The following is a 288,358-nucleotide window of genomic DNA, read 5'->3' as shown; positions in this document are numbered from 1 at the left end:
TTACATGGGCAGATTAGCTGAGGGTGTGGGATGTCCAGTATGATGAATGCATTCTGTCCTCATGGAGAGTCAAGAGAATTGACTCCTTCAGGATCTGCTTGACTATGTTCCAAGATGATTGTGTTGGAAGAACATTTCCACGTCAGCCCCCTACTCCTTCATGTCTGCTTACAGGTGTGAAAATTCACCTCAGGACACACCATTGTCCATGTCGACACATGTTGCTCCTTTCCTCTCACTCCTATAAGTCTTTGTGGGTCTCCCTCAATACTAGTATTGCCACTACCAAGCTCTTGCAGAGCCTACTGTTATGCTACCTGGTGCTTTGCTACAAGCTACCTGGATTACAAACAACCATGGTTATCACCTAATCTTAACAGTCATGACTTGGGTGTTTTTGGCTCTTCCTGTACCAGTTGATCTGTCTAGTGGGAAAGAATTGTTCTTGACAAATACGCATCTGTTGCTGTGTCTCCAGCTCTTGCTTTTAAGCTTTGTGCTAATATAGGGAGAAATAATTGTTTTTTTATTGTTGTTTTGCCTTTTAAGTAGAGGAACCATCTCAAATGGGATTCAGTATCACCCTTGTTGGCTCATGTACTGTTTGTCCTTCATCAAGTATATGGTCATTGCTCCTGCTTTGCTCTCCACTTGCATGCAGGAGGTATGTACATCCTCCTTTAGATACGTATCAGCACAGGAGTTTGTCCAGAATGGGCTTAATCTTGGTGCAGCCACACACAAGACTTCGCATTAGGCTTGGGCTCCCAGGTAATTTCTTCCATTATCATTTCTCTCCAATCTGGCAGTTTCCCTGATTCACTTTTCAATTACTCCGGCTTTTTATTGTTGCAGCGACAGTAACCAGGGAGCAACTCATAACTTTTATTGGCTCTACTGAGAGGAAAACTGTGGCTGTTGCAAGCTGAAAACTTTCTATAGGATTTATAATTAGAAGAAATCAATGATGCTGTTTCTGAACGGGTGCTCTTGGAATAGACTGTAAGCAGTGATACAGAAACAAACTGTACCCAGTGCTGAGGCCTGGTTTGTTTCTATGTTATGTAGTAAGTGACCTGAATGAAAATCTGTACGTGTACAGGTATGTTGGCTTCTACGGAGAGCACCAGGAATTGTCCACTGCAGTTTCTGATGGAACTGAGTTGGGGGATGTTGACCCAAGAGATGTCTGGAAGGGAAGGTGGACCTGATGCCATCCAGTCTGTAGCTTCCTGACTCCTTGATTTAAATTTCCTGCTGTGGATGAAAACAGAGTCCCTCCCAGTTCCTCCAGTCTCCCTACCTGCAATTTCCAAAGTTGGCAGCTGCCATGGCTGCAAAGCACTGATTACACTACTGGTACCTTTAAATACTTCTGCGTCCTACCTGCCATGCTCTCCTTCTGCTCTATGCAGCGAAATGACCCTATGGGAAGAGCTTGCTTCCTTGAAGAGTTAAATGCTGAAATATTACTTATGATAATTTTGTTTAATATCAGCTCTGCTTTAAAAAAAAAAAAAAAAAAAAAAGAGTGGGAGGCTCCTCTCTCGAATCCTAAGGTGGCCTTGGGGTGCAGATGGGGTGACCCCAGGCTAGGCCCCTGCAGGAATATGAGTGGGGCTGTTCTGCTGACCTGCAAGAGCTGTTGAAGCTGCATGGACAAAAATTCTCTTCTTGACAGGAGGCGGGACTGGCTCCTCTGGGGTGATGGTTTTACCCAGGAGAGCACTTGCATACTTATTTTTCCTAAACCTGCTGGGTACAAGTTGCCCACATCAGCCATCTACAAAGGTCCTCTTGGGCTGTTGATGACTCCAAGTGATCCCTGTGATGTGCTGTCCCACACTGAGGTGGGAGACCGAGAGTAGCAGGAGAGCAGCCTCTTGCCTCATGGTTCTGAAAAACCCAAAAGCCTAATCAAAGAATCACAGAATCATTTTGATTGGAAGAGACCCTCAAGATCATCAAGTCCAACCATAACCTAACTCTAGCACTGCCCCATGTCCCTGAGAACCTCATGTCCGTCTGTCCAGCCCTCCAGGGATGGTGACTCCAGCACTGCCCTGGGCAGCCTGTTCCAATGCCCCACAGCCCTTTGGGGAAGAAATTGTTCCCCACATCCAACCTCACCCTCCCCAGGCGCAACTTGAGGCCGTTTCCTCTGCTCCTGGCGCTTGTTCCTGGGGAGCAGAGCCCGACCCCCCTGGCTCCAAGCTCCTTTCAGGCAGTTCAGAGATCAGAAGGTCTCCCCTCAGCTCCTGTTCTCCAGTTGAACTCCCCAGCTCCCTCACACATTTCTTGTTTGGGGCAGCCCTTGATCATCTCTGAATGATAAGATAATGCCTTTGATTTAGTCTCAGACCTATTGCGTGTATGACTTGAATGCCTGCAAGGCAAATGCAAACTGTCTGTGCCCATACTCACAACCGACTGCCACAATGGGGGACGTGGCCCCCAAAATACTGGGGCTCTGCAGTTCAGCTGGGCTCTGTGCTGTGCTAACCACCGGCACGGCGGTTCTGGGCAGCTCTGTGAGCACTCGCAACGGACTGTACAGCTGTTCTTCGAGCCAGACAGGCTTTCAGCTCATAAACTACTGATCTGGGACTTTTCTATAGGACCAACATTTCGTGTTGGCTATATATTAAAGCACACAGCCCCAGCGCACTCCATGAAGAATGTAATGTATTCCCCCGTCTGCCTGGGGGCTGGATGAATGGCCATTTTGTAGTGACTGTACCGCCCAGATAAGCTCAGCGACGGATATTTTATAATGAGAAGAAAACAGTGTATGCTGGAGAAGCCAGAGGCAGGGAGAACATGCAGAAAGAGAGCGAGATCCCGCAGGAGAAGCTGTTTGCAGATGGGATCTGCTGGGCTGTGAAGGCTGAAGGATTCATACCAGTGCCTGAAAGGCAGCAAGTGCCCTTTTAATCCAGAGCGCCGGGGCAGTTCCCCACTGTAAAAGCTCCTGGATGAGCTTTTATATGTATTTATATATATATAAAAGTAATGTCTTACTATATATATAAAAAAAAAAGTGTAAAGTGTGCATGTGTTTATATATATATAAGGAATGTATGAAATATTTTCTAAATATCCAGACACACACCCCCTCCAAATCTGAAGGTTTCCGTTTATATATATATATATATATATGTGTGTGTATATATATATCTAAGAAAACATGCCAGCAAAGGGAGAACTTTTGCCAGCTGAGACCTGGAGTGACTCTCATGTCCCACCCCCAGGACAGAGGGACAAAGCCATTTCACAGCCTGTAACATGCTACTGGTTTTAAAGCAGCAATGTTTTTTTTCTGTGTTCCCTACAATTACAGTAAAGCTAATTTCCTCTACTGGCCCCCCCTTGCTGGCCCACTCATCCACTGAAGGAGGCCTGGGACTCCTACAGCACTGGCAATGAAAGCACAGAAGATAGATTTTGCTCTGCTCTGTACACATAGAACCACAGAATCATAGAATGATACAACTATTTTGGTTGGAAAAGACCGTTGAGATCATCCAGTCCAACCATAACCCACCCCTGGCACTGCCCCATGTCCCTGAGAACCTCATGTCCGTCTGTCCAACCCTCCAGGGATGGTGACTCCAGCACTGCCCTGGGCAGCCTGTTCCAATGCCCCACAGCCCTTTGGGGAAGAAATTGTTCCTAAATGTCCCTGTCAAGGCTGGTTGATTGCTTGCTATGAGCTGAAGATAGAGAAGTCTCCTTTCTTTTCCCCATCACTGCTTCTTTTTGTCCTTCCGCCACTTGCTCCATGCCAGTGCACTTGCATTTGGAGCAATTTATGACATTCAAGTGTGTATTCACAGCAGCCTTAACCCCCTGCATGTGGCCTATGAAGTTTGCGCTATGAAATGATGTGGCATTCAAAATTAACCTGTCCCATGGGCACCCCCTGTGTGTCCCTCCAGCCACCCCACAGCCCATGTGGGACCATTGAGGAGCACTGCTGGGATACCTGCAGCTCTGTGATTAGAAACTGTTCCTTGTACGGGCCAAAAGAAACCTCTTTTACAGCTTGTCTGGGTGGAACAAGACCATGTCAAAGGGGGTGGTCTCTGCAAAGGGTGTGCAGTGTGAGGATGTGCCACCTTGAAACCCAGGGCAGGAAAGTCCTGCCCGACCCTCCACTGCGCTCGGGATAAGTGTGACCAATGTTGGGTGCTCTTTGGGGGCCAGGGAGCAGGACAAGGGGGTCAGGGTGGCCCAGGCTGGGGCTCAGCGTAGGAAACTTGTCCGACTACATAGACATGGAGGAGAAAGAATAAATAAAAATGGAAGACAGAAAGGACGCTCTGAAAGCACAAATGTGCACCAACTCTCAGAACCCCAGGCTGGTTGGGCTGCAGGAGCTCTGCAGATCCCCAGCCCCACCTGCTCACGCAGGGTCACAGAGCAGATCACACAGGTGGGTCCAGGCGGGTTTGAATGTCTCAGAGAAGGAGACTCCACACCCGCTCTGGGCAGCCTGGGCCAGGCTCTGGCACCTCCCAGCAAACAAGTTTCTGCTCATGTTCACATGGAGCCTCCTGTGTTTCAGTCTGTGCCCGTTGCCCCTCACCCTGGCGCTGGGCACCACTGAACAGGGTCTGATCCATCCTCTGACACCCACCCTGAGCTATTGATCCCATTGATCAGATCCCTCTCAGCTTCTCTTCTCCAGCTCAACAGCCCCAGCTCTCTTAGTGTCTCCTCATCACAAAGATGCTCCAGACCCCTCAGCATCAATGTGTCCCTCCGCTGGCCTCTATTCCTTTTCCTTAAACTGGGAAGCCCATACCTGGATGCAGAACTCCAGATGTGGCCTCCCCAGGGCAGAGCAGAGGGGGAGGAACAACCTCCCTCCACCTGCTGGTCACACTCTTCCTCACACACCCCAGGAACCATTGGCCTCTTGGCCGCCAGCTGCTTGTTAACCTTCTCGAAACGGTTTGGAGGCAGCCCTGAGTCTGCCTTGTACCAGAGGCCAGAACACATCCACCTCAAGGGGGCCACCAAGGGTCACTATGGGCAACGAGCCTGGTGAGCAGGAGCAAAACTGGGGTGCCAGCCCCGGTCCCGCTGCCTGGCCCAGTCACATCATCCGCATCTGCATCACCACCTGAACTGATGCACAACCAGGGACTAGTTCAGGTTTGGACAGCTTGGCATTTTCCCTTGTGGAAAATAACATTTCATCTTTAAAAAACCCCACGACTCAGTCCAATGCTAAATATAGTGAAAAAAAATCACCTTCGGCTTGCACAGTGGTGACGGACATGAGCCCCTTACTCCACCCTGCTGCTTGCAGGCTGCACTGACAGCTCAGAACCATCTAGTGCTGTGACATACTCGGCCCTTTCCCCAGGCACTTACAGCCGAACCACTGGAATAAGGCAAACAAACAATACTGAAATTCATTTGCAAGGCAAAATCCCTGCAGAGGCTCATATCCAGCCTGAGCCCCCTGCAGCCCCTCCTGCCCTGCCCAGAAGCATCACGCTGCTTAGCTCTGATACTCAGGATGCTTCAAATACCATTTTCTAAATACTGGTGCTGCTACTTCCCATTTCTTAGAATCATAGAATAGAATCAGAGAATTGTTTTGGCTGGAAAAGACTTTTAAGTCTGACCATTAACCTACCACTGCCAAGTCCACCTCTAAACGATGTCCTTAAGAACCCCATCTACATGAAACATTTCATCTGTTAATCCCAAGTTTGAAGACCATATTCTTCCAAGCACAGCAGTCAGGAGAAAATACTTGGAAATACATAATCTATAAAAAGATAACTTAGTAACTAGCAAATAATACAAGATTACTGTAGCAACTGAAGTATTCTGCTCTACTATTTCTACCCAGAATACTGAAGCCTAAAACAATTGCCACGTTTTAGCACTGGCACAGAACTGCAATACGAGGTGTACAACCAGGGACAGAACGCTGTTCTGCAAGAGTTAGAAAAGGTTTTATAAAATCTTTAGACACAACTCTTCGCAATCTTTTAAAAGCCATCAGAATGTTCCAAAGCAATAATGACGGTTATACATTTATTACTTCCCCACCCCTATTGCTACATGTTGTTCATTCAGAGAGTTAAGCAAAGCTCTTTTAATGCTGTTTTCCTGGCTTTTCCCTGAGCACCCCTGAGCTGCTGTCACCAGCTCCGACATCCACGCTGTCACCTGAGCCTCAGAGTTACTCAGCAAACCAACATTTGACATCACTAACTGAGACGGTATTGGCTTTGTTTGCCATGTCCCCACCTGTACCCAGGGTGGGTTCAGAGCATCCCTTAAACCTTGCGGGATTCCTGGGACACGAGCTGGTGCACCCAGCGTGTTTTTAAATGGACCCGTAAAGACACTGGTGTTTGTGTCTGGTGACGGAAAACACTGCTGACAGTCTGCAAAGAAATCATCTTGCATCGTCCTGGCTGTATGAGAACATCATTCCATCTGCTGGATCCCAGCACCTCGTGAGGGTTTTTTATTAGATACAGACTTAAATGCCCTAGGGTGATATTTTAAGCAGGGGAGTGGGTCAGTGCTTTGCCTCTGCACTGATCTCCTTGCTTCGCAGCCGGGATATAATGGTTATTAAACTGGGCTAAGAGAAATAGGCCCCTTGATAGGTAAATTGCGGTAACACCTCCACAGAAAACACAGCAGCAATATTAATCCTGGGCCTATTCAATTAACTTTTAATAGCTTAACTAAAACATGGAGAAGTGTTGTGGGTTTCTTTTTTTTTTTTTAAATTAGAGAATGCTCTCAGCCTGAAGTACAAATTAACAAGCTCTAACAATTTCTTTTGCCTAGTTTTCCTAGTTTTAAAGCTCCCAGGCCTCCACAACAGGCTCCCGCTCTGATCCCAATCAAAGCGCATGCATAAATAGGTCTGCAACATCTTGACCTTCAACGCAAGGCCTGTGGGAGCCTCTTGGAGGAGCAAACTCACAAGATTTAATTAGGGCTACAGCTGGGAGTTCCAATTTCAGGGCCAGTGCCTTCAGCCTACCTTGCAGATATGGAGTTTCTAATGGATTCATCTCCCCAGTGTAAATCATCAACGGGATGAGGGGAAATGTGCTCTGGGCTGGTGATGCTTGTGTGTCCTGCTGCAGGCAGCAGATTTTGGGCAATCCTGTTCCTCATTCAATTAATGAAAGCACAACAAGCGGGTTTTGTGGCAGGTCACTGGGTGGGGTGTGCCAAAACCCCGTGTTTTGCAAGAATAATAGGGACCTGCGTTCTTTGCTGCACAAGATGCTCCCCCATCAGGAGAAGGGCAGAGGTGTCTGCACCCTGGGAAACCGTGCTGGGACCCTCGGGGACAGCGGGTCCTGCGTCGGGTATGACATATTTATGTCTTGATCCCGGCACGCACCGAGCAGGGACCTGAGGGGTCTCTGATCTGTGTTAGGTGTTCCAGAGCTCAAGCTTGTGCCATATGAGGTGCCAACAAAGCGGCTTCCCAGCATCGGAGCACGGGCTATTGCTTTTCGACAATAACCATCAACCTGACACCCAGCAAGCACAGAAGGATTATGGAGTGAGGGAAAGCCTATGTCTAGCAAAAATAACCTGTCCTGGCTGCTTCACAAAACAGATTGGGTTAAACCCACCGCTCTTCCCCCCGTTTTTCATGCACTGCCTGGAGGAGCGATCTTTGAGCCGCTTCTGAATTAGATCAGGTAGCAGAAACCCAAGTGATCTAAATGAACCGGCCCTGCTGCCACATGTCTCCTGAAAGCCTTTAGCCAAAGGAAACCCATTGTTTTGCTTAGTTAAAAATGTTTCAAGAATGCTGGGAGAAGTGGATTAGAAGGTGAGACGTTCCTGAAAGTCGTAAAAGACACTAATAATTAATAAAAGCTTTATCAGGGAGATTGAGAACTACTGTGCAAGACTTGAGGCATCCTTGACACAGCAGACGATGGCTAACACAAAATAATAATAACAAAACAGCAAATAGACTGCCGGGTAGCACCAGGCAAAGCTGAGATAGATGGAGACCAACTTGTCAGGCTGATCCGTTTAGCCAAACTACACTTGTTTTTTAGATTGTCCTCCTTGTTTCATAGCTCATGCTAATCGGCTGACAATGCTCTGTGCTGCAGCGGCCGCAGAATAAACGGTGCTTTATGGGTTGGCTTTGCTCACAAAGTGATGATCGCCAAATATAAAGAGGCGACAACTGGAAAAAATGGTTGTGAAATGCAGCAGCAGCGAGGGGGTTACACAGCCTGTGCACCCCCAGGCCTCATTGCAGCATATTTTACTGGTGGAGAGAGCAGAGCGTTGTTTATTCAGGTTAATGTGGTTACACAGTACTAAAGAAAATCCAACTTGTAGGAAACATGAGTTCACACTCGCTCCTGCATGAGCTCTGCTGGCAATAAACTCATGAGTTCTGCTGTTCCCTATGTGCTCACATCATTAGGGATGCAGACGAAGGTTCCCCATCAGTGTACAGATCCCCGGGAGCCTTTCACAAGCTGTGCTTCAGCAGTTGGTCTGGTTGGTCCCCCAGAGATACCCCTGAGCCCAGCTGGGCTGTGCTATGAAGCCAAAATGATGTTTCTGAGATAATGAACAGCAGTGCAGAATAGAAAGCAAAGGAGCATCACTTTTATTTGATCCTCTAGTATTTGCATTTTCGGGCAGCAGCACAGAAAGAACGCAGCAGAACATCAGAGAATCACAGAATCATTTCGGTTGGAAGAGACCCCTAAGATCATTCAGTCCAACCATAACCCACCCCTGGCACTGCCCCATGTCCTGAGAACCTCATCTCTGTCTGTTCAAGTGGTGCTTTGTGGGCTGGGGGAGCAGAGATGGGAATGCTGCACCTCCTGTGCTATCAGTGAAGCTGCCAGGACAGCCAGGCTCCCCAGGCAGTGCGAGGGATCGGCTGTGCACAGATGCTGCCATGGATGTGCATGGAAATTTTGCTTTTCTGTTCACACAATCACAGAATCATTTTGGTTGGAAGAGACCCTCAAGATCAGTCCAACCATAACCCACCCCTGGCGCTGCCCCATGGCCCTGAGAACCTCATGTCCGTCTGTCCAGCCCTCCAGGGATGGTGACTCCAGCACTGCCCTGGGCAGCCTGTTCCAATGCCCCACAGCCCTTTGGGGAAGAAATTGTTCCCACATCCAACCTCAACCTCCCCTGGTGCAACTTGAGGCCGTTTCCTCTGCTCCTGGCGCTTGTTCCTGGGGAGCAGAGCCCGACCCCCCTGGCTCCAAGCTCCTTTCAGGCAGTTCAGAGATCAGAAGGTCTCCCCTCAGCTCCTGCTCTCCAGCTGAACCCCCCAGGTCCCTCAGCCATTCCCATCACACTCGTGCCCTATTGAAAGGGCAAATTGGGCAGATTTTAACCCCACTTAACCCCTGTGTGCCAGTTGAGGAGACACGGGGTGTTTCCTCGCAGACGTCCGTCAGCTCTCAGAACTGTTCTTGCTGTGTTTGCAGCTCTGGAGAGGACTCGGGACACAGCTAGAGATGGGGGCGGAGGACACTTGTGCACTTTGGTTGCAGCTGGAAAAGCCCGGTCATGCAATAGTGTGATGGGGACAGCACCCTGTCCCTGCTGTCTTTGGTAATATTTATTCAAGGCTCAAATGCCCAACATCAGCGACAAACATGAGAAGACATCCTACACTAACAAAACCCATACAGTTCTCTGCTGGGTTGAAATGGGATTATTTATGCCAGGTTGACTATAGTCACATCCTGTGCAGAGTCTCCCTAAAGATAAATGAACAGCTTGCACAGTCATAAGAGAGAGGAGAAAATATCATAGTCCAACACTGAACCACAGCAGCACACAAGAAAACAGCTCAGAAATGGGCACCTTCATCCTAAACAGGTCACAGGAAAAATGGAAGAGACCGTTATTGAAGAGAATATATAGTGAAATATAGGACCCTGTTTGGGGACTTAACGGTACTTTTTAGTACTTTTTAATACCTCTCGTCCCTTGGTGTGTAATTAAACCAGAGCAGGGAGGATTTTCTCATCCTGCCGTGTGTTCTCTGCACAATTTGGGCCAAAATGAAAATGTCTGCAAAGGCTATGGGATCTGAGAAAGACAAAAAATAGAAGCCAAATGCAATCAGTAAAAACATCTGATTCTGGTAATTATGGTACAATCCTTGGGGTTTCATTTTGACCTCTATTATTTCACACTGGGTTTGTTTCTGTCTTTCAGCCTGCATTTAGAAACTGAAAGTTGTCGTGACCTCAGGACTGGGACTTTCTCATTTGGAAGGCATTTAATATTAAGAAAGCAATTTTCTTTCACAGTGAGAAATTCACAGAAGGCACGAGAAATCCATCCGTGCGGGTAGAAGTTATGATTCGTCAAACCGGCACTTTCCAAGGAGAAGTAAAAAATGAAAAATTTAAAATGCCCCAAATCATTGACATTATTAATAGGGCCCAGGAGGTGATGGAGGGGTTGCCCGCATCTGAAGATGGAACTGCTTGCGCCACTCTGTCCCAGTAACCTGGGGCAGAAGCTGCCCAGTCAAGGCACATGGAAAAACTTGCAGAAGCTCTGAAGTCTATGACATCTGCTCTCCAAAGCCCATGGCTCACATTATCACACATTAGCCAAGAGCATCAGTGACAATGAAGCTCCCCACTTGGCTGGTGCCTGTCATGGATCTTTCGTGACTAATCTAAAGCCCTGAAGAAAGCTGGTGAATACCGAATTCAGCTGGAGATGGAAATACATAACAAAAACCCCTCCACTTGTGCACTTCGGTTTAATAATTCAAGGGCAGATCATATGAGAAATTGGTGTTTGTGCACCGAGGCTCAGAATATATGAAGAAAGGACGCAAGTGATTTTAATACTTTCTGATTTGTTTCTTTCTGTCACATTGCGCTAGGATGTGGATCTGTCTTTTATTTTATTTGCATTTTGAAATGATTTTTATACAACATTTTGCTCTCTGTGTAATGACCATTGTTGGAAAACAAGATTAATTCAACTGAAAACCGCCAGGTAGAAAGTTCAATTAAAGCCCAGAGTAACTGCTAAGTTACTCTGTTGCTAGGAGTACATGAGTTTTTCCTTGCGTTGGTAAAAACAAGGTGATCAATTGTGAAGTCCCCTCCAGCAATTTGTGTGGCATTTGCTAGCTCCTGCCAGCTATCAGTACACCCGAGCAGAGAGGGAAGAAAATACAAATCAGCTGTCACAGCGAAAAAATAAAATTCAGGAAAGTAATTTTAATGCATGACTCAGAGCCTGCGACAAGGAGGGAGGCACAGAGCACCTGCACCTCGAAACTGGGAAAAATGAGCATCTTTGCTGGTACCTGCTGCCAGGCTGCAGAAAAGCTCGGGAGAGCACGGGGACCAGCAGCAGGTGTAGAGCTCAGCTCTGGGCTCCGGTGACAGGAAACACAGCACAGGAGGGTGCACACGGGTGTGAGGTGAAATGGAGTCAGAGCAGCACATCGGGGGATAAACTCAGGTTTGGGACACAAAAGGATGATGTGTTTTGGTGATGGTTTTACAAGCTCTGCATCTGCAACTGCCTGAAGGGAGGTTGGAGCCAGGGGGCTCGGGCTCTGCTCCCCAGGAACAAGCGCCAGGAGCAGAGGAAACGGCCTCAAGTTGCGCCAGGGGAGGTTGAGGTTGGATGTGGGGAACAATTTCTTCCCCAAAGGGCTGTGGGGCATTGGAACAGGCTGCCCAGGGCAGTGCTGGAGTCACCATCCCTGGAGGGCTGGACAGACGGACATGAGGTTCTCAGGACATGGGGCAGTGCCAGGGGTGGGTTATGGTTGGACTCCATGATCTTGAGGGGCTCTTCCAACCAAAATGATTTTGTGCTTCTATGATCAGACACGCTGTTTGTTTGGAGCCCACTGGGAATCACAGAATCATTTCAGTTGGAAGAGACCCTCAGGATCATAGAGTCTAACCATAACCTAAGTGTAGCATTAAACCATGTCCTTAAGAACCTCATCTAAATGCCTTTTAAACCCCTCCAGGGATGGTGACTCCACCACTGCCCTGGGCAGCCTGTTCCAATGCTTCACACCCTTTCTGTGAACTATTTTTTCCTAATATCCAATCTGAACCTTCCCTGGCGCAACTTGAGACCATTTCCTCTGGTCCTGTCACCCACACCTCTTCATCTTATAGGCTCTACATCAGGTCCCTGAGACAGATCTTTACTCGGGTGGTACATCGTAGACATTCCTCGAAGCAGAGGACATATGGAATGTACTGGTTCAGCATATATTCCTTCGTTAGCTTGTCTGAACAGCTTAATTGTTAGATTGCTCTATGGCATATCACAAAACATAAATGCCTTTGGATGCTTCAGGGTATCTTTTGTGGAAAATGAGTCTCTCAGCAGACACTGAAGCAAAAGGGAGTTGAACAAGAGGGCTGGAGGACTAATACAGACTTCCTGCACAACCTGGGCTTGCTCCGGTCTCTGTGAAGCCCCTGAGGTATATGCTCTGTGCCTGCACCTCACAAATGAGCCTCAGCGATGTCTCCTCTTTACCCGCTGTGGGTGTTGATGGGGATTCAAGGACTGTCACTAATGACCCAGGAGGTTCAGCCAAATCGCAGCCCTGAGCTCCCCATCTCGCAATGTGCAGTCACGTCACGGGAGAGAGATCTGACCTAGGTCTGTGAGATTGGGCTGCTAATTGTACTTAAGTGATGCATGAATTAGAGAAATATTTAGCTCAGTGACGCTTAAGGACTCTTCTCACACTAAAATAAACTCTCACGTGATAGCTCAGCTCCCTGATTCTGCAAACGGTGCTTTGCTGGTTGCGGCTGCTGGGGCCGTGCTCGATGCACCCCGTGCCTCAGCAAGGCCAGGGACAGGCCCTGGGTGACGAACCATGGTCATGTTTCCAAACAAAGCTCTACATGAGCTTTTCGCCCAGCAGATTCCAAGCCCTATGCCCAAAAGTCCTTATCAGCAGCTGGAAAATCATGGCCATGATGGGCTACACTTCTAATGCTTCCTCAGGTGTGGAAGAACAAGGCTGGTCAAGGAGATAGTGCAGCTTTGCTGCTGCATTTAAGTTCATCTTAAGCCTTGTTCGTTCAGCCAGGAGAACAGGAGCTGAGGGGAGACCTTCTGATCTCTGAACTGCCTGAAAGGAGCTTGGAGCCAGGGGGGTCGGGCTCTGCTCCCCAGGAACAAGCGCCAGGAGCAGAGGAAACGGCCTCAAGTTGCGCCAGGGGAGGTTGAGGTTGGATGTGGGGAACAGTTTCTTCCCCAAAGGGCTGTGGGGCATTGGAACAGGCTGCCCAGGGCAGTGCTGGAGTCACCATCCCTGGAGGGTTGGACAGACGGAGATGAGGTTCTCAGGACATGGGGCAGTGCCAGGGGTGGGTTATGGTTGGACTCAATGATCATAAGGGTCTCTTCCAATGCAAATGATTCTACAATTCTATTTTCACAAGTAGCCCAGGAATATGGCACAGGTCTGGATGTCTGTGGGGTAAAACAAACCCACGTGCTCCTAATGACATGCAGCTCTAGGTCTGACATCTTGTGCTAAACCGTTTCCTCCCCGCACTGAAACAAGGCAGTTTTCTTGAGCGCTCACTCTCCCCTCAAGCCACAACGTGACGCTGACTGTTATCAGCAGTGAGAAATGCATGGCAATCAAAAAGCAGCTGATAATTTTTATGATAACAGTGCAAAGAAAACACAATCCTGTTCAACCATGCTGGCAGTTACGCAGAAATATTTGGATAATTTGTTTTGGTTCAAAGCTATCTCTGACAGGATTAGGTGATTCGCTAAAAACAAAATGTTTCGTACCTAGCAGAGGTGACATCAATTTTTATTAGCTATACCATAAACCACCTAAAAGATGACAATCCACAGAAAAGACCCATGAAAAAACAAAGCTGTAAAAGCAGCAACGCTGTGAACCACACCAAAGGGCTGTGGGTCACCATCCTGTCCCAAGATCCCTTTTTCTGTAAGGACAACACGTCTCACCCACGAATGGATCATCTTCACACCATAAGGATCTTCCTCTTGAGGAAATCCCTGCGCCTTTGAACAAGCCCCATGAGAAGATGCACAAACTTTTGCAAAAAAGCACCCCCAACCTGAACCCATTGCCTGAATATCCCTGATAACCACGTTTCCTTACACCAGAAAGCACATGGAAAATCCTTGAACAGATACAACTAACACTGAAAAGAGATGCCAACTTAGAAAAACCCCAAACCAAACAGTTCCTTGGGCTTTTTGTTATGCAGCTTTCAAGTGCTAGAACTCAGCAAAGTCTTCAACTGATGTGCAGTTCCCATGGACTGATATATCTCACCCAGAGGCCAACCAGGAACGACAAGAAAAGGTGGAAAATTCACCCAACTCCCTACCCAAAACTGCTGATTTCCCAGGGTCAGAGCCCCTGTCTGCTCCTCATCCCCAACATACTTCATTTCTGAGAGAAATAGGAATTAAATAGGAATTAAAACTCATAACTCTCCTGGATATGGAAAATAGCCTTATGACACAGGAAAATTTTCCCCACTTGCTGCTTTCTCCTGACACCACACCCTTCCCTGGCAATAATTGCCCATTTCTCTCCGTCCCATCACCTGTAGCCCCGCTGAAGCCTCCTCTGCTCTGCAGGTGCCAAAATTATGAAATATATTAATACGATCAAGCTGTTTCCAGCCTTGGAGTCATCAGCTTCTGTTTTGGCTCTGAAGAAGGACATGGATCTTCAACAGCTTGATCAGGGTGCGGGGGGTTCTAATAGAAAATGTCACTGATTTATGAAAACTCTGTCTCCTTTCTAAACCCTGGTTTCATTAAAACTTCATTAATTGGAAGCCTAACAGCGAGAGGGAAAGATGCAGCTGGTCTTTGCTTCGAACTTAGACCTGGCAGCTGATTCATGAGCTGCAAACACACTCCCTGCGCAGGGAGAACAAAAAATGGCATCTACTTATTTGACTGATCTCATCCCTGGAAAAAAGGGGCTGTTGTGAGGGACACCAGCAACACCAGAAGCTTTGGGTTGGTTTTTTTTGGCCTAGAGGGGACCTTGGTTTCATTAGTCCTTGAATCCAGTTGCTTTGCAAATGTCACTTAATGTTTATTGTTTGCCCAAGAGACTTGGCTCGACAGCAGCATTATCATCCCATCCCGGCTGCGACAGAAGTGCCTTTTGCCACAGAAAAAGATAATAGACTTTTGCAAAAGAAAAGGATAATAGAATAGAGAGACTGAAATCAATATTATAAGTCTCAGCGACAGGAGGAACCAGGCTGTGGCTTGTAAAGCAAGGATGTGCTTTTGCCTTTCACTCAGTCCTGACCCGTGAACGTTACGGCTCCATTTGCACAGGATGAACTGGTTGATCAAGCCCACAAGCCAGATGGGGTTGCTGATGTCTCCTGGGATATTCTGGATCTTAACACGTGTGCTACAAACGTGCATCTTTCCATGTGAGAGAAGCGGTTGAACTTGTCCTGGGATTTACCTTGAACTTTGCTTGTTTGTTTAATTAAAGCAAATCGTGGTGCATTATGTGCCCTGGCACTTTAACCTTTTGACGTTATTTGGTGAACCCCAAAGAAAGCCTCACAGCTCTCCGAGATGAGACACCCTCTCTGCTTGACTGCAGAAGTGCCTTCTGGAAAAGGCCACGCAGGTCCCGCTCCTTTCCTTGGCCGGGGTCAGCTTTGCCAGAAAGTCCTTGTCCCCCTTTTCCCTTGGGACAGCCCATTAGCAGAAGCCGGGAAAAATTACGTCCAGTGGAAACCTTTGACTCTAGAAAGGGGTTTTTGGTTGGGGAGGGAGCTGTTGCCTTGCAGACAAGCTCCCTGCACAGATGGGATGAAACGTGAATTTTATGGCCAAGGGTTGAGTACCAGCCACCTCTGGGAGCATGGAGACGTGCATCTGTCCCATCATGCCAAACAAAATGTTTATATTACCTGGAGCTGGTGTAGCCACAGTCAGCTCAGACTTTGAGTCAATTTTGGGAGCCATCCTGTGCCATCTAGCAGTGTGCTCAGGTTTCGATGTGACCCTGGGCACGACGGCGAAAGCACGAAGGGATTTAACTGAACCCCAGTCCGTGGAAGAAGAGATGAAAAAAGGAAAGAAGGTTTTCACTTATTAATGCCCCATGCTCCACTGCAACATGGAAGATGCAGCTATTCAAGTGCTTCCCTTCAGACAATTGCTGAGATAAGTTTAGACAAACACATTTCCAGGTTAAAAGCTGCCTGTTGGGTGAGGATCTTCCTCTCCAGGCACAGTGTTTGCACTCAGTTAACTGCAGCCCTTTAGAAGTCAGAATAATCAAGTGAAAGACACTCCCACAAATGCAGTGACATTGCTCTGAAAGCATCATCTATTGCCAAAACAAGCTGTATCGAGTCAGGCCTTTTACACCACCCGATCTGCTCTGTGGCTTGCATCAATCTAACTACGTTGAGCCAGAGTCCAATCGATAGCAGAAATATTTGCTGGCAGCTCCCCCAGGCGCCTGTTCCTTCAGCACATTCGGGCTGCAGTGACCCTCGCAGATTTATGGAGTTTTTACCTGCAGGTTTCCTCTGCCAAGAACCGCCTTGGTTTTCGACGTGTAGCACCAATGCCAAGTAACGCCACACAGGCAACGTTCAGCAAAGCACTTTCACGTTGATTAAACTTCAGGAGCAAATATTTATCTCACCACTATCAGTGGACCAAAAGGAAATTTTTGGGGTTTTTTGCTGAATTGTCCCCTGCCCGATAAGCCTGGCTGATGGTCTGGATGGCCGAGCTCATTTGAAGAACCAACATTGTGACATTCATCTTTGGCACCAAACGTGCAGACCTGCCAGCCCTGAGCTATCAAGGAGCTAAAGAAGAGATGGGGCTAATCATTGCACACTAGTGCCCCAATGACACATCAGGCTTGAAAGCCACAAACCCACATTTTATTTTCCTTCAACAACGCCAAGATCAGGTAGCTCGTTCAGGAGGGTTTCACACGTGCTCTTGCGATCCCTCACCTGGGTGGCTCTCAGCAGGTTCTTTTAAGCTTTCAAACTCATTGAGGCTGATATTTCTAAGTCTTTTTTTCTGACTGATCCCTGATTCCCTCCTTCTTCCTCCTGTGATCACTTTGCAAGAGTAATTTGGAGCAATCATGTTGTTAATTTTGAAGGAGACCCCACTGCTTTCTGCAGGGAAAGCGAGAGAGAAACTTGAACCCAAAAAATCCTGCTGCAGCATGAAAACATCTGGGGGAACAGCTGGGCAGAGCTCCAGTGCTCGGAGCTGAGCCGATCCATGAGCTGCTTTGGACCGCCGTGTACCATGTAAACCACTACGAGCCCACATTTGGAAGCAGCATTTATGATTTAAGTACAGCACGACCCGCTGGCCGGCTGCTGTGAATTAATCTCACTGCAAATCAATGCCAGACATGTCCCTGTCATTGTTGCTGTTTATTTGCGCTGCAGTAGCCCCCAGAGATGGCAATCGGAACCAGCAGTGTGCAGGAGAAATGGCTCCCCCGGCACAGCTCCTTACGGACCTTACAGAGCTACTGGAGGGAAAAATGTCCTTACATGCTGATGGTTAATGACAAGATGCAGGGACAAGGACACTAATGACCCAAGTGGGTCAAGACAGCAATGTGTATAGAGGTTGCATATACAGCCATCAACAAGCATGGGCACCGTCAGCTCTGCCGGTAAGGTTAAAGCTTTCTGCACCCTTTAATGTAGATGTTTTTATGAGTTTAAATCTTCCCCACTCCCTGGGGGCTCCTTTGTAGAGGTCAATCCCTGCTCACAACACCCAAGTGCATTGCAAAACTTTTTCTAAGAACAGAAAAATTCCCTCCTTCCAAAATCCCGGTGTTTTCATGATGGGAACGAGATTCCCCGAAGAACTACTGGAGGGAATGAATCGGTCCCATGGGGCTGGAGTTTGTCCATGCAGAGTTTTCCATCAGCAGTCATGCAGGTCATGGCCACCCAGTGTCACCCACAGCAGGTGTCTACAGGGGACAACTCGTGGCCATGCCGGTGCCAGCTGGGCAGCATTCACAGCAGAACCTCTTTGCATTGTATTTCAAGTTCTTTCGTCTGCCGTTCTCATGGAAAGATGCTTCAAAAAGCCGGATTTCCCCGCAGGAACGCTGTGGTCCCTTGTCCAGCTGTTCCAGCTGATCGACTCCTGTCCGCCCCTCACCTCTGACACTTTCCTCAGAGTGCTGCATCCAGCTGATATTGCTTTGAAATACCTCAGGAGAGGGAAATCCATATCTGGCTAGATTTCTGACCAGCTCATTTTCTGCTCTTTTTCTGTCCCGTTTGGCACGGCCACAGCAGGGAGCAGGCCAAGCCGTGGCTTTGCTGCCCTTGGGGTGTCCCCGCACTACGTGCTTGGTGATCCTGCAGTAATTTTTTGAGCTAACTCATTATTTGCTGCCCCGAATCATTCGTTTCGCAATACTTTTGATTTCACAAAAAATGAATAAAGCAAAACAAAAAGAAACGAACAACCACACCGATTGCTGCTTCTCTTTGGTACCTCGGTCCCCTATAGCTGTGCAAACCACAATCAGTGGCTGTTTCCTATCTATTAATCTTGCTGTCACTGGTGTAGCCAAGCTGAAATATTTGCTCTAAACCTAAGTACGTCAAGCGCACCTGGATTTTATCAGATAGGTGAGATGAGAAGACTCAGTCATATCTGTCTGTAGCTTAGGCATCGAAATGGTTCAGTTTTACACTGATGTATATTTTTTCCAGTAAAAGGAAATGTGGCTTCTTCAGCAAAGGTGCCCAAATTCTGCATGTCGCTAATGCCACTCAGGTTTTATGCACAAGCCCCTCGTGCAGTAGATTAAGGCCAAAATGAACAAAATGCCAGCCCTGCCTGGACCGAGGACTGGGATTATGTGATAGATACACTTGTTGGTTGAGAAACTCTTTTTGTAAAGGCTTTTCTGCAAAGGGGAACAGCAGCATGGAAGCTGGGACTCCTCCTCCCCACGGACATAGGCTGCAGGGAAAACAGAGTTAATTTTTATTTGAAACAAAATAACTGCACTTTGCCCTTCCTGACTACATAGCTGCTTCCAAAGACCACACAGATTTAGCTAATGGAGATAATTTCAACAATAAGGTTATGCTTTGGGCTGCCAATTTGTCAACTGCTTTTGTGGTTGAGTGAACATAATGTACATATAAGTAGCAAAAGTTCATAACAGACTCTGCCACCTTCCATATCAAACATTTTCTATCTGGAGAGGTTTGATGTTGTTGCTGATTCTCCCAGGGAAAAGCTGGTAAGAGTTGCAGGGAAGTGGGTTCAGCTGAACCTGTGAGTTTAACGTTGCCAAGTCCCTGAGCTCAGAGATGAGCTGAGCCCAACGGCAACTGCACGGCCTATTGCTCTGCATGTGTGTATATACATATACATCATAACTGAATATAATTAAAAGGAAGGCATTGTAAAATATAATTTTAAGTAGTTTGTAGTATTCATGCATAATTCTCAAATTATGTTGGGAAGAGAAAATTATTAGAGTTGACAACTCAACATAATACACAGTAAGAAGGAATAAAGCCCTATTTCTAAAGTATACATGATGTCAATTAATAAAGGAATGGGTATAAACGAGACGCTCATGATCTAGGAGAGCAAAGAGGAATCTGCTTCTCTCAAAGCCTTGAAACAGCCAAAGCAACGTACCCTGGAAAAGGCAGGAGAGCATCCCCAGGACGAGGGGTTACTGCGAGCTGGTCTTCCTCAGCGCTAACGAAGACTTCTGAAAATGAACAGGGGCACAGGGAGTCCTGAGGATTTTATAGAAACGCAGGAACTGGCCCCTGTCAGGCTATGTAAATTTGACATGCATCCATCAAGAAAATGTTATCGCTCCTGAGATCAGCCCTGCAAGCAGCTTAGATAATTCTTTTCTTGGGCTAATTGCTTTTTAATAGTTTGTTGTGTGAGTGCTAGCTAATTATAAGTCACACGGCTTTGTGAAAACATGTCTGAAATAATCCTACAGGTGATAAATGGTTTTTAGGAATAAAGGAGTTTTTAGCAGAGTGCGGTTTTCTGAGTCTCCTGGTGATGTAAAATCTCACATCAAGCAACACCACGGAGGCAGACCATTATGTTGCCATTAGACATAAAGAAATAATTCATCATGTGTTAGTTATTCAGGTAGCTTTGGCCTTTCTGTCGGTGGCTGTGTTCTGATTTAAAAGTAATCCAACTGTTTATGCTGTTGGCTGATTTCATGTGTTTCCTAATTCTTGCGAGTTACTCACGAACTCCATCATTTGGGCCCATTACAGGAGTTGGTGGAAGTGGCTGTGATTCCAGACGAGTATTCCCACAGTGATGGAGAACAAGAGGATGCAAAACAAGGCATTAAGGGGTGAAAGAGAGATGTGTAAAGCTGCTTTCCAAAAACCCAGCAGTCAGACCAGCTTCAGGTCATGTTGAATGAGGCAACAGTCCCTTCCCATGCTCACCGAAACAGGGACATACAAGCAGCAAACCCAAATTAATAAAAGCTTTCTCTCAAACCCTCCATACAGCCCATTGCTCTGTCCAGTCATGCCAAAATCATGTTGTCTGCAAATTTTCTTTGCTTCCCTTGCCCTTAGACGTATCAAATCACGGCCCACCAGGAGCTCTGCAGAAACCAAAGCCCCAGGACCCAGGAGGACCCATAGAAGACCCCAGGCAGCCCTTGGTGGCTCAATGATAGGGGCACTCCCAGACCTGGCTCCAATCTGTACACCCCTTCATCACCCCCTCCCTCCCCAAGCCTTGGGATTTACTGCAGATGCCTTCAACGCAAACTGCTTTCTCCCTGGATGCAACGTGAGTCAAAGAGGTGACATCTGGCACATGCTTTCAATAGTACTTCAAGCAGCTCGCACTTTTATGTGTTTTAAATCATATTCCCGCTGCTAAGCTGCTGATGACTCAGATCATAGCAAGGCCGTTGAAAGCTTTTCATATGAGCAAGGTAAAGGTCTTTCTTGTTGCATTCTACACAGGTACGTGCTTACATGGTGTTACGTATGTCACAGCTTCACTCCTCAAGAGCTGCAGGAAGAAGTGGCACTTTCTCATGGGCACACGACTGGTCTGTAACTCATCTCCCATTCCCTTTTATGAGTTGCCAGAGAGGGAAGGAAGCAGTCTTGACAGGACAAATTTCGACCTTGTTGAGTTTAATTAGAAGTGTTTCAGGCTCTTCAAATGGCTCCACCTGCTGTAACAAAGCAACCAATATTGAGGAAACTTCTGCCAAGTTACATCTGGTTGTCAACGGGTTGAGCAGAGCTGCAAAACCTGCTCTGCGCTGGGGAGCCAGCGCCACGTTTCAGCTGGAGGGTTCTCATTGTGCCTGCTCACCCCTGGCTCCAATCAATTAATATGGAGAGAAGCATGAAGGAGCTACCTAGACTAGATGGAAAGATTTCTTACTTGGAAAAGAAAGAGCTTTCCAAGGAAGCCCCACGAAGGGGAGCAAGAAGAAGATATGACATCATTGTGGTCATCTCCAAATTAGGCTGATGCCTGTCTTCTCATTAGTCCTCTCAGAGCTTGGTAGCTTTAGCTTAAGCAAATGCAGTCCTCAATGCAGACCTCAAAAAGAAAAAAACCCTGGATTTTGGATTTGAGTACTCCAGGGTCACCTACAGATCCGGGCAGTGAATTGTAGCCCCTGCTCTATAAGCAACATCTCTTGGCACGAGCTTTTCGTGTTATCTCCACTGCCAGCAGCAGGAGCCATCACCAATCTGCTCAGCTGTAAGAGCAGCTGTTGGCTGTGAAACGTGTGATTTGCAGTCGGCAGCTGAAATTCAGCTTTGCAGTTTTTTCTTTTCCTCGCCGGGCAGAGCCACATGTTGCTGTAGAAAAGGGCACAGGAGAAATCAGAACTCTGACTGTGTTGCCAGAGGTACAAGATTCCGGTGCTGGTGGTGACCCCAGGTGGGAACCCACGGCTGCTCAGCAAAGCTACTGAGCACCACGGGATTGCCACCCACCGGGAAATACCAACACAACATAGGAGACAACCCAACAGGTTAATGCAGAGTCATCTCCAGGGCCTGGCTCAGTACATGGGTACGGTCCACGTGCGGCAGTGCCGGGGCTGGTGCGGTGGTTCCTTAGGGGACCGTCACCAGCAGCAACCACAGCCAGGCAGTGAATCCCTCCCTCCCACCTAGAATGATAACCCATTTCTTCATTTTGCTTCAGCCTTGGCAGAGATTTGTTCCAGATCAGTGGGCTGTGGCAATTAGCCAGGAAGATTCAGACATTGCAAAACTACAGGATGAAAAGAAAGGAAGGCATAAGGAAGCCTCGGGCATCACTAGGCTTATCTGGAATTTATGGAATAAAATTAAAAAGAGAATGTTTACATTGGAGTCTTCTGTTGACTTTGGGAGGATTAATTAGGTTTTTTTCTCCATATTTAGATGCTAACAGGGCAATCCATCGCTTCATTGCCATTTCAGGTCAACGGTAGGTTTAGAGGTCTGCAATAAATAAATCCGTTATGAAATACTGAATCCTGAAATAGGAAATATCGAATATTGAAAGATGAAGTAGACAAAGTGTTGGGTCTCTGAGAATTTAAGTGCTCACTTTCTCCGCTGATGGTGGTGGGAACTGTGGAGCCTGGACTGCTGAAATTCAGACTAATGGTATATCACAGCTGTTATTTGCTTATCTCATAGCACTTTGCAAAAAAAGAAAAAGGTATTAAAGGCTCTGTTTAAAGGTACAGAGGTAAAAGGTAAAGGTACACAATCTATGGATGGAGATGTCTCTGTGTATAGACAGGTCAAAGGTGGATATCAGAAGAAAATCTTCCCTTTATTGCTAGAAGGAAGAAGAGAGATCTTGACTGAATAATTTGCCAAGGTATTTTTGGAAGTCCCATAAACTTCGAGCACACAAAACTTTTGCTCTCAAGAAATTTCTCTCCTTTGGCTTGTTCTGAAACTGCCTCCTACCATATCATCTGTACCCTTCTCAGAGCCAGTCACCACTTCCCCGACTTCTAACATATCATTTCCCAGTTATCCTTTTTCCCACCTGAAGTTTCCCAGTTGAGGGGGCACCACCTGGAATTCGTGACATTTTTCCTCGTCCTTCTCTGCAGCTTCTCCCATCCCACCATCTTCCTTCCAAGATGCAGTGGAGCAGAATCCAATGACATCCAAATGAGAACACGCCACTGATTCACACTGGCATAACCATGAGCTCTCTTTCTTTCCCTGTTAGTTTCTGAAACTTTCCTCACTTTCCACTTGCTGTTTTGACTGCTGCTGATGGTTGTGCTGACATTCTCATGGATCTATCTGTTATAAATAACTTGAAGAGCTCATTCCTGAGTGGTAACAGCCAGCTCAGAGCTCCAAAGACGCCTGATATGGAAAAGGTTGGGTGTCATTCGGCGTTTGCTTATTTTTGTCACGGAAGGTGGGTACTTGATGAAGAGCAAAAAGAACAGCGTCTTTCTTCTACTGGCCTTGTAGCATCTAATGGTGTTTTGCACATCCTGACCTCACTATGGATCTAACTTCTGCTCCTTATAATAGCGAAGGCTCTAGCTGGGACCTGACACAGTGTTGGTCACTCAATCTACACCTTGTGGTTTTCTTTAACATTGTTCCCAGGAATCTGAGAAAACAGTGAAGCCACCAGGTTGTCAAACCCTTGAAATGAGGTGCCACATGTGAAATGGAGCTGCTTCTTTTCTGCTGGTTGCAGAAGCACCTCCAAAGGAAAGATCCACCTGCCTTGGTGTCTCTGTGCTGCCCTTGTCAGCAAACTCTACATTTTGTAACCAAGCAACATCACGAACAGCTGGATGATGGTGATGAGGCTGTTTGAGCTCTGCTTAAATAGACAACTCATCATCTGCTGCTTCGAGTGGCCTCCAATGCGAACAACTTCAACCTTTAGCTGGCTTTTACAATGAAGGACCACTCACTATACATCAAAAGAAAGATTGGGGGTTGAGAACCATCCTTGTCGAACTGCAGGTAAATGCTGGAGAGTATGAAGTGTGCTTGCTCAATGCGTAGGGCTCTAAACAATTTCTGGTTTGACACAGGATGGCAACATTTGGTCAAATAAAGCAGAACCAATGGGTGAGAGTTTCAACTAAATACCAGTGGGGAAAAATTGGTCTGTGTCCCTCTTCAGAAGCCCCTTGTCACCTTGGCTGACCTGACAACCCCATGGGAGGTAAACATGAGGTGACAGCCGACAGCACCTGGCTGGCTCCTGAAATCTCTCCCAGTTGACTGCAAGCTCGCAACTGAGCCGCTCCATCAAAACCTTTGTGCTGGACTCAGGGTGTCCAAGCAGCCCTGAAGAGGAAATTTCTGCCAAGACTCATTGCAAAACCAAGAGTAAATAGGCAAATTCCCCAATACTCTCTCAGGAGTTTCACTGGTTCATTGCCACTACAAGAACAATAAAACAAAGATCTATGGAAGCTCCATAAGAACAGACACTCTCTCCACTGCTCTGCTGGTCCTGGACCAGCATTAACCACAGCTGTAAACCAGACATTGTGATGCAGGCACCCACTTTGCCTGCGGTCTTACTCCTAAACTAAACCTTTGTATGCTACAACCTCAGACTAACCGTCTTCCAAAAGTGAGGAGGGCACACGGTCTCCCCCACCAGAAACCAGCACGGCCATCAGCATCTACCGATATGGAAACCAGCAGGGTAACAAGCCACCATCACCCTAGACACAGCGTCCTCACTGGCTCGCAGCTTCCATCAGACAGCAAACCTGCAGGAAAACACTCTGAATTGGCATGAAAAGGACCATAATCCATGTACTGGTCCAACCTGTGTCCAGCAGCAGCGTAAATGTCCTGCCAGTGTCCTGCTCCCTTTCTCAATGCAATGTCTAGACATGCAGGTAGTTCCCTTCCTCCAACACTTCCTTTTATGATTGGAATTTTAATTCTCTGGGCTTTTTAAGTGTCCTCTACCCTTTTCTGCCTAACAGAGGTGAGTGTTTATTAATACTCAGCACATTGTCGGTGTGATTCACCACTTAAGGAAAAGCCGATGTACGAAATGTATCTAAAGAATCTGTACAGCAGCCAAATGGAAATAGGTACGGCACAAGGAAGCAATTTTAATTATGATCTAATATAGGCAATGAATTAGGAGTCAGGATTCCCATCTTCTCTGGTGCATCAGTGCAAGGGATTTGTGCCTGCACTCAGTGCGGAGACATGTTGTGAAGAGTAAGCTCTGCTCTGAGACTGCTACTGGTTTTAAGAGGACTAGGACTGGTTTTAACTTCAATTCTTGCAAGACTGACTGTCCTCTCAGCTTGCCTAATTTGTGAGTGTCAAGAGGACAGACAAGACTCTGTTCAGTGGTGCCCAACACCAGGGTGAGGGGCAACGGGCACAGACTGAAACACGGGAGGCTCCATGTGAACATGAGCAGAAACTTCTTTGCTGGGAGGTGCCAGAGCCTGGCCCAGGCTGCCCAGAGCGGGTGTGGAGTCTCCTTCTCTGAGCCATTCAAACCTGCCTGGACCCACCTGTGTGATCTGCTCTGTGACCCTGCGTGAGCAGGGCTGGGCTGGGGATCTGCAGAGGTCCTGCAACCCAACCAGCCTGGGATTCTGGGATTTCGTAAATACCATTGCATTTGGATACCAACTTGCTTATTGGGACTTCAGGAAGAAACTTCCATAATCCACTTGTTGGACCTAGAGAAGATAAGTCCCATCCTGAAGAAGCTGGCCAAAGTTTGTAGTTGTTTCCTACAGGTCTTTAGCATCCCTGCTCCCTCGGTTGGACACCTGCCGCGGGGACACTACTGAGTCACCGACCTGCAGAGAAGGATTTGTGGTCAAAACAGCCGCAGAAATCACCACCGCCACACGGCACCACCTGTCATGTAAAGCCACGCATCTCTTTGGGCAGCAATTTTCACATGAGGAAGACTTGAATCAGAGCAGGTGCCAGCTGAGAGCAGCCTTTCGTGTCAACGTGCTATTTAAGAGACGTGCTACTTTGACAGGCCAAGAACCCAAGCATTGACTTTGAAAGCACATGTGGATTTCATTGAGATCTTTTCAGTACTCTAAGCCACATTTTAAATCTTTACTCAAATCCAGGAACTGTTAAGCCAAGTGTTCATTTTGGAGAACTGAGCCTTTTTCCTGCTGAGAGGAGTGAAAAGCATCTTAATGGTGGTGGAAATTACTTATGCTGTTGACAGCTAACAGGAAAACCTGATACCACCTGCTCCTTTTTGTCTAATTATCCATAGAAATTTGGATCATTTGCCTCCCATGAATGGATAACACAGATAATTCATTGGTGTGAACTCATCAGCTTGTCACATTGCATTAAGTTGTATGAGAATCCAGCCTGAGCCATCACTCTGGATCAAAAAGTCTCAAAGTTTATGGGATTTCATAACACTTCCACTTTGAAAATTTGCTATTTAATACTTCTGACCACACATCAAATTTCCCACTGAAAATGAAAGGAAGAAAAGAGCTCGTTTGTCGAAGTTTCATTTTGGCAGCGTGTATCCTCGGTCAGCCAGGGGCAACATCTCCACACAAGCTTCAGTTACTACCTCAGATGAATGCGGTAGGTCTGAAATTCCCTAAATGCACCACATTAGGCTGCGATCACACTTGCATCTGAACCGCCAGCTGTTTTGTCGCTGAGTTCGACTGAGCTGGAAATAGGAGAAAACAAAATAGGAACGGATTGTGAAATGATTTTTTTTTTGTTGGATGTTATGAAAGTGGAAGATGGATATTATATATATATATAAAAGCCAAACATAAAATCATGAAATCAGGACTGAATGCTTAGCTAATAAGTTGATTTTGTATTTTCAGTATGTCGGTAAGAAAATAATGCCTGGGGTTCGGGAGGGGGGCTGTTTTTACAACTTTTGTTATTATCCGAGGCTGCTTCCCTGCTTGGCCGTCCTTCTGAGAACTGCTTACTTCATCGGCAACTCCACATGCACACAAACACAAACCAAAGATAGAGGGAATCTTAGCCAAAGCAGTAGGAAAAAGCACCCAAAGAGCAAAGCAAAGCGGCTAAATGGTTTTCAATGGGGACTGGAGGAGGATGGAGCAGGCCAACATGGGAGGCCATGGCCAAGGCTGAGGTAGCCACTGCCATGGAAAATAAAAGGAAAGAAAACCATGTGTCTGCATTGTTTTTTTAATCTGAAATTGTTTTGCACACATTACAGCGATGCCTTGGTCTCCACAGGGCTGGTTTTAAGCAAGAGCCAAGATGCCGTGTTTGCCCTCAAGAGCAAGAAAAGAGGGGAACAAAATCAAATCTATAAACGGGAAGCATTTATTCTTTCCCCAGCAACCAATGTTTCCTGGTAAAATGACAGATAGGAAAAAGGAATAAACGCTCCCTGGGTGTTTCACTGGGAACAACGCAAGTTGGCAAATCCCTCCTCTGAATCCTAGAAAATGGGTAAATGCAAAATGGTCATGGCAAAGATTTGGCCCGGAAATCGCTGGAGCATTGAAGTGGCAGAAGCTGCTGGTTTTGGTGCGTGCAATGTCAGCGCTGTCTGACAGTTGCTCCTTTTTGTGTTATCACTTTTTATGTTATCACTTCTGAGGCTTTTAGCATCCTTTGCTGTACATGGTGCTGTTGAGATGTACAGCCAAAGGGTTTAAACACAGGACAATTTGCTTTTCAACAGGCAAGACCACGACAGCTATTCATGCCGTAAATAACCTGTGATGCTCTGTAACACTGCCAGAAGAGGTTATTAATAAAATAAATGTATACACACACACACACGCTTGCAATAATGTCCAATTATCCACTCCACAGGCAACTTGGAACAATACATGGGCAGCGGCGGCCCCGTTCCTCTCTGTTCCTAGGGACTATCAAGTCTAATTTTATTAAGATGACAATTTTGCTCTGAAGTATTTCAGATGCAATTAAAAAACAGATGGGGAAGGAAGATGCACATGGCCAGCATTAAAACCGCACTGTCTGTGCTAAAAGCTCTTGATGCAAGGAAAACTGATAAGCACGAGGACGCTTTGGGACAGCAGCGGGTCGGTGGGAAGGAATGCAGACAGGCTGGCTAATGCAGGCAGGGGTGAGGGGCTGGGCAAAATAACAGGGTTTCTTGGGCTTGACTCAAGACACTGGTCCAGAGCTTCTGGAAATGGTCCTGTCCACAGGAAGGAGTTTGCTTGTGATGCTGCCAAAGCGGTGACAGCTTGGGTTATGTGCCAGAGACACGACAGCGATGTTGCTGAGATCTTCCCTGGGGTTAAACCTGCGTTTACTTTGAGCGGTGATGACCTGGGCTAAGTAGCTGCCCATGCGAATCCTCCCTCCGACGCACCCCAAAGCGCTCCTCAGCCCGTGAACACGGGCTTCTTGAGTCTTCAGCAGGTGGCATTTCAGCCGGGGTTTTTGAGCGATCACCAAGCAGATGACCTCATTCATTCACTATTTCCAGCCCAAGGCCACCACTCCCATTTCCACCGCCTGCTGAGGCTGCAGCCGGTCCCTCTCTGCAATCCCAGGATGCCTGGGGACAACAACTCCCGCATCTCTCAGCATCACAAACCCGCTCGGATCTTCTGCGGTCTGTTTTCAGGGACTGTGGAAACAGAAGCATCTATCGAAACCAGGAATCATTCTAATTTAATTAAATTTTATCTTGTTGATCCGATCACATCCTAAAAACAACTGCAAGTTCTGCCTGTGTGATAAGATTAGTTCCTGGGATTTCAGAAGTCATGCTCCCTCGATACCTTATTACACACTGAGACAGTGCTCCAGGAGATGTTAAATTCCTGCTTGCTGCATAGACTTAAAGAAATAAAATGTGCAGCACTTGGACTTATTCCCCAAGTAGCCAGAGGAGAAATGGAATGAGGGAAATAAGATAAATTAGTGTAGTTACAAGCAATGTGTCCAGGTACAGGCTTTGGCACAGAGGTCCTATCAACCTGACATTAGAGGGTGCTTAACATGGATCCCCAAGTCCATTTTGATCAGAAAAAAGGGGGTTTTCTGTCCATTGTGTCAAAGCGAGAAAGAGGTTTGAAACCCAATGCCACGGCCGGCTGCAAAACCCAATGTGGTCAAGCACCTTTGCAACCTGAGCAGAGGCACAAACACCATCCCTGCAGAGCTCCTTGTGGACAAGGAGGCGAAGACATGAGAAGATTGCTAATTAAAACCATTAAATGATTTACTTTTCCCCTGAGTTGTGTGGAATCAACCTTCCAAAGCAGTAGCCTGAGCTTCTGCTTTTGCGCTGCTGGATTTTAGCAATTACAGCAAAGACGCACGATTCATCACGGGCCTTTCATCCTGCAGCAGCGCTAATTACTCAGACAGTATCTGCCCCTGGGATTGCATTATGTGATGGGTATCTCGCAAACTGATTTCTGACAGAGGGGTTTGCAGCCTTTTTGTCACTTTCCAGGACTTTTTGTCACTTTCCAGGATGCTCCAGTTTCTCAAATGTGGCCCATCACCTCTTAAAACTGTGCCTACCCTCAAGCAAGGGCCGTTACCCATCGCTACATCCTTAAAACCAGATTTTCTAGGTCAGAACACAGGAAATACTTTTAGCTTAAGTACCCTACCCCCTTTCCAAAGAGAAAAGAGACTTATGAATCACTGAGTTGATCATATTGAAGGAATGTGACCTTTTTATTGTCAGTGATATTTTAAGTCAGATCTGAAAGTCTGTAAATGTCTTGCTCTTACTAAAAGTGAATGAGACTTCATCATCCAGCCACCCACGGTGACCTGAGGACTGAGATGTAATATTACTGCCTCTTCAAATTCAATTGAATTGTCATTATGCCCAAAAGACCTTCCAATTTAGTAAATACAATGCAATTGCCTTAAAATACCTTGACAGCAAATGCCCTCATTCTTTGCAATTGCGGAGTTATTTTCGATCAACATCTAAATTAACGTTTCTTTTATCATTATGATCCAGCAATTCAAGAGATCCTGAAATCTGATGCCAGACATTAAGGTTTGAGTCCATCCCCGATGTTAAGTCTTTCAACTTCCAACTTACATTTTAGTAATAATCAGGTTCAAATTTATGGATTGATCTGTGTTTGGTCCTGTTTCCTACTTGTTAATCTTCTTTATCCTCTTTACTTCAGCATCATGAACAAGGAGTGTTTCCATCCCTGTAGACAGTAGAGGCTTTGACCTCTAGCTGTGGGTTTTCAGATGCAAACATCAAGAATCAAAGTTCTCATAATCAAGTATTTTATTTACCCCCAGCTACGGGAAAGCCTTCTCAACTGACTTCCCTATCTCATTTTCTTTGGAATTCATTATTTCGATGGGATTACTACGCTTGCTTGGGTTTTGTATATAAGCAGAGCATCAAGCTATTTTAAAAGAGCTCTCTGCACATCCAGAGCTGTGTCCTGCTTCCTCCGGGTGTTTTATCAAGCAGCACCGTGTAACAGCCCACTGCTCGGGTGGTTACAAATCACACCGCTCCATAACGCAGCCCTTGCAGGTAGAGGGACTAACCCAGGGTAAATCTGGCCAAAGCAGCAGCCATGGATGGAGTCAGGAGACAACCAAGAAGCTCTCGTGCATCCGTGCGCCCCGTGGAAATGTTTGCACACAGCATCCGACAAATAAAATCACACCCAGCGTTTTCCAGCTTATTGTCAGAAATTTGCGTCTTAATTTCAAGGGGAGAATATAACCCTGAGGCCATTAAGTCAGCACCATTAAGTCAGCCAGAAAGCCAGTGTTCCTTCATGAGAGGACTTAAACTGGGCTGATAAGAAAGATGGGGACAGACTTTTCAGCAGGGCCTGCTGTGACAGGACAAGGGGTGATGGTTTAAACTAAAGGAGGGAGATTCAGGCTGGACATGAGGAAGGAATTGTTGGCCCTGAGGGCGGTGAGAGCCTGGCCCAGGTTGACCAGAGAGGTGGTGGATGAACCATCCCTGGAGACATCCCAGACCAGGCTGGACGGGGCTCTGAGCAACCTGAGCTGGTGAAGATGTCCCTGTGATTGCAGGGGGGGCACTGGGGGAGTTTTGAAGGTCCCTTCACCCCAAACCATTCTGTGATTCCCTGAGGGCTGGAGCTGTTTACCTGCCTGCGGTACAGCTGTTCCTGCCAACCAGCATCGCTGCAACATCTGCAAACAAAAATCAATTGCTGCCTCCCAGCTGAGGGGAACCGGCCATGTGCAAAATGAGAACAAAGGAAAAGCCCTGCGAGGCTGAAGGCTGCTGACTGCCATGTGCCAGCGGTATTTACGGCGCTGTTACAGCCAGACCCGACTCCTGGTCAGATTTGCCACAAATAACCACTTTTCATTTTCCATAACCACAGAGAGCTGGAAAAGCTCTAATTTACTTCCGAACAAGCCTCAGTGAAGTTGTGGAGGAGGACAGGGAAGGCAGACTTTGCGTATGCCAAGTGTCATGGGAGTTTCAGCAGGAGTAGACAACAGCAATGCAAACAGTTGCTACTCCAGATTGCCCTGTGCAGAAACATGAGAGCCCACACAGTCCTCTGGAAAGCTGAGCCTAAACCTGGCCTTGGCAGCACCCACACCCTAGGCTTTCCTGCGGGACCTCCACCATCGCCCTTCCCACCTCCTGATCAAAGCCTGAGCACGTTGTCCAGGGCTGTGTCCACTCAGACTTTGAATATCTCCAAGGACAGAGACTCCAACAACGCAATAATTTCTAAAAATCACCCTACAAAGCACAGAGTGGGGACGGCGCAGATCTCGCTGGAGTCAGCAGGAGCGCCATACAAATTAGCCATGTTTTGTAGGACGAACCCATGCACACTAACCTTTGTGTTAATCATCTACGGATCAGTAACAACGGAAAAACAAAAGCAATCAGGCACTCAGGGGCTGATGAGAGAAGCCAGACCTTGTGCAAAAGCCTCCTGCAACCACATGTTTTATAGAATCATTGAATCATTTCAGTTGGAAGAGACCCTCAGGATCATCAAGTCCAACTCTAGCACTAAACCATGTCCCTGAGAACCTTGTCTAAATGTCTTTTAAACCCCTCCATGGATGGTGATTCCCCCACTGCTCTGGGTAGTCTGTTCCAACGCCTGACAACCTTTGCTTTAAAAGCAAATCATGTTATTAGCACGCCAGGATGCTGAATTACTCTCTCTGGCTGAACTTCACTAATGCACTTTTCTCCTCTCTTTAAGGTGAACAACTTTTCAACATTAATACAGTATTTTAACACAGAGCTTCTCTACACATACATATACCATCATGCAGCTGTCCCTGATGAGGCATTCAGGGGTATTTGTACATCTCCTGTCTTCCCCTTTTTATTGAAGGAATTCAGATAAGTGTCCAAGACGTGACCTGATGAAAACTGTACCAGCCTCTGGTCCAAAAGCACCATCAGCATAACCATGCTCTACCAGCACAGAAAAACCACAAACTGCTGCCCTGATGGGATGAAGATAAAGAGAATATTGGGCAAGGGCTCCGCCGCACGCCATGATGGACAGAGGGGATGGGGTGGGCAAAGGAACATCATAACCCCCCTGCGTGACTGGTGGCGGGGAAGGCACAAGGAGCGAAGTGACAGCGGCACAGTGTGCGGCACCGCTCAGCACATCAGTGACAGAGTCACAACGGGCAATTTGCTGACACAACCAGAAAGAATAACAAGGGAGGATGACAAAAGGCCACATAAAGGCTTAATTGAGACTCCATTACCCATTCAGCTCTTTAACAATCGTGCTGGGATGCACTAAAACCAGCCAAGAGCTGGGAAAGCATCTGCCGCCAGCGTGTTGTGGCAGGCAAGGCAGCGATGCTCCCTGTCTTAAGGTGACGTGGGGTTCTTGGTGTGGTGGCATCTACGAGACTTCAGAGGCCAAGTGTCTACTGGAAGGTAGCGTCTAACAATTGGGACCTGATTTCATCAAAAGACTCCAATCCCAGGATTTGATTTTGCAGGTATTACATTAACTGGATGGAGATTTCATTCTAGGAGCAATTTGGATGCCTATCAAATGGCACATGCAAAACAGGCCTGGAGTTTTTGAAGACAGGCAGAGCAGGTAAAAACAATGCAGACAACCCTATGGAGGTTCAGTCGAAGGCACCGTCTTGTAATAAGGTCCATAATGACCTTGTATGAACAACAAAGGGGATGTTTCTGCATGTTATGGAAGAGACATTCAGAGAAGGAAAATCACAGAATCCTTCTGGTCAAAAGAGACCAAAGGACCATTGAGTCCAACCACAACCTAACTCTGGCACTAGTCAGAAGCGGTCTGCTCAGCGGAAACAATACTTGTTTCACATTCAGAAATGGAGTACATATAAAAGCAACATACCATATTCACCAGAAATTTCTGAGACACAATAAAGCACACCCCACAGGATTCCTGAAGTTATAAGTTCCCGCTGAAATTAAAATTTTAACATCATCCGTATTTCTTCCAAGTCTCTGGATGCTCGAGTGTGATAGATCACTCTCAGTGTGCTCCTTCCTGCAGATTCCATGCTTTGTCTGCTATAAATCAAATTATTCCTACTTTCACTTCCCATCTGCTTCTATGTGTGTGTACAACACACACTTGGGCTTTCATGATGCCAACAGTAACGTGTCCAATGCCGGGGCACTTTGTCAGGGATGGTAAGTGAAGTCGGCAGCGATTATCAAACAGAGGGAAGAGAGCCAGGGTGGAAGTGGAGAGAGGATTATAATTTTTTCTAGTGAATTTTAATGGACTTTAATCAGCCACTCCACGTTGATTACCATAAACCTTTTGAGTCTACGTTTCATATGCGAGTATGCATGTCGGTGATTGATACGGGTTTTTAACTCACCTAATTTAATTCCTGTATAGCAATCAAAAGTCAGCTGTCTCCAAAGCAATCACACCGGCCTGTGCAGTGGATGAGAAGAGCTCGGCAGGGCCTGAGGTTCTCCCAGCTCTTCCCCTTCCACTGACATGGCTGGAGTGAGTTGGGAGAAGGGAACAGAGCTGGGGAAAGGGCTGGAGCACGAGTGTGATGGGAGCGGCTGAGGGACCTGGGGGGTTCAGCTGGAGAACAGGAGCTGAGGGGAGACCTTCTGATCTCTGAACTGCCTGAAAGGAGCTTGGAGCCAGGGGGGGTCAGGCTCTGCTCCCCAGGAACAAGCGCCAGGAGCAGAGGAAACGGCCTCAAGTTGCACCAGGGGAGGGTGAGGTTGGATGTGGGGAACAATTTCTTCCCCAAAGGGCTGTGGGGCATTGGAACAGGCTGCCCAGGGCAGTGCTGGAGCCACCATCCCTGGAGGGGTTTAAAAGATGTGTAGATGTGTCACTTAGGGATGTGGTTTACTGGTGGACTCAGCAGTGCTGGTTAACAGTTGGACTTGACGATCTTAAGTGTCTTTTCCAACCTAAAAGATTCTGTGGCAGAGCCGTCCTGGCCCATTGCCATGGCCAGAACCAACACAAGTGACAAACATCAAAGAGAGAGGGGCTGTCAGAAAAGCAAGATACATGCTGCCACAGGGGTGATGAACCTTCAGCATATGGATTGTGCTCATCTTTACCCCATGGGAACCCAGACAGGCCTGTACGAAGCTTGTAGAGGGAACAATTCACCACTGCAACAGAAAAAGTGCTCTCAAAAATGAGAAGTGCAATAAGATTTGCAAATATGTCACCAGTCATAGAGATTCCTGCCCTAAACCAGGTGCTTTTCCACTGGCTTGGCAGCCAGCAAAGCTACGTGCAGGAACCAAAAAGCTGTGCCCGACAGCTGTACATGACAAACTACTCCGAGTTTAAAAGATGGAAGAACCCACATGAAATGTTTAAGTCATTTTCATTTTGCTAGGTCCTAAATGGATCCATTTTCTGTTACAAATGATATAACAGAAAACCCATTTGATTTGTTTGCTGAAAAATATGCTTCAGATAAATAAGAATGCTGTGTTACTTGTGAGTGAAAAACATTTTAAAACATGTTGATAAAAGATAGGCACATATTAGGTGAAGCAGAAATTCTGGGAATAATGGCAATTTCAAAGCGTGTTTGATGAAAGTTTCACTTGGGAAAAAACAAAGGGTAATTTTTCAATAAAATTGGGTTCACGAAAACATTTTGATTATCTCTAATCATCAGTGTAACTGTTCCCTACGGTATTACCCAGCTATCCTAAATAAAAACATCATTTCAACAGGGGAGAAAGGAGCGCAGTACAAACGGGCAAGACTCAGCTCTTCCCTTAATTCCTAAGATCCCGATCTTGGAAGATTTACGCTGGTGTCTCTTTGCCTGTGTCTTTATGTCCAGCACGAATCAAGGAGATGCAAACCTAAGCACAAATCTCAATAATTTCAGCAAGCTGAGAGCAAACCCCACAAGTCCGACCCGGGAGAGTCTGTACACATCTAACTCCACATTTCACAAATTTAACAACACAACACAAATCCCATTGAAGACGCGGCCGTTCTGCAGCACCCCAGCCCAACCCGCAGCTCTGGGAGGGTTTCATCGTTGTTTGATTCTACCATTATAATATATTCCACTTTTCCTCTGAAACTGCCCTTGGGATTTGAGCGCTTTTGAATGGCAGTAGGAAAAGAGATCCGGGCTACTGAGGCTATTTGAGTAACTACAAAAGCATTTCTGAGCCGGGAGTTCGGCAGAGTTTTCATGCCAGTTGGTAATAAAGATGTGGCATCAGAAAAACACAAGGATGGGGCTGATGTGTAGCAAGGAGCAGCTGGTATTGGGGAAAGGAGAGATTTTAACTTAATATACTGGCTAATTTTGTGAAAAACCGTGCCCTCATACCAACTAGCCATAAATTAAATATCAATATTGGCTCAGTTGTCTCTTAACCCAAAAGACGCAAGTGCTGGAAGGTGAAGTTCATGGATTTATCTTGCGGTTCCTGAAAGCCCCAAAATCCGGCACCTATGTACTGTCTGCCTTTGTGACAGCTCTTTGCAGGTTCCGCTCTCCTAAAGAGCATCCATTTATTTCATTTGTCTTTCAATTGCTCTGTCACTCCCCAAAGTTGGAAGGAGCTGGAGTTTGGTGTGCGTGGGGGAAGCGGGTGGATTGTCAGCGACGTCTTGTACTAATAACCCTGAGCAAGGCAGCCCGGGGGAAAACATCTAAACTAACACTTAGCAAGAGCAGAAAGAGATTAAAAACATGCAAATCATTGTTATACGATGTGTTTTTTCACCTGCACTTTGCTCCAAAAACGGGGGCATTCCCATGAACTCCACCTGTGGGTTCATTCCCATGTTTGCGTCTGCTCAAAATAGGAAATTTGGACATTCAAATACATCTCTGGAGGGAACTTTGCCATCATCCTGGCTCATTTTGAACAGAGATCTTTTCCTTACATGCTAGAGCTGCTTATTTTGATGAAAAGGGCATGAAAACTTAGCTTTGCATGCTTCCCACCACACTCGCACATATATTGAATACTTCCACCGGCTTTCTCATGTCGCTCTGGATTTCTGCCATAAGTGTCTGCACCCTGATGTGTTTTCTTAACTAAGAGTAAATGTATCGGGTCATATAATTACTTATTTTAATTACCACTTGTGTGTTACTCAATAGCAATATTACAAAAAGAATTGCAGCTCTCCATTTGCATTTTCTCGGAGTAATTCCTTTTTCTAGCTTTTCTTTCACATGAAAGGTCATTTTTCTTTCTAAATACATTTGTTTGTCGCAAACAGTTGCCAACACTTTTGCTTTTTTCTTCTTGTTTATGAGCATTGGAGTGTCTTTTTTCCTGTTTTTTTTCCCCCTTCTTATTCTTAAAACCTTAGTGAAATTTTCACAGTATTTTTACTCTACTGAAATCCAGGGCTCGAAGGGAGGGCACTGTTTACATTTCCAGCTCAAAGTGGGGATTCTTTAAGAAAAAAAGGAATAGAAATAGGCCACCAACATCAAGTCTGTTTTAAACAATTCCCAAACTCTGATGTCCATGAAAATCAGACTTAGAGCCAATTAAGGTTGAGGTTGGATGTGGGGAACAATTTCTTCCCCAAAGGGCTGTGGGGCATTGGAACAGGCTGCCCAGGGCAGTGCTGGAGTCACCAGCCCTGGAGGGTTGGACAGACGGACATGAGGTTCTCAGGACATGGGGCAGTGCCAGGGGTGGGTTATGGTTGGTCTTGATGATCTTGAGGGGCTTTTCCAATCAAAGTGATTCTATGATTCTATCACCCAGTGATGCCTTTCAAAGGCATCAAGGAGCACTCAAAGAAAAAAGATCCCCATTCCCAAAAAAACATCACCAGGGATGCACTCTGGCACTCACCAAAGAGCCCACAACAAGCAAGAAACTCCCTCCCCATCCCACATTCCTGGTACCCACGTGCACACCAGACAACGATAATACACATTTACCTTTCCTACACATTGCTCCTTACGTTCCTAAGCAAACCACTGAGAAAATCACGGCGCAGTTCCTATTTTACCCATCGGGCAGGGGCAAAAAGACAAATCCCAGTGACACACAGATATGTAGACTGAATTTATATATAAGCTGGCATGGAAAAAATAACCTGTGTACCGTAAGAGTGGGATGGAGTGCGTGTATGTGAGTGCTCCAGAGTGTGCACAAAACCAAAGCACCACCTGCCAGGACAGCCAGACACTGTGATCCAGCGGGCAGGACACCTCTTGATACAATCTGCCTGCTTTAAATAGACTTCGAATCAGAGTTGTAGTGTGGTTTTGAAAGCTAAATGTGTAAGTGAGCTACAAAACACAGCCAGACAATGAAGCCTTGCTTTTCTCCTGCTATTGGTACCAGTCCTGCTTTGGTTCACAAGTAGCCTGAAAACTTCACCATTTCCAGTATGTTCAGTTTTTAGGTCTAACTTTGATCCTGATGACTTGGGAGAGATGGTTTTGTCACAGGGAAAGATGTGTACGGGTGAAAATTAGGTCCCTTCATAGAAACAGATCAAAATGAGGCCACCCAAACATCATTGCTCACTCTGGTAACTTCATTCACTGCAAAGGGGTTCAGGGATGTGACAGTCCCACTGTCCAGGGACAATCCAGGCCATGGACCTCTCCAATGTTCACGTCTACACCAGAGACTGTGACAGCACTTCTGGGCTGGATATCCAGACTACGAACAAAGAGAAGTCTCTGGCTGATGAATTCATCACCTGTAAGTGTTCAGTTTTTACTCGGTTGTGTCAACAACCATTGAGTACTATGTACTCAGTGGGAATATCTTTGTCAACAAAAGAAGATTTAATAAGGCAACCAGAACCCTTTTCCTTCCACTGATAACAGCCTCGGCACCGACAGAGCTGGTGAAATCCTTAGTGGGACTCGTCAGATGACATTTAGCTGTCCCCAGTGCACACATCTCCATCTGAGCCACGTTTCTAGACTTTGTACCAAATGGAGAAAAACCAGCACTTTTGAAGCATGATGCATCCCTTCCTGAGGTTGATGCCTTAAGCAGATCCCATGAATTGCACCCTATTTCTCTCTCTTAACTCTGCAGGAGGTCTAAGGAGTGTCCCAGGTACCAAGATGAACCGCACACCGTCATCCCGGCTCTGTGGCCAGAGTCACTGCTCGTCACTGCAACGCAGCCATCTGTGCCCTGGTAATGGGAAACCTCACATTTTAAAAGGGGATAGATGGAAATCACCCGTCAAAGCTAAAAGGCAGGACACAATTTCAGAAACTGGAAAGATGCTCAGGACACTGAAGCTAATGGTGCACCGGGTGAATTTAACGACTCAGTTGAGCAGAGCCCAGTATTAAGTGTCATGGGAAAGGTGGCTGCCTTGGCTCCCAGGCCAAATTGCAGTGGGTTCTGCACGGGAGGCAATGCCAAGGTTTTCAACCAGTCTTTTAGTTCGGTGGTATTCAACTTGAAAAACCCAAGAAAGGGCAGATCTTTAAGCAGCACAGAATTTCCTTTCTGTCAAAATCACTTTGAGATATTTCAGGTTCAAAAACCAAAACCCCACATTGTTGCAAACACTGAAAATACTGTTGTGGAGTGAGGGGTTTTTGCAGAAGAGGACGTGCATGGGTGAGATGTGTATGGTCCAACGGTACAGCCCCAGCTGCCCATCCTTGACCATCAAGTTCTGGCACCCAGACCTTCAACTGCAGCGTTTCCTGATTTAAACCCCAAAGTAGTCACCGAGATGGAGGGCACTTGTACAAGCACTAAGTCTGCACATACTTTCAAGCCATCCTTCCTCCCTGAATCTCATCTTCCATTCCAAGCAGCAGCACAACACCAGTTCCTTCCCACCCTAAACTATACATGCGAAAACTGCCCTGCCAGGAACCACTGCCGACCCCGAGCATCACCCGGTACCCTGCACTGCAAAACTAAATCTCTTCCTCCAGAGAAGTCGATTCAAAATGGTTCTTCAAAAGGTTGTGAAACAGCATCTGAAATCCTTAGATCAAGGGGCATTTGCAGCAGAGCAGCTCACCGTCAGCAAGCAATTGTGGAACGAGATGTAAAATGGTCCCTCCTGGGGTTTGTTACCCCAGACATGTACAAAGGGGCTGCACCAACCCAAGAGGAAGAGGAGGAGGAGGAGGAGAGTGAGGAGGGGAGGCCAGGTACACCCCACAGCCGGCTGGCCCTTGCGAGAATCAAGCTGTTATTTTGGCAATGCCACGGTCCGCAGCGGTGGGGGGCGGTTGGATTTGCTACCGCGTGGAATTGCACGCAGAGACACACACATTTTCTCCACAACTCCAGCAAGGCTAATTTGCCATCATCAAATTAACTCCTCTGCGGGGACGAGAGGAGAAAACTCACATAGAGGGGGAAATTGCATTAGATTTATCTACCGGACCTCATAAAGAAAAACCTCTCTCTAGGCAGAATTATCTCTGTAGAGCCAAGCGCCATGCACGGTTCACACGCCTGGCTGGCAGCGCGGTCCCAACACAGCATCCACGGCCCTGCCTCCCTCCCACAGCATCACCCGCCGCGGCTTCTCCGTATCCTGCCCTGTGCCACTGAGGTTCCCACACATTTTCCCCTTCATTTCACTCTATTAAAGCACTAATTGATTGACCAGATCATAAAAGCCCAGATCTCTCCCCCGGGACGCTGTTGCATTCGCAGTGACAACTGCAAACAAGATTATGGATGGGCAATTTTGCAAGGCAAATCATTAAAGCAACTGTGCCAGGAGGACAAAACCACCGTGTCCCATCCCGGCCACGTCCCTCTGCTGTCCCGTGTTCATAGGCAGCTCCGAGTCCCTGTCCACCTCCCTGAGACCCCCTCCCCAGATGTGAAGCTGCACAGCTGGATGTGGCCCTTGCTCTGTTTTTCCTGCATCCAGGGACAAAATGCCCTTTGGTTCACGCTGCTGGTTTCGGTGGCTCAGGAGTATGGGGGTTTCTGCTGTCTCTGGCCCGTCCCCTTCCCTGCATCATGGTGCTGCAGGATCCAGCTTTGGCTGCACCTACTCATCCACCAAGATCCTAAAAACTACAGGATTCCTCCTCCTCAAAGGAATGTGGACAAAAACGGTTTTCCCAAGCCCAGGAAACAGCAGCTGCTCCGTGTGCAGGACCTGCTGTCCCCCTGAAATACAGCACAGACATCCCTATGGCAGAAAAAATGAGATCTCTGTGTAGCATCTCCCCAACCTGAACCATCACATTGGTATTCTGGTCTTCCCGCTCCTGCAAAGCAGCCTTATTTATCCCAAACCAACCAGCCTCCTCCTGAACACCAGTGAATTATACCGGGCGATATCTAATGGGCGCCGTGATCCAGTGCCAGCCCCTCATGCACGACAAAGCTTCCAGATATCCTTGCATGGGCGATGCTTTAGCGTCGGCTCAAATGATGCTCCCTGCAGCTTCCACGTGCGTACAGTAAAGAGAGAAGGGAAAAAAAAACCCAGCAGGCAGCGTTTTGCCTCTCAAATGATCACCGTATAAAGTATTGACTTTTCAAAATATTCTCATCAGCGCTGCCGGGTACAGAATTTATTCTGCATTCGATGCAGATGCAGCCCTGTTGTTTAAGCGTTCAAACTTGTTGTGAATTCAAAAAGCATTTTAGCCAAGACAGAGAGGTTGATTTTAATTAAAAGCCTATAATCCAATATTATTATTACTTCTGTTCCTGTTGTTTGTCCCCAAGGGCTGGAGATGCACTACACTACGTCCTGTGCAAACTGTTTAACTCTTGTGCCTGAATGTCTGTGCACTTAGAAATGATCTGGGCAAAAATTGTAAATGAATATGCAATCCCAGTTTCTCCTCTCTCTCTTTTCATCCCTCTCTCTGGCTCAGAATGGCAGGGCTCAGTGGACAGATCTGGAATTTGTTTGCCAAAAAAAGGAGCTAATATTTACTGGTAGCGATGTTTGTCTGTTCTATAATACTCTTGATCTAAATCGCTTTACAGACCTGAATGGCCACACATTGGAAATGCCTCAAAACTCATTTGCACAAAGCGCAGCCCTCAGAGTGGATGCGTATTCCCCGAGTTCTGGAAAAACAAATTCTCACGCCTGCAAACCGATCAAATAGCAGCTCCCTGACCATGCAATGGCCACCGTATCACTGCGAAAGTGCTGCCAGAAACACTGAAGAAAAGCAGCTTCAGGACAGTAAGAGTGAGCACCAGCTCAGGGAAGGTTGGCGGAGGAAGGAGAGCAATGGGTGATGGACCTTCAGTTTTTCAAAACATCCAGAGGGAGAAAGATGGAGAGGGCAGGGGGCAGACACCCTGCGAGAGACCACAGGAGCTCTTCCAGCCCTGTGCTGCTGAGCTGGGGCTCAACGGCTGCTCCCAAAATCTCACCTATGCTCCATTTTGCTTTACATTTTGCTCTGAATAAATGTAGACGCTGTGAGAAGCAGCCAAAGGGGATGTTTGTGTTGTTGCTGCAAGCTTGGTCTGCCCCAAATTGGGGGGAACGGGTTTCGCCATGTGCTTCCAACCTTCACACTCCTCTTGACCGTGATCCTGCAGGCTGGGAACGTCTTGCACATCTCATGGTGCATCTCGCTTGGGAAGAACAGACTTTCTGAGGTGGAGGAAAGTCCATGTTTCCTCAGCTCTGCTGATATCTGATATCTGTATCGACTCATCCTGATAGAGTATTTGCAGGGAGGATTCTTCCCTTCCCCTAAATACCTGACCCGGCTGAGGGACCACGGGGAGCCGCTCTAAGTGGAGCAGAACTGATCACCGCTACTCGAGAAAGCAAGAGTCAGCCGCCTTAAACACACACTGACACAACTCAATTTAAAGCCCACGCGGGAAATCAAGGAAGAAAAATACATCTGAGAGACCCTCCGCGTCTCTACCACCTGCCGATGCTCATGTCTAAGCCAAACCCTGCTTCTCCTGGGCTGATCAACACTCTTTTGCCATGTGATAGGTGGAATGCACCCTTTCCCTATTACTTCAAGGCTTCCACACATGATCCCTCTCTCTTTTCCCTTTTCTTCCATTGCTTCTACCCCCTCCCCATCTCCTGCAGCCCCACAGCTGCTGTGGGAAGATCCTTCCCCTCGGCAGCTCCTGCCCCCTGGATGCCAGCGACTCGCCCCAGCTTCACCTGCAAATGCACCGCCAGGCCCTCGCCTCTTCCCTCAAATTCCTCTCTCCTTTTGCTGCTGGTTATTATTTAACTCTATTATTGTATTATTTAAAGCACTATTAATGTGCGCTTGCAACAGTGTGCACAGAAGTGCCGCATTATAGAAAGTCAGACCCTCAGTAAAAACACCCCGAGAGCCAAAATCGTGAGAGCTGGAGGGAAGCTGTTTGGATGGGAGAGGAGAAGGCACTTTCTGGGTGCCAACATGGATTTTCCCTCCCCGTGGAATTGTTATAGAAGCCTCTTCAAGATGTCTTTTGCTGTCTACAGCTTTGGGGTGAGGTTTTGTGGCCATGACCCAAACTCACTGCCCTCTCCCTGTCGTTCCTTGCCAGCAAATGTGAAAATTGCATGGCAAGGGGATACAGGAAACACAGCCAGCCCCAATTCCAAAAGGGCTTTGTTTCAAATCAGAGATAATACAGATGCATAAATGCTTTGCTTAAAGACAAGGTGACTTACGGCCCTGCAGACAATGTGGGTAAAGCCAGGTAGGAACAGGCAAAGGGAACCTGCTCCCCAAATGACACTTTCTTACGTGGTTTTATCCTTGCTTCTTCTTTAGGAACAAGCAGCAAAATTGCTGTATTCTTCACGAGCTCACCTACCCCAGGAGAAATGAAAAGTGAGATGAAGCCTTTCTTCAAGGGCTTTGAAATCCAGGGAAGTGCTATGTAAAGAGATGTATTTTTACCCTTACAAGTAAAAGACCATAAACACTTTTTCTTTCTTTCCGAGGCCCTGGAGCACTTGTGCAATTCAGTCAAAGCTTCATTGCCTGCAGACAACCCCCAGGGCTGGCCCTTCCCACCGAGGGGCCAGCAACTGAAATCTCTGCGCTCTTTTTGCTCGTCCCACCGCAGCCTGGGGACACAAGGGCCACGGTCCCCGCCGCATGAAAGAGCAAGGCCAAAGCTGAGCCCAGGAGTCCTGCTGCTCTAAAACCAGAGCACACGTCCTCCCTTCCTCTGAGCAAAGCCCCTGCAGGCGTTTCCATGGGCTGAAGGGTCACTGAATGGCAGCTGAGCTGAATTTTAGGGAGGGCTGCAGACAACTTTGCTTCCCCATCAAAGAGCTCAGCTCATAAACTTGATTTTCCCAAGGAGTATTTTTGCTTCTTGAATGTCTGCGGTGAGCGGAGGATCTGGAAATGGGATGAGCTGGTGCTTCCCCACCTGCCCTTGGCTCATGTGCCGGGATGAAGCTCACGAGAGGTGATGGAGACAATAAATCATTTGACTGCCACAGTCCTGTCCTTTGTGGTACGAGTTCAGCTCTTCATCCCCCCCAGATACGTCACATACCTCTGCGGCTTCACCAACACCAAACTATTACTTTGACAGTTTTTTTCCAATCTAAATGATTCTATAACAACGAAATACTGGGATCCAGACCAGGATTTTCAGGGTTATTTCTATCACATGCCAGGAGGCCAGGAACAAGTTTTTAAAAGACTTTTAAAAGACTCTTATGAAACTCCACCCAATTCAGTCTGGACAGTGCTGGAGAGTAGTAAAAGAAGACAGGAATACTTATATCCAGGTTTGACTCTTGATTCACATAAACTTGGTAACAGCCAAAGTTTATTAACAAGCCAAGACTGTTGGATGATCCCTGAAATGAGTCATAATCTCATAGAAAACTACACATTTAATGCATTGGCAAGAAACGTGCAGCACCGTGTTTTGGGAGATTTTTCACCTCCACTCCAACAGCCTGGACTGTTCTTGCTGTTCCAGGAAGGTCTAACGCTGCTTAAAATCACCAGCCAGACCCTGCTCCGACCACTGAAAGCGGCAGCACCAAACCGCCCCAGGACGGCATCGTGGGCAAAATCTGCACCAGCACATCCTCATCCGCAGCCCTGGACCTGAATTAACCACAGAAGCATCAATCAGATGCGACCTTTATGGCACATCTCGCTCTGCTTGGACCATCCCTCTGCCACAGCCAAGGGACGTTGAACAGCGGCACATTTTAGCCCGACAGGTTCAACGTTCCCAACTCAAATGACTCATTGAGAAAACTGTTTTTCTCTTCCAAAAGTGAATTCCAAAATGCTCGCAAACACGTTGCACAAATAACTGTGTGCTTTGGTGTATTCAACTGCAGTTCATTCACAGTAGGTGCTTTCCCTCCCTCCAGCAACGCGGGCTGGTCGCACACAACAAGATGGATCCCAGTAGCCTTTACACAAGTATTCCCACTTAGCAAAACACCCTGTGCTCCTCGACAAATCAATTCTGGAAGCTACTGATAGCTGGCTAAAGTTGCATTTAAAAACATGACCACTTACCTGCCAGAATATGCTGTCTATTGTATTTCCCAGAAAGCCGTCTCTGCCTTCCGATGATACCAGCTTAGGTCCCAGAATAGTCATGAATTCATCAAAATCAACCTGGCCATCCCCTGGAATGAAAGAAAAAGATCAATGTTTTCATTGAAATATCACTTAGTGCCCACATCCAACAAGCCACTCTAGATCTGTTGCATATCATGGACCCACACGTGCACTATGGCACCTCCTACATCAAGTTCATGGTTCCTACAGACCCAAATGTGCTGATATCCCAATGAATGGCCTGTGCTGTGGCACAGCCACACCTGAGGACACGACCAGGTGATGCACAAATAGAGATGGACAGGTCACTTAAGACAAGAGGACATGGCCTCAATTGCGCCAGGGGAGGTTGAGGTTGGATGTGGGGTACAATTTGTTCCCCAAAGGGCTGTGGGGCATTGGAACAGGCTGCCCAGGGCAGTGCTGGAGTCACCATCCCTGGAGGGTTGGACAGACGGACATGAGGTTCTTAGGATAGGGGGCAGTGCCAGGGGTGGGTTATGGTTGGACTCCATGATCCTGAGTGTCTCTTCCAACCAAAACGATTCTCTGATTCCCCAAACATGGAGAGTTTGTAGGCAAATCTCTTCTCCAAAGCCCAATTGTGGTAGGAGGACAGCAGGGCTCGTCCTCTCCACAAAGCTGTCAACCAGCCTGGTCTCTGCAAAGCTTTTACAGGGCCAACCCCATCCTCCGGAGAAAAGGAGCATACGCAGAGGGAAGAGCCAGATTACTGTGAATCCACAAGATATTTCATTTCAGCTTTCCACCAGCATCCGGCTCTGAAAAGCTCCGTGTGCTCAGCATGCGGAGCAGACACAGCTTCAGAGCTGTCAGCGGGACGAGGTGGCGGCTCCTGCTGCTAACGAAGGGAGCTGATGAGGTCCCAAGCTCTGCCATATATTGTGTGTTTTGTCACTGAGGCACACGGCTGTTTGAAGTCTGTCCAAGCACTGTATTTAATGTTACTTTTCCCTCAGAGAACTTGGGTGATGCCAAATGAAAACGGCAAAAAAGGGAAACTCATGCCTGTTGAAGGGTCTTAGAAATACCTGCTCCGAACAGGGCAGTCAACGTGTCTATAAACCTCTCCTTTGGCTATCAGTCCATAGGCATATCCCAATTATTAGCCCAATTTATATGGGTGATATATTACACTTTTTTCAAATCTGGAAACAGAATCAGCAACAGGAAGATGTTTCGGTTGTTTTTTATTCCAATTCAGCTGAAACTGCCTGCATCCACCTCTCCATGTAGTTGCTGTTGCAATTATGAGGTGTAAGAAGCGTCTAAAACCATCAGGCTGGAGGTGATCAATGCAAGCGCTACTATTAAATGTCACTGCAGTAGCTGCAGCAGCCCCGCGTGCCGGTGTCACCACGTGCACCGTGTGCTGCCGCTATCGGCCCTTTTTATGCTATTTCATACGCTTGATCTGAGCATATGCACCGCTGATTGAAATCTCTCCATGTCCTTATCTCCGCAGAAACACAATGTGAAAATAAGCAGAGTCAAAACGCTCGTTTGCCAGAACAGTGATCTCTATTCACTGGGCTCTGCCCGTAATTTCTTGAAGACAAGAGCGAATATCCTGGGGGTGAGGCAGCAAAAGGAAACTCAGCAGGGACTCCTAATAGCTTTGATCCCCGAACGTGCAAGAAGAGCACATCCAGCTGCTGAAGTTGTTCACATCTTCAGGGCTCAGCACATGCTGAAGGGCCTTTTGCAGGGCTGGAGGGGGCTGAGCGCTTGCAGGATGAAACTAATTTCTGGGACAGCTTATTAAGCAGAAAAGGAAAGGGGTGGGCACCCCATCACTTGCCAAGCCATTCTTTAAAACATTCATGGGCTACGAGGAAATGTGTTCCTTCTGCTTCCCCGGGGGAGGCGCCGGTTGATGCCATCAAGTCGGATTGTATCAGTCACAGCGCGCTGGATCACGGCGGAGAAGGTAATGCAAGGTGACAGGGGATTCGCAGCGATTTACATTGCAGCGCAGCACTTCAAGGGAAAGGCAGCAACAAACCCATACATTGATGTAAATTGGGTTAAAGAAATCAGCCAGATTAGCGAGAAAACAATTTGCATTTTGAAAGATCCTAGTACCTGCCTGCGCATATATTTGGTCTATCCATGCACAACCCCAAAATGTTGAGTTATTCAGTGTGTGTTTTCTACAATGTCAGTTCACCCAGAGAGCAGCCAGGATTTGGTCCTGCACACGACACATGAGGAGAGAGGAGCCAGGACTCCTGGGCTCTGTGTCTGACTCAGAACAAGACTTTGGGCAAACCCCGGCTCATGACTTCCCCGTGCCTTTGCCAGGCATCATAACTAACTTCACAGGCTTTAATTACCAGCTTAATTATAGCATTTTCCACAACCTCAGAAGAAAGATGCTATTACAAAATGCATTATCTCCTTATTGACTGCTTTTTCAATTAAAACTGTTAGCTAGCAAGGAAACTAGACCCCAAAACATTATTGCCTGGTAGAAATATCCCTTTAACATTTGTTTTAAGCTGCAGAAAACAAACCTTCCTGCCATCAGGTTCTCAGGAGACTGCAGCATCATAATATCAAGAAAGAGAACTCGCGGTTTTGACTGAAAATTCCTTTCACAGTATTCGACAGCCAGGAGAGAACTATTACAAAAACCTCACAGACACAGGCTCCAAGACACGTTCAGTGCAACTCTGCAAGGTTGCAAGGTGAAAATGCAACGGGGTTGCTCTCCACAACCATGGTATATCCAGGTAATGCTCAATACCCGCATCACCTATAGGATCTATGCATCTTCAGGTTACCCAGCAGATACTGGGAGCACTCAGCTAGAAATTTGTATTGGGTACAGCCAGAAGGTGCCTTCCTCCTCCTCCTCCCGCCATAGTCACGTACGCGGCTACAGGCTGATGTGTGATGCACACGTCGAGCATCTGTTCGAGAATCTGCATTGGAGGCAAATCAAACACTGCGCACGTCCCTGCATTTGGCTTTGCTGTGCCTACAGATGTGCTCCTTGCCCGGGAGTCGTTGATATTCAGAGCGAGCGGTATGTGGCTTATTCAGAAATGAACTTTTAGTTGGGTTTAAGGGATGGGAAGAAGGAACGACAATGCTGGGCTGGAGCCTGTGTCTACGCTGCTCTCGCCTTCCCTTGCTCCTTCCCACAAGCCATCCACGAATCCTAAACAACTGTGCCCCCAGTGATCCCACAGCCCCAGCCCCTCATCAACCCCCTGGGGTGATTTATCAGAGGACCCCAGGCTGGCTGGGGTGCAGGACCTCTGTAGATCCCCAGCCCAGCCCTGCTCACGCAGGGTCACAGAGCAGATCACACAGGTGGGTCCAGGCGGGTTTGAATGGCTCAGAGAAGGAGACTCCACACCCGCTCTGGGTTCATCTCCTAACCCCACCTGCTGCCTCCAAGCTCACATTAACCACTTTAGCAAGAACCAAAGGAAAACAACCTCATAAGGAGGGATGGGGCACAAACAGGTGCAAAGCTATGGCCAGGATGGAGCAGTCCATGCTCCCCTTCTCTCTCTGCTCCCACCAGTTACAAACGCAGATGAGGTTTAGAAACCCCAGCCGTGCTGAAGTCCCAGGTTGATAAAAGCATTCACACATTGTAAAAATTCATTTACAAACTGGGAGAGCAGGGAAACCTCGACCCAGGATGCTGGACGGAGACCATCGGGTTGCAAGTTGGGTGAGGATTGGATCCAGGTGCCACCCCAACCCGGACTGACCACCTGGGGATAGTCACAGCTTGTGTGGGTGAGCTTAGCAAAACACCAGAGTTGAGCTTAAGCCCTGGTTTTAAACCATATAAAACATTTATTTACTTACTTACAGTTATGCCCTAACGTTTTTCTTTCCCATAATGCTTCCTCTTAATCGTGACTTTAATGTCCAGGGGTCAGAAGGGGGTGAGCAACCATGTGGCTGAACCTTGCATGACTAAAACTGTGACTCAGAGCATCGCTGGCCACATCATCAGAGCCAAATCATATCTGCTTATCATTATGAGTCTGTTAGCATCAGCTGGGCATTAAGTGCTTCCAGATACCCGCAAATGTTTGCTCCTCACAAAACAACATCTCCATTCTGAAAAAAAACAGGCAAATGTGACAAAAGGAATAACAACAGATGCACTGTCAACAACCCTGGGAGCAACCGTGTGAGCCTGGCTAATGGCTTCAGTGTGGAAAAGGGTCGTCTGAAGGCACCCAGCAACATCCTTGGGTCCTCTGGGAACCTTTGCAGTGCCCCAGGACCACGCGTGGCTGGCACGGAGTCCTGGACCTGCCCAAGTCACAACGTGCACTGTTCACCCACCGGGTGCAGGAAGAACTTGGGGGTAATTTCAGTTTGAAGAGCCCCAGAATCAATGTTGGCCATGCTATCATATCTGTTTGGCTGCCACTGCAGAGCTCCAGAGAGGAATCACTGGGCCATACATCATGTTCAACCTCTACTTGCGCCAAGTGCACCAAAGATGATGGAGCAGCAGCTCAGAGCAGCACGGAGCAGGAAAGCCAAACTCTTTTCCAGCTCTCCCAGACACTGCAGCCCAAGGAAATTTGCTTTGGATGCGTTTTGCCTCAGTTTCCCCACTGCAAAATGGCTGTGTTGGCATATTAGTCGAGCTTTATCTGCTCTTTTCAGCCTATTTCATAGAATCATAGAATCATTTTGGTTGGAAGAGACACTCAGGATCATCAAGTCCAACCATAACCCACTCCTGGCACTGCCCCATGTCCCTGAGAACCTCATGTCCGTCTGTCCAACCCTCCAGGGATGGTGACTCCAGCACTGCCCTGGGCAGCCTGTTCCAATGCCCCACAGCCCTTTGGGGAAGAAATTGTTCCCCACATCCAACCTCAGCCTCCCCTGGCACAACTTGAGGCCATTTCCTCTTGTCCTATCACTTGTATTTAATGGATATCTCTAATTAAAACTGTTTTAAAGCTGACAGTTTTATAAAGACTTTCCCTAGTTCAGGCTGAAGTTGTGGACTGAGTCTGTCATGAGGCAGAAAGTCTCTGGGTTGTGCTGGGGGAAGGGTCGGTGATCAGGCTGTTCTCTGACCTCAAATCCCTGAAACCAAAATTCTCACCTGGGCGATATCCTGTGGCTGGAGCTGTTCTGTGCACATCCTCTGCATCATCGGAAGGCACAGCAGCAACAGCCTTCACCAGCCCCAAGGAAGGGGTGTCTGCACCTCTGAAAAATGGCCATGAGCTCTTCTAAACACACCAATGGGATGTGGAAAAAGGAAAAGCATTAATGACTTAAAATAGAGAGAAGCATGTAAAACTACCACTGCACTCCCAGGGAGCAAACCCTGGGTTGAACGTGTATGTTGGGGGAGCCAGAGAAGCCTCCAGCACTTTTGAAGAGGGATTTACTCTCCTAATCCTCTTGCTTTTAAATGCAATTCATTTGTTGTGGGGTTGTGCTTGCAGATCCTCAGGCCAAAGAGGTTTCAAGGTGCTGTCGTTCGCTCTGGCTGGAGGTGCTGTGCTTCACCGCAGAGCACAGAACATCACACCTCTCTCTAAGCTGATGGATTTCAAGGATCTCATCTTCCCTCAGCCCTCTTGACTTCAACAAAGGGGAGAAGGGAAGGTTGGATTTGCTGGAGGATGTGATTGTCCCCTTGTTCTCAGCACTGGGGAGGCCAAACCTTGAATCCTGGGATCAGTTTTGGGCCCCTCACACCAAGAAAGCCCTTGAGATGCTGGAGCAAGTCGAGAGAAGGGAACAGAGCTGGTGAGGGGCTGGAGCACAAGTGTGATGGGAGCGGCTGAGGGACCTGGGGGGTTCAGCTGGAGAACAGGAGCTGAGGGGAGACCTTCTGATCTCTGAACTGCCTGAAAGGAGCTTGGAGCCAGGGGGGTCGGGCTCTGCTCCCCAGGAACAAGCACCAGGAGCAGAGGAAACGGCCTCAAGTTGCACCAGGGGAGGTTGAGGTTGGATGTGGGGAACAATTTCTTCCCCAAAGGGCTGTGGGGCATTGGAACAGGCTGCCCAGGGCAGTGCTGGAGTCACCATCCCTGGAGGGCTGGACAGACGGACATGAGGTTCTCAGGGACATGGGGCAGTGTCAGGGGTGAGTTGATGGTTGGACTCGATGATCCTGAGTGTCTCTTCCAACCAAAATGATTCTGTGATTCTATGTTTAGCAGGAAACACAGGCGCATTTGAGGGCTGGCAGAGCTCTGCAGTCACCTTGTCGGGGCACCAGGGATGGCAACCGTAGCACGAAATACCCCCAGCTATGCTCCAACACCAAGCCAAGCTACACCTGTATGGCCTGAGCCCCATCCTGCCTTTCTCCTGGTACATTTGTCCTGATCCCACAGGATCTACCATCAGTGGTGGTTTGCACAGGCTGGACATGCTGGGCAGGGAGAGCCCGGGGGGCAGAGCTCCCCCAGACCACACATGACCTGGATGAGGAGAGAGCGCTTGGGCCGAGCTGGGACGGCAAATCCTGATATCCCAGGTAGCAGCAGCCTGTACGTGGGCTCTTGGAACCTCTCCTGCTGGAGCTCTTCTGCTTTGAAGAAATAATTAAATGCTCAGAGAGCAGCAAGCGTGAACCCATTGCGCCCTCCATCCCATGGGAGAGCCCCGACCCTCAATGGCTGTCTGTCCAAAATTCTCCCCTTGGAGCTGCTCCCTTGGAGGATGTAATTAAATATTCATTGGGCTGGAGAGAAACAGAGTGAGAGACTGATGGAAAAAAAGGGAGAAAGCAGGCACGGGTTGTGTTGCCTATAATCAAGGGTAGTACAGAGACTTACACCTGGTTTCCAGAGCCTTGTGCATTAAACTGGGAGCCTGCATAACCCGCCTGCTGCTTCCTAAATAAGTCTTTTCCCCAGCCATTCTCAGGATAATCAGGTTCTCCCTCCTCCTTAAAAGTTTCTTGTCATAGCACTAAAGTGAGGCACACATTTAAATGGAGATGAGGATCTGCTGTGTGTAGACTGATAAGTATTCACCTTTTTCTTTTTCTTTTTTTTTTTTGTGGAGTTTGACCTCCAGCGTGCAGCGAGGTGATATATTTAAAGTTAATGAGCTAGTCTTTTGCAGCTCGGGTCCCAGGCGCACACAACACTCCTGTTTATTTTTATTCCCTTAATAGCTCGCTGCAGCGACTCCGGCCCGCTCGGTGTCATTGTTTGCGCCCATAAAGTCACCTGGGCTGTAATAATACAGGCTGGTGAAGGCTGTTGCTGCTGTGCCTTCCGATGATGCGGAGGATGTGCACAGAACAGCTCCAGCCACAGGATATTGCCCAGGTGAGAATTTCGGTTTCAGGGATTTGAGGTCGGAGAACAGCCTGATCGCCGACCCTTCCCCCAGCACAACCCGGAGACTTTCTGCCTCATGACAGACTCAATCCACAACTTCAACCTGAACTAGGGAAAGTCTTTATAAAACTGTCAGCTTTAAAACAGTTTTAATTAGAGATATCCATGAAATTGGCTGGAAAGAGCAGATAAAGCCAGACTAATGTGCCGATGCAGATGTTTTGCAGTGGGGAAACTGAGGCACAGAGCATCACCTCCCCAAATGCCACCAGAAAGGAGGCTGCCAGCACAGCTCCATGTCCCTTGCCTGCCGAGAATCATAGAATCATTTTGGTTGGAAGAGACCCTCAGGATCATGGAGTCCACCCATAACCCATCCCTGGCACTGCCCCATGTCCCTGAGAACCTCATGTCCATCTGTCCAGCCCTCCAGGGATGGTGACTCCAGCACTGCCCTGGGCAGCCTGTTCCAATGCCCCACAGCCCTTTGGGGAAGAAATTGTTCCCCACATCCAACCTCAACCTCCCCTGGGCAACTTGAGGCCGTTTCCTCTGCTCCTGGCGCTTGTTCCTGGGGAGCAGAGCCCGACCCCCCTGGCTCCAAGCTCCTTTCAGGCAGCTGTAGACAGCGATAAGGTGTCTACACCCCTCATGCTTATGTGGCACGGGACGTGTAACCATCCCCAGGATGGAGAAAGATGATGACGAGCATCTCTTCTATTTCCAAAGCCCCGATGATGTTCCTTTGGGAGGTTTCTCCCCATCGCCATCTGCAGAGAGTCTCTGATATTCCCTAACAAGGCACACATGTAAAAAGCACAATTTCTCCTCCCTCTTGCTCCTTGAGAACAGTGGGGACATATCCATCAGCCACTCTCTTACCATTTGCCAGCTCGGCCATACATCCCACAGCTTTAACAACTGCTTTTTGAAGGAAAAAATGCACTGGAGCTGAAGGAAGGGGTGAAACATCTACACCCTGTCTTTTAAAGGCACCTCCAAGTGCCGCGGGTTTCGGAGTGGCTGCGCGGAGCTGGATGCTCTGGTTCAATGACAACGACACAGAAAAGATTAACAAATTGTTCAGACATATGTTCCGGGAGGAGGAAATTGCCACGGGGTCTGAAAGGCTCGAACGGAGCCTGGAAAGACAGAGCCAGGGGTGCATCCATCACCACACTGAGAAAAGGACCTTGAGAGTTACTCATGTTGACAGCCCGTTGGCTCGTCTTGCAAGGCAGAGGAAATGGCTGCAGAGGACTTGTTTGCTTCCCCATTAAAAACAAAAATCTATTAACTCCCCAAGTTTGCCCAAGGGGAGCGTGCCCAGGAGCTGACCTGCCAGACAGTGATTGAAGAGGACTGGGGGGGTTTGCCTCTGCGGTGGCGGGTGTGACATGTCCCCTGCTCCGCCACAAGCGCTAGAACAAGCAGGATGCTGTTAGTGCTCGGCTAGAAGAAAACTCCGACAAAAACAGTGACTGCGGTAAAAAAATAAACCCCATCCATCAGACAGCTGCCAAGCAGCGTGTCGGCTTCACACCGGCTCTGGGAAGCCACAGATGCCCCAATTACCATCCCCGTGTCCTGCAGGGAAGGCACTGCAGAGGATGCCGAGTGCGTTGTGTCCCTAGCATGGCCCCTACAAGTCCCCACCGTCCCCTCCAACCTGTGTCCCCAAGGACCCTCATCCCCACGCAAAAGCACCCGGCACATCAAGCCCAGAGGGCTCATTCTGCAGGAATTTGCAGAACTCTTGGATCGTGCAAGTTTTAACCAGTTGATCCCTTTTGCAGAACTCCTGGATCGTGCAAGTCTTAACCAGTTGATCCCTTTGGTGAGTGGATCGAGAAAAGCAAAATCACATCCCAGCTACCCAGGTTTTGAATTACTTTTGCTCCCCAGGCCCTGGGAATAGCAGGAGAGCTCTGCAGGTATCAGACAGTTCGGCACAACTTTGAGACGACCAGTAACTCATTAAACAGAGTAAAGTGTGTTCCCCGTGGCATACGTGTCCGTGAAACCCAAATCATAATCCCAGGAATACTGCATTTTAAGGAATACATAAAACGAAGCAAGGACGCAAACAAGTGACAGGGCAAGCCTGCGTGCCAGACCACAGATCGCGGTGTTTTGCAGAGGACTCAGCCCCATTGCAACAGGGATGGATTTCAGGGGGGGAATTGCAATGTGATGTTTCCTCTTCTCCCATCTATTCAACACGGCTGCACTGAACCATCCAGGCACCACATCAAAGACAGAATCTGATATTCCTTATGAACCTCTTCCCGGTACAAGCCACAAGTCTCACTGACTTCACCAGCAACAATAATTACTCCTCATTCTTTGCAGTGAGAACACATAATGCGATAATCTCCATTTTACAAATCGGAGCAGACGTGAAGAAAGTGGCCTCTATAAATAAAGACAAGTCGCATCAAACTCATCTCGCCGACCAAGTTTCTCAGCTCGGCAACACACGTTAAAGGACGACCATGCTGAAATGTCGCAAAATCATTTCACATATAGAAATCAGAGGCCTTTGAGGCCAGAGGACAAACCCGAAGTCTGTAGCAACCTGCCTGTGCTTGCCCTATTAACTCTGCATTTTAAACACGGAAACTGCGTGAGGACAATCAGAATGCAGAACCCCATTGCAACCATTGCATCCTACTGCTATATACATATATATATATATATATATATATATTTAATTTCCCTCTTCAATTCCCTTCTCCACAAAGAGCCATTGCAAAGCAGCTCGGGAACACACCACATTTTAAGTCAGGATTTCTTCCCCCTGTTTTTTTATTGCTCATAAAGATGTCACCGCTGCATTTTTGTCACTACCACCGACACGTCACATACAGAGTGTGATAAAATGTAACAGGTACCTCACTTGTACACCAATGAAACCAGCTCATCTTTTGCTCGATCAAAGTATTTCCTGCTTGTACTATAATAAACAATTTGACATGCTGGGGTTTTATTTTTCCTCTTATTTTAGCCTGAAGTTATTTTTCCAGCTGCTCCTCTAATTAGTACACTCAGTGCTTATTTTATTCCTCAGATAAAAGTGTCTTGTGTTGTAACGAAACAGTTTGACACTTAAGTCGCGCATTCATCTATTTTATTGCGAAAGTCTGCTTAAAGAGCAGGCATCCCAGATAAGGCAACACATTTTATGTGCCATTTCTCTGCATTTTTATTAGCACTGCTGCCAATTGGAAGAATTTACAAATAATTTCTTTCCCAGCACAGAAATATATAAAATATTTTACTCTCCGCAGGCTGGCAGAACAGTTGGGGTCATTCTCCAGATTGCAGACAGGAATGTGTGCACCTCTCTGAGGCTGCGATGTTCACTCCCATGTGATATCTAATTATCACAGGATCACAGAATCCCAGAATGTCAGGGGTTGAAGGGCCCTGGAAAGCTCATCCAGTGCAATCCCCCCATGGAGCAGGAACACCCAGCTGAGGTTCCACAGGAAGGTGTCCAGGCGGGTTTGAATGTCTGCAGAGAAGGAGACTCCACAACCTCCCTGGGCAGCCTGGGCCAGGCTCTGCCACCCTCACCAGGAAAAAGTTTCTTCTCATATTTAAGCGGAACCTCCTGTGTTCCAGTTTGCACCCATTACCCCTTGTCCTGTCACTAGTTGTCACTGAGAAGAGCCTGGCTCCATCCTCCTGACACTCCCCCTCTCCATATTGATCCCCATGAATGAGTCCCCCCTCAGTCTCCTCTTCTCCAGCTCCAGAGCCCCAGCTCCCTCAGCCTTTCCTCACACGGGAGATGCTCCACTCCCTTCAGCATCTTGGTGGCTGCGCTGGACTCTCTCCAGCAGTTCCCTGTCCTTCTGGAACTGAGGGGCCACAACTGGACACAATATTCCAGGTGTGGTCTCCCCAGGGCAGAGTAGAGGGCCAGGAGAACCTCTCTGACCTACTGACCACCCCCTTCTAACCCACCCCAGGTACCACTGGTCTTCCTGGCCACAACGGCCCAGTGCTGGTCATGGACATCCTTATGTCTAAGGATAATGCAAACCTAGGGTATAAAAGAAGGTAAAATTTGACCTGTATTTCCCCAAGCAAACAATATAAACCTGTATTTTCCAAAGCAAATGACACATCCCTGTAAGACACAGGACACTGGAGAGACACCCAGTGACACTGAACAACCTCCTCCTGGTGCACAGTCACGTGAAACTATCGAGATGCAAGCAAAGTTTTGGCTTCATGTGAATCTCGGAGTGACAGAACCACCATTCCTCACCTCCCTTCCCAAAACCGGGCATTTTCACACAGAAAAACCCTTTTCCTCCTGTTCTATTTTGATACTTCCACCTCTCCCAGTACAGCAACACCATATTGCATCTTCCAGTAGTTCATAAAAGGGTGTTTCTGATGATTTATAAGATTTCTCTTGACACCTTGAAATATTGCGAGTATATGCTCATTTTTCACCCTAATTCAGTTTTTTTATGCCAACTATAACATTTCCCCCTGTTCCTCCTCCCCCAGGTGAAGCCGACCTTGCAGAACAGCAAAGGGACAGAGCAGAAAAGGTGGAGAAGGCATCGGTAGGAAAAGCAGCAGATACTCCACTCTGATTCTGCAAGTGTGCAATCAAACTCCTGGGAATATTTGACAGCCCTCTCTGGGGACGGGGAGCTGGTTTTGACACTTTTTAATATAGGATTTGCTGTGAATTTGCACTCGCATGTGCAAGGGAAAACGTGTATTGTTCTGTTTATGAGCCCTAAACCATCCCGCAGTCCCGTTTTACTATTTCTTGGCTAAATTTCTCTCCCTCCCCCTCAGCCTTGTGACAGCTTTGCCGTGCCATGGCACTGTGGCTCAGCAGATATTATAAATATTATATTACAATGATGAACCCAAACCTCTTTGTGTGCCATGGGCTCCATGGGACAACATTGCCATGATCCCAACAGCAGGAATCCCCTCCTGGAGGACACTTGGAATTTCCTGAGCATCCTCAGCACCAGCCCATGAGTTTCTCTAAGGGCAAAGCCACCCATTTGTACCCTGTCAGTGCCAGGACGTCACCAGGAAGGCTGATGGCAGCACTCGAGAGCCAGAGAGGCATTAAAAGTGATGTGACACCTGTGAAGAGTTCCTGAGCAAAATCCAAGCTGTGCAACCCAAGTTCAAGCAGTATTTTCTAACTAACCACATTCTGCCTTTGAACGCAATGAATTATGAAATGCACCTTGGTTTCTGCTCTAATTTGGAAGCTCCGTGTGTCACTGAGCAGCTGCACGTCACAGCCCCAGAAGCAACTGTCCTTGGGCATCTCTGGAGCCGATCCCTGCGTTATTTACTGAGCCCAGTGAGATCCTTTGTGGCACAAGGTGACATAAGGGTGTGAAATGCTCTTGTCATATCGGTTTATGCTCAGCCACAAAACCACTCCAGCACACATTGTATACACTCCTCTTAAAACGTGTTTTGTCCAACCTGGTCACCCACGGCTTGAATGTCTCCTGACCTAGACAGGGCTGAGCATCCTCATCCCTCCAGAAAACAGGGTTTGCAACAAAAACCAAATTCAGACCAGCTCCGGTTGCTCATCATTTGAAGCCCATCAGTTAAATAAGCCGTGGCAGGTCCAGCCACTCTGCCATCCCACAATGCGAGTGCGCTCCCAAGGTAATTTCTGATGAGAACCGTATGTTTGCACTAAGTCTGTTCGGGCTGGTTCAGATTAAATCTAAACCGCTGCCAATTGTGTTACCTCATTATTAGCAGACACCGGCAGCAGCCTCGCACGGAGGGACAGACGTCTGGATACGCTACCTGCCCTCACATCGTAACTCACGGCGGGTGCTGAGGGCTGCGCAGGGGGTTACCGCATCCCCCCGTTTTTACTCACCAAGGGGTCTCCTCCTTGAGTATGTTCTTTTATGCAACTGAGCTTCCCACCCACCTGATGCTGAGCCAAAGCCTTGGAAAAATTCAGCAACCCTCAACAGGAGTGTATGGGAAAAGGGGTTCGAGCCCTGCTACCGAATTCTGATCACGGACACTAGGAGAGGAAGGAGGAAGCTATTGCTGGTTCTCACTGCATATTTCAAATTAAATCCCAGAAAAAAAAAAAATGAAGACAATCCATCGGAGGAAAAGTGGCCATAAGCCATAAGATATTAATTCAAGACATATAGCATTAATTCAAGCCAAATAGCATTAATTCAATTTGCAGGCAAGGTAAATCTTTCAAACAATATTCCCCTATTTGCTCAGTGTCTAAGGAATTTCCCATTACCCTGTCTTTTTTTTAATGTATGGCCCATCTGACCTTCACATAGCACAGACTTGTGTCCAGCCCCTAAACTGTCTGCTCAAAATATTTCAACAACAGGCAGCTGAGATGTAAGAGCAATAAAAGCACCCAGCACAACCGGGCTGCATCTTTGGAGCTGTTGGAACTGTTGAGCTGCACGAGATGGAGAATCACATCCCATCTCTGCAGAAAACACACCGAGCTTTCTGAAAGGGCTCAAACAGGAATTTAACACCTTCCATCTGCAGCCCATTACGTTTTAACTCCACCTCTCCCATTACAAGTCCCTGCACGCTAGGAGTGTATAGGAAAAAGTGCCAAAGTCTCAAGTCTGTGAGACCCAGAGTCAGGCAACGACTGGAGAAGAATCAAAACTGGAAGCCAAGTCCGCAGCACTCTTTTTCCTAAAAAGCTCAGAGTTTCGGTAAAAGACCCCATGAAATGGCACCATGCTGAGCCTGGCCTTGGCAAAACCTAAAGACGAATCACCTGGTCTGCTGGGAAAGGCCAGCAGAACATAAAGTGCAAAAAATACTCAAGGTGCAAACAATAGTTTTTGGAGAAAATGCTTTTTAAAGTGATGGATTTTTTTTTCTTTTCTTTTAGGAATGAGATCATTACAACAACTGATCTTCTCTATCCACCAAGTTCTGCATCGCTTTGGCTCCCTGCTCCAGGGGTGATGCTGAACACCCTTGAGCAGGTTGAGAGTCTGTTTGTCTCTTAGGACCAGAGGAAACGGCCTCAAGTTGCATCAGGGGAGGTTGAGGTTGGATGTGGGGAACAATTTCTTCCCCAAAGGGCTGTGGGGCATTGGAACAGGCTGCCCAGGGCAGTGCTGGAGTCACCATCCCTGGAGGGTTGGACAGACGGACATGAGGTTCTCAGGGACATGGGGCAGTGCCAGGGGTGGGTTAAGGTTGGACTCCATGACCTTAAGGGTCTCTTCCAACAAAAATGATTCTATGATTCCCCGCTTACCCTGTCACCTGCCGAATACAGTTGTTCTGTGCATCCCATGGGGAGATTTGACTTGGATATCCCTGGGGAGGTAGGAGAGCTTCGCTCCTGCTGCCACCATCTCCCATTGGCTTTCAGCTACATCCTTGAGGATGCTTTGCCAAACATCCTCCATCAGACTGGGGCTGCATCCAGCGTTCTGCTTTAGCATCACTTCAAACAACTGCACAGTGTTTTCACTCTGTTTTGGCCGCACACAGAATCCCAGAACCCCAGGCTGGTTGGGCTGCAGGAGCTCTGCAGATCCCCAGCCCAGCCCTGCTCATGCAGGGTCACAGAGCAGATCACACAGGTGGGTCCAGGCGGGTTTGAATGGCTCAGAGAAGGAGACTCCACACCCGCTCTGGGCAGCCTGGGCCAGGCTCTGGCACCTCCCAGCAAACAAGTTTCTGCTCATGTTCACATGGAGCCTCCTGTGTTTCAGTCTGTGCCCGTTGCCCCTCACCCTGGCGCTGGGCACCACTGAACAGAGTCTGGTCCATCCTCTGACACCCACCCTGAGCTATTGATCCCATTGATCAGATCCCTCTCAGCTTCTCTTCTCCAGCTCAACAGCCCCAGCTCTCTCAGTGTCTCCTCATCACAAAGATGCTCCAGACCCCTCAGCATCTCTGTGTCCCTCCGCTGGACTCCCTCCAGCAATTCCTTGTCCTTCTTAAACTGGGGAGCCCAGAACTGGCCCCAGAACTCCAGATGTGGCCTCCCCAGGGCAGAGCAGAGGGGGAGGAACAACCTCCCTGCCCTGCTGGTCACACTTCCCTTAATGCACCCCAGGTATTGTTGGAAGGGAGGGAGAAGGCTGGATCCACATCCCAGTTTACCTGCACGTTTCAGGCATCAGGAAAGTCTCCTTTCCTGTTCTGACCAAGGACATTTTAAAGACAGCTCGCTCATCACGACCAGCTCTGATTGTAGCTTTGCAGCAGTTAAAAAGTCCCCCCTGGCTCCAAGCATCCTGATGCTGCATTTCTCTCTTCCCGTTAATGGTGGGTTCTGTTTCTTTTATTACCTCTTAGTAATTGTCTGACAAGCTCTCACAGCAGGACTTTGCTCAAAATTATTCCACACTTCCAAACTTCTCCTTCAAAAACTATCAGCACTTCATGACAACACAGCACAGATCCCATCCACAGCATCTTTTACTTGCAAGAAGTGGTGAGGCCACAGGACCGGGCAGCTCTGCTTGGTTGGGTGCTCACGTCATGTCCCAGTAAGCGTCACTGGGCAAGGCATGCATAAAAAAAGGTTACACCAGTCTTACAAAAGACCATTTGCAGCTTCAAAAAGGAAGGTTGCAAGAGCTGGTCTGGCTTCACCCAAATAAAAGATGCTCCATTTCACTTGCGTACGTTGCCCGAGGGGCAGGTTTATCTACAAGAGGTTGAGGGCTCACAGTTGTCTGCCCTTTCCTTTCTGTGATGAAAGGCAAAGTTTCACAGCTTCCTCTCCAGACCTTTCTTGGTGATCATAAATTATTTGAACCAAAATCATGGGCTACAATGCTCTGGGAAATCCCCCCTCCACCAGTAACAAAGAACCAATAATGGAGACTTACCATCCATGTCAAGGCGTTGCATGATAATCGCCAGCTCCACCTCACTGGGCATGTATCCCAAGGAACGCATCGCCATGCCCAGCTCCTGCTTGGATATAAAACCATTCCCATCCCTGTCCAGCACCCGGAATGCTTCACGGATTTCTGGAAAGGAGAAGGAAGAAGAGAGGAGTTTTTATGGTGGAGGACTCCCTGGTCAATGCACAAAATCATAGAATCATAGAATTGTTTTGGTTGGAAGAGACCCTTAAGATCATTGAGTCCAACCATAACCCACCCCTGGCACTGCCCCATGTCCTGAGAACCTCATCTCCGTCTGTCCAACCCTCCAGGGATGGTGACTCCAGCACTGCCCTGGGCAGCCTGTTCCAATGCCCCACAGCCCTTTGGGGAAGAAATTGTTCCCCACATCCAACCTCACCCTCCCCTGGTGCAACTTGAGGCCGTTTCCTCTGCTCCTGGCGCTTGCTCCTGGGGAGCAGAGCCCCACCCCCTCCAACTGTACACATGGGACACAGAAGCAGCAGATAGTGCCTTCTCTAACATTAATGGTGCATATTTGATCATTTCAAGTCAATGTAATAATTTGTTCATACACATATGTATATACATATATATACTTGTGTCTATGCAGTCACACACGCACAGCTCCATGTGCAGATAAATGCAACAGCATCCACACAGATGCTGCCTATTTTCTGTGCTAGACACCACCACAAAATTATTCATTCATCACACATTGAACTCTGCTTCTTTCTGCAGCATCCACCCTGCACTGCTGTGGGGAACCAGCCTGACCTACAATAAAATCTCCCTGCATACGGCTGCAGAGCAAACCCCAACCCCAGCAGCCCTTCTCCCAGCCCCTCAGCACGTCTGCGAGGCAGGTTTATTATATTTTATATCACAGAAACTCTAACTTTCTCCAACAAAACTCGGTGAGCAGGAGCAGCTGGGTGCTCCCTGCCTCCCCCGCAGGGCACGGAGCTCCGCGGCCAAAACCCTCATCCAAAAAAAGCAGATCACAGAATCCCAGAATGTCAGGGATTGGAAGGGACCTCGAAAGCTCATCCAGTCCAACCCCCCCGCCGGAGCAGGAACACCCAGCTGATGTACATCTTTTAAACCGCACCCGCGCAATTTCCATCGCTCACTCCTCTCCATAGCTTTCTCTAATTTATAACTGTTTAACAGCAATAAACAGCCTCAGATCAATAAAAACGCTGACAGCATCTAAGGCATCGCTTCCATCATTCTTCCCCAGCCTGGTTCAGCTTCTGACATCTGCCTTGGTTTGGGTTTTTAATTCTGGGGTATCCCCCCTCCAGCATTTAAAAACCACCCTCAGCCTGGGCATCACACCAAAGGGCCCCGTGCACCCTCCGCCTCGAGGGTTCGCATGTCCCCTGCTCCTCACAGACCCCTCGGCTGGAGGCGCCACCACCGACCTCCCTGTTTCTGACTCTTGCAAATGCCAAACAGAAATTTGAACATTCCAACCAGCTGGGAGCCTGTTTACTTGAAAGGGTTTGGTTGGAGATGGGGAGAGAAAGAGGCGCTGATTTCTTAGTTTTGGTTAAATGGTCTTTGCAGCGTGCTGTGGAGAGGAAAACACAGGATGCTTCAGCATCTCTCTTTTGGGAGGGAGGATATATATGAAAAACCAGCATGCTGGGCCCCGCAGCAGCTTTGCTCAGAGGAGTTTAAGCTTCACATTAAAACATTTCATTGGAGAAGTGGGAGGGAAAACTCAGCAGGGTTTTTTGGGAAAAAAAAATGAATTATTATAATTAAAAAATACTCTATTCTCTTATCAGGAAATAGATTGGATGGGAAAAGTTGATGCAACCCTGGGTAATTCAGGCATTAACTCCCAGATGAGAAAATATTCTCAGTCCTGCCATGGTCTCCAGGACATCACGTCCTGCATGGGGACACAGCCCCTGCACCGGGGCCACGTGAAAGGTGACGGATGGTCCTCGGTGCCCCCAGGAAAGAGCCAGGAGCATCACAACCCAGCAGGAAACCATCTCAGTGACGTCTTTGCTGACAGGTTATTTACAGCTTTACAATTCAAAAGCTGCATCTAAACCACCCCAGATACGAGTTCAGCACCTCCCTTGACAACAGCAGTGTGTTAATAAAACCTGTTCTCATTTCCACGGGCTGCTTTCTGCCATGTGTGACACCCTGGTGACGTGTCGGGGCATCGCCATGACCCACTGCTGCATCGTCACCATCTGCTTATCATAATGAGATCCGATCAATTTTTAATCCAGCCAACAAGCCCGCTGACGCAAAAAGGGAAGAGCCTATTAATTCAAATGAATATTGGGCCAGGTCCGTAATATTTACATCTAGTGCTCAGGTTTGCATCGGCTTGTGGCTTCTTTAAACTGAAATGCTTCATGTCGTCTCAAAACTGGTGTGAGCTCGGTGAGATGAAAAGGTGGTGAGGCTGTTCAAAGCAAACCCGGCTGGAAGCATCGGTACATAATGCAAAGAACCTTTGGAGTAGGAACGAATCCCATTAGGCGCTGCCAGCTGTAGTGAAATCTATTTTCATGCGCTGTGCTGAAAGCTAAAGTGCAGTAAATATTACATCGAAATCAATTAATTTTAAAATAAACTTTTCACAGCAGAAGACGAAAGAGTGAAAAATATTGCAAGGGAGCCGAGAAAGTATTTTAGAAAATAAAATATGAGTCTACCTTCGGAAAAGTTTATATGCAAGTTAGACTGATCCAAATTACACGAGTAGATGATGTCTGTGCAGGGGCTCTGCTGCAGGATGTCTGAATGCCAACGTCTAGTGAGCATCCTCTCCAGATACACCCATTTCAGAAGGCGCATTTAACATCATCGCAACCTTTGAGCCTCGATCAGGGGAGACAACCCCACACATTTGGGGTCCAGCTCTGTTCCATACCCCTCAGAAACCTGAACTGTTGACCAAGCCTGAAACATCCTTCACTCCTTCACGCACCAACTCCTGACCCCAAATGGAGGTTTATTTTTCTCACTCATCACTCTATAAATACCGTTTGTGCAGAGGTATATTTGAAGAGCTATTTATAGGTTGAACACACAGTACACGAAGCAGCTACGACCTCAGTCAGTGCCTCCTCTTTATCTTTACATGTATCACCACCTCCTTATCAGATTTGCTTTACAGTGATCCCTTCTCCTCCAACGTCCAGGCGGGCACTGCCCTGCACAGTGTGAGCCACAGCTCTGAGCATCCTCCCCAAATCCAGCCCCACCACCTCTTCCAACCAGTCCCAAGCAGTGGTCCATGAACCTGGCTGCCCCTCACCTTGATTTCCAGCTGTTAAATTTCATTACCCAAAGCTAAAAATACATCAGCCCTTTCCCCATCTGACTTTCCCAAAGAAGTCACCATGGCAACTGATGCTCCTGGTGTGTGGTTTGTGGAGTAAATCTCTCAACAAAGACATTGGCCGGACTTGGGGGAAACTTTGAGAGCTCTTCCATTCCGGCGGGAAGCTGCTCTGCATGGGGATGCTTTACCCCGGTCAAGAAAAGCAGAGCCCTGGTTTGTCTTCAAATGAACAACAAAGATAACGGGGGGAGCGGGTGTTGAAGCAATGCTGCCCCAGCAGTTGCTGTTCCCCTTGCCCAGCCCTCTGCATGAACCAAGCACCTATTTTCAGATTACACCTCCCTAGGGGCATTAGCAAATATTAACATTTATTCCCCTTCCTACTATATAGTATCTGCTTTTACTCTCAAATATAGGAAGGTGACACAGAACTATATGAGAGTATAGAAGGGGAAAAAACAGGGGAAATTATAGAAAGGTTTAGAGGACAGAAAGTGGCCCATTTTGGTGGTGATGGCACTGGAAATGGCATCAGGAAATGCCACTTCTTCTCAAAGAGCCCAGGCTGGGACCTGAGTGCTCTTCTCAGTGCCTCAGTTTCTCCAGCCCCTGGGAACAGTGATACTGCCCCTCTATACGAGCTGATTTCAACACAAAAGTGTCACCCAACAGCCAGTGACTTCAGTAGTGCTAAACCATCCCATCCCCAGAATGAATTCAAACAGTAACAGCAACGCTACTGCAAACAGCCTTTGTCAGAGGGAGGATCCACGATGCTTAGCGCTGAACAGCCTTCGAGAGAACACGGGGAGAGGAGGGACCAGCATCTGGCCCCTTCCTAACTAACATCTTCATTAATGATCTCAAAGAGGGAGTGGGCACAACATTGATTAAATTCCAAAATAATTCCAAGGCTGGACAGAGTTGCCAGGACCAAAAGTCCAGCAAGAAGGAAGGAGAGCTGTGTGAAAGGAACAAGATTTTGGAGCAGAAGGGCCAGGGCAGGTTCGTTGAGCTGGTTCTGAAGGAATGTTTTTTGGGAAAGTTTAGCTCTGGGTTTTTCCCCAGGTGAGGATTTATGCTCCACAGAAGTCAAGAGCACAGCACTCATTTCTCAGAACTACTTGAGAGTACAAAAGCTGCATATGGGGAGGTTGCTTGCAATTAATTCCTCCTCTTTCCTCATACTTAACAGCTGCACCTTCCTGCTTCCCTGTTCTGGAGCACATGGCCGTCCAATTACCCCACACTCCTCTGCGAAGATAGAAAGGAAGAATGGATGATTACTTTTTCTTAGAATCACAGAACAGTTTGGGTTGAAGGGACCTTCCCAGTGCCCCCCCTGCCATGAGCAGGGACATCTTCACCAGCTCAGGTTGCTCAGAGCCCGTCCAGCCTGGCCTGGGATGTCTCCAGGGATGGTTCATCCACCACCTCTCTGCCCAACCTTTTTATTACCTTGCTGAAGGGCACAAAGCAAGACTGCTGTCAGAGCCGGACCTGCCGCCCAGTCTAGAAAGTCCTTATTTCTCTCCATCTGCATCCAGAAAACCCAAAGACAAGAACGTTCTGACCCACCCGCTCACATCGCGCCCACTCCAAAAACATCCCTGTGCTCCTGGAGCACTGAGAACCAACCTTGTGCTCCCTTCCTCAGCTCATCCATTCTCCCAGCTCAGTAGCAGGTTTATTTACAGATGATTTCTCTCCAACTGGTAACTAGAGGCAACCATCATTATTTCTTGTTTTCCTTCCTGAATGAGAATGAATCACGATTCTCTGGGAAATAAATTCAGATTGAGAGTGTCCACTGGTTACCCTTGGGCGCTGCAGATGGTTTCAGGTTAGTTCACTGGGTATAAATATAATACCACCATAATACATTTTGTAATTACATAGTAACTATCACAGTGCACCGTAATTACAATCAGAGTCCTATATGGTTATTTTCATTAGTACGGTAAGAGAAGAAATACCACCACCCAAAATCTTGCAAGTCATCTCATTCACTTAATTGTGGGTTTGGGCACCAAAGTACAAACTGAATGATCTAAAAGCTGCAAATAGCACGTCCTTGAGTGAACTGTTAAGTGAGTCTCGTAACTACTATATGTGTTTAAAAAAAATGGAAATTTCCATCCCTCCATCTGCTATTCTTACGCTTGTTGTTTTTCTGTTCTGCAAATTGCAATAAAGTGTCAAAATAGCTACGTTTTTCATCTAATAGAAATGCCCTCCCCTCGCAGCGTATTCCAATTGCAAGTGTCAAAATATTTAATTTGGTTGTTCTCAACCTCAGCAGTTCAGCAGCCCCAGATCAAACCTCATCACTACAACCTGAACGGCTGCAGCGTCTTGCCAGCGTCACCAAAAACACGCAGCTGGAAATGGGGCAGAAACCCCCGGATTTAACAGCGGCCTCGGCACTACGGCAGTTTGGATAGAAACAGCTCTGTCGAGTGGGCAAAGCAAATCAGTGCTAGTCAGCCTGACGATGTATCTCAGCTCAGAAAAATCTGCCTCCAAACTAAGTGCCTCGTCTTGTTTTTCCTTAGAGGGACTTTTCCACACATAATTTGGAAGATTGTATTTTTTTGCTTCCCCAGGAAAAAATGATTTGTGGAAATGACATTTCCCGTGCTTATGTTCCCAAACACTTTTAACATTTGCCAAGTAACCAACATCCCATCACCATATAAATGCACAACACAAAGCCTACTGGATACTCTTTTAAACAGAAGCTTTTAGTACCAGCAATAGAGCTGGACTGGGAATACTGGAGGATGTTTACTCGGAGGGCCCTGCGGCACCATCCAGATCCAGCGGGGACTTCTACTCCACAGAGGAATTTGCCAAAATAACAACTTCTACTCTTTCCTGTACATTTCCCTACCATGGGTGGAATTTCATGCAGGAGACAAGCAGGGCTCCCGTTCAGCTCTTCCCGACACCAGCGGAAGGATGCGTGGGGTTGGAGATGCCGTGCTGTGGCTTTCACCTATAAATGATGCAGAATAATCAAGTTCTCAGTGCCTGAGAAAGGTACAGGCTGGTGCTGAGCGGTGAGGGATGGACTCAGAGTGAAAGAAGTGAGGAAGAGGTCAGAGGGGATGCAAATTGCAAGAGAAGAGCAGGGCTCAGCTCATAGAATCACAGAATCATTTCGGTCAGAAGACACTCAGGATCATGAAGTCCAACCGTAACCTAACTCTAGTACCAACCCATGTCCCTAAGAACCTCATCTAAATGCCTTTCAAACCCCTCCAGGGATGGTGACTCCAGCACTGCCCTGGGCAGCCTGTTCCAATGCCCCACAGCCCTTTGGGGAAGAAATTGTTCCCCACATCCAACCTCACCCTCCCCTGGCGCAACTTGAGGCCGTTTCCTCTGCTCCTGGCGCTTGTTCCTGGGGAGCAGAGCCCGACCCCCCTGGCTCCAAGCTCCTTTCAGGCAGTTCAGAGATCAGAAGGTCTCCCCTCAGCTCCTGTTCTCCAGCTGAAGCCCCAGGTCCCTCAGCCGCTCCCATCACACTTGTGCTCCAGCCCCTCACCAGCTCCGTTCCCTTCTCTCAACTCGCTCCAGCACCTCAAAAGCTTTTGTGGTGTGAGGGGCCCAAAACTGTCCCCAGGATTTGAGGTTTGGCCTCCCAGTGCCGAGTACAGTGGCACAATAGTTTCTCTGGTCCTGCTGGCCACACTATTCATGGAGGTGCTTTGATTTCTACCTGCGATGCACTGAGGAGGGCAGGGAGATGGAGGAGACATCCCAGGGACAGAGAAAAGCTATTTCAGGTGTAGAGCAATTTCTAAGAACAAATGGACATGAGTAAATTTAACCTGACAAGCCAAAGAAAGTTTCAGCGTTGAGCAACGACTGCAGTATTTCAAAATGGGGCTTGACCCATCCTGGGCAGCTTCAGTTTCTGTCACCGAGTGATCTCTAGCAGTAGGAACCAGCTTCAGGAACCTCTTCCAGCCCACGTCACTACTCCTCTGCCTGCTAAGAAAATTTTTACTCCAAGTATATCAGTGCACACTGCAGCAGTCAGCAAAAAGATGATTTCATGTTAATTCTTACGTGAGGAATCATGGACGCAGGATCCCCATCTGCCAAACCCTGTTTGAAAACTTCGCTCAGATCTCTGGTCCTCTTGCTCTATTGCTGCATCCTTGGCTCTGTGGTTCCCCAGTCTCAACCAAATGCCTCATAACATGGGTCTTTTTTTGAGCATCCATAGTCAAACAAGTCATTATTATGAATAGCAGCATTGGGATGGGTGTTGGGAAAAGGAAAAGCCACCCCTAAGAATGAAAATCACCACTATGAAAGCAGATCAATTTAAGATACACACTACAACTTCTGTTTACAACTTAAGAACACGCTATAAAAAAGGCGAATAGGGAAAGAACAGATTTCCGCTGTTTTCCAAAGAAACCTCCATCTCCTCTTTCACTAGTTCTTTTTATTAGAAAATGATCTTTATCCTTCCCTCACCCTCACATACAACAGGCACAAGACATTTTCTGTCCCATGACACTACCACAGAGAACCTCCTGCACAGGACGTATTCTCCTGGGAACCGCTGAGCCATGGAGAGAATTGTTTAACTACACAGCCTTTTTTTAAGCTGCCTAGACATAAACCTATAATATCTGGGAGCTGCTGATTTAGTTTGTTGACATCAAGACTCCATTCGTCATCAGAAGTGAAACATTTGCCGGACATAAATAGGTAATGAGCTCAGGACCCTCCCCTGGAGCATCTCGGAGAAGGAGAGTGATTTGATTCGAGATTGCTTAGGGACGACTCATATTAATGTTGAAGAGATAATAGCTTCCCATTTTATATATATACATATGTATATAATTTGCATCCTGTACTGGCTTACTGCTAGAACAGTCTTCATTCATTTCGCACCAAAATGAGAGTTTCATTCTGCAGTCTTGTCTGGCAACAACCGCATAGGAAATAGAACATCTCCCAGCATTTGTAGCTCTTTTCTTAGACTTTGCAGAGGTGGTTTAATTAGACTTTAAGCATTCTCTGTTGGAAATTTACTGCTCAATATTCAAACGTAGGTACCTACCATTTAGAATAAAGTCCTGGAAACAGCTGTGCAGAGCCCCATTTGTTACAAGCATCTCAAACACCGCGAGAGCTGGCTCTGACAAGGATAATAAGTTGGCATCCTTCTTCCCATCGCAAAATGACCCTCAAGTCAGGACAGGTGGTACCCAAGGCAAGTTTTACTGGAGTTCAATTGCTTTTCCAGTCCTCTGCCTTTAATTAACATCCACATGGCTACCCAGTGGCACATTAAACCCAACTTAATGTGTCCTTACTACAGTTATACTAAGGACCAGAGAAACATCTCAGTCTCTGTCAGGGGTTGCTCAGGGGTTGCTCAGATGACCCCAGGCAGCTCTAAGCCCATGGTGAGATATTGCTTGTTGCTCTTCCACTGACTTCTACAAGTGAGATGGGAGCAACACCTTCAGCATCCCCCCGTTCCTCTCCAATCAGCAGATTTATCAGCTGGCCCTTGGATTTATTTATTCACTTGTTTCTCTGGTATCACCACCCAAGGTGAGAGACTCCCCCTGGGAAGGACCACACTGTGCCAATGATTTAATGCTGTTCAAAGTTCATAGAATCATAGAATTGTTTTGGTTGGAAGAGACCCTTGGGATCATCAAGTCCACCCATAACCTAACTCTAGCACTAAATCATGTCACTAAGAACCTCGTTTAAATGCCTTTTAAACCCCTCCAGGGATGGTGACTCCACCACTGCTCTGGGCAGCCTGTTCCAATGCCCCACAGCCCTTTCTGGGAAGAATTTTTTCCCTCATATCCAATCTGAACCTCCCCTGGAGCAACTTGAGGCCATTTCTTCTCATCCTACCACTTGCTATTGGGAGAAGAGACCAACACCCTCTTCCCCAAGTCCCAGTATCAACTCCATCCCAGAAAAAGACAGTTTTTCTCTGTAAAAGCCAAAGTGATTATAACACATAAATTGCTTCATTGAGAGCGTATCTTGTGCACAAGAACTCAGCAAACCAAATCTGACCTTAACGCACCATCTCCAGTTCTCCCTCTTCACTATTTCAAGGTTCAGGAATAGGAGTTTCGTCCTACAAACAACAACCCTGCCTCAAAAGGAGGAAAACTAAAGAGCCAGCTCCACTTTGAAATGAATCTTTCTGGGAAGCACGCAGGAACACCAGAAATGCTGTACTGGCCTGAGTGCCAGAGACAAATTGTAATTTCTGTTATTTATTCACAGATACTCAAACTCTAACACAGTGAAGTAAATTCTTATTTTTCCCTTGGTTTGGGCCAGTTTTTCCCCCCTTATTTTCACTTGCAGTTGCACAGTAAAAATGGGTACCTCTGTACCTTCTCTGGCCAGGAATCACTATAGTCTCCAAACTCTGCTGAGCACTTTTCCCTCAAGGTGATCTTCATACGGTCACAAATCCCTGGGAAACCAGTAAGAACCTGACAGAAGAGCCAGGCTGTGCTCCTCACTCCTCATTACCCGAGCCCTGCAGCACCAACGCTCCGCTGCCCCCGCTGACACCGATTAATTACCCTGGAAATTCCCTGGGCTGCCCAACCGGACTCAGAAGTACCATCAGATAAAGGAAGCTGATTGCAAGACAAGATAAAATGGAGCTCTCGGTAATGCAGACAGATGGAGAGTTTGTTGCAGGAGATGGAAAGGAGAATGGCAACAGAGCAGCACTGGATGCGGGCAGGAGGGATCCGGGCAGCAGGGATGCGGGCAGCAGGGATGCAGGCAGCAAGGATGTGGGCAGCAAGGATGTGGGCAGCAGGGATGCAGGCAGTAAGGATGAGGGCAGGAGGGATGCGGGCAGCAAGGATGCGGGTAGCAAGGATCTGGGCAGCAGGGACGTGGGAAGCAGGGATGCGGGCAGTAAGGATGCTGGCAGCAGGGATGCGGGCAGGAGTGATTCGGGCAGTAAGGATGCTGGCAGCAGGGATGTCGGCAGCAGGGATGCGGGCAGTAAGGATGCGGGCAGTAGGGACGTGGGCAGCAGGGATGCGGGCAGCAGGGATTTGGGCAGTAAGGATGCAGGCAGGAGGGATGTGGGCAGTAAGGATGCGGGCAGCAGGGACGTGGGCAGCAGGGATGCGGGCAGCAGGGACGTGGGCAGCAGGGATGCGGGCAGTAAGGATGTGGGCAGCAGGGATGGGGGCAGCAGGGACGCGGGCAGCAGGGACGCGGGCAGCAGGGACGCGGGCAGCAGGGATGCAGGCAGGAGGGCCGTGGGCAGAAGGGATGCGGGCAGCAGGGATGCGGGCAGCAGGGATGTCGGCAGCAGGGATGCAGGCAAGAGGGATGCAGGCAGGAGGGATGTAGGCAGGAGGGATGCGGGCAGCAGCGACATGGGCAGCAGGGATGCAGGCAGGAGAGATGCGGGCAGCAGGGATGCAGGCAAGAGGGATGCAGGCAGCAGGGATGCGGGCAGCAGGGACATGGGCAGCAGGGATGTGGTGGTGGCGCTGCCCAAAACGTGAGCTCTGCTGGGTGGTAAATTACAATCCTGTGCTTGGGTGGGTTCTGGGCAGCTCGGCTGTGCATTACCTCTGCCTCAGCTGCGATCAGGCCACAATGGATCTAAAGAGTTAATTTCAAATCTCCCGGCCAAAACAAAGGTGAGGAAAATACTGCAATAATCTGTCCTTTCGTGTGCTTTTCTTTCGGCGGCTTTGCAGTGTAGCCAACCCCAAGCTCATCTGTCATTCCTGTTCAGGAATTGTTTCCAGAAAAGGCTTCACCACTGTGAAGTCCTGATATTTCATGGACATGTTATTTAATATTTTAAAAAGTGAAACCGTAAATTCAAACCAAAATATTTCAGCATTACTGAAACGAAGCTCTTCTATTACATTCAGTGGAAAAGGCCATTGTCAACAGGGAATGTAATCAAATCTGCATTTTTCTGATGGAAAATGTTACCACCAGAAGAATTACAATCAGCTTGAGCTCCCCAGCTCTCTCCATACTTTTTGGTCCAAGTTTATTGCTTTACAGAGTATAAAACAATTTAAGAAAGCTTTTCCCAACGTGCCTGCAAAGCACCATTGGAACACACTCGTTTAGGGACAGGAAGCACCAAAACACCACATCAACGCCTGCAGCCCGTATGCAAAACTGATAAAGCTTCAGCACTTTTTTTTTTAGCAATTCCAAAACATTTCCTTATGCAGAAAACTCACTGCGAATCACTCAAAAAATCTGAATTTTACCCTGGAGCCACATCATGTGAGATTTTCATTCTCTCTGGCTGAAGGTGCATCTATAACAGCAGAAGTTGTTCTGATACTCTACTAAGATCTATGGGAGCGGAATGGAAATCGCTGTGGTCTTTATCTCCGGGCAGCATCCGGCCACACGTCCTGGCGTACAGGACGCACTCTATTATTCTGCATTTGCTGACCCCAAGCTGTTGTCTCACTGATACAGTTTTGTGCTAGACCGGGGCTGCCAAACACAAACTGTATCGGGAGCTCTCTCTGCCCAGGGTGCCCACAGACACTCATCAAACAGATGACAATTTGCTCCTGAGTGGGTCTGCAACCTGCTGAAATATCAGGGGAGTTGCTACGGCGGTCAGGGTGAAACTCCAACAAATCTTCTTCCTAAATCCTGTCCAAAATCCCAGAGGTGCTCACAGAACCCCAGGCTGGTTGGGGTTGTAGATCCTGTTTTATTTTGGGGGGAACGGGGTAGTACTGACCGAAGCCCACACCTTTGTCCATCTATGAATTGTGCTCTGTGGTATGGAAGGACCATAATGATAACACACCCAAGGAGATGACTCAGGTGAAAGATAAACTACAGCAAGGTTCATGTCTCATGGATCAAGGAAAATTTAAACAGAGCGAAGCCACCAAAACTGGGTGACAGCAGATGCACAGGGTGACAGGACAGCCGACATTGTCTCTCTCCCTTCTATCGCTTTTGGAGGAAATGAACCTGGTTCACACCAGTCAAACCAGACGAGGGTTTGATCACAGCTCCCATTGCCCATGTGCTGGCTCCTGTTCCAAAAATGTCAGTGTGAGCACTGAACATGAGAGGTTTTTTTGTTCTCAAGAACAGCTGAAAGTACAGTAAGTCTCTTCGGAGAGGAGGGTTTAATTAGCTGGCATGATATCAAACCTGAATGACTTCTGACATGCAATTAAAGTTCGTTGTCTAAGCTTGAAAAGCACATGTAACGTGCCTTTATCACCATTTCATTTTTTGTTCACTTGATACTTTAAATATATATCACATGTCCACATTTCAGTGACCATTTCTGTATCTGCTGGTCCTTGGAACAAATGAACATCTCTAAAAACAACATAAAAATCTCACAACCTGAACACACAACCAAGTGCATAGGCTGGCTGCAATTGCCTTTCAGAGATGATATTAAAATTCAAATGTGTTCCTTCCAACTATGGAGAAGTGAAGCTTAAGAAATGAAATACGCCCGGCCATCCATCTCTGTCTGGGAGGCAGAACCACACTGAAGTGGGGGAACAGCCTTCCCCAGCATCACAACCAGATGACAAAGAGCTACGCCTCATCTGGGTGACTCCAGGTGATGAATCCCTAGGAAAGATGCTACCGGAATACAAGTGACGCCTGGAAAACCCTCTCGGAGATGTTGGACCCTCTTCTTGCCCGTGCTCCTCACATGCATCGCGGAGTTCTCTCCCTTCTCCAGGCTGCATCACTACACAAGTGTCACCCTCCCCCGGCAACCTGCTGCCATCTCCTCCCACTCGCCGTCTTTGAGTAACTTCTCATTTATTCCCTTTCTCTCACGTCAGCCTCGTGCTGCCCATTTCAGCCCTTTCTCTGGTTCCCTTGCTCCTTCTCCGCCGCCTCTCGACAGGAGCGAGTCCTCAGCTGATTCCCAGCTGTTGCTCCAAGCTTCCTTGTCATTCAGGAGCACGGGCACTTGCCAAGACCAAGATGCTTTAGGGATGCGAAGGCGCGATTAAGCCCAGCCACACCTCCCTCCTTTCTCTGCGCCCGCCAAATTCCGGGTGGGGATGAGGATGAGCGAGCCCACTAGCAAGGTGGGAATAAAGTCTGCAGTGGCACGGCTCTGAGTCTGCACCACAGGGTCCGTATGGGGATGAGGGAGCGAATTTCCCAGCAAGGTAAATAAGTGACTGTCCCCTGAGTCACTGCAGATCCTGGTGGGTGTTTCTGGGCACTACGAGGTGCTGCTTTGCACAAAGATTCTGCAAGATACACAGGCAGTATCTGTTGTAAACATAAAGCCAATTCATGCCAAATATACCTGGCTAAACATCTTAAACATAAAGAGAATGTATTAAGAAATCAGACTTAACTGCAGGCATAAGTAAAACACCACACTGGGTGCAGGGTGATTTATACACATAAGCAAAATAGATCAGTCTCACATTTCTAGAAAAGGACAGCAGATGTCTTTGACGTCATCTAAATTATCTCTATTTTTAAAAGTTACTCTTTTCCATTTGCTGCCAACTCAGAAAGTCCAATTTGCCAAGATAATATATCTAGTGTGGCTCAAGATTTCCAAACTTGAAGTATCAGTCTCTTAGCAACCGTAGTACTCTTTGTATTAAAACTGAGCACAGTGAAACTGTCATCTTCTGTAGCCTTTTATGCACCTAATCATTGAATTCCCATTAAAGACACAATATTTGAAAAATGGCATTTAGGATTCTAGATGCATCCAGAACATATATATACACACATAGATTCCATATTCTCTCTACCAGAAGGATGGAGTATTTATAGTAGGGAGACATGTCAGGGAAATATGTGGCATATCTTATTCATGCATGAACTAGATAAGAAATGAGAAGCTGAATGTTACAAAAGGTGCAGCAAGAGTCAAAAAGAAAAATAAACCCTATAAAATCATGGAAATAACTTTTGCTTCCATCTCAGTCTGCTTCAAGTGGTGGCTTTTAGTCAGTGGGCAGGGGTGAGATGAAAGAAAACCTCCCTTTTCTTGTCTGCTGTGCTTTCAGCCCAGCACTGGAAGAGCCATTTGATGCCTACAAGAGTTCTGGAAAGGGCTTTCGACTCCCACATTCACATCTGCTTCTTCCAGCCCTGCACAGAAGCTCACGCTCCTCGTAAGCTTTCCATGGGTAAATAACACTTCAAGGTCCTCTGCAGGAGGATATGGTGTTGCAGAAATACATGAAACTATTTTGAATGTTGAGAGGATCACACAACGCAAGCCACTTCTCAGGGTGTCCTGTCCTCGTGGAGCTCCTGTGCCGCCTACCCAGCAATTCTGGGTATTTTCCTCCACAAACGTGGAGAAAACTCCAGGAAACAAAATGGAAACCTGTTTCCTAACACAGCAGTTTAATTCAGATAAACGGTTTCTTGTCTCCCTGCATCCCTACAGGGCTCTGGTCCCACTTGAAGACCACGCCATCCCTTCTCCACTCTGTCCTGCAAGACTCAGCCTGAAAGTAGCTTGACTGGGCCGGAATCTCCATGCTCGCCAACCAGAGCATGAGCAGGACCAGAGCCATGGGGTCTGCACGTACAAGGACCAGAAAAGAAGACCGGCTTTTGAGTTTAGGCACCGGGTACATTCCTCTGCTGTGGGCCCTCCAGATGAGGACTTGGTGTCTCAGTCCCACCAGCTGATCTGCCATTCTCTGACCAGCCTCACCTGGATGGCTGGTGGTGGCCAGCAAAGGACTGAGGGCAGGGTGTGCGTGTCCTCATCCTGAAACCATTTGGATTGAAACTCTGCCCCTCTGCCCTGCTCTGGTGAGACCCCCTGCAGTGCTGGTCCAGCTCTGGGTCCTCAGCACAGGACACACATGGACCTGCTGGAGAGGGGCCAGAGGAGCCACAGGAATGATCCGAGGCTGGAACAGCTCTGCTGGGAGCACAGGCTGAGAGAGCTGGGGTGCTCAGCTGGAGAAGAGAAGCTCCAGGGAGACCTTAGTGTGACCTTTCTGTACTTGAAAGGGGCCCATAAGAAAGATGGGGACAGACTTTTCATCAGGGCCTGTTGTGAAAGGACAAGGGGTGATGGTTTTAACTAAAGCAGGGAGATTCAGGCTGGACATGAGGAAGGAATTGTTGGCCCTAAGGGTGATGAGAGCCTGGTGCAGGTTGGCCAGAGAGGTGGTGGATGAACCATCCCTGGAGACATCCCAGGCCAGGCTGGACGGGGCTCTGAGCAACCTGAGCTGGTGAAGATGTCCCTGTCATGGCAGGGGGGGAACTGGGGGAGCTGGGAAGGTCCCTTCAACCCAAACCATTCTGTGATTCTGGACTGAAAGAAGAGGGAGCAGCTGTCCGAGCTGTGTCATGCCACCTTGTAGGCACGTCCCCCGTTGCAGGGTGGCCAAGAGCACCCTGGTCCTCCCAGGTGTTACCACACAGTGACCATCACAGATCATTCAGACCTCCAGACCAGCAGCCTATTGCCCAGCAAGTACCACAGCTGCCTCAGGAGGGGATGGAAGCAAAAGTCTCAGATGAAGCCAACAGCAGTGTTCCTGCTGCTCCACCACCATGCAAACGGGCACAGACAACTCCTTGAAGCTTTTACAAACATAGTGGGACTTGTTTTCTTTACCTTCTCTCCTGACAGATAAAAAGAAAAGGAAATAATTTCGACCTCTCCTCTATTTCAGCTCTGATCTTGGCTCCTCCAAGTATTACCAGTCTTATTTCTACAGCACTCACAATAGCAGCCCTCGTGTAATTCCATTATATCCCTGCAGTTGTTATTTATGTCATGATGATTGTATTGCACCCAAGGGCAGAGGGAAGAGACGGTGAGGTCCGTTCAGATTTACAAGAGCGAGTAGCTTCCCCATTTTCAACCAGCTGCATTATTCACTGTGGTTTTACTTACTGGCACATGAAAAATGATTGTGAAATGATCTAAAGCTGACTGTACAGCACTTGATTTCGAATGCGCTTCAAGCAATCAATCTGACAGCGGGCTTCGAGGGCTGCCACGCGGGGCTGCTCCGCGCATCCTTCATCTGCTGCCTGGGCTTGCTGAGGGGGAGCAACTCGCTGCTCACATAAACACTACGGCTAAAGTTTTACTAAAGGAGGGGCTGAAGTAGCTGCAGCACTCACACAGCTCATCCTCATCTGCCACTGTTGTTGTACCGCTCACCTGTGTGCACCGCCTGCCCCGTTTTTAATAGTGTAATGCAGCAAAGAGGGGATTGTATTCATTGTTTTTAACTATTACCTAATCAACTGCGAACATGAGATGTTAGCACAGAGCCTTAGGTAGTATATGCAGAGACACAGCAGCAGGATCAATATATCATCACTATATACATCTACAATATATGCCTCAGACACGATGCAGCGCCTGCCTCTAAAACTCATAGTCTAGCCAGACTGTAAAGTGGAACTGGTCTCAGATTAAAATTGCATTGAATTTCCCATGGCAATAATGAAGTTGTTTGATAAAATTACTCTGGAAGTATTTCTTGTAAATATTAATCTATTGAGATTTGTGAGAAACACAATAAAGAAAAAAAAAAAACACCTGACAGTTCTTGGCATATTTGCCATTAAATACATAATTAAATTCAAAGTAAACCTAGGCCCTAGTCTAGATTCCCAGCACGAAGAAACCAACTGCAGGAAGAAAAAGGCTCCAGCATTAATCCCTTTCTTAACACAACCACCACACAAATCCCTAAATCCAGCAAGGGGGTGGACTCAGGAATGTGTCCCACTGGTTCCCTGCTCTGGGCTCTTCCAGAGCTGTGCTCCTGTCCCCGGGGAGGGGACAGCTCAAAGAGCCGGCTCCAACACCTGCACAGCTTCATCCAGAGGTTTGCTAGGAAAACTCTGCAGCAGAGAGAGGACCAGGGAAGCATCTCACTAAGAAACCAGTGACAGGGGAGCAATAGAATCATAGAATCATTTCAGTTGGAAGGGACCTCCAGGATCATTGAGTCCAACCATAACCCAACTCTGGCACTAGCCCATGTCCCTAAGAACCTCATCTAAACACCTTCTAAACCCCTCCAGGGATGGTGACTCCACCACTGCCCCGGGCAGCCTGTTCCAATGCCCCACAATAGTTTCTGGGAAGAATTTTTCCTAATATCCAATCTAAACCTCCCCTGGTGCAACTTGAGGCTGTTTCCTCTTGTCCCATCACTTGCTACCTGGGAGAAAAGACCTACACCCTCCATACTCCAAGCTCCTTTCAGGCAGTTCAGAGAGCAATAAGGTCTCCCTTCAGCCTCCTGTCCACAACAATAAACATCCCAGCCAGAGTCAGCAGCTACAACACCAAATACTCCAAGCAGGCAAAGCTGCCGAAAAGACAGCGCAGAGAAACAAACTGTGCTACATCTCTACCTGTCTTATAGAATCAGGATGATAACACTGAACCTGAAACAAGGCTTAAAGAGGTTCACATTCATGATAAGTGACCTTGTCTTAATCTGGGGCCCCCTGGAGCTCCTTGGAGCAGCCATGGCCTGGTGGGACAGTGCTCTCCATAATGGGACCCCAGACGTCACTGCACCACAGACACAGAACCCCAGGCTGGTTGGGCTGCAGGAGCTCTGCAGATCCCCAGCCCAGCCCTGCTCACGCAGGGTCACAGAGCAGATCACACAGGTGGGTCCAGGCGGGTTCGAATGGCTCAGAGAAGGAGACTCCACACCCGCTCTGGGCAGCCTGGGCCAGGCTCTGGCACCTCCCAGCAAAGAAGTTTCTGCTCATGTTCACATGGAGCCTCCTGTGTTTCAGTCTGTGCCCGTTGCCCCTCACCCTGGCGCTGGGCACCACTGAACAGGGTCTGGTCCATCCTCTGACACCCACCCTGAGCTATTGATCCCGTTGATCAGATCCCTCTCAGCTTCTCTTCTCCAGCTCAACAGCCCCAGCTCTCTCGGTGTCTCCTCATCACAAAGATGCTCCAGACCCCTCAGCACATCTGTGTCCCTCTCCTGGACTCTCTCCAGTAATTCCTTGTCCTTAAACTGGGTAGCCCAGACCTGGATGCAGAACTTCAGATGTGGCCTCCACAGGGCAGAGCAGAGGGGGAGGAACAACCTCCAAGTCATTCCAGAGAAGATGAAGTTTTTAAAAGTTGAAGGGGAAAGAAGTTTCTGTTCTATTCCCACTCCTCTCCCACGAAAGCAGCTTCTCTCTCAAAACAGCAAATACACTGCTGGTTTGTGTCCCGAGCCATGACGCAGCTTCTGCTCACAGAGACTCCCGCATCCTCTCCAGCTGAGCTGGACAAAACCCGCCTGTGATCTTGGAGACGTTACTACACTAAAACAACATCCCCCAAGCTATTAGGAAAGCTGCTGCGAGTTCTGCAGGTTGCCAATAGCTCCGGGGGATTTCGCAGTGGCCAAGCATAACAAGGAGGAGGGAAATCCCAGCTGTGCTCCCTCCATGGGCCGTGTCCCCTGTGCCAGCTGCCTGTGGAGGGGACTGCGCCCCAGCACGAGCACACCGGGGGATGCTGGACACAGAGGACCACGGCTTCACAACCATGCAACTCACCCCAGGGTGTGGGGGAAGGATAAAGACAGCTACTTGTTCTTCATCTTCAGCTGAGATTCTCTTCTGGTGTATTTGAGTATTTAAGAGCAAAAAAGGAGGAAAAATCCGAAGCAGGTCAGCTGATTTGTTGCTGTAGCACATTAGCTGCTTTCTCTCTTCTATTCCCCCACATCTGGTTCACCACACATGCAATATTCCACAAATCCCAGTAAGGGACTGTGAGGGCTCTCACTAGGTAGCAAATGATAGGACAAGAGGAAACAGCCTCAAGTTGCACCAAGGAAGGCTCAGATGGGATATTAGGAAAAATTTATTTCCAGAAAGGGTTGGTGGAGTCACCATCCCTGAAGGGGTTGAACTGACACGGAGATGAGGTTCTCATGGACATGGGGTAGTGCCAGGGGTGGGTTATGGTTGGACTCAACCTTAAGAGTCTCTTCCAACCAAATGATTCTATGATTCTATGGTCACATATCCTCTATGCTCACCCAAAGCCTGGATGAAGCTCAATTAGGGCAATGTTTATCAAACTGAGTTCACATCTTCCCAAAGAAGGGCAATAGAAACACCTGAAATGCTCAGGCCAGCCATGGGACAACTACATGTCTCCAATTACCAGCAGTGGTTGCATGTCCATGCCCATGAATGGTGATAACAGGCCAGAGTAGATCTGATGCTCAGTCAAGGGCCCATCTTGAAACAGTCCCAAGACTTTTTTTCCACTGATTTTTCCAGTTCCTTTTATGATCACATTTACTTTTGTCTGTCCTGTGGCAAGGAGTTCCACAGTTTAACCCTGCAATATGTGGTGATCCAGTTTATCTTCTTCTAAAACACTTCTTCCAACTTCCAGCAGAACTCTTACAGCTCTTGTTTTGGAACAGACAGCAAATAACTGTCCCCTGTTCTTGTCCTCCACACCATTCACCCACTTTATAGACTTAGGTTCATTATATCTTCAGCTGTGTCCAAGTTGATAAGTCTGTCTAGCTATCACAAAATCCACTTCATCTACTCTGTCCTTACAACTTGGCCCATTCAACCATAGTGAGTTGACCAACTAAGCGGTCATCAGAAGCACTGGGCTTCCACCAACCCTCCAGAAGATCATCAGTCTGTTGCTGATCCCTTTGCAGTAGAAGAAAATAAAGAAAACTCCAGGTCCCCAAAGCTAATCCCCTAAATATTCAAGGTGGAAATCTCACACTACCTCTCTGCAGCCACCAGCAGTACTGGAAGCAGCTTCCATGGGAACAGGAGCTTCCCTGAGATCACCATGAGCAGGTCACTGGGCTAGAGGCTTGGTTGTACCACCATACACCCATGAGAGGGACAGGCCAGTGAGGTCTACTGGGAGGAACTGGGATGTCCTACCCATAAGAGTCCATATCAGCCTCCAATGTCATACATCCTATTGCCTTCCCATCTCGATACCACCCTGCCACATGCCTTTATACATCCAAGACGTGATGGGCAATGGCTGTTATCTCCACTCCATCGCTAGCCAAGGCCCAGGGAGTGTCAGAGAGCAATACCTGCACTTCTAAACTGGACACACAATGGGCCAACAACATCTCTGGCCATCTCCAGCAGGAACCCACCAGACCATTTCCACCAACCTCCTGTGGAGGTGGAAGCAGCAGTTTGGCCAGCAGTGCCTCCAATGCTGCTCAAATTGTCTGATAATGCCCGGACTGACCATTTGCAGAACGGCCCCATTACAGAAACAAGGAGAGGACGAAAAGCAGCCAGTAATTGGCAGGATCTGCCTCTTTCCTGCCTTGCTCTCCCCGTTTTAATGGAAAAGCTGCAGAAACATTCACATTTAATTATATAAAACACTGTACATGGGCCCAGCTGTGGGGCCGAGCCAATGTATATCACTTCGGAAAGACATCATTGCATAATTTCTGTCAAGTAATTAGCGTGCTCCGCAGCACACCAAGCCGTGAATTTTACTAGTGCTAAACAAGGTTAGCAGATTTGTAAACAGCTTGCTATGGAGTAATATTTTTCTGCTCATATCGTCTAAAAATATCTTGGGAGAAGTTGCTCCAGTACAAATGGCTCTGCTTGAAAGGGTTTAAAACAACAAAAAAGCTTATGATAATTCAGAGCAGGTTTTCGCTTTTTTTTGCCTGCCTGTCGTTTGATTTTTGGTTCTTAACTTCAAACAGTCACACAGCCCAGAACTCAGCTTTACTAAAACACCCGGTTCCACCAGAAAGGAAATAGAAGGGATGCTAACGCCTAACTCCATCCCCTCCCCACTTCCTACAGGACCTTATGCACGGTCAAATTATAGTTTCTTGTTCATTTTACTGCACGTCCAAGGATGCTGGGGTCCCATGTGGTGGTTGTTCTACCACTGGATGGAAGGGCAGTCTGTGCCCCGAGGAGCTGGGGGAGGAGAAGACACCTGGGACCAGTGCGAAGCTCACCGAGAGCTCCATGGCTTCCTAAGTCCTGCATTAAAGATTTAACTCTTCCTAAGACCTTGCACATGGCATTTGTACCTGGGCAAACAGCACCCTTCTGCTGAAGGGAGGAGGATGCCCAGATGACTCTCCAGGAATCAGGATTCGCTGTTTTCCAGCAGCTTGTAGATGACCTGTGCTCAGTTTAGCAGCAAAAAAATATTTTACTATATTTTACTTCACCTGTTAATGCTTGAGTTGCCCATAGGAATCCTCAGGTCCTTTCATCTCATCCTCTGATGGTGAGAAAAAGCTTGTTTTGTGCACTCTCATTCTAGGTGAGCTCACCACCATCTGCAGCACGGACTGAGGATCCTGGCAAGGATTCAAGTAACCGATGTTACATCAGCAGGAGCAGATCCTGACTACTCAGTGGGGCTGGATCCTCAGCACCTGACTCGGGTTGTAGAGGACATGTGTACCCAGAGTGAGCAGCTACAACACCAAATACTCCAAGCGGGCAAAGCTGCTGAAAAGACAGTGCAGAGAAACAAACTGTGCTACATCTCTACCTGTCTTATAGAATCAGGATGATAACACTGAACCTGAACAGGATTTAAAGAGGTTCACGTATGTGATAAGTGAACTTATCTTAATCTGGGGCCCCCTGGAGCTCCTTGGAGCAGCCATGGCCTGGTGGGACAGTGCTCTCCATAATGGGACCCCAGACATCACTGCACCACAGACACAGAACCCCAGGCTGGTTGGGCTGCAGGAGCTCTGCAGATCCCCAGCCCAGCCCTGCTCACGCAGGGTCACAGAGCAGATCACACAGGTGGGTCCAGGCGGGTTTGAATGGCTCAGAGAAGGAGACTCCACACCCGCTCTGGGCAGCCTGGGCCAGGCTCTGGCACCTCCCAGCAAACAAGTTTCTGCTCATGTTCACATGGAGCCTCCTGTGTTTCAGTCTGTGCCCGTTGCCCCTCACCCTGGCGCTGGGCACCACTGAACAGAGTCTGGTCCATCCTCTGACACCCACCCTGAGCTATTGATCCCATTGATCAGATCGCTCTCAGCTTCTCTTCTCCAGCTCAACAGCCCCAGCTCTCTCAGTGTCTCCTCATCACAAAGATGCTTCAGACCCCTCAGCATCTCTGTGTCCCTCCGCTGGACTCTCTCCAGTAATTCCTTGTCCTTCTTGAACTGAGGAGCCCAAACTGGACCCAGAACTCCAGATGCGGCCTCAAATGAACAAAACACATGCAATTTGAGCACTTGTAAGAGCATTTATTTTCCCCTTGCTTGTGTCAGGTTTGGCCATTTTAGCAGTTAACTCTGGTGGTTTATTTGGGACAAAGCAGACCATTGGGAGGTTTGTTATTCCATCCACACTTATCGTTAGTAGGCTGCTAATGGAACCACAGAGAGCTCCCAATGCCCGGGAATGGCAGGAAGAGGAGTACAAAGTGGCACACTTTTACACTTCATTGGGAAGCCTTATAAATTAATCGGAGTACAAAGTCAGGTCTAATTGATGTTTGTATTGATTGAACTGCTCCAAGTCTTAATTTTGGTTGTAAAACTCACTTTAAAATAGAGCCATTTATAATTAAGACAGGATCTGTAATTAATGGAGTTTTATACTCATAAAACTGCCTCTCTCATCAGTCTAAATTAAACTCCACATGAAAGTTTGTGCAAATTAAATACAGTAGATGCCAAAACTACTTTCTCTGAACTCTTTGCTGTTCTTATTAATGTCAAAACGTAAGTGACTTGGAGATGGGCAAAAGTGATGAAAATTCATACTAGAAGAGGTAACAGCAGGAAAGGGCACCCCGTGGGTGCAGGGAGCCCAGTGACAGTACAGGACACCTGTGCCTATCCCATGTCATGCAAGCACATCACAGTCATATCCAACATGTGAGAGCAGCAAAGCCATGAGCCATTTCCCACATTCTTGTCAAAAAATGAATATATTGTCCCCTTTTGCACAATTGTGTCAAGTCGTAACACAAACCTACTTTAAACAATATGTTGTCCCAATGGAGGCCACCAAGGACAACCAGGGCTTAGAGAAGGGAGGGCTCCCTTGCCTTCATGTGCCAGTGGTTATTTAAAGCCTGTGCCTGTGAACGAAATTCTCCAATTCTGGTAACTGTGGTTGACCATATGACTCTTTCCAACTTGATCTCATTGGAATCTTTACAGCCATCAGCCACAATATTTACAAAGCATAGACAATCTGGGGCATGTGGCAAGAAAATAAACCATCTCAGACATATGCACATAGATAAAAGTTCCCCAATAAATCTGTTTTTCATGTGCAAGAGTCTGCCTCATCCTTATCTAGGTAATTAGCTATTCGCTTCTTTAAAGGCTCCCATTTAATTGGGGTTGCTGTTTTTAGTGGAAGATAATTTCCTCTTCCCAAAAGGGTTACTACTATTTTTGTATCATTTTTTTTTCTGGCTGCCGCATTCTGGTTTTCCCACTAAAATTAAAAAGTCAGTGCAGCACTCACCAAGTATTTATGGCTTGAAGATTCCTACACATGTCCCTGAGCCGACATCCATAAAAGCTTGTCACAGCATTTTCCCACATAACTTCAGACTTCAGTTGAAGCTCAAGATCCCTCAGTGGCTACTGTAAAGAGCTACACGGCCTGACTTGCTCCCTGCTACCTCCTTTGGAAATGTCATCCTGGTCATCCTTTGGAGATGCCCATCCGTCCCCATGGACAACAGAAGATCAGGGGTTAGAGAAGCCTCAATGAGCTCTCCAGGTGCGGGAATCAATTGTGGTCTGTGCCCACAGCTGTGAACCACACCGGGATTTCTTCCTCCCTCTTGGATAAGGTCTGTGGTTGTCCTCTGGATGGCCAGAGCCAGTGCTGCTCCCACCAAGGCCATGGAGAGTCTAAAACCATCTGCCAAAGTAGAGCTGAGGCCACAATGGAGACATAGGAAGTACATCTCCTCATGGGTGGGAAGAAAATGTCAAAGCTGGCTTCAAACCAATTTTTTAAATGCCTTTTAGAGCTAGAACAGGCAGGTTCATAGTCCTCCTGTGTCAGAGCTTCTCTTTTTTAGTCCATTCTTTTAATTTGTTTTGCTCCCATCCCATCAAAGCCTCAGAGGCCTCCGTGAACAAGCGCTGGAAGAAGTTAAGTAGGAATGCAGAAAGCTGACTACTAACGAACCACATAAATTACCATACTGGTAATTACCCAAAGGATTAAGGTTCAAAAGAGCCTCTTCCTTTTCCATCATCAATTCTCAGTCTAAACACCCACAGCAGCCTTGGGCTGGCCTGTTCACACAGGCAGGCTTGCTCAGGTGCATGGCAAACTGGGATGGGACTGGTTTTGTGCCATCAAGAGCTGACATATCCTCAACCAACCAGCAGCTAAGAGACGTCAATATCACCTGTATTCATGTGCACAAAGGACATGCAGCTACATCCCAGAAAGGATCCCATGATGGGACGTGATGTCCAATCTTTTAGCTCTAAACTGAAACTCAGGCTGTGAGGTTAAAACTTTCTCTAGGAGTCAGTATTAAAAAGCTTTCCATTAGAAAGAGAAATAGACACTAAGGAGATTAGCCAGTTATCCAATTTTTTTTCAGCTACAGAGAGTGAAAGCCCCGCTCTGTCAATGGGGATTTGCTCCTTCTATCACTGGGATCAGAATTCCACATTTGCAAAATAAGCACGTTCTACTCGGAAGACAAGAAGTCCCTTTCAAAGCTGAAAGCAGCTCTTAGGTTGGTTGAGCAGGGAGGAAGACATCAGCCCTCCTGCCTCCAAAAAAACCACGAGAAGCAGCTTCTCCATGCAGCCAAGCAACAAGGAAATCCAGCGATATGCAATGTTTGGCTCCAAACGTTGTTCTGATGGAGAAACACATGCTGCCAAGGTCAACAAGTTATCAGAAGAGCTTTTTATTTGCTGGGACTTAACACTGTGATTCCAACCCTGAATTTGTCGTGTGCTACAAAGCACCCTGGAAAGTGTTAGAAGGCACAATAATCGCACAAAATACCTGAAAACAGCAGCTCCAGGCCTCTGTTACTGCAAATAAACACCACCGAAAACATCACCCCGTGCATTACAGAGTCAGCACTTTCCCACAGCAAAACTCCTGTCGTGCCATAGCAACACACTCAAGGTGTCCATTGGGCACATATATAACAGCCAAAAGCCTTGACTTGCTGCACTGTTACACAGAAAACAATAAACTTAACCTGCAGAAAAAATCCTCCAATCACTGGCTCAAGAAAACCCTCTAAAAGCCCAGAATATCTAATGATAAACAGCTTTTATGTGAGAGGCTGCTTGTCTAATCCAATATCCTTCTGCATTTTTATTATGTGACCTTCTCCCCTTAAAAGGACACATAAACCTTACCCTTATCAATAGGAGTTACAGAAACCAAAGCACGTTTTCCATTTGCTATTAGCAGAGCAAAAAAAGGACGGGCAGCAAACGCTGGACCGTAGTGCAGGACGGCTGGAAAGCGTGAGGCCCAACAGAACCTCCCTCCGGAGCCCTGGGCTTCAACAGCCTCTTTATTTGCTTTGCTTCCATTTCCTCGGCCCGTATATTCCACCCTTAATTGTGAAAAATGAGAGAGGGGGACTATAGCAAAATAAAGCTATTGAGAAACAAGCCCGGAAGGCAAGCAGAATGAACTCCAAAGAAGTCATTAGCTACCCAGCCCCTTAAACAGCCCCAAAATCGGCGGGGAGAAGGGCAATGTGCTTGCTTTTTGCATCTCGATCCAAACCAAACCTTGTATATTTTTACAGCTCAGAAGCACAGCTGGGCTGAAACGCCTGTTCCTCACGGGCTCCCAGCAGAGCCGGCCTGGCGCACAGGAGCTCGGCAATGAAGCAATTAACGCTCTCCAGAGGCCAATGGCGACATTGAAGGAATCATGGAATAGTTTGGGTTGAAAAGGACCTTCAAAGCCCATCTAGTCCAACTCCTGCTATGAGTAGTGCCATCTTCACCCAGCTCAGGTTGAAGAGACTCCATTGGCATCAAGCTGCTTGTCTCAAGGTGACAAGATCACAGAATCCCAGAATGTCAGGGGTTGAAGGGCCCTGGAAAGCTCATCCAGTGCAATCCCCCCATGGAGCAGGAACACCCAGCTGAGGTTCCACAGGAAGGTGTCCAGGCGGGTTTGAATGTCTGCAGAGAAGGAGACTCCACAACCTCCCTGGGCAGCCTGGGCCAGGCTCTGCCACCCTCACCAGGAACAAGTTTCTTCTCAAATCTAAGTGGAACCTCCTGTGTTCCAGTTTGTACCCATTGCCCCCTGTCCTATCACTGGTTGTCACCGAGAAGAGCCTGGCTCCATCCTCCTGTCACTCCCCCTTTCCATATTGATCCCCAGGAATGAGTCCCCCCTCAGTCTCCTCCAGCTCCAGAGCCCCAGCTCCCTCAGCCTTTCCTCACACGGGAGATGCTCCACTCCCTTCAGCATCTTGGTGGCTGCGCTGGACTCTCTGCAGCAGTTCCCTGTCCTTCTGGAGCTGAGGGGCCACAACTGGACACAATATTCCAGGTGTGGTCTCCCCAGGGCAGAGCAGAGGGGCAGGAGAACCTCTCTGACCTACTGACCACCCCCTTCTAACCCACCCCAGGTACCATTGGCCTTCCTGGCTACAAGGGCAAGATGCCGTCACTTTGGGGAACCTCTGCAACTTGGTCAGGATGAGTCGTGGCTGAAAGCTCCTTCTTGTCATTGCTTTGGTTGGAGAAGAAACATCACAAGATGCTTTGTCTCCTGAAGTGCTTTCAGCGAATACACAGATTCAGCCTCTGCAAACCAACTTGGCCGCTCACAGCAGCTGCACGAGCTGGGCGTCCAGGCTCCTGCTGAAATGCTTTGGTTTGACTCGTTTCACGGAGGCACATGACTTGGCCAGCCCAAATCGACAGGTTCGCCACAACTTCAGAACAGAAATCAGTTAAAAAGCTGAAACATTTTGTTTTGGAACAGATGAGATTTTTTTTTTTTCCTTAGCTTCCGATTCATGGAAAAAAAATGCAGGAATAAAAATGTGCTGATTTGACTCAAACTGAAACGAACCCCCTACTTTTTTTTTTAAACCTCTGCTGAGCTGAACAATCCCATATTTGCACAGCTGAGGTTGGGAGGCAGCGCCTGTCCTAGGGCTTGGAACTCCCATCGCCAGCCCCAGAGCTACCGACTCGGTTCCTACAGCCGGTGCATTACATTACATCTGGTGATTTTACAGAGGAAAACCTGAGCCCATCGTCTGTCCACCTCCCCGAGGGGCAAAACAGGAGAGAACGTCATTTTGGTGATATTCTGCAACTCTCTATTTTCTCATTTCCCCTTCTGCAACACTGAAATCAAATTTACAAAGCAGTGACAAGCTACACTGAAGTACTTGTGACGGACATTTCATCCATCAGACACATTGGCAAACACAGTTTCACATTTCAAAGGCAGAAATTACTGTGTCCCTGCAAAGCACAATTTACTCCTTATGTGCAAACATGAAGAACTGCTGAGGAAAAAAAAAAACAACGCTTTAAATCTTTTTACCTTCGGGAAGCAATAGCAATTACAATCAGTTACACAGCCATATTTCTTCCCCCACCCCAGCCAAACCTATTCACAAAATCTCACGCCCTCGGTTAGATTTAGTTGAAAGAAAACTAATGAGATTTGTGCTTCCTAGTAAGTTAAACAGAAATTGCCCAAAAGAATAATCCTAAAATACAAAACACTGCTTCATCCCACATGTTGCAAATAGGTTTGTGTTCTAATGGCTTATTTAGAAAGAGGGACTTTTCCTAAATGACATCCTAATGACGTGCGTTAAAGAACATGAGAGACATAAGTATCTGTCACTGCCAAGACTTTCAATTTTTCCATATTTTTTAAAAAGAATTCTTACCAAAATAAAGGAATGATTTTAAGAAAGACTTTGTGCTGTTCTGCCATGCTAAAGATTGAAAATTCCAACTGTTAATTTTTCTAAACGTTATTTTCCTTGCCCTTGTCTCATGAGTGCTGCTGCAAAGGGTCTCAGCGCTGCCTTAACACCTCAGTGCTTGTCAAACCCGTTCCAGTTCCAGATGGATGTTTGACCCCATCTACTTCTCCCTCTGTTGAATGGTGCCAGGACTTTGCGTGCCCAGGACACCGAGGTCTGTGATCTCCTGTCACGACTCATTTTGAGTGTTGCTTCACGTGATGCTTTCACAGGTTTTGCTGCTGGTCCCAGCAACACCACCACAATCCCTCCCTTTCAATCTTCCCAGCTGGACCCAGGACACGACAGTCATTCTGCGTGGAGATGAACTGGAGACCAAGGCAGAACGCAAGGTCCTGGCTCAGCTCATCCTCCACAAGCCCACATGGTGCAAGGACCACAGTGACCCCAGAGAGTCCCTGGCTGAGCCCTCTGTGCTGCATGGGAGCACAGCCCTGCACAGAGCATCACCCAGCGACACGGTGCAGGACCTTGGGCTGACCTCAGTCTGTGAAAAGCCCAGCATACTTTTATAGAATTATAGAATCATAGAATCATTTTGGTTGGAAGAGACCATTAAGATCATTGAGTCCAATAATCACCTAACTCTAGCACCAACCCATGTCCCTCAGAACCTCATGTCCGTCTGTCCAACCCTCCAGGGATGGTGACTCCAGCACTGCCCTGGGCAGCCTGTTCCAATGCCCCACAGCTCTTCGGGGAAGAAATTGTTCCCCACATCCAACCTCACCCTCCCCTGGCGCAACTTGAGGCCGTTTCCTCTGCTCCTGGTGCTTGTTCCTGGGGAGCAGAGCCCGACCCCCCTGGCTCCAAGCTCCTTTCAGGCAGTTCAGAGATCAGAAGGTCTCCCCTCAGCTCCTGTTCTCCAGCTGAACCCCCGAAGTCCATCAGCCGCTCCCATCACACTTGTGCTCCAGCCCCTCACCAGCTCCGTTCCCTTCTCTCAACTTGTTCCAGCACCTCCAGGCCTTTCTTGGCGTGAGGGGCCCAAAACTGCCCCCAGGATTCGAGGTTTGGCCTCCCCAGTGCCCAGTGCAGGGACAATCACTGTTCTGGGCCTGTTGGCCACACTGTGAATTTTAACTCATTTTATTTGAAGAGTGAATAATCTGAGCCAGGTTGGCATCAGCCTTCGGAACTGCAGTGATTTCAGCCCATGCACTCTCCACTGCAGTGGTTTTTCTGGCACCAAAGGATTGCAAAGTGTTTTATGAACTACCACTGTCTGCCTGGCTCCAGTGAGCTTTCCTGCATGCCATGGACACATCCCTGACATCAAATGTCAGGGCGGAGAAGCAAAGGTGGTTGAGCTCTCACTGTGCCTCACCAGCATGCCCAGGATCGCCGCTGTACCTGCACAGCCCTCGCTGCCACCCTGTGCAGCACCCACTTCCTCACAGCATCATGGTCACCCTGGAAGATTTTGCACCCCTTTGTTCTCATGGGCAGGAGCTAAGTGTGACTTCAAAGGGTTTGTACTGATCCTCTTTGATGTCACCAAAGCCAGTCCAGCTGGAAACGATTCCCTGCTGGGCTCCTGCTCTATCCCACTGTACCCATCTGGTTGGTGGATGAGGCCACAGATCCTGACAACTGCTGCACGTAGCACTGCCCGCTGGCTCAAGGAGCTCCAGGAACAGCAGATCCAACCCTGGATGCAGCTGCCCATCCTCTCACCTCCTCTCCAGCTCCAATCTCTGCTCTCTGCCTTCTCCGCTCTCTCCCACCCAGCACCCATGCTATCCCGTCACACTGCAGTACAACCAGCATCACATCCCTCCCCAGCTGCCCCAGCTCCAAAACTGCACAATGCAAATCCTGGGAGCGAGCATCCTTGCACTTGCACACTTAATGAGCCTGGTCTTTGCACCTATTTCTCATCTCAGGGCTGAGGTGACTGTGGTTAGACATGAGGAGGAAATTTTCTACACTGAGGGTGGTGAGAGCCTGGCCCAGGTTGGTCAGAGAGGTGGTGGATGAACCATCCCTGGAGACATCCCAGTCCAGGCTGGACGGGGCTCTGAGCAACCTGAGCTGGTGAAGATGTCCCTGCTCATGGCAGGGGGGGCACTGGGGAGCTGGGAAGCTCGCTTCAACCCAAACTATTCTGTGACCTGGCAAGGGAAACTGGGACACAAAGACTGCCAGCCAGATGGAGAGGATGGCCAAGACTATTCATTTAATTCAAGGTCTCTTTATTTAATTCCCGACATTACTGTCGTCTGCCTCCCTCACCTGGACTCGCACCCTGCTAAGTGACTTCTCGCTCTGCCAAGCCCCTGACCTCGTCCTCAGGAAGATAAATGCACTTTCTGCTAAGCAGGGGCAGGAGGACAGGGACCAGAAAGTGGCATGAGCAGCGCAGGGCAGAGCAGGCGCACACGGAGCAGCTGTGGCGATGGCAGCTGCCCAGCAGCGCAGCTGCACTGGGATCTGTCTGGTACCGCCGAGCAGATGCCCCGACAGCCAAACCGAGGCCGGGAGCACTGACCTTGACGTCACATTGCTTTGAATGGCATTCAAAATAAGGCTCATTCAAAAGAGCCAGGTAAAACCCTCTACGGATCACAGATGTTTTCTCCCCATCACTTTCATAGCAGCGCTATCCTTCTGTGTCAAGTCCCCCCTGGGTCACCAACAGGCTCGTTTGTGACCACAGGCACAGCGGGATGGGGACTGGGGACGCAAAGATATTGCTCATGGGGAACAAGATCCACAGATGGTGCTTGACCCAGAGGTCTTGCAGCACCCCAAGCAGTGGCTTTGTATTGTTGTCCTCCCCCTTCACTGCTGCTGGGTAAACTGAGGCACAAAATATCAATGATGGCCAAAACATTCCAGTGAAGAACTACAAATAGATACCCAAACCCCTGCTTTTCTGTATGTACATTTAACTCCAAGACCTCATTATTTATGGACCAAACCTATTTCTGAATGTTCCTCTACAGAGCACAAACAGATGCAGTGCAGAACAGAGGCTTTTTGAACATGATTGCACTTCGGTGAGGTGTCTGCACCGATGGAGGCAAGAAAATTGATTCAGGTTTGCTTATGGTTTGCTGTGACTTGATTAAAGTTGATGTGCCAAAAGACACAGTGAACTAAGACAACCGGGCTAAAATATTGGTCTCCAGCACTCGGAGGGACACAGCATCACAACCACAGAAAGGGCTCGTGCCCGGCACGCAGAGCATCGCGACAACCTCCAAATCCTTAAGCATTTAAAAGCATGGTAATTAAACAAGGGACTCGCAAAGCTTAATGCTGACTATGAGACACTGTGCAACCAGAGACTCAGCAGCACTTATGACAACCTCATGTCCACCCTGCTTTGCCACCACCCAAACCAGCACTCAGGTCTGTGCTGCTGGAATTCACCGGCATGCCGAGCCATTCACCTTCCAGTTCACTCTAACAACAGCTGGTCCGGACCTTTTTCAAGACATGCGTCTGCCCCTGAGCCCAGGGCTGCTAAGGAGGCTCTGGGAAATGAAATAAAGAGCGAGCCATTTGCTCAGCACTCAGCACCATGGCTGGGATGTCTAAGGTAGCTTAGACCCAGGCCAGAGTCTGGGTTTGTGCCTATGTCTGTGCAGTTAAATAAAAAGAAATGGCTTATCAGAGTAATTTTCAGCTGGGGATGAACTGCTTGACTCTCCAGAGCTGCCGTGACTTTTGCAGAGCTGAAGTTTCCCCGGTGCCCTGATCCTGCAGCTGGGGATGGAGCTCAATGGTTGAGACGCCTCACACCCAGTTCAAAAAAGAAGCAACATCACCTCCATTTCTGAGGTGGGGAAGCCATTCCCAGGCTGCTTCAGCCAAAAATCTCCACTCCTATGGCACTGCCAGCCCTGCTCAGCCCCAAAAGCCACAGACCTGGGTGAGAAACCGGTGTTTCCCTTTGCAGGGAAAGATGCTCTGGACAGATTAACTGCATCCCAAATGAGCTCACTCAGAGCTGGACTAGTAAGAAAAGATGTGCTCGGTGTTGGTCACCTGGGGGGTGTACAGACAATGTACAGCACACCAAAACCCCGCCGTACCCACAGCCTTCATCTCAAAAATAGACTAAATGCTGCTGTCTCCCCTCCTTTGCTTCCAGTTCCAGGGTCTGTGCTGTGTCCTTGTGGGTCTGGGCTGCACTGACCCTACCTGGCTCTGGTCCTCCCATGCACAGCTAAAAGTCACTGCCCAGGGAGCAAACCTACAGAGCAACAAGATAACACACAAAGATGAGACCCTGAAGTCCACACCGCAACACTTACTAGAACAGGAGCGACTTGCTAAAGCCAGGGTTTTAAGGCAAGGGATTTAAGGAACTTGTAAAATTAATGATCCAGCCTAGGAGCTTGCATAAAAAATTAAAAATCCAGATGAAAATTTGTATAAACGTGTCGCAGCAAGATTTAAATGCCTTTTAAAGCATGCTTAGCCCTTGATCTGAATTTGCTCCATTCCCACGGCCCGAGGCGATGGAGACAGTCAGTTATCAGCTCGCTCCAGCAAGAGCCGGGATCGCGGGCGAACGGGCAGCATTGGGAACGGCTGTGAGGAACATCAGCACAGGGAGCAGCAGCACAGGGCAACATCAGCCCAGGGAGCATCAGTCCAGGGAGCATCCGCCCAGGGCACCATCAGCCCAGGGCACCATCAGCCCAGGGAACAAGACCCATGACCATCAGCCAAACACGGAGGCCTCAGCAGCATCTCTGCACTGAGAGACAAACCCAGCAGATTTGGGAGCAGCCGCATGAAGACAGAGTTTTCAGCCCTCTCCTCAAAACCGCTTTTTCCAGCTTGAACAGGCTCCTTCTCCACTACAATAAGCCAGAGACCCGCAAGCCTCTGACCAAGGATATCTGAATATCCTCCGCTAATAACTCGGTTGCTCGCCAGCCAGTTCCTATAACTATGGCACCATAGCTGGAGTTCAAACAATCTCTTTAATTGTTGTCCAGATGGTGTCCCTGTAATTGTAATTTGTTGGCAGCCAATCTCATTTTATTTATACTCTCTTGCTGGAACGACTCTTTCCTCAGAGGTGATGCTGATGTCTGTTCTTATATTTCGGGGGCAAGGAGACCAGGTAACACATCCCCCCATGGCAGAGGGGGTGAGGGATGGGGCCCAGGACCTCCGCAAGCCCTTCCCAAGGCTGCATCCTAAAAAACCCCACCAAAAACATTTACCCCCCTGGATAATCAACCTGCCAAAGAAGTGGCACCTTATGTAGGACTTGGGCTGTAAGGCTGGGGCAGACACAGTGAATTATAACTATAAATCTCTCCCTCGGTGAATTCTCTTGAACTCGGCACAGGGAGCCACAATTTCTCCATCGGCAACTCCACTCCTCCACTGGACACGCAGCGTCTGGAGCAAATGTGCACCTTGCAATAAAATAATATTCTGCAGAATATTAATACTGTGCCAGTTTTTATGATTTTTAAATGGAGGCTGCGTCATACCCGAAATCACCGAGTCCCAAGGAAACCCACACTGTAATTAAAATATGTAACTGGAAAATTAGCAGAAGGTGCTCAGCAGAAGTGAGAGATACAGCTGCTTCTGTCCACAGAAGAATCCACATAGTGATGCCACAGTTTTATATTCAGAGACATGAAGCACTATTAAAGCCCAATACAAGACATAAATTATTCCTTTTCCAGCCATGATCACTCACAGAGGAGACACTGTGGATAAACGAGTTCTTTAAAAAAGAACTCTGTGAAAGAGGAAATGAGCTTTATAGAGTTTCATCCACTTAATTAACTGGCTGCTTGCAGTGCTCAAATTGAAGCACGGTCTTGGAGACCCACGTGCGGCCATCGGAGCAGCCCAGTGTGGCCATACCTCACCACACACTCCCCTCGCTACATCTCCTGTCCCGGGAGAACGTCCCTGCACCTCCTTTTAGGAACAATTTCTTCCCCAAAGGGCTGTGGGGCATTGGAACAGGCTGCCCAGGGCAGTGCTGGAGTCACCATCCCTGGAGGGCTGGACAGACGGACATGAGGTTCTCAGGACACGAGGCAGTGGCAGGGGTGGGTTATGATTGGACTCAATGATCTTGAGGGGCTTTTCCAACCAAAATGATTCTGTGATTCCTTCCTCACAAGCAGGATGTTCCTTCTTCCCTATTTCTCCCTCTCTCCATTTTTCCAGGTGGTTTTTATTTTTCTTCCCCTGGACAAAAAGCCGAGAGCAGCAGACTCAGCCTTGTTGCTGCTCCATGAGTCAGTCAACTGACTAATGCCTCTGCCCCCTGGGTTTCCCCCCTCGAGCACATTGCTTCTCCAAAATACCGCTTCATCTCACCTGGGACACCAAAGATAATCAGCCTGAGCCGCTGCCAGGGCACAGCCAGCTGCCTGCCCCTTGGCCTTCCGCGCCCATCAGCCGGATTAAAATCTCTGCAAGCAAACAAGCGGACTCAGAGAAAAATCAACACCCGGAGAGAGATATGAGGAGTCGCACGGCAGCTGCGACTCTCCAGCGAGCAAAGGGAGTGTTTATCGAGCCTTTCTGATAACACAGGAGTGAACCAGGGTCTGGATCAGCCACAGTCCTCATGGCTCATAGGGTTTCTGCTAAATAACAAGCCCCAAACGGGACTGCATGGGGACTATGCTCTGCAGCACCACGGTCCCTCCCTTCCCAGGACTTACAGCGTCCAAGGATCATCACACCAGACACACACAAGAGGGTTAACACCCATTATTTTGGCCTTATTTTCAGAGACAGGGCGAGGATGGCATGGCTGTGGTTGTGATGTGGGACTATTTTAGCAGTGTCCCCCTAAGCAGGGACCCAGTCCCAGTTCTGGTCACCTTGCCATGCTGCTGGGACTCCAGAAACCCCCCCACACTTTCAGCCATTTGGCACCAGTGGCTTTATTGGCATACGGGAGACAACTGTTAATTTAAAATCCATATGGGGCATCACTTAACCATGACTTTTAAATTATTTCAAGAGCTGTTTCCCAGTCTACGCTGAAGCTGCTCACGGTTGACTTTTACACATGAGCCCCGGAGTGACCCAGTTAGAGCTTCTGCGGGTGACAGAAGGGAGGTTCATGTGAAGAGGCAGAAACCAGGTAAAGTGTGTCCTGCGATGTGTTGTATAATCTATAAAGGCAGAGAAGTCCCCCGGTGTGGGAAGTCCCCAGATTTCTGTCTTGACTTCTGCTGCACCCCAAGGTCCTGCAGCCAGCAGCTTTGTCCCCATTTCACATGTTGCTCTGCTGACATCTCCAGTTTATGCAGCGTTTCCACTCTGAATCTCAGCCTTACGGACTGTATCAAGCTGGCCAGGTTGATGTCTACAACCGCAAAAAAAAAGTAACTCCCAGCCTAGAAAAAGCCCTGTAGACACACAGACCCCATCTGGAGCAGGGACAATGTGGCCAAAGCCACCAGATGCCAATAGTTGTCCTGCTGCCATGCAGCAATGACTCCTCCTGCATGGGCACTGCTCATTTCAAAGGAATCTGGGTCAGGTAAGGATTGATTCTGATGTGTTTCCGGACAAACAGCTGCTGCTACGGGTCACATTTGGATTTTCTCTGCAAGGCACCGACTAGTGTGCTTTTCACAGACACTTTTTGCAAAGCCTACTTCTAATGCATGTGCCTCCCTTCAGGTGATATTTGTCAGATTCCTACTATGGAAATGTTTTTACCTCCTGACAATACCCTTTAGATAGCGCCTATGGAGGTGGATGACTCAAGCTTGACATGACGATTTCCATCCACCATTTTTTATTAAAAATACTCCTAGCAGTTTGTGATGTGAAGACAGAAACTGGCGTTAAAAGGGATGTGGAAATGGCAGAGTATGCACAAACTGCGCCACAATTTTGTGCCGACCAACAATACCCAGAAAATCTATATGTAAAACAGTTCCTCCCAGCCTTAATTTACAATCTCATGAAAAGAAACTGCTAAGCATATGGCAATAACATCCACCCGAGAGCACACTGTACCATGCAGTCCCTAAGAGACAGGTTATGGATGGCCTGCCACCTTCAACTTCGTCATTTACTTGATGTTACAAAGTTAAGCATCGCCTAATATAGCTTTCTGTAAGTTAACTCCCTTTGTGAAGGTGACAGCTTCTAAAAACCCGCACGCTACTAGAGAACCGCAAATATTAATAGCAAACGCGGCTGCTAGGAATACAGAAGCCATCAGCGGTGACCTGCCATCTCTCCAGCCTTTTTCCTCGCTGCCGGCGTAGTATTTAAAGCAGGATGGAAAATAACAGAGCGGAGTGTAAGTCGACAGATGGCTGGTGCCAGTCAGAAAAGTTTTCATAGGAGAATAACAACCGGTTGGAGAAGAGGCAGAGCAGCGCCCTAAGCACGGCGCAGGTTCATCAAACCCGGGCTCCTTCCCCCTCACGTTACTTGAAATCAGAAATACATTTGTTTCCCGATCTCAGTATTATCCCGGAGTGTTCATCACTATCGACCGCAGGGATGTGCACGGGGAGACCCCACGTTGCAGCCGGGCTGTGCGGCACCTTCGCCCTGCAGCATCCCACCCTCGCAGGAATCCTTCCCAAAGCAAACGGCATCGAGACACGCGATGTTAGACACAAAGGAAAAGAAATCCGCTGGAAAAAACCCAACAGATCAGGCACTTGTCGGAGCCTTGAGCGCAAAGGCACATCATAGAAAATTCCCACCGACTTCCTCAGCTTCAAACCTTTAATAATTTAATGCATGTGACTGGAATTTCTCAATAGGCTGGAACTCCCTCAGGACTAAATTCTCATTGAAAAAGAAACCAAGGAGAATTTGGCATCTCTTTCCCAGCCTGTAAGATTAAATGCAAATACGTTATTGGCATCGAGCTATCACAGCTTGATATATCCACCAAGCTCCCATACACTGACATTAACTTCTCAAGGAAGAACATTTTGTTACTCACCCTGAGATAGTGCATGCTTAAAGGCAGAAAGACTATTTCTAGTTTGGGTATGGGCAGTGAACAGTGATACCTTCACCAATTACCAGCTCACCTGGGCACTGATCTGCTATTAGTGACAAAACACAGTAAAACAGTGACTGCTGACCTAATATTATATATAGTTTCCAGTGGCCAGGTTGTGCTCTGGTAGCTGGCACATAAAAGAGTATCTTCAGCTTCTTCTGCTGCTCTGGCCTTAGCGGACACAAGTCAATTTGGTACAACTCCTGTGTTTGCAGGTGGAAAAACAACGGCCTGAGGTTGAGCTCTTCTGTGCTGGGCTCAGAACGGGCATAGCAAAGACACAGAGCCCTTGAAAAGAGGTGTTTGTGAGGCAAAATGCTGGCAGGAAAGAAAATACATAACTAAATTCTAACGAGAAGCCTGTGCTTAACAGCCGGAGCATAAATGAATGATTAGTTAAAGAGCTCTAACCGTTCTCCTGAAGGACAAGGGGGATACTCTTTGTGAGCAGAGATGAATGAACTCTGCTGCTCTCCCATTCAACACTGCACTTAAATCGGGGCCCCAGCCACATTAAATGGGTGCAGCGCTCGCATTAGCAGAGACTCGGCCGCTGCCTTCTCCAAAGACAGCTCCTCCGCACCTACTTTGCTTCATTTGCCGTTAATTAACAGAGATGAGCCACAGCCTCTCGAGGGCTGGGTTCTCCATGGGGAAGGCAGGTCTGGCAGCCGCTGCCCCAACCACGGAGCTGCCGGCGGAAGGTGATGCCGAGAGGGCTCAAGGAGCACCCAAAATGGCCTGAGAACATCAGGGAAGGATAGAAATGAGACTGGTCTTCCACCTTATGTCCAGCCACAGACAATTTCCATGCAAACAGCAGGGGAACAAACCAAGGACAAGTTTCCCTCATGCAACGGGATGGCCCTGGCAGTGGGTTGCAGCCCTGATACCACTTGAATCAGCTCTTGATGGCTGTCTGCAAATCTCAAGGGTGGTTTACAGCAGATGTGCTCTGATCAGGGCAGGCACAGCAGAAAACCCTTTGTTCTCTGCATTTGGAACAAACTCCGAGACCTCATCCAGCGCTCTCCTGTCTGCTCCACCAGCCCCTGCCACCCCAGCTAGGGACAACAGCTAAGTGTTACCTTGCAAGATAATTTGTCATATATAGGATGCACAGAAGTCAGGCCAGTTCAGTTCTCCTCACCAACTCAAATCATCAAGTGATGCTCCTGTAACCCAGGGGAAGAGCCCAGAAAGCACCTCTGCAGTCCTGGCATTCCCAGGCTCTTAGCTAAGCGGCACTGTGGTTTTGCGCGTTGTATCTATCACCTGAACTGCGTTCAGCACACACTCATTGGGAATCATACAATCATTTCAGTTGGAAGATACCTGCAAGATCATCAAGTCCAGCCATAACCTAAGTCTAGCACTACCCCATGTCCTGAGAACCTCATGTTCGTCTGTCCAACCCCCCAGGGCTGGTGACTGGCCCAGCACGGCCCTGGGCAGCCTGTTCCAATCCCCACAGCCCTTTGGGGAAGAAATTGTTCCCCACATCCAACCTCAACCTCCCCTGGCGCAACTTGAGGCCGTTTCCTCTGCTCCTGGCGCTTGTTCCTGGGGAGCAGAGCCCGACCCCCCTGGCTCCAAGCTCCTTTCAGGCAGTTCAGAGATCAGAAGGTCTCCCCTCAGCTCCTGTTCTCCAGCTGAACCCCCCAGGTCCCTCAGCCGCTCCCATCACACTTGTGCTCCAGCCCCTCACCAGCTCCGTTCCCTTCTCTCAACTCATTCTAGTAGGAAGAAGAGCAGCAGTTCTGAACACTCAGAAGACACTCTTTGCACTTGAGATAAGCTGATGTAAAAGTCGCAAAAGCAAATCCAAATGTTCCAAGTTGAAAAGGTTTGAAAACTGAGGTCCAATTTACCAAAGCACAGGTGAAAAGGGGGAGGGTGGGCAGAAATGCTGGCCTTCTGTTTTGCCAAAACATCTCCAACCTGTCCTGGAAGGACCATTTCCACCTTGCAGCACTCTCTTGCTCATTTCCTCACCAAGTTCTCCATCAAAACCACTGATCGTGATCACAGCTTGTACCAAATGTCCACTGGGAAGCAAACCAAAAGCTTCAATGTGTTCCACAGCCCTCAAAGACCAGCTGTCAGCAATATTCACTTTTGCTTATAAACGACCCTGGTGAGCCACAAATGGCCCAAAAGAGACCTCCCCACCAGGAACCAGACTGGGAGTTGACCTGGCCTCACGTCCCGTCTGCAGGGCGGGAGGAATTAGCAGCAACCACCTTCTAGAGAGGAAATTACGGGATCCTACAGGCAGCAGATGTGGAAAATCTTCCTGACAGCCTTTGCCAGTCTGCGCTCCCAATCGCTGACCTGGAAAAGGGAATTTTAAAGCACTTCCCAGCTTCTTAAGCCACAAGCCACCTCCGTGCACCTTGTTATCTCGAGACAAAGAGAGAAACCTCACTTTCGAAAGGCCACAAAGCAAAAGAGAAGTCTCGCTAGGAAGACAGATTGAGCTCTGCAGGTTCCTGGGAAAGGCTGAAGGCATCTCTATGAAAAGATATTAGTCTAACATTCTCACTTGCGAAGTTTTGCCCATAAAAAGCAGCCTTAGTCCTTCAAAAGCTGCCTCATTTCTAGGGAGAAGGACAAAATCTGAGGCTAAATTCATCCTCCAGCTCTGAACACAACTGTAGTCAGGGACGTTTTCTTTGCCCCTGATCTTCTGACCTGCCTTTTGCTCCTTGCTTCGCGGGGAGAATAACTCCGGTTATCACATGACAACGCTCCAGACAAGGTGAAAATGAACTTTACCCCATTCCCAGCCCCCTTTGGAAAACCGCGAGGCCGTTGCTCACCATCCAGCTCCTCCACGGAGATATTCGCTAGCTGCTCGCTGTCGCTGCCAGCCGAGAGGGAGCGGTTCAGGTAGTTGCCTTTGTACAACAAGCCGGCTGTTACATGGTGGAATGGCATCTTCTCCCTGTGCACAGGAGAAAAGGGAAGAGAAAGGCTTATTTTAGTCACTTGTCTTTGTTTTATCGCAGTAGCACAATAGCCTGCTTTGAAAGAGTCACCCAGACTAGAGCATCCTACACCAGGGAACGCGCACTGGAGTTGGGTGCATGAGTGATGGATTGCAGATTTTATTCGCTCTCTAAGACAGGAGCTAAATAAACAAATAAAAAAGCAAAAGCTTCTTCTTTATGCTGAACAAGAGGCAGCAGAGATAGAACAGCAGCGCCTTAGGAAAACAGGAGTCTGGACTCTGTAGCATTCACATTGCAGCTTTCAGCCTAGAGATTTGTTATTTTGTAATAATTATATAGTGCATAAGGGTCTACACTGACATGCAATTAAAAAGTCATAGGATCCAGCAGCTCGACTTTCAAAGCCACACAAGGGTCTGGACCCCAAATCTCAGACCCCGCTCTGGAGCATCCAGACCCCGACGACGGTTCAACCCCCAGCCCAAAGCGCCTGTGCGGGGCGGGATGCGCGTCCCGCTGGTGCCTCCACCGCAGACTTCAGCGGCCCTCGCTGACAAAAGCAAATTCACATTCGAGCAGGGCCCAACAAAGAACGTTTTCATCTCACCAATATGACAGCTAAGGAAAAATACAGCTCAATGGGAGGCTGTAGCAGGGAAGTGTTTGCAAACTTAGCAGGTATAAACACCGCAGCCTAGTGAAGGGCGGCCATCTGCACAGACAAAAGTGGAAATTACTGTCAGCAGCACTTACACATTGATTTAGGATGCACAAGAAAAGAGGCAAGTTTGCAAAAGTCAATTGAAATATTAAGAGGAAGATTTGTCATCCCCTTGGCTGGTTCCAATCCGCGCAGCCCCATCATGGGCCTGGTGCTTTTTATCCTCTACATTTCCAGCAAATATAAATCATCAGAGTCAACAGAACCACCCGGCCATCAGCCGAGGATCTGGCCAGGGTCTCCACAGGGGCTGGAAAGCGGCCAGCACGGTTTGGAACTCACCATCAATATAAACCTATATGGTGACTTTGGCAGATCCCACACCAGTGGGGGCCAGAGCCCCTTTGGAAACCAACTCCAAGGACATTCTCACTACAGCCACGCTGGGACATCGCTTTGCTTTGCCATAAAGAGATAAGTGCCACCTACTGAATCGTTCTCCAGCCAACACTACAATTACAAGGATGATCTGGCTCTTACTCAGCCATATGTTCTTACCACAGTCAATAAAACAAATAGATACATACATCTATATGTATTAATTTTGTAACAAATGCCTTTTTGCCTTACTGAGTTAGTAAAAGCTTTAATAGACTCACCAAGAGCAAAGTAACCTCGAGACGCAGGAATAAGAAGAAAAGCCCTGAGGTTTCTCTTGCGCTGCTTAGCACGTACCTAGAATTTCTCTCTCAGTAATTATGTAAATAAATCCTAATCGTAAGTTTGAGTATTTTTATTTGGGAGCCAGTTTCTTCAGCAGCACATTAGGAACCGTAAACAAGGCTTTCTTTTTCATTAAGCATACCTGTAATTTCCCAGCACTTGCCAATGAATGTATTTCATTCTGACATATTGCTCACTCTGACATATTGCTCTGCACTAAGATGGCAATTTTACCTCCCCATGAGGAGACACATGGGTGAGGTTGCCGCTCTAGGTCCTGACAAGCGGGGACACTTCCAGCCCTTCGCACCCTCTTCATTAACTCCCAGTCCCACCACAAAACATTCAGGCAGCAACTGATCCCTGTTTCCTCTTGATAATCACACACACAATGTAAAAGCAATTATACTGATTTTCAAACCCTTACCAAATTAAAGAGATTTCAGTCTAACACCTGCAATGGCCCAGGTGGAGCTGTGGGGTGAGGATGCTATGAGACCACGGGGCTGGGGAAGGATGCTCAGCCCCTCACACTCTCTGAGCTTGCCCGCGGTCGGAGTAACTGCAAGCCATGTATTTAGGTGCACTAAAGCATTCCTGAAATAATTGTTTATGCCTTTGCTTCTATAACCATTAAAAAATAAGACACTGCATCTCCCCTGAAGGAGAAAGTGCTTAAAATCAGCTCCCACTTGAGGTCCTGTAATGCATTTTAGTATTGGGGGGGAACCATTATATCCCAGAGTGAGAAATTCTGGATTGAATTCTACCACCTAGGTAGATCATTTTTTTTTAAATTGCAATAATATTCAACAGAATCCCTGCTGGAATTCAGCAGCTCTCAGCCTGCTTCCAGTTTCAACAAGAGATGCTCAGAACCGGCCCAGCAGCAGCGCTGGTGCCAGACGCCCGAGCAGGGACAGGCAGCTCTGGGAGCGCTCAGCATCCCGCACACGGGAACCCGCTGTCACAACCCAGCCTGCACGGCGGGCAGGAAACAGCTAAAAAAGGAGTTGGGGCAGAGCTCATACAGCAAAGCACCACGTTTTGCAAAGCACCCTATGCTGAAACATCCAAAAAGCTTAATGGAAATGAGTGACCGATGCCTGTCTGGGAACAGAGATCTGTCCCAGCGCAGCAAGGTTGGTTCAGGCTCATTCTGGATTTAGCCCACATGTCTGTGTTAGAGACACAGTAATCTTAATCTTGCCTATGGCTGCTCCTTCCAGCGCCAGCGGAGACCATGGGTAAACTCAAACCATAAGTCAGCTGGTGCTGGTGGGATCCACCCCACACTATGGTGATGCCCTTCCCGGGCGCTTGATCATCAGCAGATGCTGGTGCTGGAGTTCAGGGCACTGACAGCTTTTTATCACTTCAACACGCTACATTTACACCAACGTGCACCCACCTCCTCTGGATGGGAATGGGGAAGATGCTCTGGCTCCTGCCCCATTTTACAGAGCAGTACAATGAGCCTCCGAGCAGGCAGCCAGCAGCAGCCTTGCTCTCCATCTCCGAGCACTCAAAACTAACACATTTTCCACCCAACGACTTGCAAACTGAAAGCAGTTTTCAAAGCCATAGTGGGATTTTGCAGCAACGAAAATCTCTTTGAAAAAAAATATCTTGCAAACATTGACATTTAACCAAAAAGCCCTCAAAGAACCTATAAACACACGGATGGAAATGTTACCATGGTACCTTGCCAAGGTTTCGGTGTCTGCGCCAAGCGCACCAGCAGGTTACATCCCCCGTAACGCCCGGCGGCAGCGCTGCCAGCCTCGCTCCCTCCTTTCAGCACAACCACGTTTGTGAAATTTATAAGATGTTCATAAGCAATTTGCCGTCAGGGAAAAAAATAAATTAAAAAAAAAGGCAGTTACACGATGCTCATATGTCTACTCTCACTCCGGTTTACATTCCTCACCAGCTCTTGTGATACGTTTTTAAAAAAGGCTTTCAGACTCAATTGAAAATCCGCACCGCTGTTAAACTGGAAATTTTATCTCGAGTATCAGTCAACAAGCTGGAATCAGGATCAATTTGTATTGATCCTGGATCTCCCTTGGTAGCTAACAATTTGGAAAAGACTTCTTGCTAACCTCTCTCCTGTGTGCAGTGCAAAATGATGCCCTGGAATTAATCCTGGTTTTTACAGCCTCAGGCACATAACACACCCCACCTTTTGCACTGTCTGGGTGTTATGTCTGGCCAGTATCTGTATTTTCCTTCTCTATTCAGCTGCAACTTGGTGGATCCTGACCCAGCAGGTTGTACAGGACCTGGGCTGGATCCCCATCCTGGACGCTGACCAGTCGCCCGGCCACTGTCCCATGGGTGTCAAATGGACCAGGCAAAGATGATGCTGGTGGAGAAACAAGGGAAGATGGTAAAACTGAGGTTTCCAACTCTCCCACAAATGTGGCCGAAGTCAAGCAGAGGGTTCAAGCTGATACTATGAGAAAAACATATATATATGGATGGACAAGCACACACGTGCAGTATGGCAATATAAGCTTCATTTTCTTAGGAAACCAAACCAAAAAAAAAATCACAGGAATACACGGAAAATCCATGAAGCAACCAGACGGTAAGGAAACTGGAACAGTAGCTGTAAAGTCCCCCAGCTCACTCTAAAACCCTTTAAAAATTCATCAAATGAAGCAACAGTATTAAAGACGCTTCTCCCCAGGCAGAGCAACATTATCACATCTAAGACAAATAAGAGCAGTGACTTCCGAAAAATTATCCCATTTTCCCCAGAGCTGAACAATTGCCATTATCTTTTCAGGTTGGCTGTGTAATATTTAGCTGGATCCAAAGGGAAGTACAGAGTAAACAGACTCCTGAGCATCACCTGGGAAACTCCTGGGCAATTTGAACCTCCGTGCTCTGGGCACGACGCATCGCTTGGGGAACACAATCAACTTTCCAAAGAGTCTTTATTGCTATTCTGGTATTTTTGCCTTTCATTGCTGTCCATGCAAAAGGCCTCTCCCTCTCTCCCAAGGAGCACCGTGGTTAGTCCGGGCTCTCTGGTACAGGAGCAACTAAGCTGGGCTAAATCCCCACGTCTGTGTTTGTAGCCAATATAGTTAAGGGAAGACAAGCCAAGCGTTTTGTTGTAGACACATCGCGTTGGCAAAATCCTTCTGCTAGGAAGAGCACTAAGTCACCTTGTCCCTTATCACCTGCGTTCACTGGTGCTAACAATAGCTTTAGAGATCATTTTTTTCATTTTTTTTGCAAAAATTTGGCACCTCAAGAGCAACTTGAGCCCAAGTTACCAAAGGAAAGTCTGAAGGGCCCAAAAAGACTCATTGTGGCATCGGGAGGAGGTTGGAGGACACAGAGAAGGGGAAGGGGAGCACATTGAGAGCTCTGGGATGAGGATTTAAGCCGCTGCAATAAGATGCAGAAGTCGTGTTTAATCAGTCTCAACTCAGGTGAGTAAAGAGACACAGGAATGAAAGCGTGCTCAGGTAGATGGCTTTTCTGTAGCTATTAAATCAATATAAGTGGGTCTCGGGATTGAGAAAAATGAGGACTAGTGTATAGGGAGCCTTAAACAAAGCCCTGAAATAGATCCTCCCAGCGAGGAAAATCTTTGAGGAAGTGTGTGTTTTCTGACTATTGATACCGATAAAGCCAAATCTCCCAAAACACACCGAAAGAACTATTTGGGCTATATATAAAGACCTATCACAGGAAGAGAAAGACAAGAGCCTCCCTGCTCCCGGTCCAGTGTTGAAACCCATCGGACCGTTTTTGGAAGCCAAATTTCCTCAGACTTTAATACCAAATCGTTGGGCTGTGAGTGTAAGTGAGCCCTAAAGCTTCCTCTGAAAGGGTTTTTCCTCTCCTTCTGGAAAACAGGAGTGCTCTCACTTTCTGGGACCAGGGTTGCTTATCAGAAGCCAGGCCCAGCATTTACACACATGATATTTTGCAGCACATCAAGCCATCCGGATTAATTTCATACCTTTTACAAGGATGTATGGACTGCGAACATGAGGCGTTAATCCAGTGAGCACACAACATTCACTGCGCATTCGCTGGTGGTGGCACAGGTACAGATAAAACTGGCCCCTATGGACCAGTTTTAGCCCTGACCCTCCTTGTCCTTATCACACCGCACACGGCATTTGTGCTGTATGTGATTATTTACGGGCAGAAGCCTGAGAAAATATTCCCCTATTCCAGACAACGACCAAGAAAATGGAGATCTCCTTGCTGATAGCGGGTTGGGATACCAACAATAAAGTTCCCCACGGCGATCGGTGGGTAAAAGGACTTTGCAAACCTTAAACCATTTTCAGCATTCCAGGCTGGAACTGCGAAGAGAATCCTCTGAAATGCAGAAAACAAAGTCTGAGTGACAAGCCTAATGGATGTAGCGCCACAGAGCCACTTCGCGAGCGACAAACTTCCAGGTTCGAGGAGTACAAAGCGGCAGGCGCTTCAGATGGTTTTGTGCTGCTTCTTTTTTCTCACCTTCTCCAGAAAATTTGAAATTAAAAAGAAGAGGAAGGTCACGCTAAAAGACATCACATCGCTAAACAACTGAAGCTGCGCGGCCGCCTTTGAAGGAAGAGCTGCGGACGTCAGGTCGAGTATAAAATATACACGTTTCTTTCTGAAAGCCGAACATGTGAGGGCACAGTGGGACAGTTTTAAACCACACTTGTTTGTTATTTTTCAACTGTGGTCTGGGCTGATCCTCAGCTTAAAGTGCCAGGAGGAGAGGACTGCAATGACCTGATAGCTCTGGATCTCCAGGGCAAGCACAACACGTGCTAAGGGGATAAGGACTCCTTGCCATTCCCAAACAGGCTTAACCCTGCACGATTACAGAGCCATCCTAAGCAAGCTGCCAGCATTTCATCCATTCACACAAGCTCTTAGTCCTCAAACTCATCCTCGCCTTTTGCAGCCAGAAATCCCAAGGGTTTTTTTCCCGCCCTCTCCCACTTTCTGCTCCTTCCGCTGCCTCCAGCCTCTTGCTGCAGGGGTAAAGTTTAGCCAGGATTAATAGAAAATACCCATTTTCATATAAACCACAGGTGTCTTTGAAAGCTTCCGGGCCAATGATAAAAAGCAAAAGAAGAGTCAGCAACGCAGCAAAATAAATCTCTGAACCTTCCTCTCTTCCCACCTCCGATAATTCACCTGGAAACATGAAAAAATCAGTCTGGAAACGGAGTTTTTATCCCTGAGGAGGCTGCAGTGCGCACGTACCAACCTCCCGCTCCCTCCCGTGCGTTCGGCTCCTCTGTGACACAACAGGACCCACGGAACGTGTCACCCACGGGCAGTGTCACCACTGTTTGAGACCATGGTAACAGTTTATGAGAGGGAAACAACGCAGGCTACTAAAAGGCTCTAAAATCTCATGGCAAAAGGCTTCTGTGGTGGGAAGCTGAAGGCTATAAACATGCAAATTGGAAATTCAGCAAGAGTTTTTAATGGTGAATGTGATTAACCATTGGAACAAAGTACCAGAAGGAGTGACACATCGCTGTGTCCCAGACAGGCCCAGATGCCTTGCTGCAGACACGCTTTAGCCAAGTGCAAGCTTCCCAACCCGCTGTTGGAGTTAACAGGGCGAAATCTAATGCCTTGTGATATTTTCTTTCCGGATTAGATGCTCTGACACTTCTCCTGGGCCCTAAAAACCAGGAGTCTGTGAATTCACCCCGAGGGGCTGAGCAGCATTGGTGCTGAGAACAAGTGCGGCTGATGGACCTGCAGCTTCCTCAGGCACCTTCCACCTCACCCTTTTTCCATCTTCCCTGCCAAAACTGTCCAGCTAACACTGACAAGAGGAGCAACGACCACCCCATGTCTAAGCCCAGTGATTCCCTTTCTCTTTCCAACACAGAACGGGGGCTCCTCCTGCCCTCCCCCAGGTATGGATAATGTCAATCCCGAACATGCTTAGCTGAGCACAAATTGTGGATCAGGGGGTGCAAGGAAGGCTTTGTACTATCACCTGCAACTGCTCAGACCATGACACCAACCCCCTCAACAGCCCTTGCTGTTGAAATACAAAAATATCCCAGAACCCCAGGCTGGTTGGGCTGCAGGAGCTCTGCAGATCCCCAGCCCAGCCCTGCTCACCCAGGGTCACAGAGCAGATCACACAGGTGGGTCCAGGCGGGTTTGAATGGCTCAGAGAAGGGGACTCCACACCCGCTCTGGGCAGCCTGGGCCAGGCTCTGGCACCTCCCAGCAAACAAGTTTCTGCTCATGTTCACATGGAGCCTCCTGTGTTTCAGTCTGTGCCCGTTGTCCCTCACCCTGGCGTTGGGCACCACTGAACAGAGTCTGGTCCATCCTCTGACACCCACCCTGAGCTATTGATCCCATTGATCAGATCCCTCTCAGCTTCTCTTTTCCAGCTCAACAGCCCCAGCTCTCTCAGTGTCTCCTCATCACAAAGATGCTCCAGACCCCTCAGCATCTTCGTAGCCCTAAGATTTCTCTTTTTCTGGAACCACCAACAAACAACAACCAGAGAGCTTTTAGCCAAGATGAATAAAATGTAAAAACAGCGAGGAAAAATCACTTGTGCGTATTTATCCCCCTGTAACGCATTTCTAACATGTTTCCCTGCTCTGTTTAACCATTTTTGCCTCCACTCACAACAGCTGAGTGTTTGCTTATCGAGTGCCTTGAGGACAATTTTCTGAACGTGCTTCTGTTCATTTACTCATGTCCAGTTGCCTTCACTTCACAGGCATAAATCAGACATCAAGACATTATTAGCAGCGATTCCTGGCACCCCCAGCACACTGAGCAAGCATCCTATTTAAAAAAACAATATACAATGGATTATTCATAACAGACTGAGTGCGTCACAGATGAGTAATTATAAACATGAAATATATAAATAATGACAATTTATACAGCAGATTTAACAAAGTAACACACTACAAATAGCCTGTTGGTTGATTATGTATTATTAATGAAATGCCAAAACATTTAGGGTTTTTAACAGGACAATTAATTACTCCCAATAAATATGACTTATGCCAGGCCTCTTCTTTAAAGAAGGCTTTTGGACATCTGGTGAGGGTTATTTTTTAACAGGAATAGCTGATGGTTCCTACAGAAAGTTCCCTAGGAGCTATGAGGACTGGAGCCATCAACATATCTAAATGAGCCAGAAGGTAACTAAAGAGCCAAGGGTAACCATAACACTGGAATAATTCTCATATAAATTGAGGTAGATCATAGTGTAAGATTCATACCAAGATACACTGCAAGCATTTCCCCACTGCAAACATTCAGGGGTGTTGGTTTCCTTGAGAAAGAGTCTTCACACAAATACTACGGCTCAGCTTTAAAAGAGGATACAGGTTTAAAAAGAGGATCCCTGTTTGCTTGCTGGGTGAGGGTCAACTGACCCAAATAAAGACCTGCCCCAACAAGAAGTTTCCAGAACCACCAGGCTGGTTAATATTAACTACTATTAACCCAGGAACAAGCTATGGTGAGAAAGGGTTTAGAGATGCTGTGCTCAAGGCATTGATCCACGCAGAACACCAGAGGTATCACCTGCCTTGGGATGCACAGGACTGGCAGCACCACTGCAGAAGGTGGCCAGGACCCTCAGCCAATGGTGCGTTGTCCACCCACAGCAGCTGTTTCACACCAATTGGTGCTGGTGAGGCCTCACTTCAAATCCTGGGGTCAGTTTTGGGCCCCTCACGCCAAGAAAGACCTTGAGGTGCTGGAGCGAGTTGAGAGAAGGGAACGGAGCTGGTGAGGGGCTGGAGCACAAGTGTGATGGGAGCGGCTGAGGGACCTGGGGGGTTCAGCTGGAGAACAGGAGCTGAGGGGAGACCTTCTGATCTCTGAACTGCCTGAAAGGAGCTTGGAGCCAGGGGGGTCGGGCTCTGCTCCCCAGGAACAAGCGCCAGGAGCAGAGGAAACGGCCTCAAGTTGCGCCAGGGGAGGGTGAGGTGGGATCTGGGGAACAATTTCTTCCCCAAAGGGCTGTGGGGCATTGGAACAGGCTGCCCAGGGCAGTGCTGGAGTCACCAGCCCTGGAGGGGCTGGACAGACGGACATGAGGTTCTCAGCGACACGAGTCAGTGCTAGAGTTAGGTTATGGCTGGACTTGATGATCTTAAGTGTGTCTTCCAACCGAAATGATTCTGATTCTATAGCCACGAAACTATTCAGCTGCTTATGAGAAGAGTATATAGGTAGACCCCAAACCTGCAATTCCCTCTATATGTGCACAGCAGTTGGCAGGATGGGCCTTCTGGTGCTCTGATGCTGCAAAGAGCTGAAGCTCTTCCTCGACTCAGGGGGACCTGAGCACACTGAAGCGCTTAATCATCCAAAAACCTTAATTCAGAAGAAACCAGATCCTATCAGAGAGAGCTGAGCTGCCTTGAGAAAGTCTGCGCTTCTTTCTTTGTGAGCTACCGGTCTTTGGAAGATTATAGTAAAGCTGTTCCAAGAAACCAAAATGATCATTTCCTGCTGGAACGCAGTATTTAGCTCGTGGGGTGGCACAAATTACAGCATCCTTATTTTTATTTCAGCATTTATTTGAAGGAAATGTACAACAGAAATCTGATGCTGGCTGTATTTTAAACCCACGAGCAGTCTGTAAACAAGCTAGACCCAGAGAGATTTGCATGTTTCTTCCTGAAACATAAGGAGAACCAGTGAGACAGAATAATTGAAAACAGTTATGGAGACTTTATTTTCTTGTTTTTCCTGGGATTTGCTCTTGGGCTGGCTGTTCCCAACATTAATACCTGGCAGGGATGATCAACTATTTAGAACCTCATTTCCATAACAGTTGATGTGCCGACAGCTCTCCATGGGGAAATCACTGCCCTGGTGGAGGTCACCAATACACCCAAACAAAATAGGGTAGAGAAGGTACTTTTCTTAAAGTGCAGTTTTTTAAAGGGGTCAGAGCAAAGTATCTAAGATCAAGGATGAACATATAAATACCTCTCAAAGAACACATGACTGTGACAACCTTGGTAACCTCTAGACACGTCCTCAAGCCCTTGAAGAAACTTGCCAATTAGCAATATGAACACGTCTGGGTCTCCAAACACGTCCCCTCAGGGGCTGCAGTGATCATGGGATGTAATGGTCAGACTCCAGTTACCCTCACTGGGACAGGCTGCAACCACCAGCACTGCTCATCCAAGCCAACTTATTCACTCCGCTGTTTGCCTAAGGCTTTGCAGATTGGGTAACCCTTCAAGATGATCCTCGTATCTACGCAAACAGCGATGGTCCCACAAATAGAGGAGATAGAAGAAAACCTCATTAAAGTGGATCAATCCTGGGCGCTCACTGCAACTCATTAACTTCAGTGCGGCTCTGGCCCAGTGACCTCTTTGCAGAATCGGGCCCCCGCCAGGGAGTGAGTACAAACACAACCGGAATTTAGGTTAGGAAGGAATTAAGCCAAGCTGGAGTTTGTGCGGGGTATCAATGACGTCCATTCCCTTGACTGAACGAGCTTTCAGCTTCTCAGGCTCACTCACGTTATTAAAATGCCAGCATCAAGGGAAAAAAGAAATCCCAAATAAATCGTTTGCATGCAGATGCTCTCTGTGGTCACGTGCCCACCACGCTGTCACCTGTGTCATGCTCCAGGACATGAAGTGACCACAGGCAAACCCGGTATCTGTGTATCACAGAATCATTTATGTTGGAAAAGCCCCTCAAGATCATCCAATCCAATCATTATCCCACCCCTGGCACTGCCCCATGTCCCTGAGAACCTCATCTCCGTCTGTCCAACCCTCCAGGGCTGGTGACTCCAGCACTGCCCTGGGCAGCCTGTTCCAATGCCCCACAGCCCTTTGGGGAAGAAATTGATCCCCACATCCAACCTCAACCTCCCCTGGCGCAACTTGAGGCCGTTTCCTCTGCTCCTGGCGCTTGTTCCTGGGGAGCAGAGCCCGACCCCCCTGGCTCCAAGCTCCTTTCAGGCAGTTCAGAGATCAGAAGGTCTCCCCTCAGCTCCTGTTCTCCAGCTGAACCCCCCAGTTCCCTCAGCCGCTCCCATCACACTTGTGCCCTATTAAAAGGCAAAGCGGGCAGATTTTAACCCTTAGAGCATTTATACATATCCAAACCCCTTCTGTAGATACCATGTGGAAGAGCTACAATAAACACATATGATGGTGACAGAAACACAGGAGGGTGAGGAAAAGGCTCAGAGAGCCCCAAACCAGCATCTCCACCAAGCTCCTCCCCGCGCTGCTGGGCATCAATTCCGTGCTGGGGGGTCAGACACAACCCCAGTACTCGGCACCCCCCATTGCAACACCAGTACCCCTGGTGCCCTCCATTGCAACACCAGTAACCCCAGTACCCCCAAAGCTGTGGGGCTGCCAGCACAGCAGGGTACAGCTACAGGCAACAAACAGTGTGGAGCCAAAACCTCCAACTGGGTTAAATGGCTCAAAAATGCATGAAAAGGGGAGGTGTATGCTGCTCGAGATCCTCAGCTGTGAGCAGACAATGCCAGCATGCAGTGCAGATGTTTAAGGTATTCTTTTATCATGCTGTAAAAATGTATATACAATTATGGCCGGTAAGCCTCCACAAGCAGATATGAAGTTCAAGGAATGAGAGGGCAGTTTTAGAACCACCCACTGAATTTCTATACATTTTCCACATCCTATCCATGGACTTCAGGTTCGACAGACTAAACCCACACTGTGGCTTTAACTACCACTGCTTAATGTCTTCATTCTAAGAAACATTTTCACATTTTAGAGCTTTCATCAAAGTAGATGCATTTAATTAAAAGCAGACCTATAAAACACTTTGTTTCTATTGCCCTCTTTTCATGATAGCTCAAGTACTATTGCATAATACCCAGTATTTAGTTTGTTGCTTACACTTTAACACTAACCACATTCACAGGTTAAAAATACAATTAAAGGCTACCCAGTCTTGCAAGGCTTCTCCGGACCTATCGGTTCCCCCAGTTAACAGCTGAGCTAACTAATATATCTTCAGTTATGGGCTGTATAAAACTGAATAAAACTCACTTGTTATTGTTTACAGGACTCATAAAAACCATTTCAGTTTACCTTAGCAATCCACCGGGCTAAAACGAACACCCTCAGACCCATACAACCTGCTCAACATATCCTGAAAAGGCTCTGCCTGCTTCATTTTGTGTCTCCTAATAGACTGCCTGCCATATTTCATGCTGAATCAATAAAGTTATATGTGCCCAAATCGACTAAAATGATGTTTGCTGGTATTTCTAACACAAGTAGTTTCTCAATGGGTATTTTGCTCAGTTTACGATAACTCTGGAAGATAGAATGTGCACAGCACGACCATCTCACTACTGGTCAAGTGACGATTTTGCTTAGAAATTAGGTCATTTAAAGAAAAATAAGATGAGAGGACTTGCATCGCATTGTAACTTACAGGGGATGGTTTTCTGGAGGCTGCGAGAGCTGCGTGGGACCAGCCATTGAAACGTACCAAGCCTGGGCTGGGATTCAGGCTGTTGAAGGAAAGCCCGGACAAGTGGCCACAAAAATGTTGTTTATATATCCATCTATATTTATACATAGCCATCTATCATGATATGGTAGGAATAAGCTGCATCAGCATAATCCCCAAGCATGTTATGATTGGACAAAAACTGTGTGATAATGAAATCAGAGAGAGTGTGAGTACGGAGAGAGGAGGCACGACCCAGGCAGCTGAGACACGAAAGGAAGGAGGTTCTGTTAAATTAGCATTTGTGCAAACTATTTCTCGATAAATGGTTTGTAGGTTTTTTTGCAAGTTTTGCCCTGGGATTCCATAGCAGGGAGATGCTTAGAAAGCGCTTTTTGTTGACTCATGAAGTCAGTTTGCAGGATCGGGTCCCAGCCTGACTCTGCCCCACCGAAAAGTTAATGGAAGGTGTTCTGAGGACCAGATGGGGTCTGCGCTCCGCCAAAAAGTACAGGAGCAGGTACCAGCTCCTGCATGACAGAGCCCTGCCTGAGGGGACCCTGCAGTCCTTACGCTACCTGGAAGTTTCACCCGGTGCAGGTTTGGCCCCGGGTCCATCACCTTCCCCATCCCTCCCCACCCCATCAGGATTCTGCCCGGAGATCTGCAAACTGCCTCACCAGAGGATTTATCCACAGGTACAGCAGAGAGGATTTATCCACAGGTACAGTGCACACTCTGAAGAAACAGCTAAGCATCCACAAAGACTCCAAAAACTGAAAAGATGAAGCTTCCCCTATCAAACCCTTCCCAGAAATAAACAGTCGCACCGCCACAAACACACGCCGGTGGGGAAAGGACGTGCACAAAGAGCCTCTCCCTCCCCACAAGAAGTTCGCTGGAATATTCCTCGTCCAACAAAAATGGCATCGGGAGCTCTTACCTGGTAAAATCTGTATTCCCAGCTACCAGCACACTTACAGCACCAGGCTCTCATGGGGCACCGCGCGAGGGTGCGGCGGCAGATTGATGCAGGTCATGGAAGTTTACAGCCAGAAGCAATTAAATAAATTAAAAGAAACCCAAACAAAAACAAAACGAAAATCCCCAAAAAGCCACAACATGACCCAAATGATATCCCTGCAACGGCTGTCTTGCTACAAACCAGATGAGATGAAGGAGGGGTTTTTACTTGCTCTGAGGCATCATATGGAGCTTAATCACAGGCAGTTACGTATATGGTTCTTTTGGCCTTCAATCAAGTGTGTCATTTCGGTGGCAGCTGCCTACGTGATGTAAGCAACCTGGGTGATCCAGTCCTTTGCCAATCGCGGCCTTGTGCAGCTATTTTACAGCTGAACAATGGGGGAATTCGATTTCCCAGGCAATGAGGAGATCCTCTTGTAGTCCAGCAAGCACACGGGGTGACACAGGATCACACACGTTCTCCTCCGGCGGAGTTACCGGCGACCACAGCCCGGCCGATCTCGTCCCGCTATCGTCTCCTGACGGGGCCCAGCTGCATCCCGACGACTTTCCACAGGCTCCAAAAGCCACCAAGAGCCGAGACAAGCTTGCAAGGCACCCGGTGAATTAGTGCGACACGGTGCGGCGTGTGCTAAGGGGGATGCAGCTGCTACACGGCAAACAGTAAAACTTGGTGGGTGGAAAAAGGTCTGAGCTGCTGGTGAGTAACAGGAGAAACAGCTCACGCTCAGGACACCAGCAAAGCAACGGCACCTCAGCCTTCCTTAACGCTTTCCTTTTGCCGCTCGAGAGGGGAAATCAGGAGGCAATCGCTGCAAATCATGTGTTAAATCTGGTGATTCAAATGGTATTGGAAATCAAACGAGGCTGGGCTGAATGCATTAAAGCTATTAGTAGGTATCTGGGTGACCGGCAGGACTCTCTCCGGGCGTCTTTTGGTTGCCGACAGCGGCATGAGGAGGTGTTGGGGGCCAAATTCCTCCGTCGGGTACATTTGTTGATTTTGACAGATTCATTAAGACCCATCTATTCAAACACATGGCAGATGCTCCCTCTGCTCTGGGATCTTCATTCTTATCTAACTCCACGAGAGCAGGACACCGCATAGATACCGAGCACTTATTACATCACCCACGGTACCAACGAGGAAGATGGGCCCAGAAATTCAGAAAAAAAAGGCTTTGTGGGCACCAAAAGTGATGTGACACCGCTCCATGGCAACTTGCTCGCCCCTTTCCACAAACGTGTGCCCACAAGGAAAGCGGGGGGGCGAAACACTCGTGAACAACCCACACAGACACACACACGAGGGGCCGGGGAAGCGAGTGCTCCCGCGGGTCAGCGTGGGCTGGCCGGAGGGGATAAGCATCCAACCCGCAGACCCCCCTGGGCACCCCGCTCCGCGCCGCCCCGTCTAATGAACCCGGCAGAGCTGGACCAGCCCCCGCTCCGGCCAACAGGTCGGCTCTCCGGGGAGCACCGGGTACCCCCCAACCCGGGGCCGGTGCTGCGACCGCGCAGCCGGCTCCCTCCGAACACCCCCCCCGTCCCCGGGCGGTGGACAGCCGGTGCTCCCCATCCTTCAGCGGGGTCTCACCCCCTCCTCGACTCACCTCTCCACCAGCCGGCTCCTCCGCCACAGGTTTGCTCGGCTCCTCTTCCCCCCCCTCCTCCCTCCTCCTCCTCCTCCTCCTCCTCCTCCAGATCGCTCCTGGCCGAGTTATTCAAAGGAGGATGGAGGGAGGAGGCAGAGATCTGGGCGGTGAGGATGGCGGAGCAAAGGAAAAGAAATTTTAAAAAATTTAAAAAATAAAAAAAAATAGGGAACGCTGAAGCACACGGCGCAGCATCAGCCCCCCCATGGCCCCCGCAGCCCCCCGGCCCCACCGCGCTCCCCCCGGCCAGGGCGGCGCCGCAGCGCCCGCCCGGGGAACACCCTCCGCCGCGGCCCACCTTGCGGCAGCCCCCCCTTAACCCCTTCCTCGCCGGCACCTCGGCACCAGCCACCCCCTCATTCTCCACCCCCCCAGCCCCGAATACCCCGAGCGATGCTGCGGGCGGGGAAGCGGGGCCGCGCTCCGGGTGCTCCATCCTCCAGCAGCTCCCACCGCCCCTATTTCCTCCCTCCCGGGGGCAGCTGGGAAAGAGCACGACCCTCAACAGTCCCCGACCACACAGGAATTAGCTCTGTGAGGCTCAGTCCCCCTAGAAAGTTCACTCCCCAAAAGCTCTGCAGGTCTCTTTTTAGCATGGGGGGATCGGCTGCTGGTTCCTTATTTAGAAACAGCAATGGAGGAATGTAAACCACATCTCCACGTGTCTCCCGTGTGCACAAAGGTGTGCATTTCCCTAACCCAGTGTCCCAGCCTGCCTAAACCTCTGTTTGATGTTGAGCAGCAGAGCAAGTAGTTACAAATCACTGATGCTGGCAGCTCCGGGGGGTCCTGACTTCAACGGAGTGGCAGAACAAGAGCTTGAGGGAGAGCACCTCTCCCAGCTTGCTGTGAACATCTCCTTAGGCTGCTCGACTACCACCACAGATCAGCCAGGAGATACCTTTCCTTGCTGCAGTCATCTTCGGTGGCTTGCCAGAGCTGGCTTGTCTTTCTGCTTCCTTTTCTAAATGCACCAAAGGCTCTTTGAATCACTGCCCAGTAGTGGTAAACCCACTGGAAAAGCCACATCTGGGGAAAAGTGAGCCAGGTTTCTTCCAACAGGGTGAAATTTTGCTGAAGATCATTGAGGAAAGGTGATGGTGAAATCAGCTGACTGCAGGAGAGTCTCTAATGAGAACCCAACACAAGTCATCTAAAACTGCCTTGGTCAAACCTGGGAAACAGCCTGGGGAGCCACCCAGCATCTCCAGCAACGCTCTGAGCACCAAACAAAGCTGCAGAATAAGTGTTGATTTTATGGCTCAAAACTGTTCAACTCACATCCTCCTGTGTTGTATTTTTCTGATGTCAAATCCTTCCCATCTCCTTCCTTCCAGCCTCCCGGGCCATGCCATTCCCCAGGCTGGGATTTTACCATCAGAAGGAACACGATCGCTGGCTCAGGAACCTGAGGCAGAGGGATTTTGCTTTCTCTGCTCCTCACACACACTAAAAATCCCATCTCCATCGATATCAAACTATTTCTGCTCCACCAGCTGAGCTGTGCTCCACAAGCACAGGATTTCTGCATCCTTCTGCCCCTCACTGGGGGCTGGGATGGAGGCACAGGAATTTAACTATGGTCCCTTATAAACCATAAGGGCTGTGCAGGCCTGACTACATCTTGCAATTTTACCATTTGTATTAAGTTAGCTGCCTTCCTATGTCCAGAGGGAAGATTATTCCCGTTCCAGTAACGTGGCCCTCAGCACCATCAGTGGAAGGTGAATGACAGGACTGTTTCAGCACAATCTCTTCTTAATTTCTTTGTTTGCTCGACCTGTAAGGAAACTTTCAGCTGTGAGTCCCTCAGCTTCAGCTGGGCTGCTTGGATGAGCAAATTGGGGGCAAAGCTCCTCATTGGCAGAACATTATTCCCTGCCTTTAGCTAATTTCCTCTCCTTCAGCTCTGGAAGACATTAGCCAAAAAGGTTCCAACCTTCATGGCTGAAAACAGTAGCTGGAAAATCCATTAGGCTTATATATTTGTTATTAAAAATTGTTAGAGAACCAAATTCTCATTAATGCTTAAATACATCCAGAACATCTACAAACTTGTGTCTGCGTAAGGAGAACAAGCCAGTGACCCCTTTCTCTTTTTTTTTTTTTTTGTTAAAATACAGAGCTGATCGTGTCAAATTTTCTGCTTTAAGGAGATGGTAGAAAGGCAGGTCCACCCAGCAGGGGGTGGCAATGGGAGGGGATGCTCTCCGGGAGGAGAAGTCTACCTCGGAAATTAGCATGGCGACATTCACGTTGCGCTCCTGAAAATGATACGGTGAGAGACAATATAATACTAATGTGCCAAAGTAACGCGCTGAAAAATTATGCAAGGCAGGGGAGGTTGTTGTGAGAGACCTGCCTGGCTGCCTGTTGGGGACCGGCGATAGTTGTCACTGTCAGCGCTGAGCTGTCACTCTAAGGACAAGTGGATTATCGCTTGATGTAATTTGCTATCAAGCTGTTGTACACCAGTCGGAGTGAGTACATTTGGGTACCACCCAGCTCATGAAGAGATGCTCAGCAAACTCACGGCCGCGTAGGCACTGCAAGGTCTTCATTTCATTGCCGATCCCTCTTTTGAGACCAGGGAAAGCATCAGGTGAAGACACGATAAATATGGCAGCAATAAATGCGGCATCCAAGGGGAAGCTAGTGTGTGATTTTAGAAGAGGCTGCTGTTTTAAAAGCATCCTATATAATATCTAGATGCAAGGCCCGGAGAGTCAAACTTAGAGGTCCCTTAGATAAGAAAGTTCTCTATTGAAATGAAATGGTTTTGCTCAGCTAGGGATTACCCACCGAAATTAAAACTCTGAAAGATCTGTAAGGCCCACTGAAGTGAGGAGAGCTGTAATTATTCCTCATTGTATTGGGGAGGGGATCTCTGGCCAGTCCAGTTTTAAATATCCTGAGAAATACATTTTCGACCGCTCCCTGGAGAGGGCTCAGTAACATCACACAGTCCAATGGGTCTCACGAGTGGGATAAGTTTTTCAACTTTCAGCTTACATTTGTGTATTGCTTAATTTCATCCCATTATTCCTGATGAAACACTTCATGGAAGGCGTACAATTGCTCCCTAGCCTGGATTTTTATGTTTTAATGATGGTTAATTATTCCTGGAGAAACTTTTTTTTTTTTTTTAACTTTTTATCCATCTCACTTTTGTGCTGGGTGCTTCATTCTGAAGTTTAATTAGCACATTTCAGAACTAAATATCTAGATTAAATCATTGCCGAGCGAGCTCCGCTCGAGGATTTATGATCCTCGTGCACAGCCTTTATTGTACCTGCCAAGTCAGGCAACTGATTTATTGATCGATGGGTTATTTGGGCTGGGAGTGAGCCAGCCGGGTACTGCAATGGCCTCGGGCAGAGAGGAAGAGGAGGGATGAAGATGCTGCTGCTGATGGGCAGAATGGGGCATCCTGCAGCTCCATCACGCCGCGGTGAGGGTGCCGCACACACTAACAGCAGGTTTGGGCCACAGAAACACCGGCAGCTTCACATCTCCAGCCCCACCATCTGCTGGGATCCGAGGTTTCATTTCAGCCTATTAGTGAGATTGGGGCTGGCTGCAAGCATCAGATGTAGGCACAGGTTTGGCACCGCTCCATCCCCTTTCCTGCTGCCTCAAACGCCAAGATTTTGGTTCAAGCTCATCTGCAAATGCTAAAAAAGCTTCAGTTTTTTGCAACAGAGTCCACCCGAGTGGAGCTCATCACATTACGAGACCTTCAAGGAGGAAAAAAATCCCCCAAGACCGACAACCTAGAGCTCCTTTTAATTACATTATCTCAACAAACTAAAGCTTTAGACAAATGCGATTACACCCACAAAAATCTGCTTGCTCCCAACTGAGAGTCCAAACACTCGTGGCTTAACCAGGGCCAGAAGAACACGCTGTGGAGATGAATGAACGCTGACACTCTTCCCCGCGAGAAAGCTCGACACGCAGCGAGCCCATGCCGGGGGGGTTGTCTCCCGAAAAATCAACAGAAATGCCCATGTACGAGAGAAAAGCACCTCCTGTTCGTGCCGCCAAGCAGACTGGTTTTACTCTGATTATTTACCCAGAGCAGCTCTGGCACACTGTGTAATACAAACGGATAAGGACTCAGCCCTTCGCCAGCCCACAAAAACACGATGACTTGTCCGCGCAGGCACCGCGGGGCAGACGGCCCCAAACCAAACCCAGAAAACTCACAATGAATTTCAGCGGGGAGGGCTTCTCGTTGTTGTTGTTATTTTGTTTTGCTCTTAGAAAGATAGCCCTGTAATTTAGTGACTCATACGTTCTACATCCTTTGTTGCTTTTCATTTTCAACATCTTTAAGCTGTTTGTGGAGAACACGCTTATTTTTAGACTTCCCATCAGCGAGAGACATTTTAGCTGGTTCAGAGGGGAAAAGCTCCATTGAGACTTTTGTGTCTGGGGTGTTAACAGGCACGTTTCCTGCCAGGGAGATATTTTCTTCCTTTTCCTTACTTTTACATCTCACTTGGGATCTGGGCAGTGATTTTTCAGGCTGTGCCCTGTGCTGTGAGTGGGGTCTCTTGGGAATGCACCAAGCTCTGACCTGATGGAGGGAGGACGAGGATGGTACAAGCGAAACCAGACACGTGTTGGAGCACAAAGAGCAAACGGGGCTCTCAGGATCACTAATCATCTTCCTCCTTCATCAAACCTGCGCATGTCAGGCCATGCCCCAGAAAATAAGCAGGTAGGGCGATGGGGGAGAGCACCCCACAAGTGAGCACTGACCCGCGTTTCTCCATGCTGGGGCAAAAAACTGAGGGGTGTGTTAGGCATTTGGGTGAATTCAGTTAATTTTAAAAGCTAATGTTTTAATATGGAAAATTAAAGACTTTCCAGAAAAATTGACTTTGCAAACCAGAAAATGCTTTCTGAGTCAGTTAATAGCTTAGGGGGTTGGGTTACAAAGTCTAACACCTCCTTTCAGTTTGCAGCTCAAAAAAGATTTTAGGGAACTTTCAAAATAAAGGAAATTTCAAAATGAAAACTGGCTTTGTAGCCCTCAAAGAATTGGCTCCGTAGCCCTCAAAGCAAAGCACTTCACGCACACACACAAAAAAGCGCCCAATCCTATTTGCTTCTCATTTTTTTTTTAAGTTTTAATGAAGTCAATCAACAACAGAAAGGCCTCCAAATGAAAAGCACACAGGTACCAAGCATCTCCGAGCCTGCAGATGTGCATTTCTCCACCTTCTGCAGGCGTTACAGTGCATCACTGCCCAAGATCACTCAGGCGCGGACGCTGCTCTGAGATTAGAGCAAGAGATGGAGGGAAGGGACACATCCTGCTGCTCCGCATGCACGGGACAAGAGGTGGCCCAGGCCAGACTCAAAACCATGTCCTGGACTCTACAGACTTGATGCTGAAATGTCCATGCACTTCCAATGGACACTTTGCTTTGCACTGTGGAGATATTTTGTTTTTCCCAGCGCTTGTCACCCTGAGGCAGGCAGCAGGACAGGAGGAGCCACCGTCCCCGCAGTGTCCCCTGGCGCAAGATCGCTCCACAGCTCACACATGCGGTTTGGCCCCGCACCGGCTGCCAAGCTCAGAACCAGCTCCCGCGCCCAGAAACAATCCCGGCTCTTTGGCCAGCGCCAAGGAGCGTTTTCCAGGACGCTTTTGTAATCTTGCTGAAAGCCACAGCGCTAATGGATGGCTGGAAATGCTCCACAGCTCCCTGGATGTCACTGCACCCAGGTGTCACAGACAAGTCTGAGACAGAATCATAGAATCATTCTGTATGGAACAGACCCTCAAGATCATTGAGTCCAACCGTAACCCAACTCCAGTACTAACCCATGTCCCTGAGAACTTCATCTAAATGCCTTTTAAACCCCTCCAGGGCTGGTGACTCCAGCACTGCCCTGGGCAGCCTGTTCCAATGCCCCACAGCCCTTTGGGGAAGAAATTGTTCCCCACATCCAACCTCAACCTCCCCTGGCGCAACTTGAGGCCGTTTCCTCTGCTCCTGGCGCTTGTTCCTGGGGAGCAGAGCCCGACCCCCCTGGCTCCAAGCTCCTTTCAGGCAGTTCAGAGATCAGAAGGTCTCCCCTCAGCTCCTGTTCTCCAGCTGAACCCCCCAGGTCCCTCAGCCGCTCCCATCACACTTGTGCTCCAGCCCCTCACCAGCTTCATTGCCCTACTCTGTTTTTGTTCTGCAGTCTCCCCACATTGTAAGACTCAATAGTAGGTTCAGAGGTTCATGACTCATGTTTTTTGTCCTGTCCAGAGCTTTCTTTCAGGGATGCATCACCCAAACCAGCACAGCCGTGAGTCCCGTGCGCAGCTTTCTGCCCTGCCTGTTATCAGGCAACAGCTTCATGTTCGCACAAAGCCAGGACTCAGCATCCACCATCTCCCCATCACATATTTCCATGCAAGATATGCACCTTCTCTTGTGCTACCAGCCTTTGCCACTTCCAAGCACCCCTGAAACTCCATGAAATTTTTCATCTAAAGCTCTACACAAGCAACAGAGAACACACCTTGGGTTCTTGGGCAAACCGCAGCATGACGTGTCATCGTGAGTGCCAGCAGAATGAACTAATCATAGAGTCACAGAATCATTTTGGTTGGACAAGCCCCTCAAGATCATCAAGTCCAACCGCAACCCACCCCTGGCACTGCCCCATGGCCTGAGAACCTCACCTCCGTCTGTCCAGCCCTCCAGGGATGGTGACTCCAGCACTGCCCTGGGCAGCCTGTTCCAATGCCCCACAGCCCTTTGGGGAAGAAATTTTTCCTATGGGGAGTAAACCCATGATGGACACCTGCCCATCAGGCCAAGCTGAGGTCCTCACAAAACCGTCATTACAATACTTTGCTCAAACACTAATGACCCAAACTCATCGGCCAGTGGGTCAGGAGCGGCACCTCCGAGAGGAGCTGGCTCAGGGAACGGGCTGTAGCACGCATGAGGATAAATGTGCACAGGCTGGAGGGTGGACAGTGTCAATAGGATGAGTTTGTTCTATTATTTATCGTGCCATATGCCCCAGCACTCGAGCCACAAATCTGAGCCATCAGCTGTGAACACCTGTCAAGGAGTTGAGTAATTTTCCAGTTTCTGGGTAGAATAACTGGAGACAATAAAGCTGATTTAATCAGTAAGTACTTAGCTCCAGAAACAGTGGCTTAAAAGAAAAATCTCCCTATATTTTTTGAAAGCCTTTCTGCATTAGAGTTCACACAAGAAAAACTCCTTAGTAGATGTACAGCAGTACCGTAGCAAGGGAGGTATCAGCCAAATGCATGGTGGAAAGGAGATAAACAATATACTGTGTCCTCCTGCTTGTCCACAGCAGACGAATTCCCTGTTTAGAAAGCCCAATAAAAATTTAATTCTTTTATTACAACTGCATCCACTCCATATTGTTTCTCCGAGGAGAAAAATAAATATGTGACTTTGAAGTCCTGCAGTGCCACCAAGAACATATTTTTTCCCGAAGTATCTCAAAAGTAGCAAAAAAGATGAAAAAAAAATTAATGACTGCTAACAGCTGAAACAGATGGTCTGCTGTGAATCCCCACAGCCTCCTGCGACTGTGAGTCAAGCCGCTTTTCAAAATGGTGAAGACAAAAAATAATTTTAAAAAATCAAATTCCAAGACTATCAAGCTTCCAAAAATCCAGCTGGACTTCCCAGGTGGCAGCCAACAGAAAAGGAGGGTTTGGCTGGTTTGAACCCACCTGAGTGCCCCTTGCCCTCACATCACGTGCACATCGATGGTCCAGTTATATTTGCATTCAGCACAGTCCCCATGGGATGTTTCCCTGGGTTGAGCTTTTCCTCTAGGGTTTTACCTAAGGATCCTTTACACTGTAAGATTCCCAACGCGTGCACCCACTGCTGGTCCCCAGCGCTGTCCCCACTGCCCACTCTTGGGACCTGGCAGCATCCCGACCACCCATCACCCTCGACAAGCAGCCCCCCACGCAAGGAACGGTTTGAGATGAGAAAAATCACTTGCCAGGAGGGAAATTCAGGTTGCCTGCTTCTCTGCTGCGGTTCCTCCTTCTCCCCAGGAGACTCGTCCCCTCGGCCACCTTCATGCTTGGGCTGCCCCTCTCCACGGTTTTCGATCAGCCCCATCAGGCAGATGAGACAAAAGGTTCTGGGAGACGTGCGAGCTCATCATGGGGACATCAAAACCGGGAATGTGACTCTGTAAAGGAATGGACAGAAACTTCACTGCACGCACAGTGCCAGTTTATCATTTATTTAAATTCGATCTTTCAATAATTCATGCCAGCCTTTCACTGTGCAGCAGGACAACAATGGCAGGAGTGCAGTGAGGCAGGCAGAGAATAACCACATCTGGAACAGATGTTCAGTTCTAAATAAAAGCTGATTTTGCAGAGAATGTTAAATGCCATGGGAATAGTGTGCTCTGGGACACAGCCCTGCGCCTTCCAGGGGGCAACAACAATTTGCTCATATGTTTTGCAATGTGGAGTTGGCAGAGATCAAATGGGACATCCAGGACTGGCTTCAGCTGCAGCCCAGCGCTGGTGGGAGAGCAGACCTGCAGCAGCAGACCCACAGCGGCTGCGGGCGTCTCCTCCGAAACGCCAGACAGGTGCTGATACAGCATCTTGGAACGTGAACACGCGATGCCATGAGACCTCCTAAGAGCAAACCATGCTCTGTGTCCTCTCCCAGCAGCCTGGACCACATCAGCACAGGTTCCCTGCACATGGTCAAGAGTGTCCACCTCCCTGCCACGGAGATGTTCCTGGTGTTCCTTGGAGTGAGCTGGTCCCAGCCAAATATCCCACGTTACAGATGTGGGTGCAAGTGCCCTTGCACAAGAGGAGCAGCCAAAGCCACCCATGCACTTGCCACAAGGCCCACAGGTATCTCTGCAGGGCACCCCAACCTCCAAGCCCCCAGGCAGAGTGTCCCCATTGGCAAGCATCTCTTCTCCAGCTGTGACACGCAATATCTCAAAGTCTGACCAATACTGTATCACTAAGCTCCTGTCCATCACCACCCACCTGCTGCAGCATCGCCATTCCAAAGGCACCTGCAAAACTCATTCCCTTGACCATACCTCTCCACTCTCCCCCTGCTCTTCTGCATGCAAAACGAGCCACTGTCTCCACTGCCAGGAACATTCATGGCTTGTACCTGGTTGACCCACCATCCCCAGTTCCTGTTGGGACACCAGCCTGGGCCTTCAACCATCCACAATGTCAGCCACTATCAGGCTCTTGTAGTGCTTTGAACAAACACTTGATTCCTTCCCCTGTGCTGGCCCTTGTGCCAGGACAAGTGATCCTAAATAAGCCACATATGTTCCTCGTTATCCTTTCCCAAACCACATCCATAGGCGGTGCCCTCAGACATGCCCTCCCTTACCAGCCACCTTTACCTCTTTTTCTCCTTCCTTGCCCATCTGTCACCAGCTGTCTGGCCTCGTTCTCCGTCTGCATGGTTTTTAAGCACTTTGAAACAAGAATATATTTGCCATTTTATCTGCAATTTCACAGCACCTAGCGCACTTCAGGCCTGACCCAGGACCAGACCTCCAAGGTGTATTGTTATTATCATTATTATTACTACTGCTACCACCACTGTTATTACTGATTCTCTGAGGCTCCATTTGGGCTCTTGATACAGTCCTTATATTGTTTGGACTACCTCACTTACCTCTGTGCTTTGCAACACTGTCTCTGATAGCTGGATTCCACCCTTTGTCTGGAAAATGCAAATTTACAGATGACTTTCACTGCAAATTTTCTTGCTAATGATGTCTTGCTCTTATTCTTAAATGTGAACCTTATGGTCTACCCTGCTGGCCAACCACTTAATGCCAATAAGAAATTGTCTTTTTTTTTTCTAGATAATGGCTAATCTTCCAGATTAGTTGGATAATGAAATGAGTAATGACATTAGAAGCCCATTAATCAGAAGTGAGCAGTGAATAGCAGTGAGTTCAAGACTGTCAACTACTCCTGAAGGACAAGCCAAAGGGAATTGTGCCGAAATGGTGAAACCACCCAAAATCTGGTCCCCTGGTCTCCACACCTTTCTTTTTTTTTTTCACTACCTTAAAGCAGCCAGTAACCAACTCTTCACATGGGGAACCGAGACTTGTACCAAGTAATCTGCTGGCTGGATTAGACCCTGGTACTCTGAACATTCCCACTACATTCACAATCCTGCAGATTTCATACTTAGCAGGAACTCACTTTCTGTAATTTCTTGCACTCCCTGGTACAGGACATGAAAAAAGAGAGGAATCCAGAAGTGACCCATGACACAAATAGAGATGGAGGTAGAAGACATGTCACACCTCCAGCAGGACCTTCCCCCATGAGCTTGTTCTGACTTGAGCTGTTTCCCCCAGCAGCATCCCCGGGAGGGAAGGGCACGCAGTGTTGGAACAAGCGCTCGCGGTTGTCATGCCAGCGGGTGTGTAACAGGAGAGGCTAAATCAGATCTTAGAAATAAATGTCTGAGCAAAGTCACCCCTTGGAGAGAGCAGCCAGCAGGGTCACAGTCAAGAGTGTGCGCATCTCTATTAGCGCAGAGGCCAATTTATTAGTCTCACTGTGTATCTACACCCACAGAAAATGCGGTACCCTTGGGGCTCAATGTCTTCAATCCACATTTATAAACATCTCTCCCAAGGGTCTGCTCAGCTGTTTTACACACAGTTGATGACCAGCTTCTCTCCATCTTTATGGAAGGTACCAAGAGGAATTCCCCTGTACTCAGCACTGGGGAGGCCCAACCTGAAATCCTGGAGTGGTTTTGGTCCCCTCACAACAAGAAAGGTGCTGGAGCGAGTTGAGAGAAGGGAACAGAGCTGGTGAGGGGCTGGAGCACAAGTGTGATGGGAGCGGCTGAGGAACCTGGGGGGTTCAGCTGGAGAACAGGAGCTGAGGGGAGACCTTCTGATCTCTGAACTGCCTGAAAGGAGCTTGGAGCCAGGGGGGTCGGGCTCTGCTCCCCAGGAACAAGCGCCAGGAGCAGAGGAAACGGCCTCAAGTTGCACCAGGGGAGGTTGAGGTTGGATGTGGGGAACAATTTCTTCCCCAAAGGGCTGTGGGGCATTGGAACAGGCTGCCCAGGGCAGTGCTGGAGTCACCATCCCTGGAGGGGTTGAACAGATGTGGAGATGAGGCTCTTATGGATATGGGTTAGTGTTAGAGTTAGGTTATGGTTGGATTTTATGATCTTAAGAGTCTCTTCCAACCAAAATGTTTTGATAATTCTATAAGACAGAGAACCTAGGATGAGCCATCCTGTTTAAATGCAACCCTGACCTGCAAAATGGTTGTCAAAAAGAGGACAGAATTGGAACTCTTTTTAATCCCCCGCATAGGACACGTGCTCTGCATCAGCCCATGTCCCACTACCCCCAGGAGGCTCTGAATACGTCCCCACCTTGATAGTGGCTGCGTCACTGAAATGGTTAAGTGGAAAAGCATTTGCAACCCAAGCCCCTTGGCTGGCCAAGCACTGCAGCGCTCCTGGCCCAAAATTTACTTTCCTCTTCTGCTTCTCGCTCTCTCGTGCCAAGCGTAAGGATCTGGCCCCCTCCCCGGCCCGCTGTGCCAGCGCGAGCACAGTGACTCATTCAACCGCTCTTCATCACAACACATTCTTTCAATGGGACTTCATTTTGAATGGCACTTGTCTTCAAAATCTGATGCTGGAGAAAAGCAAGAAATGCACAAACATGGGTGCAAAGCAAAGAGTGGGGGGAACAGCAGGGTTGGGTCAAAACTGGTACAGTGATACTAATTTTCTTGTTACATCAATCAGCAGATAACCAATTTTGCTAATAAGAGAAACCCAGCTCAAAGGAAAAAGAAAGGTCCTCACATCACTTCTTCCATCAGGCTGACACCTCTTCATCTTGGGGAATTTAACATCTGTTAGATAACTCAGAGAACATGTGGTTATTTTCCAGGCTTATTAATAGCTCAGACCCTAAGACTTAAAATGAAAAGGAGCAGCTGCTCCAGACTTCACCTCTCAGAGAAGTGGGTGAGAGCAGGTACGATGGCCGGCTGGGGGTCAGGGCTTTCAGTCACCCCAACGCACCTCGTTACAAACCATAAAGGACTCAGCTTGGATCATGTCTTTGTTGCTGAGACATCTGGATTCTCAGATTTTCCTCAGCACTTTTTTCCTTTCACATCTCATTTTTATTTCCAGAGGAGAGGATCACAGATATGAGAGCAGGCAGGAAGAGCGCAGACGGGACACAAGGGAGATAATTGCATCATTGTCCCCTTCTTACACAAAGCACTTCCATTCATAGGGTGCTCTGCAACATCCAAGATGACTAACACAGCTTACAGGTGCTTTGATGTAAGGATTTTTTCTTCCTAATGCATATGTTGCCCTGTAAGTTGGAGAACAGGCTGGAGAAATGCACTTGGCATCTGGAGTAGTGAGAAGGTTCTTTTAGTTTGGGTCGCTCTGTTGCTGGTGAGGATGGAAGTACATCACCATGGACATACCTCTATACTCAGCAATAAACACCTTAGCTGCTCTCTCGCAGTATTTTAGGTAGGATTCAGGCTGGGCAATAATTTTGGTAATGGTGAGGTTGTGGTTGAGACAAGCACATGTGTAAATGGCTGTTCCCAAAAGGCACAACCTGCAGCTCATATGTTGTATCAAGCAATGGTAAAGGCAAAGCCCCCAGCCCTCACCATCTCCAGCCTACCTGAGCATCAATGACAATATAGAGTCATGCAAATCACCTTCTCTTTCTCTTGATCGTCTTGAGTAGAACCTGAAGTTCAACTTGATCCAATCCCAAATTCATGTGTGGCTTTAAGCCAAAGAAGGAAAAGCAAGTCTGACAAAAGGCAGTGACTAATGCAAAACACTTCAACTTCTGGCACTTAATAAAGGCCAAGAACATTTGAGAAGAACAGCTAAGTTCACCAGGCACCGCTGCCCACTGCAGGGAGGGGGTGGCTGTGACGCTCTGCTCAGCTCTGAGCCCCCTGGTCTCAGACACTTGGGGTGACCCATGCCCAAGAGCTCAGTTGTCCAGGTTCAGAACAGCAAAGTGCATGGCCCAAACTTCGGGCTGTCAGAAATCAGGAGCCAGTCTGGCTCCAGGTATAAAAAATGCCTAATTACTCACTAGGACAGAGAGCAGAGCTTGTACATCTCATCCTACCAGGCAAAAAACCAGACAGGAGATCGTTATTTTTCCATGTCCAGTGAATATACAATTATTTGTACAGTGTGAAGCAGCAGCAGGAGAACATAATGGAAATCTACCCAAAGATGTGATACAATCTTGGAGGCAACTCCACTACAAGGCAAGAGTCCCTGGCTCAAGACTTTCTTTCAAACTGAGTGCAGAGATGCCTTCAGCCAACACATCCCACCTCCTGACTCACTGCTGGATCAAAGACTGGCGCGTTTCCCTGACCCCAGAGACTGCAAACCACGATTTCATGTGGTCAAGAACCACAAGACATCTACTGTGGCCCAGGAAATCTGGGGGAAGGGGGACAGGACCTACACTGCAGCCTGAAGCTGGGTTGGGTTTGTGGCCAACTGGGGCATCTCCAGCAGACTTTGGTGGCTTGTTCGCTCCCAGCCCAGAGATGTGGGTTACCCAGCTCTCCCCCCTGGAGAACTTCCCACGCAAACTAAAATGATCTGCTGAAAAAAACCCACTAAATAAACGATTCCTCTAAATCTGAATTCAGCAAATTCAAGTACTGCTTCAACTGATCCAAAACTATTCATTCAGACCAAAACCAGAAGGTACCATTCTGGCAGAGAAGAGCTGTCAGCTTCATCATAATTCAACTGAGATTTTCTTTTCCCTCCCTGTAGCTGCCTTTTTCATCCCCAACCAGCTGAAAGTTCACTCATTTTTACTTTCATAAGTAGCACTTCATGCTTTCCCCATCCACGAAGCCATGCTTGTCTGACCATGGATCTGAAACAATCGTTTCTTATTCCTTCTTTTGTACCTGGGCTGACCCTGTAAGCTTTTCCTGGGAGAACTTTGTCAAAAACATTATTTCTCTACAAATCCAGACATCATGGGATTCTTGCACAGGATCTTCCATTCCAGCTGTTCCTTTTTTGCCTTCATATATTATTCTCCAGACCTGCGAGACAGCAGTTCTGGGGCCAACTGGTCACAACTCAGTTTACTCACATAAATACGGAGCCACAGGGCATTAGGGAAGGAGTGTGCTGAGTACTCAAAACCTCTTGGAAATTTAGAAAGCTTCTAATTATGACTGTTACCTAACAAGGACTTTGCACATTGTTCACTGTCTTTGGAAAAAGCAACTAGCAATGTCAGAAAAACCATAAAATCAAGGATTTGGAGTAAATGACCTCTTGTTCCTATTGTGCATTTGCCGTGTAATGAAAGAAAAACAGGAAAGGGTCTTGCCAAGGTATGGAGGGGAAAAAACCAACAACAAAAATGAAAGGGAATTTGCTGGCAGAACTTGCAAATTATTACTGCTCCTTTTCACCCAACTTCCGCAGCATAATTGCTGTGGGCTGCAGCTGATCTACCAGAGATGCTGCTGCTGCAAAGGTGGGACTGCCAGTTTGTCACCTTGGGCAGAGCAAGAGGCTCCTGTCCCCAAAGACCCGACCAGGAGTGCGGGCAGCAGCGAGGGAGCCAAAGAGAAATAGGGTTTAGGTCAAAATCTAGCAGGTCAAGAGCTAAGCTAAGCTTCAGCAGGTATTTATAAGGATGGCTAGACTGGAAGGCCGATGTAATAAACGCAGAACAGCAAATAGTTGTCTCAAACTCAGAGCTGCAGCCTCTGCTGACCGAGCGCTGCACACATCAAGACTCTGACATGTAAAAGATGTCCAGGCTTGATCTGATGGTGCTCAGTAGTTACTTGAGCCTAAGGAGGCTTTTTCAATCACATTTTCACATCCTGCTCCTGCTCTCCACAGCATTAACTCCCAGTTTCACCGGCTACAAAGCCAACCTCACCCCCAGCGCACACCATGACTACTTATGCTGGCACCTACTCAGCACGAGAGATTCAGAGATTAAATGTCTGGTCAGGAACAGGTTTTTCAGGGAGCAGCAGAGGTGGATCTGCTCCACAATGGGAAAAACAGAAGCAGGAGCCAAGGGCAGCCCTAGCACAGGCAGAAATCACCGACAGAAATCCTGCAGGATCTGACCTTGGTGAGCAGAGCTCAGTGCTGGTAACAGGCTGCAGCAACATGCCCAGATAAAGCGAGAATTTAGGTCCAAGGTCCACCCAAGAAGCTCAGTGAGAAGCAGATGGGCTGAAAACAAAGCTACAGGGCAGGTCCATACAGGAGACAGGGTGGGAGAAAAGCTACTTACAATATAGCTCTGAGATCCTTCCAGAAGGCCAAGACTGGCTGGATGCAGGCACAGCTCCAGCACAAACTGGGTCTGATGACCCAGGGCTGGGCTTAAATGAGCTCCTGGATCATTATTTGATCCCAGCATTCAGAAACATGGTGGGATTGGGGTTTGGATGTTGAATACCAAAAACCTTGTCACCTGTTCTGGTATTGCAGGAAGCAATTGTGCTTCCTGATGAAATCGATTGGAAGGCAGAGCAAACTGTCCTGCTCTGCTAGATCCCTCACTCAGCTTCATCCTGGCTCAAGAACGCAAATGTGAGGATTTATAAAAACCCCAACGCACTTGCTTAACCCCGTCATGTGCTCACATGCCGTTGATTTAAGTTACTGCACTTGAAGTTACATGTTTTTCCAAAACACGACTTTGCTAGCAGCTCTTGAGTTCTGTAAAACAACTTTTGCTATGTTTATGTTGCTTTTCAGCAGCACTTTGAGATGTTGCTTATCATTTCCCCAACCTACATAGGTTAAATCAATACCCCATAAAGCTTGGGATGTATATTATAGTCAAATTCTTGGTTTTTTTTGGTAAACAAAACATGTTCTGTTTTTAAACTCTGAAGTTTTATCTCATGCAGTATCACTGTGCAGAAGTTTTTATTTGATTATACATCTTATTAACTGTGCTCTTGTGTGTCCTTCCCCCGCTCCTATTCTACTTACTTTGAAATAAAAGCCAGTCATCTCTCACACGGGACTGTGATTTTTATCAAAATATTTCTGCAAGATGTTAACAAAACATATTTAAGGCTGACCCTGACAACCATACTCATTTTCCTTCAAACATTTCAATTATTACTTAATTTGGGCCTGCCTGAATAGTCCTGCTGTGTCTAATCTGACCATTGGCACAGTGATATAGCAGTGCCTTCAAAATGAAAGGACTTTTAATTGTCCCTAGAAGCACTGATGTTAATGCTATGATGTAATGCAATATGGTGGATTCTACCTCTAAGTAGTTTTATTGTTTCTGGAGATGTGCTTAGCCAGGTAGGAAAAACATAGTGTTTGCTTTGGGTTAAAATGGTATATTGGGGTTGTAAAAGGGCTGGAATCCAGGTCCCCGCACGGCCCTGTCTTCTGCTGGCTGGTGGCTGAAGGAAGAGGCACCATAGGCGATGTCCAAATGGCATTGCTGTGTTCTGAGAAGCGGATCCCAGCTGCACCTGTCAGTGGTTTATCAGCACCATCCAAAGCAGGCAGGAGCACACAGCACAGTGCAGAGCAGTTGCCTCCAATATTTTTTTCCGCTGTTGGAAGTCAAAGCACGAGGGTACTCAACCCAACCTAAAAGCAACACTACCTGGACCAACCTACAAGCAACACTACCTGGACCAACCTACCTAAAAACAACTAAACCAACCTAAACCAAGCAATCTAAAACAATGTCACCAGAAACACTGAAAACAACCTAAACGATGTGAACCAAACCTACCTAACCCAACCTACCTAAAACCACATACAAACACCAGCCTACCTAAACCGACTACTGAAAAGAAGCAACATAAAATAACCAGCCTGAAAAATCCAACTTTAAAATAACCTGAAATACCTAAATCTAATGACCTAAACCAATCTAAACCAAACAACGTGAACCAAACAACTTAAACCAACCTAAAAGCAAAAACTGAAAATGACCTACATGAAGAGAACTTCAAATATCCTACCTAAACCTAAATACACCTCAGTAGAGCTGTCACTCATTTTTTGGGAAGAGGCTGAGTGCTGGGGCTGTCTGATGCCAGTAGGGTAGACTTTGGCTAGCAAATCTCACTTCTGAAATAACTTTTGGACATAATAAATAACTATTGGAGCTAAAATCATCGACTCTAGAAGCAGAAAAGCAATTCTCAGTTCGGCTCAGAGGTACCTAGGATCTATTCAAGACATAAGCATCGCTCATAGGGCATTAAGAATTGAAAGTAAATGAAAAATTTAAAAGCTGCTCAAAAAGAAAAGAAAACGAGCAGTTAAAAGGGTAAAATAACTGGTTTTAAACTCTGTATTACAAGCCTGGAATAATCACACACTGCCAAACCAACCAGAGTTTAAAGGAAAAAAGGTTTGTGGAGATACACAGCAGAGTAGAAGAGTTAAAAGGCATTTCTCAACAAGCACAAGCCATGTTCAAGAGAGGAAACAGAGCCCTGGATGTGACAGTTTGCATGGAGAAGAACAATATGGCAGGTGAAAAAGCATTTTGAGCAACAACTTGTTGGAGGCAGAAGGTAACAATAAAATCTCCTCAGAACCAGGAGGGGAAGGAAGTTTGCCAGAGGTGGTGTGGCCGAGAGACCATCACCGAACAAAAAGCACAAGTGGAAGAGACAGGTCATTGCAGAACGGCTCAGTGAACTGTTTGTGTTGTTTTTCATCATGAAGGAGACGCAAGAAGCCAGGAAATAAAGATAAACAATCTGTTCTCACCATGAGAGCAACTTCCTTTGGCAATCCCAGAGAGACCTGTGAAATAGATCTCCTAATTTATTAAGAAATTATCTGGGGATTGGAGGTGTGAGAAAACAACATCTATTAATGACACAAAATTAATCAGGATAATCAAATCCTGAATGGTTTGAAGCAGTTAAAAAAAAAAAAAAGAACAAAACAAAACAAAACACAAACCAACCATCCGACGAAAATCTGATGTCTGAAGAATAAATGGCTGAATTTCAGCGCCAGTCCAGGCAACATAATGCACATGAGAAAAATAGCCTGCGGGCTCCTCAGCAAACGGTGAGCTCTGAACTGGCCATTACTGTTCAGGAACAAGTTACCGGGAGGATTACAGATGGTTCTTTGAAAACATCCACTCCAAGTCCAGCACAGCCTTGGGTAAATGTAATGTGAGAGATTCTTGGCAAAGAAATGAAGAACAAAATTGAAATGATGCTGTTGTCTGAATCCATTGTGCGCCTTCATGATGAATAAATTTCTGCTCGGTGCATTTGAGAAAGGAGATAAGAGAACGGGAAGGGGTGACAGGAAGGAAGTGAATTGGACAGAGAGCAGCTTCTGCACAAAAATAGACTAAAACACATTAGAGCCCTTCAGTCTGGCAAAGAGGTGCTTGAAAGGGATGTAGGAGACACATATAAAAGCAGGGTTTTATCCTGTACTCGACATCGGGGAGAAAGTGAATAGAGAACAAATACTTGACATTTCCATCAGCATCAGACCTAAGAGGTATCCAGTGCAATTATCAAGAGCAAATTTAAAACAACAATAACGGCAAAGCACAAACAAAAAAATAATGCCAGAGGAAGTATTTTTGTGTATAGTACACGATAAGTTGTAGAATTTTTGCTGGAAGACATCATGGTGCTCAAAAGGAGAAATAGGTTCAAGGGGGGAGTAAAATAATGCACTGAAACAGAGACAGACACAGCCCTCAGCTCAGAAAGTTTCCATGAGTGATCGGAAAAGTCAGGAAGCTGCAGGAAAAGGTATTTGCTGCTCTTGTTCTCCTCCGGGACAGGAGGTGAGAGTAGAATTCATCCTAACTGTTTAGAGAGGCTGTGTTGAGGCTCCCATGCCACTGCCCTGAGGCTGTGTGGCTTTTATTCTGCTGGCAGAGAAGAAAATGTTTCCTCCTGTAGCTGCTGGACACTGGCAGCTGGAAGAGCTTCTCCATCAGACTCCAGCAATTTCATGTGCATCACATTTTTGATGTGAAGTGTTCCACTAATGGTCAAGAAAAAGCCTGGTGAATCATCAAATGTGACCCTGTGCTTTGCACAGAGCAGGTTCTTTTCATAATTCATACTATTAAAGTCAGCTAATCTATTCTTTAAAATCCTCTATGGTGAATCTGGCTTAGGGACATTATCACACAAAAAATCTTTTCCCCAGGGGCTTTCATGGGCTTGTCTTCAAGAAACTGCACAGCAAGGATGGATATTCTGTCTTGTCATGTACTTTGATATCCTTTTTCTTATTAACTCATATTCCCAATACAATTAGGTTCCCCTAGTGGACTCCAGAAATAGCAGAGGACCTCAAGGATCTGGCAAATCCCTTGTCCCACCTGCTGTCCTCACCAAGCTCTGATTGCTCCTGAGTTCCTCCCCTTTGCTTGGACCTGCTGCAGCCACGGCTATTGCACACGTGAGGAGTGGGCAGGGAGGAAAGGGGAGGGGAGAAGCCACCATGGCAGACTCTGGTTCCTCCAGGTCCCAGAAGAAGTTCTGGTGTCCTGCTGTCAGACCAAGCACCTGCAGTGCTGCACAAATGCTGATGCAAAGGATGCTTACTGTGGTTGACATTGCGGCACTCTGTTCTCCACCCCCGCCTGGGGACACATCTCAGGATCAGGGGGACACCAGCATGTGTCTCCAGCTTTACACTTCCTTCACAGCTTCCTCTCACCTGCCCTGCCATTATTTTTATTAAAAACCCTCTATTTTCTTCAAGTTTTTTCTCTAACAGCACATGAGACCACATGAATGGGATACCTACGGGGGACAGTCTGTATGACAACGGTAAAGCCACAGACAATGTTGTGTTTCTTTACAAAAAGCCCACTGCAGAGCTTTGTTCTCTGAAATGTGGAATGATGTCAGTTCAAAACCAAGTATTTCTGGGAAAGCCCAGAGGAAGCTCCTCAGCCTTCCCCTCTCCTTCTGTTCCTGTACCTTCTGACGGCAGTGCCCATGACCACAACACTATGCTTCCCTCCCTTAAAAAGACAAACCATTGATCAAAAGAAATCAAATGTGGCTTTGGCAACCTGATCTGGGAGAAGATGTCTCCGCTCGTGGCAGGAGTTGGACTGGGTGAGTTTTGAAGGTCTTGTCCAACCCAAACTATTCCATGATTCTATGGAGATCCAAGCGTTCCTCATACCTGCCAGGCCAAGCCAGAGGTGCATCAGTGCTCATGAAGATGACCATGGGTCCTGTGCCAATGTGACAACAGACTGAAGCACATGGAGATCCAGGTCTGTAGCCCCACGTCTGCTCCCAGGGTCCCAGGCACTCCTGTGCTGTCTTGGCCATGGACACATAGCTGCTCCTCGCATGCCACCCTACCTGAGACACGCTTCTGGCAACCATATGATTGCCAAGGCTTGTCCACTCCAGTGGTTTTGACAATTTGCAGCTGACCCTGGATCACCCTCAAGCAGTTTGGGAGGTCCATCTCCAACCCAGAACAACATCTGCTGTGCTTTTAATAGCTGACACGGGGCAAAATTAGCATCAGTTTTACCAGAGGGGTCAGCAGGACCATTCGAGGTTTCTTAATGCCTCTGGCTATTCTCAGCCTGCCTAGAGCTGTAGCTCTTTGCTCAAGCATTAAATGAGACCCAAGGTAGAGCCCCTGTCATCTTTTGTGCCACAAACTGTATCAGCCCATATCACTGCATCATAAAACCTCCTGTTGAAATCACACGGTTCAGCTAGGTCATAAAGAGCAGTGACGGTATTTTCCACAGATCTATCTTCTTCTTGTACCCCAGAGAAAGCCAGTATCTCTCCTTAATGACATTTCAGGAGGGAACAAAACGTTTAACAGACTTCCCAAAGACAGCACTGTACAATTTTCTTTCTTCAATCAGCAAGTCCCAGGACAAAATTGCACCTTCAGTCCAATCTGATGGAGACAAGAATCCATCTACTCTTTTGGTTTGTTTTTCACAGGTGAAGGATTACCTAAAATGCCTGAATTTTCTTTCCCACCCTGTAGGGACATCAGAAGCTCGGAAAGCAAATGGTCGTGGGGCTGAGCTCCATCGGGGGGAGCAGGGGGTCCCCTGGCTGTGTTACACCCCGGTTGCCCCACCACAGCCCCAGCTGCTGTGCGCCGAGGTCCTGCCCCATTGGTTCTTCTCTGGATTTTTCTCTGAGGCCAGTATCAGGATTAATCCTACCGGTGTGATTAGCATTACAACAGATCATGGATCTGCAGCTTTTGTTCCAGAATATGGGTTTTTGCATGCAAGCTCATTGAAAGGAACGCATAAAAATAACACAAAAAAATAATACAGCTTTGCACGGAGTGCATGTGTAGTGCCAAGGGGCAATGCCACCCTGATAGAAGCTTCTTGGCACCATCACAACTCACACATTGCAGCACCTTAACGTGTATAACACACATGTTATAAAAACATCATCTCCATCACCATCACCGTTGGCCACAGCAGAACTTCTGCCCATCCCAGGAGCCACCAGCCGGCAACTGATCCCTCCCTGAGCCACCACGTTCCTGCTTTCTCCTCCCGGGCACGGCTGCAGATCTGGAGCGGTTCTGGGGTGTCACTGGTGCTGCACATCGTGATGGAGAGTGAACATCTGCGGGGCAGCCAGGCTCAGCATCCCCTCCACGAGGATGCCCGTCCTGCAGCACAGCAGCTTTCTTGTGCTTAAACCCTGGGACACCTTCACTGTTGTCCAGTTAATCCTTTCCCAGTTTCACAGGCTGTTTCGCCATAGTGTATTTATGAGGGAGGAAATAGAAAAATACATTTTAAATAGATTCCCATTTCATTTACAGGTCTGTGTACGCCAGGCTGTTCCTGTCTTTACTCTTGCACTGGAACCTCCAAGAGAAACCTTTGCAAAATCACCCGGGGGCATCTCGCCAGCTTCCAGCAAAGCACTTTCAGCTCCTCAGAGCTTATTAATCCACTTTGAAACGGTGCCTCAGGCTCCCAAAGCGCTTGGGCAGTTCTCAAACCGGAGTCAATGCTTTGGCGAGAGCCAGAAGTAATTCAGAGTAATTCAGTTCCTGAGCAGACCAGGTTACAGCACAAAAGGATTTAAAGGGTGAAACCTATATCAAACTAGGCAACATCTGTACATGACTTTCTCGAAAACCTGCTTTCAATGATCCCCAGGGCTTCTGATACAATTTAGCTTAACTTTATTTAAAGACCAGCCTCTAGCAGACGATTGATTTTTGGCAGTCTCTGGGTGGTCACGGAAAACGAGGTTTACATTGTCTGTGCAGCCTCTTACCTCCTTCCATTAAAATGTAGGTTTTAAATGATACACTGGAAGTAGCTTATGTTCAAAGGGGAAAAACGTATCCTGAAGAAATAATAATTTAAAAAAATATTTAAAAAATCAAAGAAGAAAATAGCACGGCAGATGGTGGATTATCCTGTGCTGAAAGGCTACCTGAACCCAGCTAAACCACCCGGATGATCAGCAAAGATGATCGGACGATCAGTGTGATCCACAGCTGGATCCGCTGGACGTGACTGCTCACATCCTTCTAGACTGACACGCCACGCTAATGTTTATATCATAGACATTTCACTTAATAACTGTGCCATTTCATTCATATGATACATTTTTACTATTGAAGACCTCTGTAGAATTTTATGACTGTTTTTCATTTATCATACTAATTCAATCTGTAATGCCCTGCCAGAGATGTAGAATGGGGTTGACATACGTCCCTTGCTCTGAATAGAAGAATGTATTAGACTCTAGCAGATAGAAAGAGTAAATTCATATTTTATCTCAGTCAGATCCATTTTGGTCCCTTCTTGCTCCAGATAGCCTGCTATTTTTCTTTTGTTTAAAGGTAGCTGGGGAAGCAAACGCAAAAATGAGACCTGTGCCTTTTGTGTTTGCGCTCTTTCCAGTCTACGGACTGAAGGAAGTGGGAAAGGTTATTACCTACAATAAAAAAAGAATGAGTTTTCTGCTTGTTCGTCAGAAATTCAGGTCTTGATTGCGCTAGGAGAACGTCAGAAAGCAGGGCAAGATGCAGCAAATTGCCTGTTGGGACTTCTTTAACGCTCTGATCTTTGTGCCCACCTGCGAATTGGTCTCTGGTGGTGTTATCAAGTGGCCTGGGGGGAAGGAAAGGGTTTTAGGATCACAGAAAACTGCTTGCGCGGATGATTTCTGCAGGATGTTGGTGACCGCCTGCCAACCTTGCTGAGAACTGACTGCTCCATCAGGGTTCGAGTTCACCTTTTCCTCCAGAAATAACCTCAGTGGCCATCTCAGCCTCCCACATGGGGAGAGACAAGCGTGGTACTACTTATCATTCATAAGCGACGGAAGAAAAGAAAGAAAAGGAAAAAAGAGGCCTTTTCATCACCGCAAAGAGGAGTCAAAACTCAATTTAGAGAAGAAAACCTTATGCAGGTCACCTTTAATTTGAGTAATGCCAGGTGAGCGATTCTCTGCCTGCCAATCCTTCTAATTCCTTTTGTCATCATGGTTCAGGAGCGGTATTGAAACGCGGAACGCAGAGCTTAATTACGGAGGACAAAGCGCTGAATTACACTAACTGCTGATCTCAAAAATGGCTTTACCCCCCCACCCCGCCCTTTTAAAATCTCGGTGTGCATAGAAATAGAATGGAAAAGCCAAACCTGGCCACCCAGCCCTCCCCTGCCGCAGGGCGCTGCTCCCAAAAAAGTTCAGATCAAAATCCAGGTTTGGGCATCCGAGGCGGCCCAGGGTGGAAGTCACAGCTGGAATTTTAACTCCATGCTCGGGCAGGTTCGTCTCCTCGCTGCTGCATGGCTGTTTCGGCAGGTCCCACCCTTTGGCTTTGCTGGGTCATCCGGCTGCGCGCTCGGTGGCGCTGGAGACGCAAAGGGCTGGGCCCAGGAACCATCAGCCCGTGCCAGGACGCGTTCCCTGAGCGTCAGCAAAACTTTTCAGCCCTTCATTTCATTCTATTATTTCTGCTGATGGCACTATAAATAATTACTCCCCATCCTCCGTATGCTTGCGAGGCTTGAGTCACTTTGCTGAACCAAGATGTATGTTTTGTTCGTATTTCCTCTCCCCACTTGTATTTGTAAAGTGGTTTTCAAATCCTACTCTGGGCTTTCAAGCTGGAAGCAGGTTTTGAGAGCTTCACCCGAGAGGAGTTTGTCTGTAGCCCCACTTGGATCACAGGGATTTTATTCTTTTACTTTCAGGCACTTTCAGGTTTCCTTGCCAGGTCATTTGCTGCTGTGAGCTGGGAACAAGGGAACTATTATCCCGCATCTCAGTCCAAGGGCCAAGCTCCTTCCTAATGTCACCAAAAGTCACAAATGATTAAATCGCTACCAAAGAGAGAGGAGCCACTGATGAAAGCAAACCCGGCCAGCAAAACCAATAAATGCAAAACCTCAGGGCACACAACATCTATTTTCCTCCGCAGTCCTGCACCCCTATGAGTTAATCGCGGAGCCTGTGCTGCAGATTTCCCTCTGCCCTGGCATGTTTGCTTTTGCTTGCAGGCACCGTGCCTCCTCCTCTCCAAGTTTCATTCCTTCGACTGCTCAAGTCAAAACGTCTTCCTGCCCACAAACCACCAGGTGTTTTTCCTCGGCTGCTCACACCCTGACATACAGCTCCGCTTCCCTCGTGCACTTGCAAGTTCCCCGTCCCATCGCTCTCCCACTTACGGCAAAAGATGTTGGTAAGAAAAAGCTCCTTTTCCGGACCCTGCCAGGCAGCCTTGTGGTCCCATGTCCTTTGGGCCACGCTGTTCACAACATTCCCTGCATAAACCTGCTGCCCTGCAAAACGCCAGCAAGGCAGAGATTTTGCCAGTGGATTAACAGAAGGATTTTTAAATTTATTTATTTATTTTTGCTCTGCTAACGTCTCAACATGCTGTACGTAAACAGCTCGCCTCCTGATTTACTGAGAGCGGTGGCCACCATCTAGCACTTCCCAAGGAGATTAGTGGCTGCTTTTTCAACCCTATTTCAAGCCTGGAGGAGGTCTGCCATTTGTCAGAAGTGTTATTAACCTCAGACAGGTACCAGGATAAATGTTTTCCTGGCAGAGCTTCTGTTCCCCAGAGGGGATTGGTCCTTGGGACCCACATTCACCTGGGACCCACCTGCAAAGGGGAACATGGGCTGCGGGGAAGGTCAGAGCATCCCAACCACACACCAGCCCAAGGGAGCGAGGCAGGAACAGGCAATACATATTTTAAAGAAATAGCTGCGTTGCGTAGAAATACAAATGAAGAGATCACTCAGTTAGGAGCAGAGGGGAAGAGAAAAATCGATCGGTGAATGGGATAGTTAGCAGTTAAATGTTCTGCCTGCGCAATGTTGGCACTGAAGGGCAATTTATAAGCCCAGCTACGGCTGTGATGGGTTATAGTGCTGAAGACATGAGACTCCGGTGTGAATGCAACCCTGTCTTTCCTAATAACCCCGGGATTCGGGCCGTGAGGCTCGTAAGAAATGCTCTGCATTGAGAGTGCAATGCGCATGAAAGGATATGGCAAAAACTCTCTTAACCTGGTGCACTTGCAAAAGCAGAGGAGCCGCGAGCAGAGCTGGCGGGGGCGACCGGAGGAGAGAGCGCGACAGGGACCAACTTTGGCGGTGATTTATGAAACAGGCATCCCAACTTATCTTCTGCCGAACGGCAGCTCTTTGATTAAAGGAGCGAGGGCAAAAAAATAAAACAAAACCAAACGACTCCAGATCATGCACTTGGTTATTCAAAAGGGAGAGAGAGGGGATGGAAGAGAGTGGCGGCGGTGGGACGGGGAGCCCCTTGTCCCCAGGTGTGTTGGGGGAAGATGTCGCCTGCCACCGTCCCCACGAGCCAGAAGCAATGTGTTAGACTTTGACAAACGAAAAGACATGAGGAAAAAAATAAAGAGGGATGCTTCCAGCTGACAGCGAGGAGAGGGGGAGAAGCCATGCAAGCAGCCCCGGCCCTCCACGCGTACCTACTGCCGCCGGTCCCAGGTGAGCGAGTCCCCCCGTCCATGCCGCGGCACCGGCGAGCCCCGAGACGTCCTGAAGAAGCGAGAGTGACTGCTGCGACTTGAGAAGACAGAATATGGTACAAGCTTTAATTAAAAGAGTCTGAAAGCTCTCTCCTGCTTGCTCGCCCGTTTTTTTTGCAGTACTGGATTGGATTTAAAGGGCTAGAACCCCAATTTGGCGTCGCTGCTCCCCCAAGAGCAATGCTCTCCTACCCTGGCCCGTCAGCTCCGGTAGCATCTCACTGCCCGTCGGGGGCATCCTGGCAGCTTGAGCAAGTCCGTAGTAGAGCAGCAAGAGTAGTTACTTGATGGCAGGAGCAACAAATTGCAAATCAGTGCTCAAGAGAGCAGGCACAGCGTGTGGTGAGCAGGGATGCTGTCGGCAGCGGGGTGGGCGAGGGGTGCCCGAGCATTCCTATGGATGCAGGGAGGAAAGTTTGTGCTCTACCAACGCCCCGGCGAGTCGGGAGGAACATCATGTCCCGTCTGTCCCGGTGCTGCCACCGCTCTGCGACGGTGCCCAAAGGCATCGCCCTCCTTTCGCCAGCCCAGGCTCTGGGTGAAGGGGGGCTGTGGAGAAGGGTTGAGTCACCCCAGCTTGGCTCTGCAAGATGGGGACCTCAGCCTTCTCCTGCCGGTGGCCAGGGAGCAGAGCAGTGTTTCCATTTGGATGTGATGGCTGCTCACTCATGCCAAGGCAGTGGAGAGAGGACCTGGCACTGGCGGGAGTGCAAACAATGCTGATCTCTCCTTGGGTTTCAGGTTCCTCCAGCCATTTTTTTGGATCTCCATCAAAACACCTGTCTGCAACAGTCCAGGCTCCCAGAGCATCCCAGTCTGCTCAGCAGGGCAAGGGTGGCCAAAACAAGCTGTCAAACCCCGCTGGACTACAGTCCCATTCCTTCCCCAGTAAAGAGATGCTGAAGATTGAGTGCAGGGTTTTCATTGGTCCATGTTTTGAGTTAAAATGAGGAAAAAACAAGAACAACCAAGAAAGAACCTTATCTCCTCCTTCTTTTCCCCGGTTTGGCCCCAAAATGCAACCCACCCTTGGCGAGGCTGGTTTCAGAGCGTCCCGTCTGCGAGCTGTGGCACGGGCTGCGTCCGCTCGGTCCCCACCTCACACTCAGGGCTGACCCGCATGTTCTGGCTTTCTCTTGTCCTATTAATTACCCGAGGCGGTGGATGCCAAAATGAAAAGCTGGTTTTAATTCCATGCTGCAACCCAGTTCCAAGCTGCTGAGATAATTAGCAGGTTTTTAATGAATGAGAAGACTACCAACATGGAGAAAGGAAGGACAGGGAGGGAGGGGAAGAGCAATTTGGGCCTGTTTAGGGAAACCACACTGAAGTTGGAGATTCCCTTTGTCAAACTAACAGTTTGAACTGCCTTCAGCACCTGGCGGGATGCTCCTGGCTGCGGGGCTGCCATGCGGCTCTGCAGAGCGACGCGACGAGGTGTCTGCTTGGCCGGGGGCCACGCCGGGGAGCGAAACGGCTCCGTCTCGTCGCTGTAGCCTGTTGACACCCATCTGGTTCCAGGGAGTGGAGAGGAAGTGTTTTTGGAGCCTGTTTTTCTGCAAGTCCTGGGCAACCGCAGCTGCCAGTTGCATCAAGCCGGGGCTGTGGGGTTTGCTGGAGCGTCACCACCGCTCTACAGGGGTTTCTGCTGCCAGCTGGAGGGTTTCACCCCAAAACACATCTACTCGAATTGCTTATCTATGTGAACACCCCTACGTCTTACTTCAAAATCAATCTGATAACAAGCATAGACACCATTTCCTAGGCTAACGCTGAGGTTGGCCATTAGCTGCAAATTGCTGGGTAAGACATACTTTGGAAGAGGCTGGTGGGAAAGTGTTTTTGTAAATAATGAGGTATACCAGGCGGAGGGGAAGTGCCAGCAAAAACAACGTGTCCCCAGACACTCCAGCCTCCGGCCTGAGCGCTTGCTTTCTCGTGTGTATCTCAGAGACATGTGGTTGTTGTTCCTTTAATTATTAATTCTTGCACTGACGTATTCAAATGTGCATGGGCTTCTAAAGGATGCTCTGATGTAAAAAATGAAGAATAAATTTCCTTCTCTCCGTTAAAACTTGTCTCGATCCCATGACCAATTTTATTGCAGTTCCGCTCTAATTTTAAATATAACGAGAAACATTAAGGCTTTCAATTAAAAGATCCCTTCCTTGAGATACTGGAAAGTAGCCTGAAGTACAGACCACGTGTGACATTTTTCATCAGGATGGCGTGTGCTATATCTGATTTCCAGATCAAATGCCTTGCATGCTGGCTGGGTTGGCCAGGCTCAAGCAGCAGCACGAAGCCATCCGGCTTTTGGAAGATCCTCAGCCTTGTTTGTATTTTCAGCCACAGATTTGTGCTTCTGAAAAAAAATTTGCATTTACTCTATCCATTTTGGTTAAGCTAGAAGTTAAGAGTGAGGGGTAGATAAACCTCAGGAAGATGCCAACCTGGATTCTTGGATTTTTGGTTTTTGGCTGTGAAATATTAATCTCTTCCCTTTTCTTAATGGTGGGCTGAGCCATGGCCAAAGCACAGGAGATCTTCCATCTGCAGTGGTTTGAGTGTTGGGTTCATTGAACACCATTAAGCATGAAGTTTGGTTCACTGCAGGTTTTCTCATGTCTTCTTTTCTCCAGCAACCTCAATCTTGCACTTGACCTCATTTGGTCCTGTCTCCGCAGGGCAACAAGTCTCCTGGGAAGCTTGCAGCTAGGAAGATATTTAATCTCAGGCAGAAATTGATGTTTGCAGATATTTGCATTTACCAAGGTTCCAGCAGTGCTGGATCCAGCATCGCAGCAGCTGACGGCTCGTTTTACTTCTGGTTGGTCGCAGCTTTCTTAATGGAAACGGCGTCACTTTGATTTTGTTGCTTACGAGGATGTTAGGGGATAGCTTCTTGTGACGCTGGGGAAAACAGCGGGTTTCTGAGGACGAGATGAAAAGATAGAGCTGGGTGTTATAGCAACATGTGAAAAGCACCAAGGCAAAGGCACTTCAGGGGAGAGGAGCTGCAGGGTTGTTAGACTGGATCAGATCCTGGGTCTGTTCACCTTGCCCAGAGTATGCAGCTCTGCAGAAAGCAGGGACACTGCTTGCCCTTGCATGGGGTATCTCTTACTTACACCAGCTCAACCATTCTTCCCCAAATCCTTGGGGCCAGCTGCAGTTATGCAGGGAAATCACGTGCAATCCAAGCAGTGAGGTGTCAGAAAACCCATCAGCCAGATGCAGAGATGTGCAAGATCTTGTCCAAAAAACACGTCATGTTGCTGTTAAATTCCTTCTCTGACCCAAATGGTGAGGATGTCTAGAAAGCCAGGGATGGCTGAATATACTTATGAGCTGACTCTTCTTCTCTCAAGCCAAATAGTGTTACCTTTTGTCATGACTGCATGTTTTTGATGCATCAGGATGCATCTTGTCTCTCTACATCATGTTTTCTGGAGGGTAAACCATCTTCTCAAGGCTGGAAGACCCCATTGATGCTTCTCTCATTCAGAGTTTCCCACAACAGAGACTAGAGGCTTTCATTGATGTAGCACTGCAGGACAGCCAGGCTGGCTGAGGACCCTAAATCTGATTTAGTTAATTAACAGTTCAAGGTTGAGTCTATATGATAACCCCTCTTCTGCTGACATGGAAGTAGGATTTGGTGTATCTGCTCTGGGCAGACAATGACTCTCACAGTGCAATATTGTGTTAGACCAAGAAAACAGCTGTCTGCATATGCAATTAATCACACAAATTACAGCCCTTTAATAAAGATAAAAAGCAAAGAGAATAAAACATGCTGGGAACCTATAGGCAGAGTTTTGCTCTCCTGAATTCAAACGCGATGCTTTGAAAACCTTGTTTGCTTTCACCAAGTATCACAGGGGATTATTTAGAACTTCAAAAGGAATTTGGAAACAAACAGAAAAACTAGCTAAACATGGAGGAGCTGATGCTTAATCCACTTTTGTATATCTGCCCCCAATCTCTCCTTTTGCTGACTTGCTAAATCCTTCTTGGACACCAGCGTTCAAGCTCAGGCCATGGGGAAAGTTCTCATCCATCTCTTAGAATAAAAGGGTACTTCACTAATTTAATCACAAATTATTCTTTTTTACCCAGATTACAAATGGAATTAGATTTATGTCGCGTGGATGTGCATGTGTCCATCTGTCTCAATGACTTCTGTATCCCTGGAAGCAATTTTGCAACGTTCGGCAGGGACACGTCCACCTGATGAGAGGTTTCAGCCAACCCTGAGAGATGCCAGCTTGTCCCCCGAGGAAAGACGCCTTCAAAATTGCAAATCTGGCAAAAAAGCCCAACCCCTACACCTGGGCTCATAAGACAGAAATCAGCGGGACATTAAATTTGACTAGGTCTAGTGCAAGGGGATAGGATGAAGACATAAAATAACAGTACCTGTGCTCCAGATAATGGCTTTTCAAAGTTGGAAACTAAAAAAAGGGATATATATGGGTTTTTTTTCAGTTAGTGGGTGATATTTTGTGCAAGACACACCGACAGAACCCAGGCTCACAGGCTTGTGACGGGAACCCTGATTTCCAATGGCAAACAGCTTGAAAAAACAATGTGAAGGAGACCTAAATCATCCTGCTTCGGGACATAAATCAGCCTCTAGCTAACAGTGGAAACAGAAGATTCCTTATTGATGGGCTGGTTGAAGTTTTCAAAATGTAAAAGAAAAATTAGGAAACAGTTTGCTGACAGCTTTAATAACTGCTGCTCATTTTATGGCTGTTCCTAGCTCTAGTCTAGGGAAAAGCCAAGGTCACAGAGCCAGTGCATCCACTCATTTACCTGTCCATCCTTCACTATTAAAAAAATAATAAGAGTTGCATATATTGGCCAACTCAAACTCAATTTCATACTGGAGTAAAAATCTCAAAGATCTGCCCTTCCAGCAGGTTTCATGACAACTGGCTAGATAAAAGAGAAATCTAAAAATAACGTCGATAAGTGCAAGAGGCCATGTAGTTACTGTCCAAGACAACAGGTCTACTGTCCAACCCATCAGCAAACATGTAGCTCCAAACCAGCAGCAGCACACGGTGCCACTTGCCTTGCCAAACTGGCGGGGGATAAAGGAATGAGCTGGGAGTACTGGGTGAAGAGTTGAAAGTCATAAATCCATAGGTCCTGTTGATTCTGCTGTCCACAGAATTATATGACTGAGGTGTTTTTCCCTTTTGACTTAGAGAGATGGTTGGAAAATTTCAAGTTGCCTTGAACTGGGAAAAACAATTCAAGTGAAACCCACCAAGGCTTGGTCTGTGCAATCTGTTCTGCTCCTGAGCACAACCTCCCAGCACAATACCTGCAGGGCTGGATGGATTTGGAGGGCTCATCCATCACGGCAGTTCTCACCTGCCAACCTGCGCTGTGGCTGGAACGTGGTCACCAGCCCTTGATCACTGTCGGCTTTGCCTACGGGAGGGGAAAACCAGAGCCTCTGCAAAGAGCCCACCATGTCTTGTCCCCAGTGCATGTTTCATACCACTGTGGTCATTTTGCTCAACATTAACAAGCGAAAGAAAAATGAAATAGGATTAAGATGTTCCTCCAGCAACCCTCTCCTGTGGATGGGCCTGGCATGGACAATGGCCAGCACAGAGACCCAGCCTCAGCATCCTACCCTGGCTGTGTGGAAGTGCTCCCTGAGAGAATGAGAAAGTTTGGCTCCCCCCTTCCTAGGAGAAGAAAACCATGTCCTGACAACCAGGGGATCTTTCAAGCACTTTCCAGCCCCTCTGTGCTCACTCTCCAGCATGATTTTGGATGGACACCAGCATGGCAGAGGCTGTGGCAGAGGATGCTGTGCCCATGGGCTGCTGCCTGCTCTGCAAAACCCCGCTCAGCGTTTCAAGAGCCCCAGCGCGCTCTCAGCTGCTAATTGGGTTTTTATGAACTCCTGTGCTGCTCTTGTATGAGCAACTCAGAGGGCTCAACAAAAGAGTCATTAAGCAATTCTTTGAAGTGTAGCTATTACTGCCCAAAATGCAAAGCACAATTTAATGCTACCAAATTGTGTAGCCTGCATCCGACCGTACGCCACACAACCTGTGTTTGCTCCTTTACGTGGAGCTGGCACAAGAAAGTGTGCAGGAGAGCAAGGAGGGAAGGTTTCAACGTGTGCTTGAATTTTTACATCACTTATAGAGCCGATGCATTTACTTAAAATAAAAGCATCACAGAACAATCCTGCCAGAGATGTTGAACCGCATGTTTGCGGCTGGGGAAATACATCTTTCCCCACTCTCCATAAGCAGATGCTGCAGGACTCAGGGTGAGGTCTCTGCTCCCGGATGCTGCCAGGAGCAGCGTGGCTCCTTACCTTGGCTTTCCGTCTCCATGGCAATGGGTCTGCGTCATCCTTTTAGCACAGCAACCTCAACCTATGCAAAATCTGGCCTCATTTCGGGATCCCAGGGTGGAAACAAGTGCGGCAAGTTCTCCTCACCATTGCGTGCTGGGTGGAAGGTGCTGTCCTGCCGGGATGGCCATCACGTTGAGTGGTGCTTGGCAATGTCCGCGTGAGGGATGGACAAACCCACTGCTCAAGGTGGTCTGTGGTGCCCAGCGGAGCATTCATATGTTCATGCAGGCCTCAGAGAAGAGATGTCCTGAGTATGTGCTTGGGGAAAAACACACAAACAAAAAAGCTAAAACCACATGTTGGGAGAGAGACCTTATTTAGGGGTCTTGGAGGGGAGAGAAGAGAGAAGCATTTGCTTTATTTGAAGCAGACATCAGTGACTGCCATGGCTGGCCTGGGCCCCATACACTCCTGGGCTTCTGCCACCCCGTGCCTGTATCTTTTCTAAATCACCTCCCCTCAATCACCAGAATGGGGGTTTTTGTTCATTTGTTCGGTTTTTTGAGCACATTTAGATTAAAATTAAAGAGTAAGAGACTCTTCATCCTAAACCCTCGCTTTGGGTTAATCCTGTATTTATACTAAATGTGAATGAACCAAGTAATTGAAGGACTAGGACAGGACAACAACTAATATCGTCACATGGAGCTTCCCATTAGTGTATGTGGGATTACATAAATTCAGTTTAGTCTCAGAGAGCAAAGATTAACCCTTCGTGTGGCTCTTAGTTCCTCAGCAGGCTCCTGGAAAACCTCTCTGCCAGTTGCACCTCACCAGCCATCCCCCAAGCTGAAGTAGAGACACAAGGAGAGGAGCCCATGGATGTCCCTATCCTCGTTTTTGGGGTTAGAAAGGGGACGAAGGGTGCTGGTGGATCCTGAACCTGAGCAAATGGGGCAATAGGATGGGAATAAACTTGAATGACCTGGGGAGAACAGGCCCATGACACAGGGCCCAAGTGCCACCCTTTGCTTTCACACTGACCTTCCGGCCACACTGCAGCCACGCAGGAGCTCCTTGGGGATGAAGGGTGTAACAGGGCCTGATCTGCAAGAGAAAAGCATTTGAATACACATTGACTCATGGTTTTAGTAGAGGAGCTGGTCAGAAAACACCATCCAAGCAGGGACAGCCCTCACTGATGGGACCAGATATATTGGCCGTGCAGAGAAGCTCAGACAAGGGACTTTCACCATGATCTCTTCTCTCTGTGACAGTGACAGAGCCCAGGGAACGGCAGAAGATGTGCCAGGGAGGGTCAGTGGGACATGAGGAAAAGGTTCTTCACCCAGAGGTGCTGGACACTGAACAGGCTCCCAGGGAGGTGTCACGGCCCCAACCTGACAGTGTTCAAGAAGAGACTGGACAACGACCTCAGACACATGGGGTGACCTGTGGGGTGTCCTGCGCAGGGACTGGAGTTGGCCTCAATGATCCTGTGGGTCCCTTCCATCTCAGTACAAAAAAGAAAGCCCCTCCAGCCTGGTCTCAGCCTGCCGGGGGACCATCCTTAGCTGGGAGTGGGACCCTATAGAAAGATCTGAAAAAGATGGTAAGGGCAAAAGGGACGGTGGAGGTGAGAGGGCAGAGGGATGGCAGACTCAGACACGGGCGCCCATTCCTGGGTATGTGGTCAGTCTGATCAGTCATAGCTGCTCCTTTCCAGCCCCGCTCCCACGGCACAGCCTGAGCCAAAATGCTGGAGCTGGGCTCGCCTGAACCGCATCCGCGGGGCCACCGCGCAGGAGCTGGGGGCTTTTTTCCAGATGATTTACAGGCGCATTCACAAGCACCCTGAGTGCATGAGCACATCTTTCCACGCAGGAAATCCCACAGCGAGGAAGGTGCTTAGGAATAATCCCCTGGCCTTCTCCATGAGCAGAGAGGGGGGTTCCGGCTATTCTCCCCTTGACGAAGGATTATCCAAAGAGACATCTGCAAGACAACCATCACAAACACCTCCTCCCCCAGAAGCATTTTTCCTCCCGTGGTTGTTCAGCAAGTGACTAAAGGCCTCGGGATTTTGCCCACAAATAATATAAAACAGGTGCAGGAGCGGGTTGCCAGCTCCATTATTCCTTTATAGCTCCTGGCAGTTCCAGAAGCAGCCTGGCTTTGCACCGTGCAGAGCTGTGGCATGCTAAAAATGCAAACCCCGTCCTATGTGGTGTATTTGGATTGCAGGAATCCTTCGGTTCAAAGGAAAAGAGGCAGCACACACCTCTGCCAGGTTACCTGCTACTGTGCCATCACACAGCACAGCCCTGCACTGCAGAAAGGCCAACTCGCACCGTGACCCCTTGATCTGCGGGAAACACATTTCCCAGATTGAACTGGGAGTGGAAATTCCTGGGCAGTTGTCCCGTTCCAGTTTCCCATACGTACTCACTCAATCATAGTCGTGATCGCAGTATTATTTTCGTAGGTGCGCTCTGTATTAACCCATTTCTGATACTGCTGTGACACAGTGTTCACTATTTGAGTCTGACTCTGGTAGCACCATGGGACTCTGTTACCTGCACAACATCCTCAGCAGATTTAAGGGTCAAGAAAGGCTGTTCTGACTCTCCAGCCTTCTCCTCTTGCTGGAACCAGCCAGGGAAGACCTCCCAACCACGTCCTCAGCATTACCGACCATATGAAGACAGACTTTTAGAAGTCCCTGCTGCCACAGGACAAGCAGTGATGGTTTTAAACTAGAGGAGAGAGATTCAGGTCAGACAAAAGGAATAAATGTTTTACCCTGAGGGTGGTGAGAGCCTGGCCCAGGTTGCCCAGAGAGGTGGTGGATGAACCATCCCTGGAGACATCCCAGGCCAGGCTGGACGGGGCTCTGAGCAACCTGAGCTGGTGAAGATGTCCCTGCTCATGGCAGGGGGGGCACTGGGGGAGCTGGGAAGATCCCTCCAACCCAAACTATTCTATGACTGTATGAAAAACTCCTCTTTCAGAAAGACAGCTCTACCCCCACCTCCACCTGGGATTTCCAGTGGTGCACAACTAGCAAAGGAGGAGGGCACAGGTTTCTCCAGTTTAAGAGGAAAGGATTGAAGCGGTGGTGTATTGCACACCAGCTCAATAGTTTAAAACAAAACAAAACACAACAGAAAACAAAGAAACCAACCAACCAACCTACCCCAACCAAACAACAACAAAAAGCACCACCACCACCACCAAACACAAAAAAAACCTTTGGAAGAAATTAAGGGGAAACAAATTTCAAACAGAGTTGTTGCAGCGATGGGCACCCCAAGTGACACACAGGGGCATGAAGCAGGGTGGTGAGATGCGTCCTGCCCGTGAGGAGCTCCTAACACCATGTCAGCATCCCCGTCACGAGCTGGGTCAGGGCAGGAGCTGTCACTTATTGGGGTCTGTGCTTTGTGCCCTCTCATGGGACAGAGCCCGCGGTCACACCGGGGACAGTGGCTGTGCTAAACCTGCTGGGATGGTTGCATCACCCCAGCGGGATGAAGCCCTGAATCACCTCTCCCCAAAATGAGACACACATCTCCAGGTGTGAGCACAAATGCTGCCTGCATGCAAAAATAGAAATTAAAAAACCAAATCCAGGCTGAGCGCAGTTGGGTTTGTCCACATTTCCCAGCACATCATGCAGTGCCCTCTGGTGCATGCTCAAGCGAGGGAGGTTTCAGGTTTGCAACAGTCTCCCACTTCAAACATCATTTCAAAGCCAATTCAACCCTCACTTCACTTAAATGGAATAAAAAAACCTAATCCAAAGGGTTGGGGTTTTTTTGCAGAAGCTCAATCCATTTAAGACGGGATCTTTTCCAAAATGATAGAAGCTATTCACCATTAAAAAAATATTTATGTCATAATATTTCTCATGTGACTGATGGCACTACAGGCCCTGATAGAGTATTAGGCATGACATCACACATTTCTATTATTTAAAGGGACAAAGTTAAAATGAACAGTCTTGCCTGCTTGTTCAGCGATACAAGGTAGGGTAACGAATCCAGCTTCTGAAAAATTGCTCTTGACTTCAGTCAAAGTGATGTGATTTTTTTCAAATACGTATAATTTCCTTTCCCATTATGTTAGGACTGGAGAGAATGCGGTGTCAAAATCCAGATCAAACTGATTGAGCGCTAACAGAGCCGGGAAGGGCTTATCAGCCGGGGCTGTTGTTCAGCCGAGCGCATCCCTCCGGGAGCCAAGGCTGGCGGATGCTGTGCCCTGCTGCTCCCAGCACCCCAAAACCTCCTCGACACTCACATCTGGCTGAAAAGCAGCCCCTGGAAGATCCTCAGGGGGATCGGGAGAAAACAAACAAACCCCACCACAACACAGCATTTCTTGCCCGACTCCAGAAATCTTTGATTTTTGGAGGTAGCAGCAAGAATCTCCGGGGATGCTCAGGCTTGGGGACACGCTGTAAGAGTCCAGGGTATAAAGCGGAATGAGCCAAAGCAAGCAGGAGTATTTGATGATGTGGAGGTATAAAAGAAGAGTCAGTGCTCAGGTTGCTCAGCCCACTGAAGCACTTCATGCCACGAAGAAAATAATTAGTACCTAAAATGAAAAAGGACCAGAATTTGAAGATGACAGGAGAGACAGAAAACTTGCCATGGAGGGTCCAGGTAAACAGAAATAAAAACGCAAGTAGAGACATTGAGTGACATTTTCAAAAGTGGTTTAGGAAGCTTAAATTCCATTTTATTCCAGAGTTTAATTTCCACGGGAGCAGAGAAGGTCTGAGGTCCAGTGGACCTGACTTGAAGGATATTTAAACCCCTGAAATGCAGCCCTGAGCTCAGGGGCTGCACGTTATTCACCGTGCAGAATTCCTCTGGTGTGACCAGCATCTTTAAAAACCTCTGGCCAGACTCGTGCAGATTTGGTTCCACCTCTCTCCCAGGAGCCTCGACTATTTCAGAAATGAGATTTGGGACAGCCTGAAAACTTCGCCCAGAATCCCATTTCTATAAATGAACATCACAAAGAGTTTGGCTCCAAAGTATCATTTGGAAAATCACTTCAGGTGGCTCCGAGCCACTGACATAAGCCCAGAGGAGTCTGGGCAGAGGCTGCACTTACTGCTTGTAAATAGAGTCCAGGAACAACAACCAGAGATCCAAAAAGGACTTAAAGGTAGGAGGCTGCAGACATGGGCTCGTATAACTTGAAAAAGGAGAATAAAGCGATGGCAGGGAGGGCCCAGGTCCTGCCCAGGGGACACGCGATACCCTGTCGATCAGAGCCATGGATGTGCACGATGGGGCAAGATCAGAGCTCACCAGTACATTAATAACAGCAGAGAAGAGGTTCAGTGAGCACAAAAAGGAGGGATGGCTGGAGACAGCCACTTCGTTACTATGATTCACAGAATGGGTGTCTGGGGTGTGATCCAGTCGCAGCTCCTTGCTTCAGAGACCCGTCTGGTATTTCTCCACTGGTTAAATCAGAATGGAGGAGAGGCTGCCTAATAACGCTGCCTAATTCCCAGCAAGGAGGTACAGATCAGTCTCTCCAGTGCCTTTTTTTCATTCTCTTCTCATTAGTATTCCTGCCGTCAAGGAAGCTTATCCTGATCCATTTGATCTCTTCTTAGTCATCCAGTCCAGGACATGGGCAGCTCTGGAAGCGTAAGCTCTGCATTTCACTCACATTTCTGTTTATCCAGAGATTTTCTCCTCCAAATGATTTACTGGCCCATCAGCTCACAAATGTCCAGGGCATCCACAGGGTGTTTTGTCCAGAAATGTCCACCAGTGACAGTCCCACACTGGTCATCTCTTCCAAAGACACCAGCAGCCCCAGGAGCTCTCCACACCAAGAAGCTAACGGGATGGTTCCTGGCTGTAACAGCCTTTTTTTCCAAACATTCCTTCTTGAACGTGACACTCCACCAGGTTAAGTCGCTTTCCAAAAATTTACAGGAGGGGCTCCAGCACTGCCCTCATTACATGCAGCTGGGAGTGCTGCCAGTAGGTGAAACCACCCTCAGGCACAGTGTTTTGGAGCCTATCACAGAATCATTTTGGTTGGAAAAGATCCTCAAGATCATTGAGTCCAACTGCAACCCACCCCTGGCACTGCCCCATGTCCTGAGAACCTCATGTCCGTCTGTCCAACCCTCCAGGGATGGTGACTCCAGCACTGCCCTGGGCAGCCTGTTCCAATGCCCCACAGCCCTTTGGGGAAGAAATTGTTCCCCACATCCAACCTCACCCTCCCCTGGTGCAACTTGAGGCCGTTTCTTCTGCTCCTGGCGCTTGTTCCTGGGGAGCAGAGCCCGACCCCCCTGGCTCCAAGCTCCTTTCAGGCAGTTCAGAGATCAGAAGGTCTCCCCTCAGCTCCTGTTCTCCAGCTGAACCCCCCAGGTCCCTCAGCCCTTGATCATGGATTTCCTCAGGAGTCTCCATGACCAAGAGACAGAAACGGTGCAACAGAACAAGTGGCACAGAGGCCAAAATTAAGCAGAAAAGGAGGGTCAGACATGACTCAGCTCAGGGTCTTCAGGATGCTGGCTGGCTCGTATTTGGAGCTGGCTCAGTGGATTTCTCCAGCTTGTCCTGATCTCTGCCAAAACTTCATTTTCTCATACCAGAAATACAAAATAAACAGAGGAACTCTAGAGGCCTGAGGCACTTGCACACACCCCAAATGTGCTGCTTCATAAATCTTTGTGTGGCAGATATGCTTGAAGCTGGAGGAAGGAACTGAAGAATGGTTTATTCCATTCTTATTCAGCTGGTCTCAAAATGACTTTATTTGCAGCCTTAAAGCCTGGTTGCCTCCTCCTTTCTTCTTTGGGATACTGAGGAGCCAGATCTAGGGCAAAATGAAATGTACGCCTTCCCCTGACGTTTCCTCAACCAGATACCAACCAAACCATCTTGACACTTCAAGGTTCTGTCTTCACACTTTTGCAGGTGTTATTCTGTTGGGAAATTTGTGGTGTACCTGGGGCGGTCTCGATGTTCCAGGCTCTCCAAACACAAATGAGAAATGACCTTTATCTGAGCGACTCCCAGCCTGTGGTTACAGAGCCAAGACTTCCAGGGACAGGACGGGTAAAGCTCAGTCCCACAGGCACCGAGCTCATCAGACAACCCACCTTTGCCTGTCATCTACAAAACTTCATATTTCCTTGCCTTCAGGTGAGAACGTAACATTCGAGTACATCATTCCCATCAGAGTGAGAAGTGATGTGGCTGCAGCCCCGAGCTGTTACTCTGGGAATGGTGCTTATGACTCAGTCACAACTTCTGGTGTGAAGCTGAACAGGTTTAAAAACCTGCAAAAGCAGGACAGTTAAGGACCCGTTTTCTCCAAGTTTCTGCTGGTTTTCTGTATCAGAATTGTAAACTGCCATGGCCAGAGATGGTTCAGACAATCATACAGTCACCAGGCTTTTCCTCAATGCAAATAAATACTTCCAATATGGTTATAGTAATCAAAGGCTCAATAATGCTGACACATCATCAATAACAGCGCTTTAAGTGAACACGTTACAATTTGGGATCTTTGAACAGTCATCCCTTATTCCAAAGCTTTTGGATTTAATGTACCACAATAAAAAACCTCAGTGAAGACCCTCGACAACTTATAAACAGGCTGGTAGTATCTGGTACCCATTGGTGACATGTTGAATTGACACCTTTTTGGAGAAACAGATACATCTGGTAATTCTCCTTTGAGAGGTAAGAGAAAAATGTCAAAACACCCTGTTTGATCCCATCTAGCTCTGGTATTAGAAATGCAAAGAAAGTACCCAGACGCATGCAGGTAGCACCAGGATGATTTATATTGTTACTCCTACAATTATTATTAGAGCTGAAAAGATCCTTAGGCACAGCAAGACTATTATAGAATAAAATATGGAAGTAAATTGCAGAGGAAGGAAAAATAATTGAAGTAATAAGAGAAAACACATAATGTACAAGAAAACGCAGTAATCCAACAATGACTGTTGCTGTAAAACCAGGAGGCTTCCAAAGGAAGAAAACCAAGGAACACCCGCTGAGTAAAACCTCCAAAACGCTGGAGCTCTGTGAGCTCTAAATCAGGCAGCAGAAAGCAATTCTGATTGTGGGGGGGAAATGCCAAGACTGGGGGGTCACAGGTGAGGAGACACCATCTCTGGGTCTCCGCTGAAGACAAGAGCCTGGGCTCAATGGATCCAGCTCCAGGATCAACACAAACCTGCCCCTCCAACCTCTCCCAAATTCAGGGTTTCCACTGGGGTCCAATTTACAGCAAGGGGAGCTGCCTTTATATCAAAAGATGCGATGAAAACATCTTACCTCAAATTTTCTGCACTTTGGTGCTCTCCAAGCTTGCTGGGCTCCTGCTCAGTCCAGGAACCGTGGTGATCTTCCTGACCTTGGGTGCAGATTTTGCTCATTAACCAGTATGGTTGAATCTTGAGAGAAGGTCTCTTCTAGAGCCTTCAGACACAGCAGCTCAACCTGGGTCATTAAAGGACATCCCTATGGCTTAAGCAGATGCTGCAAACCAACTGCAGGCTTTGCAATGCCACCACCCCCACTCAGAGCAAAGCCCACCACAGCATTGTACCTTGCTCCAACGTGTCATTCCACATGGCCCCAGCAGAACCCCAGCTGTAGCACACTTAACGCAAGGTCCTGATGGCTCAGGAGAGTAAAAACACAGTGGAGATGAAAGACTAAAGGGTTGGGATTTGTCATGTCTGCAGGACAAAGTTTGCAGCAGCTATAGGTACAATGAGTCTATAGAGCGAGATGCTGAAAAGCAGAGTAAATGAGGTATCGGCCAAGCCTGTGTGTGTCTCAGGTGGAGAAAGGCACAATTTTCTCTCCACTGTGAAGGTCTCTCTGAAGAATTACTGTCATTCCCACCAATCTCTCTACTAGTAATGGTGTGGCGCTTCAAATGATGGGACAAGAGCACCTCGTGGTGCTTTAAGGATCACAAAGAGCAATTTCTTGTTCTCCTGCGGGATTCGTTCTTCTCCTGTTTCCAAGCAGCAGCAATCACATCGGTCTGTGTATCAGGGTTATGCTCGTGGGTTTTACAACTGCCACAAGAAATCAGAAATGGATGCAGATGTTGGACACCTTTTCCCAAGGGCACTAATGACTTGGTTGTCACCTGTCAGTGAGGATAATGAGCTACCAAAGAGCACCTGTGTTGAGGTGTGAGGCTGCTTTTGGTTGGGTTTTTTCTCTCCAGCTTCTTTAGACCCCTCTACATGGGACTGGAAGGGGTCCGTCCTGTATTAAGCTGTATTGCTCACAGCAGCCCTCCAGCTCTCCCCCAGCTGTAAGGATCAGCAGGATGCCGTGGGGCTGGGGAAGGAGGTGGTCTCGCTTCTTCCTGGGGTTCAGGTGGCTTCCCTGGGCCTCACCAAGAGCAGGCGCCGCAATACCCCCTGGTTATACCTGCAAAAGGCGAGCTGCATTTTAATGACAGCTTTTGTAATGCAGGCTTGAGACTGCTGAGTACACAGCACAACAAGCTGTCCTCCTCGTTGAGTTCAAGTATGACCTGCAGAGCCTCTTTCAGAGCAGGAAAGACCCACATCGTTATAAACGTTTTCTGATGCATAAGGAAGGACTGCGTTTGGTAGATGAAGTTAACATCAAGCAGTCCCTAAATCCTCTACTGAGTTCAGAAATGGATCCTCACATGGTGCCATGGAGGCTCAGCTGTCCATTGCAAGGCATTTACAGCAGCTTTTTTTGCTGGGAAAATAGGTCTTCCCTTCACTACAAGCAAGACTTTATTATTTTTTTTTAATCTTAGACTACAGAGTTTTTCCTCTCTTCCTTGGTTTTGTTGGTTGAATTTCAAGAAACTTGCCAGCGTGAGGTTATCATCAGCAAAGCTTTTCTAAGTGTATTGATATGATGCTGAGGGACAGGGCAATGTGAGGTTATCGTTTCAGCCTTTCCACGTTGGTTGGTCGAACAGCAGGACAGAGGACTCCACAAAGTTCATTTCTGGACTCCAGGACCTCTATGTAGATCTTTGCTCGTTGGCTCGGTTGCTGCTGTCTGTGTATCAAATCACAGACTTAAGCGGATTATGGGCTCAACTAAATTAGTTTCCCAGAAGAGCAGGTCGTTTCTGAAACATCTGGATTTCTAAGGAGCTGCGGGCAGCCTGCACGCAAGGACACAGGGCAATGGCATGAAGGGCTATGGGCATTTCGCCTCTTGGTACAGTGAAGATGGCAGCATGTACATATGGGCAGGATTTCTGGAAAGCTCATCTCCAAGCCAGCCACCAAAATAAGCCTCAGTATTTCAAACAATGTCCAATAGTCACTGTTGGGAATCTCACAGCCAGATGTTCAATGTGCAGTCTGGGCACCACGTGTTTCTGAAAATCTGACCTTTCTGGGTTTAATGGGTTTCTCACAAAGAAGAGGACAAAGGCAGAGCCATCAGAAAGGGGCTGTGTTTCAAGCAAAGATACAGAAAAATGTGAACTTTCCAAAGCTGCTGGCATTTGCCAAATTGCGGTGGGAAGAACGAAGTGCAGGGACTGAGCCCGACTCCTCCCTCCGGTATCACAGTTATAAACAAATCCCTCCTGTTTCTCACCATTCTCTTTCCGCAGCTGTATTTTTTGGTGATTTTAACCGGAGTGTTACTTCACCAGCTAATCTGCGGTTTCCAAACCACTCTGTGACACTGGATTTTGAGACTGCTGAAAAATCCATGTCAGAGCAGTGATGAGTGTTACCACCAGGGGCTTTGCATTTTTAATCAAGGAGCAGAGGTCACACTGAAGGGGAAGCTCTGGCCAAGCCATGAGCACAGCCTGCCTGCCTCTGGGTTTTGGAGGTGAGATCAATTTTATCGCTGTTAATTTCTGCCGAACATCCTGTACCTGCTGCTCTGGAATGGAGGAGCTGGTACCTCAAACTCACACCCAGCAAAAGCACCAGAACTCACCCATTTTGCAAAGACTACAAGAGCAAAACATGCCCACCCAGTGCTCCCGGACTGCTTAATGCATTCAGTTGCCATTTGCGAAATAAAAGTAAAGATGTGCTATGCTACCATCCTTCCTAGAGAAAAAGGCTGCCCAGGAACTACTTAATAATTAATGCAGTCTCTTAACTCCACTTAACTCGTATCGTTAATATTTACAGTCACGAAAAGGCAGGTCACGGAGTGGAGCCATGCTGAGAGCAGGCAGCCTGGGCTGGGGATGCTTTGTGTACACCAGCTGGTGTGCATAAACAGGGATGGGAAAGCCCGGCAAACCCAGCTCACGGTCAGCCCGCCACCAAAACACAGACCTGGGTGTAAAAGCCCTGGAGGGAGCAGGACCAGGGATCCAGGAGGATCCATGCCCCAAAACACATCTCCCACATTGCGCACCTTCCACTGGCAAAGGGGTTTCTGTTGCAGAGGGGTTTGGAAAATCTCAGCAGGGTGGTCAGGAAAGGGGAGAAAGCAGCTACAGTTACTGCAGTTGTTTTCTCGCTACCGAACTCTTACGTTGTCATTGGAAGCAAAGACCTTTCTCCAAAGCCTGGTATTAGTGTTAAAGGTTTAACATCAGCAGAATAAATCAATGGCTATTAGGCTACCACAGAGCACTAAGGTCAGCTGAATTAATCCAGTCCAAGGGTTTTAAAGTTCCATAGCAATGCTTTTTTTGGACCTGTTCTCTCCGCTATAGCACACTGGGGACACGAGTCCCCATACAAATCAGGGCACAGTCATCCAGCCACAGGCTCCCTGGGGTCTTGTAGGCAGAAACAGGGGGTGTCATGGAAAACACCCACCCCCAGCCCCAACGTGACTGCAGACAATACAGAGGAGCAGCTGTAACCCTTGGGAGAAGGGTGATATCTGTGTGTGAAACATCTGATAACCCCGAGCCACAGTACCACGGAGGTTTGTGATGACAGAGCAGCTCTTGCACCATGGTAATGGACATGATGAATATCCTGTAGCTACTTCTTCTCACAACGCACACCAGATTTACAGCCTCCTCTCCAGACAGCCCTCCAAGGAGAGCAGCTCTGTGTCCTATGGAAGGACACCCACTGTCTTTCCTCCTGCTCCTCGGCCACCAGCTCCTTCCCTGCTGCCAGGACCCCATTTATTAGACCAGATACCCTCAAAGTCGACCATTCCAGAGCAAACCCTGCCCTGAGCCCCACCAGCCGCATCGTTTGCTCTTGCAGGAAACCAGAACACCATCACCCCCAGCCCCTGCTCCCCTCTTCTGCCCTATTTTCCCACCACACCAGCTCACCGCTCTGCAAACCTCTTGTGCTGGTGTCCATGCCCATGAGCACCCATCTCCATCCTCCTCGTGCATGGTCTTTGACTTTGGGAGCCCTTTCCTGAACCACTCCTCCTGCACTATACACACATATATATGTACACACACGTATGTATTTAGATCACTAAGACTGATGAGACTGAGCATTATCAATTTAGCAATTTTCAAGAGCCTGAGGGCTTTCTGTTCCCTTGCTTTTCCCTCTGTCTCACAGCCCAAACACCATTTAAAGGAGGTCGGTGAGTTGCTGGCCTGGCTGGGGGACCTGGCACCTGCCGGGGGGACCCAAGCAGGGCTGCTCAGAGCTGTTGCTCACTCTGGGATATGCAAAACAATTGCAAACAACATCATTCAACCCAGCTTACCAAAGCCTCACACCACCCACCCTCCAAGATGTTCCCTGAGGCTCACTTGAATTTTTGCCACAAGGTTTTAAGTTCAGTTTTGTGGATTTATGTTTTTTCTTTTTTTTCCTTGCAAGCATGAAACACGTCCTGATAAATGACGTCCGTGCTTTTATGGCTCTCATATATTTTCTCCATTTACGCAACTCTTTCTTTCCCCTCCTCGCTGTCCCTAGGCTTTGTATCTTATGCATCATTCATCCCAGCTTACTGTCTTCTTTTAACAGGGGCTTCTGAGAGATGTGTATCTCCTTGCATTCCTTTTTCTCCTTCTGCCTTGCCCTGATTTGCACTCACACACGCACTTTCCCATCTCTATAGTTGCCTGCAGCCTTGCTGGGAACACAACAGCCATGCGAGAGCAGAGGGAAGGAGAGCAGCCTCAACCACAATTCACCAAACCTTGGAAAATATTCGCGCAGTTTTAATGAGCAGAGCCTGGTCCTGGGTTATCCAGAGGGACAAACTGCTGCTCAGCAGCATCCACCAGCATCGATGCATGGGGAATGGAAGGGGACAGGGCAACATAATGTTGTTAAATGTGGTAAAACACAAGGCTAAAGTAGCAGGAGAGCTGCCAGGCGTGTTTCACTGGGATTTGGGTATGTTCCAGTGCTAAGAGAGGAGAAGTCTTATGACAAGACAGACCTTGAGGTGCTGGAGTGAGTTGAGAGAAGGGAACGGAGCTGGTGAGGGGCTGGAGCACAAGTGTGATGGGAGCGGCTGAGGGAGCTGGGGGGTTCAGCTGGAGAACAGGAGCTGAGGGGAGACCTTCTGATCTCTGAACTGCCTGAAAGGAGCTTGGAGCCAGGGGGGTCGGGCTCTGCTCCCCAGGAACAAGCGCCAGGAGCAGAGGAAACGGCCCCAAGTTGCACCAGAGGAAGATTAGATTGCATATTGGGAACAACTTCTGCCCAGGGCAGTGCTGGAGTCACCATCCCTGGAGCGGTTGAACAGACCAGAGATGAGGTTCCCAGGACACAGGGCAGTGCCAGAGGTGGGTCAATGGCTGAACTCAGTCTTGAGGGTCTTTGCCAACCAAAATGATTCTATGATTTTATAAGGATGCTGTGGTGGCTTCACAGTGGCTCTGGTGAGGACACCATGTCCCCCCACCAGTGTACTGCAAGATGATAATGTCTAAGCCTCGTTCTTTCTCCAAGCAGCATATTTGGGAACAGCGTCTACATCTGCCATCCCAAACCTCCCAGCTGGATTTTAAACTGTGGTTCAAACACCCATAGGCCACCACAGTGTCCTTGGCGTGCCCACCACAGTGCCCATCACAGCACGTGCTGATATTCCCACCCTGGATGTTTCTATAGCATTTCTACATTGTTTGCCAGTTTCCAGCAGACCAGCCAAGGCACGGGCACAGTTCTGGGACAGCTCGGTCACTCCTCTCCACTCCCCCTTTCCCTGTGCTCCCATTCAGATCCACAGCGTAGATTTGCCAGAAAACCTGAGTCCTCCTTCAGTGGGATCTGTCACACTTGCTGCATCACAGCTGACAGCTCGACACACTAGAAAGCTCCCTCAAATTCCCCAAATGTGCTTCATTTAGAACAAAAATGACAGTCTTGGGTAACGTGAACTGAAAGACAAAAGCAAGCATGGAAGTAAAAGCTTGGTAAAGGCTGTCCAGTCCTTTTGTGAAGGCTCTCGGCTCTGTCACCCACAGAAGCCTGCAAATGTCCCGTCTTTTGTTTCTGACACTAGTTATAAAGGTAAAAGCTTTGGAGAAATTACCACCTATACCTGGGGCTGCTAGGAGAGCTCACAACCGGGAGGGTTTGGTCTCTTGCTGCTGAGAACAAAGACAGAACCATCTCCATCTCCTTTCATCAGGTACTGGCCCTGGTGACCACACCATGTGTTATTCTCCAAAGTTCTCACACCTGCCAAGCGTGTGGGACCAGCACTTCTCTATGAGGCCATAAATGCACACAAAATTTCAGAGGCAGAGCACGGCAAACTATTGCTGAGGAGACACAACAGCTTTTCAGACACTTTTTATATGTTACTGAATGATTTAATGCAGCAGGTCCTTCCCTCCAGCAGCTCAGAGACCTTTCCCAAGCAAGCCCACAGCTCTCGTGCCTTGTAGAGCTGATGAACACATATATATGCAGGTATACATGTGTGACGTGGCTTTCAACCTTTCTTTAGGATAAGATATTGGGGTGTTTACCTGTCAAAGCAGAATCAGCAGCAAACCCCCTCCCAGCACCAGGGCCATGGGTGCTGTGGAGCAGAACTGAGGCTGAACCAGAGAAAACCATCAGTGAGGCTGGATCTGGACATGGAGCAGCCTAATGCCAAAGCACCACTGGAGACCTGGGAGGGATGGACCTTCAACAGGGTGGGGAGAGACGTGGGCAAGATGCTTCTGGAGGCAAATTTGGCCACATCCAATTCCCATGGTCTTAAGTGGATCAGAAACACTTGGGCTCACCCCCTTCAGGCTCCACCTGAGGCTTGACATCCCATCAACGGACAAGGGACCCCTCCAGCTCTTTCAAAACACATCTCAGGAGAAAAGCAGGGGTGATCAGACATAACGAAGGACACGGGGATTGCCCCGAGACCCGCTCGAGGGCTGATCCCACCGGCAGCTCAATTCTGCGTCCAGGCATGGGGAGTGCAACCAAGGCGGGTGATCAGCTCACGGTTCCCTTACTCAGCATTTGCAAAGTGCGGTTCACATCTGAGAGGATTTCAGATTAAGCTCTTTAAGTAACAAAGCGAAATTCCTCCTCTAAACCTCTGTTTAATCACATAATCCTGAGGGAAGACCTCTCCTCCCCTTGGGAAAGAAAGAGAACTAGGTTTGCTGAGGAAGACATAATTACTTTATCCCTATATAATTGGATGATATTTGCTGATTAAATATAGAAAGCCTTAGGGAAACTTTGATTTTTGGTAAAAATTTAAAGATCTTTAAGAAAAAAATAGATAATACCCCCCAAAAAACCCCAAACCACAGAAGAAGCCAATGAAGACGATGGGGAAAAAGCTGCTGTGACTACTGCTCATGTTCATGCAAAGCCTGATGCACAGGGAGGCTTTGACCACCAGGACCTCCAGGCACAGAGAAACATGGGGAGCAAGGGCCACAATTTCCCCCCCAGCACAGCCGTGTGGGGAAGCGCGTTTCACTGATGGCAACAAAGCCCTTTGAAGGCTTTAGATGGAAGATAAGAAACATCAAAACCCACTGCATTATGTTATCAAAGCAACAGTGAAGCAAATCTGGAAACAGTTCAGAAAATATTAAATACTATGAATATAAATAATTGAATACCTAACCGATATTAAGTCTCATTTTCTGTGTCAGACTCTCCTGATTTTTCTATGAATCATTCCGAGTTTACTCAGCACTATTTATATTTAATGCGATTTCAACACATACGTGCAAAGGAAGCAGCTTATGCGAGTTAGAAATCCGTTTCATATGTGGAGCAGTTGACTGCTGCCAGTGTTTCTACAGGACCGACCCTCCAGCCACCGGTTAAAATTTAGCATCTCAGTCTACAAAGTTCTTAAGAGAGGGAGAAAGACATTTACACTACTGGTAGCTGCTTTTTGTACTACTCTGAAACCACAAATGGTGATATAAATAGGAGTACTGGCACACACTACCATTGGGTATTTAACGATAATGAATAAGTTGGGTCATTACACATCCATGAGCATCAGGACCACTCTGCAAGTGCTGTCTGGAGGAATCCGTCTGCAGGGAGGTCCCAGAAGGTTTCCCCAGAGCCCCCTCTCACAGGTGATCCCTGCAAAGCCCCTTCCCTCCTCCTGCAAACCAGGTGGCATTGATGGCCACGAAGAGGCATCGGGGACAGCTGCGCTTGGCAGCAGGAAGCCAGGACAGGGTATGAGCACTGCCCAGCACCATTCCCTGGTGAACCTACCTGGTGGTGGTCCCCAGTGCATCACCTCTCCAGGGCTCCCAGTCTGCTCCACGTATCAGATCTCTTGCAGAGATGAGACAGAATCCCAGAATGTGAGGGGTTGGAAGGGCCCTGGAAAGCTCATCCAGTGCAATCCCCCCATGGAGCAGGAACACCCAGCTGAGGTTCCACAGGAAGGTGTCCAGGCGGGTTTGAATGTCTGCAGAGAAGGAGACTCCACACCCTCCCTGGGCAGCCTGGGCCAGGCTCTGACACCCTCACCAGGAACAAGTTTCTTCTCATATTTAAGTGGAACCTCCTGTGTTCCAGTTTTCACCTATTACCCCTCGTCCTATCACTGGTTGTCACCCAGAAGAGCCTGGCGCCATCCTCCTGACACTCCCCCTTTCCATATTGATCCCCATGAATGAGTCCCCCCTCAGTCTCCTCTTCTCCAGCTCCAGAGCCCCAGCTCCCTCAGCCTTTCCTCACACGGGAGATGCTCCACTCCCTTCAGCATCTTGGTGGCTGCGCTGGACTCTCTCCAGCAGTTCCCTGTCCTTCTGGAACTGAGGGGGCACAACTGGACACAATATTCCAGATGTGGTCTCCCCAGGGCAGAGTAGAGGGGCAGGAGAACCTCTCTGACCTACTGACCACCCCCCTTCTAATACACTTCCAAGACTACAGTGATTTAAGGAGATTCGGTGCCAGGTTTGGGTTAACAGTCTTGCCACGAATCAATGGCTCAGCTCCCGGGTAACCCAGACCAGCAACATCCCACCCACGGCCTCGACGAACCCTCAAGGAAAACCGGCGGATCATCACTTAGAGCAGAGATCAAACAGCCTTGGAGAGATCAGAGCTTTGCAAGGATAGTTCAAAAGGGGCTGGATGTTCCCTGTGTTCTCCGTTTAATCTTGGGAGGAGAAGAAACATTAAAAAAAACCCAAACACAAGAAATATCTGATGCATGGGCAAGCATGAGTGATGCTCCGGCATCGATCCAAATGCTTCCCATCCCTTTGCAATAAAAATGATGCCCAGCGATGCTCAGCACATCATGGGGCCAGATCAGGTGCATGGAAAAGGCTGCCAACACGGGCAGAACATCTACTGACCCTTCCTCATTCTGAAAAATCTCAATATAGACATAACGTGAAAGCCTGGTTTAAAAAACCAACACAAACCAAAAAACCCAAACCAAAACAACAAAAAAACCTACAAACACAAAACCAATCAAAAACACCAAACAACCAAAGCCCAAACCCAAGACAACTTCAGAAAGACACAGCTGGCTGTACAGAGCTCATTTATAGAAGCCTCACAGGATTACGATTGCAAAAAATCACTAGGAACACTGATCTGGGACGGCGCAAATTGCAGAAAGTGGAAGTTATATGAAAATAACTAGAGGGACCAAACAGATCTTGTTGTTGGCCATGCCCACATTCACTGTGGTGTAGGTGGAGATAGATGCTCGCTGCTGCTCTCTGGAAGAGCTCCCAAGGAGCCATGGTGGGCTGCTGGGGAAGCAGCAAATGCCTCCAAATCACAGATCAACACATCTCCTTCCCAAAGATTTGATATTGCCAACTGCTATGGGAGTTTGGGCTAAGCACGGCTCTCCCGTACCCAGCAAGCGCTGTGGGTGCACCAAGCATGGTGCTTTCAGCCATGCCCACCACCCGTGCTGTGAGTCCTCCCAAAACCTTTAGGAAAATATAAAGAAGGAAAAAAACCCTGTAAAGTGACAATGTGGGAATGACATATTGATAAGCCCCAGCCCAGCGGGCAGCAGAGCGCTGGTGAGTCCTGCTCACCCTGTCCTGCCCGCAGCGGTGCGAGTGAACCAGCAGCCCCAGCAGGGACCCAACTCCCGTTTGCTGTTTTCACGTTCTCCCTTTTAAAATACCGGGTGGCAGATCTTGCTCCCTTAGGCACCCAGGACGAGCGCAGCCAGGGCAGGTGTTCCACCCCTGCTGAGACCCCAGCCAGAAGTTACCCCTCATTCTGTTAAATAAAACTTGCTGTTTTCATACAGGGCTGTTGAGAAACCACATTGTGTTCACTCTTGTCTTTAAGCTCACATTAACCACCCTGCTGGGGCTGGGGGAACCTGTCTCATCCTCTTCCCAAGGGCAGGGGAACACACAAAGGGAGTGAAGTGGGAAAACGTGGTGCCCCCATCCCATATCCAGCTGTAACCCAATTTGCAGAGCTCCAAGACCAGAGGACACCCAGAGACAAGGTGATTCTCCATCCCTGAGTCGAGCTTTGCCCCAAGCATGGTCCCTCTTTGCAAGGTGAACCCCAAAACCATTGCAGACTTAACCATGGAGGGGCCATGTCCATAAGATAAACAAGTTGGTTTAATTACAGGAAATTTGAGCAACCAGCTTTGCCCCTGACATTTTATAAGTGCCCACAAATGCGTCCAAGGACAGGTGTTGATTACCTTGGCACGTTCCCCCAAGCGATGCCTGCTGCCTGCAGCAAAGGAAGTGACAACACTGATTTTAGCCCCGTGTGTTACACCACTGCACGCCGAGGCTGCGCTGCTCCTCGGGCGCTCTCTGCTCCGCAGTGTCCGTGGTGGCCAGGGGACGTTCATCATCGTGTCCTCAAACCAGGTGCTTCATTCTGAGCAGCTTTGATGCTGCTCTCCCAACCCATGAGCTTTTTTATCTTATTTTCTCCCCATCTCGCCAAGGAGGGAGGGTGAGCATGCGGCTGTGTGGGTACCTTGCAGTCAACCAAGCTCAAACCACCACACGTATCCACACACGTTTGCTCCTTTTCCAGGTGGGCATTTGCAGACCTTCTGGAAACTGCATGCTCCCCAGGGTACGAGGGCAGCTCGTAGCTCAGCACTGGAGACAGGTCTCAAAGGACTGGAGGTTTTTGTGCCCCTGTGTCCCCAAGGGCTCCGCTTGGCCACTGCATGAGGCCACACATGGAGCTGCATCACCCTGAGATGTCATGAGCATGCAACTCTGCAACTCATGAGCATGCAGCTCTGGAGGCATTCAAGACCCGCCTGGACCCCTTCCTGTGGAACCTCAGCTGGGTGTTCCTGCTCCATGGGGGATTGCACTGGATGAGCTTTCCAGGGCCCTTCCAACCCCTCACATTCTGTGATTCTGTGATCTTGGGGACTTCACAGGAATGGAGATCGCCAGCTCCATCCCCCATCCATCCGAGCGAGACTCCAGTTGCAAAAGCTGGATAATAATTTCAATTTCTGTGGCCTTGCTCTCTCCCTGCTGTTTCTCCATGATGTTCAGCCGCTTTTGTAGCTTATTTGTTTAAAGAAACCGAAAAGCTTTGTTCTGAGCAGACACTGGGAGAGCAGCGGCACAGGTGCTACCCCCATAAGCTGAGCAGAGCTCAGAGCAGCTTTTCTTGTAATGCTGTAAGCCCGCTGCCGAAGAACAATATTTTATTACTCGCGTGCTAATGCCACGATCCGGTGTTTCGCAGCCTCAGCCCCTGCCTGCAGAGCTCAGCGCTGCTTCTCCTTCTGCCTTGAGCTGCAGAGTGGATTTCCATAATACATGGACAATATATCGCATCATTCGCGGGGTGGTCAGCTGGAGGAGTCCAAAGCACGCTGGAAATCCCACGGGGAACCCCACATTGTGCTGAAATACACCACACAGCATCAGTTGTGTGCAATGGTTTGACGCGGGTTTGTATTTATTAGCTCCCTCACAAGGACCGTGCAGCCTCGGGGCAACACAACACGCGGTTGCCACGTGGTGGAGGGGACAACCCTGATGGCACCTGTGTCACAGCTCGTGCTGGGGCTGTCCCACCAGTCCCTGGTGAGGTCTGACCATGGCTGGGGGGTAAAACAGACCTTGGTGTGCAGCAGTTCACAGGCTGAGGGCTGGATGCTCATCGGATACAGGAACGATGGGTTCAGGTTTTCCATGCCCAGCCTGCACCTGGCTAAGAAGTGGAAAAAAAACCCCAAAAACCCAAACCAACCGACCTCCCAAAACCCCCAAAAAAACAACCAAAACCAAAACAAAAAAACTTCAACAAAACTGAAACAAGAAGAACCCCCCAAAAGCCAAACCAACCAATCAACCAAAAAAACCAAACCAAACCAAACAAAACAACAAAAGGAGAAAAATCCATGTTACAACTCCCAGGCTCGAAAAAAATGAATGAAACTCTGCTGAAGCAAACATTTAAAAGCAAGTGGATGTGGTTTCTATCTCCTATTTCAGCAGGGGAACCGGTGACTGCGCAGGGGGTGCCTGTGGGGTCGGTGGCTCCGTGCAAACCCCCCTGGGGCTCCACATCCCCCCAGCATTGGTGGCTTCTTGGATTTTGGAGAAAGAGCTGGAAATATCGATGCCAGGGCTGGGGAGGCGAGGCCACGCTGCCTCTCTGTGTGACACGCTGTAGGTGACACAGCGGCTGCCTAAAAGCATCATCCCCCCTTATAGAGCCCTTATGGGCTGGGACATCGCGACAGCAAAGCTGTGACAAACCTGTTTCACCACAGACCTTCACAGCCAGGTCCCGTCTTCGTGATTATGGGGGAAACCAACCTGCCAGCTCCCCGGAGGAGAAATTACCAGTTGCCAACCACTTGGGGGGCTGTGGATAATTTGACAAGAGGCTTCACATTTCCTGGGGCAAGAAAACAGGCAGGGCTGCGGTGTTTAACAGCTAATTATTCAAGTCTTCGATGCTTTCTCTGTGTTTTCCAAATAACACGTATTTAGCGCTAAGATGATTTAAACAGCTGATCTAATCGGAGCCCCTGGCAAAGAGGATGAAATTTCACGAGATGGTGGCAGTTTAAGCTCCCAGATGGCTGCCCCAGAGGTGAGGATTATGTTATTACCAGCATCCCGCAAAAATCCCAGCGATGGGAAAGGCGCCCAGTAACGTGGAGGCGGGAGAGAGGTGATGGAGCCACCCCGGGCGCCGGCGTTTGTAGGAGGCGAATGGACACGTCCCTTGTCCCCCATGGCCACCGGCCGCAATGACCGAGGGCTTCCAACCCCCTGCAAACAGGGGACGAGTCCTCAGCTGGTTTAGAATCATAGAAGTGTTTCAGCTGAAGAGACCATCAGGATCATTGAGTCCAAACATAACCCACCCCTGGCAGTGCAGGGAAAGAAGGGAAGGGAAGGGAAAGAGGAAGAAGGGAAGGGAAGGGAAGGGAAGGGAAGGGAAGGGAAGGGAAGGGAAGGGAAGGGAAGGGAAGGGAAGGGAAGGGAAGGGAAGGGAAGGGAAGGGAAGGGAAGGGAAGGGAAGGGAAGGGAAGGGAAGGGAAGGGAAGGGGGAAAGGAATACAAGACGAGGAAAGAAAAGAAAAAGAAACAGCAGAAAAGAAAACGAAACAGCAGAAAAGAAAACGAAACAGCAGAAAAGATCTCCCAAAATATTTTATCTAAATGTCACAGAAAACCAAAACGGAGGTTTTTCCTATTTATTGGGAAGCTCAGCCCCAGCCCAGGTGACTGCCCCCTGCTCCTTCTGACCTGGACGGCACCAGCACAGTTGGGATGAGGGATCAGCTGCTACCGCTTGTTCTGCCCTCACAAACCTTCTTATACTGCACATCCAGCAATTTTTGGCATCTTCTGTGTCGGATCCCCCCAAATTTCTCAGTGGAAGTGGGGACCCCATGCAGGAATGTCATCCCTGATGCAGAGCTGCATCTTCCCTATCCCGTAGCATTCCCCAGAGGAGCCTGCAGGGAGATCAGGCGCCGGGAATAACCAGTTTGGACACTTTCAATATGCGTATGGACCCATGGCCTTGGCAGCTGAAAGGCAGAGGGGCTGGAAAGAGAGAAGTGGTGTCACCTGGATGGGGTGTCCCTGGATGGGGTGTCCCTGGATGGGGTGTCCTCGGGACTGGGCGATGCAGCCAGACGAACATCCTCCAGGCAGGTGTTACCGAGCGGCATTTCCAAACCATCACAGCAGGTTTTTGGAGGTATAAGAGGAAAAGGCCAGGTCAGGCAGAGCGATGTCCCGTCAGGGACACACACACCAGGCCCCCCTGGGCTGTGGAAAGCGGCACCGGGAGCTCTGGCTGTGTCGGTCCCCAAGGGCAGAGGGTCACAGCTCGGGTACGGCGCCCGGGGACAGCGCTGAGCACAGTGCTGGCTTTTGGTAAAAGAAATAAAAAGAACAACTAGTAGAACTAATAGCCAGCCTACTGTGACAGTAAATTATTTCCAGTCTGACACAAACAGCAGCTTCTGGGGAAATGCTATAAATCGCCCGACTAAATATATCTGTTCCCAGCAGCTGCCTCTGCAGCGGCTGCGGCTCCAGCCAAGCAGTGGCTGCAGGACCTGGGGATGCCCCTGCCTGCGCCACCCCCACCCGGACACCCCCTGTCCTCTCCCTCCTGTGCCCCCTCTCCACCCGGGGCTCCCCCAGAAGATGCTGATCATCAATTCAATACAGTTATTTGCTCTCGGAGGTGGTTATCCCACCTCTGCCGTGTTTCTGCGAACCTTTCCCAGTGTCTCCCGGGATGGGAGATCACCTCGGCATCAGTTGTGGAAGGATCGCTCGTGACGTGGGGTCACCAGGGTTGTGCAAATGGCAGAAAGACCTTTTCTTCCTCAGTCTTTCCAGGCAATAACAGAAGAAGGTTTTGGGATAAAGCAAGAGGTCGGCATTTTTCTAAGCACCGGGGAGACAACCCAAGCACGGGGGTTCTGCTCCGGGAAGCTGGAGAACGTGGCCACATGGGCTCGTCCCCCACGCTGGAAAGGGGACGTGGGCATGGGGTGGTGGATGGTGACAGCCACAAAATCTCATTGGCTCCAGTCATAGAATGTCCTGAGTTGGAAGGGACCCACAAGGACCATCAAGTCCAGCTCCTGTCCCTGCACAGGGCACCCCACAGCTCTCACCGTGTGTCTGAGGGTGTTGTCCAGTCTCTTCAAGCTGCTGCTCCCCGATTTTGGAAGCAAAGATTCAGAGTGGCTGAAGGAGCCGGGTGATGTCTGCCCTGGGGTCCTGCATCCTCCAAAATGTCCCGTCAGTGACGGAAATGACATCCGAGAGCTCCCACCACCTCCAGCCTGCTGGTCGCTGGTCGGTCTCCCTTGGCCGGGGAGGGGATGAGACAGAGACGGAGCTGCGGCGGAAAACGAGGGGAAGGAACCGGTGAGCTCCCACCTCTGGGAAAGCTCCAGGAAAGCAAGGGCTTCCTTTGATGAAACACCTCCCCAGGATTAATTGCCTCCCCGTGACGTGGTCTCACTGCTGGGTCGTGTCCCCTCCCGTGGGACCCGCAGCCTTTGCTGGCTCCCGGCTCCGTTTGCAGTTGCTGCAATGAAAAAGATGCCCTTCCCTCAATTAATCCCGATATCTTCTTCCTTTCCCCTCGAGGCACAACAGCGGCTCTAACATCATAAATGATTTAGGAGCAGAGCCAGATGAAGACAAAGCTGATGGATGACAGTTCCCTGCTTGGGGGATGTTTTCCTGCTGGAGATTTTGGAAACAAATATGTTTATCCTCAGTCAAAAATGAAACAGGGCTCCTCAAATGCTCCCTGGTTTTAAGTGGTTACAATAATTTTTGCCCGTTTTGCCTTTCAGATCAAACCTCCTGAGCCTCAAGGGTGGTTGTTGAAGCAGCAGGTCCCTCTTCGCTGGAAACACTCCCTGGGAAGCACATTATGCCCCGGGTTTGGGCAAAATCCCCAAGAGCAGAGGGAGGTCAGTTCTTTGGGGGGGTCCTGGGCAGCCCTGGGAGCAGCGAGGAGGATGGAGACCCCCTGCACCCCGGCAGGTAGTTCTGGTCCAGAGGGAAACATACGGACAAGGGGTTGGCACGACCCAGTTATTAAGTCAAATATATTTACAGGGACAGAACGTCACCATTGCAAGAGCAGGGGCTGATCCTGAGATTGTGACTTTGGAGAGGTCATTCCACATTGGGAACTTTTATTGATCTTTAGAATAGTAGAAAAGATTTCATTTAATCAAAGATCACTTTTTTCAGAGTGCATCAAGCCCATCCCATCCCATCCCATCCCATCCCATCCCATCCCATCCCATCCCATCTTCACTCTGAAAAAACCCACAGCCTCCAGCCTGCACGAGCATCCTGGTGAGCAGCAAATCTGTTTTAAATCTAAATGAATAAAGGAAGCAATTTCAGGTGAGCATGAAATGCTGCTGTTGGAGAGCAGGTAGAAGGAAACAAACCAACAAAACCACAAAAAAACCCAAACCCTTCCAGCAGCAGCGAAGTTCTTTGGCCCCAGGACACGATCCCTGTGCCCACCCAGAGCTGCAGCACCGACCCAGGTCCCCAGTTCAGCATCTCCCTGAAACAGCTGGAGCCAGCGGTTTGTATGAAGTTGGACAATGGAGAGTCAGAGGATTCTTTCGGATATGTGCACAGAAAGGCTTCCTTCAAGCACAAAATAATTTGAGTGGAATCGCAGGACTGAATCCTCCCCAGTTGCTCTCAGAGCAGCTTCCCGGTGGCAATGGGACCCCAGGAGGGACGGGGGGACACAGCCCTGGTCACCATCCTGCTGGGGTCTGGGACGTGCATTGGCCCCGTGCCCAAGGCCAATGGTTCCCGGGGTGTGAGAGGAAGAGTGTGGCCACCAGGCCAAGGGACTTCACATGCTATTAAGAAAAGAGACTATATTCTGCAACACTTGTGCTTTGGATCCTTTAAAATCCATTTGGGGTCCCCCCGTGCAAAGTCCTGTACAGCAGTGACACACCAGCAGTGCTCTAGGGAAAAGCACTTTATTTTCTTTCTTCTATAGAAACACTTTTTACAGTTTAAGAAACGAGGTTCTGTTCAAAAAGAAATCTCAGGAACGCTCCCCACTCGCAGCACCGCCGGCGCTGGGAATCGCAGGTTTACAGACTCACCATCGAGGTGGGAATGTCGTGAAGGTTCTGAACTCTGCTCCACGAGTTTAAACACAAAACCGCTTGAGCACGATCGTGTTTACTTCCCCCAGCAGCCGAAACCTCTGGGGCTAAATTCAGCTCTTTCCGCAGCTGGTTCCATAGGGCTCCTTGGCCCAAGGGCTTCAGCTGGAGCAGAACAAATCACTGTGAAGGTCACGGGGAGCCCCGCTGACCTCCCACACCACAGCCCGTCACCCCAAAAGGCTGAAGGACACACGTCCAGGGAGCTGCTGAAGCGGGGAACACGGTCACGGGAGGGAGCGCTGTACCCTAGTTCAGCCATTCGGCAGCTGGAGCTCGCACCTAGACGGCACCTCTCCAGATTAAATAGTTGTTTTTTGGACATAAAAGACCTCAACCAGATTCAATTTTGCCTACATCAGGCTGCCCCCTCCACCCAAACCAGCAGCGACGCTGCCGACACATCCACACGGGGCAAAGGGAGACGCGTGCTGGTGTCTCACTCACCCTGCGGGCTCCCCAAACCACGTCCTCACCACCCGATGGGGCTTTGAAGAATTCTGTGAGTTGTTCAGAGCTGCTGGGGGAGTACGATAAAAACTACTTGGAAAATATTCATTGCCAAACGCACAAAGTTAGAAAAGATTTGGGGAAATATCAGAAGTTGGAGACGATATTAAAGGGGGGCTGCTGCTCACACCATGTCCAAGTTGCAGCTTCTTGAGGGTGGGACAGGGTCTTCACGGCAATTAGCACCGATGTTTAAAATACATAAATCCTTGTTATTGTCAGTACGATAGTTCCAGCAGGGCTTGGGCTTTTACATCCAGACCTGTCTGCGGGTCTCTGTGGTGTTGAAATCCCCTCGGCGCTTGTTCTCATGGACGCCAAATGTTTCTGGGTACCAGCATGTGCTGGAGACCAACGTCAAATAAACGCTCCCGCTCCACATCCAACCCCAAATCCTCCCCACTGTGGCCACCACAGTCACTGCCTCCCTCATCACAGTGCTAATTACGATAAATCGCTGTTGTGCACCACTTGCGAGTTACCTTGCAGATAAAGATCATTATAAATATTTTCACCCAAAAAGCCCTAAAAACAGGAGGGCAAGGTTAAACAAAGGCTTTGCCCTCCTTCTCAACACGAAATGTCAGAAAAACCTAGGTGATCTATATTAAAAAAAAAAAATGGTTTTAGCCTAGAAATGGAACCCAAACCTGCTCAGGCAGCCAGGAGCCCCAGCTGCCCTCAGCACCCCGAGATGTCTCTCGCTTTGTTCTTCCGCTGGTATCTCACGTCCAGGGGATCGAAGCCCCTCTCCCTGGACCCAAACAGCGCCCACTCAGGAGTTCTGGCCGTGTAATCAGCAGCTGTGAAGGTCTTGGCCCCGCTGCTCCTCTCGTGCTCTTGCACCAGCTCCTGGAAGCGTCCGTAGTCGATCCAGGTGAACCAGTCGCCATCGACCTTGAACTGGGAGGAAAAGAAACGTGTTAGTGAGCCGGGGAGAACGGGGAGCACGAAATACCACACTCACGCTACGACAAGCCAGGTGCACGTTAAATTGGTTACGCAGCTGTAGTCTTTTCATTTTCTAGCCATATTACGGTCCGGGGTAAAGCCAGCCAGACACTAACACAGGACAGAAAAAAATTCAGGTGGACAAATATCCAGAACTTACCGTCTCTGAGCCAAATTTCATCGCTGAGGTTTGGCAACACACACAGATACAGGATGGGTCTTTTTTTTTTCTTACAGCTTTAGCCGTTTAGCTTCTGGAGGGTTTGACAGGTGCTTTGCTGGACCCCGACCCCACCACCACCTCACCCCCACTTTGCCAGGAGGAGGTTTCCACCATGCATCCCAAACTGCACGTTCCAGGTCTTGTCAGGTGTCGTTATACCCAAAAGACCTCGATTTGAGGCATGGAAAGAGCCCTGAAGCAAACGTGTCTATCCGAAGCAACGCTCAGGAAGCCTTTGACAAAGGGACATTTCCAAGGTCACCCAAAGGCCCTGTCTGGAGCGTGTGACACAGCCCCAGCGCAGCCACAACCCAGCAAAACACTGCAGGAGTGACACCAGAGCGACACCGGAGCCGTGCGCTGGGCTGGGTGGATTTGGGCCGTTCTTGAAAGGTGCAACAGGGTCGTGTGGGGAACGAGGGAAAATAAAACGGTTTAGTGCCACGAATCCTCTTTCCACGTGAGGGTTTTAAGAACTGCTTATTTTGGCAAGCTGAGGTTGCGTTTGTCTAGCAGACCTGCTCTGCTAATTTAGCAACAGCCTTGACTGAATCCTCAATTAGGATTTATCTGAGCTAAGAGCTTATTATGCACTTCATCCAAAAAAAAAAAAAAAGAAAAGAAGGGAAAACAGACTGACTCCCTGTATTTTTCAAAAACTTGATGGCTATACATTTAAAACGGCACTTGACTTTCTGCCCAAGAGCTAAAAGCTTTTTTGGTTGGAAAAACTGCTGACACCTGCAAAAGTTTGCAATCAAACATCGCTAACGCTCGTCTATGGCCGCCTGCGGAATTACAGCGCGTCCCTGCAGGAGCCGTCCCCGCGCTGAGCGGAGATGTGGGACAGCATGGTTGCCACCGTGGGAACGAGTCTCACCTTCCATTAACTCATCCAACGCTCGTTGTTCATATTGCGGGCAACACGTTGATCGTGAGGAACCAACGTGGCCTGTGCGCAAGAGGCCAGTGGTTCCTGGGGTGGGTGAGGAGTGCGGGCAGCGGGTTGAGGGAGGTTGTTCTCCCCGCTCTGCTCTGCCCCGGGGAGGGCCAGAGTTGGGCAGTGAAGCTCTCAAGTCGCTGGAGGAACACATAGAGGAGAAGGGAGGATGGGGACATGTGTCCAGACCTGCTGGTCCTCAGCTTGGGGGGGTGCTGAGAGGTGACCTGGTGGGTGGCAGGAAGGGACATCTGTCCCAACCGCTGACACCCCTCAGCATCCACATCAGATCCTGGGGGCAGTTTTGGGCCCCTCACACCAAGAAAACCCTTGAGGTGCTGGAGCGAGTTGAGAGAAGGGAACGGAGCTGGTGAGGGGCTGGAGCACAAGTGTGATGGGAGCGGCTGAGGGACCTGGGGGGTTCAGCTGGAGAACAGGAGCTGAGGGGAGACCTTCTGATCTCTGAACTGCCTGGAAGGAGCTTGGAGCCAGGGGGGTCGGGCTCTGCTCCCCAGGAACAAGCGCCAGGAGCAGAGGAAACGGCCTCAAGTTGCACCAGGGGAGGTTGAGGTTGGATGTGGGGAACAATTTCTTCCCCAAAGGGCTGTGGGGCATTGGAACAGGCTGCCCAGGGCAGTGCTGGAGTCACCATCCCTGGAGGGTTGGACAGACGGACATGAGGTTCTCAGGGACATGGGGCAGTGCCAGGGGTGGGTTATGGGTGGATTTGATCTTGAGGGTCTTTTCCATCAAAATAATTTTATAGTTCTTTAAAGCCTCAGCTCTGCTTTCCTGGACATTAAACTACTCCCTTGCAGGATAAAAACCCTCCAGATTTGCATAAACCACCTGTGCTGCTCCGTGCCCTGAACTTTGGCCAGGTCACCAAAGTGAGATTTTAAGTTATTAAATTTTGATTCCACCTGAGCGTGCAGCTTCTGACACAACACTGGTGTTAAGGACAGGAGCCACAGAATCGTAGAATTCTAAGGTGACAATACTGTTCCCCCCAGAACAACCAGACGAAGGTTGTCTGGGTTTCATTAGACAAGTAGATTAAATAATATTAAAGATTTTTAGTGCTGCAACAACACAGCTATAAAACACGAAGAAATGGGAGCAATCTTTTAAGTGTGTCATGGAAAGCAATTACTTCTGCTGGGGAATAAAAACCAGACAAACATGGGGTGGGGGAGAACAGCCTCAATTACCCACAAGGTTTGCAGATTGGACTTTAACAATTTTGTGATTATTGCAGAGATAGCAAAAGATTTAAGACTCAAAATAGTTTCACAACATCTATATAACAGGCGAGACAATGCTAAACAACGGTGTTATTTGAGAGTAATGTGGTTGGGTTTTTTATTGAATTTTTCACTACCTGGTTAAGTCTCTTAAGGTAGATAAATACATCAGCAAAAGACAAACGGCTGAAACCCTTCCCTCATTTTTTTTATAAGTTAGCATCATAAAAAAAAGTAATGAAGCTCCTGCTGCCAGCTCTGAAGCCAGACTGGGCTCTCTGGAAAATCAAACTCATAGAATCATGGAATCATTTGGGTTGGAAAAGACCATCTAGATCATCAAGTCCAACCATAACCCACCCCTGGCACTGCCCCATGTCCCTGAGAACCTCATGTCCGTTTGTCCAACCCTCCAGGGATGGTGACTCCAGCACTGCCCTGGGCAGCCTGTTCCAATGCCCCACAGCCCTTTGGGGAAGAAATTGTTCCCCACATCCAACCTCAACCTCCCCTGGCGCAACTTGAGGCCGTTTCCTCTGCTCCTGGCGCTTGTTCCTGGGGAGCAGAGCCCGACCCCCCTGGCTCCAAGCTCCTCTCAGGCAGTTCAGAGATCAGAAGGTCTCCCCTCAGCTCCTGTTCTCCAGCTGAACCCCCCAGGTCCCTCAGCCGCTCCCATCACACTTGTGCTCCAGCCCCTCACCAGCTCCGTTCCCTTCTCTCAACTCGCTCCAGCACCTCAAGGTCTGTCCTGTAGCAAAGGCTTCGCTCGGGCGGCGAGATGGCACAGGAGCCAGTGCACACCGTCCCCCTTGGAGCTCATGTTTGCAGGGTCCCCGAGCTCTGGTCCCCACGGTCCCATCACTGGTGGGTCCCCGCAGACATGATCCAGGTGCACAGCAATGCAAACCTTCCCTGATTTTTGCAGATCCTACAGCCGAGGCATTGTCCCAAGCAGGTATTAACGCCAGAAAAACAAGAGAAGGGAAACTCATCATGGCCTTCAAGGCCAGAAAAGCAGATTTAGGTGTGATGCTGGACCAGCACTGGGGACATTTGTCAGGATACACCCCTACCAGAACAGCACAGCTGGATCACAGAGAGCAATGGAGCAAAGGGACAGAGTGACCTGGCTGGGGTTACGGTGTCCATGGACACGGCCGGTCCCTCCAACAGTCCACAGTGAAGTTCATCTATGTAATGCAAAGACAATTAGGAGCCAGGACTAAAACAGGGAGCCAAGACACCTGGGAGCATCAACATAGCACAGCTCACACCTCCCTCTTCTCCTAGAACTCATGACAGTGGATACGAACAAGAAATTTCTTCACATTATCTTCTGCAGTAGGTTTACAGCTGCTCCGACTGCAGAGAAGCTTCTTGCTACAGAAACCCACCAGCATTCATGGAGGAGAAGAGCCACAACACCACGTATTTCTTTTCTTATCAACATATTTGCATAAGCGATTTTTGGGAGTTAAAAACATATGCGTATATTCAGGCTAATATAGTAGTACAATTTACTACATATTCCTCCAGACATGCATAATCACTGAGAAATAAGCATGGGGTTTATATGAAGGGATAAAATATAGAAGAGAGGCAGAGAAGAAACTCTAACACTGAGAAAACGGAAGCCAGCCAAAAATCAATTAGTTTGTCCTAACGTGTTGTGTTTTCTTCACAGAAAAACACACTGAAATGAGAAGACTCCTCGTCATCCATTCACTCTGGTCTTTCTGTACCAAAAATATATAATGTATTTCCAGGAAAGGACTAAATAGTAGTGGCTATCGCAAGGCAGCACCCCTGAGGAGCAGAGAACGCAGAGCTTTGGGTGTCGCAACAGCCACTCTTAAATTGCTCAAGGATGCGAAGATTTAGTCGTCCAACACACGGCTTCTTCCCCAGGCAGATGCACGGGGTTTAATGGTTAAATACAGCAGGTTTATGTGTAAAGACCACACCAAAAAACAAGTAAATCCAGCAGATAAAGCAGCGCAGGGAAGCACAGGAACCGGTGCAGCGACGCACAGGGGGCAGGGAGAGCCCATGGCAGGCAGGGGTTTGCTTTCCCAAAAATAAAAATACCAAAATCATGTAATGTACAAAGACTTTTAAGGGAAGTAACGCACTCAGAGCCTGCAAACGTTACACTGAGCATTTAAACACACAGAGGGATTTAAAAAAACCACCCAAACCACTACTACACTCCATTTATACTGCTTGAGAAAACAACGTATCTTTGAATTCTCTTTGGAGAAGCAGCCAGGAGACCCTCAATCTGTTTTGCAGGGGTTTTCTTTAAAACACTTTCTTTGCCGAGCTTAAACATACTCTTTCACTATGGAGGAACAGCTTTGTTCTGGGGAGATGGAGTGTGACTTCGCACACAGGCCTCCAGCAGGTTTATTTGCTTTAATTCCACGGTTACACGTCTGCGCTCCTGAACCTCAAACACTTGCTTTCAGGTTTTCCTGCCTGTGCAGACTGTGGATCTCAGGTGGAGTGAACTCAGGGCCCACGCGGCCACTGAAGAGCACCCATCCCACACCCACACACTTTCACATTAAGAGTATCTTGAGAAAAAAAAGACCATAGCAGAACTGTTCTTCCTTAGCACCTCTGGCAACAGCTGCAACAATCCCACACCAAAACCCTGCAAGCCTCATCAAACTCCAGTGATAAATCTCAGAATACAGAAATAAATCCATCCCAGCTACTTTTTACTCTGGCCGTGCAGGAGTCGAACACTCGTCATCCCTTTTATTTCCTCGGACATTTCCATGGTCACCGCAGGGACCGGGGGACACGCGTGCAGCCCAGCTCTGCCACAGCACAAAGCTGACGGACAACGGCGCTGTGAACCACGTCCACGTGTTCGGTGGGGTAACAAACATCTGGATTTTCTATCCCGGACAGACAGCACTGTCTAGACGGTGCAGCTGGGCTCTGGCAGCAGCAGGGATTAAAACACCCCAGCAGCCGAGCCCAGCAAGAAGCCGCGATGGGGAAGTTCATCCCGCTCTCACCATGGCTGACCGGTGAGTTTTACCTTTACAATCCCCCTTCTGAAAAATAAAGTCACATCTTCCGGCTCCACATCACCTCCCAAGGGCACTTGGCTTAGTAATGTTTAATTCTGCTGCTACCTGAAACAGGACATGTCAAACGTGCCACCTGGGGATCAGTTCCCCCTTCAGATTTGTAGTTCAGCAGCTCCCAGCTCCTGGTTTTCTTGTGCTGCTCTCCACTGTCAACCACTTTTCTGGGTGCAACATCAAAAAGGCAGCTGGAAAAACGATCTCTACGGCTCCAGCCTTGAGTTCCTTCATTTCAACCTGAAGACAGCCCGTCAGAGCAATAAGCAAACCGGCTCTTGCACTTTCCCACAGGTTATTATTAAAACAGATCATATATAACGGGAGTGCAAAGCACTTAAATTACACAACTGCTGTGACTATTTTCGCCACCTGCTACTAAGAAGCTCTCCAATCAAATAATTCATTGAATTATTACACACAATTTCTCATCTAATTAAGGCTCACAATTATTTAAGGCTTCCTTTGTTCGATAGTGGAAGCAACTGAACTGGAGTTACTGAGGAAAAGAAGAAATATTGTCAATTAATTTATCTAAACAGGGTCATATTGCTTGTGAAAAAGCTACAAAACTTTAACTACCCGTTGTAACCTCAGACTTTAAGGGGAAGAAATTAAGATTAAGCTGGTTATTAAGTTACAAATGTGTGCAATCCAGGGCAATAATCCACGGAACAGAACACCGGGCAAGTCCTTGGGGTTAAACCACGATCCGCGGAGGAACAGCGAGTCCTGGGAATAACCCAGCTGTGAAACCCCCAACAACCCCACAGACAGCGCCTATGAACAATTAACAGCACTGACAGTTTCCATCAATTTTAGATGGAAACAAAAAGCAGCCTCGTATTAATAGTTATACATTCAGTGACCTAAATCACTGCTCATTAGCAATGAGACACATTAAAGGAGATGAAAGACCTTCCAAATCTGGCATCTAGAATGTCTGGAAATGGGATCCGCTGGCATGTTCTCCAAAAGTGAAACAAAAAGGCACCAGCGAAGCAACACGAAGGTGACCCGAGCGCCTCGGATGGCTCCTCCGCAACGCGCTGCCTTCCGCCTATTCCAGCGAATCTTGCTTGAGTTGTTCTAAAGAAAAGATTCATTATTGCTGAGAGATTTTTTTTGTTCTTTTTTAATTCTTACCCACGGCGGAACAGAACATCTCATCTGCCAATTAAATCAGGGCTACATGCAGACAGTTTTAATTCCAACGGATAAAAAGGGGATAACTGTGATCTTCTTTTAATAACCAACAGATCAAGCCCAGAGCCGCCTTCCTGTTTGGAAGGAGAAAACGGAAAGGAAATAAAATCCTCAGGAAACGTAACGTTTCGTGCTCACACCTGCACTAAGGTGTTTTTTTGGCTACTGAGACACCTCATCCTCAGCTGGGGAACCCCCTGCGTTTACACAGAAAAACGGACATTGCACCTATTGGGAGACATTATAGCATGAAGCAGCAAACCCAGGTTTGATTTATGCCCTTGCACTGTGATTTTGTCACAGGGACAGGGTGACTGATGGGCGAGCAGGCAGAGAAAGCGGTCCCAATTCTGGATCTGGATCGCAAGGACGGCGTGTGCTCTGCAAGTGATGTTTGAAGGCAGGAAGGAAATAAAACGCGACGGACTATTTTTCTCTGATATAACCCTTGTTAGTGGATCTGCAGCTGGTAGTTAAGTGCTTCCTTTTCCTCCCTAAATATAGATGAATTGCTCAGCATGGAACAACTTCAGCGCCTTTCACCCGACCTCTCGAGCCTCCGCGAGCGCAGCCAGGACGCACGTGGAGCCCTCGGGTCCCTCCTGAGCCCCGCGGTGCAGACACGGGTGATGCTGGAAACCCAGGTGGGAAGGAAAAGGCCGATTCCACCTTTCCTGGGAAGACTGATGGAGAGCAATGAGCACCTTTGGCCACATTCTCATCTCCCCCCAACTCATTTCAGTTCAAAGTACCCATGACTCCTATTCAGTGGTACCCTGTGTACCCTAAGCACTGCATTTTGGCCCTGGAAAAGATAAAATTATTACAGGGAGCTTCCTAAAAGCAGCTGCCTTGGGTCGCTTTGTGGCTCATTCATGAGTGCAGGGGACACCACACTCACCCTGGAGAACACAGAGCTCACCTGGACCACATCCAGCTGGGAAACAGAATCATAGAACGTCCTGAGTTGGAAACACCCAGAAGGATCATGGAGTCCAGCTCGTGTCCCTGCACAGGACACCCCACAGGTCACCCCGTGTGTCTGAGGACGCTGTCCAGTCTCTTCTTGAACACTGTCAGGTTGGGGCCGTGACACCTCCCTGGGAGCCTGTTCAGTGTCCAGCACCTCTGGGTGCAGAACCTTTTCCTCATGTCCCACTGACCCTCCCTGGCACATCTTCTGCCGTTCCCTGGGCTCTGTCACTGTCACAGAGAAGAGCTCAGCCCTGCCCCTCCTGCTCCTGCTGAGGAACCTGCAGCCCATGAGCTCTGCCCTCAGTCTGCTCTGCTCCAGCTGAGCAAACCCAGGGACTTCAGCCGCTGCTCATCCGGCTTCCCCTCCAAACCTTCACCAGCTTCGCAGCCTCCTCTGGACACTCTGCAGTAGCTTTGTCTCCTTTTCTCCTGTGTCCCCAGCCCTGCACACAGTGGATGCTGCAGGTGAGGCCGCCTCAGCGCAGAGCAGAGCGGGACAACCCCCTCCCTGACCGGCTGGCCGTGCTGTGCTGGGTGCACCAGGACACGGGGCCCTCTTGGCTCCAGGGACACTGGTGGCTCACGTTCAACTTGCCGTCCACCAGAACCCCCGATCCCTCTCTGTGGAGCTGCTCTCCAGCAGCTCGTCCCCCAGTCTGTCTGTACAGCCGGGGTTGGCTCAGGTGCAGGATCCGGCACTTGCTCTTGTTGAACTTCATGTGGTTGGTGACTGCCCAGCTCTGCAGTTTGTCCTGGTCCCTCTGCAGGGCCTCTCTGCTCTTCAGAGTGTCCAAGGGAGGGCCAGGATACAGATAGTTGTACTCTATGATCCTTGTGGGTCCCTTCCAACTCAGGACATTCTATGATTCTATAATTCTGTGACACAGAACTGTATGCACATGACGAGGAAACATCTGCATCCAGGTTCTGCTTGTGGAAATCAGACTTATTCATTTATTAGGGTAATAATGGACGACGACGACACTTTTCCGAGCCCTCCAGCCATCATATCACCCTGTAAACTGAGATCTCTGAACACAGCAAAGATGGACGGGACTGCAGGACTATTCCCTGTGCTACACACAGCTAATTAACATGAAAATCAATCCCAGCACCGCCAGGCTGATGCAGGGATGCTCACACGTGCTGGTAGAGCTGCTGCGGAGCAGATCGAGCAGCAAAACTCCCGAGCAGCAGCCGATACAAATTGCAGCAACAGGAAATTCGCAGCTGTAAAACAACAGGGAGAACAGGGCTGGGAAACAACGCACTTGCAAGAGCAAGGTAGATATTTAAATGAACTAACAGGAGATAAGTGGCAGGCAGGTGTTTCAACAAAACAGAGCGGGTGGTAAACACGTGTAAAGCAAATCCAACAAAGTGGAGCGGAGGGTTTTATTCTAGAAATTACCAAGATGTTAACTCTCATTCAAAGCAAAATCTTGGCTGCGAGGCAGCTGCAGCACATTCCCCCTTCCCAGGCACTTGTTACGGTTGTCTTGAGGATACGTTTATTGTTACAACCCAGGAAAAGCAGCTGCCTAAGGTCCCTCTCTGGAAAAGGTTACTCGAATTAACCGTTAAATTATAAAGTTGCTGCTGTCTCAATATCTCAGCCAATTAGTTCAAAAGTGCTGTAATAAATTAGACTTTTTGTACCACGGCGCTTATAGGATTTGCTACAACGCAAATATAATCACTCAAGAATTGAGCACTATTGCTGAAGAAAAGAATCGAAGAGGATGGAGCCAAAACGGCTCTCGAGGAGCGATGGAAACCAGCACGTAGGGGGATGCAGAAGAGACATCCCCCATGGGAGCCCAGCCCAGCCCTGCCTGTCCCCCTCATCCTTTAGGTTTAAAGCAGCTGATACTCAGTTGGTCCAAAACAAGTGGAAATACCAGTAACCGATACGTTTTCAGGTCATGGTGAGCAAGGCACAGGCTTCTCTGTGTGATTTTTTTATGGCACTGTGAAGGGTAACTGGAAAACAAACATTTTGCTGTAAGGCTGGAAGTTTATGAGGCTTGTTAAGCTCTGTTCAGGTAGTGCCAGATCCAAAGGTCTCAGAGGTGAAGCTCAGCACATCCCAACGGGTACTGACGGGTTCACGAGCGCCTGGAACTGCAGAGAACCCGCACCTGGTCAGCAAGAAAAAATCACCTCTTGATTTCCTGAGAAAACAACCTCAGACATACAAATTGTGGTTTTCCTCTACCTAAAACCCCCTTTTTCCGCTTAAATCCCCGGCCTTAAGAGACTTCAGAGGCCAAGTCCTGGACTATTACTTATCAAGTAGGCAAGTGCCAATCAGTGATTCTCCATAAATCAAGGAGCAGAGGCTACAAGCAAAACACGTTATTCCCCTGGCACTTCCAGACTTATTCAGACTGGCATTTCAATATTGGCATCTAAAATTATTAATGTGAGTGTTGTTTGAACACCTCAAAACTCAGACCTGGAAGAACACAGTGAAATAAATCACATTCCCTAACGATTTTTATTACCGTCTTCCTGCAGCTCCTTAACTTTTTAAAGACACCTTTGATTTTGCAATTACTCACTGTGGTTTGATTGCTCCCAGCACACGGGTTTTCTGCAAATAATAGACACTGACAAATTTTATTCTCCACTGGAGCCTGAAATTCTGAATTAAACGTAATAGAAATAAATTTATTTTTTATTAGTTATTTTAGTACCGAGCAGAGATTGTTTCCCAAAGACGCCCTCTCCTAATGGTTTTGGAAAGCAAAGCAGCTGTTGAATTCCTCCTGGGCTGGTATCAATCTATTCTTGTTACTAATGGTGTTGTTTAAATTATGCTTCAATAATTTAGGGGGCAATTTGGTTCCTTTCTTTCCCTGGGCCCTTCACCTTAGAATATTCTGCATTCAGGGATTTGCACAGGCACAGTTGCCAGTGGCAACAACCAAGACTAAGACTGTAAATAAAGCAACTTTAAGGTAAGTTAAAACACAAAGAGCAGCAGGTACCGTGTTCTCTGCTCCTTTAGAGCTGTGCCCATAAAACTGGGAATTGCAAAAGAAACCGCAGGTTTGTAAGGGCGCAGTTTTTGATGATGAGATTCTAATCAAACACGGATTTAAAATGTTGCGATATTTTGGAAGTAGTGAATTTAACCAGTTGTTCCCCACGCGCACTGCGAACCGCCCGGTGTGGAAAGCCCAGCACCACTCACAGCAGCTCCTGTTCAAGCACGGGACACAAGAGCGCTCGTGACTTCAGCAAACGCAAGCGAAGAACATGCAAAGAGCAAAACCATCCCAATTAGCATCATAAGTAGCTGCTCCATCAGTTTCCCAGCTAGCCCATTATTATACATTTTTATTATCTTTCTGTTAAGCTTTTTTGAACCTCACAAAGCCAAATTGTACTTGAGATTTTTCATATCCTGCCATCTTTTAATTTATTTTTTCCTTTTTGGCATATCACTTGTATTCCAGACTGTGTGGATGGTGTTTATGAAGGAACCCAAACTCCAAACACAACATTTTACACGCACACAGGCTGCTGAGCCACCTCTCCTCCATCCTCAGGATGGAGAACGTGGTTAATTGTCCCAGCTGCTTCATTTGTCCTGCAAAGCAGTTTTGGAGGAAGGCAGCTCCAGTTCACAAGGAAAGCATCCTCTGCTCACATCCACATAGCAATGTCTTTTACCAAAATTGTTTCTCTGAAGGAAGAAAAATACATTAACTCTGATTGAGGGGAAGGATGTCTGCAGTTCTGGTGGGTATAGCAAAGGTCAACAAGAGGAAAAACACCCCCAAGCCTATTCTGGAGTAAATTCCTTACCGAGCTGTCTGTGCCACTGAAAACCATCATGAAAATCTAGAAGCAAGACAAAACCAGCTAATGCGCCTAAACAAAACTTGTTCTTCTTTCTCAAAACGCAAAGCAAGAGGGACAAAGCCCAGGAGACGCTGCACCCGCCTCCTCCTGGAGTCGTTAAGCACGTCTTGCTGGGATTGCCACAGAAAGGCTGAGTTATCACAACCTGCAGCTGCTTCAGTAACCACCCCACAGCGCTCTGCAATACATTTTTTCCCCCAAAAAGCATCCAGCCAACTCTAGAGAGAACGCATTTGGAACAAAGCAACTGTGCAACATCTCCAAAGAGAAGATCCAGTGCCTGGTGTCCCTCCCCGGCGCAGTCTCACCTTTTTGTGGGCTATCAGGAGACAGTTGGAGTGTTGGTGCTCGCAGGCGATCTCGTAGTCAGGGATGAGGTCGGCCAGGTCCTGGACGAAGCGCACAACCTCCTCGTGCCAGGGGACGTTGGCCATGGTGAGGTTGCTGGCCGAGCTTTCGCCGCAGTACGTCACACCCTGCGGAGAAACGTGGAGACCGGCACTGTCAGCTCGATCACAGAAACACAGAATCCCAGAATGTGAGGGGTTAGAAGGGACCTGGAAAGCTCATCCAGTGCAATCCCCCCATGGAGCAGGAACACCCAGCTGAGGTTCCACAGGAAGGTGTCCAGGCGGGTTTGAATGTCTGCACAGAAGGAGACTCCACAACCTCCCTGGGCAGCCTGGGCCAGGCTCTGCCACCCTCACCATCAAGAAGTTTCTTCTCAAATTTAAGTGGAACCTTTTGTGTTCCAGTTTGCACCCATGGCCCCTTGTCCTATCATTGGTTGTCACCAAAAGAGCCTGGCTCCATCCTCCTGAAATTCACCCGTTCCATATTGATCCCCATGAATGAGTCCCCCCTCAGTCTCCTCTTCTCCAGCTCCAGAGCCCCAGCTCCCTCAGCCTTTCCTCACACGGGAGATGCTCCACTCCCTTCAGCATCTTGGTGGCTGCGCTGGACTCTCTCCAGCAGTTTCCTGTCCTTCTGGAACTGAGGGCCCACAACTGGACACAATATTCCAGGTGTGGTCTCCCCAGGGCAGAGTAGAGGGGCAGGAGAACCTCTCTGACCTACTGACCACCCCCTTCTAACCCACCCCAGGTACCACTGGCCTTCCTGGCCACAAGGGCCCAGTGCTGGCTCATGGTCACCCTGCTGTCCCCAGGACTCCCAGGTCCCTTTCCCCTACACTGCTCTTCAACAGCTCGTTCCCCAACTTATACTGGAACCTGGGGTTGTTCCTTCACAATCCTTCACACGTTCAGGGAAGTGCGAGGATATTGGCCACACCAAACACAAAAATGGTGTGTTTTGCCCTCCCTTCACACTGTAGCTTACAGAAAGGCAACAAATTTGGGGATGGCATAAAAATATTGGTGTAGCCCTCAGTGTAGGCACCAAACTGCTGTCCCCAGGCTTCTCCAGCAGTAGAATCATTTTGGTTGGAAGAGACCCTCAGGGTCATCGAGTCCAACCATAACTGAACTCCACCACTAACCCATGTCCCTGAGAACCTCGTCTAAACGCCTTTTAAACCTCTCCAGGGATGGTGACTCCACCACTGCCCTGGGCAACTCTACCGCTTCCCTTTATCCTGGGAAGCCCCTTTAAAAGCATCTGAATGGAGGATGCTCCTGAGCTACCACAGGACCTTTGAGAAGGTCACTTCATCCTCACACACGACATGGCTGGAAGAAAATCTGGACAAACCAACACAACAAGTGAGGGTGACACTTGTAGAGATAAGTGTCCTATGTGCCGCAGAGGGAAGGACCTGTCCCCTTCAAGCCAGGGATGCGATTCCTGCTGCCGTCCTTTCGTATCCACACAAATCCCATCCCAGCCCCTTGTAAAAACACCTGACACCTTCTCCTCACCACTTGTGCCCGTACAGCACTGGCTCTCCCTGCTTCCAGCTGTCCAATTTAATTACAAGTTAATTAAAGCCACCTCTTTCACCTGCAGATGATAACTGCCCCAGATCGAGACCACCTGGGCAATCAAGACGCAAAGAAGTCCCTGCACCCTGAAACCCATTTGCCACCTTCCCCGTGGTGCCCACACAATGAGGCCCAGGAACCGTACCCTGGCGCTATGGATACGGATATTGGAGATTCTGAGTAAAAGAACAGCAGCTGGAACTCAGTAACAGCAGATTTCATTTGAACGCCTTTCCTTCTCCTCTGTGCGTGTGCAAAGTGTATGGTTCTTGAAAGCTTAAAGAGCGTAATCAGTTAAAACCCCCCTCACTGATAATAGATGGCTACAGTGGCTGCTGGATGGATATTCAGTGCTCCAGACCCTTATTAACATCAAACAAAATAAGAGCTTAGGGGCGTTTGTCCAAACTGCTCAGTATCCCTCCCGCATATGGAGGGCCATGAGCTAGATGCAAAACCAGCATCGGCACAGTAAAGCCAGTGCAAACAGTCAGTAAACACACAGCTTATTCCTCAGGGCTGAGCACACGAGCAAACACCCAGAAACATAAAAGCATTTGTAAAAACTCCCCCTAGCTCATCTCACTCTGTCTTTTGCTTAAATTAATTCAGTGAATACTGAGAGCTGTTCGGAAAAGAGCTCCATCTCTGAGTGCGTCATGCAGAGGGAGGGTGAAAATCCAGCCTTAAGCTGGTGTCGTAGAGTAACTTTTATTGTTTAGTGACAAGTTGAATTGACTTGATGACATGAAAAAGCAGCTTGTGTTGTTTTGGTCAAAGGCCACCAGAACAATTGAGGAATTTCTATAATCCTACCACCCCACGAAGAGTCCGCGCTGCTTTGTGAAATGCTGAGAGCTGAAATCATCGCCCCGAGAAAACATCCACAGGAAACAGAGGGATTTGCTAATAGGATTGATTTGCGCTGATTGCGGATCTTCCACCTGATGCAAAGGCCGGCACCATCGCTCCTGAGCTGCCCTGATTTATCACAAGTAGAGGTCACATAATGCTGGCAACTAAAAAAAATCACTAGTCTGTGAGGTGGGGTGTAGGAGCAGGATGAGCATCCTCGGGCAGTGCGTGGGGAGAAGCTGCTCGTGGGTTGGCAAAGCTCTGCAGCTCACGGGTGCGAACGAGTCTTTGGAGAAAGAGCTTTTCCGGTCATTTTCTGGAAGCTCAAAACTGGTCGGTCACTAATTTAGAAGTGGCATTGTGCAAAAGACACTTGCATCTCAGATTTAATTGTATTAAGTCAGAAGAGATCATAGAATCATTTTGGTTGGAAAAGACCCTCAAGATCATCAAGTCCACCCATAACCCACCCCTGGCACTGCCCCATGTCCTGAGAACCTCATGTCCGTCTGTCCAACCCTCCAGGGCTGGTGACTCCAGCACTGCCCTGGGCAGCCTGTTCCAACGCCCCACAGCCCTTTGGGGAAGAAATTGTTCCCCACATCCAACCTCAACCTCCCCTGGTGCAACTTGAGGCCGTTTCCTCTGCTCCTGGCGCTTGTTCCTGGGGAGCAGAGCCCGACCCCCCTGGCTCCAAGCTCCTTTCAGGCAGTTCAGAGATCAGGAGGTCTCCCCTCAGCTCCTGTTCTCCAGCTGAACCCCCCAGGTCCCTCAGCCGCTCCCATCACACTTGTGCTCCAGCCCCTCACCAGCTCCGTTCCCTTCTCTCAACTCACTCCAGCACCTCAAGGTCCGTCTTGTCTTCAGGATATCTGGTTTTCACTCCAGCTCCCTTCCCAACCACCCAATACAGCAAAGGGACCAAACGAAAGAGCGTTGGAGGGGGACACAAGTTCACAAGTTCCTGCTGTTCCCTACACAAAGCTGAGACTCCAGCGCTGCTGGTTTGGGTGATTTACTGACACGAGAAGCTGATGTCCCCTGGTCACAGCTATATCCACCCCTGCAACCATCACTGGTCAGTGAACACAACCCCTCACGTTCTCACACACCCGACTCCATCCAACTTCAGACTCACCATTTTGAGATCAGCTGCTCTTAATCTGGAGATCTGATCACTTGAACCTCCTCAATTACCAACTTAGTCTTAGCCATGGCCTTGATTTCAGTATTGCTTTGCTCCTTCTTTAATTACAGTAGTAAAACTCTCATAAATTAGCTCAGCAGTATGTAGCTTACTAAGATTTATTTTTGCTTATTTCTTTCTTTCCAGATAAAACTCATTAAAGGCTCACACAGCTGGTTTAACCGGTGGTATCACAACACAGGTCACTAACCCCCCAGCACCCAAAAGGACAAAGCTCACACAAGAAACTCGGCTTTTCCTCCAGACAAAAGTCCAACTCCTTCGTACCTCTCCAGGTGTTTTCATCACCTTTGCTCTTTGGCTGAGCAATTTTATTCCAGCCACAAAACCCCACCGAGCAGGGCTCTTTAAAACAGAGCGCACACAACCCTATGGATGATTATGTTTTGCGTTTGCATGTTTTTCCACTGTGAAGAACATTTCTCCTTTTTTTAAACAGCATTTGCCTCTACGCTGTTTACAGCACCTGGTCCTGGCCAATGTTCTACCTCCAAGACCTAACTCAGCTCCATTAAAGCTGAACCCGTCACATCCAGCAATAAACAGAGACAACATCCTTTGCCAACGCTTAAAATCAGAGCAAGGCGAACCACACCGTGCTTAAATAGAGCTACAAAAGAAACAGATTCATGCTAATTAGAAACTGTATGAGTTTTGGAAGCAATTACTTTCTCGCTGGTAAACTTATGAGGGACCTCTGCTATTAATCTGCCCGAGCAAAGGATCTTAGAGCCGTGCGCCATAACTCACACCGGTGCGGAAACAGGTTGACGAGCACAACCGCGGCCGAGCCGGGGACTGTTCAATGGGGAGTACATTAATAGTTTTAGCTCGGCTCTGAAAATCGGAAAAAGATTTTAAACGTTCTTAGATTAGAGCAGCCAACCATGCAGATAATAGGATATGTATTTCCCCAGCTCGGCCATATAGATGCAGCCCCATATAGCAATATTTTCCCTGCGTTCATTATACAGATTATGGTTTGAGCAGCATGAAAAACGTGTGGCTACACAGGGGGAAAATTCTTCAGAAACTACAACATGACTCATTTTCTTAATAAACTTCAAAGATATCATTTACAAGCAAAGAAAGCACAGCAGCAAATGGAATAACTAAGTGCTCAGATAGCTGATTAATCCACGAGCACAAATCAATGAAAATCAGCTTAGCAGCACAGTGAGTGAAAGCACAGCAGCTTTCAACCTCCCCAACTTAAAACCTGAGTTAATTAACAGCGCTGATACCACTTGAAGAACGTGAATGGTTGATTAGGGTGGTCATATTTTTCAGTAATACATAGAGACAGTTATTAAGACATCAAATATTAAAAAAGGAAACCATTCTACTCTACAACCGTAAACTCTTACACCAACTTCCCTGCAGCAGCAACATCAATGATGCTGCCTCTTAATTAGTGTTTAATGAGGGTGCTTTTAGCATCCTAATCATGCCATGCATTTGGCCAAATACCTCGAAACGCAGAAGCCTCTTGCAAAGTGTCTCAGCCGTTCCTGTTACCCTGGTACGGATCCCGAGCCACCGTTTCAGTCCACAGGGCAGTTTCTGGGGAGCTAAAGACGGCAGCGCTTTGTTTCTCAGCTCCACAACTCCAGGCTTCCCAACTTAATTATGGAACAAGAGAATTTTCTTAACTCCCAGCCCACAAATTATAAATGTGCTTAATTGAGGTTTGTGTGAATTAACAGAAGAACAAAGTGTCAGCTGAGCTGAGTGACAGGGCCACTGTTGGAGAGCTGGGGCAGCCCTGACCCGAGACAAGAAGAAAAAACCCCAAATGACATGTTGATAGATTGAGCTCTCTGCAATAAAAATGCTTATGATCCAAGCAGCGGCATTATCCAAATTATATACACAAGCTCTCAAAAGCTCGCCTGCTCCTCGCTGGAGCGCACTTGGGCTCGTCGGTTGTTTTTAATAATTGCTTTCAAGTTGATTTAACAAAGGACATGGGGTTTATTTGTGCCAGTTAAATCCGAAAAGCAGGAATGGAGATGGGCAGTTCCACAGCACAACCCTGATATTTAACACCAGCTCTTCGGACACACCACACGTATTGATATTAACACCTCGTGAATACACTTAACTTGCCTTTTACCTATAGCGTTATTCAGCATGAATGCAGATAAGAGTAGCAGCAAACAATAACTGAAGCTTAAAGAACATTTTTAAAATAAGCACCAAGGCCTCATATTTGTTCTGAAATGGTTTGTTTCATTTTTAGGAAATACTGTTTAATTTAATTGCATTGCAGTTAGGGCCGCCCATAAACCGTGAAGGCAAAGGAACTTCTCCTGTAACAGCTAAATGCTGAAGGCATTTTCATTCCAGCTCTTCCAAACAAGCCATATAGATTATCAATAGAGAAATGGCCACCTTTAAATCATGTTCAATCACTCCCCCCTGCTCCTCATGTCCCCATTGCACAGGGGGAGGCAGGAGGAGTAGAAAAAGCTTCAGCTGGAAGGCAGGACATGAATTTCCAGGCAGCGACCTGCTGTGCTGTGACCCGCTGCCACCCTGCCTCAGTTGCCCCAGCTGCACAGAAGAGAACTGTAGAATCATTTGGGTTGGAAAAGACCCTCAAGTTCATCGAGTACAACCACAACCCACCCCAGCACTGCCCCGTGTCCCTGAGAACCTCGTCTACGCACCAGCCCTGCTCCTGCAGCACCGGAGCCATGGACAATGGTGATATGAGACAGCTGAGCTCAGACACACTCAGACATTGCACACAACCATCTCCATACACTCTTTATTTTCTACAGCTTCCCTTTGTTGAAGTTTTGTTGCTTAGGACAACAAAGATGCTGAAGGGAGCGGAGCATCTCCCGTGGGAGGAAAGGCTGAGGGAGCTGGGGCTCTGGAGCTGGAGAAGAGGACACTGAGGGGGGACTCATTCATGGGGATCAATATGGAAAGGGGGAGTGTCAGGAGGATGGAGCCAGGCTCTTCTGGGTGACAACCAGTGACAGGACAAGGGGCAATGGGTGCAAACTGGAACACAGGAGGTTCCACTTAAATATGAGAAGAAACTTCTTCCTGGTGAGGGTGTCAGAGCCTGGCCCAGGCTGCCCAGGGAGGTTGTGGAGTCTCCTTCTCTGCAGACATTCAAACCCGCCTGGACACCTTCCTGTGGAACCTCAGCTGGGTGTTCCTGCTCCATGGGGGGATTGCACTGGATGAGCTTTCCAGGGCCCTTCAACCCCTCACATTCTGGGATTCTGTGAAAAAAGCCTCACAAACCCAATATAATTTCCACGCCGTGTGCTTCCTGCTTATTTAAGATACTAACCTCTACTGAAACACCAAAAAAAATAGATGAGAATAACTGATTTTAGCTTGGATTTTCATCAGGCTTGAACTTGCAGCCAAGCCCAGTGCTGCACCGCAAAAATCCCTTCTCAATTTCAGAAATGCATTTGTATCAGACCACAGGCTGGGATGAAAGAGTGACTTTTCAATAAAACCGCGTGGCAGGGGCACTTGAAAAGTCAGAGTTCAATCATTCCCCTCTGTTTACAATGAAACTTGTTATCGAGCTTTACTATGTACTCACAGCATGAAAAAAACCCTTTGGTGTCAAGCCCAGCTCCTCAGACACATCTAAGAGTAACTCGTAACCTTTAGCTGGATCAACAGAAATGACAAGCTGGGTCCCTCCCGTCACCAGGACACTGATAACATCTGGAGCAGCTTTGGACATCCGCACCTCGTGTCTTCTCCTTGGAGCCTTCACTCACAGTTTGGAGGACATTAAGTGGTCAATTTTTAAATTATATTTTTTTTTTCAGGTATGGAAATTAGACATTGTTTGGATTTTATAGCAGGTGCTAGGACGGGAGATTTTTCTTTCTTAACTTCACCTTCTCTCCATCTGAACGCAGCCTGGAACAGCAGCAAGACTCTGAAGAGCCTTTGACAGGTGGGGGCAATCGCCTCTTGCTGCATGCAATTAAAAACTCATTAAAGCAGGGTTCATTTTCCTCATTATTTTAAGCACTTAAATAGTCTTTACTGTTTAATATGACAAGACTGAGCAGACTGGGACAGATACTTCCCTCTGTTTTTTTCTTCCAGGCATTCACTTGCTCATTTTAATTTCATAGCAAAGCTCAAGATGCCAAGGGTGGGAGCTGCAGCCCCAGAACATGGTCCTGAGCTCTGCGGGCACCGAGCACACCCACCAACACCAGCTCAGCACGAGGATGCTGCGCCGGAGCCACGGGATGATCCTCAGGGCCAAGTGCATTCAGGCACCCCAAAAGTGATTTCATGAAAGCTCCAGGAAATTCTGGCAGAGCCACGACCCATCTGTGCTCAAGTCCTGTCCCCAGAGAGCACCATGGGGTGAACGGCCCTCACACAAAAGACAAAGCAGGCAGGGTTTTTATACTCTGTCCTTAAATTAAAATGGATGGAGAGAAGCAGCAAGGCTCTGCTCTGGCAGGGACCTGCGCTGCTTTCGACAGCTGCAGGGTGAAGATTCACTTGAGCAACACAACCACAGCCCCAGGGGTGTCGTTCCACCTGCAGCTCTGACCATGACAACCAGATCTCACCTCAGCATTGCAGAAGATCTGAAATGCAAAGCCAGGTGTGCAAGGCTGAGCACTTGAGCTTGCAGAGGTGCTGGAGCGAGTTGAGAAAAGGGAACAGAGCTGGTGAAGGGCTGGAGCACAAGTGTGATGGGAGCGGCTGAGGGACCTGGGGGGTTCAGCTGGAGAACAGGAGCTGAGGGGAGACCTTCTGATCTCTGAACTGCCTGAAAGGAGCTTGGAGCCAGGGGGGGTCGGGCTCTGCTCCCCAGGAACAAGCGCCAGGAGCAGAGGAAACGGCCTCAAGTTGCGCCAGGGGAGGTTGAGGTTGGATGGGGGGAACAATTTCTTCCCCAAAGGGCTGTGGGGCATTGGAACAGGCTGCCCAGGGCAGTGCTGGAGTCACCATCCCTGGAGGGCTGGACAGAAGGAGATGAGGTTCTCACACAGAATCCCAGAATGTGAGGGACTGGAAGGGCCCTGGAAAGCTCATCCAGTGCAATCCCCCCACGGAGCAGGAACACCCAGCTGAGGTTCCACAGGAAGGTGTCCAGGCGGGTTTGAATGTCTGCAGAGAAGGAGACTCCACAACCTCCCTGGGCAGCCTGGGCCAGGCTCTGCCACCCTCACCAGGAAGAAGTTTCTTCTCATATTCAAGTGGAACCTCCGGTGTTCCAGTTTGAACCAACTACCCCTTGTCCTATCACTGGCTGTCACCAAGAAGAGCCTGGCTCCATCCTCCTGACACTCCTTTTCTCTCCGGGACATGGGTCAGTGCCATGGGTGGGTTATAGCTGGACTCAATTATCTTGGGGCTATCTTTCAACCAAAACGATTCTGTGTTTCTCTTCTATCACGTGCACACTTGCACACGCACAACATTAAAGTCACTGACAGTGCAGGGAGGACACGGCCACCAAACGTGCCCCGCAGCTCCGTGCCCTGTTTGCAATGACCAAAGGTCCATCCGGGGTCTCTGTGCCCCCCCTGGCTTCCCAGGAACGTGACCCTGCGCACACTCCACTCACACACGTTTCAGTTCCTCAGGACTCACATTTCGCCTCAAAATCCTTTTGCCCTTCCGGATTAAGAAGGAATATAAATGGCAAAATACTGCACAGACACAGCATCTGGCTTTAAAACAAAAAGAGGGTGATATTGCAAAAAGCTGAGTCACACGCTCCAGATCTGAAGTATAACAACCAACTTTGTACAACTGTGACAGTGATATTATGGCACTAAAACAGAGTTTGGCAAATAAAACTGATGTGTATTTAATAACCAAGATTGATTCTTCCCTGAGTTGGGTTTTACACAAGGGTAATCAATGCTAATTTCTATTGGCTTAAATAAGAGAATAGGGTCCCACAGAGTTACACCGCTGTAGGATACTCATGTAAATGAGAACAAGTATCAAGCCCTGCAAGAATAAATCTTTATCCACTCTACCCTGTGAGCCTCTCCGGAGCAACAGGGGATTAGCTACATTCATTTTAAATGAACGTCATGTACCTCAAGTATTTAAGCAGGAAATCCTACTGAGATGAGCCTCATTTTCTGGAAGATGCTTTGCAGTTTTCTTGTACTTTTTTTTGTTTATTTGCTGTGAGTGGGACCTGGTCTTACCAGGGTCTTACCCCAGCTGGAGTTTTTGGCTGAGCGTGGATCATTACATGGAGTGAATGGAGAGGAATAACAACTGCTGTTAATAGATCTGAACTCACCTCAACCTGCTCGGCTTCCTTTGGGTCCCAGTTTAACTCCTGACTTTATATATTATTATATCAAGCATCACTTTGAACGCTGTGGGATTATATCTATATGATCACTCTGCTTTTGTCTGCACAGTCCCAAACCCCCAGGTTTTGGGGGTTACGATACAGCCCCTTCTGCTGTTCTCCTTCACTGAGATTTGCTCACCTTTTATTCCAGAGCAGTCAAACATCACAGGCACAGAGACCACAGATCTTTTTGCCTTACCCCACAGGCACAACAAAGCACCTGGAAGAATTCTCGACCCCAGTTTGCTCAACAGCAGAGCTTGGATGCCTCTGAAACCACCACAGCAGCCATCAGAAGAAGGGTAACCTACTAATTTAGCTAGGTCAGACCTTGGGCAAAGGGTCTGAGTGTAGGGACAGCATCAACATAAACATCTCCAGCAGTGCAGGGGGCTCACCAGCTCACCAACAGTCACAGAATTAATCTGGTTGGAGAAGATCCCCAAGATCATGGAGTCCAATCATCAACCCACCCCTGGCACTGCCCCATGTCCTGAGAACCTCATGTCCGTCTGTCCAAGCCTCCAGGGATGGTGACTCCAGCACTGCCCTGGGCAGCCTGTTCCAATGCCCCACAGCCCTTTGGGGAAGAAATTGTTCCCCACATCCAACCTCACCCTCCCCTGGCGCAACTTGAGGCCATTTCTGTTTGTCTTATCACTTGATATGATAAGGGTGGTGAGAGCCTGGCCCAGGTTGCCCAGAGAGGTGGTAGATGAACCATCCCTGGAGACATCCCAGGCCAGGCTGGACGGGGCTCTGAGCAACCTGAGCTGGTGAAGATGTCCCTGCTCATGGCAGGGGGGGCACTGGGGGAGCTGGGAAGGTCCCTCCAACCCAAACTATTCTGTTGTTCCTGGGGAGCAGAGCCCGACCCCCCTGGCTCCAAGCTCCTTTCAGGCAGTTCAGAGATCAGAAGGTCTCCCCTCAGCTCCTGTTCTCCAGCTGAACCCCCCAGGTTCCTCAGCCGCTCCCATCACACTTGTGCTCCAGCCCCTCACCAGCTCCGTTCCCTTCCCTCAACTCGCTCCAGCACCTCAAGGCCTTTCTTGGCCTCAAGGGCCCAACATGGCAACGCGCTCAGTCTATGTCCCTTCCTTGGAGAAAGTCCTTGCTGCTTGAGATCTGAGAAGCACTGTGAAGTGCCCAGAGTGAAAACAATTTTCCATTAAAGCAGCGTGGACAGGAGCCTGTCCTAGCTACAAGAGCATCAGGAATACATCTAGGACCACCTCAGGAATATCTCCGTCACCATGTCTTTTCTTAACTATTTCCCTGGCTGTCTGGGGCATAATTTTGCAGGGGAAGAGCTGCTGGGAGAGCTGAGCTCCCACTGCTGGGAAACAACAACCACAAGGCTGAACCCTTCCCCAGGCCAAGGGAACAGCAGCCCCCGCCTTGGAGCAGACAGATGTTCACCCCGGAGGGTGCTCGGGGGGGAATCTGTGCTCCGAAATCTTGATTAAATCACAGCTAATTCATTTTCCTAATTAAAGTCGCTACACACAACAGAGCAGCCGGAGCAGCACGTTCGGTGACAGCCTCAGAGTCCACACTCAGCTCTGTTCCCCTTGCACGCTGGATCGTGTATTAGTAAAAGAGTTGGGAGATGCAAGGTGGGATGAGGAATGTAAACCAGCCTCATACACATTGTAAAACTGAGGGTTTTTTCCCCAAACCATGCTCAAAAAATCTTATTTTGTATTAAGCTATCAGCTCGAGCAGCACGTAGAGAGAGAAAGAGACCTCTCAATATCAACAATATCAAAACCTTCGGGTTGTGTTTCATAAGGAAATTGCAACAAACTCCGGGTTCTTTCTTTAAAGCAGCAGTAAATCAAGGTTAAGAAAACAACAACGACAAAGAAAAGTGAGGAAAAAAAAGGAGAAAGAAAAGTCCAGAAGTAACAGAGCTGTAAAAATACAGACCCAATGTAAATGTTGGTCTGCAACGGAGCTGCTGGATGAAAATGCTGACAGTGATTCTTTATAATACACTTCGTAATGTGCCTTTTTTTCATTCTTTATAGTAAGTTGATTAACCCCATGATAAAGCAGCTCCTGCCCTGCTGTATCACACATGCTCCTGTTAGCAGCTCGTCCAGTCACACGGGGTAATATTAATATTTCCCCCTGTTTTGCACAGCCTGACAAATACCATGTCAGGAATACAGACATTATCACATTTTCAACCAGCAGAATTTCAGAATGGAAAGAATAACATAATACCAAAAACTGCCAGTTTGTCCCAGAATATTCTGTTTAAAATGTTGGTTGACATAAAAGAAGGAATATCTATTTATTGGTTTCTGTTTACGTAAGAAATACAAAAAAGACCAGAAGGTTACAATTCTGTTGGGTAGATATTGCTAGCAACTGGTACAAACCTTGTGTTAACACTGAAGATACTCCAAACACACATGAGAAATTAAAAACCTGGTTGTCTAATTTTAAAAGCAAGAGGTAAGTTCCTTATGAATCACAGAAATTTTTTGAGGCATTCACACACAGAATCCCAGAATGTGAGGGGTTGGAAGGGACCTGGAAAGCTCATCCAGTGCAATCCCCCCATGGAGCAGGAACACCCAGCTGAGGTTCCACAGGAAGGGGTCCAGGCGGGTTTGAATGTCTGCAGAGAAGGAGACTCCACAACCTCCCTGGGCAGCCTGGGCCAGGCTCTGCCACCCTCACCAGGAACAAGTTTCTTCTCATTTTTAAGTGGAACCCTCTGTGTTCCAGTTTGCACCCACTGCTTCTTGTCCTGTCACTGGTTGTCACCCAGAAGAGCCTGGCTCCATCCTCCTGACACTCACCCTTTATATATCTGTAAACATTAATGAGTCCCCCCTCAGTCTCCTCCAGCTCCAGAGCCCTAGCTCCCTCAGCCTTTCCTCACACAGGAGATGCTCCACTCCCTTCAGCACCTTGGTGGTTGCGCTGGACTCTCTCCAACAGTTCCCTGTCCTTCTGGAGCTGAGGGGCCACAACTGGACACAATATTCCAGGTGTGGTCTCCCCAGGGCAGAGCAGAGGGGCAGGAGAACCTCTCTGACCTACTGACCACCCCCTTCTAACCCACCCCAGGTACCATTGGCCTTCCTGGCCACAAGGGCCCAGTGCTGGCTCATGGTCACCCTGCTGTCCCCAGGACCCCCAGGTCCCTTTCCCTTACACTGCTCTCCAACAGCTCGTTCCCCAACCTATACTGGAACCTGGGGTTGTTCCTGCCCAGATTCAAGACTCTACACTTGCCCTTGTTCTATTTCATTAAATGTTTCCCTGCCCAACTCTCCAGTCTGTCCAGGTCTCTGGATGGCAGCACAGCTTCCAGTGTCAGCCACTCCTCCCAGCTTGGTGTCACCAGCAAACTTGCTTTACTGAAATCAAGACAGACCACATCCACTGCTTTGCCATAATCTATCCACCTTGTTATGTCCTCATAAAAGGCTTTTTACTTATGCAAGTTGCATCTACTCATGTAAGTTTAAAACTGTAGTGGGGAGTGGGATGCAGGAGGAAAAAAGTGAAATACTGATGGAAAAAACCAGCTCACCTTGACCTCAATGAAGTCGGGTTTACCGAGGGATATCAGGTCAGCGTAGGCTTTGAGTTCATCCACATTCCAGGCTTTCACCAGTGTCAGCCTATAAACAGTGCGCTGTTGCTGAAATAAGGGGAAAAAAAAATCACATTAGCAATGCATTCTGACCCAGGGAAGAGGTTCCAGTCTTGCATACAGCTTCAAATAGGGAGGAAAACAATCATTATGAACTCCAAGAACCTGGGGGCTAAAATAAACCAGACTCGAACCAGGAGCCACCTCACTCGTTCTCTCAAGAAAGCTGCTCCGCAGCATCTGTGAGCTGAGCCGCCTCCTGCCGCACAAAACTCATCTTCCCTCTGTATATCCCAGACATCTTGTGTTTTCACAGGAGCTTTAACTTAATGGGAAAATAATCATGAATTTTCTCTCTCTAATTCACTTCCCTGGGCATAAAATCTCACCATTAGTTGCTATACAGATAGTTTTATTTCCTCCAGCTGGATCATCTGGCATCGGTGACTTTTGGATGGGACAAACAAGGACAGACCATCGTCTGCCCCGTGTAAACTCTTCCAGCACATCGGGTACAACATCACAGAGATCCACTGGGGTGGGTTATGCAGAACTTTTTATGGGAAGCATAAAGTGATGATTAAAATCACAACCGAGAAACACTGCAAATTATGACCTTGCCTGATGAAAACCATGGTACAAACCATTAGGAACAGAGATGGTGTTAACAAGAGCAGCACTGCCCCCTCGTCACCCAGACCTGGCCCGTTCCTGTGCACGGCAGCACCCAGGGCATCTGTCCTTGGGGTTATTCTGATTTTCCTTCCAGGAGCCGCTCACCAAAGTAGGAACTGGTGACAAAAGGACTTGTACTGTCAATAGAAGCACTTGGCCACCAACAAATCCAGCCTCACCGCTCGCATCTGCTCGCTTCCCCCTCTCCTTCCCTTCATCTGCCACTGTTTTATTTGACTTATCTCTGCAATTTATGTATAGAGCAATCTTCCACCATATTTTTTTTTTTTATTAACTCGTTTTCTTTCCTTGGCACATTGCAAAATGTGACAAAAGCACCAGTTTGCGGGGCTCTTTCGCTCTGGTTAACAAATCCAGGGTTGAATCCCAGGGCTGGAACCAAGTTCTGCTCCACAAAGCCCAGGCTTAGGCTCAGGCTGAGCTGGAATCCTCCATTACCTATGACATGCCCACAAGCTCACCCAACCTTCAGTGCCATGTGCACACACACCATTTATGATTAATAATAATTACTAGTTATTATTATTTTTCTTTCTTATAACACACTTTTTCACCCAGCAGGACAAGCTAAGAACGAGATCAGCTGCAGAACTGAACTTGCCATTGCTAAACCTCAGACAGATCCCCAGTCCAAGGCTGTTAAAGAGTTCATACTATTCTACTTCCCAAATAAAACCAGTATTTCCCAGGACAAATCCTCCATCCAGCCACGTTTTACTTCTTCAGAGCCTCTGATCTACATGCCACATAATTCTGTCCTCTGTATCAAAATGAAAACATCACTTACCTAAACCAACACGTATTTTTCATAGGGGCAAAAAAGTTACTTTCTATACCACTTTGCTATGGAAACTTTCCAGATTATTTACTAACAAATAACTAAAAGACAAACAAATAAATACAAGGAGCATCTTTCTCCTCCCGGTGTTATCCCAGCAGAGCAAGGGCCAGGATTTTAGGGTATTTAGGTACAGAGAACTGAACCAAACACAGGCAGAAATTGTTGGGAACCCAAAGCACCAGGTAAACCCGCAAAATGAGCCAGGGGATAAACACAAGCGAGGATTTGACACCTACAAATAGTCAGAGTTTTAAGAAAATAAGTTAGAGGTGAAGCTTCTTTTATAAACAGTCCCTGCAGAATAACTTTAAGAATTATTGAACAATAATTGAAGGCCAAATATGACAATAACTAAATTATGCAGCCTCTGCTGTACATGTAACTTAAGCACATAGTTAAGAACAAGAAAGTACAGCTCTTATGATTTGAATGAACAGTCCAAAGAAGGGTTTAGGCCCAGAGACAACAGGCAAGTATGAAACCAACAGTTAATTAAAGGGAAAAACAATGGAGGAACTGATACAAGAAAAAAAAACCTGCGTCCTTTGCCATATAACAGAGAAAGAAGAAACCAGCAGGAAAATATCTAACGAGAGGAAAAATTCCAATACATGCAGACCTGCCAATCGCCTGAAGTGATCAGACACCCAATTAATCCAGAAATGTCTCCCCAAAGGTCAGCTCGCAGTGGTAAACAGACATGGGCAGCTGCAAGATACAGTAAATAAAAACTGTATTTTTAATACCCGGCCCTGCCAAGGGCTGATCCAAACCCAGAGACTGGGAGGCCGTGTTCCCAGTGCAATCACCACAGTGGGGCGTCCACCATCCAGTCCGGCCTTGAGGGGTAACAAGCACCAGGAGCAGAGGAAACGAACTCAAGTTGCGCCAGGGGAGGTTGAGGTTGGATGTGGGGAACAATTTCTTCCCCAAAAGGCTGTGGGGCATTGGAACAGGCTGCCCAGGGCAGTGCTGGAGTCACCATCCCTGGAGGGTTGGACAGACGGACATGAGGTTCTCAGGACATGGGGCAGTGCCAGGGGTGGGTTATGGGTGGACTCCATGATCCTGATGGTATTTTCCAACCCAAACTCGCTCCATCACTGTTCTTGATGCTTCAACCACACGGAAAACAGAGGGTCCCCCTGGAGTTTCTAAACATGGGGCTGACCCTACAGAGCGCTGCTTCTACCTGTGATCACAGGAACACCTTCCAGCAGTTGTTGGCTTCTTTTACTCATGTCTGGTTGTTTCCCAAACAGTCACAGAATCACAGAATCATTTTGGTTGGAAAAGACCCTCAAGATCATCAAGTCCAACCATAACCCACCCCGGCACTGCCCCATGTCCCTGAGAACCTCATGTCCGTCTGTCCAACCCTCCAGGGCTGGTGACTCCAGCACTGCCCTGGGCAGCCTGTTCCAATGCCCCACAGCCCTTTGGGGAAGAAATTGTTCCCCACATCCAGCCTCAACCTCCCCTGCAGCAGCCGGAGCAGATGGGGCAGGTCCAGGGAAGGCCCTGAAACACCCACGGTGACTGGAAGAGCTGCCCTGACCCCCAGTAGCTGCCACCAGTGCAAAGCGAGGTGGTGACATGAAAGCTGCTGTGAAGACTTGTAGCCAACACCAGCTTCTTCTGGCCCGAGCCAGGGGACACACAGGCAGGCAACAGCAGCAAAACCCAACTCAATTTTGCAAAAATCCCACGTTTGCAGAGGACATCCCTGTGCAATGACAACCATGGAGCAGCATGCCAACTGTCCCTGCCCTTCCCGCTGGTGTCTGAATTGTCACTTGCCACCCACAGGCCAGGGAGGGGGACACCCTCTGCCCAGCATCTCTGTGACTGCACGTGTTGGTGGTAGAGGGACCAACTCGCTTATTCCTTCATTTAAACAGTGGTTTTAGCGACTAGTCCCTAATTGCTCTTCACACTTTGTTCTTGTAACAGTTTGTTCTCCCACTTTGGAACCGGGCTGAGCCCCACGAATGCTTGTCCTGCAAAAAAGGTATTTTTCAGCCATTCTGCAGAGGAACAGAACATAAAATGTCACCAAAAAATGGTTCCAAGTCGAGGCTGAAGACACAAGCAATGTTTGCAGAGCTGAGCAAACACAACAGTGCAAGAACAGTTTTGCAGAGAGGATGAAACCCGATCCGTTTAATTTTATCACAACATTTTCTAATGTACATTAAGCAAAATGCTCCAGCGAGCATTTCTTCCAGCAACGGACGCCTGCATGAAGGGAGGGCTTTTCTCCTGTTTAAATCTCATTTTAATACTCACTAATATATATCCTAGATCATTTCAGAAGTCTAACTTCAAAGTTCAAGTACTTAATAAAACTAAAACTGCTACAAGCATCTTAAAAGGGCTTTTCCCCCCATAGGGCAGCACTAAACGACAAGCAATAACTGCAGCCTGCGGGTATTATCCATCAATTCAACTACTGAACTAGCACAAAAACTGTATTAACTAACCACAACCGGGAGTGACAGAAGCAGGTAAATTAAAACGCTGCTAAAGGGACACAGAAAAAAGGCAGAAAAATCAGAAATTAATATTGCAAGGGAACAAACGGCTTCCCAGAGGGCAACGTCTCCCAAGAGGTGTCTGAGCAGAGAGAAAAAACGCTCCTAAAAGAGCGGTAGAAGGGACAGATCAAAATGACTAAGGGCCTAACACCGCAAAATGCTGTATACAAGTAATCCGGGCAGGCTGCCGGCAATACAAACACACAGCCCTGGTTTCTTAATGTAGTATGTGTATTTGGTTATACAATAAGGCCCCAGGAGATCCTCTTATAAGCATTGAAAGACAAGAAATAAGAGCTTAAGCCCTGAGAATATAATGATCTAAACCATCAGGATAGGAAACCAGACTTAGAATGCTTTACGCCCCCATTTCCATGAAGAGCCACCAGAATAACTTTACCGGAAAAGAAAAAGTTGATACAATAACAACCCTTTCAAACGGGTGAAAGGGTGTGAAACTGTATCTATTTTATGCCAGAAAGCTTTTCATGCAGATGATGGATCTGCCAGGAAGGGGCAGCTCCAGGACCAGCAGGACCACACGTGCCCGATGGGTGGCAATGGAGAACAAGAGATGGGGAAGAAAACAAGTGGAATATGTCCTTCTAACTAAATAACTCTATGGGGGAGTAAAGCAGATGGAGCCGGAGCCTTCCAGCGATGCCTCTTGTCCTTTCTCTGGGCAATGTGCACAGGTTGAGACACAGAAAACTGCCCTGAAGTGGAATTTCTACAAGGACAGTGATTGAAGAGCAGAAGGGGTTGCCCAGAGAGGTTCAGGAGTCTTCATGCTTGGAGATATTCACACCCAACCCATTGAGCTGATCCTGCTCTGGGTGGGAGGGTTGAACTAGACAGTCTCCAGAGGTGCCATCCAACCTCAACAGCTCCCACCCTGCCCATCTAGTGGCTGCAGAGATTTCTGAGGTGCCTTTCGGGAGCAGAACCAAGGGAGAACCAAAGGAGAACCAACAGGCAGAGCACCTCCATGAGGAAGGATTAAAAGCAGCAGCTTTTAGAGAAGGTTCCGTCAGAATCATTTTGGTTGGAAAAGCCCCTCAAGATCATGGAGTCCAACCATAACCCACCCCTGGCACTGCCCCATGTCCTGAGAACCTCATGTCCGTCTGTCCAACCCTCCAGGGATGGTGACTCCAGCACTGCCCTGGGCAGCCTGTTCCAATGCCCCACAGCCCTTTGGGGAAGAAATTGTTCCCCACATCCAACCTCAACCTCCCCTGGCGCAACTTGAGGCCGTTTCCTCTGCTCCTGGCGCTTGTTCCTGGGGAGCAGAGCCCGACCCCCCTGGCTCCAAGCTCCTTTCAGGCAGTGCAGAGATCAGAAGGTCTTCCCTCAGCTTTCTTGATGTTTCTGGTCCAATCTGCAGTTAAGTGGCAGAGAGGAGGTCACCTCTGTCACTACAAGGTACACAAAGCTGCTGAACAGTTGTGGGTCACAGCACACTAACCAGGCAGGTGGGAGGTCCAAGGATGGATGATTCACACCCTGCCAAAGGTTCAGCAGCCACCCAAGAGGAGCATCACTGTTGGTTTCCTCCAGCTGTTCACCTTCTGGCCCAGGCTGCCCAGAGCGGGTGTGGAGTCTCCTTCTCTGAGCCATTCAAACCTGCCTGGACCCACCTGTGTGATCTGCTCTGTGACCCTGCGTGAGCAGGGCTGGGCTGGGGATCTACAGAGGTCCTGCAGCCCAACCAGCCTGGGGTTCTGTGCTCTGTGCCACAGGGAGCAGCATCCCTGGAGGATTCTCCCTTCTCTGTCCTAAAGCTCAGGGATCAGCCAGGCTCTCTCTTGCCCTTGGTACATTAGTTGACTCAGGAGACGATGCTACTGTGACAGAGCATGTCATCGTAATAGCAACAAGTACAGGTCACAACGCACACCAGAAGCACAAGGTCCATCCTTAAGACCTGGCACAAGAGCACCAGGAAGGGTCTGTGCTGCTGCTTCAGGACAATATCATCAGGTTCTACAAATCCTTCACACTGGGAGATGCTCCTTCAGGCTGGTGCACAGCACTAGGGAGCAAATGGACACCACGTTCCCGTGATCTGATCCTGCCTGGTTCTGATGAACTTTTCCAACACTCAACCCACAATTTCAGGTATAAAAGGTGGTTATGGGGAGGCCTTCTTGCCCCACAAGTGGACACTGAGCACACAGGTGGACACTGGGAAGTTTCATACAAATACTCCTTGCCCCCGCAAACCTTCACCCAGGTAATTGCAGGAGACTTCTCTAAAACACAGCAAGCATTTTGGATTGTATGTGGCAGTTAGTCCATTGAAAAGCACCTTAACATAGAATACTGACAAAGAAATATCTTTAAAAAAGGAAAACCACTGAGAACCCCCTATGGCACCCCCCACAACACACTATGACTTACTCCCCCAAGTCTTTCAAACCTGATTATTGGGAGGACACAAACCACATCAGTGTTGGCAGCATGTTTAAGAAACAGGGATATTGCACTTCTGCTCCCATTGCATTCTGAAAGCTGCAGAGCAACTGTCACCCATTTATAACAGGTCCCAAAAACACGAGTCAGCAGGGCCAGCTCCGCTTGGAGACCCAGGGAACGCTTCAGACAAAGGAGCCGAGAACCAACCTGGGGAGAAGCAGCATCTTCCCCTCTAGGCAACTCTAGCTAAAAATATTTCCAAGCTACCCCAATAGGCATTGCACCCTTTGAATGCCAGAACATGGGAAAAAATGAACTGAACAGAGCGAGCTGAGCCTGGTGCAGAGCGCAGCAGCACAGAAGTTTCTGCCTGTTTCCAAGGCGGTTACATTTTCCTTTGAAACCATCCTAAAACTGTCCTAGTCCTATAAGATTTGCGAATGAATATTTTCTGCACATGCATATTGTGCCAGTGGCCAAGCCACCAAACACCCCTCAGACGGAGCCCATGAGGTGACACCGCTCCTCTGGCCCAGAAAATGTTAATAAAGGATTCACACGTCAGTTTGACAAAGTGCTCCCTTCTTGCTTCAATAACCAAGAGGGATTGGGGCTTTTTTTTTTTCCATTTCTTTTTAATTCCCTCCTCCTCAACATTCATCTTTTCATAGATGAAATATAATTATTCTTCATCAAACATCCCGGGTGTTATCTCAGGAGGAAGAGGGAGGGGTGAACACGTCAACTGTGTTGCAAGGAGCAGGTCGAGGGATTGATGGATCAATCCAAGTTTGGTTGGGCTTGGGAGGCATCTCCTTTCTCCAGTTTCTCCTGCTGGCAGCAGGACTGGACCTCATGGGATTGCAAAAGACTCTGACAAAGGGCAGAAAGTCAAACAAACCTCCTCCTCACCACGCACTGAGGTCCTGTAAGACCTTGGACTGTGTCACTTCAACTTGCTCTGCTGACAAAGCAGAACCAGTGTCCTACTCTTTGGAAAAAAAAACCAAATCCCATATTTCTACTCACTAGCTTAACGCCAGATATTCTCAACACTCATATACCTTTCTTAGATAGAGATAAAGTAATTTTATTGCTAGAAAAATGACACTTCACTCACAGGTGACTCAACATAAATCCAGATTTTGCAGCTAATGAAGCTCAAGTAACAAAAGCAATAATGTCAACAGAAACATTGCTTTGCTTAAATGGAAAAAGCACTCTTGGCGGAGAAGAAATTGTGGTGCAGGCTCTAAACAAAAATTGCTGTTCCTTTCGCACAATTTGACAAATCCTTTGCAAGTATTAGACGAAGAATAAGAAGCCACTTCAAAAGGCAGCTTCTTAGTCTCATTAGTATTTCCTGCTCCCTTCAACGAAAGGTTCAACTTGTACACCGACTTCATGAGACATTTTCAGAGCTTCCCAGTTGGCAAGGACTCGCTCTGATCGCGATACAAACCAGCCTGAAATCGGAAAAGTGTGTGGAATCCCACACTGGTGCTCTTGGCAGGTCCCCTGGTCTTGCTTGGCAGCGCTGGGCGAGCTGCCCTTGCCAAACAACAGCCCTGCGGGGGGAGAAGCCGTCCATCCCCTCCAAAAACTCGACCCGGTTCTCTTCTCCAGGTTATGCAATGCCTTACGAAGTGAGCAAGTCCTGAATAAAGATATCAAAGCAATTTTCACACTTGGAAATTACTTGTCACAGGGATGAGATCAGAAAAAAAACCCGCACCACCCTGCAGCCAAGTATCTATTCACCATGTTCAATAATACGTATCTTTATGCATAAAACCCTACAGAGGATAAAGGATCCAGAACACTGCAAAAGGAAATCTCAAATGTCAACACATTTCAAGTTTCACAGATTTCTAAACCCTTCTAGTTCAGGCTGGAGACAGAGTCTCTGTAAGAGGACTGGAGATCAGAGAATCATAGAATGGTTTGGGTTGGAGGGACCTTCCCAGCTCCCCCAGTGCCCCCCTGCCATGACAGGGACATCTTCACCAGCTCAGGTTGCTCAGAGCCCCGTCCAGCCTGGCCTGGGATGTCTCCAGGGATGGTTCCTACACCACCTCTCTGAGCAACCTGGGCCAGGCTCTCACCACCCTCAGGGCAACAATTCCTTCCTCATGTCTGGCCTGAATCTCCCTCCTTTAGTTTAAAAGAATCATAGAACATCCTGAGCTGGAAGGAACCACCAGGATCATGGAGTCCAACTCCTGTCCCTGCACAGGACACCCCACAGGTCACCCCGTGTGTCTGAGGACGTTGTCCAGCCTCTTCTTGAACACTGTCAGGTTGGGGCCGTGACACCTCCCTGGGAGCCTGTTCAGTGTCCAGCACCTCTGGGTGCAGAACCTTTTCCTTATGTCCCACTGACCCTCCCTGGCACATCTTCTGCCGTTCCCTGGGCTCTGTCACTGTCACAGAGAAGAGCTCAGCCCTGCCCCTCCTGCTCCTGCTGAGGAACCTGCAGCCCATGAGCTCTGCCCTCAGTCTGCTCTGCTCCAGCTGAGCAAACCCAGGGACTTCAGCCTCCTTGTCCTATCACAACAGGTCCTGCTCAAAAGTCTGCCCCATCTTTCTTATGGGCCCCTTTTAAGTCCGGAAAGGCCACACTAAGGTCTCCCTGGAGCTTCTCTTCTCCAGCTGAACACCCCAACTCTCTCAGCCTGTCCTCCCAGCAGAGCTGATCCAGCCTGAGATCATTTCTGTGGCCCTGTGATCATCCCTGTGATCATTTTTGAGATCTAGAGATCACTTCTGCCTCTCCCGAATCCATCGCTGCTGAGCCTCTGGGTCCCCAGAAGCTTCGCTGAGGAGCCGTGACACCCGTCAGCTCCAGAACATCAGCAGGGAACGACTCCGTGCCCTTGAAATGATGCCAGATTAATCTATTCTTTTGGCAGCCAGGACCCTTCCCCTTAAATAAAGGGCTCATCACTTCATTCGTGCTCATCCATCACTGCACAACCAGCCCTGAACGCGGGCACTGGAGAGGTGACGTCCTCCAAAAAGTCACATTGCAAACACCTGAGAGCAGATTTGCACAGCAAAGGAGGACTTTTTTTTCCTTCAAAGATTAACTCAGCACAGAGCACAGAAGTTTTCAGCTCCCTTTCTTCAGGCTAATACAGTCATTAACGCAAAAAAACCTGAATAGGTTATGCTGCGTAGGTATCTACTGAAAACATACATTGTTCAAGCATTTGCTATTAATACACCAGCTTAAAGCAAGTTGAGGCTTTGTCTTCATTGCTAAAAAGGTGCATATTACCATAGGATAATTAATACATGAGCTGCTCTGCTCATGAGCAGAGCTCAGAACTTTGATTTTACTGCTACAATACTCGCTGCTCAGCCCCAGCATCTCCCTGCAGATCAGCAAAGTCCTCGCGCTTTGCCTGGACCTGACAGCACAAGCTGTCCCCATGTCATCCCCAGGATCAGGGAGAAAAACCAACCTCATCACCACCCCCTTCTTCAAAAAAACCACAAACCAAACCCAAACCTTGGACTCTTTTCATACAAAACCTCCTCCTGCTCTTTGCAAGAGACTCAGGTAACAAAGCCAGTTACAAGGTGCACGTGTCCAAACAACGGGGCTGCTCCTACATCTCGTCCTGACACCCGGATCCCAAGTCAGTCCCCTTAGAGGCCAAAGAACGAAGCAGATGGTCATTTTTTCAGTTTTAATGTACTTGTATAAGAAACAAAATTGTCTCTATCAAGTACTATTCTGAGGTGCCAAGTCTGCAAGCCATATAAAATTTCTTAATTCTTCCAGAGCCTTGAAAATAAGATGAAAAAACTGTCATGAATAATAATTACAAAAACATGAAAGTCAAAATTCTGGCTGGCACCAGGTTTTTTTTAAAGACAGGAATCAGTAAACATAACTGTTCTCGTATCATACAAAATCAGTTTGTATTGATCAGCTTTGAAATTCTGCCTCGAAATGAAAAGAAAATCCTGGAGACAGGTACATCAGCACTAATTCCCGAGCCGGACTTTAAACCAGAAAAGCCCCCCAGCCTGTGAGCAGCCCTGCTGATGCACAGAGCACAAGAATAAGTGATCCAGACCAGGAACCAAGGAGAAAAGACATCAAATTTCATTATCTTACCTCCCTAAACCAGCATCCTAAGTCGTGCTCCCCTCCACAATCATTCCTCCTGTACTCACCACCTATTGCTTGTCATCTACTTTATTGCTTCACACCTCAGTAGAGATTAATCTGTTTATACAGTTAAAAACCTCCAGAAATAAAACAAAGTACAGCAACAGCTTTGTTCAGAGACCTAAAAGTGTTCTTAAGTAAATCCAGAACCATCACTGCTCCTTATCCCTTTCCCATGAACTGTTTTTATAATAATACACTTACTCTTGTAAATCAGCACTAACAATATCCCAGCGAGAATTTATTTCTTTTTGCTATTTCTAGGGCAGTTTCAAGGAATTATCATATAAAATTTATATCAAGGGGAAAAAAAAAAGTCTAATGCAATGTAACTTAAAATAGAAGAATAGCACTAAAACAGAAAAAACCCCCACTTCAAGTTTGCTGTTAAACAGACCACACAGCCTGATGATATTTCACTTTCTGGGGAAACAGGAGTATGTTTAGCATCGAACAGCCAGAAAAAGCATTAGGATGAGCCTGGGTAGTGTTCCCACCGAGCCCTGTGCCAAGGACAGGCTCAAATCTGAGCAGAAAGTGAACACGTGAAACTCAAAAGCCCTTTTCACCAGGACAAAAGCTTCAGCAACGCTCCAGGTTTGTGTCCACGTCCCACTGACTTTGCAAGGACTCGGAACAGGCGCTTGACAGGGGCTGCTCCTGTGGAGGTTCCCGAATATAGGCGAGATCAGGACCTTTTCCACGGGGGTGTGGAATTAAGCTCCCAATTAAGCGCGGCAGCAGCTGCGGCAGCAGCAGGGACCTGCCACACGGGCACCAAGTGACAAGGACTCTGTCCAGCTCCAGCTGCCGCTTTTCAAGCCAAAGTGAGGACGAGCAAAGGAGCTTGGCCACCTTGGCTCCATCCCATCTGCAGAACAGCCCCTTCAAAGGGGTGCAAAACTCAAGAGAATTGCTGACTTGCTTTGATCTGACCATAAAAATGGTTTTGCTGAAAGCTGAGGAGGTTTCTCCACTTTCATCTGGGTCAGCGCTCTGTGTGCAAGGTCACAGCACAGCGCAGACAGACTCGGGTCTGGTCACGTCAGGCCAGACATGAGGAAGGAATTGTTGGCCCTGAGGGTGGTGAGAGCCTGGCCCAGGTTGGCCAGAGAGGTGGTGGATGAACCATCCCTGGAGACATCCCAGGCCAGGCTGGACGGGGCTCTGAGCAACCTGAGCTGGTGAAGATGTCCCTGCTCATGGCAGGGGTGGCACTGGGAAGGTCCCTCCAACCCAAACTGTTCAGTGATTCTATGTGTGGGGAAAAGAACCCTAGAGCACTTTGGGTCCAGCCTGGCCTGGGATGTCTCCAGGGATGGTTCATCCACCACCTCTCTGGGTAACCTGGGCCAGGCTCTCACCACCCTCAGGGACAACAATTCCTTCCTCATGTCCAGCCTGAATCTCCCTTCTTTAGTTTAAAACCATCACTCCTTGTCCTGTCACAACAGGCCCCACTCAAAAGTCTGTTCCCATCTTTCTTATCGGTCCCTTTTAAGCACGGAAAGGCCACAGTTGGCTTTCAGAGTCAGTCTTGTGATGGGGAAGAGCCAAAACCACCCTCTTGACTTCCTACACACTCCTTTGGTTTCACATTCCCCAGAAGAGCCACACATCCCAGTTACAGCTCCAACTCTCATGTCCCTCTGGCTTCGTGACCCAACATCTCAGGCTTGGCTGCCTGTCCAAAGACAAGGGTAACCTGGAGTGACGGTCCTGGAGAGGCACCGTGTCAAATGTCTCACCTGATAGTGCACAATTATAACCCCAGCAGAGAAATCCAAGAATATCCAGAGACATTAAGAACAAACTACAGACAAAGAGGAGAACCCCAAGGAGGGGAACAAGGAGAAGAGCCCCAAAGCAGGGAACAAGGAGCAAACTCCGCTTCTAACAGCTACGTGCAAAATATCTTAACGCACAGATCAGGAAACAAACTTGAATGGCAGTCTCTGCACAAAAAAGAAAAAGAGAGTGATATGAGCAGTTTAAAACCAGAGCCCAACTTCAGCCAAGCACTTCTGGCTGAAGAACGAACTGAACATCCACCAAAGTGTCTCTGGATCAGTAGAGGAGCCCAATCTGCCCCACGGCAGCCACCAGGTGTGCAGTGGTTTTAAGCCATGCCAGTAGTTAGTTATACACCCTGCCAAAAAGACTTGGATGGTGCCTTACGGGCCTCTGAAGCTGGAAATCTCGGTCAGGAAAATAAAATCCCACTGAAATTTTGCAACGCTCGAGAAGAATATTCCTCAAATTCAGCGCTTTTTACTCAGCAACGGGGGATACAGGAAGGAGGAATAAACTGCATTTTAAATGATGCTGTAATAATGATGCTTTCAGTGAGCGACTGCAGGATAATAAAAAGTGAAGAGACACGATGTCTGTAAGGTAGAAAGGGAATCCGTGATTTGACAGAATGCCGGCAGTGCCACAGCGATGCGGACACGGACACAGCAAGCACAGGCTCAACGGCTGGGAAGGCTCTACTGTATTTAAGAGAATAAACCGACACTCGTTATCTCACAAAACAACAAACCAGCAACGCAACTTCACGAGTCAAGCGTTGAAAGCAGAGATTAATCTGCCATAAAAACATCATTATCTCATTAAAAAAAAAAAATCACTCTCACAGTCTGCGAAGCAAAGGATTTATAATGTTTTTCTTCTGGGTTTTGTCCAAATTGTCTAAAAATAGAACTGAAAGCCCCACCACAATTTGCTGAAAATCCTCCCCATTTCGTTTAATGAAGAACACCACAAACAAGGAGCCTGAAATGAGTTTATTTCAGAACTACTGCTCTTGTAAAGCCCTAATTCGGGAGTTTGGCTATAAAGCAACAAACATTACAGAAAGGTAAATAGGTTTTAAGCATTTTAAGTGCCCATCCTATTAAACAGTTGAGCTCTGGCGTGAGCTGGGGACTGAGACACTCCTGCCCGGGGCTGGGGCAGAGTGAGATGTGCCAGGAGGTGACACGAGGAGAGGGGACGTTCCCCACCCGAGCACACACAGAAGGATGCTCCACACTGGCAGGTTTGTGAGCCCAGCCCCTGGACGATGCTCAGGAACACACTTGGGGGCTGGAGATCAATCCTGCTGCAAAACAGCCGTTTGCTGGGGCTGCTGCTCACCCCCCTCCAAATACTCCCCACCGGCACCTACCCCAGTGTTTGGGTGCACAGGTTTTGTATCTGGCTCTTCACAGAACCCCAGGCTGGTTGGGCTGCAGGACCTCTGCAGATCCCCAGCCCCACCTGCTCACGCAGGGTCACAGAGCAGATCACACAGGTGGGTCCAGGCGGGTTTGAATGGCTCAGAGAAGGAGACTCCACACCCGCTCTGGGCAGCCTGGGCCAGGCTCTGGCACCTCCCAGCAAACAAGTTTCTGCTCATGTTCACATGGAGCCTCCTGTGTTTCAGTCTGTGCCCGTTGCCCCTCACCCTGGCGTTGGGCACCACTGAACAGTCTGGTCCATCCTCTGACACCCACCCTGGAGATATTAATTTTGAGCAGTTCCCCTCTGAGCTGTAGCCTTAAGACGACGACTCCTTTCTGTTCCCAATGCTTCAGAGGATTTCTCCCTACAGATATGCCCTAGGAAAATAGAATTTCACCACTCCAGAGCAGGCAGCGACACTTGCACTCCTCTGCCCCTGCCCCATCATTTCCATCTGCTGACAAAGTGTCTTCCCCCCAGTTACCCCAATTACCCCAGCCTCGCAGGATGGGCCACATTGCAGAGCAGCGTCTGGAGAGATCACGGGCTGGCAGCTCACGGAGCAAGCGGCACTTCTGATTGCAAAGGAGCTGCCCCTAAATTTCATAGAATCATAGAACAGTTTGGCTTGGAAGGGACCTCCGAGGTAAGGTAAAGAAACAAAAGAGATTGAATCTCTTAAAACAGATTGAAGAAGTAATCCAAACTGCAAATCCTCCTGCTTTCACAGCAGGCTGGACTCTTCAGAAGAGCCCTATGGGGAGACCAGGCTCCTCAAGATTAAGGCAAATTTCAACACAAAGCCAGAATGAAATAAATGCAATGAAGCAAACACACGTTTTTACAGGTCTGTAAACAGTTGCATTCAGGCTACAGATCATCAACTCTGCAGTTCCAGGGCTCATCACCGCCTATACTCTCCACATTACTCTGTTTTTACAGCTAAGCAGTTAGAGGAGATAATTTACAGCCCATCTAATATCAATTCCTCCACCAAACAGATTTACAACCTGCCAAGTGCTCTTCTGGGATAACAAGAAAGGGAGATCCCCAAATTAGCCAGCATATTAATTGCACCCGATTATTGCACTTAGAAAATGAAATGGATGAACAAAGCTGAGAGAAGCCGAGCTCAGCCATCACAAAGGCCTTAATTGTGTAATAAATTAAAAATAAGTCACCTTTGATTTGCTAGTTTGCTTTGACCTTTCGTCACTGTTTCCAATTACTGACTTTCTGTATTCAAGTATGTACAAGACAAACTCCACAAATTTATACAAAAGCGACTTTGCAGCTTCAGAGGAGACTCTGAACCCATGTGTTGCAATTCCTGCATTTCTGACATCGGCAAATCTAAGCGCAGTTTCATCCAAGGAGAAAATGCAGGACTTGGCTCTCAGTCGCTCAACTTGCAAGTCAACAAAGCTCCAGATGGGTAATTCCAGCAGTTACAGAAACAACGGATGGGACACGCGGACTGGGAGGTCACAGACCACCCCACCCACCACACCCAGCGCTTACACCCACCAGCAAGTGTCCGAAGTTACAAACGCCCAACTCGAACCACCAGCTCCCTTTGGGTTTCTCAGGGCAGAGAGCCATACAAAGGAACTGGGCCAAGGCACAAACGTCTACAGGCAACATGGCAAACCAACACTTCTTCGCGTAAGCTGGTTTATTGACAGAAGTCAATCTGACAAAGGAAGTTTAGGGTCAGATTCTGCTCTCGCTGACACTTGGGTAACCCAAAGAAAGTGAAATGGGAGCTGAGGAAGATCACTGACAAGCAGAGCACTGAAGACACGGCCATTCCCTGAGCTCTGTTGCCACTGACCTGCTGCAGGATCCTGCCCTACAGGAGAACTGGAAGACCAAGCACTTCTCAGCTCCAAACCAATTAAGTAAGGTCAAATCACCTTCCCCAGCAGTTTGTGCTGAGCACACTGATGATCTGGCCCTGGAAGCCCCAGAGAACCTTCGCAGAGCCCACTGAACAGCCTGAGACACCAAGGCCATGTGCTCCATGTGCTCCTCCTTTAGCCCAGACCCAGCAGCCCGGCCTCTGCCACCCGAACACCCCTGCACTACCCAGTCCATCATAATTGACCTCTTACCAGAGGATTCCTCACCCCCTCCACAGCAGTAAGTCTTCCTCATTTTATTTACCTTGCACAAGTCCACATGTACATTCCCTCTGCTCCACCAAACCTGTGACCACATCCCCATAAAATCCATTTTCTTGTTTGCAGTGTTTTCGCCTCACTTATACACTCGCTGTCCGAGATGAGAAAATAGATGACTCTTGCAGACGCTCTGTCAAATTATCTTCCCTGAAGTGTCAAATGAATAGATCCAATGAACCCAATAAAAGCTTCTTATCTGAATCATCATGCTAGAGCCACTGATAATCGGTCAGTGAGTAGAGAAATCCAACAGCTAATGCATTTAGCAGAATGGAATATTATCATGCAATGCTCTGCACAATCCCCATCTATGGCACTCGGCCCAGCTACTTAAGCTTTATAAGCTTAAATAAAAACATGTTTTAAAATAAAGCGCAGCTACAAGTTTCCTTTGCCTGGTTGCCACAAGCAGCATTTTAGGCTTGCTCTTTCATTTTTAAGAGTTTGCATAAAAATATACACATGCTCTGTCTTCCCAGGGTGCTTTGACATGAAGACCACTGCTCTGTTTCACAACCAGAGAAGGAAAATGGGAGATGATGTCCCCAGGAGCACAGAGCTGGGGTAGTTGTGGCTCCCAGAGGAACAGATCAGCCCTTTGCTACTGATGGGGTTAATAAATCACAGAAGGGCTGGAAGGGGGAACAGAGACATGTTTGAACCAAGTTCTCTAAAAGCCCAGTCTAGCATCACTTGTGAAGCCTCTAGGAAGAGCTCAAGGCAAAAGAAATATGTTTAACAAAGGGTAAGAACAGCAAATGCTTCATAAATGTTAAGTAGCAGAAAAGTTAGGCAAGTTAAATAATGTGTGCTAGTTAAGGAGTGACGGAGAACTTGGAGGAGAAGAAAGACAATTCTGTTTCTCCCATTTACCCTTTGTAGGTCAGAGCCCATTTCCGAAAGACATGGGAAGGGGGAGAAACACCTTCTCCCAACAAGGAGGGTGGCAGCCTCTATGCAGCAGAACTGCTCCCCCAGCAAGAACAACAGCGAATCAATCAGCCCCCAGGCCTGGCCAACCCAGAGCACCAGGCAGAGATGAGGAGGGGACTGACATGGGATAACGGACAAAGGTTCCACAGGGATCCATCTTGGGGCCAGCGCTCTTCAGTGTCTTTATAAAGACTTAGACCCAGGACTTGAGGGATTGCTTAGCAAGTTTGCTGATGACACAAAACTGAGTGGAGCTGTCAACACCCTAGAGGGCAGAGAGGCCCTGCAGAGGGACCAGGACAAACTGCAGAGCTGGGCAATCACCAACCACATGAAGTTCAACAAGAGCAAGTGCCGGATCCTGCACCTGAGCCAACCCCGGCTGTACAGACAGACTGGGGGACGAGCTGCTGGAGAGCAGCTCCATGGAGAGGGATCAGGGGTTCTGGTGGACGGCAAGTTGAACGTGAGCCACCAGTGTCCCTGGAGCCAAGAGGGCCCCGTGTCCCAGTGCACCCAGCACAGCACAGCCAGCCGGTCAGGGAGGGGATTGTCCCGCTCTGCTCTGCGCTGGGGCGGCCTCACCTGGAGCATCCACTGTGTGCAGGGCTGGGGACACAGGAGAAAAGGAGACAAAGCTACTGCAGAGTGTCCAGAGGAGGCTGCGAAGCTGGTGAAGGTTTGGAGGGGAAGCCGGATGAGCAGCGGCTGAAGTCCCTGGGTTTGCTCAGCTGGAGCAGAGCAGACTGAGGGCAGAGCTCATGGGCTGCAGGTTCCTCAGCAGGAGCAGGAGGGGCAGGGCTGAGCTCTTCTCTGTGACAGTGACAGAGCCCAGGGAATGGCAGAAGATGTGCCAGGGAGGGTCAGTGGGACATGAGGAAAAGGTTCTGCACCCAGAGGTGCTGGACACTGAACAGGCTCCCAGGGAGGTGTCACGGCCCAACCTGACAGTGTTCAAGAAGAGACTGGACAACGTCCTCAGACACACGGGGTGACCTGTGGGGTGTCCTGTGCAGGGACACGAGTTGGACTCCGTGATCCTGGTGGGTCCCTTCCAGTTCAGGACATTCTGTGATTCTATGAAAGCATCACACAAGGACTAAGACAACATGGACTGTACCCCCCGCTCTGCCTCAGGCTGGCTGGGGGGCCAGGGACATCTTGTCTAACCCCAGTCTCACCATCCTGTCTTCATAAGAGATACAGCAACACCCAGCAGCTTGAATAACATCATTCTTGATTGTGAAGTGTGTTTATGAACGTTTTTTCCCCTTTTCTTGCCTGCAAGCAAACCAAGAGGTACTGGAACAGACAGAAGAAATCAGACTTCCCTCCCTTCGCAGCCAAGAATCTCGCTGAAGCCTCATTTGGATTGCTGCTCGCTGTAAGCTAAACCGAAAGGAGATGATGTATTTCAGCAACAATAACTTAATATTAAACACCGTACCTTTGTCATACTCATCATACCGCATTTTTAAAGGCTTACACCAGAAGTCTCATTAGCAAAACCATTAAAACAAGCACACAGCTGGTGGAGAGCATTTACTGTGCAGAAGAGTCAAATCCTTCTAAATTTATAGTGGCAAAATTGATTACTGATTTGAACATCTGTTGCAAATTTTACATTTAAATTCTCCTTAAATAGTCACTTAGCTCAGAAACATCAGCCCAGGCGCTGCGAACCAGCTCCCTTCCCCAGTGACCACAGAAATAATCGGCACCCAAATCAAATATGCTCACTTCATGAAAGTCATTCTCACTGTCATATATAATAAGGACTAAAACACGCTGAAGATGTAACTCCATGTATTTACACTACGTTTGTAATCACATAGAAGCCACGGGGAACTCAGAGGAAAGCATCACGTTGGAAAACAAAAAGACTAAGGCAAACAGCACCAGATGCAAGTCTGAAAACGTTTAAATGTGCAAGCTGGTGTCTTCATCATCCAGAAATGGAGAGGGAACTACCTGTGAGCAGTGTGTAAATGCAGACAGAAGATAGTAATAGGACACAGAACCAGAGAATAGTTGGGGTTGGAAGGGACCTTGAAAGGTCATGGGTTTATACTTCATGTCTTTCTCTGGATAAACCACCTGTGTCACCTTCCAGCAAGGAGAACAGAGCCATGGGCACCCAAACGCACGTGCTGTCAAATGCGATACCCTCGGACAAGCAGAGCTAAGGATTTTCCTTTTTTAATAGGAGAAAAATAAAAACCAGACATTTTCTACAACCCACCCACAGAGCCATGACCTTGTTACTCTATGAAACCTTAATTCCCTTAAAGTAGAAAAAAAATGGCAAGGTTTTACCTGAGATCTGAAGCCATTGTTGCATATGATGTCTAAAAACACAAGTCTAGCAGAAATGCAGAAAGCACCAATAAACTGTTTCTTTTTTGTGACCCTCCTGGAAGGACAAGGTTCTGTTTCATCAGCTGTTCCTGCAGTGCCACAACATCTATTAACCTAAAGTCGTTTTTTCCCCCCGTTTGCTTTGTGTGTGGCTCCAATCTGTTGGAAAGAACATTGGCCCGTGTCCTCTGAGGGTTACGGCCGCTCAGCAACGCTGGCTCGGGGCCTGGCAGCACAGCGAGTACTATGAGGTCCAGCACAGAGCTGAATGGGCAGGATTTGTCACGATTAAGTCAAGAAGACACTGACAGAAGAGGTGACACCACGTCAGGGTTGGACAAGCACTCCTCAGAGCACGAGAGCGACACCAGGGACCTTCCTCCCCAACACTCACCAAGTCCATGAACATCAACCACTTGCTTTAAGAGTTGTCTTATTCTCTCAACAGGTGGAAAAAACACACATTCGGAGATGTTCTAATGTCATGTTGAATCACAAACTGGGCATGTACATCCACCATCAGGTTGGGTGGAGTGTTGATGTGCTGGAGGGTGTTAAGGCCATTCAGAGGGATCTGGAGTGGCTGGATTGATGGGCTGAGGCCAATTGTCTGAGGTTCAACAAGGTCAAGTGCCAGGTCCTGCACTTGGGTCACAACAACCCCATGAACTCTACAGGTTCAGGGAAGAGTGGCTGGAAAGGAAAAGGACCTGGGGGTGTTGGTGACAGCAGCTGAACATGAGCCAGTGTGTGCCCAGGTGGCCAAGAGGCCACAGCATCCTGGCTGGGACCAGCACTGGTGTGGCCAGCAGGCCCAGGGCAGTGACCGAACCTGTGCTGGGACCTGGGGAGGCCAAACCTCAGATCCTGGGGGCAGTTTTGGGTCCTTCATACCAAGGAAGGCCTTGAGGAGCTGGAGCGAGTTGAGAGAAGGGAACAGAGCTGGTGAGGGGCTGGAGCACAAGTGTGATGGGAGCGGCTGAGGGACCTGGGGGGTTCAGCTGGAGAACAGGAGCTGAGGGGAGACCTTCTGATCTCTGAACTGCCTGAAAGGAGCTTGGAGCCAGGGGGGTCGGGCTCTGCTCCCCAGGAACAAGCGCCAGGAGCAGAGGAAACGGCCTCAAGTTGCACCAGGGGAGGGTGAGGTTGGATGTGGGGAACAATTTCTTCCCCAAAGGGCTGTGGGGCATTGGAACAGGCTGCCCAGGGCAGTGCTGGAGTCACCATCCCTGGAGGGCTGGACAGACGGACATGAGGGTCTCAGGACATGGGGCAGTGCCAGGGGTGGGTTATGGTTGGACTCGATGATCTCGAGGGTCTTTTCCAGCCAAAATGATCCTGTGATTCTATCTTTTCTCCAGTTATTTTCAAAGTGTTTGGGGAGAAATCTGTGAGGACTTTTGCCATGCTGGGAAAGCGCATCCCCACTTCATTTCTCAGCAGCTCAGTGGAGGATTCCTATTTGTCTCAGGCAACATCCCTATTGCTTCAGAAAACACTTGGTGATTTATGGATGACAAGAACAGTAACGGTTTTCAAAAATTTCTGAACCTACAGAATCAGGTCTGGTAACACTGAGGGAAGCAGAGCACAGAGACAAAACACAAATGGGTCACGAGTCTGGCTGCTGGTGGCTCAGATCTCCCAGAACACCAGTTCCTAATTTTCTTGCTCAGACAGCACATGTTTGCTTAATGGTATTTTTGAAAAAAAGCATCAATTTTATCACAAAGTTCACAAGATGGAAAATCTACCTCTTCCTCCTGAGCTTCTGGACCCTCGTTATTAATTTGTAGGTATTTCCCATTTGGATTCAGGATTATGAAGCAGCAATGGCTGAAAGGAACATCTTTCAACCACTGGAACAGAGATTTCTCCTCCTTGTGACGAGCACAAGGATTCACATCCTCGGTGCTTCCTCCAAGCACTTGTCTACCCAGTTGAGTCACTTCTCAATCATCCTGATGAACTCGAGGCTGTCAGAGACTACAAGACTCCTCAGACGTGACATTTGCAAAGGGCACTTTCTAAACTGCACGCGTTAATGTCTTTTTCCTCTCAATTTAATCTGGAGGGCAAGACGACACACGACAAGAAACAAATGGAGCCTTCCGGGACTCTACCTGCTGCTTAACATAAACTCCTCTCTCAAATAACATTTCTCAGCATTGAAAATTTAACACAAAAATCACCCTGATGAGAATCACTCCACAAAAGGATGAAACTTGTTCCAAATAGCAGTGGACAAGGAGGAGGTTTCTTGCTGTCTGCTGAAGAAATATCACAGATTTTTATCTTTTATTCCTGAACTTCCACCAAAAAACGCTGTAGCACCTGATCACCAAGACACTGCACGATGCTGTCAAATCATACTGGGAACAATTCATTATTGATTCACTCCTTTAGGCAGTCAGGGCTCAAGAACTTTGTGCAGAACTCCAGTTACATTGTGAAATCCATTACCAGTTTAACTACTTGCACTAGGGCAACCAATCTGAAACCTATTTCTCTGCCCAAGTCCTGCCATCTCTATTTTTAGAATAATCAGTGTGGTTTTTGGTGGCACAGCCCCAAAGGGCATCCTCACTCCTTTCTCCCCAGGGACTGTGGACCCTCCTCTTCCTTCTTCCCCACTCACTTATCTGAACGATCCCCATTTCACAGCAGGACCTGTCCCTGCAGCACTGAGCCCTGAGCCCCGACACACCAGCAAACACAGCATGTGGTTTTTAAAATAACTCCCTTCTCCCAGTTTTACTTATTTTTTTAAATGCACAGAGACTAAACCTACCCATGATTCTTATTAGCAGTGACTCAGATCAGCTGCAACACCAGCTTGTCTCAGTCTCAGGAGAACTGAATAAGCCTGGATGGTTTGTCAGGCAGTGTGAAAATAAGAGACTTGTATTTTGTTTCCAGATATATCAGCATCACTTGCCCAATACAATGCACCAGCGCTTCCCCGGCTTTTCTAAAACAGGAGCTGCATTTCTCAAGAATCAGCAGATACAGCAGCTTTCAGCACCTTCCGTCCATCACAGTTCTACACAACAGTGCTCAACATCACCCACGAACACCAAGAGATGTACTTGGAAATAAAACAGAAGATGCTTCTGCCCAGGAGCAGTTCAAGGTAATTTTGGGGTACCAGAACCATGTATAACATTAAGAGACAAACCTCCAAAACAGCAGCTTCCCCAAGACTTCTTGCTGTCCCACACACAGCTGAGCAAGAACAGCTTTACCAACCAGAGCAACTATTAATTGGCTCTTGGGTTCTCAGTGTTCCAAGGACCCTTTAAAGCACAGTTGCTTAGAGGAGAAAAATGCACCTGCTGGTTGAGTTTCTCTTCACCTTGACCAGAATATTTTTAGCTGTATGGACAGACCTGCCAATACTTTCACCTTCAATTCTTTGCAAGGAAATTTCTGACAACACACAGCAAGGGATGAACCAAACCTATCCAGAGCCAAGAGAGGCAGAAGGAAAGGAATGATGGGCAAAAGCTCCCAAAAGACTTTTTTCTATATCTTTCCCTTCAATAGTTTAGCTCCCCTTCCTTCCACAGCCTCCTCACAGAGAACTTGGGAAGTTTACACCTGATTTCAGTTAAGCTCAGAGTCTGGCCTGAGACTGTGCTTAACAAGACCAGCCACCACACTCACACGCAAACACCTCGATCAAGCTACTCACGCCTTTGCAGAAGAAAAGCGTCACTCAATTACAGCGAGTCGCCCTCATTGACTAATTTGGCAGAAAATGGCCCAACACTGTCATCTCAGAAGGCAGAAAAACCTCATTATTCAAATGAAACAGTCTCTCTTGTCTGCTCATCCCAGCAGGTAACATGTCAACTTCTGCCAAGTTGGTAAACAGAAACACTTGTTTCCATCAGAACACGGTACCAGTGAATAAAAGAGGGAAGATATGCGTATTCTTACTAATTTACGTGATGCTAAGACCATGAGTGCTTCATTAATTACTACAAAAACCATTACCCAGACCAAGTTCTGAGCTGACAGCAGCAGACACGATCCCGTGGACCTTCAGGTGATTGTCTCAAACACAAACTGCTACAAATCATTGACAGTGCAGAGGGCTACCCTTGCTACGACGCTCACATCTACCGGTTTGGTTAAATATTCCAGAAACAAGCAGATTTCTATGTAGCAGGAAGGCAAATCAAGCTACTAAACTCCATTTCACACATTTTAATATCCTTTATGTACTGCAGTTTCAAGAGAACCTTTTAGAACTGGTACTAAGTGCCACATGGGGGTTTATGACTCTTAAGCTTCCCTGAATTTCCAGTTTCCCTTCACTGCTTTTGGCAGAAATGCTTCATTAGGAAATCTATTCTTTTATAATCTCTTCATTTCTTACAACATCCAATACTCACAGCAGAGTCTCCTGTCCCATTTGACACACATTCTGCTCTCCTTCTGTCATTAAGTTTCTCCCCACATGGAAAACCAATTAAACTTGCTGGACTTTATACATCTCAACGTACGAAAGGTATAAATACGCTCCCAACACACCCAGAACACGGTCAGTGTTCAGCCTCGCGAGTCTTCTACTTCTGTTTTGAGTAGGTGAGGTGCTGAAGGAAGAAAAAAGTATTTAAAAATACACTCGTAACGGGTACCTTTTCAGACAGGGCCTTTAAACTGTCCAGAAAGCGCTGCCAGAAATCCCTGAAGAGGGGCCGGTCAATTCTCTTCAGGCTCTCTTTGGTGCTGGCGTCCACGCTGACGTACAGCTGCGTCACCGGCTCCAGGTTCCTTGGAAAGACAGAGAAGGGGATCATTGTTTTCAGACAGGACTTCTGGCTGAATTGGATAGTTTTCCCTGTAAATACTGTGTAGCTCCTGCATTTTATATGTGCCTTGGTAGGAAAAGTCCAGTGGTTCCTCTCTGCCAAGTGACCATCATCTTAATAGCAAGACGTTAGAACCCCCTTTCAACAAATAACGCACCCCAAAGCTAAGAATGTCACTTCCAGAGGCCTTGGCTGACATTTTAATTATCTTCTCTTCACTGTACTGAACATATTCACTCCATTGAAGCTGCAACACATTCCAAACAGCTTCTCAAAGGCTGCCACGGGTTCACTGCAAGACTTTGCTCCTCAGCACATGGCTCAAAAAAGTAAAGCTCAGGCCCTTCCCCAAGTTCTATTTGGCCTGATCTATGAAAAAATAATTCCATTGAATAGCAATACAGTCAAATTCAGCCAGTTTCTACTGCTGGACACATTGAACTTACGTGACCTGTAGCTGGCAACGCAGTGAGATTACTTTTTTCAAGGGAAATCAAAGCTGTTTGGAAAACAAAACCAATCACAATCCCCCAACGTGTTCTCCTTCCACTTCCAAGGCTCTTAGCTCAGTATTGATCATCTTTCTGGTCACATCGAGTTCAGCAGCTGTGAGCCCAACAGCTTCTAAAGAGATTGAACCTCCTCTGCGGTGTGAAGAGCCGGCTGAGCCCGATCCCTTCCACCACCCCCGGGTATCACAGGAGAGGCCAAAATGCTGCAGGCAATTAGTGAAGGGCTAACGAAGCCATGGAGACAAACAACCTGAAATGAGCTCCCTGCTCACAGACAACACCAGTAAAGCCAGTGAGTTTAAGTTAAGACACATCCATCCCTTGTGGCATCTTCCACCCCGGGGTCACTGAGATGAAGTGACAGCATCCTGCTCTTCAGCTTTAACACTTTTAGGATGTTTTGCAAGTTCTTTTGTTTTTGATTTGTTTTGTGTGAAATCTGTTAATGAGCAGGCTACAGTCCCCGCTTGATTTGGTTCTTTAGAGAAGATGAGAAGAAACTAGAAACTATTGTTCAGCTGCCAAACAGCACACCCAAAAAATACAGTGACCCCCTGTCAACCCCAGAGGTGAAAAAGTGACTGTGCAGAATGAGACAGAGCAGAGCTCTGTGCCCAGAAAAATCCACTTCACTTGGGCACTCAAGCTATTAAAACATATTCTCTCTATCTATATTTAGAAGAACGAAACAGCCCAGAGCAAATTTAATATTTTAGGTCAAAAAACGCCACCTGTTTTGCAAACCAGCTTGTCTGAACCAGCGGCCCAAAAACACAGTCTCCAAAAATGACCAAATATTCTAGGCCTAAGTGGAGTGATTGTTTCAAAGAATGCAGCCAAAATACCCTGTCTTTACTTAATGCTGCATTTGTCTAATTAATGGGGCCCCACTGAAGATGGAGCGAGTTTTTCAAAATATGAGCGGAGAAAAACTCATCTCTCCTCTGAGGATGTCAAATCTAGGATGGATTTTCCACTGTTCCTCAGTTTTTAGGTGTCATTTCCAAGTTTGCTTAGCTGAGATCGCACCCAGGAGATCAAATTCATGGCATTTACCACATAGGAACTTGGGCAGAAAACATGAGCGAGCAGCACAGTACCAGTCAAGAAAAATGAATTGACTTGAGGCCACCAGCCAGTTTCACAAGGCAGACAGGACACAGCCCGGTCAACGATACAACACCCAGAAACATCACTATAATGAACATGAGCATGTGCTATGGGGCAATAAAAAGCATCTGCTCATTATTATTATTGATGCTCATAAATCAACAAAGATGCTGAAGGGAGTGGAGCATCTCCCGTGTGAGGAAAGGTTGAGGGAGCTGGGGCTCTGGAGCTGGAGAAGAGGAGACTGAGGGGGGACTCATTCATGGGGATCAATATGGAAAGGAGGAGTGTCAGGAGGATGGAGCCAGGCTCTTCTGGGTGACAACCAATGATAGGACAAGGGGCAATGGGTGCAAACTGGAACACAAAAGGTTCCACTTAAATATGAGAAGAAACTTCTTCCTGGTGAGGGTGGCAGAGCCTGGCCCAGGCTGCCCAGGGAGGTTGTGGAGTCTCCTTCTCTGCAGACATTCAAACCCGCCTGGACACCTTCCTGTGGAACCTCAGCTGGGTGTTCCTGCTCCATGGGGGGATTGCACTGGATGAGCTTTCCAGGTCCCTTCCAACCCCTGACATTCTGTAAATCTGTGTGAAATGAAGATGCACACAAGGGTTCTTGTTCAGAGCCACTGATCAGAAACAAGAGGAGGAGGAAGAGACAGATGAGTGTTCAATACAAGTCCGTGGGCTATAAAGCCTCATTCCCTTTATGAAAACGGGTGTCCCTGGAGGCAGGTGAAGCTGCAGACCAGATGCAGGAGGAGGAGGAGGGTCAGCAGGAAGGTCCAGGCAGCACCAGGCTGGACACCAGAGCTCGTGTTCCTTATTTCAGACAACAGTTCCCCTCTGCTTGTCAGGAAACTGAGCTCGGTCCACACTTCAGCTCCCATATTAAGCAAATCATTCGCTTTGATGAGCCAAAAAAATCAGTTGCAATTTTTAAGGCAGCAAAACCAGAGTTTTATCACTTTTTTGTTTCTTACTAAAAACATTCAGCAGATCCTAAGAAGCGCAGCTTCAAAATACAATGTGCGCTCTCTTCTTGCAACGCTATTTTTAGGAAAGAGCAATTTCTGTCTATCAGGCACATAATACATAACTTAAAGTAACTTGATTACACAATTATTTAATCATTTGGAATGCCTTTGTAGTGTATAATTACTCCCTCAAAAAACCGCATGCCCTCCCCTCTCGCTGCCACATTCAGACCACGGGAAGGGAGAAGGAAGCGTTGCCAGCAGAGTGAAGAGGGAGGCGATGAGCTGAATGTAAAACTGAGCGACACAACAGCCCACCCGAGGAGAGCTCTGCCAGCACGCTCACGTAACCCCGGGGCTGGACTTGGTCAGTGTGTCAGAGACTGATAACGTTCAAACATTGTGGCAAAACCAGTTCATGCAGCCACAGGAGATGGGACACTCAGTGTAAGGTGAATTGCGATTTACTTATCAACAACGAGCTAACGAGCCACGGACCAGGCCGGCTGGTGATAGAGGTGGCACAAAGCTCCACCTTCTGATACACCCAGCATGGCACAAAGGGAAAAGCTGGGACCCTTCAACATGGCCAGAGACTTGTAGCTCTTTCACAATCGCCCTCCCCCAGGCTCTTTCGCAATAACACCTCCACAAAAGATCGAAAATTATGCAGAGGGCTATGAAGATCCACCTTGTGCAAGCACTGGGGCATCCACCCATCCTGAGGCCCACTGTGCCCACCAGTCTCACCACATGAATGGAACAAGACACCAGAGGACAGTGCACATCGCTGGAGCCAAGACTGCAGACTCCATCACGCATAAAACTGAGCCCTAAGGATGGTGAAATCTTTATCTTCTTGTTCTTTCCCATTCTGCTACTTTTTTTGCTTTCCTTTTTATAAGTAACATAAGACAGCCCCATATATTCCGCAAACTTTTAATGCCTACCAATTCAACCTACAATAACGTAAATCCTGCCACCAAATCATACATGATTTGGGCCAAGCTGCAAATTAAAAGCCTTTTCTTTGTGGACCTTAAGCACCGTGTGTACTGTTTTCCAACCAAGGGGACCCATGAACCTGAGTCACTTCTCCTCCCCACTCACAACCCTGGGTGGGACGTGATGCAGAGTTATCACTGATGGAACTGGGACAAGTTCCCAACCACCTCACAGCACACACCTGCGTTGCCTCAGGTTTCATTAAAGGCAGTCTGGATGCTCCAGAACATCAGAAACAGGGATTCTTTGCATTTGTAAAGACTCAGCATTCGTTAAAATGTTCTGAAGCCCTTCTGAGAAGGGGGTTAAAAAAAGCTGATCCCACTTTCGCAGGTGAGCCTGCGCCTTTCGCCTTTCCCAATCCTGCACAAGGTGCTGGGCTGCACAGATCTTTAGTCTGAGCCTTCAGGGGTGGTCTGATGGAGTTAGAACAGAGATGAAACTGCACAAGAAGCACACAACCCAAAAAGGCAACTGATGAGCTTGGTCTCCTGCTCTCGCTGTCGGGAACACTCACACCAGTTATCGACATCCCCGAGCACAAAACACAGCTCACTCGCTGTTCTCCTTCCCTCGCACCTCCGGGAGGTACTTTATTACATTCTCTTCACTTTCAGAAGTAATCACACTTTGTTTAAGAGATAAAGAAAATCAAACTGGTGGAGAGAAAGAGCACGGGGAGATGAAGGTTAAAATCAAATAGATGTTGAGGTTGTCAGTGCTCATGCAGAGCTGATGTTGGTGAACGAGAAAACAGGACTAAAACACGGGGCAGCACTCAGAAGTTTTAGTAGGGTGATATTTTGTTTAACTCTCACCTAATCTCATCTGGGAACTGCGCGTTGGTAACCAGGAAACTGGAGATGCCGTGCTGGTGCAGGAGCTTCACAAACCGGTTGATCTCTGGGTACATGATGGGCTCTCCCACCAGCGAGAGCGCGCAGTGCTTTGCCGTCATCGCTTCCGCCAAGCGATCTGCTCTCACTCCTGACACACCTGAAACAACAACAAAAAGAGGAAAAACCAGGTCAAATGAAATAAAACCCACAAATCAGGGGGAACAGCACCCACTGAGCCAGCACTGCAGGAACCTAAACCAGCGAACACGCAGACATGCAGAGCCTAGGGATTTATTACTATAGGACAAGGGGTGATGGTTTAAACTAAAGGAGGGAGATTCAGGCTGGACATGAGGAAGGAATTGTTGGCCCTGAGGGTGGTGAGAGCCTGGCCCAGGTTGCCCAGAGAGGTGGTGGATGAACCATCCCTGGAGACATCCCAGGCCAGGCTGGACGGGGCTCTGAGCAACCTGAGCTGGTGAAGATGTCCCTGCTCATGGCAGGGGGGCACTGGGGGAGTTGGGAAGGTCCCTCCAACCCAAACCATTCTACAGTTCTATGATTTGTGTGCCCTGTTAACTACTGCAAGGAATTATTCAGTAACATTTGAGTCAAGCTTTCCATTGCCAAGACCTCAATGATGCCATCTGACTGCTGAGACAGAAAAAGAAGAGCCAGTTTAATGCCACTTCAAGTGGGTGTCTTAAAGAAAACCAGGTTCTATCTGTCTCGCTACTGACCCACCGCGGTCCTCCACCCCAGAAAGAGCAGTTCCCCTGAGAGACTGAGCACAGCACCAACAACCAGTTTTAAAATCGTCTGTTCAACCGCATCAAATGTAACTCCCCAGAGTCAAAAAGAAAACCCAACGCACAACACCGTCCTGAACAGTGAGAGACATTGCAGAATGAGGAGGGAAACACAAGGAGCTCAACTGTAGCATCCCAGTGAAAACATCACCTGATGTTTAACCCATCTGAGACGTTTTCTTATACCCACGGGAGAGGCAAATACTCCTCCAGCCCATTCATATCCAACCGAGCACTCGGCACCCTGTGCGAAATCATCTGATGACAAACAAGCTTTTGTTCCAAATATGTCACTTCACATTTCCTTGACGTGCCTTGATGTACTCAAATAATATCAGAGGTTTTAGGCTGGGGGTTAGTCTGGTTTTAAAAAATAAACAAAGACTTGAGTTTGAAACCAGGTCCTCAGCTCACCTCTCATTGCCTGGATTCTGGAGCTCGAGCAGTACAGAAAATTACATGCTATGCTGCAAAGCCAAGATAAAAGAGAGGTGTTTGTGGATATTGCTTTAGCCTCACGTAGAAAAGCTGGTTTGGGATCAGAGCAAAGCTTAGCGGATTTTAAACCAGCCAGACTCAGTCCGGAATAAGTGACAGGACTAATGGTTATTCCACAGAAACCTGACAGCACTAAATGAGAACTTTATTTGAAAAGAAAGCAGCATCTGAACCACACACTGAGATTAAAGGACTAACTTTCGTATTCCTAAAGCTACTGTAAGTCATTTTTGGAATTAATTTATTTCTCTCTCTCAGCATCTTGCAATTGGACTGTGATAATTACCCTGCCAGCTTTATAAGCAGACAGAAAAAAAATTCAACATCACCTAAAGCTTCAGAGTAACTTTCTCACAACAGCTTACAGCAAATGTGGTATATAGTAAACACGCTCCAGAGGAGGGTAGAGGTTTTATACACAATCATTTGACCACATAAATCACAAGCTAGACAGGGATGAACTCAACAGGATTAGTGGGTTTTCCAGGGAGCACATGAACCCCCTGCACTTTGGCTGTTGTACTGTAGGGAACTTGGCCTCTGCTCCTGCAGATGAGCCTCTTTGTGTCTTCAGACAACGAACTCCAGGCAATCCAGCGGCTGGCAGATGTTGCTGGGCACGAGGCAGGTCCAGCCCAGGAGCCTGGAGCTGCAGGAACTTGAGAAGCCTCAGCAAGAGGCAGCATGAACAGCTCCCAGCTCCTGCCGAGCTCCGGTCCCAGCAGAGGATGCAGCCAAACCGCCCTGGACCAGCACATCTCCCTTGGAAAGCCGATTCCAGCTGCCTTCCTACCAGTGCACTTTAATTTGGGAAAGAAAAGCACCATCTATCTGGCACATCACCCTAGAGAGATGGGCTGGTGACTTTGGGGTTCCCCTCTGCAAGTCCCAGGCACCACCAGTGCCCCGGTGACTGGGGACCCAGAGAACCTGTTTTATCCACTCTTAAGGTTTCTTAGTTCAGGTCATGTTTTTTTTTTTCTCTGCATCTTTCCCCATGTCAGAGCAGTGCTGTATTATCAGAGACTCCCACTCTCCTGTTTTTGAATGATGGTTCCATTCAATGTGTGCCCTTCGTAAGGACACAGAGATTTACTGGCCACCATCTAGAAAACGCATCCATCAAAGAAACTGCTTCACACCTTCCTGCCTCCATTCCCTACCAGTGAGATGTCTCTCCATCAGTTACTTTAAAGGAGAATGATGTGACATTAACAAACATCTATGGTCTCCAGAACCAGCAACAATAAAAGAGAAGATGACATAATTGTATAAACACATGCAGGACTCTTACAGGATAGATGGCTATCCTCTAGGATATATTATAGGATGGAGGGTCCCTAAGAATTACACAGAATCCCAGAATCTCACGGGTTGGAAGGGCCCTGGAAAGCTCATCCAGTGCAATCCCCCCATGGAGCAGGAACACCCAGCTGAGGTTCCACAGGAAGGTGTCCAGGCGGGTTTGAATGTCTGCAGAGAAGGAGACTCCACAACCTCCCTGGGCAGCCTGGGCCAGGCTCTGCCATCCTCACCAGGAACAAGTTTCTTCTCATATTTAAGCGGAACCTCCTGTGTTCCAGTTTGCACCGATTACCCCTTGTCCTATCATTGGTTGTCACCCAGAAGAGCCTGGTTCCATCCTCCTGAAATTCACCCTTTATATATCTGTAAACGTTAATGAGTCCCCCCTCAGTCTCCTCTTCTCCAGCTCCAGAGCCCCAGCTCCCTCAGCCTTTCCTCACACGGGAGATGCTCCACTCCCTTCAGCATCTTGGTGGCTGCGCTGGACTCTCTCCAGCAGTTCCCTGTCCTTCTGGAACTGAGGGGCCACAACTGGACACAATATTCCAGGTGTGGTCTCCCCAGGGCAGAGCAGAGGGGCAGGAGAACCTCTCTGACCTACTGACCACCCCCTTCTAACCCACCCCAGGTACCATTGGCCTTCCTGGCCACAAGGGCCCAGTGCTGGCTCATGGTCACCCTGCTGTCCCCAGGACCCTCAGGTCCCTTTCCCCTACACTGCTCTCTAACAGGCCCTTCCCCAACTTATACTGGAACCTGGGGTTGTTCCTGCCCAGATGCAAGACCCTACACTTGCCCTTATTATATTGCATTAAATCTCTCCCCACCCAGCTCTCCAGCCTGTTTAGGTCCTGCTGGACGGCAGCACAAGAAGATCTATATTTTCCTACAACGCAAGAATTAATAAAGCAGACGAGCTCACCATTTCCTTTGGCACACAAAGATGTGTGTATGTGTGTACCTGAAAGCTGCAGTACCAATTGATTCAAATAGCTTTGGATATTATCTGGGTAGCACTCAACAGCCTCAAGGCCTCTCTAGCTTAGCCTTCTTCCCCACGTTGCTCTTCTCCAGGAGCCCAAATGACGTGGTCGAGGTTCAGACATCTTGGACGTGCTCATCACCCTGCAGGAAAATCCTGACTCAGGAGTCCCTGTCCCTGCCCAGCTGCACCAAAGCAACCTCATCCATCGCGCTGTTCAAGCCTTGGGGTGGTTTGTGGGGTTTCGGTGTTCATTTTCTTCTTTTCAAATCATAATGAAATCCAACCTGCTATTTGTGGAGCTCTGCTAAGCTTGCTGAAGTGTAACAGCCAGTCGTGTCTCCTGCCCGAGGCATTTCCATCCCACACACGGGGACACGCGCCCTGCAACACACCCGGCATCTTCTACTTCATCTCCCTGCCTTCAGCTCACCACAGCGTTTCAACTCAATTTTGCTTTCACTGGTTCTACTCTAACAATATTTTCACACGCACCTCAGGGAAGCGACAACGTAAAATTCACTGAGTGTAACAGTGACCTACTGGGCTTTTCTTACCGATTTTGCTTCCCTTTAATAAACCTTTTTGCTCTGAGGCTCCCAAGACAGGAAGCACATTGCCATCTATCACTCTGAAAAAGTAACGCATCTTTTCTTTCTCCACCTTGCAGCTCAGTTCTAGTCCAGAGCCTTTTTGGTCTTTCTCCTTTCCCAGTTTAAGGTGAAGTGTAACCGTGCTCAGGATGCACATGCAAGATTCAGGGAATATTTACAAATTTAATGGAAAATAAGCCCCAAAAAGAGATAATTGGGATGTCCTTACAGGCCTCTTGATACCTTGGAAGCATTTTCAGATGCTGCGAAGTCCATCTATCATCTTTCCTTTTCAGGAAGACACCAGATCATGGTAAGGGAAGGAGAGGGTTATTCCTTAGTCTGATGCTGGGTTTAAACAGACTCCTGCACTCAGCTTTCAGCAGGCAGCAGAGCATCTGCAAAATAACTTGCTTTTCATCTTTCCTTCGAGCAAACACCGCACGTTTCTGCCACGGATGGCAACACACCCATCACCCGCACCAGCTTTTACAAGCATAACCTCAACATTCCACCATCAACTGCACACAGATCTGCTCATCACTTCACACAACACGTGGCCAGAGCTGCTGGTCTGAGAGCGCAAGTTGATTCAAACCAGCCACTTGATGAAAATAAAGCTCATGAGGCCCGAATGCGAGTTATTTTTCCACCTATTTTACAACCCCAGTGAATGAGACACAGCCTCTCCGCGCTGCTGACAGAAGGTTGGGTTTGTTTTTGCCTGTCACGTTTTAAATCCATTGGGTTCTCTCTGTGTGCAGCCAACATAAACAAGCGGGTTCCCAAAACCACAGCCAAGCCCGAGGCTCATCTTGCACGTTTTATAGATTCCTCGTTCCCTTCTGCCGCCACTGGGGAGAGCGGAGCCCGAGAGCTGACCCTGCACAGAAACCAAGTTCAGAACACTGGGGAAGAAATAAAGATGTACATCTACACATGTAGATACAGATATGTAATAAATAAACAACAAACTTACAAGGAGTTCCTACAAGAAGCAAAATCCAGCACTTTTCAGAGGTGCTGTGTAACTGCAGCTTCAGTCACAAACAGATGTACCGGGTAATTCCTGAAAATAATAATACTCTGGATGCTCACTCGTTAATGAGCAAAATGCAATCAAGAAGCTCCAGAGCTGACACAAGAGCTCCTGGGGAATTAAGGCTGGGCAGTGTGTTTCCTGTCAGGTTAGAACCTATTCCTTTTGCCTTCTACCTGCCCTCACTTTTACATGAGATAATCAAGATTCCTTGTCACCCAGGCCAACTCTAAACACTGCAGGAGCCTCCGTGCACATGAAGGAAAGAACAGGACACAACAACGACCAAGATGAAACACGAGGCAACTCCATCCTGCTCCCTCAAGGCAGCAGCAGATACTCAATGGCCAACTTATGTTCTAATATGAAAAACAAAGCAGAACATCTTGGAAAACGTTGTTTGCCACAAAAGTTTTTCCTCACTCACTCATCTTTCTGACATTATAAGCCTCATGCCTCCCTCCCAGCACTTAACAGATGATCAGAATGTTTTTAATCGATGCTCTGAAGACCTTACTGCCGGTTCCAAAAGCGTCATTGACAGGGAAAGAGTGAGAGAAGTTACCTTTGAACTGCTTGATCATATTGCGATGGTTCTCAAGAGCCTCCTGCAAGATCATTTCAGGTTGGTCTATTTTCCATCTCCACTCTGTGCCCACTGGGTTTGTGTGATGTCTGAAGAAAAAAGAGTAATTTGGAACATACATGGAAGATCTGTCACCCTGGAGACTTTGGCATTGTTTAATAACATTAAAAGCAATAAGAAATTCTCAGCAATATCCTGCTTCTGACAGAGCTTTCAGGTGTCACCTCTGAACACCATTCTCACCCCTCTGTCCTTCCAGCTCTCCCCAGAAGCAAGACTGGACCTCGCAGCATATATTGAACATCACAAACCTATTCTGAAACACAGGTAAAAGGTTTCTAAGCTAAAATGATGTTCCACTGCCAGAAAGACCTCTGTAAAGAAAGGAAACCTGGTTCTACCTCCTGCTGCACAAAGCACTGGAAAAGGAATGTCCCTGAGCCATTTTTAGTTCCATTGCAAAGGCATCAACTGCCACCCTGAGAAATGCAGGATTTCTCACCCAATCTCCATGTAATGCTCTAATAACAAGACCCATGGAGTTTCTCCCCATTCCTTATTCCATTAGCATGAGAGAATGTTACAAAGTCATCGTAAGCCACGTGGAAAAAATTGCACCCTGACCAGCAAATAAAATACTACAAGCAACTGGTGTGGTTCCCACTGGACTCACACCTGGACAAACAGCCCAGAGGGAGTTTGTCCAAGGGCAGCGACCTCTCCCTGTGAGAGCAATTTCCCACTAACCTTGCTGCACATTGATATCAAACTAGGAGAAATTCAGCCTTTAAGTATCATCCTAAGAAAAAACAATGAATTTCTGTGCTTCCACCTCCCTGCTGTGTCTTCTCCAGCTTTTTTCCAAAATACACTACAAAAACTCCTCCACTTCTCTCCTACAAACTCTATCATGGTTCATAAAGTAAATTAACAGAAAGTAACATATTTGGAGTGTTTTTCAAAGAAGAAAGACACTGTACATGCAAAGAGCAATGGAGCTGGTGAGGGGCTGGAGCACAAGTGTGATGGGAGCGGCTGAGGGACCTGGAGTGTTCAGCTGGAGAACAGGAGCTGAGGGGAGACCTTCTGATCTCTGAACTGCCTGAAAGGAGCTTGGAGCCAGGGGGGTCGGGCTCTGCTCCCCAGGAACAAGCGCCAGGAGCAGAGGAAACGGCCTCAAGTTGCGCCAGGGGAGGGTGAGGTTGGATGTGGGGAACAATTTCTTCCCCAAAGGGCTGTGGGGCATTGGAACAGGCTGCCCAGGGCAGTGCTGGAGTCACCATCCCTGGAGGGCTGGACAGACGGACATGAGGTTCTCAGGAACATGGGGCAGTGCTAGGGGTGGGTTATGGTTGGACTCTATGATCTTGAGGGTCTTTTCCAACCAAAAGGATTCTATGACTGTTTGGGAAACAACCAGACATGAATAAAAGAAGCCAACAAGTGCTGGAAGCTGTTCCTGTGATCACAGGTGGAAATAGCACTCTGTAGGGTCAGCCCCATATTTAGGAACTCCTGAGTCTTTTCCAATCAAAATGATTCTGTGACTCAAAATAGCCCTATTGGATTAACATGCTCTGGACAAGAAAACAAGATGAAGCAACACCCAGTCCTGAACCTGTTTTCTGACCAGCTGATCTGCCTCCCATCCTGCTCTCCATCACCCCTGGAAGTTGGCCATGGAGACAACCACAGGGTCACCCGCTGCATTCAGCCTTCCAGCTCCACAGGCAGCAGGACATGACACCCCATGTTTAACTGCAGGAGGAGGGGCAGAGGGAAGCACCTTCTCAAAACCAAAATGATTGGGTGCTGGCTGAAAACAATCAAAAGACTCCCATTAATTTCTTTAATTGAGAAAGACCTGCAGCTCCACCCTTAGTGCTAAACCACACAAATTCTACACCTGACAGCAATAAAAACAGCCCTCTGGCCCCAACATATCTCCATCCACTTTGAGCAAAGATTCAAACACCACTCTCAGACAACTTTACCATCTCAAAGGTCCTTTAAGCTACAACAGCTTTGCTTTTTGAATTTCCCTTTATTTTTTCTGTCTGCCCATATGGGAAGTTTTCTGAACGCCAACTATAAAAAGGCATTTATAAAACTCTTACATGTTTAACTACATAACTTGTACTTTGTATACTTAGAGCAAGCTGGCAGAAAAATCAATAGGCTCTTGAGGCACACTGGACAGCTATTAATTATTAGTGTCTAGAAGTCCTTGAATTTTTACACATTCCAACTGTTTAATAAACATACCAGGTCATGTCTACAAATCAGCTTATTTGGCAAAAAGCAGGTTTATTTCTATAAGGGGGGGAAGCAATGGTTTGTGACCCCCTGCAGCACCCGCCTCTCCAGCTACTCAGTTCTTGAGCAGGTAACTGAGCACAATATTCCTGCCCTTCCAAAAACAAGCAAAAAATCTCACTCAAAACCCCCCACAGCAGAAAGATTTTTATTAGAGAAGCCTCATGATCACGAGCCTTTATTTTATTAGAGATTTCTCCCTGCCACCTGCAGAACAGTTCAGTTTTAGTAGAGGTGCATCTGCTTCAGTGGAGCAGCGCGTCCCCCTCCCCAGTCACTTGGGTATTATTTTTATCAGCTTTTGCTTTATTCCCTCTTATAATAGTTGCTCCGTTCCATGAGCAATGCTTAGGGCTGTGGAGTCTTGGAAGAAACTTTGAGGGAAAATGCAGCACAGGTACAAAGTATCATTGACTCCAGTGATGTAGCAATTGATGTTGATACCTGGTGGGGACCAGGAAGGCGGGGAGATGCTGGTGGTGGTGACCAGGGAAGGAGAAGAACAACAAACACGAAAACTCAAGAAATGAGACTTCCCTGAAGCAGCAGGTGAGATCCCAGAGGAGAAGACTTGAAGGGCAAAGGAGTTCAGGACAACTGGCAGTTTTTCAAACCCTATTCAGTGCAAACAGTGCCAATAATAAAGCAAAGATGGGAAGAGTAACAAGAAACCAATCTGGCAGAGTCACAGGCTCTTCTGCACCCTTGTGATCCTCCAGCCGAAAATAAAAGGAAAAGCACAAGAAGACAGGGTCATAATCGGAAAGGTCAAGGCAGAAAATCAGATAAAACTAACAAAGGACATCCAAAAGCGCTAACCAGGAAGATTTTTCCCTATAATGATGTGAGCAATAAGACCAAGAAAAAAGCTTGTCCAACGCACAATGTTTAGTGTTTCTCTGTGATAACAGACCTGTTTGCACCTTCTCTTCTCCTTTCTCCAGAAGGCAATGGGAAGAGCCCAGACTGGAGTAGAGAGAGGACAGGTCAGAGATATTTAATCTAAATGCAATGTTTCACTTGGATGGTTAAACCCACACACATATGTACCCAGCCCAGCCGCTCACCAGGGTCCGTACCCATCTCACCCCACCGACCACGTTCACATTTCCTCCTGGAAAAGCCTCAGGTTGTTACAGTGCCGGCAGAGCAGCACAGAAAGGCATCAAGACTTCATTTTTACCATTCACAGGGGCATGGATTAGGTGTATTCTCTCATGTTCTGTCCCTCACCCCATTAATAGGGTTATTTCAAGAGCTGCTGGAAGACAGGCAGGCCCAAAGGTCAAGAACCCAGTAAATAATCTAATCGGAAGGAAACAAGTTTGGGTCACAATTATTAATTTTGGCAACAAAAAATAAGCAGATTGAAACACTGGGAGAAGAGATCATTAACTCGGCACAACAAGGACTGGTGGCTGGAGATGGACAGAGACTGAACTTTCAGGCTCAGGTTCTAAGTTTAACAAATCTGCAGTGCCGACTCCTTTAATATCATAATATTTCTTATTTCCCTGAAGAATTTAGGCCCTTGACTCATGTTACTTAATGAGAAGAAACTTTTGTTTTAATCTATGTTTTCAGTTTCTTCCTAGTTTTTTTTTAAAAGACCTCATTAATACCTCTCCTGTTACTCATCTCTTCATTTTGCAGGGCTTACTGTGATCGCTGGCTTTTGGCCACACACTTATTCAGCTCATCTGAACAGAACTTCAGCTGTTGCCTGTAAGTTAGAGCTGAACATCCAAGTACAGGTATAAACACCAGAAAGTTACAGAAGAAGAAATATGAACCAATTTCTTTACAGGATATTTCACTCTGTCTGGTTTGCCGCCTCCTCAGATGCAAAAATAATAAACCCTATTAATTTAAATCTTATTTAGCTGTTCCATCTCTGCAATAATTGATTGGGCTTGAGACACTCAGCCAGAAAACACAATCAAATCAGGTTTGCCTGGTGATTGCACCGCAACCGCGTCAGAAACCCTCAGTCCCCACACTTGCTCTAATTGATTAAAACATTTGGTCACTCGCATATTTCTATTTAGACAATTAAGCTAAAGAGACACTACAAACGCAGCAAGACCAGCTGAGAGCAATAATGGATCCTTTCAGTCTATTTTTCTAGGGAGAATTATGACTTAGCGATGTTGCAGTAATTAAAGCGGGTTTTTTCTCCCCTTTGCTCCCGATGCAGCAGCCTCAGGAGCTCAACACTGCACAATCGCTGCCTTGCAGGGAACCACACCAAAGAATTATCTGCCCTCCAAAAAAGCTGCCACGTGCTAAATCTGCATCTGTTTGGCATCCATCAGGGCTGTAGCACTTCTAGGGATGAGGGGGAAGGTCTCCAGTGCAGAGTCAAGCCACATTTTTTACATAAAACCCCTAATTTTCTGAGTGTGTTTGGATGCTGGCTCCACCCGTGACATCTGGTATGGGGCCAAAATGTGTCAGTCACAACCAGGCAAACACAACGATACCCAGTTCCCAGGAAAGCGGCTGAACTGCAGCATTTCTTGCCAAAGTGATGCAGAGAAAACAAACAGGCTCCTTGGACTTTTCCTCAGAGATCTTGGGAGAGCTGCAGCGGTTGGAAACATTGGCAGAATCTGCAAGTGTCAAAAGCCTAAAAGAGATCAAGAAAAAGAATCACAGCTGCCTTATCTACAACTTAGTGCACATGAGATGAGAACCGTGAGGCACAAAATTCGTATTAAAAACATTTTACCAACAGTAGATTTGAACTATCACTTCGTACATCTCCAACAGCGCAGGTGGTACCTGCTAACAGAAGGTAACGTTTATCCTACCCAGCCGCCGGTCCATGCAGTTCTACATTCAGTCTTACATGATTAAGAATCTGCAAACATGGTTTAAAATAAAAAGTGTACAGATAGTCCTGGTGGAGTATTAGTGAGTTGTGCTGATGTGCAACCAGTAGAGAGGAGCGTGGGCATGGAACTGCTGTTCTCCTGCACCAAATCAAATGACCAGCACAGCTCACAGCCACACGGAGGCTGTGACACCCCAACCACAGGGTCTAAAGAAAGAAAAACAAACCAAAGCGGAGAAAGCTTCAGTTCTGCTTTATGTCAAACTTAAGGTGTGCGTGATGTGAGACTTGAGCTGAGTGTCAAAATTAACCTTTAAGTCTTCCTGCTCAGCAGAGATCTGAGAAGACAGGCAGCTGCAGTGCATATGGAAAATCCAGCAGCTGCAACCCATTTCACCTGCAGCAGGTCAATCACAGAATCATTCTGGTTGGAAAAGACCCTCAAGATCATTGAGTCCACCCATAACCCACCCCTGGCACTGCCCCATGTCCCTCAGAACCTCATGTCCGTCTGTCCAACCCTCCAGGGATGGTGACTCCAGCACTGCCCTGGGCAGCCTGTTCCAATGCCCCACAGCCCTTTGGGGAAGAAATTGATCCCAAGATCCAATCTGAAACATAATAAACAAGAGCATTTTTCAGCACAGTCCCCTGGAAAGCTGCTTCCTTGCATTCAAACTCTTAGCATTAGTAAAATAAGCATTCTAGCATTCGTTATCATTAAGGCTCCTGTTTCCACGACTCCTTTTCAAAGTGACAAACAACAGCTATAGGACGATGAGCTGGAGGCACAGGGAAGGTACGCACATGGCTATTTATCCCAATTACTGCACTTCTCAATTTACTCGTTTGACTTCCCTAATTCAATCCCATACTCCAGACACCACCGGCGGTTGCAAAGAAATACCCGAGTTTGGCCGTTTTGAAGGGGAACAGCGCTGAACAGTCCGCAGTGCAACACCAGGAACAAAACGCCTCATTCTGGTGATGTTATTGCTTTCGATTTGCTGTTTATGATGTACCTTATGTGTGGGGACAGAGGGACGATAATCTGCACGGCAACATTCCTGCTGGCAGTACAGTCACCACTGCAGAGCTCAATGCGCCATCGCTCGCCGATACACGGAGACAAGGAACGAGCAGCACGCTGTTCTCAGTAATTACATCGCTCCGAAGAAAAGCAGCAAAACTCGCACATTAAACGTGCCATTTGCCGTTTTCTGTGTCCTCTCAAGCCGGGAGATGCTGAAAGCCCATCTAGGGCACCAATTAATACTTTGGAATAGACTCCCAAATGCAAACTTAACAGAATGACCAGTGTCTAACGCTTATAACACAGGACAGCTTCAAATTATAGCAGTTCTTTTGCACTGATGGTGCCATTTAAATATTCTCATGAAATATTTGGATTATTAAAGCCTGACAAGTATGAAAGACAGAAAATGGTACTCAGCGGAATTTGGCCAGTTTTCCATGGGGATACTGGGATGCTGGATCCCCAGGCTCGGCAATGGAATGGGTGCTATTGGCAGCCTGGGGCGGGCATCAATACCAAAGGAAGCGCAGCCCACACGGTTTGAATTCGATAGAAAGGTAGAAAACACAGGAGCTCAAAGAATAACCACGTCCTCCCCCTCAGCTCGCTTTCATGTCACTGATTCCATTTCTGCCGAGCCTCCCGATCTCTCACCATCCCACCCTGCGCTCTCAGCTTGGCAAAAACCTCCCTTGGGATCCCAGTGTTCCGGTGAGTAAGCACAAAGCTCATTTCCTGGAGAGAATTAACAACAAAGTCATTCCTCTGAGAAAATGGGTCACTTCACTGACTAAAATGGGAAGTCATTTATTAGCTACTGTTTTAGGAAAGCAACAGTTACTAAGTCATCAGTTTTCACTCATTGAGAACGCAACGGAATTGGTGGGGGTGAAGGTACTTTCAGTGAGAAAAACGGGCGAATTTCAAAACAAATACACATTGTTTAGCACCTTGGTGGTTTTGCAGAACATAGAATAGAATAGAATCATTTTGGTTGGAAAAGACCCTCGAGATCATCGAGTCCAACCATAACCCACCCCTAGCACTGCCCCATGTCCTGAGAACCTCATGTCCGTCTGTCCAGCCCTCCAGGCCTGGTGACTCCAGCACTGCCCTGGGCAGCCTGTTCCAATGCCCCACAGCCCTTTGGGGAAGAAATTGTTCCCCACATCCAACCTCACCCTCCCCTGACGCAACTTGAGGCCGTTTCCTCTGCTCCTGGCTCTTGTTCCTGGGGAGCAGAGCCCGACCCCCCTGGCTCCAAGCTCCTTTCAGGCAGTTCAGAGATCAGAAGGTCTCCCCTCAGCTCCTGTTCTCCAGCTGAACCCCCCAGGTCCCTCAGCCGCTCCCATCACACTTGTGCTCCAGCCCCTCACCAGCTCTCTTCCCTTCTCTCAACTCGCTCCAGCACCTCAAGGCCTTCCTTGGTATGAAGGGCCCAAAACTGCCCCAGGATTTGAGGTTTGGCCTCCCCAGGTCCCAGCACAGGTTCGGTCACTGCCCTGGGCCTGCTGGTCACACCAGTGCTGGTCCCAGCCAGGATGCTGTGGCCTCTTGGCCACCTGGGCACACACTGGCTCATGTTCAGCTGCTGTCACCAACACCCCCAGGTCCTTTTCTTTTCCAGCTGCTCTTCCCCGAGCCTGTAGAGTTCATGGGGTTGTTGCGACCCAAGTGCAGGACTCGGCACTTGGCCTTGTTGAAACCTCAGACAATCGGCCTCAGCTCATCAATCCAGCCACTCCAGATCCCGTTCCCATCTCTCAACTCGCTCCAGCACCTCAAGGTCTTTCCTGCAATGAGAACACGAGCCAGCCCATGTTCTCCAGAGCACCAGGAGCCACAGGCAGTCCCAGTGACCTCCAGAGGGAACCAAACCTCTACCAAGCGCTCAGTGCAGGCAGCACTGGGACTTGCAGGGTGGCAGATGGAATAGGTTCTGTCTCCTGCCTCCCTGACTCTTCCTTCCACTGGTCCCCAACCAGTCCCAAAGCTCTGGGGCCCAGACCTGGCTGCAGAGGACCCAGCTCTAGGGGAGGTGGCACTGAGGAGCCCTTGGCTCCTCTCCAGCCCTCCAAGATGTTGAATCCACCCCCCAGCTCCCTGGTACCAGCGCAGGCTGGAAGGGGAAGCAACGTTCCCTTCCAAACTCTTCCTCCCCCCATTTCCAAGTGAAAACGGCACAAAAACACCACCATCCTGCGTTTGAGGAACAGGACAAGGACTGGGTGGAACAAACCCCATCCATTCCATAGTAAAACCGTGTCAGTACTTTACCTCCAGCAAAAGACGCATTTGTTTGCACAAGCCAGGCTCGGCGTGGCCTCCATGCAGCGGTGGCTCTCGATTCCGTAAAACGTGTGTTTGTAGCAGCCGCCTCGGCCTCGAAGCATCGACTGACAGCGGAGAAAGACACAGACAGACACCGAGAAAGTTAAAACACACCGTCCGTAACCAAAGTGAGCGCCAAGGTTTGACATCTGCTCCCTGGGCACATCTGCAGCTCCGAGTCACCAGTAACTTCAGTGTTCAAAGTCCCACAGTGAGGTCACAGCTGCGGAACAAGCTTGAATAATGACAGATGAAGAAATTCCAAGCACACAGATCAGCATACAGTCTGATTATAGCAGTCATTACGGAAACCAAGCATTTATGGTGTTAAATTTGCAACTACTTTAGAGGAGAGAAACTTTAACATAATCAATAACCTCTCACTTGCAACACCCCAGCATGACCGTGTGCTTTCCTGAATCAGCCAACAAGAGAAAGCAAGTGAAGCCACTTAAACTGCAGGAACTATTACTGTAAAAGCCCACAAAAGTGCAAAAAGGATCAATTTCCAGGCTGCGTCACTGAACACTCAATTCTTTTTCTTTGTCTAGTAGACTATTTCTTCCAGCGCTAAATTAAATAAATACCCTGACCTTATAAACCCTCATACTCCGCAGTCAGCAGCTCCCACTGGGATCCAGCTCCTATTTAACATGCGAGTTGCTTGGCGCAAAGGCTGTCTGCCATTATCGCAGTTAAATAATAATAAATGAGAAAGAATCTTTACTCCTCTCGAGAGAAAATTTACAATATGACAGAGTCACTTTTAATCTGCATTCCTCTACCTGAAGAGTCTTAGTGATCCAAGAGAAAGTCTCCACTGAGCAGCAGGGAAAGAAAACATCCAGGTAACTCCTGACAGATGCACAGTTGGAAGATTAAACCAAATGGAAAATGCTGGATTTTCTACTCACTTGCAGCATATTCAGATTCTAGAAGAGCAAGTTATGTTTCAGATTTCATAAGACAGGCACATCAGGCTCTTCCTAAAATTTGCACGTTTTCTGCCCTTTTCCAGAATATGACGAACACAATTGTGTTAATTTGAGATCTCACTAAAGCTCCACTTACTACTGATCCTCGTAGCCCTGCTCCTGCTTTCTGCCGATAGGAATCTCAAGCCAGCCGTCGGCCGATATTCACACACTGGTGTGAACTGGAGTCAAACCCGCTGCCTGTAACCAATTTCAGCTCTATTTTGTAGAACCCTTTACATTCAATTTCTGTTTAAGCTAAAAATAGTAGGGTCCTATCCGAGCACACAGAGCTGCTATTTATTTTGTGAAATGGCTTTACAGCACTGCATTAAATTCTGTTCTTTAATAAAAATAGGTTCTCGGGCTTTCTCTCTGTCACAGCACTGATAAAGTTTGACAAGCTTTGCTTGAAACATTTCAGGATCTTCTCTGTCACTAAAAATGACTAAAGAGAAAAATGTTTGTAAGAATAAACAGCAGAAGCATCGTTGGGATCTCGCAGATACTCATGGCAGCGCAGCGATGGGTTCTTCTGCCTTTTGATGAGACAACTCCTTGATAGCAGGCATTTCAACACGCAAACCTCGCTGCAGCCGCCCACTTTGGTGATTTGCCATTCCAAGAGCTCTCTTCCAAAAGAAACAACGTTAATCATGCAGCAAAAGAGCCGAGAGACCCAGGCACCGATCGCAGCTCCAGAATCAGAGATGCGCCGGCATTTTAACAAGGCCATGACTCCCATGGTTCATCATCCCACGAATGCTGAAGGCTTTAGTATGTCAAAAATCAATGTTATTCCCCAAATGTGTGACATTATAGATCAGCTTTTGAGTTCTGAGCATCTCAGGGATCACACAGAACAGCCAAAACAAAACAGCTAAAGGGCTGAAGTTTGTTCTCTGTGCCTCTGCTGAGAATGTTTTTAAGTTCGCAAAATATGTGAAAAGCTCCTGGCTTACCCAGCCTACAACACACAGCTGCAGGGTTGGAGGATGGGTTTTTTCCTATATACTCTCTTCCCCCAAAAAGAAGCCCCATCCCCAAAAAGAAGCCCCAGCATGGTTTTTGAGGATGCTCAAAATATAAGCCCTACTCCAAAAAATAAGTGCTAGTTACAGTCCAGGGTTTGGAGAGTTAGGATGATGCTCTAGAATGTAATGACATGACTCTGTTTGAATAAATGTTGATTTTTTAAATTCAAGAATAGATGTAGATTGTTGTTCATGGAAAAATAAGACATTTCCTGAAAATAAGCCCTAACGCATCTTCTGGAGCAAAAATTAATATAAGACCCTGTCTTATTTTTGGGGAAACAGGGTATATGCGTACATACACAGACTTATTATACACAACCATATATAGACCCTGTCTTATTTTTGGGGAAACAGGGTATATGCGTACATACACAGACTTATTATACACAACCATATATGTGTCTGTACACGCTCCCACAGTGTAATTAAGAAAAAAACAGCATTAACAAGTGACAGTCACCTCGCTATCTAAACCTTACTCGACAAACACTGAAAACCAGCATGAGGAGCACTGACTGTCGCAAACCAGATATATCAGCCACAGGACAACAGGTTTAAACACCCTTGTGTGCCCATTCGAGCGTGATGACACCAGTGGAATCTTTGTTTCCCAAGACCTCCCACCGGTGACGTAACCTTCCCACCCGTCTCTGCGGTGTTCTGCTCCTGCCATGTATTTCAGCAGGCAGGAGATATTTTAGCAGACAGCAGAGTAACAGGAAAAACAAAACAAGAGAAAATGATGTTCCCCGCTCTTTGCCGCGGTCGCATTCTCGCTCTTCACAGCAGGGTTTTAATAGCTTGAAATGCAAAACTACAGCTTGGAAGATGAAACTGGGTTTTGTGCAAGGAATATGGCGTTTTTAGAGGATCTCATCCAGAAATTTTAATACCTGAAAAAGTCTCTAGTTTTTTTCTGGTTTATAGAAGGAGAAAAGAGAGCATACCTTCGTCCATCGGCAGAGCTTCACCCCAGAATGGCTTCCAATCAGCTTGTAACCTGAAAACAAGAAATCAAACCATCCATTTTAACTTAGAATAATTGTTAGGCAGAGCGTATAAATTGGTACATGAAACTATTAAGCATCACTACCTCAATGCTGCTTTTCCCTGTTGCAGATGTCCGGTTCCCCCAGCACTCGCCACTCCATTCTGGGGCCAAGGTCATGGCCACCCAAGGGACTTAGGCCAATTTGAAACCATTTCACTTCATAGATACTGATTTATATCCCTCAGTCTCGTTTGATTCAACAAGGCTGGAGAACACCCGACTCACAGCACAGTTGTGAGAGCGAAAAGAGAACCAAGATACAGGGTTTAGGTTGAACCCAAACTTCACGGGTTCACCAGTTTCACCAGTGTCACCAGTTCCATTTCCACCGGCAGCAGTGGAGCCGCAGCCGGGAGCTGTTCTGTGCCCACAGGAAACCTGATTTCACATCACTCCCTGTTCCCCAGCCAAGATCAACACCATCTCATTTAAATTTATTAGCCCAGGAGGATTAATTCCACAACGTTCGTTAAGCACTAAGTACTATTATTACCCAAATCGCTTGAGTTGGGTTATTTTCTTCTTTGAAAAAAAGTGCTTAGAGCCCAATATGTCTGAAGGATTAGAAGTCACTTCTAAACCAGCAGAAAAATAAGAGGGATTTGAGTAGCCTCACTGTGTCATTCACACAGTAGCATTTATATGTCAATGGCCTGGTTGTCCCCAGACCACTTCAGGCTGATGTTTTCATTAACCCTTTCAAGGGAAATCAAATTTTAGGTATCAAATCTCCTTCCTGCCAACCAGTATGAAGCTATCAGAGGGATAAAAAGCCTTTGTTCAGCAGAACTGGCCTTCACCACCTACAAAGAGAGATTGCACCATTGTCCCATTCCGCTTATTTGTCACCATGTGCCTTGCACAGTGAGATCCCAAGGGAACGTCACCGCAGCCCAAAGTCCCTTCCAAGGACACTGAGCCAGCCAGGAACTACAGTGACAGCAAATGCTACAACAGCTGCACTGGCTGAAAAAATATAATCACACCCTGGGAAGACACCCATGGTGACAAAGGAGTCACCCAGCATCTGGAGCTCGCTGCTCTGGTCGCTCCGCCACCCAAATCCAGCCAACATCTGCCCAGCCTCCTCTTGCTTCTTGATCTTGTTCCTGCCTCTGACCTGGCTGGGGGGTCAGGACATACGGAATTTTAGTGAGGTGACTCTCCAAGGGACTGTACGAACACTGGGGCTGGCAGTGGGGACCCCCTGTCAGATGGCAAAGGGGACAACTGCCACATTGAGACTCTGGTGACTTCAATGTCAGGCTGCTCCCATGCCCTGAGCTCCCTCTCCCCCTCCAACTCAGTGGGAATGGACAATATTTCAACCTTTTCCTCCGTAAATGAATAACCCCATGAGCTTCACACACATTTTCATGGTTAAACCAAGGAAGAACAAACCGCCATAAGCTGAAAATCTTTGGTATTTCATATAGCAGATCATCCAGTCCTTTCCAGGAGAAATGCATCACCGTAACCCTCATCAACACTGAACTGAGAGTCTCCAAAGCCACGTGCGACACTGGGGACACCTTCATCTAGCTCTGGATGAGACCGAAAGATCTTGGGGTAACTTATGACCAATACGTATCAGAGGAACACACAAGCACATGCAGCTGCATCTCTCCCAGCCTGGGTCCATCCTGCCCATTTTCTCTGCACTTCTCTGCAGACAGGCTTGCCCAGCAAGGCCTCATCTCAACCAAGACCTCCCCGCATTGCTGGAATTTGGGTCCTGACAGGATTCCTTCATTAGCATGGAAAAAGGTGACATGTTCCTCCTCTCTCTAATACAGCTGTCCAAGCCAGACTGTTTGCTGATATCAACCAGCACAGCCATCGCTGTAATTTTTCCATTTTTCAGGATCCAGCAACAGAATTCATGTAAGATTACTCCTACTGACAAGTGATTTGTGTGGGAATAATATGGTTGGGCTTTAGATTCAAATTAAATTGGAAATAAGACATGCTTGCCCAGATCTGCTATCAAGTTGCTCAAGGGAAGAGAGGAAGCAGCTCAAGCGAGCGAAGCGCCAAGCTCCGCAGCCCAAACTGCAGCATTTTCTCTTAAGTTGCTTAAATCAACTTCCACCATGTGGAGCGCCCACAGCTTCCTATAAAGGCCAAGAAAATTGTACATGTTCAACATCAGAGCCTTACAAACTCCAGCCAGCTTGAGTGATGAGAAGGGGTTTACTCATCTCTGCTGTGCCAGGACTCACAGGAAGAAACAGCAAATACTTGCAGAACTTCTCCAAAGCGCCGCACCAAGGTGCTGAATTGGGGTCTTTGCTTCATTGGCAATTCTGGTAGAGAATCACCATGCTTTCCACACTTGGAAATCTGATAAAACATCAGTGATTAAGGCTGAGCACTCGAGGTGAGCAGAGTCCTTCCTTTCTTCCAGCAATCGCTTTACCTCTGGCCACTGTTGGTACCACGTTCTTTCCCCATGGGCACGTTCGCAGTGTTACTGTGTAACTTATCTGACTGGCGTTATTTATAATATCCACATACTTTTTCTTCATTTGCATATTTTAAGCCTGTTTAGAATTTTAAAAATAAAAATAAAGGCTTCTGAGTCGAACCCCATTTGTCTGTATTTCTTCTGAGGTAAAAATCTTTGATAATATTACTCTGTGCAGCTTTGCTCAGATAATACACCTATTTTTTTTCTTTTTCTGAAAACCCCAGGCTGGTCTTTTACAGTAAAAAAAGATCCCTTCTTAGGGCTGACAGATCAGTGCTATCCAGACCCTTACCTGGAAGAACCACTGATGTTAAAGTATTAAGGACACACATAAATTGCTTGCAACTGTACAAAAATCAAACTGAAGTTTTAATTTTGTTGTAATAATTAAAAATATTCCGTGCTGTGTACTTTGAACTACTTGGCTTCTTTGCCTTGAAACCCAGGCTTGAATTTTGAGGAGGAACAAGAGGTTGGCATTGTTTCCTTGAGCAGGTGGGTACCTGTACTTAACTGGGGCCCTAAAATACAGCACAAGGGGTTAAACAAGAATCAAGCAGCGCTGAGCTCTAAACCAAACATGGGAGAAAAGGTGTTTAATAACCAGTTGGAGGGTCTTCTCGATTCTGTTTCCACATCTCAGGCTCTGCTGAACAACCTTCCTGAAAGCCCAGGTGTGCTCAGCTCAATCCGCTGCCACAAATTCACCACGGCCCTGCCAAGGCAAACACTGGTTGAACCAAAACCCAGAGGTCCGTACCTACGTATACCAGGGCTCACTCTAAACATATTCACTTATCATTAGAAGTATTACTTGTGAGCAATAACTAGGTGAATATTTGGATACGCCACCTTCCAAACAATACCGTGTGTTGTCTTGATGGGACTCCACTCACAGTCCCTGTGTATCTTCAGATACTGAGGCTGAACAAAACCAATTCAGTTATTCCCAGAGGCTGATATTCAAAGGATTCCTTAAATAATCAACAGGCTCAAAGTAATCAGTTCAGCTCCTGAATAAAGGCACAAGAACATCTAATCTGCTCTGTGGATTAGCTGGTCCTCCTCTAGATGATAAGTTTTGAATGACCTAGAGGCCTGCCCAACTTGCTCCAAATTGTCTTTTTTTCACTATAAGGAGGCATGAATTAAGCTTTCAAACAAGCTTTTGGGTGAAATGAGTGTTACAAGGCAATAACACTAGGCTGACAAACACTTGGTGATCACTCACCCTGACAATTCCACTGGGTTTTGATGGGGCACAGACAGACCTGTAACCACCACCATGGTCAGTGTCACTGATGGTGACTGTTCCATTGTCTGGGGCAAAACTGTTCTGCCACCCTTTAAAGCTGCTTTGCAGCATTGCAACTCTACCATGTACATAATAGTTCTAAAAGTCCATTCCCTGAAATTCAAATAATTCATTGAGGGACTGTACTGAGCTCCCAGGACAGGACACCACCTCCACACCTGTGGTGCTCCAGCACAGTGAGGTGTTCTGGCTGTGGTTTTGCTAGTTTATCAGCACCACACACATCACAAGTCTTTTTAAGCTCCTGAACACTGATGGATTATGTGCATGTACGAGCAATGACGTTATTTTGAAACCGTAACAGATTTAGTCAAGACAAACCAAATTTCTACAACTGTCCGTATCAGCAGCATCACAATATCCACACAGTCTGAAAAAATGAAAAGCATCTGCAAGATAGCGACACTGAGCAGCTTCCAAAGATCATAGGATCATTCAGGTTGGAAGAGAGCCTCAGGATCATGGAGTCCAACCATAACCCACCCCTGGCACTGCCCCATGTCCTGAGAACCTCATGTCCGTCTGTCCAACCCTCCAGGGATGGTGACTCCAGCACTGCCCTGGGCAGCCTGTTCCAATGCCCCACAGCCCTTTGGGGAAGAAATTGTTCCCCACATCCAACCTCACCCTCCCCTGGTGCAACTTGAGGCCGTTTCCTCTGCTCCTGGCGCTTGTTCCTGGGGAGCAGAGCCCGACCCCCCTGGCTCCAAGCTCCTTTCAGGCAGTTCAGAGATCAGAAGGTCTCCCCTCAGCTCCTGTTCTCCAGCTGAACCCCCCAGGTCCCTCAAAGTGGTTTGGGATGGAAGGGACCTTAAAAATCATCTCGTGTTCACCCCCCCGCCATGGGCAGGGACACCTTCCACTGGACCAGGTTGCTGAGCATCCCATCATGGCAAAAAGTCCAGAAGAAAACCCAAAGACACCTTCCAGTACAGATCTCTACACCACCAAAAACTCATTGCAAGAAAAGGCTTGGAAAGCATAAACCAAAAGGTGTAATTACAAAGGAATGAAGTAGATCAGTGGTTGAAAAACGCCCAGAAGTCACAAGAAAGACTCAGCCATCCTCCTCCAAAAATGCAGCCACCATGAGCTCGGTAAAAGCCCATTTGATGTCACATTGTGCTTCACAAACTCCTAAATGACCTCCAGAGGGCTTTTCTTCTAAGGAGAGTAATACACAGCTGGCAAATCAATGTGGGTCTATCAGCAATCTCCACAAAAGCCCTGGGGTTGGAAGCAATGATTGTCTGTTAAAGCTGAAAAGGGAACTTCAAACCAGGAGAATGTTTACAGGGGAAAAAAGGTTCCAATTTCCTGCTGTTTTACAAGAGCATGGTTTAAAAGGGCCAGAGCTGAAGGTCACACACAGCGGTAAATCCATCACCACCGACTTCAGGAGCATTGGTTGGAACACAATTGCTGCACTTGAGCCACCACCCAAAAGAATGTTCTGACTAAAGCGAGAAGACGTCACTGTTGGTGAAAGGAACCTGTTCAAATTATTTCAGCATTTATACCAGAATAGAAGTGGAATCCGAGCAGCGGAATTTTTCAGTTTGCCCAAGTGAGACAGGAGAAAACTCCAGTTTCATTCCTAGGGCTGCTCAGTCTTTGAGAAACCCTTGAAAGGCCATCAAGAGCTATTCTTTAGGTTTTCTCTTTCCCTTAAAAGAAAAGAAAGTGCTGTTAAAAAGTATAAAAGACTTGAGATTTGTGGAAGGATTTGCTTCCATGAGCTGAAAGCAGGAGTGAGAACATGAGAGGGGATATTACAGGGCTCTACTTGACACACAAAAAAGCTGCAGTCGCAAAGTTTGGTCTTTCAGTGATGCTGCTTCAGATCCTTCTTGTCATACAGGAACCTAAGAACATCTTGAACATTTTTAACGCATAGTAAAAGCCTGCTAAGGTCAGTGAAACACGCAGCTGCTTCAGCAGGCAAGCCAAGCCGAACCTGGTGTCAAGAAAACCAGACTGGCAGAGTTCAGGGCTGGGAATGCCAGGAGCTGCAATAAACACCAACCTCAACAGCTGAGCAGAAAAGAGCTAAAAAATTATTAGAATCTGGCTTTTTCCCTAAACCCAGATGTCCATCTTAATCCAATCCTTTGCAGCAGGGGACAACAGGAACAACAAAAATTTGCAATACATAAATGCATAATTTCTTGTCAAACTAAGCCTATGATGGGTGTCAAACACTCTCCCCGGGGGCCACACCAGCCTCACAGTTGCCATCAAAGGGCCAAATGTAATTTGAGGATTTGGCCCACAGGGTTTGTGTTTGTTGTGTGGATCATGCTCCTTTATCACCGACTCTGTCTCCTAACACAAAAGACATACTCATTTTCCCTCCTTGAAATACAAATATGTATTTGCTTTCCCATCTATCAATAAATCACCTTCCTATTGCATCAATCTTCCTCTTACTGGACATTTCGGGATTCAAAGTGTTCCAAAGACGGTAAAATGTGTCACCTAAGTAAAAGAGCAAGATGATACTTTCACCTACATCAACTAGTACTGAAGAAAAACAAAAGGCTGGACCTCTGACAACAAGCACTGGGGTAAGTCAGACCATTTGCTGAGCCTGTCGCAAAACATCTGCCATGAAGATCTCACATTGGTGACCTCCACTAGTGGCAACCATGGCAAACCGTGTCTTATAGAAGTGAGGCCATGGGTGTCGACCACACGGCAGCTCATCCCATTTCAATCCCTCCCCCAAATCTACCTGCAAGTTCTTGAGAGCTCCTCTCACCCAGGTGAGATGGAGAAGAGACATCCGTCCCTCAGCCCAAGTAGATTCACTAATTCCTACATTGGCTTCGCCATCCCAGGAGGAGAACAGCTGCTCCCTTGAATTCTTGACTTAGATTCCGGAGGAATTGTCAATCTTTTAGCAATTAATTTGAATGAAAAAAAGCCTATTGCTTTAATAAAAGCATTTTGAAACTAATAGACACTGGCAGATCACCTTCTCAGGGCATTCTGTACATTAACAGCAGCTGTGTCACGCACCTGTGCTGTTAGATTGCCCACAGAAGAATTCAGAAGACCTATGAAGATGTCACATATTTCCTTATTTGGAGAACAGAATCTACAACGATTATTGAAGTGTATCACTACTATCCATATAAAATAAATGAGAGACACTCCATAAATAGTGTGAGGAAATCAGTATGTTCTGTATCAGACTTGACTGATGAGTTCTCTGCCCTTAGCTGAAGTTTGAGACCAAACTTTTGCCAAGAGATTTTAAATTTAAAATCCATCGCCATACACCATAACAATCCTAAGAAAACAGAACTAACCAGCCACCTCCAAAAGCCACCTTCCAACGGCTCTTGGACACTGCACCCAAGATAATGACCAGCAAGACAAAATCCCCTCAAAGGATCCCCACGGGGAGGTTGGGAAGACACAAGAGCGCACGCAGTTCACGTTTGGGCTGCAAAGCAAGCAGAAAAGAAAATAAAAATAAAACCACATGAAGGGACTCGAGAACAGGTTGTGTCACAGAAGAACCAGTTTCCCAGCCCCAGCTCCCCTGCCAGGGCCAGAGCAACATGACCCTGGCGTTTCACCTCACACCCATCTACTCTCCCCACAAAAGGACATCTGGGTTCCTCCAGTGCACACCACAGCCCAGTCTCATATCTCCAGCTCCCCTTGAGTCTTTTCCCTATTCTGGCTGACCTGGTGGCTGAGTAGGAGGCACCAAACGTATGTCTGGCCTGGAATGGCAGGAAGATGAGCTCACGGGGCTGCAGGTTCCTCAGCAGAAGCAGGAGGGGCAGGGCTGAGCTCTTCTCTGTGACAGTGACAGAGCCCAGGGAACGGCAGCAGATGTGCCAGGGAGGGTCAGTGGGACATGAGGAAAAGGTTCTGCACCCAGAGGTGCTGGACACTGAACAGGCTCCCAGGGAGGTGTCACAGCCCCAACCTGACAGTGTTCAAGAAGAGACTGGACAGCGTCCTCAGACACACGGGGTGACCTGTGGGGTGTCCTGTGCAGGGACAGGAGTTGGACTCCATGATCCTGGTGGGTCCCTTCCCCGAATATATCTTGTACTTTATTCCAGCTTAATAGACTGAATTTCAAACACCAATACTCTCCAAAGACCTTGCAAAACCTATAAAAAACAATTAATGCACTTCAAGTATAAACACATTTAAGCTTATTTTCCTCTGTTATACATGGGGTAATTCCACCAGGCTCAGTAACTACACATGAGGGAAGAATCAGGTCCACAAAAAGAATTGTTCACCATCTACTCTGCCCTTGATAAGCTGCTATATCTGCACCAGCACATTAGTATTGCAGGCAGGTCGCAGCAGTTCCTGGAACTTCAGCATCTTCTGCTCCCTGGATTCATCTCCTTTAAATAAACAGTGAATACGCTGTTAAACAGATATTTAAGGAACTGCAAGGAAGTTTAGTAGGCTTAACTCTGCCTGGTTTCAGTCATTGTATTTAATTCTACTTACTAAGAATAATTTTCTATTTTGCAAACTAATTTTCAAGCTTCCCATGGCCAATATTTGAATTCTGTGGCTCCTGACACAGCTGTGAGCTGCTAGTGCCACCTGGAGTTTCAATGCTCTATATTAAATGCTGTATATATACAGTACGCTGAATCTCGAAGACGCACACGAGCGTTTCAATGCACAGCCTGCAGATGCACACAGCAGCAGCACCAATCCCTGTGCAACGTGGATCTGTTTCTAAAGTCCGAACGCCCAAAAAACTCGGCACAGTCAGAAGAGCCCAGAGTTGCAGATCCTGGAAACCTCGGTCCAATGTACAGCAAAAAACACCAAGTACTTTTAACAACCTGATCTCGAGGCTGGCAAGCACTTAAAGCCCAGTCTTCAAGGTTTTTCTGAAGTCAGCCCATACACACTGAAAAACACAGATCAAAGTGTATCTTGATATCAACTGTGAAGTCAAAGCACGAAAAGAAGCAGCTGCTAAAGCAGCCCAAATTATTTCAGATCCAAGTACAAGTAAAATAGGGGGATCCTGGACACACTGGTGCTGTTTTATGCTCATCAGCGAAGACAGAACAACCCAACCGGACCGCAGCAAAACTGTAACTGTGCTCACAGACACACAGTAATTTATACACTGACAGTGGGGTCAGTCTTGGGGATCATTAACCCATTCCCTTTGTGCCGCCTATCATGAAAAGCGGTTTTATTTCACAGTGCTACTGTAGAAAAGAGCAAAGCAAAGAGTGTGTCGGAAGCACACGGTATGAGCAGCTTAAGAAATCCAGGTCCTTGGAACCTCCTAATAAACCACCAGCTCTTCAGGGCTTTGAGTTGGGTTTTTTCTCTGTTTTATTCCTGCACATTTAAGAAAAGCACATGAAAGGAGATCCAGAGCACTGCTGAACACAACTGTACGGTGAGCGGGATGATGGAACTGGTGTCACCGCACGACATCGCATTCGACCTCCAGATACTTCCAGACGTTAACTGCAGTAAAACTGCGATTCACAGGAAAACCACAATTCCCCAAATCGCCAGCATTCGCTTTCCTACTTGGCCTGACAGTTTATTTGGCTTCCAGTCCGGCCATCGCTCCCAATAAAACATTTGGCAAACCAAGGAGCGGTTAAAACTAATGATGGTGAACAAGCCACCAGAGCACAGGTCTGTGCTGACTTTATAGTGGCAGGGAAGTGTAAAAGACAATCAATATTTCTGTACCCATAAAATAAGAGGACACTGAAGGAATATCTGTGGATTCACACTGGGGGTTTCTTAGGGGTTTTTTGTCGTTGTTTTTAGTTTTGGTTTTAGTTTTTATTAAAACAGCAGCTCGAGCCTCCCTCCAAAGCTGAAGAAAGATTTAAATGTACTTCCTGGGAAAAAGAAAACCACACAAAAACCCCACCACCCAGACTTTGAGCCCAGCAGGAACTGTTTCAAGCATCTACAAGCAACTGCAGAAACAAACAAGAATGTGTTAGGCTGTACCTACTAATCACCACTGTGCTTCTATTTTAATTTTAGGTCCTGACACCTACCTGAACAGATTAAATTACTAAAGCGTTCACACAGCAAAATGGAAGCACTGCAAATATAACCCAGCCAAATACCTGAACCATCAGCCTCTCTCCAGCTCTGTGCTGCTTGCAGGCACTAAAGAGTTTGTGCTGTATTTGTATTTTTATGCAAGACTGAACACTGATGGAAAGGGAATCAGCGTTTTCTCACACTGCAAGATTGGCTACAACTTTAAAGAGCAATTATTACAGAGCACCTTTTACAACACTATTTACAACCAGGCAGCTCCAAGGGCTGACACCTCTACAACACAATAGGTGAGGTGATATTTAGCTGAAATTCAATGCCGGTGCTAAAATAAAAACATTGCTTAAGCAATATTGAGTTTACCTACAGGACGGTGAGTTTGTCCAAAGATGAATCACAATAAAGAGAGCAGTACTACAATAGCCTGGAGAGATGCAGTTCAAAGACAAGCTTTGTTATGCAACTACAATTTAAAAGAACACATTTCTCCTGAAACATTGGGTTTTTTCCTTGTCTTGGGCTAATTACGCCCTCAGGGATAATCTTGAAGAGACACTGAACCTACACGCAAAGCAACCAGTTGTTGCTAAACACATGAGATTATCTTCTGACTACACTGCACTTGTTATTTTGGGGGAATGGTGCTGAGGGAAGGAGGGAGTTGTTTTATTTCTACAGCCACAAAAGCCTGGCTTCGGGTGTTATCTGCAGAAAAAGAAACCACTATATGTCATGTGAAAATAGAAAAGCAGCTTCTCTTCACTGTTGAGTAACCATTAAAGAATTACAATTGTCACAGGGGCAAGGAGGGGAGGGTTGTGCTGCTGAGAAGCTGTTGTAACCATGAGGATACAGACACAAGAGTTAAGTCTTTGATACTGCAGATTTAAGTAGATCTTACCAGTTGATCCAGTGCTGGCAATACCCAAAATGTTGAAAAAAGGGAGAAATATTAGACATACCTACTTATGTGGATAATTAATTCCTGTCCCTGGAACATCACAAGGAAATCTGAGTTATCTGGGGAGCCTGACTTTGTGTCAAAAAAATCCCGGCAGGAAGGTGACCTTCCCTCCAGCACTGTTTTCATTGTACAAATGACCACTTTTGACATGTCATTGGAAAGTTCCCGTTTCGTTCACTCCCCAAACCTGAGACTCAGGGCCCTGCACCAGGGAGAGCTGGGACAGTGCACTGAGGTCTCCCCAGCCCATCACACAGAATCCCAGAATGTCAGGGATGGGAAGAGACCTGGAAAGCTTATCCAGTGCAATCCCCCTGCCGGAGCAGGAACACCCAGCTGAGGGGTTGGACAGACCAGAGATGAGGTTCTCAGGGATGTGGGGTAGAGCTGGACTTGGCAGTGCTGGGCTAACAGTTGGACTCAATGATCTTAAGGGTCTTTTCCAACCAAAATGATTCTATGATTTTAAGAATCAGCTACAAACAGTCCCTGTCCTGCCCCTGGTTAGAACCTGCCATACCTGAGGGTCCAGAGCAGGATCTGTAACATGAAGTTCATCATCTTGCACTCGCTCTGTCAAGTCTACTACTAAGACTTCAAAGCCTGGTCCACATCCGTTCTTTGCAGAACCTCACCTTGTTTTGTGAGCGCTTCTCTCAGAGCCGGGGTTATCATCTCTCTCCTCTCACTCTCCTCCTTCCTCCCAGTGTTCTCTTGAGCCAAATTCTTTCCAACATCTCCATCCTCAAGCTCACGATCTCTCTGTTTAAAGACAATGAATTACAACCGCTTAGATTCAAGCACCACATTTTAAGCACTGCTGTACAGTTCAAGCACAAATCTGCTAAAATTAAAACTGATGCAAGTGCCTGCACATGAATTCTTGCATTTAAGGAATCCTGCATTTTAACCCCCTTCCCAACAGCCACTGATCCTTCAGTAATTTAGAACAGTGAATTTAAAAAGAAACAAAAACCACAAACACACCACAACACACTAAGTTTGTTCTGCTAACACAGCAATAAGATTCTCCAGGACACTTTAAGAAACAAGGTGTTTGAATGTCATCCGAGAGCAAGCGGGACTCCAGGATTTAAACCCAAGTATTTCATGATTTCACAATAACCAGAGAGAACAAACCATTTCATGCCTGACATGCAAGTGCCTGGAGTGGTAAGTTGTCCCTGTTGTTTGGGACAGGTCAGGGAAGAAAGTCACATTGGGAGTTTGCAGAGCAGACGTTGTGTCCTCCATAATCCGACACCAAAATTCAGTGATCACCTGCAAAAAACAGGCTGTTCTGCCCCCATCAGCTTCACAACACAACTGGCACCATCCCACCCAAGTTCAGCTTCCAGACAATGCTGCTTTAGAGACACAATTAAGCCCTCGGAGTTTATTTAAAACCTAACACAGGAATATCAATTTTTAGCATCATCTTCCAAGCCAGAGAAACAAACCCTGGCGCATAAGAGCTCATGAATCCCCCGCCGTGTAAGTGGCACTTCTGAGACTTTATGGGTATTTATTGTTTCACATCTACACAAAGCAGCGTGAAAGTGTAAATAATTACTTCAATATCTCATGCAACATGTAAAGTGTCAGTCCTTTATGGCATTTTTGAAATATTAAAGGAGCTCTGGATAAACAACAAACAGCCAGAAGACATTTTGCTTTCGTAAAACTGTGGTTATTTCACATCCCAGCGTCTCGTGCGCCAAAGACGTCACCAAGTTGGTACAAACGCTTCCAGTCTGAGTCGACCCACCAACTGTTCACATCCCCGAGGAAACCAAACCCGCTTGCCAAGCCGTGCTCTCCAAACCGAGAAATAATCCGGCCATTGCTAGACACACGGATTTCTTTCTTATCTGAGCAAAAGCTCCAAAGAGACTCAGAGGTTCAAGGACAGAACAGAGTTCAGAAAAAGCACTTGAAAGGATGAAGAACGCAAAATATTTAGGGACAGAGGTGCTCACCTTCCCTACTCATTCTGAATACAACAGTTCCAGTGAGGTTGTGTAGGAAGGCATTTTCTAATGACACAACGTGGTCCTTATTGAAGGAGAAATACGTTTCCGTCTTCTACTTCTTTCACTCGGTTTGGTGAAATTTTCGGTAGACTTTCATTGTTTCTACAAACACATCAAAACTTCCCCGAAAGGCTGGCTCTAGCAAGTACTTGTCATTTGTCGGGGTTAAAAGCGCATTTCTTGAGACTTAATCTTCATTTATGAGCAAAACGCTTCAACAGCAGAATATTAATATTACTAGAAAAGCCTCATGTATAAGGAAGGAGATAAAATCCTCATCTTTTAACTATTAAGTCTTACAGAGCTGCTCCTTTCATGATCTAGAACTAAGCCCAAACGCCAGTTTAAAAAGGATCTCAGTGCAGATTTGTTTACTAATCAAAGCAAAACGCTACTCAGGATTTACAAACAGACCCATCCTGGCCTGTCTGCTCTACAATCTCCTGCCAGGTTAATCTTCCCAGAAGAACTAAACGTGCATCATAATATTAAAAATGCAGCAACTGACTTGGGTAGAAGTGAGACATCCCATCCAAGAGAGTGTTCAGACACCGGCAAATTCCTGCTGGATTTAAAGGGCACTTCTACCTGCCTATCTGCAATAGCTGAGAAAAGTACCTACACAAGAACAACAAATGAAATTGCCCTACTGGCAGGGCAGAAACATTTATTTCAATAAGCATTTCCCCCCCCCCATCCTGCTGTAAACAAAATAATCATTTGTTTTGCTCTGAACTGTAATACCTGACTCGTTCAGCTTGGCAAGCGATTGCTTCAGACATCTCCTGTGCGAAACACAACTCACAGCCCTGGGAGTTTTACTTATTTTGTTTAATAAACCTTTCATATCTATTATTTAGGGTTTGAGTGGAGCGAACAAAGTTAACTTTGCACAGAGAAAACTTCTCGAGTTCTGGTGATTTAGCAGAAAGCCCTGTAGTAAATCCAAAGCAAATGACTGTCTTTCCATAACAAATCAAGCCAGCAGTGACAAAGAGCCAGCTTTTCATGCCCTTAAAATACTTCACTGCCAAAAACAAACTGCAGAGGTCCTGCAGCCCAACCAGCCTGGAGTTGTGGGGCTCTTGGCACCACAAGGCTCAGCACAGCTCCTGCTGCAGCCTGGGTTACTGGGTTTTTTGCTACTGCCATTGAAACAGAACTAAATAAAAATACTTACATCTCAGGTGTAAGGACTTAAGATCACCTCCTTCACACATACAAGCAAAAAAAACATCTCTTACCTTCTACCACCATAGAGGCAGAGGCAGCACTGACTTTATGGGCGGGCAGAAGGTCATTTTTGATGTGTCAGGAGCAGAAGGTAGAGAGATCTAAACTCCATACAAAGAAGTATTCCCTAAATTAATTTAATTTTTTAGCCTCACGGTTCTGTTAATTGATGTGCCACAGCTGAAAACCAACACGTTCCTGGAAGGAAAATGACACCCAGAATATTCCAACTTTGTCTGAACTTCTCTACTTAACCTCTGAGTGGTCAAACAAGAGGGAACTCCTGGTCTTGTGACAATTTACAGCCCCATCCATCAAAAGGCTCCAGGACCTTTTAAGAAATGAAAGGCACAAACGTTAAGAAAACAGTAATACATCAGGGGCTGGAGCCAGGACTAACAAAACCAGCACTCGGAGAACACATTGGCCCAGCTGTCAGGAACAGGCTGCCTGGCAGCAACAAGTATGGAGTAAAACTTTCCCAGGGGAGCCATTAAACCAAGTATTAAAGTTCATGAATTACATGAATGAAGAGTTCAAGTTCACAAGCAGCTGAGCTCTGGAAGCAGAACTCCAGTGCAAGAGGACGGGTAGGAAAACTGACCATTTTTCGCCTCATTCAGGCTCAGCTGCCAGTGGCAAGAACCACACCGGGGATTTTTGAAAGTTGAGTGGACACCAGGCTGCCCAGGGAATGGCATTTATTTCTGCACAAAGCAACGTTCCTGTGAGACTAAACACAAGGAAAAATAAGAAGACAGGGAATAGACTTGCACAGATAGTCCTGAACCTGAGAGTAGAGGCACAGGACTCTGCTCACGCACTGTGGGACCTTCCTGTCCCGGGTACAAAGCTCTGGCTGTCACACAACCCACCCAAAGGACACAGAACTGCATTTTGCTCCATCCATGGACAAAACACTCTGCCAACCCCGCAGCAACACAGATGCTCTGACTGTTGTCAGTTATCAGCAAAAATAGCTCTGAGCGTTCGCAAGTGAGCACAAAGATGGACACTGGAAACTTGGATTGAGTTATTGAACCAAACACCCCAAAAGTGAGAAAAGTCTTTTTAAAAAGAGCTACTAGAGTCTACATGATCACAGGCTACATCCCCACCGCAGACATCGCTGCCCAGTTGAGCACAAAAGTCTGCAATGGAGCAAAAAGCAGCCGAGGGTTGAAAGCACAAGAGCCCAGAGATGGGAACTCAGCACCCATTCCCTGGGACTGGAACCACGGGCGGCTTCACCCAAAGCAAAAATCACAGCACGTGTTTTCAAAGAGTGGTCCTGAGATGGGGAAAGGCCCTGAGAAGTTCTGACAGATTAAAAAACCACAAACACACACACACACACACACACTCAGAAGTGAGGGTTTTTTCCTCCTGGAATAGACACATCTGCAAATTCTCAATAATGAGCTGGGAGGAGGTCTGAACCACGTCTACCCCACTATGCTGGTGATAACAGGTCTCCCATGTTACTCTTTCTGAGGCAGCAGTTGCCATCCAAAGAAGGGATAATATTCAAATAAATCTGCAGCTCAGCCCCCGCAGAAGGAATCCTGCATTTTCTTTTGTTTGCAAAGTCAATGCTGAGATTTTTGGATATACACAACAGCATTTTAAAGCCCAAATCCACGCAGACAAATAACAACAGAAGACTTTTGCTGCTATCCAACTGAATCAGTCTGCAAAGGCACTGCGCAACTTCGGTGAGACGCAGGATAAGTGATCCCAATGTCCATTTTCTTGTAGATTCAACATCCACCAGAATCCTCAAAGACAAAAAATCTCCCAGATCACAACTCTAAAAATACACACGCACGGGTTGGAAATGGCTTCACTGGGCTGTAACATCCCTGCTCTGCTGTAGGGAAGGTTTTACAAGGTGGTGTTAAACCACAGCTCCATTTTACGTACTGCTGCATGATTCTGTTGACATTTGTTTGGTTTGGGAAACCTCTTGGACACACCATAAAGACAACTGATTGTCAAAGGAAACAAAAGAATCAAAACTAAAAACGTGTGTCTGTCTCTACCCAAAAGTGATTAGTGTACATTTGAAAATCGGGCCATATATTCACATCTTCACTCCTCCTGTGCTACAATAAGCACAACTGAAATCCAGGTAACATGATTTAAGAAGTGTCCTGAAATGCCCAGCCTAAAACCAGCTAGATTTTCCACTTGAGCCTGCTCTGCTTTGCCTCCCCCGGAGCACCCAGCACACATCCTTTCACAACATCTTGCCCTATTTTGCAAATTTTTAAATGGCTGTTAAATATTCCTCCACTCCAACATGGTTTTTTTCCATGCAGTTTAGCACTGAAGAACAGGAATGTCATTTCAACAGCAGTTTTTCAAGCAGGCAAAATGCCATGTAACATTAAAAAGGAGACATGATTCTTGATTCTGCAATCATTTGGTGTGCTTGAAGAAGACTTCAGTCAATCCGAGCTAACGTCAGCAATAGGTGTATTTCCTAATAGCGATATCTATTGTGCGAAAGCCAGATTTGTAAGCAAAGTGGGCTGGACTACAGACTGATTTTGTTTTAGGAGCCCTGAATACCTCACACAGAAAGGAGGGCACCCAGGGCACCGACATAAGTCAGACATGGGCAAACAGTACTTGGTTCTCCTGCCCGCCTTAAGAGATGCAGCTTCCAGTGGTCTTTGGAATTCTTGTAATGCAGGAAATTATCTAACCCTAAAAACATTAATACAAGCTAGAAAACACCAGAAAAATGCCAAACAGAAGAGCTCAATACTTTCCCTAAGACCATGATCTAGGATCATGCAGCACTACTGCTGGGGGAAGAGTGGCTGGAAAGTGCCCAGTGGAAAAGGAACTGGGGGTGTTGGTGACAGCAGCTGAACATGAGCCAGTGTGTGCTCAGGTGGCCAAGAAGCCCATCCTGGCTGGTACCAGCACTGGTGTGGCCAGCAGGCCCAGGGCAGTGACCGAACCTGTGCTGAGACCTGGGGAGGCTAAACCTCGAATCCTGGGGGCAGTTCTGGGCCCCTCACATCAAGGAAGGCCTGGAGGTGCTGGAGTGAGTTGAGAGAAGGGAACAGAGCTGGTGAGGGGCTGGAGCACAAGTGTGATGGGAGCAGCTGAAGGGACCTGGGAGGTTCAGCTGGAGAACAGGAGCTGAGGGGAGACCTTCTGATCTCTGAACTGCCTGAAAGGAGCTTGGAGCCAGGGGGGGTCGGGCTCTGCTCCCCAGGAACAAGCGCCAGGAGCAGAGGAAACGGCCTCAAGTTGCGCCAGGGGAGGTTGAGGTTGGATGTGGGGAACAATTTCTTCCCCAAAGGGCTGTGGGGCATTGGAACAGGCTGCCCAGGGCAGTGCTGGAGTCACCAGCCCTGGGGGGTTGGACAGACGGAGATGAGGTTCTCAGGACATGGGGCAGTGCCAGGGGTGGCTTATGGTTGGACTCCATGATCTCGAGGGTCTTTTCCAACCAAAATGATTCTAGAGAGTCCCAAGCACAGCTCCCCAGTTGGGTGAGTCTTCCCAGGAAAACCATTTTGCAAAAGATAAACACAGAAGCTCAGAATGGGCAGAAGTCAGCACAGGAACGTCACTATCTGCACTTTCTCCACCTGCCTCCTCCTGACTGGGAGCTGCATATGAGTCTTTCAAGCACCCACATGAACTGCTTTGGTCTATAGCCCATTCAGTAATTGGCATCAACCAGCTTTCCAGAACTATTAGATGAGAGGTCACAAGACTATCATAAGAATACATTATTCAAGCCAAAAGGAAACTGCCTGGCTTCTACTATAATCAATCTTCATTGTAAAAAAATGTAAACTAGTTAATTAGGAAAACAGCCCAAGACAGATATCCAAGAGCCCTGCACAGCATCCCTCAGGATCCAGAGCTCCACTTTCCAAGTTTACAGGTCAAAAAAGATTCAGAAGTGACTTGGAGCTTCATCCTCTCAAGGGGACACGGCAAAGTTACACACACACGCAGAACTGCACAAGTTGTTTTTCCAGCAAAGTCCTGTGCTTCACAGCCAGGTCTTTTCTGCACACTTCTTCACAAAGATGATACAACAGCACTCCGCTTTCTAAAAGAAAAGTCTGCCTCAGTATCAACCAGCCTGGCTATGACAAAAAGGAACATTATTTCCTTAACAAGAACAGTCCACAGCATGGTTAAGGCTGAGACAGTTGGGGTGTTCAGCTGGAGAAGAAAAGCTCCAGAGAGACCTTATCACGGCATTTCCGGACTTAAAAGGGGCCGATAAGAAAGATGGGACAGACTTTTAGCAGGACCTGTTGTGACAGGACAAGGGGTGATAGTTTAAACTAAAGGAGGGAGATTCAGGCTGGACATGAGGAAGGAATTGTTGCCCCTGAGGGTGGTGAGAGCCTGGCCCAGGTTGGCCAGAGAGGTGGTGGATGAACCATCCCTGGAGACATCCCAGGCCAGGCTGGACGGGGCTCTGAGCAACCTGAGCTGGTGAAGATGTCCCTGTCATGGCAGGGGGGGGCACTGGGGGAGCTGGGAAGGTCCCTGCAACCCAATCCCTTCTACGACTCCACAGTTTGGCACACATGTAAGTACTCTGTGCCATACAAAACCAGTTTAATGCCATGTTATAATGTCCAACTCCCTCTGTAGAGCCGAGATAATGAGACTTCCATTCTGTTATGCCACGCTTTTCTGTTGAGAAAGCTTTTAGGAGAAGCTCCATTTCATCTGCATGTCCACACCACCTAAGCAACTGCAATCCCCATCTCAGGCCAAGCCTCCGCAACCAACTGTGAAACAGGCACGTCAAAATATCAGCTCTGACATCAACAACACAAGGTAGCTATTTTGCCTGCTTTGACAGCCCCGCTATCAGCCAAGGAAACAAAACTGTGTCTCACCTTATAACAGGCAAGATAAGAGCAGCTCCTGCTGTGCATAACTGGTGCTGCCCCTCACACAGAAGAGAAGAACATGGGCAAGATAAAGATGTTGCTTTTTTGTCTAGCATAACATGGATGCACTTACTGCACCTCAAAACACCTTAACCAAACAACATTTATTCGGCACCAGATGCTGCGCTCACACAGGACGTCCTTGCCCTGCTCTGCCCTTTGACAGAACACCACCAATTTCCTTCATGCTTCTCCCACTAATCACCATCAGCAGACAATTACTCCATGCCTTGATCCACAGAGTGCTGCTCAACTGAATCATTGGCTGGCAAGAAGCTTAATTAAAAAATGCACAGAAAAAGAAACACCTGAGCAACGCAGCAGAAAGTTTGTGACAAACAGGGAGCAGATGGGCTGGCCTGCTGCAGAGTAAACCCCGCTCAGCTCCGGCAGATGTGCTCAGGAAAAGGCCGTAAATAGGAAGCTCAAAAGTCATGGGGACTTCAGACTTCGAGGATTTTCTTTAATAATTATCAACTCTGCTTCACTACCTATTTATTGGCTAATTTACAACAGACTAAAGAACAGCAAAGGATACAGGATCTACAACCCAGAGTAAAAGTCTTGATTCTTATCTCTCAAATCCCTTTACAAAGGCTCATCAAGGAATCAGGATTGAACCACATGGTAAAGACAGCGCCCAACCAGAGGGAACCTTGGATTTTTTCTTTTATTCCTCTTTTTCACTGTGCGCTCCCACATCTTACCTGTAAAAGGCAAGATATCTTGTAATATTCTCTATGAATTCTAATTCTTCTCCACAGCCAAGGCTTAGAGAAGATTTGAACACAGGAAGAGGGAAGCGTCTCTGTGACAAATCCAAATTTTGATGCTAGAAGCAGAATCCAGGCAGCTAAATTCTATTTCTTCAAGCTCATTTTAAAATGTAGGATCACACCAAATTCTGAGCCAGATTAGCAGAGGTCAGAATCTACCCCAGAGGCTGAGCAGGTACAGATAAGAGCACATCTTTCCTATAGGAAACTTCTACCCATTAAAAAGTAGAGAAAGTTTTTGAAGAGCTCCAAACATGCGCATCCTTTTCAGCTGGTTCTAAATCTGACAGTTATGTACCTGTGCCGTATTCAATTTAGTTAAAATATGGCTAAAATTCTTGCATACTCTCAGAGTTTCTGCAGTAACACTTGGTCTGTAAACCTTATGCCTTAAATTTGTAAATCTTAACACTCACTGTCCCACACCAAATAAAACTCCAGGCAACTTGACTGAAAGTTTCTTCACCCAGTGTCAGCAACTTTGATCTTCCATAACAGGCACAAAAGGTTCTTTGGAAACATCATGAGTGGTGTGATTTACAGTCCCACAGAATCCCAGAATGTGAGGGGTTGGAAGGGACCTGGAAAGCTCACCCAGTGCAATCCCCCCATGGAGCAGGAACACCCAGCTGAGGTTCCACAGGAAGGTGTCCAGGCGGGTTTGAATGGCTGCACAGAAGGAGACTCCACAACCTCCCTGGGCAGCCTGGGCCAGGCTCTGCCACCCTCACCAGGAACAAGTTTCTTCTCATATTTAAGTGGAACCTCCTGTGTTCCAGTTTGCACCCATTGCCCCTTGTCCTATCATTGGTTGTCACCGAGAAGAGCCTGGCTCCATCCTCCTGACACTCACCCTTTCCATATTGATCCCCATGAATGAGACTGATCCTCAGTCTCCTCTTCTCCAGCTCCAGAGCCCCAGCTCCCTCAGCCTTTCCTCACACGGGAGATGCTCCACTCCCTTCAGCATCTTGGTGGCTGCGCTGGACTCTCTCCAGCAGTTCCCTGTCCTTCTGGAGCTGAGGGGCCACAACTGCACACAATATTCCAGGTGTGGTCTCCCCAGGGCAGAGCAGAGGGGCAGGAGAACCTCTCTGACCTACTGACCACCCCCTTCTAACCCACCCCAGGTACCATTGGCCTTCCTGGCCACAAGGGCCCAGTGCTGGCTCATGGTCACCCTGCTGTCCCCAGGACCCCCAGGTCCCTTTCCCCCACACTGCTCTCTAATAGCTCATTCCCCAACTTACACTGGAACCTGGGGCTGTTCCTGCCCAGATTCAAGACTCTGCACTTGCCCTTGTTCTATTTCATTAAATTTTTCCCCGCCCAACTCTCCAGCCTGTCCAGGTCTCTGGATGGCAGCACAGCTTCCAGTGTCAGCCACTCCTCCCAGCTTGGTGTCACCAGCAAAATGGCTGATAAGTACACTCAGCATGGTAAATGCCTAATTTTTAGGGCAGAGAACCAGAGGGGATCAGGAAACCCTCCCTCTGCCAAACAGACACAGAAATAAACAGAAATTCCTTGAACATGGTCTCTGGGACACACTTTGTTTCCTGCAAACTCAGTCTCGCTCCCTCACACACACCCTTCCCCCCTATTCACATAGCAAATGTGACTATCAGCATCATTAAACTTTTTGTTTGAGAAAACAAGAGCATTAATCTCAAAATTGTGTCAACAAAAATCTGCCCATTTGATTACTTCCCAATCCATCAAAAAAATTAGAATATTATTATTATTATTATTACTCATGCCTGTGGTTTATAAATATGAAGGCTAATAAAGCCATTTCAGTCCCTGGGAACCAGTTTAGATTGATCTGTTGTTCCAGTTTATCACAATCTCGCAGCTGTGGGAGATAATCTACATTAGGAAATGGTGTCCCTATGATTAATAGCAGTCTTGCCAGCCACAAACATCTCCATTCCATTTCACATTTTAGCTGATAAGTGCATTTCAGGGGAGTAACTCTGGAGGGCAGGGAAAGCATGCCACAATTGGACAGCTTAAAGTCCACTTGGTTATTAAATCCACTAAAACCACTTCTGCTGCAGCGTAAAAGCAATTTGGAGAACATGCCCAGGCTCTCAGCCCAAAAACAAGCTGAAAGGGCAGAAAAAGCAGAGAAAAGCCAGATGTGAACCCATCTCACTGTGCAGCACCCAGGCCAGCCTGAAATCACAGCCTGGGATCATCGAGGAGCAGCCTCAAGGCCAACAGCCATGGAATGAGCCCCCCAGGCCTCCTTAGTGCCATGGACATTTCACACCGCTGGGCTTCCAGACTTAATATAGTAATTCCCTTTGTGAAAGTAAAGGTGCCATCTGTGCTGTGGGAGGTTTGAGTCCAGTTCAGCATAATCTGCAACTGTATCACCTGCAGCAAGTCCCCAAAATTGAATTTCTCAGGAAAAAAAAGGCTGGATTTCAGCAGCTATGAAGTAGTCACCACCACATAGCCTGAGATTTGGTAAACAGAGTGTGGAATTGACCTTTGTTTGGTCACCAGTTTGTAGATTTGAATGATTTCCTTTCACCACCCAACCTTGCGTCCGTCTTCGGGCTCAGTGTGCAGAAGGCACCATCAGCTTGAACTGTGGACATTGATCCTCAGAAGCTCTTTAAAAATCCACCCTTTTCCCAAGGGAGAGCACGTAACAGCTACAGCTGGACTAGGAAGAGAAGTTCTGACCTTCACCTTGAATTTGGATCCATCTGCCTGACCCAGATGATCGCAGGAATCCACTACCTGCCTCCAACTCCTTGACAACACTTCGCTAAATGCAGTGAAACTGCATGATATGGAAGAAAAAGCCACAGAAGAAAACTCAGCCTTGATTTCCATTCAGTCAAATAACAGATAAATGCAAAATTCAGATCACCTGCAGAGATTTGAGCAAGCATGAGATACATTTGCCTCCACAGCATCACACTGCCATCCCATAAAAGGCAGAACAACAGGGAATTCTGACCACCTGTGACCACACATTATTACAGGCCAGCAATTCTCACAAAAGTCAACAGCAGCAAGGGCTGGACCCTTAAACACTTCAAATTACCTGTACTGCACAAGGCAGCACCTGCTGTTCTACCTCCCATAGGCAGAGGATTTAATATCCAACAATGACATCCATAAAACCCATTGCTGAAATCAGTGAGGCCAACTCCAAATCCAAGTAACCCTGGGTTTGAAGTGTCTCAGATATAACCCTGAAATACAGGAGTTTTCCTTAAACCTGCTAGCTACAAAAAAACACCCCAAAACAAAACCCAAAGCACTTTTCTGTGTTGGTGGGGATTACTGCAAGACAACAGATTACACCAGCAGAACACAAAAGTGTCAGATTAATTTTACGCAGTTCAGCATTTAGCAAGAAAAAAAGGCTAAAGAGACAGCACAACTCATCTGAAAACAGCAAATTTCTCACAGCCACCAGAGTGAGGATGCAACTTCAGAACCAGCTGTGCTGCATTTAAACAACTTTATCTTCCCGCCTGGGAGCAAAAGAGCCTGATCATGATAAATTACTTTCATAAATGCAGATCATCCTGCTGTTTCATAGCAAGTCTTCAGCATTTATTTTCATTCCAGTAAATAACTGCACCTACAGGATCATTTTACCATTCAAGTGGTTGCATAAACCTGTTGCAAGTCAATGCGCACATCACCTGGAGATTTACCACCAAGACCAAGTCGTTCTTTGTCCCAGCTGAGGATGCCGATCGCCAGCAGCTCAGGCTTGGGCAATACTGACACAGTCACATCCAGCTGTCACTCTGGAAGCAACAGCCCGGTCAGGATTGCTGAGGATGGACATGGATGTCACCGCTGAGGGCCCCTTCTGCGTCTCCTGCTCCAGTTACAGACACATGAAACCAGAAATGAAAATTGTAGCTGGTCGGATCAACCACACAAAACAGGAATAAAAACTATAAGGTTTCAATATTAACCCAAACACCCATGACATGACACATATGCACAGTTCAGTGGCATTAGGCACAAAAAGGCTGATCCATAGTTTTTGGGCCTCCTGTCTCGCCAGCTGACAGCAGCTCCTACCCAAAAGGGGCAGGACATGCCGTGCACAGAATGTACTTCCAGTCCTCCCCAGCATCCCAGGCCCTGCACTCCCAGGATTTCACCATCTGCAGAGGCCAGAGGGCAGCGATCACCTGCCAGGGCAGAACAAGGGTTTGCCATCTCCTCCAGGGAAAAGGCAGGAGAGCAGAAGCCACAGCTTGGAGATGAGCATTTGTGCTCAGACAATCATAGAATAGAATCATTTCAGTTGGAATTGACCATCAGGATCATTGAGTCCAACCATAACCTAACTCTAGCACTAACCCATGTCCCTAAGAACCTCATCTATACACCTTTTAAACCCCTCCAGGGATGGTGACTCCAGCACTGCCCTGGGCAGCCTGTTCCAATGCCCCACAGCCCTTTGGGGAAGAAATTGTTCCCCACATCCAACCTCACCCTCCCCTGGTGCAACTTGAGGCCATTTCCTCTGCTCCTGGCGCTTGTTCCTGGGGAGCAGAGCCCGACCCCCCTGGCTCCAAGCTCCTTTCAGGCAGTTCAGAGATCAGAAGGTCTCCCCTCAGCTCCTGTTCTCCAGCTGAACCCCCCAGGTCCCTCAGCCGCTCCCATCACACTTGTGCTCCAGCCCCTCACCAGCTCTGTTCCTCCTCCGCACTCTCTGGTGCCTCAATGTCCTTCTTATGACAAGGGGCCGAAATCTGAACACAGGATTCAAGGTTTGGCCTCACCAGCACTGAGTACAGTGGCACAATCACTTCTCTAGTCCTGCTGGCCACACTATTCCTGACACAAGCCAGGCTGCTGGTGGCTTTTTTGGCCACCTGGGCACACATTGGCTCATATTCAGCCACTGTCAATCAACACCCCCAGATCCCTCTCTTTCCAGCCACTATTCCCTGAGCCTGCAGCATTCATGTTGTGACCCAAGTGCAGGACCCTGTCCCCCACATCTGACATGCTACTGCAGCCAGAGCCACAAGAACCTGATCTAGAGAGATATTTGCGCTTTTGCAGCGAGTAATTTGTACGTACAACATACAGGCCTCTCATCGCTCCAGTAGAGCAACAAGAAAATTGTCTGAATCATGCATCAGCAAAAAGGATAGACAGCAATAACTTTTCACTGCCTATGTAAAAAAATCATCCCACACCAACTTCAGCAGAAAGTATTTTACTGCTGTGCTAACTTTTTATTCATAAACTGGACTATGATACTTGGTTTTCCTTGTTTACACTACACTCCAATCATGGTGTTGCCATATTGTCAAGTCAGTAAAACTCAATGCCTAATTTTTTTCATAAAAACCGACACCACCCCCCTCCCCGGTCTCAGAGCATCTCCCAGAGCCGCTGCTGCAGAAAATGTGGTTCCCGTTTTGTCAGTGACCTCTAGTGGTGAGCACACGGAGAGGAGGAGAACCTGACAGCACCTGTACACAGGGAACCAAACCGATCCTTTCTCTCTCCCAAGGGAAACCAAACTGCTCATCCATCCTTCCATTGCAAGCTGCAGCACACAAGTCCATGTAAGCTCGGGGACAAGAGCTCTCACGTGCTCTGTGTCCCCCATAGGAGAGCAGGACCGCTCTAACACAGTTTGTTACAAGCAGCAGGAAGTGTTTTACCTCCTTCCTTAACCTAATGTGAAGAAGAGATGCCCATGCTCCCCTTGTCACGTCCTCAGCATGCAGCATCCTGTGACCCACAGCCTGGCTTGCTGTGGCCCCGTGGTGTCACCTTGGCTCTGGCTGCTGAGGAGACTGTTTGGATTCAGAAAAGATCTGTGAGGAGTTCTCACCACAGAGATAAGAAGGGTGTAATTACAGACACCTAGGTTTGGTGAGAGGGGATGGACTGCTCAAGGTTTCACAAGGAAAGACACCATCATGGAAAGATCGCTAAGGAGGAAAACTGGAGTCACCAGATGGCAACACAGATCACAGGTCCATCCTGGGGACAACCCTTCTCCCTCCCCACTGCCAGCTGCTCCAGCAAAGAGTGTGGGGAGCACACTAAGGCTGAGCCTCAGAGCTGTTCATATCCTCACTCCTTTTTGTGCACTAAGAGAAGTGTGAGCAGCAGGTCAGAGAGGTTGTTCCTCTCCCTCTGCTCTGCCCTGGTGAGGCTGCATCTGGAGTTCTAGGTCCAGTTCTGGGCTCCCCAGTTCAAGAAGGACAAGGAATTACTGGAGAGTCCAGCAGAGGGACACAGAGATGCTGAGGGGTCTGGAGCATCTTTGTGATGAGGAGACACTGAGAGAGCTGGGGCTGTTGAGCTGGAGAAGAGAAGCTGAGAGGGATCTGATCAATGGGATCAATAGCTCAGGGTGGGTGTCAGAGGATGGACCAGACTCTGTTCAGTGGTGCCCAACGCCAGGGTGAGGGGCAACGGGCACAGACTGAAACACAGGAGGCTCCATGTGAACATGAGCAGAAAGTTGTTTGCTGGGAGGTGCCAGAGCCTGGCCCAGGCTGCCCAGAGCAGGTGTGGAGTCTCCTTCTCTGAGACATTCAAATCCGCCTGGACCCACCTGTGTGATCTGCTCTGTGACCCTGCGTGAGCAGGGCTGGGCTGGGGATCTACAGAAGTCCTGCAGCCCAACCAGCCTGGGGTTCTGGGATTCTGTAACCAAATAAACAAGCTGGGTATATCCTGTTTGCAGACTGAACACAGAAATACAAACAGAACTGCACCGGAACAGAGACAGTAACAATCTGAAATGGATCAGGGAATTAGGCTCAGCTTTGATGGGCTCAGCATGGGTCAGACCCAGCTCCACAAGCAGAGCCCCTCACCTTAGGGTGGCAGCGAGAACACAGAAGCTCTTGCAGCTGCATTAAAGCTCCAGCTGCAGCTCTGCTCCCCAGCACAGCACAGCTCTGCGTTTCAAATGAGGCATCCACAGGCAGATACAGCCACAGGGTTTGTGTTCAGACACTGGACTGTGAATCACAGCAGCAGAGATGGACATTCAGATCAGAATGTTAGCAGGGGAAGTAATTTCTCCTTAAACTCGAAATAACAAGTTACCATTGCAGCATTCGCTCAGTGCACAAGTCACAGTCAGCAGGTAACTATATCCAATATATCTCCATGCATGTTTTTTCTGGGACAAGTTCTCCAACAGCTCATATTTCATTCTCTAACTAGGCCCTACAGACTCAAATCCAGCAGGTAATATTTTCATCAATTCAACTGATCAGCGACAAAGACCTGACAGTTCTACACTCATCGTAGCAGCGGTACCTTTGCTTTCTTCATGTGGCTCATGATATTGCCGAGATCTTCAACATCGATGACAGAATTTGTGCCTCCAGCTTCCTCAGCATCAGCTTCCTCCTCACTACTGGTTTCAAACAACTCCTCTGCCTGTGTAAGAGACCAGAGAAAAAATAAATAAGGAATGTAGCTGAATGTTAAACATAAGACCTGCATCTATCCTAACCAGTGAAATCAGCTCTCACAATCAGCCAAGACTACTGAAAAACAAGGAATAGCATCTGCCACTAATCCGTATCAAGTATACAAGATGCATTGTTTGGAACAGGTTCTCTAATAGCTCATATTTTACTCTCCCCTCTAACTAGACCCTACAGATATTTGACCAATAACCTGTAAAATATATATGGGATGCATTTAAACTTGGGGCTTTTATCAGCATGTGTTTTTAAGAGTTCAGTAGCCCACAGACCACCTGAAACTCAGCCCAGACACTCTGCTTCCAGATTGCTCCATTTTCCATGTGAGAACTGATACACAGGAGTCCAACTCCATTGCACACTATGAGGATCTGGAAGCCTAAAGCCCCTGCCTGAAGGAACAGGGAATGAGGGAGCTGCTTCCCAAGTCAAACCCTTCACAAGGCAGAAAAGTTATCTCCTTTCTGTACACAGCCAAGGTACAGCACAACAGCATTGGGGTAACAGCAAGACTTATTCTTCTTGTTCCTGCAGCAGCCAGCACTCTCAAACCCACTCAGCCAGAAGAGCCCTCTTCCCTACAAAACTCAATGTGGCCACAGCAATCATTTCAAATCCACAATAAATGGCTTGCAAGGAGGCTTAAAGTGCCATAGCAGCTCCGGGTCTTGCACCGTAGAGCAAGAGAGGGTTTCTTATTTAAGACCTGTCAGCAAACACTCCAAAAGAGACAAATGATTACAGGCAGATACGTCCAGAGGAGATCCAGGACTCACTCAGGTAACACTCCCCAGCCACCTTTGGAAAAGTCTGGGATGCAGGCAAAGCACCTCAGCTTCCACAAGTTGAAGTCAAAGCAGATTAACAGGGAACTAAATGCTTCACTTGGCCATGAGAAAGCAAAGACTGATGAGAATCCAAACAGGCTACCTGGAGCCTCTGCCACAAGATGCACCTGCCTCTATTCAAGGGGAAGACTCCCTCATCATACAGCCACAGTCCAGCACTAATTCTTCACTCCTTTTTGGATGGTATATTCTATTTGTTATCTGCTCATCCCTCTTCCTCCTCCACTCCACAAAGTAGCATCAAACTCACATGTCACCCCTCTGAACTGCAGGAGGAAGGAAAACAGTCAAATAGCACCCCAAGGAGCGCTAAACCAGAAATACGGCCCCACAGTTTTTGGCTCTACCTCAGTATTCTCATATTCTGATGCTCCGTGTTCAGGATCTGAGCTCTCTTTGCTCTGCTTCCCCGGAGATTTGCACTTCCCTTTCTTGCATTTCCCGTTGCAGGGTTTCTTTTCCCCTCTGCAGAGCGCTTGGAGCTGGCTGAGGAACTTGGTTTTCCAGGCTTCAAAGTCGGCCTCAATGCTGCCATGCTTGCTCTGGGCCACATTGCAGTCGCCCTCAACACGAGTCATGATGCGGCTGGCACCGAGCATCCACAGCCACCTGTCAACGTTTCTTCCAACCTGGGATACAATAAAAGTTAAAGGGAAATTTAATGAAGCCCAAGTTAAGTGAAGCAGGCAACTAAACCAGTGAGGAGCGAGCCCAGTGAGCTGCACAGGGCTGCAAGGCAGGGATTTCTGGACTCCCCAGCTGCCAATTGAGAGCACAGCCACAAAACGGTCTGAGCACCACACACATTTCTACCATCACACTGACGTGGTGAGAGATGAGCTCTGGGAAGAAGCTGCTTTGTGCATGTGGACGTTCTGACCAACAAGTATCACACAATATTTCACGTGACCCCAGCTATACAAACATAAGCTGGTGACAAGACACATACCATTTCTCTGAGAGAGGTGAAACTAATTAGGTCAAGATCACAGAATCTCAGAATATCAGGGCTTGGAAGGGACCTGGAAAGCTCATCCAGTGCAATCCCCCCCAGAGCAGGAACACCCAGCTGAGGTTCCACAGGAAGGTGTCCAGGCGGGTTTGAATGTCTGCAGAGAAGGAGACTCCACAACCTCCCTGGGCAGCCTGGGCCAGGCTCTGCCACCCTCACCACAAAGAAGTTTCTTCTCATCTTTAAGTGGAACCTCTTGTGTTCCAGTTTGCACCCATTGCCCCTTGTCCTATCATTGGTTGTCACCGAGAAGAGCCTGGCTCCATCCTCCTGACACTCACCCTTTCCATATTGATCCCCATGAATGAGTCCCCCCTCAGTCTCCTCTTCTCCAGCTCCAGAGCCCCAGCTCCCTCAGCCTTTCCTCACACGGGAGATGCTCCACTCCCTTCAGCATCTTGGTGGCTGCGCTGGACTCTCTCCAGCAGTTCCCTGTCCTTCTGGAGCTGAGGGGCCACAACTGGACACAATATTCCAGGTGTGGTCTCCCCAGGGCAGAGTAGAGGGGCAGGAGAACCTCTCTGACCTACTGACCACCCCCTTCTAATCCACATCAGGTACCACTGGCCTTCCTGGCCACAAGGGCCCAGTGCTCGCTCATGGTCACCCTGCTGTCATCAAGACCCCGAGGTCCTGCCTTATTTTACATCAGGAAATAAAGCTAATGTCAATAGAACATAGCAAAGGACAAAATATGTCAAGAAAAGCACTCTAAACTAAAAGGCAGCAAGTGAGAAGATTTACAGCACTGTTCCCTCATGCACTGATAAAACACTTTCAAAGCTGGAAAATTAACTCAGCAAGGATTTACCAAATGTATTAACCACACCTTGCAGATTAATGTGGTGCTCATGGGACTCCTTTTCAATTTCAAAGGGCAGCACAATTGCTTCAAAACTGCACAGCCTGTGTCCTAAACCCAGTCCACACAAAGGCTGCAAATCTCACCCAAGCTACCAGTTATTGTTCAGTTTTGGAGTATTTTGGGAAGCTCAGCCTTTCAGAGTAGCAAAAACTTAAGAAAGGTGCAGAGCAGATACTTACAGTGTTGTAATGATCGACATAAACTGAGTTTCCCAAGCCAAACACAGCGTATCTCAGGCCTTTCAGATGCGTTTTCCCAAAGCGAAAGTCATGTGCTGCCTCTTGTAACCACTTGCAGAACCACGCTGCGCTCTCAGTTGGCTGCCCATCTGTGTACGTAGCTACCAGGAACACACAAACATTCCTGCTGGTTGTCTAATAATATAAAGAGAACAGAATAGAAGAGATCAGTGCATTTGTCAGAACACTTGCCATCACTAAGAGAGCTGGAACACATGGGGAGTTGGAAGATGTTAAAAGATGAGGTTTTTTCTAAGTGGGTTTTTAGTCTGGGATGCTGCAGGTGACGACCCAACGGTGGTGAACGGTGATCCCCCCTGCAGAGATGCCTTAAATTAGCCAGGAGAGATCAAGCTGTCTGTCCGCTACCTAACAGAGGTGGTACAAAAGAACAGAACATCTCCCTTCCCCACCCCAACCAACAGCTTCTTGAGCAGACTCTTGCAGCAATCAAGTCTCCCACAGATTCAAAAAGCAACTATCAATATTCACAGAAGAAAAATCCCTCAAGGATTACTCCATCTGAATATGTCTCGCAAGGAGTTTTTAGTTCATAAGCCTGTGAAGTCTGCAGAATTGTCACCATCTGCTTGTTCTGGTTTTGAACCCTTCTCCGGGGATACAGAGACAGAAGAGAGGGATCTGGGGCAACCGCTCTCACAAAACTCACACCTGAGTTACAGAGCCAGCTCGTACAAAGGCACTGTCAGCATCAAAATCTTCTATGTGATCCTCTCCTAGGAATAATCAACATTTAGGTATTTTCTCCTGAGGGTTGATGGGCTACGTTTATACAGAAGGGAAGTAATTTTTATCACACAGCTTTGGGAATTTGCAGAATCATAGGAAAGAAATACAAGGGGAAAAGAGCCTTTGCAACACAAGGAAAAGCTTTTATTTATTAGTCATATTTATAAGGTACTTACCTCCTCTGCTAAACAATCATCTGGATCATAATCTCCCATGCTAATGACTTCCACAGGCAAAAAAAGTGAAACAACAGCTTCAGCCAGACCTTTGGCAAACCTCTGAAAAAGAAAAATATAGGAATTTATCAATGACTTCAACCCAACTATGGTAGGGATCAAACAAGCCCCAATACGGCCAGTCACAAGACTTCTCCCACAACAGAAAGAACAAAGACATATGAGAACTGGACACTGGACCTAGAATTCCTCATGTTAAAATAAAATTAAGTACATTGGCTGCAAGAAGAGAGTGACATGAATTTTAATGACTAATGATTTCACATTTACACACACCGTTTTTTCTGAAAGCACCTAAAACAGTATTTGTCTCTAAGAAGACCTTCTCACAATTTAAAGTTTACTCTTGCCGCACTCTTAACTTCATAATCAATGTCTCTACCACATGCGCTATTTAAAGCAAGTAGAAAAAATGCTATTTTTATATAATTTTAAATTATCTTTCATGTTGGGCAATGACTTTTCATGAGCTAACGGACTTTCTGATGTTTACACTGTGCAATATTTCTAAGGCAAGCAACATACTTGAATCTCAATGATATTTCAAATTACTTCATGTAGGTGAGGAAAAAAAAAAGTAACTGATACCTTTGCTGTGCCAGTCTGAGACCCATAGAAAATCTTTACCCCGGCAACATAGAGCTCCTTTGCCTCCAGGGTGGCTGATCCATTTACGAGTTTGTCTTCTGTTCCTTCAGAAGAAGCTGGATTCCCATTGGATTTTTCACCCTAAGAAACAAGCACCACATCTCATTCAATCCCTTTTCAAAGTGATATTAACCCCTTTCTCCCAAAACCACTTAAAACACAAATCCTGTGACCAGACTCAGCACTAATTAAATAAGGTTGTCAAATCATTTTAGCTTCTCACACCTAGAGAAAGACACAACCATGTCTCTGAACTAGGTCACGCTCCAATAAACTCAGGTCACACACAGCCGGATCCAGCTGAACGCAGGAACCTCCCAACTCACACAGCAGAACTTTGCTCACTTACACAAGGAGGTTTTAGCATCCTGGACAGCCTAATCCCACTCCCATCCTAAAACCAGCCCAACCTCATCAGTAACATCAATGGAAAGATGAACCTGAGAACTTCAGCACAAGCAGCGTGATTGATTTGCAGTGACAGAGCAACCCAGGCTGACATGATCTCTCAGTAATGACGGGAGAAGCGTTCAGCAGAGATCTGCTCCAACATCAGAGCAACAAGGGCACCAAGACACCCGCAAACATGAGACCATCCAGGCTGAGGATTATAACCCTCAGGTGGACTGAACTGTAAGGAATGTTTAATGAAGAAATGTTGTTTTCACAAACTGGGCACCCGGCCCCAGCGAGGGAAATGACCGAGACACATCAGACTGTGGATCCTTAATGTAAAACAAAGTCTCCTCAAACTAGTCCCAGAATGCAAACTGATACCTGTATTTACAAGTTAATCTAGAGGGAAGGACGGTCAAAGATTCAGGAACCCATTTTTAAATAGATCAATAAGGGAAATGGTATTGTTCAGATTAGGTGAATGAAATACGTAAACTGAGGCAGGTGTCAGGTGGTCTGTAAACCCTGAAGAACTGACCAGTGGGCAACAGGGGAGGGAAATTGCACCCAAGATTTGGAGGAATATAAACAGGGGCTTTTTGCCGTATTATGCGTGCCTGCCTTTAGGGAGAACACTCGGTCTCACAAAATCATTAATAAAATGTGCTTTGCTGAGAGATCCTGCCTGGGCCTATTCTATCGGCAAGGTGATAGTTTCTACATCACCACACCTGGGCTCCGCAGTGACCCACAGGGGGGCCCACAGCGGGGCAGCACATATCACTGCACTAGTGGGGACCGTCACCCAGCAACCACTTGCTTCCACACGCAGATTTTGGGGCCTTCTTGGACAAAAGCACTTCCATCTTCACTTGCCTTCTTTCTGGTTTTGGTGGTGAGAAACTGAACAATGATCCAAATGCTGATCCCAACAGCAACAACAGAATAGATGTAAAATCTGTGCAGCCATAAAGACACCAGGGAAGTATAAAAGAAGTTCCACGTATCCATTGAGACATCTAAATCTGGAATAAATAACAGATTTAGTGAAAGCAGATTCCTACAGTATGAATTCAGTGTAAGCACACAAGAAAATAACCACACAGGACCCACAGGCTCACGCCATTAGCTCTTCTGAGGCTTTGCAGAAAACAGCTTTTGGCTAAAGACAAAAAAAATACAATTGAATCAAGGAGCCTTCACCTCCTCAGAGGCGCATAAGCTGAGTTTCATCTCTGTATACAAGCTAATGTTTTACACTGTCACATGGAAACTCTGGGTTTCTTAGGTTCTGTCCTAAGGAAAGGCAGAAAATACTTTAGTGCTGTGCAAGTGCCTGAAAGTAAAAACTCCTTCTAAAACGTTTGCTGTATCATACTGGCCTTAGTTTTGCACGGACCTGACACAGGCAGATCTCTGGAGCTAAAAAGCTCCATGTCAGGGGAGAAATCACCTCCAAAGAGGCTGCTGCTGAACACAACCCTTGCTTGTGTACATGAGACACCACACTGGTTACAACAACAGCTTCGAGCCAGAGTTTCAAGGCCAGACTGAAACCTGGAAACCTTCAAAGTACTTTTTCAGGATTCCATCATGTGAGTGACAGTTGATTCAGCACAACCAAGATTGTTCTGAACCAACTTAAAGATTCAGGGTACATAACACTGTAGCCAGGAGTGCACCTGTGCAGTCCCTCACATTACCTATCTCAAAAAAAAAAAAAAAAAAACAAAAAAACCACAACACATTTAAGAGTTTAAATAAGGCTTGTTTGTAACACTGATGGACTAAGAAATGCAGATGACACCCTCCTGCTGGTATCCACAGTCCTCTTGGATCTTGTTTTTGCAGACATGAGACAAGAGCTCAGAAACCGAGCACTTCCAAGAGGCTGGAAGCTTTGTTAACTTATTTTTCCCCTGGGTTGTTACTAACGGTACAAAAACTTCTCTCCCCCTCACCCCTCCACAATTAATGCTGAACCCTCAAAAAGAAAAGAGCCAAGGGGCTCCCAGCCCCATTCAGCAGCTCATCCTGTGCCTCCAGCACGACTGGTTTATGTGGGCAGCCTACAGGGGGGGGTTTTACCCCTCGAAGGGGCTCCAGAAACCTGCAGCAGCCCAAGTACCCCACACCCTGTGCCCCCCAGCCCATCCCTCCTGTGTTCACCCACCCCCCTAACCCACCGTACAAACCTCTCACACTGACCCCCACATCCAACCCCTCAGTAACCACCTCAGAAACCACCACCCTCCCACTCCCCTTCACATTTATTACCCCTTCACATACCCCCAGATATCACCCATACACATTTCCCCCCGCTCAGGGTTATTACTCTTCCCTCCTCACACACACATACTCCCAGTTATCACCACCCCATGGTTATTACTCTCACACACACAGTTATTGCCCCCTCCATAGTTATTACCCACACCCATCCCTCACAGCCCTCCAGTTATCATCCCACACCCACAGTTATCAGTAACACCGTTATTGCCCCTCTCACAGCTCCTACCCCTCACAACTCCCCAATTACTACCCCCACGCATGCCCTACGGTACTCAGCCACCCCTCACACCCCCCCAGTCATCATCCCCCACCCCACCGCCATTAACCCCCCACATCCACCCTCTCTCACGGTCATTACTCCTCCCCTCACACACGCCCCGTTCCCCCCACCTCGTTATTACCACTACCCTCACAGTTATTTACCCCAAACCCTACGGTCACCCCCACGCTCCTCACAATCTCACCCCCCTCACGGTTACTCCTCCCCCAGTTATCACCCCCCACATCAAGCTCCCCCGGGCTCCCCTTACCCGCCGCCATGTGCCGCCCCCTACCCTTCCGGCCGCTGTTTCCCTCCGGACGGTTCTTGCTGGCGCTCCTGGGGGCGGGGCGGGGGCGGCGGCCACCAATGGGAAGGCAGCGTGAGGCGGCCCCTCGGCCGTGGCGCAGTGGCGGCCGTCGCCATGTCCATCTTCACCCCCACCAACCAGATCCGCCTCACCAATGTGGCCGTGGTGCGGGCCCGGCGCGCCGGGAAGCGCTTCGAGATTGCCTGTTACCGCAACAAGGTCATGGGATGGCGCAGCGGAGCGTGAGTGCCGGCCCGCGGCCTGCCCGAGGGTGGGGGGGAGGCAGGCCCGTGTGGGGCGCAGGCCCGTGTGGGGCGCAGGCCCGTGTGGGGCCCGGCGGTGAGGGCGGGGGGGAAGGAGGCGGGAGGCGTGTGGGGACCTCCCTTGGACACTCTGAAGAGCAGAGAGGCCCTGCAGAGGGACCGGCACAAACTGCAGAATGGGGCAATCACCAACCACATGAAGTTCAACAAGAGCAAGTGCCGGATCCTGCACCTGAGCTAACCCCGGCTGTACAGACAGACTGGGGGACGAGCTGCTGGAGAGCAGCTCCACGGAGAGGGATCGGGGGTTCTGGTGGACGGCAAGTTGAACGTGAGCCACCAGTGTCCCTGGAGCCAAGAGGGCCCCGTGTCCTGGTGCACCCAGCACAGCACGGCCAGCCGGTCAGGGAGGGGGTTGTCCCGCTCTGCTCTGCGCTGGGGCGGCCTCACCTGCAGCATTCACTGTGTGCAGGAGAAGAGGAGGCAAAGCTACTGCAGAGTGTCCAGAGGAGGCTGCGAAGCTGGTGAAGGTTTGGAGGGGAAGCCGGATGAGCAGCGGCTGAAGTCCCTGGGTTTGTTCAGCTGGAGCAGAGCAGACTGAGGGCAGAGCTCATGGGCTGCAGGTTCCTCAGCAGGAGCAGGAGGGGCAGGGCTGAGCTCTTCTCTGTGACAGTGACAGAGCCCAGGGAATGGCAGAAGATGTGCCAGGGAGGGTCAGTGGGACATGAGGAAAAGGTTCTTCACCCAGAGGTGCTGGACACTGAACAGGCTCCCAGGGAGGTGTCACGGCCCCAACCTGACAGTGTTCAAGAAGCGACTGGACAACGTCCTCAGATACACGGGGTGACCTGTGGGGTGTCTTCCACAGGGACAGGAGTTGGACTCCATGATCCTTGTGGGTCCCTTCCAACTCAGGACATTTTGTGATTCTTCTAAACTAGAGGGAGATTCAGGCTGGACATGAGGAAGGAATGTTCTACCCTGAGAGTGGTGAGAGCCTGGCCCAGGTTGGCCAGAGAGGTGGTGGAGGAACCATCCCTGGAGACATCCCAGGCCAGGCTGGACGGGGCTCTGAGCAACCTGAGCTGGTGAAGATGTCCCTGCTTATGGCAGGGGTGGCACTGGGGGAGCTGGGAAGGTCCCTCCAACCCAAACTATTCTGTGATCTGTGTAGGTCCCTTCCAACTCAGCACATTCTGTGATTCTGTGACCCAGTTTTGTGGGGCAGCCCCGTGTGGGCACCCAGCTGTGGCAGGGGAGTGGCCCATGTGGGTCCTGGCTGTGGAGCCGGGGAGCTTTCGTGGTACCTGGCTGTCTAGCCCAGGAAGACGGTGGGATCTGTGTGAATCCAGGTACGGGGAGCGCCCTTGGGCACAGGGCAGTGCCCTGTGCGTCCCTGGGGAGTTACATCTCAGGAATAGAAGCTTCCAGGCTCCTTGGCAGCACAAGTTGTTCCTCCTCGCTAAAAACTCATGTGTTATTTTTTATATTGTTGACTTCACGAGTTTTCTAACCGTGCCCTGATCTCTAGGGAGAAAGATCTCGACGAGGTCCTGCAGACACACACGGTGTTTGTCAACGTTTCCAAAGGCCAGGTGGCAAAGAAAGAAGATCTCGTTAAAGCATTTGGGACGGATGACCAAACAGAAATCTGTAAGATGGTAGGTTTCAACCTCTTCACAGTTACCGATGTTATAAAACCTTGGAGAAGACTTTCCCCTCCAGGGATGGTGACTCCAGCACTGCCCTGGGCAGCCTGTTCCAATGCCCCACAGCCCTTTGGGGAAGAAATTGTTCCCCACATCCAACCTCAACCTCCCCTGGCGCAACTTGAGGCCGTTTCCTCTGCTCCTGGCGCTTGTTCCTGGGGAGCAGAGCCCGACCCCCCTGGCTCCAAGCTCCTTTCAGGCAGTTCAGAGATCAGAAGGTCTCTCCTCAGCTCCTGTTCTCCAGCTGAACCCCCCCAGGTCCCTCAGCCGCTCCCATCACACTTGTACTCCAAGTCTTGAATTTTTTATATGTATTTAGCTGAAAACAGTTCTGAATGCTCTGTAGAACATACATCTTTCATGCACTGATGTCTACAGACACAGAAAAAAAAGAATTACCAGTGCTGAAGAGTTTCTCACCTAAGGTATATTTTTAAGGATGCGGGGAATGCAAAGGGACAGTTGCTCACTTTGGGAAGTCCAATTAAATGTTAAGAACAGATCTGATTTCTTAGTCCTATTTGGTAGGATATGAACTGTGGGCTTGTTGTGAATTGAAGTAAATCTGCACTTCTCTTTTTGTAGTTTTTCTGTGATGTGTTTTTATTTTGAAATCTCTCTGTGCTGTCTGTTGTAATGACATACATTGTTGATAGTATTATTTTTTTTCTCAACTTCATATCTGACCAAACCATTCAAGCAGTTGTTAAATTTAACACATTTACTATGGTTTTCAGTCCCTGGTCACACCCGTGACATTTATTAACTGATTTCTTTGAATTATTTACTGTCTAGATTTTATCAAAAGGGGAGCTGCAGGTATCGGACAAAGAACGGCACACGCAGCTGGAGCAGATGTTTAGAGACATCGCGACTATCGTGGCTGACAAATGCGTGAATCCCGAAACAAAGAGGCCGTACACAGTGATCCTCATAGAAAGAGCCATGAAGGACATTCACTACTCCGTCAAACCAAACAAGAGCACGAAGCAGCAGGTCTGTTTTCTTGCAAAATTGGTTTCTGGCCAGAGGTGGTGGCTTCAAGTGTAATTTCTCTGTTTGCAGCCACAGAGGGATCAGCAAAGCCCTGTGGGCTGAATTCTGCAGAGTGATTCTTCATCCAGCCGGTGGTTGAATGCTGGATGCAAACAGCTGCTGAAACTCGTGCAGTTTGTTTTCTAACAATTCAGGGAAGGAAGAAAGAAAGAAACTAATTAAAGCAGCAGCAGTGATACGTCTGGAACAGAAATAAGAGTTTTGTCATTTATTTTGGTTGAGGTAATAAATCAGGTCTTGCATCTGAGCCACATGTTGGTTTACAGTATAAGTGCTATTTAAGATTTCAGACGGGTTTTTTGAGTGTTGGGGGGATCACGAATAACAAGAACTCTGCCTTTCCTTGTTAATCTATCAAAGCAGCGTTGGAGCAAACTCCCTGCAGTGCTGACAAAAGTGTCAGAAGCTGATGCGAAGGATTTGAGGTTTTGATCTGTGTGATGGTTTTCAAGCAGGTGTGTAAATGCTCTTTGTTTTTAACACCTTTGTAGGCCCTGGAAGTGATCAGACAGTTAAAGGAGACCATGCAAATCGAACGTGCTCACATGAGACTGCGATTTATTCTTCCAGCAAAGGAGGGGAAGAAACTGAAAGAGAAGCTCAAGCCGCTGATTAAAGTGATTGAGAATGAAGATTTCCACGAACAGTTAGAAATCGTAAGCAATAAAGCATCCTTGGGATTCATAATTGATGTGACTACATCTCTATGTTTTATCAGATTAATTAAGTTGTTTAGCTAAGCTGCAAGTTTACCAGAGATTTTAAATTAGGGGTGTAGTTTGTAATTTTTAATTTCACAGAGTCCTAGTGGTGGAAGCTTGAAAATAGCCGTTATTGTACAGAGATTGCTGCTTCGGGTTGAGTAGAAGCACTGTGTCATTTCTTTTAGCAGTGATTTTCCTACAACACTGAGAAGCTGCTCTGCACATATGGAATATTACTCTTATTTGGTGGGTCAGGCCTGTATTTTGACAGGGATTAATTAGTTTGGGGTTTTTTTTAAAGTCTGTGGTAAAGCAAAATTTGGTAAAAATCTTTCTCAACACAGACTATCAATCCAGCTGCCAAAAGCCACGTCCAGCACGGCTAAATGGAACTGCAGTACTTATTTGGAAAGATTCCATGATAGAAATTGCTTATCAACCCTGCCGAGTCTGTATTAGTGATGAAACCATAATATTTTTAAAGGAAAATGATTGTGGTCCTGGCAAGGGGGCTGATGAAAATCCAATCTTGCAGCTCGACTGATGAAACGTGAAATATTTCAGGTGTGCCTCATTGATCCAGGCTGCTTCAGAGAGATCGATGAGCTGATCCGGAGCGAGAGCAAAGGGAAAGGAACACTGGAAGTGCTCAGTCTGAAAGACGTGGAGGAAGGAGATGAAAAGCTCGAATAACTAAAACCTTCCTGGAGCGATTCTACGTTAACAACATCCTGCGAAAGGACCAGCGTTCGCTGCTCTCTTCTGTTAGGCCTTTGTGGGTTTTTTTTTTTTTCCCGATCTCTTGCTGCCAAATATATTCTGACACTAATCCTTTGGGATTTTTCCATGCAGTGTGTGGGTTTTTTAATCATTTGACACTTCCAGCTGGGTTTGCCTGGAGGAACGTTTTGTGTCAGAGTTGCACTAACAAGGATTGAGTTAAGACCTGATGGGAAAGTGACTCTGGGTTTGGTGAGCTTGAAGGGTTGCTGTTGAGTTTTTGAGTGATTCGGTGCCAATCGTTTGTGCTTTCTGTCTCAGTGTGGAGTGGAAGATTGTCAGGGTGAGCTTTGGATGTGAGGAGAGGAACCTGAAGAAAAAGGAGCTGTGTTTTCACTTTGAAGCAGGTACAAAGTGCGGATCGTGTCTAAACTGATCTCTTGGCAGCATGAAGACTGACTTAGACTTCCATAATTGGCTGCTTGGTGACTAGAGAACTTAAAAGGACCATTCTAAAAGATTTCCTTCACTGGGTGTAACAGTACTTGCAGATTTAGAAAAAGTGTTCTCCGGATAACTTATTCATAAAGTATATTTAGCTATATTAATGAAAAATGAACTATTCTCTATTTATGTATTCTAGATCCAGAAAGAAATAAAGCAGCTATTTTTATTATTAGT

The 288,358-nt window shown here is 47.9% G+C and overlaps 3 protein-coding genes across 6 annotated transcripts in view; 1 reads left to right on the top strand and 2 right to left on the bottom strand.

Annotated features, from left to right (window-relative positions):
• The window catches only part of CALN1 (calneuron 1), a 133,267-nt gene extending 16,124 nt beyond the window's left edge, over window positions 1–117,143 (bottom strand). The window contains exons 1-5 of one of the 2 annotated variants that reach the window (XM_071816940.1): window positions 117,018–117,143; window positions 115,361–116,216; window positions 101,442–101,566; window positions 61,264–61,407; window positions 45,009–45,121 (exon numbers count right to left, since the gene is read on the bottom strand). In XM_071816940.1, coding sequence (XP_071673041.1) covers window positions 45,009–45,121; window positions 61,264–61,407; window positions 101,442–101,559 — 375 coding nt within the window. In that variant the 5' untranslated portion in view covers window positions 101,560–101,566; window positions 115,361–116,216; window positions 117,018–117,143. The remainder of the gene's footprint in view (window positions 1–45,008; window positions 45,122–61,263; window positions 61,408–101,441; window positions 101,567–115,360; window positions 116,217–117,017) is intronic. The other variant, XM_065853361.2, reaches the window with a different exon arrangement.
• Window positions 117,144–174,909: 57,766 nt separating this feature from the next.
• Window positions 174,910–283,316, bottom strand: LOC136110097 (S-adenosyl-L-methionine-dependent tRNA 4-demethylwyosine synthase TYW1-like). 3 transcript variants are annotated; one of them, XM_071816833.1, is made up of 17 exons: window positions 283,187–283,316; window positions 281,244–281,392; window positions 279,912–280,052; window positions 279,264–279,365; window positions 278,278–278,472; window positions 276,569–276,850; window positions 275,201–275,323; window positions 259,555–259,681; window positions 248,022–248,074; window positions 245,011–245,128; window positions 242,719–242,818; window positions 236,524–236,633; window positions 230,712–230,889; window positions 226,116–226,251; window positions 202,033–202,143; window positions 188,446–188,613; window positions 174,910–176,530 (listed from the first exon to the last, which is right to left on the bottom strand). In XM_071816833.1, the coding sequence occupies exons 1-17, from the start codon at window positions 283,194–283,196 to the stop codon at window positions 176,309–176,311; spliced, it is 2,325 nt and encodes a 774-aa protein (XP_071672934.1). In that variant the 5' UTR covers window positions 283,197–283,316; the 3' UTR covers window positions 174,910–176,308. The 3 variants fall into 3 exon arrangements, with proteins under 3 accessions (XP_071672934.1, XP_065709359.1, XP_071672933.1); XM_065853287.2 differs by lacking the exon at window positions 242,719–242,818 and having other exon boundaries at window positions 245,010–245,128; XM_071816832.1 differs by lacking the exon at window positions 242,719–242,818 and having other exon boundaries at window positions 245,010–245,128; window positions 283,211–283,231.
• Window positions 283,288–287,802, top strand: SBDS (SBDS ribosome maturation factor). The gene is made up of 5 exons (XM_065853289.2): window positions 283,288–283,467; window positions 285,020–285,149; window positions 285,993–286,193; window positions 286,745–286,909; window positions 287,522–287,802. The coding sequence occupies exons 1-5, from the start codon at window positions 283,340–283,342 to the stop codon at window positions 287,648–287,650; spliced, it is 753 nt and encodes a 250-aa protein (XP_065709361.1). The 5' UTR covers window positions 283,288–283,339; the 3' UTR covers window positions 287,651–287,802.
• The last annotated feature ends 556 nt before the right edge of the window (window positions 287,803–288,358 follow it).

The sequence above is a fragment of the Patagioenas fasciata genome, chromosome 19, assembly GCF_037038585.1.
Source record: "Patagioenas fasciata isolate bPatFas1 chromosome 19, bPatFas1.hap1, whole genome shotgun sequence".
Lineage (NCBI taxonomy): Eukaryota > Metazoa > Chordata > Aves > Columbiformes > Columbidae > Patagioenas > Patagioenas fasciata.
Note: the sequence above shows the minus strand (reverse complement) of the source record. Positions and strands in the feature narration are given on the sequence as shown.

Excerpts from the sequence above, each read along its gene's own strand:
- LOC136110097 (XM_071816833.1), bottom strand. Across the intron at positions 242,819-245,010 it reads CAAATGCGTCTTTTGCTGGA|GTATCGGCGAGCGATGGCGC; the intron begins GGTAAAGTACTG and ends CCTTGTCTCCGT. Across the intron at positions 188,614-202,032 it reads CCGACTTCATTGAGGTCAAG|GGTGTGACGTACTGCGGCGA; the intron begins GTGAGCTGGTTT and ends GTTTCTCCGCAG.
- SBDS (XM_065853289.2), top strand. The coding sequence starts at position 283,340 with ATGTCCATCTTCACCCCCACCAACCAGATCCGCCTCACCAATGTGGCC. Across the intron at positions 283,468-285,019 it reads ATGGGATGGCGCAGCGGAGC|GGAGAAAGATCTCGACGAGG; the intron begins GTGAGTGCCGGC and ends CCTGATCTCTAG. Across the intron at positions 285,150-285,992 it reads AAACAGAAATCTGTAAGATG|ATTTTATCAAAAGGGGAGCT; the intron begins GTAGGTTTCAAC and ends TTTACTGTCTAG.